Genomic DNA, 279,409 nt, shown 5'->3' on the forward strand with positions numbered 1-279,409 from the left:
GACTCCAGAAGGGTTACCCCAAAGGGGACGTCTCTTGAGTGCTTTTCTGCCTGTCCTGAGGGAGGCCATCCAGATGTCCTTGGTGCAGGCAACTGTCCTGGAGCAAGCACCACCCCAGCCTCATCCAGTCCAGTCTTCATCATCCTCAGTGGTATCAGTCAAAGTAATTAATTCTCAGCCTTGTCCTCCTGCCGTTGTAAGTTTCCCCCACATCCTGAAAGGATATGGCCCTTCAACCCAGGACACGAATGTGGAATTGAGGAATGCAGTTTTCTTTTTGCTGATTTCACTGCTGATCCTAAGACAGAGACAGGAACAAGACAAGGAGGACAGGGGGGAGGCAGATGGGAAATGCCAGGAGCTCTTTCCACCAGAGGTTCTTCCCATTGGCACATCCCTGGGTCAAAGTCTTAGAAAATAATGTATTTTTCTTTAAATATTTGCTTTATATATCACATATTTAAATGTCGCTTCTTTTTGGATCCTAGTTACTTTAAGGAATAGTTTCTTTTTCTGGTGGCTGGCAAGCTGGGTATCATTTGTGGTCTGTGGGCAGCTGCAGGAGGATGGACATGAGCAGTGATCTTCTAGGAGGGGCCCTGCAGGCGAGGTCCCACCTCTTGTCATGGCACTGTGGTTTCAGCGTTGGCCTTTGCAGTTCTGGATATTCCTCTCCTCTGTGCAATGGTCAGTGGTTCCTGGGATCTGCTTGAGTCTTGGTGTCAGTGCCAGCTGGGGGCCGTGAGCTCCATCCTCTCTCAGGCTTTGTGTTGAGTGGGGAAGCCTGGCTCTGCTTCAGTGGGGAGACAGGCTGGGGGAAGTGCTCCAGCTCCCTTGCTATCCCAGTAATCTCTGTATCTTTGGTCTGCTTTGACCCACTGCAGAGGCTCCTGGGGCTAGTGCACCCTGTGTCCATGCATCCCACTGCTCCCCTGAAGGAAGCTGCTTCTGAAAATGTTTCTTGTATTCTGCATTTCACTGACTTTATGCTCAGCACCTTGCACTTCTCACTATAAACAGCGGACTGCAGAATAGCCATTACCTTTTTACCATGAAGAGGACAGCTTTGCTGCATGGGCATCCTAGAAGTGGCCCAGGACATGAGTTGCAGGGCTGGCATGGGTGTTCATGGCCGTGCAGCTACATCTGCCAGCTTGCACTTCACTTCTGGGCAGCTTCTAATGCTTTTGCAGATGGGGCCATTTCTGCCCTGAGGTCTCCCATCGTGTGAAGCTGATACTCGAGGGTGTTCTCTGCCTCTTCCCATGTGTAATGGATGATTGTCCTGTCACTTGGCCCTGGAAACCACACTCCAGGCAAAAACGCTGCAGTATATAGTGTTTAACAAGGCTTAGACAGACAAATATAACCCAAGGGCAAATTAACTAAACTGATGGCTTATTTAATAACTTTTTTTGTGTTCATTCAGTAGCCTCAAAGAGACAGAAAACTGGGAAAGTAAGATTTCTGCTTGGACAGTTGATGTCTGTGGGCACCTGTGGCTGTGAATGAGATTCTAAGAAGTGATGAAGTACTCTGAAGGACAGAGGAGAGGAGCAATAATGGGCTGCAAGTCTGATAAACTATGAAAGCCAGGAAACGTGAGGCCATCACTGTGTCCTGCTATGTCCCACTGCATCCCACAGGCTGAGCTTGTTTTGAGACCTGCAGATGTCAAGAGTAAAACACAAGTCATTGCTTGAAACCTGCTCCCCAAGTGATCTTTTAGAGTTTTTGCTCTAAACCTGCTGTCACCTGCGGACCCTATGAGAACCAGGTTTTAGAGTAATTATTTAAGCCTTTTCAGATCCCTTGTTCTGTAACAGGTTGAAGCTGTAATCTACCTAACAAGCCACGAGATACACACAGTAGAAGCATTGATGAACTTTGTTGTGTGGTTGAGTGGAAATCACTCACTATTTGCTGGAAAACACTTTGGCCTTCTCATCTTGGCATGGTGGGATGCACTTGGACACGAACATTCCATCTAAGATGATTTTTGAAATGCAGAGGCTCATTCCTCGAGCCCTGCTGGCTCTGGGGCCAGTTTTAAGTGTTTTGAACCAACACTGGGAATTCTGAGCCTCTTGATGAAAAGTAACTTTCTTGAAGAATAAAATGAAGGCATTTGGTTCTAAAAGGCAAATTAAGTCAAAGGGACAGGAGCGCCTCAGCAGCTTGCTGGCAATGGTGAACGTCTTGGCAAGTCTCTGAGCAAAATCTGAGCACCACAGGTGCTGGTGCAAGCTGGGCATCTTGCGCGTGCTACATAGGGTCCCTGTAAGACTGTTTTAACGATGCACAGTTATTTTCCACATGCTAAAGGCAGTTGACTTCAATGACTTAAACCGTACATTGCTTTCTGCTTTCCTAGAAGTATTTGTTGTGCGTGCCTCACTTACAGCTGTCTCTGCACAATGGTGGAAGCCTGTTCTATTGCCACACGCTGCCCAGGCCATGTGGGGTCAGCTGGAGGCCCTGGGCCAGGCCAGGCATCGGCCACAGCAGCAGCCCCTGTGGCAGCGAGTCCTGGCACCCATCCTGCTGCACAGGGCAATGCAGGCACCCAGCCCAGCACACCCCAGTGATGCGGGCCACCCTGGGGTCACCGGCCTGCTGAGGCAAAGGCTTGGCCAGGGGACAGTGGACCTGGCATAGCCCTGCTGGGCTGGTCCATGGCTGCCCCGCAGCTGGAAAATGGTGGGGCATGGATGGTGGCGGAGAAGGCAATGGTGTGCAGGGGCACAGTCAGAGCCACGCTGGGCTAAAATGTGCACGACCCAGTCGCTCTGCCTCTGTCCCTATCCCTGTCCCTGCCCCTGTTCCAGGCTCTGGCTCTGCTCCTGTCCTAGACCCTCTCCCTACGCCCACCCCTCTCTCTGCCCCATGCTCTGTCCGTGTCCCAGTTCCATGCTCTGTCCCTGTCTCACCTCTGTCCCTACCCCTACCCCTACCCCGTCCCTTTCCCTTTCCCAGCCCAGCTCCTCCCGCTCGTGCTGCAGCACCCCCCGCCCCTCGCGCCGCTCTGGTCCAATCAGGGCCGCCCCCCACCCCCCCGGTGATCCGTCGTTCCCGGGGGCGCGCGCCGTCTCTCCGCCCCCGCGCAGTGCCCGCCAATGGGAGCGGCCGCGCCGGACCAGGCCCCGCCTCCCTCCGCGCGCGCGCGCGGCCTCGCGCCGCCGGCGGCCCCGGGCGCGGCCTGCGCGTCGGCGGGGGCGCGCGCCGCCGGTGCTCCCGGTCGCGCGCAGGCGCCGCACGGAGCCGGGGGCGGCGGGGGTGGTGCAGCGGGGGCCGCCGCGCACCTCGGGCCGGGCTGCGGATGGCGGAGCGGCGGCGGCGGGACAGGTGAGCGGCGGCCCCGCGGGACCTGTCCAGGTCCTGACGCGCGGCAGGTGCGGCGGCGGGCCAGGCCCTGCACCTGTTGGGCGCGGCGGGGCGCGGGGCGAAGCCATTTTGCGGGGACGGCGGGGAGTTCGGCCCCGGCGCCTTGGCTGGCGCCCGCGGGACCGGGCACCGGCTCGGTCCGCCGCTCCCCGCCGCCCCCTTACCGGGACACCCCGGAGCGGGGCCGCCCCGAGCACGCGCGTCCTTGCCGGGCCGATCGGGCGTGAAGTGTGGGCTCGCCCCGCGCCCTCTTCCCGGGGCCCCGCCGGTGCCTCCCGGTATCCGAGGCTGCCTTCCAGGGCTCGGCCGGTGCCTCCCGGTGTCCGGGGCTGCCTCCCGGCTCTTGGCCGGTGCCTCCCGGGCCTCCGCTGGTGCCTCGCAGAGTCCGGGGCTGCCTCCTGGGGCTCCGCAGTACCTCCGGTTGCGCCGCCGGTGCCTCCCGTTATTTTGCGGAACGCCCGTTTTGCCCCAGAAGCGCTGCTGCCCGTCCCCCCCCGGGTCTCCCCGGCGAGGGGCGAGGGGCACCGGGCTGGAGCAGAGCCCGGGGGTGCCCGGGTGCTGGACTCCGTCTGGGGAAACCGCAGAACCGAATGATGAGCCGTGTAGCCAACAGCCAGCGCAAACCGCGCGTGGCCTGGGTGGGCTTTTATGTCGTTCTTTAGGCAGATACGTCTGCATGCCGGAGCCTAACCTCCTCTTTATTTCTTTTCCATCTCCGGTAGGTTTTTTTTGAGCCACTGAGGTTTCCATCTTTCACAGAAAGGGTCATCGGGTACTGGCAGAGGCTGCCCAGGCAGGTTGAGTTCCCATCCCTGGAGTTGTTTAAAAGACGGGTAGACGGGGTGCTCAGGGACATGGTTTAGTGGCAGATAGGAATGGTTAGGCTCGAGGATCCAAGAGATCTTTTCCAACCTGGCAATTCTGTGATTCTATGTGGTGTCCTTTCAGATTTGAGTCCTGGGGCTCCAAATGTGCTGCTGCTGCTGGGGGGCTTTTGCCCCTGTTTGTAGCATGTTTATTCCCTGGGGAATCTCTTTGGTGGTAAATGAAAACTTCCTGGTTTTTGTAGTGTAAACAAGGTTGTGGTCTCCTGGGTTTTTTTTTGGCGTGCAGAAGGGATGACAAGCTTACTCTGTCCGTTGGATGCATACAGACACGCGTCTTGCTCTGTGTCTTTGCCGTTTGTGTGTCGCGTGAGTGGAATCATAGCATCACTGTCTGAGCTGTAATGCTGTAGAGTGGCAGCAGGCCAGCCTGCGGAGCGCAGAAGATGTTTAGAATAATTAGTGATGGAATACCCTTTTAAAATAATTGTTTGGGTTTATCTAGCACTCAATTGTAGTGATATCTACCTCTAAAAATAGGCAGGCCTCCTGTGTAATGAGGCTCATAGTGTAAACAACCATGTCTTGAATGACTGTCGTTACTTTTAGGATGGCTAAAAGACAGATGCTCTTGGGGGTTTTGCCAAATCCTTTGTCTATTTGACATTTTTTTTCTGCAGTGAATAATGTAGTTCTTCGCCCTTACGGCATGTAGTCGTGCAGTGACCAGAGGAAAAACTCAGTAACCCTCACCATTCGAGGCTGGCACAGCAGGATGGAAAGCTTCCCACCACTCCACTGGCAGCCCAAGGTTGAGCAGTCCTCTCTCTGCCATGGAATTCCTGCTCTGTATGCTACCACGTTCTCAGAAATGTCACAGCAGTTAGCTGTGACAGGTGACTGTGCATCACGCTTGCTTTGAGATGCTGTCCTCAGTTTGTTAAACGCAGAGCTCCATCGCCCAGCGTTTGTCTGTGCTGGTGAGGCCACAGTTTCCGTGCAAAGAGGAGAGAGTGGCTCAGGCATGATCATGGTCACGCTGCTTGTGCTGGTGTGCTCGCCCTGTGCTGGGCTCTTTGTCACAGCGCTTGGCTTCACAGGGCTGGCCTCCTGGGATGCCTTTCCCATGTTTGGCAAGGCACAGCTGCATGAACGCACAATTCTTGCTTTCAGTAATTAAGAAAAAGGATTGTGCAAGGAATTCTCTCACGTTTTGCCATACAGTTTATCAGAGCGTAACAGATGAGCTGTGACCCTAACCCCTCATGCGCACGTCCTATTTAAAGTTTCTTTTCAGCAGCCAGCATGCTGGCCGAGGCTTCTCCTACGGGACTGGTGTGCAAAGGCACCAGCTCTTCGGCTGGAAAAGCAGCACAGCTTTTCCGGTAGGAGGAGAATACGCTTTATGAAGACTTTTTTTCTGAGCAGGTATTGTAGAGGACAGTGCACTTGGTGTTTGAAGCGGGAGGTGCCTCGTAGCTTTGCTCACGCTGCACTGGTGGACTGCAGGCTGTTTTTATGTTTGCCCCCAGCTTATTCAGATTTATCTGCTTTGATGAAAGTTTGGTGCCCTTTCATGGGCTGTGTGTGGTTCAGGAATGGCAGTGTGGCCCATAGCATGTGCTATGAGCATGTGAATCTTCTAGAGTACTTTTATCTTGTATGTTGTCAGCAAATGGGGCTTTTCTCTTTTAAAAGCCACCTGTGTTTTGACTTGACTAAGTAAAACCTTCTAAATGACCGGTCTTTTATAATAGCTCAGACAAGGCATTATCGCAGTTTGGGACTGCAGCCAGGTCAGGTGCTGCTGCCCTCCAGCAAACGCTGCCCCACTGCCTTTGGTTGTTCAGAGTTACCTGGTCAGAGGTCCTGTGTGGTAATGAGGGGTTCCTGTTATACAGGGTGATGGCATACGGTTGTGTTCGAGAGCTGTGGGACAGACCAGAATATAACATGCCCTGTACGGAACTCTGCATTGATGGGTCTGGGATGAAGCACTTTTGGGGCTGGCTGCTCTGGTCAGGAGCATTTCACCAGCTGCAGGGGCTGAATTAATGTGTTAGTGCTTTAGGCGGGTGAAACAGGCTGTCTGGAGGTGCTAGCAGTGAGCGTGCCTGTCAGGTGAAGCCTCTTGCATTTGGAGACAGTTGAGTGGGTGCAGGACCCTGTCACGTTACGTGAAGATCTTTATTTAAACATCTTAAGGACGTGGTCTGATGAAGAGAGACACATCGCACTTGCTGTTTCTGCAGCTTCTGAGACCAGTAAGTGCTTGGCACCTTTGAAACTCAGGCCATCTGGCTGCTGTGCTATGGATTTCAGTTTAAGCTTAAGTACAGAAGATTAAAACTGTGGTTTTGGACTGTATATATCAGCAGAAGCTGTTATTTATGTACCTTTAAAGGAAATACCTTTATAGTATAAATGTTGAGTGTGTCCTCATCCCCTCTCAAAAAAAAAAAAAAAAAAAAAAAAAAAAAAGCTTGGTGAGCTGATTATGTAAGCAAATGAAATGACATTTTAAAGCAAATTTCTTTCCTGTTTCCATACGCTGTGGCTGGATTTGGCTCTTTCCTACCATTTAACAACAGAATGAATTTTTTTCAGTCCTTTTAGTGAACAGCTTTTGTATGGTAGGTATGACAAATATTTGTTGTCAAAATTTGAATCTTGAAGAGGCTGTGAGCAGGCTTCAGGAGCTGGCAGGAGCCAGCTCTGAGTGTCTGAGTGTCCAGGTCTGTAGCTGACCAAAGCAGCAGTTTCACTGTGCATTTCAAAAAAAATAACAAAAAAAAGAAGAAACCACGTAACTGATATCACTCTGGGAGGGATGCACTGCACAGTCGTCCTCTCAAGGATATCTGATTGCAAAGGGAATTGGGATCGTTTTTACGTTCTCTGCCTCTGGGTCAGCCACGACCATTACGCTGAGAGAATTCAGTGCCTCCACAAAAGCTGTGCAGGATACCTTGAGCCTTCTTTGCTGGCGGGGTGCACAGGGCTGAGTCAGTGCTGGCTGCTGAGGGCTGTGACTCAGTGCTGTCCCCTCGGATGCATGTTCAGCCCACTGCCAATAAAGCCAGGGAATAACCTGGTGACAGAAGTGTCCTCTGTGGGTATCTGCCAGTTGGAGGGATCTGGGAATGTTGAGCTGTTTTGGTAATTATGTGTGTGTTAATGAAAGCTGGTCGTTACTGAGCTGTTCTGGGGCATACTGAGCATCTGTGGAAGTACCAGGGAGCTAAGAGACCAGAAGCTTCTTTCCTTTGTACTTGATAACATGGTGCTATGGTTTTACATTTTTATGGGTTGTGTTTTTTAATTTAATTTAGTTTTATTTTATGTAATTTTAAAAATTATTCTTTATGTCCTTGAAGAGGAAAGGTGCCTTGAGGAGAAATTTCTTCACTCATGATAAGGTCAGGTCTCTTTGTGTTTCTGCCTGTTCAAGTGAACTTGCTGTCTGTGCTATTAAATCAGGACTGCCATCTGAACAAATGTTTTTATTGGGAACTCCTGCCAGCCCATATGTTTCTGGAGTAGATTTACCATTGCTTAAGTATTGCATGGTCAGTGCCTGTGGATGAAGTTGGTCAACACATTGATGAGTCCGTCCAATTTGATAAGAGAGTGTCAAAGGTAAGTGCTGAGAGACTGTGTGAGGACAAGGATCTGCACAGAGGAGGTGCTCAGGTTTGTGCTCCACTGCTGTGCTCCACTGCAAGAAGAGCTGTTAGCTGAGTGCAAAAATATTATTAGACGCAGAGGATCTTCGTGGTAGGGAGACAAACAGGAAACCGAGTTTCAGAAGTAGTTCCAGTAGAAGCCGAATATCCTTATTTTCCTTTGTGAAAGCAGCAAGGAGTGACCTGACGAGTGATTTTGCATTGTCATGGGTGATGGAAGAAAATGAAAGGGTTTGGGTACTGTCCTTCATCCTGCCCCTTGGGACTAAAGGGGGAGGGAGATGAGTGAAGATTCTAAATTTCACTGTAAGGGCTTTTGCAGTTGTCTCGGAAAATGTCCTTTTATAGGTGCCACGTAACCACTTAGGCCAGGATTATTCTGTGCAGAGTGTGTTTGGCAGAGATGCAAAAGGAAGGTCTGCTCAGGGGATTGCAGAATATCACCTTTTTCCTGTTTGCACTAGTACAAATGTAAGATATTTATACCAATGTTTCCATTCTGGCTTTTGAGGCTTTTCCTTTTTGAGGTGTACTGAAACAAGACAAAAAAAATTTTGTTTAAATTTATATTTTATTTTAAAGAGATTCTAACAGAGTGGAACTCCTGGACCCATATGTTGAGTCTTGTAAGATGCCAAGTATCTTGGGTATTGTCATTCTGAGAAAATGGGGGAGGAATATACTGCATTTTGAATTTAAGTGAAAATAGAAATCTTTCTGGTTTGGTAATGGATTTGGCTCTGCATGTCAAGGTATGTTCTGTGATTACCTTGCTGTCCACTGCTTTTGTTGCTGTGATACTTTCAGCTGCATAGACAATGTTGTGATCAGCTTTTGGAGATATTCAGCTGGAGCGCTGTGCATTGGCTAGTTTGTCGGTGTTCCAGGCTCTGTGGGTGCTGGTACTCCTGATTTCTCAGTGTCTCTCCCTGCTGCTTTCTCCTACCAGTTTTGTCCTACCAGCTGTGGGAGGAGGTGAAGTGTTTAAAATTTGATCAAAAAGAGAACAGGCAAGTATGGAAAACATTAGTTTCTTTCATTTGTCAGATATAGTGTGGGAAATTTAAGTTTTTACATAGGGAATGTGAGGCAGTCTTTAAACTTTTTAAGTTTTGATATTTGCAGAGATAATTAGTGATGCCTCTTCTGATCTAAAGGGCTTCCACTGAAAGCATTCAGTGTGTCTAAAATGAGCTTGATTTTTATTTAGGTTGATTTACTCAGTTCCTTATCTTTGTTAGCAGTTGAGTCTTTAAAATTTCATTGCTTTTTTCCTTGCTTAATTATACTCTAATACTTGGGCACACTCTACTGGGAAACTATTAGAGGGGAAAATGTCTTTGACTTCTTTCTTTAGAAGCAGATTTCATAAAACTTTGTTTACAAAATCTGTTATGAATCAAAATGAGTTTTTATTTTTCACCTCGAATATTGAGTACAGGTACTGAGTACTTAATAGTAACAACAATAATAATGATAATAACAACAATAATAATAATAATAGTAATAATAATGACTTTGAATGACTCCCAGTAACAGCGTAGTAGGATCTTTGATTTAAAAGCATGATCAGCCCTGTGTTTTCATTAACGGAGTTGCACATGCATATAGATTAGCTGGAAAATAAATGTGGACAGCATTAGCAGAAGACTCCACCTAGGGATAGTGTAAACAACAAGGTATGGACCGTGAATGCAGCAGAAATTGCTGGGGACATGGGGAGAGTATTGAAGGACAACATCTCAGCAGGCTTGCCCTGTTCTTGCAGCAGCTGCTGAGGGAAGAGTATAGCCCTCAAGCTGATGAGCCTTGTTGTGGTCCACCCTGGATACTCTTAGAAGGGTGGTAAGGAAAAAATGCATACTGATCAAAACCAGACTATGATAATGTATTTCAACACTGCTTTTGTCCTTAGACTTACCACATTTTTCACATCTGAAGCAGAGGATCAGTGCTGGTATATTTAAGTCTCTGGAAAATGAGAAGAATGAACATAAGCTGATGGCTGAACTGTGCTCTGTTTGTGAGAAACTTGTAATAAGGCTAGCTTCGTGAGGGAATTGGATTTATATCCCCCCTCTGCTGCCCAAGTTTTAAAGCTTGCTCTTGACACACAAATGTAGCTCACATTGGGAGACCAAAGGAGGAGGTGGTAGCTTCTGTTCTGTCATGTGCTCACCCACTTCTTAAATCCTGATAGCCTTTGGTGAAGCTTGCATCCTGGAAAGAACTTCGTAGCACCTGTATTTTATGTGTTTCACACACTACAGAAATTAGCAAGAAGGTTTATGTAGTGAGACATCTCCTTTGTAATACCTACTTTATCTGTATGAGAAATAGCATTGTTTTCTCACTTAAATTTTGGTAGTTTTAGCAGCTGAAATTTCTAGCGTGGTTGAGTCTCCTTTTGGGCATTGGCTCCATGTAGGTTTGCAGCCCCTTGAACCTGTTGAGTCTGCACAAAGTCTGGGTGCTGTTTCCAAGCTGTGGAGCAACTGTGAATTATGGTTATATTCCATGTTAAAACAGAATCATCTGTTCTGGCTAGGCTGAAACATGTTCCCATTCTTTTCTCCTTAAGCTTTTCAGAGCAGCTGTGTGGCACTACACTTCCATTTCTCAGCAGTGTTGGTTTTGATGTCTTCTCTGGAGCTGCAGCCCCCCTCTTGGTTAGAAGCAGTCTTACAGACAGCAAAGTCATCATTCAAGTGCCCAGAGCAGTTGTGCTTTTCTGGGATTTAGTGTGTATTTTACAGACATTCTTGCAGTCGTATTTTTACAGATGCTTTTTATCTCCTCCTGCTCACCAGTGCCAAGTGATGTTCTGCAGTTTGATGTAGTGCGATACTGTGTTTTGATAGCAAAGCAGAGCTGGAAATTAATGCTTAACTCAAACCAGTGGTCCTGGCAGTTGTGTGTTGTTGGATATGCTAGCATTTTAATTTGCATTGAGAATGAGCTTTTTGGCTGTCTCCTGCTTGTGTCCACCTCTGTGCTTCAGCTCACATGGAAGAGTGAGGTGGGAGTGCATGTCTGGGCTGCCTTCAGAGTACGTGAGTGCAGAGATGAGCTACAGGGGCTCGTCTGCCACGTGTTTGTTTGTGGTTGGATTGTGCCTCAGACACTAATGAGCCTTTGGTTAATCAGGAGCTAAACTGGCACTCTGCACTAAGTTCGCAGTTCTTAAGAACGTAAAACAGAGAAGTGCAGCTAACTGAAGTAAGTGCGGGGGTCTGGCTGGGAGCATGTGTGCTTGTTGTTTGACAAAGTGTAGGGAAAGAGGCAGTCTCCCAGAGCAAAGAGCTTCCAGGAAAGTGCTGAAAATCCCCTCTTAACTCCATAGGCTACCTTCCATGCACAGACTGGTGGGAGCAGGAGCCCTCTGACTCGTGTGAGAACTGTCAGGTCCTTCCATCGTAGTAAAGCCTGTGAAATCTGTTTTTTTTCCTGTGTCTTTGAATCTCTTTGGAAAAATCTGAAAGTTATGTTAAACCCACTTCTGCTCTTTCTCATGATGGTGATGGTAACGAGTTGGAAATGCTTCCTCTCAGTGCACAGGGAACATCAGTCTGAAAGCCTTTGTGTAGTTCATCGCTGTTGATGCTTTTATAGTGAAGTTGATTTCCGTAGACCTCAGCACTGATGAGTGTGAATAAGGAGAGACAGCAAATGGTATTGTAGCTGTGTCTGTTTTTTTCTGATGCAGCCTAGTTTCTCTTATCTCCTGGAAGCTATTCTTAGTAAGAGGTTGGTTTTTTTGAATTAAGTGAGTGAATAATCAGTATTTCATTCACTGTCCTTACATATGCTTAAATATAGTATTAACGTAATCTTCTTATATGCTTTTCCTCCTGCTGCTCCTGAGTTCATAAAGGAACCAGGTTCACTGTTAGTAAAAGATCTATGAATTAACATGCCTGGAAGTAAAGAGTTCTTTCGAGCTTTGGTTCGTATTTATTGCCAAGACGGTAATTTATTTACATTTTTAGAAGATGGCATCTTTCCTAATGCATAACCTGGGCTGTGCCATCTCAGTTGGTTTCTCTGGTGCTGTTGGGAGTGACTTTTCTGTGTACAAATTAGAATCGTAGAATAACAGAATGCTTTGGGTTGGAAAGGACCATGAAGGTTATCCAGTTCAACCCCCTGCAGTGAGCAGGGACACCTTTAAGGGAGGTTCAGATTGGACATTGAGAAAAATTTCTTCACCGAAAGGGTCTTTGGGCACTGGCAGAGGCTGCCCTGGGAGGTGGTGGCGTCACCATCCCTGGAGGTGTTTAAAAGACAGATAGATGAAGGGCTTAGGGATATGATTTAGTAATGGCCAGGTACGGTTGGGCTTGATGATCTCAAAGGTGTCTTCCAACCTAGTGATTCTACCTCTAGCTCCGATCAGGTTGCTCAGAGCCCCATCCAGTATTTCCAGGGATGGGGCATCTACCCCCTCTCTGGGTGACCTGTGTCAATGTTTCACCATCCTCAGCATGAAAACTTTCCTCTATCTAGACTAAACCACTCCTCTTTTAGTGTAAAACCCTTACCTCTTCTCCTGTTGCTACGGGCCCTGCTAAACCCCTTGGATCCTGTCTGTGTAACGGCTTTTCCCCGCTTTGAAAGTGACGTGACTGGTGACGGCGCGTCTGTGCTCCCTCCTCGGGAAGCCCGAGCTGCTGCCACCTCCTCGTGCGGGAGCGGCGTCGCGCCCCGCGCCGCCCGGCGGGAGGAGGAGGGAGCTCTCCGTGGTGCCGAAGGGGCCGGGCCCGTCCCGGCTCCGCCCGCGGGAGCGCAGCGGGGCGCGCCCTGCTCTGCCCGCCGCCCGCCCGGGGTTGGGGTCGCTATGCTGGGCGGGTCCGGCCCTCGCTCTGCCGACAGCTTCAGCACGCGGGAAATACAGACTTGGCGCGTTAGGCCATGACCACGTTTCCTGGAGGCGGAGTAGTGTTCTTAAAACTTGATACATTTTTCTCAGCCTCTCTTTTTCCATCATAGAATGTGCTGAGTTGGTGTCCAGCAGGTCGAGGGAGGTGATTCTCCCCCTCTCCTCTGTTCTTGTGAGACGTCACCTGGAGTAATGTGTCCAGTTCTGGAATCCCCAACAAAAGAAGGATATGGAACTGTTGGAATGATTCCAGAAGAGGCCACGAAGATGATCTGAGGGCTGGATCCTCTGCTATGAGGACAAGCTGAGAGAGTTGGGGTTGTTCAGCCTGGAGAACAGAAGGCTCTGGGGAGACTTTATTAGCCACCTTCCAGTACCTGAAGGGGGCTGCAGGAAAGCTGGGCAGAGACTTTTTACAAGGGCTTGTAGTGATAGAACGAGGAGGAATGGCTTTAAATTGGAGCAGGGAAGATTTATATTAGACACTAGGAAGAAATTCTTCACAATGTGTGCGGTGAGGTGCTGGCACAGGTTGCCCAGAGAAGCTGTGGATGCCTCCTCTGTGGAAGTGTTCGCGTCCAGGTTGGATGAAGCTTGGAGCACCCTGATCCAGTGAAGGGTGACCCTGCCCATGGCAGGGTGGTTGGACTGGATGATCTTTAAGGTCCCTTCCAACCTAAACCATTTTGTGATTCTATGATTATCAAATCCAACCCCTGACCCTGTGTGCAGTTTTGTGTGCCATAGTATAAAAAGGATATAAAGCTACTGAAGAGTGTCCAGAGGAGGCCACAAATCTGGTGAAGGGTGTAGAGGGGAGGCCGTATGAGGAGCGCCTATAGCCACTTGGTGTGTTCAGCCTGGAGAAAAGGAGACTTGGGGGAGACCACATCATGGTCTACAGCTTTCTCACAAGGGGAGGAGGAGCAGACACTGATCTCCCCTCTCTGGTGGCCAGTGATAAGACCTGAGGGAAGATGTGCCGGGGAAGGTTTAGGTTGGATATTAGGAAAATGCTTTTTACTCTGCAGTGGTCACTGCATTTCAGGTCACAATGGCTGGGTTTCTTGTAGCCCAGATAATGCACAGCACTATTGGACAGTATTCCCAACTCCACTGTTCCTTTTCTGTTTCCTTTGGCACCCTCATGCATTGTTTCTTAGGCAAAACAGCTTGCTTTTCATGGAGGATTCAGTCTGTTTTAATGCCCAGCAGGCAAGATCTCAGTCTTTGCTGAACCAGGTTACTTCTGTTATGAACAGAAGCAGCTTCTCTCAGCATCAGTGTCCTTGCTGGCTCTTTTAGCAGAAGCCTATTTCAAGTTTGGAGTTGTTCTTTGTTCTGCTTTTGATCTGTTCTTTGCTCAGTAACTCGTTCAAGAGGTTTACTTTAAAAGAATGTTGATGTTCCAGTCATAAGCAGGCTTCCCTCATAGCTCTGAGAACATTTTCTAAATAGCTGCTCTTGATTGCTTTAAGTGGATGTGGGAGAGACTGGTGATACAATGTTTGATTCTTGCAATAAAAGCTCAGTGGAGGAACATCACTATGGGCTGTATTCTCTTGCCAGAGTATCACCTGATCTCTATGACAGCTTGGATAAAACAGTGTGCTTTGAATCCTAAAGGAAACAAAGCCGATATTTTGAAGGTCATAGCTTTTATAGTGCAGTAGTAGAAAGTAGTAAAAGGAATTTTTCTCCTGGTAGCTTTCAGGCTAACATAGCTTCTCAGCATTAGTGAAGGTTTTGGCCTTGCTGTTTGGTATATCCCCCGGGTGTGTACCATTCTTGCTGCCTTCTAGTGATTTCTGGCCTAGGTTTGGTATGTTGCTGCAGTCCAAGTGGGACATAGATTGTAAACCACGTGTATTAGTCCAGACAGGATAGTCCCTTTGCCTGGGAAGAGGTACAAAGCACTAACGCTGACCGTTTAGCTGTGGGCCTGCTCTGATTAGGAGACCCAGAAGAACTTGACAGTGAACTGTCCTGACAAAATGTGAGTGATTTGCTTAAAATGGAATACTGCGTTGCCACTGTAAAGCATTTGCTGCTCTTTCTGTGAGCTGTTGCCATCACCTTGTGTAAGACTTAACTTCTCCCATAAACAGCTCTTTGCCTGCAGATCGCTGGGGCAGGTTGGTGTTGATGGTTCCAAGAGCTGTATACCTCCCTCTGATATGGAGGTATGGTAATTGGCCTGTGTAACATGGAAACAGCACAGCCCTCCGAGCAGTTTGAAAACAGCAGTGTCCGCCTCCCCCCCCTGCCCCCCGAGATGTGCAGAAGTCCAGGAAAGCGAGTATAAATGTGTATTTTTACATCGACTGGCACTTAAAATGTGTGCAGGCTCCTCTTGCTCCAGCAGTTTCCTGGGCTTCAAGTGTACATTGTCCTGGCAGCGTTGGTGGTGAATACTACTTAAATGTGTGTGCGGTGGGATAATTTTGATTAAATGACTTGGATCTGTTCGGAGTCTGCTGGCATTCTCATTGGAGGTTTTCACCTCCAGTCTCGGTTCCTTGTGTAGTTCACACCGCTTAGATTATCCTTTAGAGAAGAGCTAATCCATACTGCTTCTTTACTTCACAGAAACTGTGTGCAGTGTATGCAGATATGTGGAATAAATACATTTGTGTAATTTTTTATGTTCAGCACTTTGTCCAGAATAAAAAGTTCAGTCTAAAAATAATTTAGGTGCAGTAAAAGATCACTAAAGTTGGTCCAAAATCTAAATTCTACTCAAGAACATGATTTCTTCATATACAAACTGATTTACTCTGCTTTGGTGGCAGATTGCTTGAGTAGCCTTTGTTGCTAAATGGCTCTTTCTGTTGTAATGAATCTGAAGCAAATTTTATGTCTTGAGTTCTTTGCTTCCTGTGTTGGTGTGCCGGGGGAATGGGGAGGGAATTCCCATCCTGTTGCAGGAACAGTTGCAGTACAGTCTATAAAGAAGCAGTGCTTGTTCCTCTGTTAATCGTGTCTCTGTTATCTCTTGCTATTATAAAATACTTGGGGACCTATGATGGGGGAATCCTAAGATCTTAAGTGTGTGTCATATGTGTGGGTTGTGGCAGAGATGGAGGAGGGATGTGGTGGCAGTACAGGTATGCATGTGCCCTGTGAGATGGAAGGACGGCAGTAGCATCACGTACAGCAGTGGGCAGCTTGGATGGCACCACAGTGCAAATGGAAATGCAACCAAGCAGGGGAAAAAGAAGCGCAGCTCTCAGGTTTCCATCAAAATCACTGGGAGGTGCCCCTTGTGCCCCAGGTGAAGGCTGGGTTTCCTCAGCTTTTCCATCCTTCCTTCTGTGGACTGCAGTGGAAGGGGCTTGGGGCTGGTTGGTAGCTGGGTGCCCTCAGTGGCTGCCCACCTGCAGCACATGTGGGAGGCTGGCAGCTTTCCTTCGCCTCTTGAGGCCACCTACAGGTGCTTTTGGAAAGGATGAGTTAGAAGAAGGGTGGTCCCAGGTAATCCAGTGTGGTCCTTGCTCTGCCATCATTTGCAGCGTGTATCAGTTCTGCCTGAAAAGCATTGATTATTTCTTGCCTTCATACAAAAAGCCTTATTTGGTTTTGTACAGCGCTCACTCCCAGGGCAGATAATTGCTTACCTTTTTCCCTTGCTCCTCTGTATTTGGCACATACTCTGATTTGTTCTGTTAGACTGAGCAGCTCTCGGGAGACTTTCCTTAAGCTCGCTATGCTGTTTTACCACCCTGTAGTCTTTCCCTATTTGCCTTCTGCTTTGGAATGATACTGATTTATAACAGATGGCCAAAATGGGCAGGGTCCTTTATGCAATGTTGCCATGCCTCATGGAATGACAAGCTCCTGATATAAATAATTCTCTTGTATTGGTAAATTTTCCTCAACAAAACGCACTCTCTCCGGCAGGACTCTGACCTCTCGCTTTTTAAGTCCTCTCTTTCTGGAAGTCATGATCATCTTTGCAGAACTAGTTAATTATTATGGTGTCCTATACTGTAGTGATTTATTTTTATTGATGTTAGTGGTATTAACTCCATCTCTGTCACTTCCCTATCTGACTGAGGATGGTGACTATCATGAAGGATGTGCAGTTTCTTGAGAGGAGGGGAGGCAAAAGCCATGTGAACATCTAGCTGAGATCAGTGCACCTGCTTCCAGCCCAGGCTTCACTGATGCACTCAAGATCTCTCGTGAATGACAATGCAAAGTTTGACCACCAGGGTTCCATGGCATTTGTGGTCCTCTCTGAGGCTGCTGCTTCTGCTGTTGCTCAGCAAAGCTTTCTTTTTGGTCAGGCTTTCTCAACAGTTGGCTCAACTAATAAGTAGAGGAATTAATTTCCATTCAAAGTGCTTTATTTTTTCTTCTAAAAATAACTTTTGCATCTTCCACCATAAACATTTCTCCAGATTTCCCAATTATCACAGTTATAAGGCTGCATTGCTTATGAATCAGAAGAACACTTTTGTGGATTCAAAATAATGTCCCATCGCAGCAAATGGCAGTAGCAGAAGTGCAGACTTTACACTACCTTGGGACAGTGACATCAGCACAGATGAATGTAATCACAGAAGTACTGAAGTTGAGGAACTGAGGTGGGAACAACAGGAAAAAAAAAAGGCAACAAGGTGTTATAATTGCTCTAAATTGTATTAAAACTAATATATGAAGCTCAACATATGTAGCTGAAATACAATTTCTCTCACCCATTATTAAGACTTAGATCTGCTTAACTCGTGGGGGTAAAAAAAAATTACTTATTTTTGTTCCCTTTTTTAAGATTGAAATGTCTTCACCGCTCTTTTCTAAGATGAGTACTAATAGCAGTTACTACTGCAGTTTAGTTTTGTGAGCAACCAACATTTCAATAAATGACCCCCTGCTTTTAGGGAATCTGGAAAGGGCTCTAGGCTATAAGGGCGCAAAACGTGGAGAACCAACCCCCTCCCGCCCCCCAAAATAAATGGAAGCATGTAGCTTTTGGCATAAGAACCCAGATATTAGCTAGCTAGGAGCTAGTGGAAAATGGCATTTGCTGTGACCTGTGGTAGTTAAGTCAGAGGAGTGGTATTTTCTCTGTTAATCTTCTCTGTAATTAAAGTACCCACTGACTGGTGCTTTGGGGAAGCAAATCACTCAGCTTTTGTGGAGAAATATGTATCTGCATACCCTGCCATTTCATTGATTTGATTTTTGGGATCATATGGATCCTGTATTCAGAGTCCTTTCTTTGTGGAATGTTGTAGGCACAAGATCTGCTAGCTGTGAATCCTAACTTCACCTTCAGCATGTGCTGAGCTCTGTGTTCCATCTGAAACACTATCTTTTAAGTTTCCTTTTGGTGAACCAGCTCTTTGTTGGTTTGACCCGAATACTCATGGTTTGAAATGTAAGCCAGCCCTCACTCCACTGGCAAGGAAAAAGGGCAGCCTGATGGTTAAGGTTGCTGCATCGTCACATCTGCTGACTCAGGAAGTGCCTGTCAAGTGCCTGACTGGAGCTGCATCGAGAACTGCAGCAGCTCCAGACATGGGGAAGCTCCTGGTGTGTAGTTGTAGCAGAAGTTGCATATGTGTAAAACTGAGCTGGTTGGGATGCTCCTGGAGAAAAGCACAAGCGGTAGGGCAGTCCTCATGCTCTGGGTAGCCACGTGGCACCAGAAATTGGTTCAACAGCCCACAAACACAGGGCAAGGTGAGGGTCTGGGTCTCAGTTGGAGAAGCATTATCTATTTCATATAGATCGGTGAAGTGAATTATTTCAGTTCATTGCATTTTGAACGTGTGTGTTTCTATTCAAGATAATGGTCCTTTAACCAAGTTTTTTCAGTCCTAGTATTTAAAATGTTTCTGTGTAATGGAACTTTTCGAACACACAGAAGCTAATAAAAAAATTTCATTTGTGTCCAGAACTTTCATCACTGATTGATTAATTCCCCCCCTCTTAAATATGTGTAGTTTTAGATTTGTGTTGCAAAAAGATTTTTTTGGGACGAAGTAGGCATGAGTATTTGTGATCTCATTAGCCTTGTTTCATTTGGCTATTGGGAGCAAATTTTAATACACAGCCAGAGAAATTATATTATCTGAAAAGTTATTTATCAAATTTTATCTTAACTCAAAAAGATTAATGAAAATGAGCATATGAGTTACCTACTGACAACTCAACCTGTGGGGTTAACCCATCAAAATTGTCCTCTGTTGCCTCAAGTCTTCATCTTGACACACTCACAAGTTTTGGTCTCATTGCCCTCAGCTGTGGTTTCTGCTCAGGAACTGCAACATGCAAGACTTTTTCAAAACTTTCTCTGTATGCAAATAGTGCAAGGTTAGGATCTGTGCTGGATGCGCTATCCTGCCCTGTGCCGGGCCATCCCAGCATCCGCCCTCTTTCTCACTCTCCTCCCACCCTATACAGCTCCACCCCACGTTTTCCTTGCTGATCTTGTCAAACTCGGGGATGTATTACAATTTCTTGAGTAAGAAGATGGTAAGTACAGTTTCTGCACTATGTGGCTGTAAAATGTCTAATGTTCTGTGATGGCAAACACTCTGCCAACGCACCAGAGTGGTGATGGAAGTCAGATTTTACACTATAAATATAGTTGGTGAGTTTTTTTAGCATACAGATATTTAATATTGAATGGCACAAGAACCTGCTTTGAAAGCGACACTTTGAGTCAGCCTTGGGTTAGCGAGATCCTCGATAGCAAGCTGCAACTGCCAGGTCCTGAGGAAGGCTTCCAGAAGCTCAGAAAACTGAGGAGTCAAGCCCTCTCAGAAGTGAGCTTGAAGTTCTTCAAATCTGCTTGTATCTATAGTGGGGGAAGAACAGTAAAGTGATTTTTAGAAGTGAAGGGTAACACTCTAATATTCTTAGAAGTCCAGCAGCTGGTTCTTCCAGAAATATTGCAGTGATGAGACATGCATTCAAAAATCCTATAAGCTGCCACCATGAAAATGCAAACTGCCTGCAATGCTTGAATAACAAACACAGGGTGCTCAGAGTTTGGCTTGCCAAGGCTGCTGCTGTGGGCTCTCCCTGCCTCCTGCAGTGGCTGGAGAGCGAGCCTCTGCAGGGAAGAAAAACCCATTTTAAGGTACACGCACTCTTGTTTTAGTTCCTGGCTGCAATGAGGGGGTTCATGTGATGCCTTTCCTCACCTTGTGCAGCAGGGCAAGGGCCACCAGGTGCCCACAGCTAAGTCAGAGTTCTTGCTCATAGTCCAGCCCTCAGGCTGGGTTCTGAAAACAGCTGCAGCCAGACTGGGACCGTAGGGGAGAGGCGTCTAACAGTGTGTGAGCAATCCTGTGTACAAGAGAAGGGTAAAAGCTAGGGCTTGGTGCAGTCCTTTGTAATTCTTTCCCTTCCCAGCTGCCTCGGAGCTTAGCCCCTCTCCTGTCCCTGTATTGCTCTCATGCGGTCCCCAGCTCTGCCCAGAGCGCAAAATGGGCATAATGCACATAAACAGGGAAGCAGCGAGAGAACAACTGACCCAGAAATGTGATTCGTGGCTCATCACACCCCAGTCCATTGTTCTGTAAAACAGTGTGATTCAGGTTTCTTCCACAGTCTTTTAACTTCTCTGTGCAGAGAGTTCATGTAATGTGCAACTTAAAGCCCAAGGATTAAGGAGCTCTGAAGCTCTCTGACTTTAAATGCATAACACTTTATTTGAACAATAATAAAGCATGCACTGGCAGTGACCACAACTTGACTGCATGAGTAGGGCAATTCTTGGGCTGGCAGAGTACTCGCTGCTGTACCTACAATCCGCGGTTTTGGATTCCCTGGTTTAGTCGGTGCTTCCTGGCTTTTTGTGCAAAGTGGATGCAGTTTCAGCCAGGGGAAGCTGTTGGCAAGCTGCAGGCTGGTGGAGAATGGTTGGCATTGTTTCATATCGACAGCTAAACCTGAAATGTGCACAGTCAATCTCCATGTAAAGCACTGTTTCCAGCCTGTACATTTTCTCTCTATGTACTCCTTTTACCGAAGGTGCAGCACCCTCTTCTGACGCTTTATCTTCATATAGGTGCTATAAGCTGCAATCAAGTTGCGTTCTAATCTCCTCACTGCTAAAAATAATAGAATGCTGTGGCTGGGCTACACAAGATGTGTTTTCCTGCAGTCATTTGTGTGTGTGGGTATGCCTTGTGCCCTTTGGGTCTTGTTGAAAGGAAGGGGTTTTAATCTCATTCATCTCACTTGTCCTGTCAGGTACAGGTAGGTAACCCTGGTCTCAGTCAGTGCTCAGCTTTTAAGTCCAGCAATAAATTGCATTGGTTCTTCAGGCTGCAGAAGTGGTCTGGGAGCAACCAGTGAGCTGTCTGTCATTACTGGGCGCTGCTTGGTGTGTGCATATTCACTCCACCTTTGCTCACTGCTGGTTTTGCCTCGCAGCTTTGGCAGCAGCTTCTTGCTGTGCTGGGTAGCTGGATGCACCTGGCCACGGCAGCTTGCTTTTCTGTATGGCAGTGACTTGGCCAGCCCATCCTGCCTTTAAAAGTAGAAGTCTCTGAATAAGATGTATTGTTTTGGAGGTCCTGAATCATAAGCTTACTATTTAAGGGCTGTGAGGAGTCACTTGCCATGGTAAAGGCTAGCAGAGTTATTCCTACGTTCTTAATACAGGACATTACCTCATGGTACAGTTAAACTGAGAGATAAGTATTTTGCATCTTTTTTACTAAACATGGATTTCTGAGGCATTTTTCTGAAGTCTGATGTTAAAGGTACAAAATGCCCATGTAGCTCACATGTGTCTTATCTTTGCCCTAGGGAGGAAGTAAAAATGAAAATAATCAGCCTGCCTTGTTCTGAAGTCTTAAAAATCTCGCTGTTCTCCAAATGAGGAAGGATTTGCAGCCCTCTAGTATGCACTGAATGTATGTAGAAACAGCATACAGGCAGTTTTACGGATTTTTTTTTTTTTAGGATGTGTTAAGCAGAAACCCCTGGTCGCTCACAGGACACACACACAGCTTTCAGCAGCTTTCTCAGTCAGTGCGCAAGTGTCTGGGTCTTACAATGACCCTGAATGGGTTGATGCAGCTGGGATGAGTGTGTTTTCCTCTCCCTGCCAGTCTAACCTGTATTCTCGTCCACAATTAGTCTATAGTCCAGATTAATCTTTTCCTTGTAACTGTTGTCTAAAGGGTGCTGACACAGAACAGAGGAATTACTTTCATTTGATTTTTTAACTTTCTTTGTATTTCAGAAGTTACTGCTTAATCTTAAGACTGCACTCTTGTACTATTGCAGTTTGACTAATGTTTAGAGCAGCTAAATGGGTAATTGTAAATGTTTAAACATTAGCTATAGTGAAATCACAAAAAGCAAGATTAAAGCCTAGATCCCCGGAAGACATTTATGGTGATTGTGCTCACTGATTTGGCTTCAGTTACAATCTCTTAACTGCTCTTATATATGATCTCAGTTAACTGCTCTTAGACATGAGGTGTAATCCTGTAGAAAGGAGGAGTGGCATTAAAATCGTCAATTTTGAAATTGTTTTGTTTCCATATTAAATTTTGTATTGAGGGTTTGGGCTGTCATACATAACCACTACATGAACACATCGTCAGTATATTTTTGCAGAGGTAGGGGAGCACAAAATTGAAAATCAGAGAACAAAAGTTCTTTGCTGGTGTTATGCGTGTCTGTGAAAGCATTTTTGGTGAGAGAATATTTGAAAAATAATTTATGTCTCTATTTGTTCCTGAACAGGTTTGAATCTTTGAGTGCTCCAGAATAAACGATGAACATAGTTTTATTTGATACCTGCAGCAAAAGCTGTGATAGCTTGGATATTACTTCATGAAGTAGCATATTTTTTTTCCCCGTGGATCTTAACCCAATTCCTGTTGCTTAAATGCTGCTGAATTTTCATAGCCTTTGAACTGTCAGCGAACTTGGTTTCAGTGTCTTACAGATACTTTGTATACAGAACTTCAGAAAAAGAATTTGTTTTGTGTCAAGGGAAGGAGATGAGTCTGACAGCTTTTCATTGTGTGTATGAACTGTGCTTACTGCTTTTTCCAGTTGCAGCATGTGTCCTTTTTTCCTCAGCAATTTTTTTCGTTATGATGAATGGTTACTCATCTTTCCCAATTTATTTTAGAATTTTCAATGAGCAATTCAGAAGGTATCTAGGGATCACGGTTTGGATTTGGGCTATTATTTCGTTAATTCGTTCTGATAAATTGCAGTAGGTACCATCAGAGGTGTCAAGCTGTTGCTTTGTATTTAGATGGAAAAAATGTTTCTAGAGGAAAACCCAGTTCTGTAGTTGTGTGGTCACAGCGGAGACTTGTCCCCTTCGTTTGTAAAAAGGCATGTCATGTCTGCTGTCATGTCAGGCTAACAGTATCGTTTTATGGGATCAGGAGAAAAATCTGCTATGATGGTACCTTGTTCCCTGGGAACGAATGGGAGAAGAAGAAGAGTGGGACCAAAGCCCTGGTAGCTGTTCACAGCTGTTCTCAAACTGGAGGCCATCTTCCCTTTGGAAATTGGTGGTAGCAGTTTGAAGCAGGAAGGATTCCTAGATGAAGCGGATGATGATGGTATAGAAGAATACTGGGAGGGACAAATTCTAGAAATTAAATACAACCATCAAAAAAATCATAATCATCTGGATTTGCTTTGCAGCTGGAGTGTGTTGGCACTTGCTTGTGTCCCAGCAGAGGAATGGGTGGACGGTTGTGGCTGAAGAGCTCTTCCAGCTGCTTGCCTTAATCCAGGGTTGAGAGGCTGGAGCAAATCTCTTTTAATTAATAAAAACCTGCCTCCTCTGGTGCCTAGGTAGGGTGTGAATCACTTAGCGAAACCCATGGCTGGGTCTGCATGAGAAATACACCAACTTTTGAGTTTCTCATTTGGCCTCTCTGTGAAATGTCTTGACGCAATCTGTGTCAGGATGTAAATCAGACAAAAATGAGCTGAGCAATGCAGTTTGCTTTCCACTTCTAAGCAGTGTTATTTCTTGAGCCAGCATTGAAATTGGAAGGACAGATGATGCTGGATTGAACATACCTGTGCCTTTTGTCATGTGGATACATGCAGTTGAGATGCCTTGTCAGCTTGTCTGTGTTTTTCAGCACTGGAAAATAAATATGTAAAGATTGAAAACAGTGGGTTTTGTCCTGTCCACAAAGCGGTGATGAGTGCCTCTGGACAGTTGGGTGGTTCTTGCAGGCTTGTGTGTTGAGATGGGACCTCCTGTCCCTGTGGATGGGTGTTTTGGAGGTATCTGTGAATAGATGTACTTTTTCCCCAAAAATCTTACAGAACTGAATTGACACTGCTAGCATCTTTCAGATCTAAAATACTTTGGAAAAATCTCTTAGGGCATCTCATCCCCTGACCTTGTAACGTGGGTCTCTACCTGGCAGTGTGCCTCCGCTCTTCTGGGCTGTAGGAGATGGGCCTGGGATGGGCTCTTGGGTGGGGTAGGGTACTGGTCAGTCAAGGTGGCAGTGATAGCTGTTGGAGTGGGAGTTGTGGGACCTGCTTAGCTAAGAAGATCTTCATGGACAGAAGCCCTGAGATCTTTCTCTTTTTCAAAGATTTTATGACTGTTGATCAATGAAGACCTCAGACTATTAGCTGGATGTACTTCTCGGTGCCTTTCTCCTAAGAAGTTTTGAAGAGCTGGTAGATTACCCCTGAAAAACTGGAGGTGCTGTTCTGTACATGTGAGGTGCAGTCTATGTAGTGAAGTTAGTTATCAGATCTCTGATTTGATTCTCATTGCCTTGAAATGTTTTCAGTTGAGCTTTAAAAAGCTGGTATTTCCAGAAAGTCCTAAATGTCCAGTATGACATGTTCTTCAAATGCGTTCAAGTACCCTTTGCAGTCCTAGGAGAAATCATGTTGAATGTGTTTCTCAACTTTTCTTGGTGAATAACCTCACTAGTCACTTTTAGAAATGAAGCTGTTTAGAAGTCACTTGAGTTTCATTTGTTTTGATTTTAGTTGTTATTCCAGCCATGTGATGAAAAAGAACTCTTCTCAGGCTTGCTTTTGGACTCATTTATTTTACTCCTGCCTCTGTCAGGAGGATCAGGAGGACAAACCTGTATTAAAATGACAATCATAGTTTTACTAGGGAAGAGGATACCAGCAAGGTGACATGCACATCTGTCTTGTAGCTTGTTTCCTGACATTCATAAAGGGCTGAGAATTAGTTTCGTGATTTTTTGGGAAGTAATGATGAGGAGATGCTGCAGAGAGGTGCTGAGCTCCTAGAGTCACCTCTCCTAGCCGGCAAACACCAGTCTCTCTGCAAAAGGTGGTGAGAAAGCACATTATTACTTGAGCAAGCCCTGAGGTATCTGTCTGCCACCGGGCAGAGCCAGGTAGGTGATGCTGCAGGTGAGAGGCTTGTTCCTGGCTTTTATAATGTAGTGATATTTCCCTTTCTTTCCCATTTGGCGTCATAACTGGTTTAAGGTGTTACAGGTCTCATTTTTATCCTCACCTCATCTTTCCTGCTCACAGTCCTTCAGCAGTGAAAACTGAGAGGTAGGAAATAAACGTTTGGATTTCCCCTGCAGACGTATTTTTAAGTAGTACTGCAAAACTGACCTGTGGGCTGGTTCTTGCCCTGTGCAATGGTTGGTGTTGAAGGATTTTTTGCACTTGGTGTAATTACTTTACGTCTTGAGTCTCATGTTTGTTCAGTTTCTTTGAAACTTGGGGAATTAAGTGACTGGGATAGTATAGCTTACAAGGAACACAGTTGCTAAAACGACTCAAGGTTATTCTAATATTAAAACGTAATTAAAAATTACTAGGAGTGGGTTGTCTCAGGGTTGCTTACAACTTTATTTAAATGTTCATGTAGAAAGAAAATTATGAAAAACTAATTTTCAAAAAAAACCCCAACCTACTCTTTTTTGTGGATGCTGCCACAAATACTGGAATTTCACGTCGTGCAGTTTAGAGCTCATATTTCAAGTGTTTGGAAGAGTTTTTTTTGGTAGATGTGGGGCTACTAGGTTGGGAAAATATTAAAGGAATGTCAAATCATCATCGTGCTATAAATACTGTATCACAGTTTGGTGGACTTAAATGTTAAGTCCCTTGCGTGACAAGAGGTTGACACTGTGTTGAGCTTTTTAGGCATTTTTACTGCTTCCTGCAAAGACCAATACATAACTGGCATATTTTTCTGGATTATTGGAAAATGCTACCTTGAAGTGTTGGGAACTTGAAAAAAACCTAAAATTGTATTAATGCGATCTCCTAGTACATGGACTTTAAATATTGTGGCAGATCCTTCTTGTCTATCTTGACCAAAACGGTTTAAGATATGCTCCAAGCACCGGTCAGTTTGTGTTGTCCATAGCTGAGCTGTGTGAGCTGTGGAACTGACATTGAGCGAAGCATTTGTGGGTTCCCAGCACCCTCTTGTGGACTGTGCAGCAGCAGAGAACGGTTGTCTTTTCCAAGCACAAACACCAAAATCCTTTCCAGGAGCAAGCGGTGTCCACGCTCCGATGAGCTACTGATGGGGGTTTGCAGAATGGAGCCACTAGGCTGAAAGGTCCTGTTGCTTTGGAAGTAGCTTCTGTGGTTTGCAGAACTGTTTTAGAATATTCAGTCTGATTAAGTCACATAAATATTTTCTTATAACTAGGAGGTTGTCTGCAAAAATAAACCCATCTGTTCCTGGTTGAGCAGCTGTGCAGTTTATATGTGTTTATGGAAATAAAAGAAAATTTCCTGCATGTTAATCGTTCCCGTTATCCTGTATCCTTCTTACCCTGCATCTGCCATTTCTTTCCCACCTGGCAGTTGACGGATTTTCCAGTTTTGCAAGCACTTCAGGAGAACGCAAGCTGGTGCAAGTAGTATCAAGCACCTGCTGTTTGAACAGTGAGTTGTGGTGTGAGGTGTTGTTTATACGTTGTTTACATGAATTAAAATCAACCACTAAAAATAAATTCTAACAAGGCGACAGATTTAGATTTGCTGGTAGGATAAGTTGGCTGTGATAACACAGGAGTTAATTTTAGTTTTAAGCCATTATTGGTCAAAATTTTTGCTGACTATTTCTGCTGGAAGGTGCAGAGATTGCAGATTGGGTTCTGCCAAGTAGCTGCTTGTACCCCTGAGGTGCTTCTCCTGGCCCCGAGTCCTGAGCATCTTCAGTCTTGATGATATTTTTTTTTCCTAATCAGGAGTGTCCAGAATTGTTTCTTCCCCTCCCATTGTGGTTACCAGGGAGCTGGCTCTGTGACTGTTTATATGCAGTATGTACTATTTATTCCTTCAGAATCAGAAATTTGTCCCTTTTAAGGTCAGGAGTTGCCATTTGTAATGCATTTAAATTTGTAAAAGAAAAATTGCTAACTGTGTTTTTCCTTTTTCCAGGTTGCAGAATCAGCATGTCTCTCTAAAGGTAAGCAGACCATATTTGCAAATACATAGTGAGATTATTTGTTTACCGATCGATGCATTCAGATTGTAACTCGGAGGAGAGAGTTAATCTTAATGTATATTTAAAACTTTATTATTTTATATATAACTTCTATATTTGTACACTAAACCCCTTCAAAGATATTGGATTAGTACAGTTTGAAAATAGAGAAAATATTGTTAAGAAATATCTAGCTGTCATGTTGATGTACGTTACAAAAAATTACCCTTCTTACTGCAAATTTGTTTCCAATCCATATTACTAAAATAAATATGCAAAGATAGCATGGAGGACTTGGGAGTTTGAGTGTTATAGAGTCAAGCTCTGTTACTGATTGTGGTGGGAAAGGAGGAATTATGTCCAATATGTATGTCTGTCTCCTAATAATCAAACACCACACCACCTGCATAATACTCTTTTCTTTTTATAAGATAATGTTGAGATCTTTGAGACTTTCTTACCCTCTTTTATAGCGATTTTTGATTTTTGTTCCAATTAGCTACTATTTTCCCTAGCCTCTCTGGGTAGCTGCATCTGTTATCTTTTAAATGGTGATGAGAATACTGATGTTACTGGGAGATCAAGGCTGCTGGTGCTTTTTTGCTCACTTTTTCCTTGGTTGCACATCCTAAATACTTTTCTGACAGTCATGGGTATTTGAGGAGCCCTTCAGAAATCATGCACACTAAAATTTAGGTGTTCAGTCCTCAAAGTATGCTGGTAAAAAGTCAGGGTGGTGGTACCTGAAGCAAAATGTTGTAATTCATACAGGTTACAAATTAGTTCACTGTAGAATAAATCTGCAAACATCCAAAGTTATTTCTGATTTGGAGCTGGGGTCTAGACTTCCTTGGTCAAAGATGTAAAATCAGTTATTTATGTAATATAACAGCAGATGGTGCTGTTGGAGAGGATTACCTGAGGAATTGTTCTGGGAGTTGAGGCCCAAGATATCAGAGCTCTGGGGGTTCTTGGTGTGCACCCAGCAGCTTTGTATCTGGAGGTTTGCTGTGCTGAGCTGATGCTCAGGCTGTAATTAGCCTGTACTAACTCTAGTGGTTGCTGCTAGTTTATGTTCATTCTTGCTCCAGTCCACAAGTCTTGAAAACAAGCTTGCTGTTGGCCTGTAACACTTGCGCCCTTGAAAACTATGTGAGTTGCATATGGGGAAAAGAATAGCTGCGTGTTTACAAAATATGGTGTCCAATTGTTTCTTCCAAGAGAGTGTAAAGTAAGTGGATAATAGTGGCCAAATATAAGTAAATGAGATTTGAAAGGATTCTTTTGATGCATAGAAATTTTCATGCAATATATTAAGTAGTGAGTTTATTTTATATTCTATGATCAAACTCTTCGTGTCCTCTTTCCCATTTTCCAGCTTACCTGATGCAAAGTGAGTCTTGTGGATACGTTAAGATACGGTAGATTATTCCTCTGAGTTTTGTAAAGAGTGTTGGGTGAAGGAGTCACTCACAAATTGCTGTGTCTGGCAGAAGGGCCACAGTGTGGCCTTGAAACTCCTGTGCTGGGGAACCTGGACGGGAAGGGCTGGTAGATGCCATAGCTCCAGGGTCTCCGGGTGGAACTTGAAAGTACGTAGCCACAAAACCCCATCTTATGTCACAAGCGGTAAATCCACAGAAACCTAGTTTGGCTTTGTTCTGGTGATAAGGTGACAGAGGAGAGAATTGAGAAACTACTGAACTTTTCCATCAGTCTTGCTGTCTGTCCTTGGGTCAGTTTGCCTCTGTGATTTGGATGGAGGACTCCTTAGTTGTTTAGTGTCTCAGTGTTCCTAATTCTAATTCAGTGATGAAAGTACGATGGAAATTTTTGAGATGTGTAGGTATGTAACCAAACTCCCCCTGGGAATTGCTTTTTCTTTGGAGATATGGCAGTCCAGTTTCACCTTGGTGCCTCTGTGGATGTTGAATCTCTGACATACAAGATGTTATGGGGTTTACTGCTTCCAAGGTACACGTGCATTTTGGTTCTGGTGTGTTGCACATGGCTTTGAATTATTGCATTCAGCTTTTAACTTGATTTATTCTAATGTTGCGGACTTTGAAATATATTTTTGATATTGAATGTTGAATCTCGTGCATATTACAGATTGGATATTTTTTATTTTCTAAAGCTGTCGTTAATGTGCCAACTGCAAATGAATGCAGTGAGTCAGTAAGATTCTCTTTCAAGTGGACTGTGTACATTCCTTAGTACAAGAACTTAGTAGTACAGATTTTAGAGACTTTATTTCCCTATTGAAATCTGTCATTCTTTAAGCTAAAATTATCTCAGATCTTCCTGACTCCTGTATCCCAGAGGCACTTTGCTTTGGAGAGCCAGTGGTCAGTAGGAGTTGCTTTGGAGAGGAGAGCTCCTTGAGGGGGGCGGGCAGAGTATTTTTTCGGTCGTATGAAGCAAATCTGCAGGTTTGGGCAGATAAATCAGTTGTTGAAGGCAAAAACACTTTTGAACTTTAAGTATCTGGTGCAGCAACTCTCCCCTGAAAATGAAAGAGAAATACGCATTGTTATGTACCTCATTCTCACTTATGGTGAGAACAAGGTGGAGAAAGTTTCAACAGCTGAAGAATTACGGTAAAGAGCTCAGGGGGTTCACAGGCTGTTTTTTTTGCTTTTTACAAAGTATACTGTTAGTTCAAAGGAATAAAATGAATTCCCATTCCCCTAAGGAGTGTGTTTTCACCTTTTCTCTCCACGTATCTTTTCTTTCATGGCCATGTAGATGTAGATACCTCACCCTCTTTGTCCTTTCCTCATCATGCATGGTTTAATGTGGATTCAAATATCAAACTTGGCCTGAAACTGTTAATTAGTGAGGCATGGAACTGCTAACTTCAGTCTTAAGTTAGGTCTGTTTGAGATGGGAAAGTGCTCTGCCAACGTGCAGCTAGTGCCCATGCTGATACTGAAGTTGTAGGCTTCACTGGGGTTTCCTTAATGTCTGCCTTCATCTTGCCATGACTGTGTAGGCCCATGGGGATGTAGTATTGCAGGGCCTGATGTCAAACTATTGTCACTTTTAAATGAGGCCGTTCCTGGTTTCCATGAAGGAAAAATGTTTTTTGTATTAATCCGGAGCATACCTCTAGTCTATGAGCCCAAGCAGGCAGTATCTAGTAAGGGAAGAAGAAATGCTGGAAGTATAAGAAAACAACAGACCTTATTTGTGCTGTGAGGGAAGAGCACACCTTACTGTCCCAGCTACTACTAGTGTTAGGACCCACCCTGACCTGTACAGTCGAAGGGGGGGTGAAAAGGGTTCTTTTGATATCTGTGCGGCAGATCGGAGACTGACAAATCTCCCAGGGTAAATTCAAATGCACTATTTATTTTGGTCACAGACAAATCACAAAACAGATGCTTGGGTGCACTCCGAGTGGCAGCTTCTCAAAGTTGCAAAACCAGATCCCAATCTGTTTGGATCACAATCTGATAGTTTGAACACAGCCAAAGTTGCTAAACAAACTACAAACCAACTCAGATTTGATCTAATACACGATAGTGCGAAGGAAAAGAAGGTACAGTAAGATATATCAGCGAAGGAGAGAGAAAGAAGTAGCAGGAAAAAGTTATTGCCACTCTAGTGGGGCACAGCAGTTCCTCAGGAAAACATTCATCTGGCAGCAACTCCTCTAGCAGCACTTCCTCAGGATCACGTGGTCCAGTAGTTCTTCAGACCAGTCGAGCAGCAGCACTTCTTCCATGGCCAATTCCATGGAGTGATGGGTGCGTGCACTGTGCCTTCTTGATAGGTCCCTATTAGCAGGTGGGGGTCTTGCTGTGAAACTTCGTGGTCGGGTGAGGGGGGCAGTGCCTGCTGCTGTACATCCTTCCTCTCCTCTGCAGCTCCCTGGGACAGTCAGCCCATCTGCAGATGGGGGATAAGGGGAGAGCGGAACCTGTTTCTACACTTCCCCGTCTCACTGTAAAGCAGGAGCCACAGAAAAGCAGTCCTACATTCAGACAATGTTTGAGACGCAACAAATACAAGTAAAGAAGTAGGTCTTTACAGCTGGTTTGGGGAGCTGATTTTAGATGATGATGGGACTCATTTCCTCCTGAACTTCTTGATGGTAGTGTAAACATGATAACGTGACCATGGCATTGTTGGCTTCTTCAACCATGGCAAGTTCTTCTTTTTAAATTGTGTAAACTGGACAGAAGTGGTCCTGTTGATATTCCTTCATCGAATGAAGCAGTGTCCATTAGCACAGATAGAACTTCAGCTCCTCTAAGCCAAGTGGGGAAGTTTGCAGCCCTTAGCACTTAGGCTTCCTGCAGAAATAGTTTCAGTCAACAAGTTAACTCAATCTCAGAAGCTTTCCATCGCAGCCTGAAGATGAAAAGGTGGTACCTCTGGTCTGGAGAACAGGTGCCAGCAGAGGGTAGGTGGAAAGGCCGAGCTCTATGTTAGCAGGTCAAACCAGTCCCACTGGTGAGCTTGACTGTATTGGTTTTGGTTACACTGGCTAGTTGTCAAAATATGATGGTTCAGGTGAGTAATCTACAAGAGTTTATCCAGATTTCATCTTGTGCTGTCTTCTAAAGAGCCAAGGCCTCACTGTTACACGGAGAAGTGAAGGTCTGAGAGCAGGTGGAGGTGACTTGTCAGAGAAGTTTCCTCACTCTAGTAACACACAGAAGAAACCTGCGGAGGTTGCATCTGCAAACATCCCCTGTTGGAAGTTGTTTTCTGTCCTGTGGAGTTTAATCTGCAGACAGGGTTAAAGGATAGCTGCAGCCCCCAGTCTGTGTTGCTGATCCACAAGACCCACAGGATCCCCAGGACGAACATGTGTTTGTTTGGTTGCTCAAATTGAGGAAGCAGGATAATGCCATGTTATCCCATAATGTCACATGCTGCTTTTTTTCTTATAAAAAAGGCTGTAAAATGCTACAGTTAATGTTGACACAGGGAAATCTCTCATTAAGACTCCACATGCAAACCCTTGTACAGAAAATATGCGACTCAAACATTGCTCTTTGCATGTAGGTGTACTCCAGCTATTCACAAATTTATTTTGTGCATTTCTAGGCAATGTATAAAATAGGTAATTAAGAACATGAGGAACAATTAGAAAGGATGCTGACAGCATCTTGGTTTCACACACTAGGCTGTTTAAACATTTCCTTGCTTAGGTCTCTCCTTGATTCTGAGGTATGTATAAGCAACACCAAAGAGTTGCCCCCTCCATTTTTAATAATAAAATAAAAATGAATTTTCCTCTTCACACCTAGTGAGGATGTCTTTGATACTGTCCTTTTAAGAAAACTGTCCTTGCTTGCCCCTTTCACGTACCAAAGGGTTAATTGTCACATGTGCCTCTTGTGGGTGGGTAGGGATGAGCTGCAGTATTTGTTCATCATTGTGCATCTGCGCATCCTGCTGTCTTGAGGAACGGCCCTTGGCTGGGTGAAGAGAGTGCAAGGAAAGACAGGGGTAACTTTCTTTGCCTCATAAGGAGGGGTTGAGGGTGCAGCAGACTGGCAAGCTGTGCTGGCGGCGGTGTGTGCATGGCATCTCTTCTGGCCCCGACTGTTGACATGGGGATGCTCTTCAGCGCGGTCTGGAGGCACTGTAAACGGAGGCGGAAGAAACGATCGAAGCGGAAAGGTAGTGTTTTAATTGCTGTACAGTCAAACAAAGTACTTGGGGGAGGAACACTTAAATGCAGAAGTTTTCAAGTGAGATTTCAACTTCATTGCTAAGTGCAACTTTAATGTTGTCTGTTTGGATTTATGGAGTAAAAGAAATATTTTGAACAGAGCCCTTCAACATTTCCCAACATTTTATTTCACTGAATTCTCAAAGTTTGGAAGAAAGTGCTTTGTAACAAATATGAAACTTCTATAAAGCTGCAGCTTTCTGACTGTTACTCACTTCTAGTAATAGTTTTGTTTCATCTGTCAGATTATTTTTCTGTTTGGATAAAACATTGAGTAGCTGCTGAGTTTTCCTTTCAAGATATATGTATTTTTTCTTCAATGATAAGGATAAACCATGATAGCTGTTAAAAGACTCCTTCAAAACTTTTTATGTGTGCAGTGAGTACACAGGGTATTCAAACAGAAGAATCGCAAGTTCAGTCTCTCTTTGTACTCAGACAGTGTGTAGTTGCTGTGGCCAACATTTAATTAAAAGTCCTTCATGTAATCCCTTGGGGAAATAAAAGCAAATGCTGTTGTGTTGGGTAGCACAATTTGAGGTGTTTCTGGTATTCTTCCTATCTTTGGAATTACTCTGTGGGAAGTAGAGACTTCAAAACCAAGAGAGAGTTAAAAGTGTAAGTATACCTTATTTTCTGTGACTCAAACTCACATTTTTTCATATGTTGTTCTGCTGTTTGACACGGCCGGCCTTTAATGCATTTAGGAGAGGAAAGCTTTTTGCAGTACTGCTTGTAGTCTTGATAACGCAGGGTGTGTTGCTATACAGGATCACTTGGTGCTGGTGAGTACGCTTAGCGAAGAGCTGGGATTTGTTTGTTGCTCCCATCTACTATGCCAGCACAGTACACTGAAACCCAAATTTATTTTAGCAGTATACTCAAGGACAAAACAGTTTGTGCACCCAAGGAGGAGGCTTTCTCTGCAGTCCTGTTCCACATATAAAATGTTATATATGCACTGACCTGAATCAGTTAAGTAATATTTGTGTCAATTATTCTTCATTGTTATTTCTGAAAGCTGTAAATCTCTGAGCAGCAATTAAGCTTTTTCCTTTATTTTTACCTTTTTTTCCCCAAACTTAGTTTTTCCACTGATCTCAAAAAGCTTTACTCCAATTGTGTGACTTATCCCAGGGCAGGATATTAGGAATAAAACTAGAGAGTTTATTTACACTGGCTGTCTGTGGCGAACGCATGGCATTGGTGGAGACCTTTGGAAGCTGTCCTTGTTCGGATGCCACTGACGATTACCAAATCTCAGTGCTGAAGCACTGCAGAGACTTTGTGCCTGTGAGATCTGAGAGGTTTTGGGACGTCTGTTGCTAAATAGATTATTTACAGGCAGTGCCTGATTTTAGAATTGCAGTTTTGCTGCATTATAAAACCTGCTTGAATAAAAGTTTGGAAGGTCAAAGAAGTAAAAAAATGTTGTTCCTTCTTCAAAGTGAAATGATACCTGAATTATTAATGATTTCAGAAATAGTCAAGCATGCCTTGGCAAGAGAGGAAGCTCTTTCCTGTAGTGAGCAGCTTGGGTTCAAAGTCCTTTTTCTGGACAAATCTGCCCCCAGTTTCTGAAAGTACACATGGGCCCTATTTTACATGGAAAGGCTTTTTAAAATATTTATTTTATTACCTAATCCTGTACCTCTGGAAGCCAGGTGAAAAATAAATCAAATCCATGGACTACAGAAGGACTGTTTGGAAGATGAGTCTCTTGAGGATTATGTGTACAAAAAGTGCTGAGAAGTTCATTCTCTCTGCCAGTTAAGTGCTGTATGTTTCATGTACTGTTGGAATGTTAGTCATTAGTAAGAGTAGATGTTAATTTGGACTTCATTAGTACGTACATCTAATTCATTCTCTTCAAAGCATTTTTGACTTTAAGACGGTGGTTGTTAGGAGTTAGCTGTAATGGAAATCAGTGGTGTGTTACTTCTATGAAATGCACACAGTCTCCTTGCTGCAGCAATGTGCTTCCCAGCATAGCTTCCCACCCAGCATAGCTTCCCACCCAGCATAGCTTCCCACCCAGCATGCTCTAAATGAGGCTTTAGTTGAGCTTTGCTCCTTTCTGTAGGTGCTGGAAGTCAAATCCTAGCCTTCGTAGGACAGTTTTAGAGTAGGGTTAATTAGGGTCAGTCTAGATCCATTGAGCTGTTGTTTGCCAAGCAAAGGGAAGAGTCTATGGAATCTGCGAGCCAAGAATCTGTATTTATTAGTATACTGAAATATTATATATATGATAGTAGTTCCTTTTCTAGCTCTTCTCTGGCTGGGAAGATGGTGTGCACACAGCTTTGTACGCAGTGGGAATGTGTACAGTTGAGTTAAAATGTAGTGATGGGATCATGTAGGTGGCACAATCTAACCTGATAGGCTTTTCTGAACCCTTTCTGCTCCATGCAGGGTGAGTTTCGGTGCCTGCAGGACAACATCTAGGGAACCACAGCACAGGAAAGCACAAGGCAGAGGCACAGGCTTTGTAGATGGTCAACCAAGCTCAGCTGGGCTTGCGAGCCTGGGATCTGTGCTGTGGGTGACTTCTGCAAAAGGCCAGATTAGTGAGGAGAGCAGTGCAAGAGTAATCCTGGGTGCTGAGGGAAGTGCTGACCACTGCAGATCTTTCTCAAGTGTATTTTTTTATAAGAAAAGGACTGGGAAGTAATGTGGTCATTCATTATACATGAGGAATATATTTAGCCTTACTCTTAAACACATATGGTTAAACCTTCATAGTGATTCTATGATCTGCAACTAGATAAACCTTAAAAGGATGCAAGCACTTCGTTAGAAAATGTGGACAGCCAGCTTAGTGTTGTTTCATTGCACATCTTATGAATATAGCGTTGCATCTCTTAGGTTATGACAGCTCTTCTGTCGACTGTCCTTCCTGTCTGTTCATCTTCATTGATGCTTCCAAAATCTGTTTACCCTTCTTATTTAAATAATTAAAGAAAATACCTCTGTGTAAATTCTGTTTCTTATAAACTTCAGTAACACAACCAACACTCAGCAATAATTTATACAAATATTTATGCAACTGGAGTTCCTGTCTACCTGTGCTTTTTAGCAGACAGGAGATTTTCCCATGATTTAGGCTGGAGGAACAGGAGATTCAGCTGTGGGGCCATGGTGCTGAGTCCAGACCGATAACCCAGCTTCTCGGAAGGTTAGTCCCTGATATCACAGAGCAAGGCAGATGTACAGCATTTCTCATTTCTGGCGCAGCTTAGGTAGCTCGCTGATCACCTCTGTAATAATTCAAACATGAATTGTCCAAGTCTTCTGTCCTTGAGCACATTGTGGTGCATGCTGCAGGAGCAACTCGAGCCAATTTGATGTGCTAAATAAGGTGACAATTATTTACAAGTCTTGTTGATTACTGACAACTAATTTTATCTTGTTACACTGGAGTTGTGCTGATGCTATCTAATGCAAATGTGATAGTGCAGTAAAATGTTTCCTTAGCGACTCTAGTATTTCTGTATTTCTGTAAGTATTTCTGTATTTCTGATGGTTTTATCATCCATCTCCCAAGGATGATAAATCTAAAGCAGAGCTAACCTCTTCCTATTTATCTTCTCATTCAGGCTTGGACCCAATACTTTCATAAGCTCTCACTCTCCCCAAATTTCTCTGGTCTGGCACAGTGATAACTACCCTTCTGGTCGCAGATAAGAATTTCCCAACCACCTGGTCAAGCTTTTAACCTTTGTTCAGTTAGGTGTATACAGTATAGTGCGGGCTTTATAAAACTGATGTTGAAGCCACCCATGGTCTTTAGGAATACCTCAACTGCCTAAACCTTTCAAGCATTTTATTGTCTTGATAATAATTTATTTTATTGTTTTATATGCATTGAAATAAGTAAATCTGGAAAGAATCTTTACTCAAAAGGAAAAGTAATTTTTCAACAACCTTCCAGGCCCTTTCTCTAATAATGAACTAATTTATTTTCAAATAAAATTTATCCTGAACTGTTACTCACAAGCTTGGAAAACATAGCGTATTTTGGGAAAAAAAAAAAAAAGGTGAGATGCTTCTAAAAGATATTTGAAATGCTTTCTTTTTCAACAATGAATATGCTTAGGTTTCAATTAATAGTTAAAAAAACACATTATCAATCACTCTGGTTTTGTTGTTTTGGCTAATTAGTTCAAGGGAAAGTGTATTCAGTCTTCACACTTGCCTTGGTTGCAAGTTTTAAAACCCCAGATGTGCTTATTAAGTACATGTAGTTTGCATGATGTCTGTAGACAGACGTATAATTGACAGTACTGGCAGGAGGCGTTGAAAACAAGTGAGCATCTGTCTCTGGAGTTCAGCACAGTGTGTAGCAGGCTGGCAACACTAATGAGATTGTTGGAGTTTCAAACTGATTCCAAAATGCTGTGGTGGTCCATGCTTGGTGGTCACGAAATATGCATCATTACAATGAAATAAAATACTGGTGCTTTTGTGATAAGACATTAACATTGGGTTTGTAACTCCCCACCATTTTACCTTTTGCAGACATAATTTTTGCATGTTTTCAGCATAGCTGGATTTTCAATGTAAATTGATTGTGGTATCTGAGCCATGTATCTACATGGAATGTGTGGCGCTGCTTCTGTTATCGTAGAGAAATGTTTCCTCTTAACTGCCATATGAAACTGTGTAAAACTGTCCATAACATATGTAATGTATAATCTGGTTGATGGTAATTGTGGTATGCCAAGAGTTGCAGCCTCAGTGATAGTACGGAGTTAATTAGGATTAGAATCAGCCTTTCTCTATGGTAACAGGAACGCAAATTTAAGCAGCTTTTGTAGAGTAAGTGAAAGTAGCCTGTTTAGCAAAAGTTCTACTCAAATTTCTAATCTCCTTAAGGGAAAAAGGCTTATGTGATTTGCATGATCTTCTCCCCTCCCTCTGTCCATCTGCTTCAGTGAGGATGATGACCAGGTGCGTGAGACATGCCTAAGCTGGCACTGCTGCAGCGGAAGCGTGCCATGCTTTGTCATTAAAAGTTGATGAGCCAGGTGTTTCCAGGTCCTATGGAGAACTAGATCAGACAGGGGTATGATCCTGCCCATCTGATGGTAGCCTGCCTCGAGCTGTTGTGTTGCAGGGAGCCTGACTGGTGGCAGAGGTCCTATGCTGTGCTCATGTTCAGAGTATGCACTAGCACAACATCTCAGATTTTCCAAAGTGGTGTCTTCTTTCCAAAGTCTGTTGCTTCACAGCTAGGACTGAGGAAATCTCAACAGCTCAGTATCTCTGGCTTTTCGTTTGTGTAGCACTCCAGCAGCAGGGTAAGGTGCCTGGGCATCTTGTCCTCTTTTCTTCCTGCTGCACTCTTGGGCATGCACATCCTCTGTGAAAGTAACTGACTCCAAGCTGTAGGCATTTCTCTTGACTTTCTCTGGAAAACAGTTGTTTTTCCTTCCCAGTTGTCTCACTCATCCTTTCTTCCTTGGCAAGTATTTCTGTTGTTCGTCAGTTATTGGTAGCACTGTGTACTGGGCATCGATGCGAGCATCACTGTGCGAGCCCCAGTGGCCAGTGGGTCTAGGGACAAGCAGTACTGCTAGAAAGGCAATAAAACACATACTTACCAACATTAAATAATACACACATTTGCAGTTTCCTGTTGGGCATGACACACTAGCATAGCAACACAATCACCTGCAGGGAAAAGGCTGCTAATTCTTCCAGTATTGAGCAGTAGAGGCGTCAGTATCACCCCGTTTCAGTGTATGGATGAAATCCAGAGGTTATTGAAGGCAGAAAGAAAGGACCTCTGGTCAGATCCCACTTGTATGTTCGAAAGGCTTTTCTGAGTCTTTTTTTTTAGCTCTGATTAAATGAAAAGTGATTGAGATGATGTGTTTGTTATATTCTCCTTAACAAAGCATGCTGGTTTATGGCAACTTTAGTTACTGGTTTGTATGTTCCCCCATTATTGCACTGAGACAGATGCTGTCAAGAGACAAGGACTGCTAGTCAGCCTGAGGTGAAGTAGCCAGGATTGTGGCTGCGGTAGCCTGCAGCTGGGATAAAACACAATGGGACACTGCATCCTCCTCAAGTCATCATGAGTATTTTAGCTCAGACAAGGAATAGCCCACCTAAGGTTTATCTGTGATCCTTGTATGGTAAAGGGATTTGCACTGGATTTGGAGCTGTCTCATGCTGGGTCAAACAAGGCGCGAGCATCTTGGGGTGAAGCCCATCAGCTTTAGTGATGGGGGAGAAAACATAAATGGTACCTTAAATGGTGTCACAAGGTCAGCAATTTGACGTGGGTTGACAGACCAGCTACTGGGTAGCAGTTTCTAGGACTGTTGGGAATTGCAGCAGGAGAAAGTTTTAGGTTCGGATTTGGGAGGATAATATTTTAGCTTTTTGTGTTCTTACAGGGTGCTCATCCCTAGTGTGATAATGCTGACATGAAAGCCTGGTGGGTGAGTCACAACCGATGTATTTGTGACATGAAGTTCAGATCACTCTTGCAGCCATATGAGAGTGGTGATGGAGCTGGGCTGAGCATGAACTGCACAAGTTTTCTGCAAAGCAAAAGATATGGAGGGAGGAGAGCAACCTGCTGTGCAGAGGATGAGTGCATGTATGTGTACCCCAACTGGAAGCGATGGCCTGAGAAGCTCTTTGAATACACATGCCTGGAAAACAGGATTTGTTACGGACCAGCAGAGAAATGGTAGTATGCGAGGTGAATGAGGTGCGGTAGAGAGGTTGCCAGTCTGAAACAGACAGTTTATGTAAAACTTTGGTGCTTGTAAGATGGAGTTTACATAGTCATTCCATACACAGCCTTTGGATTAATAATTTTTTTGTGGAAATCCTGTGATTTGTTTTAGGTGCTCCTGGGAGTCTTGGGAGAAGTAGTATGTATGAGTCAAGTATTTTAGCTCTGTCCACCTTGAAATTCTGCACTGCTGGTGGCAGTATTAGTGAGGAGTTCTACTGCTTGTCTAACTTGTCATAGTTTTACTGTCTGTATGAGTTTATGCCGTCTGGCTTGTGGGGTATCTGAGTGGCTTCATTGTGCTCAGAAGGGTGTTTTTGCATCTTTTGTGACTGTCTATCCTCCCTGTTTGTGCAGAGTCTTCTTAGTTACTTATGTTGGTGGCTTCTCCAGGCAGGGTTGGGGAATGGAAAGGAATCATCTTGCCTGAGCAAAGACACTCACTCAGGTCACAAACTGGAATCATGGTAAAAGTTTTGCAGCGGTGGTGATATCTGCAGGCATATCGACTTTGGTTTTGAAACAGTGTGTGAAATGGTGACATAGAGATTATTTCTTTTTCGTTCTACTGTAAGAGACGTAGTATTAATTAGCTTAATGTTTGCTAAAGGCACATTGGAAATTTATCAGTGAGAGCTGCTTATCTCCTGCTGTGAAAAGAAAGCTGTGAAGATTGCACATAGTCATGTACTGAGGATTTGTTTAGTTGAGGATAAACAGATTTTATTGTTTTAAATTACTCATTAATAATATTTAGCATGGATGTTGAATTTGCAAACTTACATATCTATATGTATATTCTAGCGTCATTCTTCATTGCTCAGTATCTAATATTTGGTTTTGGACTACAAGTTTCTTGATGTTTCTAATATACATGTTAAACATTTACAATTTAATCATAGTTGTTACAGTTTTACAAAAACCTGGTTTTGAAGTGACAGTTTCACTGAGCAGGTCACACAGTTATCCTGCCCATACAGCATCTCCTGGCAGCTCAGCCATGAAGTCTGAGGGCAACGATCAGCTGGCCAATTGTTCAGCCAGCTGTTTGGACTGCAGGGGTGGTTGGTGCTGCCTCTGCGACTGTGGTGCTGGAGGAGGAGTGGGCCTGCATCATCCCTGTGGGTTATAGTGCTGTCAAGCAATCAGCTGCAGTATTTGTTGCTGTATCCCTTCATATCTTTCATTCTGAGGTGGAAGTTTTTCTTGTGTCAACCTCATCAAGTCACCTTGTTGGTTTATCTTTCTTCTTAATAACTTTTGACTCTGATTTCCACCAGTGCTGACACTTAAAGAGGTCTCAAAGAGTTGAAGTTCCTAAATATTTGATGTTGACAGCTGGATGAGTGACACAGGTGTGTCCTCACTGAGGGAAGGGCAAAACGCAATGTAACAGGGTAAATACTTCAGTGCTATAAATTGTGCCAGCCTATATGGCAGCATGAAACTAAGCAGCGTCTTTTATGCCACCTGTCTTCCAGTGTTCCTATGCTTTTGAAGGCACAAATGACTTCTGCTTCCTTCCCTGTTCTGCCTGTCTCTTTGATCCACGGCCTCAGCTGTTGGTTTCACAAGGCACTACCTTTCCTGATAGCATCTTCTTTAAGACATCATCATGCCTCTCTTGTTCCCAGCCGTAGCACCCAGATATTTCTCCTGGTACCAGTAGTGGTGTACTGGTGGTGAGAATCAGTTCCCTCATCTGATCTGGCGTGTGCAACTGCAGCCTTGAGCTGAATGAGGTATCACTTGTTCTGTGAGTCCTCAGTATCCTGAACGCTTATCCGAAAGTATCCATGCAATTGTTAACTTTTAGGATATGTGCAGTGTAAGTGACATGTCCACAGGTAGTCAGAATTTATACTGCCTAGGGTAAATTAAGTTAAGTAAAAGACTGAGACTCTGATGGGACATAATTATATTATTGGGAATAACAGAAGAAGGTTGAAGTTTCTGCTTCAGAAATCTGAAGTGTGATTTCTGTGGACTATTCCTATTAGATTTGGAGTAGAATTAAGGACACACAAATAGGACTTCAATCTTGATTTGATCTGATTTTCAGCAAAGAGAATCAACGTTTGCAAATGTTACACGAGACTAGAGGGTCACAGAATGATTTTGCATTTGTACTGGACTTAACTCTCCTGAGGTAGTTTCTAAACGTTAGTTATTATAAAGAAGAAAATGAATGGATCATATTAAAAAAATATTTACTGCAATGCAGAACATAGAAGACGCAACATTTAGTGGTTAATGCTTTGGAAAAGCTAAGAGCCAGATGCACAAAATTCAACAGATTGGCAAGCACAGAACAAATTTCCACAGTTTGATCCACTTCTGTGGAAGAATGGGAAGCCCGTTAGAGCTCCACTGCGTTTTCCTTACTGTAATAATGGTTCTTCCATTAAAAGTGTAAATCTCCGTGTGGTTTTAAAGTGCTCTGTGTTGGAGAACTCGTGGCATTGTGAGATTGGAGGAATTACCTAGAAAGCAACAGGTATTATGTACTTGATTAGTTTCCTGGAAAAACAAACTGGAATAATAAAAAAATCCAACCCAAACCACAAAATCCATTACCCTTAAATTAGTGCTTTTGATATGGATAAAAGTATTGGCTTCTTTCAAACCAAATGCTAGGTCGGTTATTTATTTTGCATGTCAGATGCTTATATTCAGCTTTAGATTGGTCTTTCTTGATGAAATGAAAGTCCCTGTGGTTAATAAAATCTGTTTCCCCACAGCCATATGACCTACATGTAATATTGTCTGCATAGTTCAGTTAATTAGAAAACTCACATACAGGATAGAGGGTTATGTTCCCCACTCTATCCTTTGCCTGGTACGGGGCTACATCTTTTGGTTATTGATGATCATCTCCATTTTAGGAGGGATCCAAACCGTACAGACATCCATCAGTTCGGTGCTGCGTAAAAAACTGCGTCTTCAGTGTTATGACTGCTTGAATTGTCTGTGTGGTAACCTGCAGAATGGATTGGACATAATTGGACATAATCTATAATGGAGTTTATAGAAAATGTTAGTGAAATAAAGTAGTTTACATAGTCTTTCAAATAAAAAACGTTGTAGTTCCTTGTAGAAACTCCAAAATTCTTGTAAACCTCATCAAATTTGCATTTCTGCAGAGTGCAGCTCAGCTACAGAAACAGACATTTTGGGGAAATACTGTGTGAAAATTGAGCAAAAACCATGGGCAGCCCAAAGCCAAGCCAGTGCTCAGGCTGCTGCTTTTAAAGAAAATGTAATGCTTTACTTTGTATGTTGGTACCTTAAAGCTTAAATATCTCACTCTTTGTTTTCCAGACAGAAGCAGTCTCTGCCAGCCAAGAAACCAGCAAAAAACTTTCACAATGGATGTAGACGATGAAGAGAACATGAGTAAGATGTGTTTGTTTACACAGTAATAAACTATGTAATCATTTCTGAAGGTACCTTTTTCTCATGAGCACAGGAACGACTGTGAAGAAACTTCAGAAGCACAAATTTAAGTTATTTCTTTGTGTGTTTTTTAAAAACAGTGTAGAAGAGTGAATGGGAGCTTTTATGTTGTTTTAAATACACATGGTTATATGCTGGTGTAGTTATAGTTTGTCTCTCGTATTTTTTTTTCAACAACTGACTAATTAAGCAAAATAATTTCCTATTTTGAACCAGCAATGAAGAAGAGAGGGAGAATACCAGCAGTGCCAATGCTGAGGGTTAGGCACCAGTCAGAAGGAATGGGTGAGATGAAGGAGATGGATTTGAAGTGTATAAAATAAATGAGAGAAGGCAGAAGTGGAAGAAGGAAAAGCAAAAGTAGGAGCTAGAAGAGCTCCTGCAGGTCTTGCATGGATGATTATTCTCATTAGGTGCTGATTATTTCAGTGCTGAGTTACTGAATTATTTAAGTGCCTTTAAGCACATAAATAGTCAAATATAGCGATCAGCTTCTTGCATCTGCTGGTGTAGTGCTGCAAGGTTGCTAAGTCTGTGGTACAATTAAGGTCTGATAACCTGTGGAGGAAAGGTTTCTCATTAAAAAATTATAAAAAACATTTTTATTATTATTGGCCTTTCAGGAATCTTTTTTTTTTTTTGTGAATGAGAAATGTTCTGACGCTGCTATGCTGGTGTGCTGTGCCCGAGTGTAAATAATTGTGTGTGGCGTAATAACAAATGTGCTTATTTTCCCCTAAGTAACAGTGGCTAAATGGTGCATCCCTGGCAAACCTGACAGAGCCCAGATGTGTAGGAGGCTTTGGAGCAGAAGAGTTGTAGTTCAGCCTGAAGGCGTTACAGAACATTTTTATTGGGAGATAAAGAAGCTAGGGTTCTTTAAAAAAAAACCCAAAACCAATCCAACACCCCACCCCCAAATATTAACTGGACCAGAATCCTTCTTTTTCTTTGGCTGAAACAGTGAGCTGAACTGGAATATTCTTGTGAACACTTTTTTTTCCTTCATGTAAAAGATATTACTACAGATGGAGGCTTTAGCTATTTCTAATAGTTATCTCCCTAAGGATCGTTTAAACAACGCAAGAGTTGTAATTGGATAATTCATATAAGATATTTTTTTTTGATAAACATCCACTTGTTGAAGTAAAGAGTACATCTGAGCATGAACGAAGGGTCCCTTCCTGAGCTGGAGAAAGTACTAGCTCTTTGCAGGGGTATTCTGTAAGTGTCCTTGAGCAAAATACCCAACTTTTGTCTGCTTCTGCATTTTTATTTTTTTGTGTGTGTGTGTTAGTGAATCAGTGTGGGAAACCATTCACTGAACTTGTCGCCGTGTCAGGAGCTGGCTCCATAGGATTGTTAGAGGTTTAGGGCATTTGTATAACTGCAGTTGTCTCCCAGGAGTACATTTTGAGATACTTTCTGTAATGTGTTTTTGAAAGGAAGCTATGGACAACAGTGTCTATTTGGATGAGCCCCATTAATAGGTAGTGCCAGATTCATAGAATCATTTGTTTGGAAAGGACCTTTGAGATTGAGTCCAACCGTACCTGTCTGCTACTAAACTGTATCCATGAGCACTTCATCTACCCATCTTTTAAATCCCTCCAGGCATGGCCACTCCACCACCTCCCTGGGCAGCCTCTGCCAGTGCTTGAGAACCCTTTCAGTGAAGAAGTTTTTCCTGACATCTAATCTGAACCTTCCCTGGTGCAACTTGAGGACATTTCCCCTCATGCTATCACCTGTCACTTGGGAGAAGAGACCAGCACCCACCTTGCTACAACCTCTTTTCATTTAGTTGTAGAGAGCGATAAGGTCTCCCCTCAGCCTCCTCTTCTCCAAGCTCAACAGCCCCAGGTCCCTCAGCTGCTCCCCATAACACTTGTTCTCCATCCCCTTCACCAGTTTCATTGCCTTTCTCTGGACACACTGCAGGACCTCAATGTGTTTCTTGTAGTGAGGGCCCCAAACCTGAACAGAGGATTTGAGGTGCAGACTCACCAATGCTGAGTACAGGGGCACAATCACTTCCTTGCTGGCCATGAAAGACCTTTGTGTGTCTGTATGCCCACACAAATATCATGGATTTGAAACCCATGATGTTAAATCTTTGGACTTGCGGGGGAGAAATTCAAAGTTTTCTATCTTCTAAGATTGTATAGTGCAATATCAGAAGTTGCCTGTTAAGTTTTTTTTATTATTTTATGTACCTCCTTTTTGGGGAATTATCTTACAGGTCAGGAAGGTGGGCATATGCAGTGTTTGTAGCTTACAGTTACATAGCTAGAATTGCTCTGCGGAAGCAATTTTAATTCAAAATTCTATTGGTTTGGCTGAAATGTAAGGCAATGATGAGGTTACATTAGTGTCCTTGAGGCAATACAATATTTGGACTTCAATTTTTAAGATCTTCCTCTTTTATTTATTGAACATAGAGAAGATGTTACAAGAGATTTGGGGAAGAATTTTTGTTTTTAATGTTTTTATTTATTTTTCTGTAGCTTTGCATGATGGGTCTATCTGCAGCACCCTGAACACCTCAGGAATCTGTCCTAGAAGTCCATCTGCATATTATGTCGGTGTCAAAACCATAAGCCCTGCAGAAGCATCAGTGCAATAGAAATAAACAGTTTGCTAGGTGTAAATTCATACAGTTGCCTGTCGATTGCAAGGGAGAAGTGGGACATTTTGCAGAACACTTGGGACATGAGCATATGGCTGCCCCAGCCTTTCTCTTTGATTACTTTCCCCCTTTTTAAAAAAGATGCTCAGAAGAGATCACATGTTTTTTTGGCCGTTTTTTTATTAATAAACTAAACTCTGCCCCAACTTATTTAGAATTTCCCCAGGCCAGTAAATGACAGCAGCAGTATGAGGGGTAGCTGGAAACATCTTTTATTTCATCTAAGAGTCCTCTAGCTAAGTGTGCTCTAAATCAGACAGACCAGGGAGGGTGTTTTCTCTCAACAGGCCAATAATGAACATTCCCCTATGGATAAAGCACTGTAATTACGGACATGAAAATTCCCTGTCTCTTCTCCTTCTTTGAGTGCTCTGGGGTTTGTAAGCCTCTCAAGCAAGATTTCAATGGCAGGACTTCTCTTCCACTGAAGTTGTTGGCATGTGATCCAGCTATGATTTTTACCAAGGCAGCTTCTACAGATATTAGTTAAATCTGTGGTCAAATCTGTCAGCTATTTTTGCTGACTAAAAAATCAGCTAGTCTTATGAAAAATATCCTTAAATCATGGATAGTACTAATCTTTAAGAACAGGATCCCATTGTCAAGTGTTTATATCTGTATTATTGCTACTGTAAAGTGATGAATACCACAGCATCAGTGATTGACCTCAAAGGGCTGTCTAAAGCATTAATTCCTTGAAAACTTATTTAAAGACTGAGAAATGCATAGACTTGAAAGTATACTTAAAAACTAGGATTAAGCTGTTTTTAAACTTCTTGGTTTTTAGATATGTTAGGAGATCCACCAAGACTGTATGACCTTTCTGAGGCGAGACATATAAAGTTAACATATGGTCACTTGTCAAGTGTGATAAAAGTTTAATTAAAAAAAAAAAAGGATAATGAAGAGCATCCGTTACTGAATAGAGATCTTTAGTACTATAATTCAGATGGTGATCTTTTTCACCTGCCAGCTCTCTCCTATGCTTTATACTTTCTAACGGAGTCTTAACAGTCATAATTCTCATTTTCCTGCCAAGATACCAGCGGCACAAAGCTTGATGGTGGTCTCCAAATCAGACTTAGATCTAAGCTGTTGCACGCGTGGAGTAGTGGTCCAGAAATGCTATTACTTCTGCTTTAGAGCAACAGAATTTTGCTCTTTTTTAGTACTGGTGCTCCCAGGTTGAGTTACGAAGGGATCCTGAATCAGCCAGAGCTTTTTGAGGTGAAGGTACACATGTACACACACACACACACACAGAGTTCTCTTTGGAATGAGTGAGACACTCACTATAGTCTTATGGTCCCTAAAACAGTATATTAAGACTGCAGAATAGAGCAAGAAGGGCAAATAATGCAATCAGCTGTGGGTCTGTTCCTCCTGGGTCAAAAAGCACCCAGGGGATAAGGAGCTGCTGTGAGAAGAGGGTGACCAGGACAAGGGATGGTTAGGGCCCTGTGGTATAGAAAAGGGATGATAAGGCTGAAATACTAGAGATCTCTGTAAGCAGCACACAGTGTTCAATATTGAAATCATCAAGCTGAAAAAAATAGCAAATAAAAAATAGATGCATTAGGTGAGAGTAGCAGATGGAGGTTGAGAACAAGAAATGGAGATGGTTTCTTGCAATGTGTTATGAAACCGTGGAATGGATTGCCTGGGACGTTGTGGAGACCAAGAGTTTTGGGGTCTTGAAAAGAAATTAGAAGAATTTACGGAGAGGGAGGCAGAAATGTCCTCCAGTAGCTCCCTGCCATGCTCCCTGGGACAGCCCAGGGCTGCAGCTGCCTACAGGCTGGCACTGACCTGGGGCAGGGCCACTAGTCTGCACTCTGGTTTGATAACCTCTTTTGGGTTCTGCTGGTTGCTGTGTTGCAGCAGGGAGCTGGGCTAGTGAGGATGAGCTGGTTAGGACATTCTTAACTCCTCTAACAAGATGAGATGCCTCAAAAAGGGAGAGCCATTTTTGAAGAGTGGGGAAGATATGTTCCTCTATATCTGAACGTGGGCAGGATTAAAAGAGATGGCTTCCTGACCCTTAACCTTACTTTTTGACTAACCTGTCAACTCTAGTCCAGCCCTATGGTGATAAGAGGACCTCGCTGCTGCTGGGTAGGACAGGCTGGATGGAAGGACAAAAAACACATCCTCACTCTCAGCCTCAGACACAGGTGCTCTTTCTTGCAGCCCAGTGACTCTCTAGTTGAAACAAACCTGAGTCCTGGTTCACATGGAAATTCTTTTTCTTTCTGTCATGTACGAAGCTCAGATTTGGATCACTTCTACGGTGTAGAAACTTGCCTACTTTCATGGTTTCTGGGTTGACTCAGGCTGCTAGCTCCCTGCTTGCTTTCTCTCCTAGTTTCTTCCACCCTGCAGGTTCTCCAGAGCTAATGAGCCCAGTAGCTCTCAGGCTGGAGTAGTTCTCTTCCCTTTTTTCTTATTGAGACAAGGTAAGCATGCAAGTTTCATTCTTGCTTTCTGCAAGCCCCTCTCTCTGCCAGGGCATTGATTCCCCTCCTGTGCCATCGAGATTGAGTTCCTCAGCTGCCATACTTACACGCAAAAGTTGTAGGGTTTTTTTACATTCAGTTGGAGTCTATCCAACTCTGTTTTCCTTCTGTGGTTTCCACAGGCACTTTGTATAAAAAGAAGATAAAAACAGAGGCCATTAATTAGTGTTAACTAAATGATTTCTGTTCAGCCTAAAAGTCATATTGGTTGACAGCAAATTCCTGGTGCCACTGGTAAGAGCAGTGTTCCAGAAATGGTGTTTTACATGAGATATAATTTTTTGAGCTTACACCTTGAGGTAGGAAATTTGGTGTAAGGAAAGATTTCAAAATTCACTCTGTTGGCCTTAGATTTCTTCACTGTATAGGTACTTAAAGAATTGATGTGCACGAACCTTGGGTGTAGGCAGTTGTGGCCCTATAATACACTTTCTACAGGCAATGTAATATGTGGCTGAATGTTGCAAGAGATACTTTATTAAATTTAGGCGTTTTCTAGCAATGAAATGCTTCAGAATATGTAGTGCTTCGTTCTTGACTGAATTTAATTTACTGGAATTTAGTGTCAGTACTGTACAATTCTTTGTTGTGCTACTGTGTTTTAACAAAATGTGTTTGTGCTTCGGCTTTTCCTTTTGATCTTTCTTCTTCTTCTTTTTTTCTCTTCGAGCACCGAAAGGAGTAACCTATTGAGCTTTTGCTGGAGGATGTTATAAATGAAAATTTAGTAACCATTCCATCAGCTTTGTAACCTGGGTGAAGTGATGTGTGCATGGTAGAGGATTTTTAGGGAAGTCTTAAAGTGTAGCTGAAATTTGTCACTGTGAAAGAGAGCTTCTACTTTGGTTTGCTTTAATTTCAATTAATATTTATCATCTAGTATCAGTGTAGATGTAATGTAGATGTTTTAGAGTTTTGGAAGAGAAAAGTTAGAAATACTTCACATACTACATTTGCCATTTAATTCACAAATGCCAGTGTAAAGCACAAATATTCAATTTCCTTAGTTTCTTGATCAGGGTAAAAATGAAGTTTTTTCAGTTATAGCAATTATAATTTTTAAATATACCTTTAACATATCATTGCCTTGGCTTTCTGCTTTAGAAAATAAATAATTAAATTAATATTACAATGCCTTTTCTACATAATCATAATGATGATATTCTAATGCAGAATAGCTTTTGCCATACTTGTTGTATTCCTTGTAGTCTTAAAAGAGGATCTTTACCATTATTTCAGGGTTTGTAACTCTGTGATAGCAGTCTTCTTGCTTTTTAAGGAATTACAATATGGCTTGTAAATGACAAATGTAGGGTTTATTAATAGAAGGCTGTGTGGAAATTTATAAAGTAATCTTGTGGTTATGCTGGCACAGTGGGCAGCTGCAGTTCCTGAGCAGATTGGGGTGAGGTGAAAGGAAAGCCTAGAAAAAGCATAAAAAAAGAACCGACTTCAGAGAATATGGAATAGCTGAAGAGAAACAAAAGCATTCAAATGCTCTTTGGTCAAGGAGCCTGCCAAAGAACTGCCTCATTTTTCATGGCTGAGGTTTTATTTATTTAATTTCTCAATCTGAGCAACTAAAATCACTGAGTAAAAAAAATGTAACGCTAATAAGAATGTAATAGAATTAAAAATCCATCTCATACTACTGGTCTGGAGCATCTGTTTTTATGTTACTAGAGGTAGTTATTTGTTTTATAGGCATATGCTACAATAACTTATATTTTTTATTTAAAGCGTTTTCAGTCCAGACTTAAGTTATGAGTAAAAGTTCCAGCATGATTTAAATTTTCCAAAAGAAAAGCAAGCTGCAGTGTTTTATTGCTGTATGATTGTATCAAATGCGTAGATTGAAAATCGGTTTTGAATGTGTTACTTCTTGAATTAGTGGGAGGTTGTCTTGCATTATTATTATTATCTCTGATCATCTTGCCAAACATTTAACCTGTGAGCACACATCACTTAACCAGTTACAAAGAGAGATAAAGGAATCTATAAATTTTGCATTTACAAGGTCCTGCAACGAAGGCATTGTAAGTTACTCTTTCTGGGCACCGCAGGTTCGAGCAGCGCTGATGTTAAAGAAAACCGCAACGTGGACAACGTTCCCCCCAAGGATGGCAGTGGGCAAGGCGCCGGGGAGGGGATGCAGCTCTCCAATGGTGGTGGCAGCAGCAGCAGAAAACGTCCTTTGGAGGAGGGCAACAATGGCCACTCCAAATTCCGCCCGAAGAAGAGGAAGAAAACTCCCGGCCCTGTTCTGCCAAAGAATGCCCTGATGCAACTTAATGAGATTAAACCTGGTTTACAGTACAAACTGCTCTCACAGACGGGGCCGGTCCATGCCCCCATGTTTGTGATGGCAGTTGAAGTCAATGGGCAGGTGTTTGAAGGGTCCGGCCCAACAAAAAAGAAAGCCAAGCTTCATGCCGCTGAGAAGGCTCTGCGGTCTTTTGTCCAGTTTCCAAATGCCTCAGAAGCCCACCTGGCAATGGGGAGGACTCTGTCGATCAACACAGACTTCACCTCTGACCAAGCAGACTTCCCTGACACCCTCTTCAACGGGTTTGAAACACCAGTCCCTTCCGATGCTTCCTTCTACCTAGGGTCCAACGGGGATGGGTCCTTCAGCTCTAGTGGGGACTACGGTTTGCCATCGTCAGCAGTAGCCAGCAGCCTTTCCCAGTCACCACTCCCTGCCCCATCGCCCTACCCCTCTGCCAGTGGGAAGAACCCTGTCATGATTCTCAATGAGCTGCGGCCGGGGCTGAAGTATGAGTTTCTCTCGGAGAGCGGGGAGAGCCATGCCAAAAACTTTGTCATGGCTGTGGCAGTAGATGGTCAGACTTTTGAAGGCTCGGGAAGGAATAAAAAGCTGGCAAAAGCTCGGGCAGCTCAGTCGGCTCTCGCATCTTTGTTTAATATGCAGCTGGACCAGACTCCATCTCGACAGCCCATTCCCAGTGAGGGGCTCCAGTTACACTTGCCACAGGTGAGACGCCCTTTGCTTTTCTTGATGTTTTTGGCTAATGACCAAGACTACCCAAGTATTGAGTCAGCCTGAACAGCGTTTCTGCTCCTTATTCTCTGTCTGTAGATGAGCACGTGTGTCTCTTAGGTTATTTATTCACTTATGGCTTCTGACAATTGCGTGGACTTCATGTATTCTGTTGGACAGAGAGGAGTCTTTGTTGCTGATGCTTTCACCCTTGATCATGTCACATAAGAGAGCATCAAGCCCAGTGCAGTGCCAGCCTGGATTATGGATTGTGGTGAGGAAAGGTTGGATTGCATCTTGCTCACGTCGGGCAGCAAGACTTAGATGGAATTCAAGTCAGAAGTAATGCTTTAAGTAACATTATTATGTGATACAACCATTTTTAGCAGAGGAGAAAATTGTTCTCTTCTGCAAACTGAAATTGTTGGCATTAACAGAGCTGGGTAATGGAAGTCAAGAACAGCTGAAGTGAGGCTAATGCAGTCGATGGCGACTCTCAGTGCATGTATCCGAGACCTGTGGCTAAATAGCTGTCATCTAAGGGACTGTGTTCTCATCAAGCTAGTTAATAAGCATACATAAGTTACCAAGGCAAGTAAATCTGGATAAGAAATAGTTTAAATCAAATAATTAATGAACTAACTCAAACTTACTAGACCTAGACCAGAAATTTAATGTAGCTAGAATGGAGTAATTTTTAATTTTTTTAGTGAAGAGAAATTCTCCCTTATTTGCTCACTTACGTTTCTTCCCAAACTACAGTAATGATTGTTCGATTACTCTCTTTTTACTGTGTCTCTTGCGTCTTTTTAATGCCTGTCTAAATTTCAGTGCTTGTGTGCGACTTTTTAGCAACTTGCTATGTGTTTCTTATGAGAATTTCAAGGCTTTGACCTTTTCTATGTCAATAACATTGCATTAGATTTCATTAAAACTGTAAGATACTGGTCTGATTTGATAATGTGGCATTGAAAAGTATAAGTAGATGTTGTAACTATTTCAAGTATGCTGTTTTCTCAAAATGCATGAACAATGTGCGTAATTTAGAAATTCCTATATGCTCTGTATTTAATGTTGCACAATTATTGATTATCGATTATTGATCACTTAGGGAGCCCATGAGGGCTGGTACTCCTCAAGAAGGAAATCCTAGCAGCTCAAGAGCAATCCTTCCCCATGTTCCGGAAAATGAGCCATCGGGGAAAAAAAACAGCTTAGTTGAGCAGAGAGATATGGTTGGACATCAAAAGGAAGAGGAATGTCTATGAACTTTGGAAGAAGGGACAGGCATCTTGGGTAGACTACAGGGAGGAAGTGAGATCATGCAGAGGAAAAATCAGGAGGGCTAAAGACCAACTAGAGCTCGGATTGGCCAAGTCATTGAAAGATAATAAAAAATTCTTTCTATCAATACATTAACAATAAAAGGAGGACCAGGGAGAATATTCAGTCCTTATTGGATGCAAAGGGAACAACTGTGACAAAGAATGAGGACAAGGCTGAGGTACTTAATGCCTTCTTTGCCTCAGTCTTTAGGAGTAAGGAAAGTTGCTCCCTGTGTGTACAAACCTAGAAGCTACAGGAGCAGAATAAAGCTCCCATGAGAGGTGGTTAGAGACTTGCTTGCCCAATGAGACACTCACAAGTCTATGGAGCCAGATGGGATCCATCCAAGAGTATTGAGGAAGCTGGCAGGCGTGCTTGCCAAACCCCTTTCCATCATCTTCCAGCAGTCCTGGCTGACTGGGGAGGTTCCACTTGACTGGAGACTGGCTGATGTTATACCCATCTTCAAGAAGGGTCTGAGGGAGGGCCCAGGAAACTACAGGCCTGTCAGTCCGACCCCAGTGCCAGGGAAAGTCATGGAACAGATGATCGTGAGTGCTGTCAGGAAGCACATGCAAGAGAACCAGGTGATCAGGCCCAGTCAACATGGGTTCATGGAAAGGCAGGTCTTGCCATACTAACCTGATCGCCTTCTATGACAAAGTGACCCGCCCACTGGACGAGGGGAAGGCTGTGGATGTAGTCTTCTTGGACTTCAAAAAAGCCTTTGACACAGTTCCTCACAGCATTCTGCTTAGGAAACTGTCTGCCTCTGGCCTGGACAGGCGCACACTCTCCTCGGTAAAGGACTTGGCTGGATGGCCAGGTCCTAAGAGTGGTGGTGAATGGAGTTAACTCCAGCTGGAAGCCGGTCAACAAGTGGTGTCCCCCAGGGCTCAGTGCTGGGTCCAGCCCTGTTCAATGTCTTTATCAATGACCTGGATGAGGGGATCAAATGCACCCTAAGTAAGTTTGCAGATGGCACTAAGCTGGGTGGAAGTGTCGATCTGAGGGGGTCCACAGTGGGTTGAGGATCCCCTGCTGACTGTACCCAGAAGGCTGAGACGTAAACAAGGAGGCAACAGCTGCAGAACTTTGAGATCAGGGAACCAGAAGTGAGCAGCCGATACAGGACCGCGTGAAAAAGAAGTACCATCCAGTCACAGACTGTTTATATATAAGCTAATCCGATCATGCGGAGAAGCGTTTGTAGACAAAGGGTATAAAGAGGCACGTGTAAGATCAATAAAGAAGCCAGCGGTGTAACATCAAGAAGCCGTGTAACATCAATAAAGAAACTTGCTTCCACATCACCATGTCGTGTCTGAACAGTGACATCAATCTGCTGGAGGGTAGGGAAGCTCTTCAAAAGGGATCTGAACAGTCTGAATCGCTGGGCTGAGACCAATGACATGAGGTTTAACAAGGTCAAATGCCAGGTCCTGCACTTGGGGCACAGCAACCCTGTGCAGCTACAGACCAGGGGAAGAGTGGCTGGAAAGCTGCACGGAGGAGAAGGACCTGGGGGTCTTGGTTGATAGTGGCTGAACAAGAGCCAGTGGTGTGCCTGGATGGCCAAGAAGGCCAATGGCATCTTGGCTTGTATCAAAAACGGCATGACCAGCAGGTCCAGGGAGGTTATTCTTCCCCTGGACTCAGCACTGGTGAGACCGCACCCCGAACACTGTGTTCAGGTTTGGGGCCCTCACTACAAGAAACACATTGAGGTCCTGCAGCGTGTCCAGAGAAAGGCAATGAAACTGGTGAAGGGGATGGAGAACAGGTGTTATGGGGAGCAGCTGAGGGACCTGGGGCTGTTGAGCTTGGAGAAGAGGAGGCTGAGGGGAGACCTTATCGCTCTCTACAACTAAATGAAAAGAGGTTGTAGCAAGGTGGGTGCTGGTCTCTTCTCCCAAGTGAGAGGTGATAGCATGAGGGGAAATGTCCTCAAGTTGCACCAGGGGAGGTTCAGATTAGATGTCAGGAAAAACTTCTTCACTGAAAGGGTTCTCAAGCACTGGCAGAGGCTGCCCAGGGAGGTGGTGGAGTGGCCATGCCTGGAGGGATTTAAAAGATGGGTAGATGAAGTGCTCATGGATACAGTTTAGTAGCAGACAGGTACGGTTGGACTCAGTCTCAAAGGTCCTTTCCAAACAAATGATTCTATGAATCTGGCACTACCTATTAGTGGGGCTTATCCAAGTAGACATTGTTGTCCATAGCAGCGTGTCCAGAGAAAGGCAATGAAACTGGTGAAGGGTATGGAGAACAAGTGTTGTGGGGAACAGCTGAGAGACCTGGGGTTGTTGAGCCTGGAGAGGAGGAGGCTGAAGGGAGACCCTATTGCTCTCTATAACTACCTGAAAGGAGGTTGTAGAGGGGAGAGAGCTGGCCTCTTCTCCCAAGTGACAGGGGACAGGACAAGGGGGAATGGCCTCAAGCTGCACCAGGGGAGGTTCAGGCTGGGCATTAGAAAAACAATTTTCACAGAAAGGGTCATTGGGTACTGGCAGAGGCTGCCCAGGGAGGCAGTTGAGTCACCATTCCTGGAGGTATTTAAAAGATGGGTAGATGAAGTGCTCAGGGACATGGTTTAGTGGTTGATAGGAATGGTTGGACTCAACGATCCTGGAGGTCTTTTAGTAATTCTGTGATGAACTTTTCCTTCATTTTCACGCCTAGGATCATGCTGTTTCAGGTAGCTGTGACTTCTTCAGTGGATTCAGTAATTTCAGACTACATTCTTTGCTGACTTTGAAAAGTAAATTTGGCCCCAGCCACCATAATTTTTTACTGCTAGTAATTTATGTGTTATTAGTTTCTAAATCAGTAAAGTGATGAGAATGGGAACTGGAATAAGGAAGTGGAGAAACGAGTACTTAAAGGGACCTACAAGAAAGCTGGGGAGGAGCTCTTGATCAGGAAGTGTAGCGATAGGACGAGAGGGAATGGTTCTAAGCTGAAAGAGGAGAGATTATATTAGATATTAGGAAGAAATGTCGTCTTGCAGGGATGGTGAGGCACTGTCTCAGGTTGCCCAGAGAAGCCATTGCTCCTCTGAAGGTGTTCACCATCCCTGAACACATCCCTGAAGGTGTTCAAGGCCAGGTTGGATGGGGGGCATTGAATAACCTGATCCAGTGGGAGGGAGGGTGGAGCTGGATGAGCTTTAAGGTCCCTTCCAACCCAAACCATTATATGTTTCTGTGGGGTGAGACATGAAAGAGGTGTGATTCTAAGATGGTAAAATTGTTTTTCCACCCAGCAGGCAAATGTGTAACAGCTCGCACAGCCTCCCTTCTTTAAGGGACTTCAATGAACCACTGGGCAGTGCTGGGTTTTTCTGAGCTCTTTGCCTTTGTCAGGTTTTGACTGAGTCCAAGGTAGCTATCCCAGAGTTTGTGAGATGAACAGGGCATTCAGACCCAGGATACAATGTTCAATAACAATAAAGCACCCCATCCAAACGCTTTTTAAATATTTTTCCAGGACTTCTACACTGACCTTGATACCCATATTGTGTATGACAAAGCATGCCCCAGGGGTGAACTTGTGTTTCGCCTGTCTTATACATGTGCACTGAAAAAGGCTGCTCCAGAGCAAGGAGAACCCGATGGCTTTAGGCTTAGTGCTGAATGTGCCAGGTCGGAAGGGGCAGGTCGCTGATACTGCCTTGTGTAAACCCGATTCAAAGTCAGTTGTTTTTTCAGAGGCTTTTGATCAGCTTGTGATCAGGACATCATTGTCCTTTTTGCACTTTGCTGTGTTGTATTAACCAGCTTTTAATTTTAATTGGTTGAAGGTTATATGTTATATAAAGTTATATGAAGGTCTATTACATATTAGTGATTTTGGTCTGGTATCCGTTGATGAATTATAACAGATTTAAATATTTGTTGTATTTTCAGGTCCTGCTTTATTTATCTTCTTTTTTTTTAAACTCTGTGAGGTGTTTTTTATTTTTTCACACAGTGTTTACTCAGGATGTGTAAAGATGTTAAATTTGGAGATAATCCTAAATTGGGTGAGGTTGGATGATGTAAATGAGGGTAGAATTTGTTATAACCCATAGACCAAATAAAATACTGATTGGGTTGTTAAAAAATGGAAGCTATAAGCATGCAAGGAGGGAGTATATCCAAATACCAAATGTTCAGTGGATGTAATAAAAGTACAGTGTGGCTGTGCCAATGAAGATGTTGGAATTGACTGCCTGGTTCAAAATTTGTTTGTAGCTGAGGTGTTAATTTGTGGTGTCTCGTGAGAAAAAGCAATAGAGTAGAAAGAGTTGAGAGAGCAGAAGGGATGATTTCTGCTCCAGAGGTGGTCGTGACTCTTGGCTGAAATGCATTATCTGTGATCTCGCACCTCTCGACAGCTGCAGGCACTCTGGGGGGTTATTAAACATGGAAGTACACGTGCAGGCTATCAAACGGCACAGAAGGGCAGTTGACATCAGAAATAAGCGTATAAAAATGGATGTAGGTATAATCATATGGTCTGTAGAGTGGGCTATCAAGGTGCTGGTTTAGTACATTTAAAACCTGTCGGTGTAACGGGTGAAGTGAGGAAAATCTCTTTGCTGGGAAAGCGAGTTAAAGCTGATAAGTTTCTCAGCCTGTGTCCCTGAACGGATGGAAATGCCCTGCTGAAAAAAAATGGAATCTTTTGCATTTATTACCTTCACAGCGAGTATGTTAAAGTAGAAGAGGCGGTCAGCCTGACATTATGGGGACTTACCTCTCTGACACAAAGGAATGATTTGGATCATTGGCTATGCTTTGTGAATGAATAGCCATCCTCACTTTACGTCCCACCCCTGGAGACAGGGGTGACCTGCATTCTGCACTAAGCTACAGGACACACCAGGGTCTCCAAAATGTGTGTTCTTCAAGTTTGATTCTTTTCCACAAAATAAAACTTTTATGTTTCAGCATACTTAGACAAATATAATTAAAAAGTTCAAGTGCATGACTTTTCATAGGTCTACAGAGTTGATAGGTGAAGAGAACTGGAGAAGACAGCAAAATGTGAACAGCCTTTTAAAAAAACACTTCTGAAAACAAAGGGGTTGCACATTTATAGATGAAACTTGGAAGTCAACATGACCATGTTTTTGAAAACTGTTAGTGCAAAGTCCAAATCTGATTTCTGGTGGAAAGGGTACTGTTGAGCCCTTGACCACAGCAGGAGCCACACTGGGCCAGGCTAAAGCTCCTTCTCACGCATTATCCCATCCCTGGTGCCACGTCCTTTCCAGCAGCCCCAGCACTGGGAAGCAGCAGGTTTGCAAGCACTAGCTGAGGCTGTGTCCACCTGCAGAATGGGTCCTGCTGCTGAACAGCACCTTGGACATCTCAAGAGATGGCACAAGGACTTCTCTGGACATCTCAGGAGCATGAGATGCTCTGTTGGACTTCCCTGTTTCTTCATATTTTATCTCTCTGTCTCCCAGAGAGAAGTCTCTCAGAGTTTTCTCTTCTTTTCTTCTTTTCCCTTAGATGCTCCTTGCTTCCCAGGGAAGGCCATGAGGGGTCTCACACCTCTGTCAAAGGTGGGATGGTGCTGTCCTGAGAAATACTCAGGCCAGTACCAAATGCCTTGAAAAAAACTGAGCAAAGGGCATATTGATAGCCATACTTCCCCTGTATGTGCCTCTAAGCTTTGGCAGTTCATGTCTCAAGGATTTTCTCAGCCAGAAATCATGTCTTTCCATCAGAGAGTCCTTGATGGATTATGATTTTCCCCCATGAATTTCAACTCTTTCTTGAACTTCTGTAACCTTTCAGCTTCCACACCACCTCATAGCAATAAGTTTCTCTATTTAAGTATGTGTTGTGGGAAGAAGAGTTTTGTCTTATTTGTTTAGAATGTGCCGCATCGTCCTGATGTGCCTTAGGGCACTTGGTGACTTTCAGTACAGTCTAGTGGTTCAGGCTGCCAGCATTACTGATGGAAATGGTTCCTGTTAGACGGTAGGAGCCTGCTGATGGTGGTGTCCTCTTTAGGCCACTGGTGGCCTCTGTTACAAAAGCCTCCATATAAGCTTAAAATGGCATTTCCCAGGTTTCCTAAAAAAAAATAGCTAATTAGTCATGATGCAAAGAGGTGGAGATTAGAGAATTGGAATTGTAAATATTGAAACTTTAAAATGGTGTTATTTAAATTAGTGAAAGTTGGACTATTGTCACAGAAAGCAGATTGCACTGGGTACATAATCAGTGCAGCTACATATGAAATGAGTTTTTAAAAATCCACTAGAGGGAATATTTCTAATCATTCCCCTAATTGTGTTGCAGATTCTATTTATCCTGTGTATCATTGTGGACAGACATTGAAATAAAACATTAAGCAGAAGGAATGGGATGAGAACCAGCAGTGCAATGGCTACTTTTAGTTGAAGTGCTATGTTAATCCTGGTCCAGCCTGGGGCAGGAGGGGAAACTGTAAAAGAAGTATTCGAATGTAGGAAAGGTATAAAAATTAAGGAGGCAAATGATCGAAGAATCAGGAGAGCTTCTGCAGAAGTGCTGAAGAACTCTAGGCTGTTTATTGCAATAGACTGCTTAGCGTATACAGGAGAATGAGGATGTAACAGATTCAAACCTAACAAAAAGATAATACTGAGTGTTTTTATGGGAATTAATGAGTGATATTGTTGGAACTGCTGTTAAACTGACAGAAGCTTAAAGGATACATTTGCGCAAGCAGGGAGAAAACCTACTGTGAGGTAGCAGTTCCTTTAAATAAAAACAGGAAACTTTGGTCACTAGAAAATAATTACTCTGTTTCATTAGTGTAGATATATTTGCACCTTTTCTGAATTGTGTGTGTTGGTCACTGTCTGAAAAGAGATAATGGACCTTGGTTTTACCTACTGTGGACATTGCCACTGCTCCTGAGCTCATGAAAGTTCACATAAGCCCTGAATGGTGAGGGAAAGAAGAAATAAAGCTGAGGGAGAACAGAGGACATTTGTGCTTAAGAAAGATCATTGGAGATCCAGGGAGAGCAAAAAAGATTGTGAGGTCTTTAGTCAGATCCCCAGTGCGAGCTGGGTGCTGTCAGCACACGCAGTGCCCCTGCTTCCTCTGCCTTTGGTTCCACCACATGGATGCTCGCCAGTGTTCATCTGGGGTGGTTACTGTGGCCTGCCAAGGTCTTCAGATCCAGACAGACCCAAACTTCATCAGCTTCAGAATATTTTGAAACATAGATAGTTAGGGAGGTTCTACTACAACATTGCTGCAAGATAGATATTAACCAAAATCAGTTTGTGTGTGTAGAAAAGAAGTGAATTCACTGTAACTTCATCAGAGAAAGGAACAACACACCCAGAATAGCTTTGAGCTCGCATGACTTAGCAAGCAAACTGTCAGCTATTTTAGGTCTTTCCATTTTTTAATTACCCAACTTTGAATAATGATTTAATGCAGGAGCAGGGGCAGAGCGACTGTGTGTCAGATGTTAGGCACTCACTGGGAAGGTGAGACACAAGTTCAGTTTCTGTTCCAATTAATATTTATTTGTGTGAAGGGGAGTAGAGTGAGAACAAGAAATGAGTGATCCCTACGCAGGCTGGTCAATGACCTGGGCTCAATGTTGAGACAGCTTTAAGTCCTCGTTTTTTGAGATAGGGATAGCAAAAACATAGCCTGCCTTATTCTCATCTCTTCCATGCTTTTAGAGACTCTTTAACTATGTTAATATGATTGACTACCTGGGAGAAAAAGATGATTCTTCTAATTTATCGGGTCAGTACTCTTATAAAAGAATAAAACCTTATAATTATATCTGTAGACATTTAATAGTGTTTATTCCTCACCACCCACCCCTTGTCATGCAGCTTGGGTTTAATACATCTGCTCATTTCTGGCAGTGATTTTTACCCCCTTTCCTACTCTTCCTCCTATAGTGCTTACATCTCTAGCAGTCATTTTCTTTTGCTTGAGTTCTGCTTAGTCTTCCTTATCAGCCCTTCCCACTGTCTGGCTTCACATACATTCAAGCGCTTTTAGGTTTCCTTGCCAGCAGCTTAGTTCCACACTGTTTGAGATGCAGCCCTATCCCATTCTTCTGTGCCAGCCTGCATCTTCCCAGAGGAACTCACCGTCTTCCCATGTGTAGACCAACACCACAGTTTCTTGTGCTTTGCTTATTACATGAAAATAAAAAGTCTTTTTGGAAAAAGCTGATGTTCCCACCCCGTATACAAGCATTCTGCCCAGCTGCTGTTCCAGTAGCCTTTTTGTCAGCAGTATTCTCAAGTAAGTGAGCCATGAGTTGCTTCCCAGAAATGCCTGGCAGTTTCAGTTCCCACCTCTTGAGAACTTCCTCAAGCCAGCCCTAGTTCCCCCAGGGAATAGACAATCATGTTCTTCCATAGATCAACCTCTGTTTAGCTGGGTAGGTTGAAGATCTGTGTAGCAAGTTACCCATATTTGGTGATCCTGGAAGAAGCGTTCCTCCATGTTCAGTCTTAGCAACTGGTGAATTTTGGTTCAGCATTTTGGAATCATCATTTCTGGCATGTGCTAAACTTTGTGGGTTTGTGTAGCTCAGCGCTGGAGAAGACTCTTCCAGTTAGCAGTCATCATGCTCACTTTTGTTCAGGGAAGGGGTGGGCCTTACTTTTTATCACCTGGATGGCAAACCTTTCTGGCAGGCTTTGAAGCCTGTCCTTGTTCTCTGTGTGGATCAAATCCATCCCTATTTGGAAATGGCTGTTTCGCTAGATCTGTAATAGTACATTCCGTCATAATGTCATTTAACATGATTTTACATTGTCTCATATCTTGTCAGCTGCCATCTGTGTTCTCCTGTCTAGCTTGTCATAATGTAAAGTAGAGCAGAAAAATATATATATTACAGAAATGAAAGCATAAAACCTGCAGCTGGGACACAATGTCCGTAATTATGCAGTGGAGCTGTGGATAAAACACTGGAATGGGGACTCTGTTCCTTGTCTCCGCAGTGATCTGCCCACACTGCAGGGAGGTTAATTATTTTGTGTATTCATTTTCCACTTCTGAACCCAGGGTGGTAACAAAACTGTTGCTCATTATTTTGCTTCTGTGTATTTACCTTAAACTTCAGCTTTCTCCATTAGGAAAGTACAGGCACAATTAAATGCAGATTTTGTGCTGTGTGGTCATGGTGCTTTCAGAGCACAATTTTCAGTCCAGCAGCAAGAAGGCCTCATGTGAAAATCAGTGCCTGAACAGACGTGTTTGTAACTTCTAAGCAAAACTGCCTTCCTGAAAGATTTCTCAATCTGTTGGTAAGAGTTTGTGAGTTGCAGTCCATTCAAATGCATCAAGAAATATTGTATTTGCAATGTTGAGAGTCCTCTGACTCTACAAGTTGTGCAATTGCAAAACATTGACCAAAGCTTGATGCGGTTGTGACCCCAGTCACCGCTGGCTGCTGGTCTCCGTCTGCAGTCAGATTCTGGAAAAAGCTGTCAAGCTCTGAGATTGTGAGCTTTAATTATTGCTTCCTTGGCTGCTAAAGTTTTTCCAGAAGGAAGTGAAAATTGAGAGCTCCTCCACGTTATTTCTAGGCTGTTGGTTCTCATGACTATTATTAGGAAAATGGTGGTGAATCAGGTTGGCAGTCTTCAAACCCTCTTCTTCTTTCATTTCTTTTGTTTCGACCCTGGCACTCTGACTTTGAACTGATTGTGTTCAAGAATTTGTACCATTCCAAGTGAGTGTGCCCAATCTCTGTACACCGCTGCCCATCTGCCCTGTGGATTTGTCTTGAGCCCTCTGGAGGGGTAAGAGCGTTGATCTTCTTCAGTCACTGAGAGCGCAAAGACAGGTTGTGAGTCACAAGCATCCTTTTGGACTTGATGTAGTTGCTTACATCTGCATTTAGCACAAGATTGGATGCTCTTGGCTATCTAAGACACCTGCGTGGTGCTGGCAGGTATGCCACAGGACGCAGGACTATGTCCATCTGGTATGTCAACCTGTGGGCCAGGTGGTTATCCTAGAACATCTCAGATACTGCTGAGTGCCAGCACACAGGCAAATGGATCAAGCTCTTTATGCCTGGTGCTCTGAGACAGTGACCTTAGCTCCCTCCTTGTCGAGTCGTCTTCTCTGGCTGCTGGTCCCAGTGTTAGTGGAAGATGAGTTGCCCTGTCTCTCCTGCTGGGGATCACTTGTCTGGCCATCTGGCATGTAACTTACCTTAGCCACTCCTTTGGGAACAGCCAGCTGTAGTAGCAATGCTGTTGCATAGATTGCCCTGGTTTTCAGTTTCTTTTCAGGTGAAAATTCAAGAATTTGATCTTGCCTCATCTCCTCTAACTGTTATGGTTCCAGCTGCCCTTAAAAATAGCAGGTGAGACTAGCCGCACTGTTGAACTGAACCATCGATCAGCAAAAGCAGGCCTGGTATTTTGAATTTTTCCTAAAAATTAGATTTTACCCCCCCTTACAGTCTGACCGACGTTGTGTGCCAGCCCTGCTGGCAAGATACAACTAGGCTGTGACTGTTATTCTTCCAAGTTTTCCTGAAGGTGAAAGAGTCAAATCCTTCCTAATTTTGAGAGATTTTATTTTGGGTTGTACTTTGACATTTTCTGTTCCTGAATTTGCATACGTCTTGTGAAAATATGAACTAGAAAGTATTTAACCAGTGTTGAAAACAGATTTGTTATTGTTCATGAACTAGCTAGGTAATCTGTATGATTGTTGTAAAAAGTTTACATGTTAGTATGAGGAGCCTGGTTCCTGCACTTCAATCTTCTTGTCAGGTCCAATGTTGAGGATGTTGAGATGATGTGTTTTGAGGTTTGAGCACGAAAGTAGAGACTTATCTGTCTCTCCGGTTATTCTCCTAAGCCTCAAATGTTCATAACTATCATGAGCATTAGGTACTTTGATGCTTGCCTTAGGGCTGTCTGAGCCTGTTTTAATAGACGTGGAGCACACAGAGCTCTGCTTCTGCTTACAATGAGCTGCGAGTGCTCATTATGCCTGAAAATCGGAGGCAGCCACCTCCTTGACATACTGCTCATGCTGCCGTGTCCGTTTTTAAAGTGAAGAGTAAAAACTTGTTTAATTTACTGTGTCAAATTATTTACTCCAAATCCTAATAGCCTAATGCTGCCATAATTTTAAAATTATTTATTTAATTATCTAATGTGTGTTTCTTTGTGATCTTGCAGGTTTTAGCTGATGCTGTCGCACGCTTGGTTGTAGATAAATTCAGTGATTTGACAGAAAATTTCACATCTCCACATGCACGTAGAAAAGTCCTTGCTGGAGTTGTCATGACAACAGGTAAAAGGAAAAAAAGTATTATTATTTTAAATGGTTAAATGTGGAGCTCTGTTTGCATTCTAGGAAAATATCTCTTTTCAGTCAACCAGTATTTGAAATACATTTTTAATGTTTAATCTTCATGATGCACCAAATATAGCAATAAGAACTTGGCTAAGGATAATTACAGGAAAATTAGACCTGCAAATACTTATGTTTTCACATAGTACCTGTCTTCTGCCTGATTGAGACGTCTGAGATAGCTCATGGTCTACAAAATGCATGTCCATTTTAAAATTAAGTATGCAACATTTTGGAACTAAATCTAAAATACATTTCATTGTGTGGTCACACAGATGGCATTCTTGGGTTTTAGTGTATTATGTAAGAAATTATATTTAGTTTTTAAGGTTTTACACTTTGTTTGAGCTTCGTAGTGCTTTGTGTCTTGGTCACTTTAGGAAAATTATCTGCAGGAAGCAGGGTATGTTTTGGTGGCTGACACTGGTGTGTATATACAAGCAGCAGTAACATTGTGGTTCTCTGACTGCTGGCATGAGGTCTGTGGTCTGTTGGATCACCCAAAACAGTGAAGCTCTTCTCTGAGCTGATCTGCGACTGCGCTGCTGCTGAATTTTCCTCATACTAAGATTTATCTTGGTCTTCAATACACCTTCAATACAGTACAATATCCAAGTTGGGCGGATATCAGAGATAAATGCGCACCCTGCCCTCAGTGCTAGAGGTGGCACCAGCCCTTTCCTCCTACTACAGGGATGTTTGCTGGGGCCATCTCCACAGAGCAGAGAGGTCTGAAGGTGGGTAGGGTAGATAGAACTGCATGATCTAGGGGCAGGGGAATGTGACAAGGGACAACATGGCCCAAACTCTGTCCCAAGACCTCCACAGTGGGCTGGCGCTGGATGGAAGTCAGGCACCCACTCATCCTTCCACTCACTGCCCTTCCTGGGGCATGAGGAGAAGGCAGAAGACAAAAAGACTCCTGGCTGGACAAACATCCTCTCTTCCTTTTCCTGAGCTGTTATCACTGAGCACACCACTTATGGTGTGGGATATCCCTTGGCCCGCATTGCTCAGATGTCCTGGCTGCGTCCTCTCCCAGTCCCTTGCCCACCCCAGTACATGGCCTTTGGGGAGGCTTGGAGAACAAGCCTTGATGCTCCTCAAGCACTGCTCGGCAACAGCCACAACATTCATGTGGTACCAACACCGTTTTAGGCCCAGATGTGAAGAACGTGCTGTAGTTGTATCTGATGTATTTGGTAATGCAAGTTTTTATTGTAATTAGGGTCCTGTGCCCACAATTCCCAGAATAACCGTGTGACCAAAGAATTAAGACTTAATTAACAAGTGAATACATTTTTATTAACTGAAGAAATAACTTTACACAGAATTATAAACCATCTTTGCCTGAATATGTGTCTGGAGTTAGATAATCCCACAACACAGCCTTGTAGAGTGAAGCGGCTCCCTGCTTCTCCTCCATGGTCTCCTCTAGCCCTGTGGGCAGGAGGGGGCAGCTGGAATCAGGTTCATCTTTTTAAGGCCATGTCTCAATTACCTCTTTAATTACTCAGTTACCAGTTCCCTTGCTAATTACTAGTTACGCCCTGTGTATCAGCACTGCGATGCAGCCAGGTGGTTATGGGAGGATCCTCAACTCTAGGTGCTTGGAGTGCATTGGAAATGGGTTTTCTGCTTTTCCACACTGTAGTAACTGTTCTGTAAGAGGAAGAGAGCAGAACGTGTTTGGCAGGGCTTGGCCGTTGTCTGCCTCTGTTGGTGAGGCCTCGAGAGAGCTTCGGAGGAATTGGTGTGGCTTGTTGAGGCTTTATTTGCTGAGTGCTTTGCTAGAGGGATGTCACATTTTGACCTGTCTTTCTGAATTCTTCATGCAACTGACCTTTTTAGTGTGTGTAATAAAGACAGTCCTCTGTGTAGGAAACACTCAAAATACATTTATAATTCTATTGTACGTAATGATTTAATACCAAGAACTACATTTCCAGAAGAATTGTGCTACTGATAGCTTTATAGTGGTTTAGGCATTTAAAGGTCTTCATTCACTAGTCTTATCTTTCCTGTTGTTGGCTTAATACCCTGCCATAATGTGTTGCTGTTTTAATACTGGTGCCTTTTGCATTTCTAAAATCCCTGTGAATGTATGCATAGGTAGCCAGAAGGTGCCTGCTGGAAGCTAGCTGGCTGCCCGGGGCTCGGGAAAAGTGCACCATCTTTGGAACTCAGACTTTATTAATTCTTCCTGAAGCAGCAATTTTTCTTTGCAGATTTTCCATTTCTAATTTGTCTGAACTCCAACATGAACAGCTCACAAGAACCATAATCCCTGCTAGTGCAGGGAGGGTATGACTGAGTGAAGTTTTTGCTTTAAAGGAAGTACCAGAAGAAAAAAGGCGTTTTGTTGTTTTTGTTTTAAAAGAGACAAACAAAAAAAAAATCACTTGCTAATTTATTTGTGATTTTAATTGAATCTTCTTCCTGGAATTTTGTTTTGCAGGTACAGATGTGAAAGATGCCCTGGTAATAAGTGTGTCTACAGGGACAAAATGCATCAATGGTGAATACATGAGTGATCGTGGTCTTGCATTAAATGATTGCCATGCGGAAATAATATCTCGACGGTGCCTGCTTAAATTTCTGTATACACAACTTGAGCTTTATCTAAGGTGAGCTAGAGGGGAAAGGAAGATGAGCTGATCGCATGATGAGCTGGAAAGCTGTATCAAAAGAAGCGTGGCCAGCAGGTTGTGGGAAGTGATTCTGCCCCTCTGTTCCTCTCTTGTGAGACTTCGTCTGGAATACTGTGTCTAGTTCTTGAATCCTCAGCATAAGAAGGATATGGAGCTGTTGGAATGGGTCCAGAGGAGGGCTGCAGAGATGATCGGAGGGCTGGAGCACCTTCCCTATGAGGACAGGCTGAGAGAACTGAGCTTGTTCAGGCTGGAGAAGAGAAGGCTCAGAGGAGATCTTATAGCGACCTTCCAGTACCTGATGGGGACTGCAGGAAAGGTGGAGAGGGGCTATTCGTAAAGGCTCGTGGGGACACAACGAGGGGGAATGGGTATAAACTGGAAAGGGGCAGATTTAGACTAGACATTAGGCAGAATTTCTTCACCATGAGAGTGGTGAGACACTGGCACAGGTTGCCCAGGGAAGTTGTGGCTGCCCCATCCCTGGAGATGTTCAAGGCCAGGTTGGATGGGCCTTGGACAGCCTGATTTAGTGTGATGTCCCTGCCTAACCTAACCAACTATTCTAACCTAACTATTCTATGAGTCTATGAAAAGATGTCTGTGTAAAACATGTCTCAATTATTTCAGTGTGAAACACTTGTCCGGTTGCATTAGGATGTTTAGTTGAGAAGTCAAGCCCTTTGCCCTAAAATCTAACTTCAACAAAACATGTACTCAGTTCGGTGTCAATCATGAGAGGAGAGGACAGAGAAAATAATTTGGAATCATTTTGGAAACTGTAAACATGTAAATCAAAATAATCTCAAGGGAGCTAAAGGGTGGAGATGTTTCATTTGCTGATATGGGCCTGAGAACTCTTGACGTGCTGGGATGTCAGAGGCTTTCTGTTTCTTTTCTTGATGTCTTTTAATTTTTGTATTTGTAATAATTGTTTGATTTTTACTATAATATTTCCAGGCATCTTATGTTTGTTTTTAATGCCTATTAAGACCACCCAGCTTATGGTTATTTACGTGTACTGTTAGGTTTGACTCTAGCTTTATTCTCTGTTTCAGCAATAAAGAAGATCAACAAAAATCCATTTTTATCAGATCGGAGCGAGGCGGGTTTAAGCTAAAGGAGAACGTGCAGTTTCATCTCTATATCAGCACATCTCCTTGTGGTGACGCTAGGATTTTCTCACCACACGAAGCAGCACAAGAGGGTATGACAGCAGTCCTGCTCAAGCAAGGGAGTTTAAAGTGTTATTTGAGCATGTACAAGTGGCACAGTTAAAATGTAGATGTTTTCTTTCCTTTTAGTGTAGATATGTTTTAGACAAAGATCTCTCCAAAAAAATATCTGAGCTGTTCTTTCTGTGTGGTAGAAGTTAAGCATAGACTGGTCTACCATGTGGTCTGAAGGAGGCTGAATGCTAGCGAAGATAAGCCATTGAGTCAGAAAATATTTGTACAGAACTAACCAAACCCTTTCGCTGTTTCCATCTTTTAACAGTGGTTGGCTGCCTGTCCTTTTCCTGGTCTGCCCATTAACTTCATTCTAATGCTGTAATGTGCAGAACAGAACTGAAGAGCTCTCTGCTGCATATTGCTCCTTGTGGAAGGCTTGGTTTAATTGCCAGTGTGTTTTAGAAGACTATTTATGAGAAATGTCTGGTGCTTTAGCTGATTTGTAGGGAACAATAGGAACTGTAATGCAAGTCAGTAGTTATTCAGTCAAATACCTTTAATCAACTCTGCTTATTGTAAGCCTATCTGTAAAAAAACACTTTGAGAATGTCTCTCACCTGATCATGAGTGATTTTTGTCATTTAGATCAAGGAGACAGGCATCCAAATCGCAAAGCAAGAGGACAGCTACGAACAAAAATAGAATCTGGGGAAGGGACTATCCCCGTACGCTCTACGACCACTATCCAGACATGGGATGGCGTGTTGCAAGGAGAAAGGCTACTTACCATGTCTTGCAGTGACAAGATAGCAAGGTGAGAAACTGAATGATTGGCTGCTTTGCTATTGCTCTCTGTTGCTGAACAAGAAAGGAGGTTTGCATGAGACCTGCAGGGAATGTGCAGGTGTTTGGCTGATTTCATTGCTTAGAGGTAGCATGAGGGTGACTGTAACTCCAGTGATAAAGCTCTGGCTCTTCACCTGAAACTGGTGTCAGACCTTCTGCTGGCTTCAGAGGCAAAGTGAAATTATCTGTCATTCCAGCTGCTTCAAGTCATGACAGCTTTATTTTGCATTTATATCACTGGGAAAAAGAGGAAGAATGCTTTTTTTTCCCCCACCTAAACCAGTATAGCATTAGCAAAACAGTGCAATAAACATATTGCATTAATTGTACTTTGATAACTTCCTCTGATGCTATACAGCTTTGCCTCTTCATTGGAAGTGTTCTATAATCAAAGATACATACCTGTTCCATGGATAGATTTAGATTTGAGTTGTTTTATACAGGGAAAAGGTATTCCAGTCAAAAATCTTGATTGATGGACACTTTTCATTTTTAACTTTAAAATTATTTTAATTTAAATATTTTTACTACAATTAAATGTCTTTTTTGTCCCCAGTAGTAGTGCTTTTATTTATATTTTGTCCAATTCTTTCTTTGATGTCCTTTTAGGCAAAGTTGGAAAGATTTTTTTAATTAAAAATTGTAAATAGAAAAATGGTAACTCCCCCCCCCAAAAAAAAAAATTTAGCACCTCTATCCTTTAAGAAATATCTGAAGTATGGGAGAGCTGTACCTGAATTTTTGAAGTGAGTCTGTGTGTTTGCAGCTTTTGTGTTCTTGCAAAATGGACAAGAAATGCCAAGTTTTTTAGCTGATAATATTTTAATTATTTTAAAATAAAAAAAAATCTTAATTGTTTTTTAATTAAAATAGCCCTGCTGTTTTGTCAAGTCACAGTTAATCAGATTCAAAATGTATTAAGTGTATTAAGTTGGAACTGTTCTTGTGAACTGTGTATGCCAAATCACAGATGCAGGAGGAAGGTTATGCAATCACTTTGTTCCTCTCATCTTGTCTCGAGCGATCAGCATCTCTATTGAAGGAGGACGTTTTACTTTTGTTTAAATCCCCCTAAAAGAAATGGATAGGGCCTTTGAGAAGCCAGGACAGTGAGCTGTTGAAAGGTAATTCTACAAAAATGACATTTAAGTTTATTTTATAATATTTTTAATAAAATTCACCAAATACATTCCCCCACGTCATGCTAGGGACTTCTCCCACCCACCTGACATGGTAATCGTGTCACACTCATTTGACTCTTTTTATCACGTCATCATTGCTGTTAGTGCAAATAAGAAAAATGAAGACAGTTGTTGAGCTAGAGCACATTTGACTGTTTTGTTGATTTTGTGTGATGCAGACCAGACTCCATCTCTCGCTTGCGTAGCTAGCTGTCACCTCTCCTTGGGGCTAATGGGAATAATTTTGTTTGTGCCAGTGAAGGAAGCAAATAGAACCCCTTGACACAGAGCAAAGACTATATGACGGGTAAGGAGGCCCAACTTTTCATATTCTTTTTTTTCATTTCTTTTTTTTTTGTTCACGTTTCCCTGACGCTTCTGTCCGTGTTTTGTCCATTTACATCTGAAAGAATGCATTACTCTGTAGTGTCCGGCAGTCAGTCCTCCAGTGTGCCTGAGCCCTATGAATTGCCATTGAGCTTTCTCAAAGGTTCACAGTCCCAGCCTGGAAGAGATGTGGATAAAAGTGGGGTGCAGGATTACACAAGCAGGAAGTCTCCTTGTATCTGAACAGCCTCACCTGTGTGGATTATATGGATGATCCCAGGTGTTATTTCCAGCCTCCGAGCGCTTTGTGGCAGTGTGCTGACTAGCACTCTCCTGAGTCTGCTAGGAACGTCCAAGAAAGATTGTGAGGAACATGGAAAGGCCATGAATGGAATCCCATTTGGGTCAGAAGTGATAGAACAGTATTTATCCTGGTGTATTAGGGCCTGCTGGCACTGCAGTGTGTTGTTAGCATGGTTTCTCTGACCAGAGTGACTATTACGGGACATTAATATCTGTGCATTTATTTTAAACGTATCCAACTCTTGTTCCATGTTATTTTATTATGTGTATTTTTGTCATTCTCCTTTTGATGTGGTTTTCTGCCCATGTTCATTTTCAGTTTTTTGGCTTCAGTTAATTATTTAACTTCTCATGAAACATTCCAGTTGTGGTTAATGTCTTGCTGAGAAGATCAAGATTTTTTTCATCCTGTTCATTCTAGGAAGGCTGTAGGAACTGGCAAGTGTTTTGACAGGAGGTTGAGCTGTTAAAGGGGAAGTCACTGGTGTTCTTTGACTCTGAAGAAGGGAAAATATTATATCCGATAGTCTTTTGTCTGAAAGAACATTACGGCCCAAGAACTGACCTCATTTTGTGCTAATTCAAAGCGGGAAATCTTAATGGATGCTTGTAACTCAATCATTTTCTTTATTTCCCCAATGACTTTATCTTCTTGGCTCCACCACCGATTTTTCTGTGACTATGGAAGTTGCCCAACCACATCTTAAAATCCCAGGAATGGTCACTGAAGGCTGTACATTCTGCAGCTCTGTCCATGCCCATCCAGCTGCCTTTGATTTTGAGAGCGATTTCCAGGTGGCAGAGACAGTGATTTCTGAACAGCAATGGCAGCAGCATCCTTTCTCGCCAATTCTTAACCCAAGTGACAGTGGCCGATGTGAACGTATTTACTTTGATATGTGGTGGTTATGTGTCACTGGTAGGAAACCACTACCCAAAATGTAACATCTAAATAACCGATGTAGCCTCATGTAACCTCTCAAACCAGTGACCAGAGTCATGACCCAGGCTCGCTGGTGTGCAGCAAATACAGGCAACACCAGAAAAGCTGGAACAAGTCAGAGCTGTGTGGTTGCCAACCTAGGTACAGCTGTGAGGGAAAATGGATCCTCCTGTCTGTAATTGCAAGTCTGACCTCAGGGTAAATTAAAAGGCATTTGGGAGAAGTCCTGCTGTCACAGACCATGGACTTCTTGTGCTTATTGATCTATAGCGTGGGCTGCTGACTGAGTCACTTGATGTAAAAGCAGCTCTAAACTCCATTCCGTGTAAAAATGTCACTGCCTGTTTGTGCTGTGGCTCATGAAAGGCATGGGTTGCTCATAGAGATTCAGTTGACCTAAGGAAACAAATCAGATTGAAAATCAGAAGAGATTGTGGTTAACTGAATAGAGTCAGCTCTGCCCCTTTGTTCTGCCAGATGATGAGAGTAAAGCCCAGCTAGATTGGTGTCCACAGCAAGCAGGTCACGACCTGCCCAGAGTGAGTCTGAGCCAAAGCTGAACAGCAGAAGTGTCATTGCACGTGAATGATGAAGCACAGCGAATGTGGTTGCTAAGACAGACAAATGCTTGTCACCAAGCTATGGAGGTGAAGGCTACCACAGGGCTCTGCAAGCTTCCCTGCAGATGCTGCTGGCCTCAAACTTGGCAGGCTGATCCAGTCTTGGAAACCAGAAGCATGCAGGAAAACCCACAGGTGCAGCTACTGCAAACATGAGTGCCTGGGTCTGTGGCTTCATGGTAGGAAGCGAGTTGTTCCACATCTTCAATGCACAATGGTTGTGGGCAGCTCTTAGTTTGCATTGCAATTCCAAAGACCTTGAAATCTTGGTGTCGCCGTAAGCCAAGTCTGCCTTTGGGATTACTCCCCAAGACAGCTGCCATCTGAGCTGTGTGCCTCTGACATGGAGGAGGGCAGGAGATGCCTGTGAGGAGGCAAAGCGCTTTGTGGAGATGGTTAGACATCTTCTCGCCTGTTGACACCTTCTCTCCCTTGCCATCAGCTGCAAGTACAAGCTTGTCATAAACAAAATGCCTACTAAGTAATTTTCCTTTCTTCATAGTCATTCTTGTTTATAAATTGTATTAATGAGAACAGCTCTTTGAATTGTAAACACTTGGTTTTATCAGGTTTTGCAGCCTATCAAAGTATAACTTCATTGTTTCAACAGTAAACTCATTTTGGTAGCTGCAAGAGACTGTTCTTTTTTCTGTGAGGAATTCTGACACCAGTTCTGTGTACAGTATTGCAAATGCAATGTGTAGTGACTCCCCTCTTCCATACTGCTATCTGTATACAAATTATTGGGAGTGATACTAAGACATTTGATATTTAAGTCAAGCTTTATTGCTTACTGCTGTTAGACTCATCTCATTTCTGCGTTTTCTCTAAAATAGCGCATAAAACACAATTTCTATGCAGTTGAGGTTTACAGTGTTCAGAGAAGAGTTTTTACCTGAACCGTGTATTTTCAACCTGTTTTTTTTCTTTTTTGGCAAGAGGTGCACAAGCACACTGTGTGAGCTGCTGCACATTTAAATTTTGCTAACCTTTTCATGTATTGAGAGTTGTGAAATCAGCTGTATGTCATGAAGAAATCAATAGGCCTTTTAGCAGTCCACTCTAGATACTCTTGCCTTTGAGCGCATGATAGTCTAAAGCAGATATGTGACAACATAGCAAGAGAGGACTTCCCTTGGTTTTGTGTTGGTCTCTGGTTTCTATACCTTCTTTTTTTAATATAATGTGATTGAGACGATCAAAAGGGTTGAGAAAGCACATCCATCCTCCAGGCTGTTACAATAGGATGTAAGTGGTGAATATAGGATGAGGAAACCAGTGAGTATAATGAATTTGTAAAATTCGGATTTCCCCAAGGCAGTGCTCATCTATAAAACCTCAGGCGAGCACACTACACAGAGAGTATCCTTTGTGTAAATAGTCAGGAGATTACACAATTTGTGTGCACAGATCTGCAAAGGCCATCGTTGGCTTCTAGTCTGCAAAGGTGGTGAGATGTAGAGGCTTGAAAGAGTGTTTCTTTAGGTACTTTGGGGCACAAGATTACTTTTGTAGAGGAGGTAGAGGATGCGGCCAAGTCTTGGTGACAGGGAAAATTTAGTCTTTTGGTCTCACTGTTGCTAAGCATGCGTGGGGAACCATGAACTGTAGAGCACAGTAGGGGATACAAGGAACACCAAGTGTTACTCAGCAGCATGTCTGACTTGAAGTAGTTTTTGGTTCACACCTGAATTTTTTCAGATGGCTGAATTTTTCATGCTGAACAAAAATACTCAATGGAAAGCAGAGAAAGAAAAAGACTTCATTAAAAAAGATGATCTGCTGGTACAACTTCGGTAAAAATTTCTCAGCAAAATAATATGCCTGTTACCAAACGAGAGCTGTGTGTTAATATGGGTTATTTCTTCCTCACAACAAACAGTGAATATATGAATATATGAAATAATAAGGAGTTTGAAGAGGAATAATTAGAGGTTGCTAAAAGGATACATGTTATACATGATTACAGGAAGGCTGGGAAGGGGCTTTTTATCAAGGAATGCAGGGACAGGACGAGAGGGAATGGTTTTAAGCAGAAAAAGAGGGGAAATTTAGATTAGGTATTAGGAAGAAAAGAGGTACTGGCCCACGTTGCTCAGAGAACTAATGGCTGCCCCATCCCTTGAAGTGTTCAAGGCCAAGTTGGATGGGGCTTTGAGCAACCTGATCCAGTGGGAGGTGTCCCTGCCTACGGCAGGGGGGTTGGAACTGGATGGCCAGTGGACTTTAAGGTCCCTTCCAACCCAAACCATTCTGTGATTCTTTATGTTGGTCAGACCAGGTGTTAGTGTTTCTCCTCACACAGTTTCCTCCATCTTGCATCATTTTGCTCAGCAAAGTGGTCCCATTGAAATCAATGATTCCCTGCAGGAAAAAAACATCATTTGTCTAGTTCCTATTTCCTTTCTAAATCAAGTTAGCTTTCAGCTGGGTTTGGGAGTGTGCTTTTGGTAGTATATTCTCTGATGGTGCAAGTGTTTTAGGAGACTCCCAGCACCTATGCCCATGTGTATGCTGTATCTCCCTACCTCTTGCAGTGACCTCAGAGTTGTTAGTGGAGCTGTGCTGTAACCTGGACTAGAGAAACTGCCTCTTCAAAATAAAAAGCCAAATAAAGAGCTTGAGTCCTGTCACCAGTCTGACTTTATGGAGAGCTATGCAAGCAATAAAACTAGCAGGCTGAGGCTCTCTGCTGGTAGACATAGTCCTCTTCAGTCAGGCTTGGTGCTGGGGAAGTGGTGGAGTGCAAGTTCACACTATAGCTGCAGCAGATTACAGCTGTCAACCTGACTGTCATCCTCCTTATATTTTTCAACTGTTCAGAGCTGCTCAGTGGCCAGATAACCAGATAAAGTTGTAATTTCTTTTTCCTTGTCCCAGAAAATCAACAGTAGTTTGTCTGTGTATTGATGGGAACGCTGACCCTCCCAATCCAAGTGCTTATAAGGGCCATTGTGGTGTGTCAGCTGGTCTGTCTGAGTGAAAAAGAGAGCTCTGGTTTTCCTTTGCATCTTTTCTTTCCCTTTTTGTGCTTAAGTACTTTTCTAGTTATTGCTAGAGGAGCTTTAGAAACTCTGTTGCCTTATCAAATATGGTAGGGCTTAAATATCATCTCAGTGAGCCCCTGGCAGAGTGCCAAACTGCTTCTTGACCCTCAATCTGATCTTCTGTTTCACAAAAGCCAGGTCTGAAGCAGAAGGTCAGTTCAGGATGAGTAAATACACCACCTTTATTTGAACTTTCTATTGTCACATCAGGTTGCTTTTCTTTGCACTGTGCATCACTTGCAGAACTGCAGAGTTGAAGTTGAAAGAGCTTTGCAGGCTGCTGAGCGGATGGCTGGTGTTTGGCTGCAGATATCCCAATCTGCACCAGGTGCCACAGCGGTCATTTGTTGGTGGAGAGTTGTTCAGCCCAACACCTATGGCCCTACTTGGTACATCAAGGTTAAATGTAATGAGATCTAGACCCCCCCCAGCTCAAATGGAGGCACCTGTGTGTAAGTGCTGGCAGTCAGGACCTAAATCCCATGGCTCGTGTTTTATATCAATATAAAAGTTTGTATTTTAAATGCCAGTTTTATTTTGAAGTGTTATAAAGTTGAGGAAAGAAAATTCTTGTAGTATCTTAAAAGCAGAACACTCAGAGTAAAATACTGTCACTGGTGGCATTGGTTTTATGGTCAGCTAAAACAAGTGCCTCAGATTTTTCAAGTGAGAAGTTTTATATTGGAGGGTGTCTCCCTGCCTGCCAAGCTGTTCTTCTCCTTCAGCAGTCTCTTGTCTATACATCTTTCTTTAGGCATTTCAAGCTGCATTCCTGTATTCTGCTGATGTTTGTCTTCTCTGTTGCACACGTAGTGTCATTTTCCTGCCTTTGTGGTAAGAAAAGGTACTGTGTGGGTCCGGTCTGCTCTGTGATCTGCCCAGTAAGACTGAACCCAAGATCAGGTCATTTTACGTGCAGCACTGAGTTTTTGCCTGTGGCTGTTGCAGGAGGAATTTAAAATACTGAATTAGTGATAGGAGAGATGTCTTTTATTATCAGTTTCTTGAAACATTAAATACCCCTGAATGACCAATGTGCTGCAGCCAGGGTCTGTATCTGCTCTGCTGCAGCATGGGAAGGTTCTTTTCTCTGTTATAGAATACGTCTGAGCCCTGAAAGGTTTGAGGTTGTGAGATGGATTTAAGTTGCTTCAGTTACTTTAACCTTTTTCTGATACTGTTTTTAATGTGAATTAAAAATCCTTTGCGTAATTGTTTCACTGGCAAGACAACACTCTCTTTAATAAAGTTTTCTGTAATAAATTTTGCTCTTTCTGCTCTGCACCTTGCGGTTTTTAGGGAAATACAGAATGGGCCCATCAGCTTCAAAAGAAGCTGTAGTTTCAGTAAACTTTAGTACCACATTTGACAACATTCTGCTTCTAAGCTGGAGGGATGAGGCAGTTTTCCATTTCAGGAGGCAACGCCTATGGCCTTTCAAAAATTGATGTGTGGTATTGGTGTAGCTTCTTATCAATATATGTCTATAAATGTTGGGTTTGGCATACGTGGTAGTGGAATTGGAAAATTACTGTTTGACAGAGAGAAGTGCAGTATAAAGGAGGAACAAAAAAGTCCCCTTGCAATCCTTCCTTTTGACTCTTTACAATCTGCAGAATTTCATTTGGGTTTCACATTTATCTCTGCTCTGCTGCCAATTTCTGATACAAGTGTACTTTTCTGTAGATAAGTGTATGTTCTTTTATTATAACAATTTAAATTCAAAGCTAGTTTTACTAACCTAACTAATTTACTAATCTAATCCTCCCTAATCCATAAGAAGAGCTTGAGGCTCTTCATAGTTTCGTGGCATCTTCATAGATGAACATAGTGTGAGGCTCAGCACAGGAAGGCCATGGATCTGTTAGAGCCAGTCCAGAGGAGGCTGCGAAGATGATCTGAGGGCTGGAGCACGTCCTGTACAGGACAGGCTGTGAGAGTTGGGGTTGTTCAGCCTGGAGAAGAGAAGGCTCCAGGGAGACCTTAGAGCACCTTCCAGTACTTACAGGGTCTACAGGAAAGCTGGGAAGGGTCTCTTTATCAGGGAGTGCAGAGATAAGACCAGGGGGAATGGTTTTAAGCTCAAAGAGGGGAGATATAGATGAGATATTAGGAAGAAATGTTTTCCTGTGAGGGTGGGGAGGCACTGGCACAGGCTGCCCAGAGAAGTGGTGGCTGTCCAATCCCTGGAGGTGTTCAAATCCAGGCTGGATGGGGCTTTGAGCAACCTGATGCAGTGGCAGGTGTCCCTGCTTGGAGGTGGGAGGGGGGGGTGGAATTGGATGATTTTTTAGGTTCCTTCCGACCCAAACCTTTCAATAATTCTATGACTCTATGAGGCTTTAGTTGTATGGTTTCTGCAAACCACGTCCTTGCAGCAAGCCAGCTGCTCTGAATCCCATGGTGATGAGAACACGGTGGTGAAGGTGCTGCAGCTCACCCTAGAAAAACAGCAGGTGTGTGGGCAGGCACACAGTTACTCTTGTAGTACCAGTCACACAATTCACCTTGCAGAAGCTTGTTTAGGTGTCCACACTTCTTTTAATTGAAAGGAGTCGAGCGAGACAAAGTTCAGCTTTCGTTTCCTATGCTAGAGGAGATCACCAAGTGTGGGAAGAAGCAACAGAACACAAACTCTGGACATAATGAATAGTGAAGCAAGGAAAGGATCTGGCCATGGTTTTGTTTATGGAGCTGGAACTTGCCAGAGAAATGCTTTGGCCTTTTTTAAAATGTCCATCCGTCACTCAAGTACTCTTCATGAAAGGTAAAATATAATGTGCCTCCCAGTGAAGCTCAGTTTGTGTGTCTGCAAGCTTCAGATACAATTGTAAGAGCCCAGTTTGCAATCCTTAGTCTTGCATTATTTCCGGATTCTTCATCCATAGCATTATCTATGTCTGTACAGTCCACACGCTCCTCTATGCTTGATGTAGGTAATACTGCAAATAATGAGAAAACACTGTTGTGATTTGTTCAGCACTTGAAATACCTCTGTGCTTACAAAATCTTGGCAAGGTCCTTAGAAAGCCATGTAGGCCTTGGGAAGCAATAATTTTCACTTCACCTTTACTTTTATGTTTGGTGGCTGACTGCATTTTCAATGTTATACAAAATATGTCTTTATTCAATGTAAAATATGCCTTATTTTTTATTAGCACAGTATTTTTACTCATTCATCAGGGTCAGCTTTTTTAATGACAGGTGAGTAAGCTAATGCACATTGCCTCCATCTTCATCCTCAGTAAAGATATGCAGAGATATTGTTTCTTTGTATTGCAATTTTTGTTTAATCCATTTTTTTTAAAAACATTTTGCAAGTCTGGTAGTCAATGTGTAGATCAGTTTTTTCAGTAATGAAGTAGTTGTGCTCTGTAGTTTCTAGCCTAAACTGATGATGATGCGTAGCCACGCCACCCCAGCACAAGCTGTAAGAAACGCTGTTAGTGACTGTTTTCCTAGGGAAACTTGCATCGTGGTTTAGGATGGGCCTTTCAATAAGGGCAACCATTCTATATGAACACGAGAGCTTCCGTTGTGCTCATCTGTTTTATTCAGGCATCAAAAGGAACTTCCCTGCTGCTTGTATCTGGGCATTGCAGTTGCACTGGAGTTGCTGTTTCAGTAGTGCCAAGCTGTTTGCAAGTGTACGTCAGAGACAAGGACAGTGAAAACGCTCTGCAGGAGACTTGGAGGTTTTGAAAAGTACTTTGTATGGCTTGCATACAGAGTGAGAGCTACAAAACCCCCTCCAGTATTTTGCTCCTGTGCATGCTATATCTCTGCCACTGGACCTAATCCAGCGTAGATCACAGTGGTGCAGACAGGGATTTATTGTTGGAGTCTTTGGAGCAGCGGAAGTGAGCAAAGAGTATGTGCACTCTGTGCATATTTTCAGTTTTCACATTCAGTTTTCTCCCTGTCCGTGGCAAGCAATTACGTCTGTCCTTTCTGGCAGCAGGTGGCTGGGGTGTCAAGGACAAGCCTTCCCTTATGGTGAATGAGGTGTTGCAGATACAATCCTTCTTGTATTCTGGGAAGGATGGTTTGCCTGCTACCAGGTGTCTTTTGAAGGCATCAGCTACTGTTTCTGACTGAGCCTCTCACAGTTTGCCTTTCTCCAACTGAATTACACCGTCCATTCCTGGCATTCGGGTGCTGGAAAATGCATCACCAGGCAAGTTAGTGAGGGAGTAAAGGTACAGATTCTGCTCCTTTAAGTGGATGGTGACAGTAGGGCTGTTGCTATAGGTCATCTTACTCAGCATTTTGTTGAGCCATCCCATAAGCTGATCTGTGGAATTCTGGCAGGTGTCAAAGCTATGCTACCATAGTCATGTGCTGGTCAAGAGGAAGGGTTGAAAGTCTGGTCCATTGTGATTGACTGCTGTTATGTCTGGCAGATATTACTTGTTCCATTAAAAAGAAAGTGTTTTTTTTGTTTTGTTTTGTTTTGTTTTTCCCTCCCTCTTAGGTGGAACGTATTGGGTATTCAAGGAGCCTTACTTAGCCTCTTTGTGGAGCCAATTTACTTCTCTAGCATCATCTTGGGGAGTTTATATCATGGGGATCATCTATCCAGAGCCGTATACCAGAGGATAGCAGAGATAGAAGATCTACCACCTCTTTATACACTCAACAGACCTTTACTTAGTGGCAAGTATCTAATGGAGAAGGCCGTGCCGGTAACTAAGTCTGTTCCAGTAGCAATGTGATTTTGCAGTTCTCAAAAATTTGCAAATTATGTGTCGTGAGTAAACTGCTTTCTGGTTACGACAGAGAAGTTATGGTCTGAACCTATTACAGATAATCACTCACAAATACCATAGCAAGGATCCTTCATAAGTTAAAAGATGGAAAGAGCTGGGGTACGAACCTTTGGATGCAGTTTCACCTGATTGCTGTTTGGAGCATGCCTTAGCAGTATGTGAGGCAAGTTGAAGGCCTCAGCTTAGTGAAACCCCTTTCCACCCATGAAATAGTGCTGGCTTTCACTGTCACTTCTCTTGCCATTGCAGATATTTGTTGAACGGCCACATCATTGATCAGTATGCCAAGATAGACACATTTGATTTAGAATTTCTATATCAATGACCAGTCAAAAGGTGGAGATACCATCTCAGCTGCCATTGGTTGTATTTTCTTTTTGTCATAACGTTTGTTGAATGAAACATTGGTTTTAATTAGCATGGCACCCGACTTGTTTGCATGAACCAATAATTGTAATGCACAGGTGCTGCATTCAGACCCTTGTGGCACGTTCTTTGGGGATATTTTTAATAGAGTATTAAATATATCTGACAGACAGGCAGCAATATGGCAAGCTCCAGTTAGTGTTGTTAGCAGTTGTCTTTTGCAGCTGCTGTTAAACATTGAAGTGCTGTTCTTTGGTTTGTGCTGATCCTGGGCTCTGGTGGGGCTAAGAGAAATGGCAATATTTGAATTAACAAGTCATAACTTCTAACTGAGCCATGACTTTCAAAGGAAAGCTCTGAAGTGTCTTAAATTCTAAACCTGCTGTTTACAATAATGCTGTGGAAGCTGTTAAACTTAAAGCTCTTATTCCTCCCTCTCGTTGTTTGCATAGCTTTGTTCTGTAGAGTTTGGCTTCTGGCATGTGTCTGTTTATTTTCCAGGGAAAAAAAAAGTCACTATTTTAAAGCGTGTTTAAAGTTTGACTTGAATTTTTGAAATAGATTTAGGGAGGCCATGGGGAAAATAGCCTATAGAGCAACCAGCATTTATTTAGATAAGGAAGGAAATAAATAAGGTTTCCCTGAACCTGGGCATAGTAAAGTGTTAGCTGATGTGTATTTCTTTATATTAGCAAGTAAGTAACAGTTACCACACTAAGAGTACCAAAAACTAAATAGTTGTATGCACATAGTAGCTGATGTGTGGACTGTTTCTGCCTGATTTTGTACAATTTTTATCAATTCAAGACCACAGGTTTGGGCTGGGGTGGGAAGAGTCTTTATTATCCTTTTAACAACATACCTTGTCATCTTAAAAATCATCTTTCTGCAATGTTAATATAATCTACTTGCCATAAAATAGCACCATCTGTTTAAACAGTTTGGCCAGGACTCACTGAGCAGGAGAGAGATTTCAGAAATGTTCTCAGCTCTTGAGTTTTGATGAAAATACACATCTCAAAAGTGCATGCAAAGCTGATTTTGGAGGTTGGGTGGAGAATTGTATTGATTGATTTTCTTCTGCTGGTTCAGTCTTGGCAGCTAGTCTTCTGCCCCACATTGCTGGATTCAGCTAGGGTGTTTGGGGAGCTGCCTTTCTGCTCTCTGGTTCACACATTTTACGGTATATTCTTACCAGGGATACAAACCACAGAAATATGTATCCCCAATCCTATGTCCTGGTACCACATTCACAGCTGTGGGATGACGACTTATTTGTACCTGAGGGATGAACTAAAGAAAAAATAGCTGTCTTTCCCTACTGTCTCACTGGTTTAGCTGAGAAAGCACTGTGAAAACTGGGTATTTTTCTACCGTAAAGCACATTTTATGTCTGCAGGGGCAATTGCATTAAATCAAAGTCAGACCAGGCAGGTGCTATCTACTGCTAAAAATTGTCTTTTCATCATCTTTATTTCCTCATAGGAGATTTTCTACTTACACCTCCTTTTGCCAGCATGTTAAATGTGAACATGCATATTGGAGCATGACTTTCAGCTAGGGGTTGCAGGAGACCCTTAGGCTGGTAGAAAGCTCCCTCCCTCCCTGTGCTGACTCTTGGAAACCTTGGTTTCTGAAAATCGCAGCTGTGATTTGTGGATCAAGGGCATCCAGAGTTTTGTGAGTCTTTGTGTCTAGAAATCCTCAATGGATTTTTCATTCGTGAACTGCTGGTTCTGTTTTTTGAACTGGTTTAAACTTTGTACCATTCGCAGCCTCATTTAGTAAGGAGGGCTGTAGTACTTGGAATGGTTTGTGCAATGGAATTTCCTTTCTGCTAGTTGAATTAGATGCTCCTCAGTGCTCTGTTTGATACAGACTATAAGCAGTTGTGTCATGTCACTTGGTTTTCTATACCTCTGCAGTATTCCTATGTAAGTCTTGGCTTTTGCAAGCTACAAAGTCTTAGTCTATTTTCTTATTCTTTCATGGAGACCCTTCCACATAAGGATCAACCCTTCCTGCGTTTTCAAGCTGGTGAGGACACAGCAGCACCTGATACTCAAAATAAGTCAGCAGTACTGATTTAGATGGTGGTATCATAATATTCTGTTCAGTTCCGTGATTCTTCAGTAACTATTCCTAATGGTCACTTTGCTTCCTTTGATTACTGCTGATCATTGACCTGAGCCTTTGGTGAAATTCAATATTCAAAACTAAAATCTCATTCCTGAATGCTAGTATCCAGCTCCAAGTCCAACACTCCTTATGGAAAATAGCTTTGCTTTTTTCCCCTGATATGTGTTAGTATTTATCTGTGAAAAGTTTTTATTGTCCAATCACCCAATGTTATGAGCTTTCTCACTGCTACTCTTTGCAATTGCTTCTCTTATTTGCCTTCTTAAATAAATTAGTGTCATCACTGATCTTCTTCACCTTCTGTTTTCCTCACATACACCCTTTACAGGTTTGCACAGAGCTTGAGAGTGTCCAGCCGTGTTGGCTTCTCCCAAGGAGACCATCTTCATTCAGATGTCCGTGAGGTCTGTTTCTAAGATGGACCTCGAACAGACAGTCCTTCTGCTCTGTAGGCTCCTTAAGAAGTAGCGTCACTCCAGCCACCTCCATTCTTCAGTTACTAACGCAGTTTTTTTGTTGAGTCTTTCCCAGTATTGTTCTATTTACATCTGTGCCCAGTATGGCAGTATTTGGCAGTATTGTAGTTTCTGCAGCCTTCCTGATGCAGAGGTCATGTTTATTGACTGGTAGCTTGCTGGCACACCTCTGAACTCTACACTGGCCACCTTCCATCCTGGAGAACTTGTGTGGTTTGTGATGAGATGTACTATGACTGCGGCTCCTGCTGCCGCGTCTTTAATTTCCTTGAATGCAACTGAATATTGTCTGAGTGCCATAACCTGTGTTTGCTTACTTCACATACATATCCTAGAACTATTTTTACTGGCCATTGGAGATGGCTCCTGTGGCCTGGGTGAAGAGGGGCTCTGGTCTGGGAACCCACCCACCCTCTTTGCAGAATATTCATCTGGTTTTGTATACAAGACGACTTCGACCACTGCAGCAAGAATGATTACTATAAATGTTCATGCCTCAGCACTCCTCTGACTGCTGTTTACATTTGCATTTTAATTTTTCTTTTTAACAAAAATAAATCCTTCAGCAGAACCTTTGGTGGGTTTTTGCCTGTTTCCTTGGTACCTTATCCTCCCGTTCACACTGGGGTTTTTCAGCTCTCTATCTCCTTTTTAATGAAGCTTTTTTGAGCTCTACCCTCAAAGAACTGTCAAGGTTTATTATTTTTTATATAAGCACTGGCACAAAGAGCTGTGACCTTTCCTTTTTCTTTTTATACCTTAGTATAATAATATTCAACAATAAATTCTGACTGATGTTCTCTAAATAGCTTAGTTGTATCAGTTTTCAAAGGAGAATAAAATATTTTACTTTCCATCTAGCTTTCTCTCCTATTCCTAGTTTTGGCTTATTGTGCTATGTTCGTGTGCAGATTTTGAGGGGGAAGATATGATCCACCTAAAGAGTTATCAGACACTTTTCTTTTGAGGTGACCCTTTTATTCCATGTCCGTGCTAACCATACCCCACCTTCAGGGACTCCTTTGTCATCTCTCCAGGGTTTGTGCTGATGATTAAAAGAATGAATGGCGTGTTGTTATTTAAATGTATTTTAAATTCTGAGTCTGTTTGGTATTTAATTCATCAAAATAACCCAAGGAATGCAGTTGTATAATTTCCATGGAAATGTGGCGCATACACTACAGCTTCCTTCTCATTATTTTATTTGCTTGTGCAGGTGCTTATGATGCTGTGGGTGTTTGAGTAGCTGATAGGGCAGGAGCAGGCTCAAAGAGCAAATGGTGTTTTGCAGTACTTGACAAACTATATCTGATCCCTGTACTTGCTCAGCAGTGTATGGAAGAAAAACAAAGGTAACAGTATAGGTATCACCAAATTAAAGAAAAAAATATGACTGACTCACTTGACATGTGGTGATGATTTCTTAGCCCTCTTGCCTCAGTCATTTTGGTAAAACCAATTTTTGATGTGGAGGTTTGTCAGCACGGGTCTGTTTCACATAAGGTTCACAAAACAATTCTGAGTTCACATGATTTTGAAGACTCAGAGTTGAGATTCATTTTGTGTGCACCCAAAATTTCCAATTTATTCGGTGTTTAGGTGCAAGGCTCGTGTTGTGTGAGTCAAAGAGTGGCAGTGTTTGCACTTCAGTGGTACAGGGCAACTTACATTGTGCATGATGAGCTCCAGGTTTCAGGAGGTGTGATGTACGTGCTCATTGCCACCTGCTCAGAAGGACAGCAGAAGTTAGGATGAGGACTTTTTGACTCTCATCTTGTCTTAAAACCCCCTTCTTGCTGGGTCTTCCTCAAGCATTGCTTGTGTGATATTCTTGATGGTACCTGCTCAGCAAGGGCACTATCTGTCCCCTCAGTTTGGTCATTATGTGGGTCCTACATGCACGCTCACTGATTTACCAATTGGTGGGTGTTGATCCATGGCATCCTGCTGTATTTCAGCTTCTGGGTGCGTCTCTCCTAAAAGAAAAAGAGCTCTTCAGTAAACTTTTGTTCTGATTCTCAATTTTATCAGCTTATATTTAAGAAAATGGAGAATGGTAGGGTTATTTGTTATTGTTTACCTATTTGCTTAATTACTGGTTATCGGTCATAGTGACCAGGCTGACATAAACCAAGTGTAAAAATCTAACAGCTTCAGGAAGTTCAATAAGATGGATATTTCAAAATGTTTGCTCATTTCTTAGATGAGGAATTGATTATAGTAAGCAAACTGAATTTTGTGATGTCTTTCAGACCTTGTAGGTCTTATGCATTCAGTGCTGCGTCCACAGGTGCTGCCAGACCCAGGCCATGTGAGCCAGTCCTGCGCTTAACTTTCTTTATTAGTTCATGTTTCAAGTACCACCAAGAAATGCATCCTGCTGCAATGCTTATATTCAGTTGATGCAAGTTCACTAGATTTTATAAAGTGAACAAATCTCAGAGTAAATTTGAAATAGGCTCTCAATGAAAATTGTGTTAAAGATGGGATCTTTACTTACTAGAAAGAAAAAAAATCCCATTTACTTATTCTCTCCTAGCAAGATAGCTAAGAGTTCTTAACAATCTTTTGCCACTCCTGTAATGTCTGCAGGATCAAAAGTGATGTGCTCCTCAGCTTTTCCATAGCATACACAACCTAAACTCGTGGTTGTGGCTGCTGCTTGCGAACACCAAGCACTGTCCTGGAAATGCAGGAGTGGAGTTTGCATGGGTGGCAGCGGCTGCCATTATCTTCAAGCAGGGTACTGCAGTTGTTATACACAGCATATATGTGCAGTGAGGTGCTGTGGGGGAATGCATCCTGCCCTAGACAGCCTAGGCTGGACCGCCAGCCTCGCTTCGCACTTGGGTAAGACTTCTGGTGGCGTTACTTCTCCATCAGTGGAGATGAAGCCATATTCCAGAGGCGTTGCATAATTAAACATCTGAGCAAAATTGTCCACGTCCCCCTCTGAGTCCTGCAGTTTGCCATCTCTGGGCACTGTAAATGGCAGTGGTCACATGATGTGGGGAGGCAGCTGAAACAGCTGGATTTGTGCTGGGAGACTCAAATGTCTGCCTGTTCTGGCTTTCTCTGGAGGATGCTGAGGATAAGGCTCACTTTGTCTAAGCTGGACGCCTACAGCGTCAGTGCTGTTGCCTGTGCTTGTCATGCCGTACCCCAACAGAGTCCATGAGAAGGAGGAAATAGATTGTTAGCTTTTAACAAAAGGCACTTGACAGTTACTGAAATGTAGGCACCTTCATGCCTTGGTTTGCAAGGCATCCTGCAGACATCCTGCCATCTCATTCTTCTGCTCTGCCCTAGCTCCATTCTTATGAGCTAAAGTGAAAAAGCACATGATAGGCACTTCTAAAAAAGCACAACCTCTTGGAATACGACTGCAGTCCAGCCTTGTTAGCTGAACTGTAACTGTGTGTTGGAACATGACCAGGGTTCATAGTTTCGTGCCCATTTTGAAATGAGATAAGCAACATGCACCTGAAATTTTAATAAGGGCAGAGTGAAAGGGAAATGATTGGAGAATTACAACTGTCAAAACCTCACAGTATCTGCCCTTTCCTACACTCAGCTATTGAGTGGGCTCTGAGAGCAGCAGGTTTTTTGTGAAAGAGCAGAGCCCCTTTTTACAGGTTTACAGATTATTTACAGGTTAATAATTAGATCATTGTATTGCCCTATAAATAACACCAGATCCTCCTGAGATGGACGTGGCAAGGTGCTCATGTTATTGTCCCCATGAACCCTTGCCACAGACCTCTCCACGATCCCCTCCACTGAGGAGGCTGCTTTCTCATGGCTCCGGTGATGCTCACTTGCCCTGCTAGGAAGGACAGAGGGAGAGATTACTTTAGCATGGCAGTATCTCCAGTGAAAAATCTGCAGAATATCCTTGGAACAAAAGGTCTGCTTGTAAGACTGCTTAGCAGTGTGATTTCATTAGCACTGCTATATTGCTTGCTCCCCAGTAAAAGCTAAAAATCAAGAGTGCTAGTATTTACAATTGTCATTAAACATCACTTTTCTTTCAGGTATTAGCAACGCAGAAGCCCGTCAGCCAGGGAAAGCGCCAAACTTCAGTGTGAACTGGACAGTAGGAGATACTGGTCTTGAAGTTATTAATGCTACAACCGGCAAAGATGAAATGGGTCGTGCATCTCGCCTTTGTAAGCATGCTTTCTACAGCCGCTGGATGCGTATTCATGCAAAGGTATATCTTCCAGAGTGTTAGATTTTCCACTTCTTAATTCTTAACGAAATACTTGTGGGTGGTGCTTTCTGTATTCAGAAGCCACTTTCTGAGCCTTTTTTAAACTGAGCCTGATGTTAGCCACTGCTGCATGTACTAATGGGAAAGAACAATGCGTTTGTTTAGCTTATTCTTTAATTTGATGATGTCTGGTCCGAAAGGCATGCAAGGATCTAATAATCCTAAGTAAACAACGGATGCTTGTTTGAGCTTACTTTCTTATTTTAATTTAAATTTGGAAGCATAATCCCGATTTCACTGCAGTCAAACCTGCTGAAGTTTCGCTCTGTCCTCTCTTGGAAAGAAAACCTAAAAGAAAGTATCGCCTGTGGCTCTTCCGTGCCTAGATTTTGTCCACCAAAGACAGCTGATATTGCAGAGAAAGCAAAAGGCAGGCTGGCTGGGGCAGGACTGGTCCAGACCGTGCCTTTGCCAGGACGTGGCTCTGCAGAAGGATTCACTTTACCAGTGGCCGACCCTGCTGTTGAGTGCAGTGAAGCTGGGTTTAGAGCCGTGATGGCTGAAAGGAGCAGTGTTGTACGCTTGTCTGCCTTTCCCTGAACATTTCGCTTAGTAGTTCATTATCTTCTTTTGATAATATTTTTTTTAATAACCAATTCACTCTAGTTTGGCTTATATTTTTTTGTCTGTCTTCTTGTCTTTAATCCACACAGCTTTCTTCCAGCTTACGCTCAAAGATCCTCAAGCCCAACCTGTACCACGAAACCAAGCAAGGAGCCACTGAGTATCAAGCTGCCAAAGAATGTTTGTTTAAAGCATTCCTGAAGGCAGGACTGGGAGCCTGGGTGGAGAAGCCCATAGAACAGGATCAGTTTTCTCTCACAGTCTAATTCACAGACTGCTCATCACTTTGGAAAGGGGGTTGTTCTGGAAATTCCTGGTGTCCAGCATTGCATTCCAGCATCTCCACAGCCATCAAAACATCTTTTTACTGTTTGCAGTTGGGTTTTTTTTTCCTTTGGTTTGTTTTTTTTAAAAAAAAATAATTCATAGAAACTATTTCTGTTTTGCCTAAGTACTGAAACTCAGTGATGAACTGACACGTAATTGTATATTTTGTTATGGGGAAGTAATTTCTGGTGTATTTCTAGAAATACTTTTACTGTAGAGAACTTGCAATAAGGCTGTCCTTACAGTATACAATGACTCATTTTTTCTGGGTTAAAACTATTTCTTTTTTTAATTCAATGTCATTAAGTGCATGAAGGAATGGAAGTTTCTGTAGATTTTACACCACACTTTTAGGAAGTAGCTTAATTTTTTTAAAAGAAAATAGTTGAAAAAGCTGATTCTACTCCTCTGTTAAGTTGTTTTTAAGTTGCAGATATTTCTAGCACGTAGACCACAGAACCAGAACAGAGTCTGGACAGCTAGTTTTTCCCCTCTTCCTTGCTCTTTAAAACCAGCTGCTGAAAATTTCATGTCTTCGATGTATGTATTTATTAGTCTGTGACCCAGTTTTTAACATGCAGCTTTTTATTCTGTTTTTAAAAATACATTTACCTCCCATTTACACACATTGTGAAGTCTTCATTTTTTTACCACTGTAAACTGGAAACAGCAAAATAATTATTTGTAAGTTAAGAAGTTTAGTCTATAACGTGCAGAAACCTGTTTAGAAGTAGGTAATTTGTATATCCCAGGAACTCATCCAAATACAGTCATAACTGTAATAGTGATATGACAACTTAAAAAAAAAATTGCTCATTTTAAGGGCATAAGCCTGAACTGCCAAAACCAGTCACTCGCTGGGTATTGACTGCTCTCCTCTCAAAGAAAGGAAAAGCTCTTGTATGGACAAAAAGTTATTCAGACTTCTTTCCTGTGAGTTTTATCTGCTTTTACCCAAGTTGTTGTGTCTGAAATGTCATTGTCTTTTGGCTTTACATGTGTGATGGCCTTCATGAAGTTCCTTAGGTAAGTTGCTCTCAAACATGCTTTCATTTGCTTTGACAATTACTTAGAAAGGTGTTTTTCCCAAAGGTGTAGGCACTTCTGCTTTATGTAAAAAATGTAAGATGGAAGGAAAATATTGTGAGATCAGGTTGATTAACTGGTGTATAGAAGGCATTTTTAAGAATACTTGTTAGAACATGACATTTAGGAGTGATGAGACAATGTCCAGTATTGCTTCTTTGCTCGTGCGGCATCTGTCCAAACACATCCCTTGGCTCATGCCCATCCAGGTATCACCTGTGCTTTCAAAGAGCTTCTCGAACATCCTTCATGTTCCCGTTGATAGCGATGAAGGTGACATTTCATGACATGGAATTTTACCTGACAAAACCAGATCGGTGCACTCCAGGTCTTAGTTCCTGTTCCTCTGCTCCGCTGCCCTTTGCCTGTGCCACACAAGACACCAGATCAGCAGGCTGGCCCGTGCTTTGAAGTCAAGCATTACTTTTAGACCCACATTGGGTCAGAGATCCAGTTTAGAGTGGTGCTAGTGCATCTGCAGCGGCAGTGGGGTGGAGCATGGGTCCTTTCAGGCAGCTGCACGGCCAAAGCCTGCATATCATGAAGCTGTAACTGGACTTACTGTATCTTAGCCCCAGCAACTCAGGGGGGCGGGGTGTAGCAAATACTTGGAGGGTTGGAAATTTTGATGAAAAACCACTTCTGGCCAATCGTGAATGCCAAGGAGATGTGCTGCTTTGTTATTGCTCAAGTAGGAACCCACTTTCAACTTCAAAAAAATGATCAAGCCTGAAAATGACTTGAGCGTTAGTGGAAGCCTCTGGGTTAGTGTCTTGGAAGTAATGCACTGAGGTGCAAACAACCCTTTTTTGGCAGTATTATGGATGACAGCAAACACTGCTGTGGGAAGGGGAGCAATTCTGTGGCCTGTTGGTCCCGTTGGAAACAGGTGCTTCCAGAGGTTACTGCCCTTTCCAGATGCCAGAGGAACAAATGTTGCAAGCAGCAGTAGACAGGCTGTGTTAATTCAGCTTCATTTGTGACTTAAGCCATCCTGCCCAATTCCTGTTAAAACCAAGAGTGCTCACATGGCCTCTGCCCGCATGACAAGACTTTTGTGGTTGTCATCCAGCTGAGGCTTAGATTGACCTATTCTAAAACTAGAAGGAATTTAATTGTATATGGTCAGATTTTGCCAGCGCTTGGGCATCTGCCTTTGAGATCAACCTTGTCTGGTTCCCATTGTGGAAATTCTGAGTGGCTGTCCATGCATTTCTGCAGGATCGAGGGAATGCTATTCACACCACTACATTTTCTTGGGATCACTACTGCTGTGAGATAAGTAAACATTTTTACGGGACTTGGTCTATTGATAAATGAAGTCTGGTGATAATTTCCAGCAAATTACTTTTACCCATCTTTCTGAAGTGTTCATTCAAAAGTTGATGTCTCTCTGGATTTTTTTGACAACTAGGAAAGTATTCGCTCAAACTATTTTTTTTATGAAGTCACAAATATGAGCAATATATTTAAGTATTATTGTAGACACAGTTTTTTTAAGCTGTTTGACTGCATGATTAAAATTAAACTGTAAAGGAATTATGTTCCATGCCAAAAGCTTTTGACGAAGGAATGGTGTCAGGTTATTTATGAGGAACGAGTTCTCTTGTTTATAACTCCAGGATTTTAAAAAGTATGAAGTTTTCCAGGGTTGTATGCAATCCGTATCTGTCTTCTGGGAGTCAATAAAATACTGCTTGGCTTCCTTCACTTGCTTGCTCCTTTTCTTCCAATTAATATGTGGAAAAATGTTGGAAGGCAGAATCGTTATTGCTGATGCTCCCATATTCCTCACAAATCACCGTCACCAAGCAGGAATGGATAGCGATGTATAGCACTTTGAGCGACTGCAAAAGATAAGACAACTCAGCTTCCAGCAGCTGCTGAATTTTGTGGTTGACCTTTCTGTTGGGAGCCGCAAGTCTCCCCGGTGGGTTGGGAGGTTGAGCAGGTCTTGTCTGAAAAGCCTGGGCTGGATGAGTGGGAGCTGACCTGCATGGGGACTTGCAGGGCTGCTCTGGGAGCTGCTTCGGGTCTTTTAATTGGTTGGGGTTTTTTTTCTTATTTTTGCTTGAATATGAGTGTTTGTCTCAGGATCTTCAAAGGACTTAAAGAGTAACAACGTTAATGTTGATGAATACTTGAAATCTAATTTAAGGTGGTTTTCTCCAGATAGCAGTTTAGCTGTAATGAAGTTTGTAGGTAAGTAAAATAGATTATTTTAAATATAGATGTTTGAGATATATATGTTCTGCAGGTTTGTTTTAAGAAAATTTGGGCCTAAAGGTTAACACTTGAAATATCGTTTATGGTTGTACTCAGGACCTAGTAATAACTGTAGCTTATTTCTTACTGCTTGTCTGTGAAGCGTGTCACATGTAGGAGCTTGTTAGCCACTGTTCTCCTCCAACAGCGTGGATGTCCATGTAGTTCTCATGCTCACGGCTGCCTCTCGCCCTTGTGTAGCTGGTGACGGTGATCGTGACTCTGCGTGCTTAGGAGTGTGCAGCAGCAGAGTTTCTGTACAGTCGGCAATCTCCGTCTTCTCATCTTAGAGACATGTTTTCATGACTGGTTACTGCATAGGAAACTCAAGAGTAGAAGATTTTTCTGTGCTGATAGTCTGTACATCCTCTAAATCCAAAATTACTTGCAGATGAAAGTCTAAGGATCTCGGAGCTGCTGTTGCATTTAATCAGTTCAGTTCTGTGATGTCTAAGAGTGCTGTTGACCCAAGGGGAAAAAATAAATCTCCTTCTGCTCTCTCAGGGAAAACATGCATGAGTGCTTGGTAGGATGAAGTAGAACGTGTGTCCGATGGAAGAGTAGTGATCTCTTTTGAAACCAAGATGTCTTTTTAAAAAATAACCCACCAGGAGTTGAGAATCAATTCTAAGAATTGCTCCGTCGTGGTCACCACGTAATGGAGATTTTTCTTTTAAATATTGATAGTTTTCTAAACAGTGAAGATTATTCTTTCTGTTCCTTAAATTAGGCTAAAAGGCTTGGGAGGCTTATGCTTGCAGAGAAGTTGCAATTTGAAATCTTTGCATTTTTATCATCATAAAATATCCACCGTGAAGATTATCCCCAAGTTCACTGAAAAGGAAGAAGAGCCACAATTCCAGTGTACAGTCAGAACAAAAATGTCTAATATTATCAAAATCTAAGAACCCACAGAAGTAAAATGTATGAAATATAATTATCCTGTCTCAGAATCATCGTGGGTTTTATTTTGATGTTTGGGTTTTTTGGAAAAAAAAAAAAGTGATTTCAGTTGAGTTTAAAAGATTGCATCTTTGCTTAGTGCACTTCTGTTTGGAGAGGAGTTGGCATTTACGCCAGGGTTACCCAGAGCTAAGAGGCACAAGTTTTGCAGGGGTCTAGAAGTGGATTTTGTAAGGGACACCAGACTGGATGCTGCAGGGCTGGGAGGGGGCTGACCCGGGGGCAGATCCCCACTGCCCCCCAGCGCAGGAGCCTGGGCTCCGTCTGGCTCCTGCTGTCAGCTGGGTCCCATGTGCTGCAGCTGTTGTGAGTCAGCACCTGGCAAACATGAGGAAGATGAGAGACATTGAAATTGCTATTTTTCTCTAATTTCTAAAGCAGAAATGATGGCATGGGATGGGATTTCTCCTCCCTCCTGCACTCTGCTGGAGAGGCCCTTGGGCAGGAGACTGGGAACATGGGCCAAACAACTCATTTGTCCATTCAGCAGCTGGTGCTTTCCAGCCACTGCCTTTCCTAAAGATGTCCCAGCACAGGCAGGTCCCAGCTGTATGTAAATCTGAGGTTTTTAGGGTGCATTGGGCTTGCTGCCATTCCTCTATGGGAACAGCTGGTCCAGAGCATTTGCAACAATCTGGGGTTTACTCCCAAGGAAGAAGGTGGCATGTGTCTCTGTGGTGGGCAGGGTGTGTATTCACAGCTGCAGGGTGCGTGGTGTTTCATCACCAGGCAGGTGATGGGTGTCCCTAGAACACCCTCAGGCAGCTAAAACCAAAGCCCTTGCATGCATCCAGCAGCATCACGTGCCTAAGCTGTTACGGTGCTTCTGATGAAACCTCCTGTGTCATTGTTTCTATCGAGCTGGTTGCAGTAGGAATGATGCAAACCAGCGGGGGCTTCCAGAAATGGGCTGGGGCTGAAATCCTGAACTTGTCAGAGCTTACAGAGAGCAGATGGAATCCAAATTTCTCCTCGGATCATGTCAATGTACATTGTTTTTCAGAATCTTTGCAGCCAAAGGCCTGTCCTGTTGCCTGTTAATAAATAGGCTGTTAATTGTGCCAACAACATTTGCATGTGCAGGAATGATTTTTATGGGTAGCTATGTTGTGTTTTCCTCTCATTCCAGGAGAGTGAAATTAAGAGTCTTGTTTGCTGTCCATAGGGAGGGCAGCCAGCCTCAGCAGGTGTAACAATGGAAAGAATGTATTTTGTCTGAAGGCAAAGATTCACAGTTGAGGTCACTGCAGTGTTTTTTTACATTTTTAATATCTTCATCGTTGTCATACCAATATCTTTTTTGTTGTATTTTGGCTGAGGTGTCTTGAACAAATCTAAGATCAAATGTGTGTGTGAATATATATTTATACATATATATATATATATATATATATATTGCTGTATATTCTTTGCATTAAGCAGTTATTCTTCCCCAGTCTTCCTGTGTGACAGCGCGAATACATTAGCTTTACCCACCTGGTGTAAGAATATTAAAGAACACTCTCAGATACTGTCCTCAGCACTTACTTTCTCCATTCATAATCCCAACTTTGAAGATGAGACCTCGTTTTACCTGGTTTGTTGCTTTCCTTACAGCACACTTGTCCCTATCCTGGTGTCACCGCTGAAGCACAACCCATCGGTCAATTCTAAGCAATGACTATTTTGCATACTACCTTGCTTTGTTTAATTAATGTTTGTACAGATATTTGAAAATATAAAGAGCTATATAATTGCTAAGTCTCATCATTGTTTTTGTACATTGGTATCACGGCAAGAAAAAAGTGAAATGTCAAAATACAGTGCGTGTCCTTCATAGAATCACAGGATGGTTTGGGCTGGAAGGGACCTTAACCTTAAGTTCCACCCCCTGCCATGGGCAGGGACACCTCCCACTGGATGAGGGTGTTCAAAGACGCATCCAACCTGGCCCTGAGCATCTCCAGGGATGGGGCAGCCGTGACCTCTCTGAGCAACCTGTGCCTCTCCACCCACACAGGAAAACATTTCTTCATCTCTATCTCCCCTCTTTCAGCTTAAAACCATTGCCCTTATTCCTATCCCTGCACTCCCTGATGAGAGCTGGCGAGGCAGTAAGCTGAGGGTGTGTTTCTGCAGCTGCCAACTTGGTCTCTGAAATAACAGCTTTTTCAAGAGAAACTGGGAAGGGTGGAGGAATCACATGCTTGGGGACACATGACGATGCCTTGCAGAGGAAGCAGGAGTGCTCTGGGTACGTGGGTGCCTGCGGGTGGAAATGAGAAGCTCTGGAAGTGGGAGCTGCCTTCCCTGCTTGTGGAACATGGACTTGCTGCCTGGCTGTGGTGAGGTGGGTGATGTGTGGTGTCACTGCTGGCCAGAGAGGGGGAGAGGAGAAGGCCAGAAAATACACATCAGATCTGCAGCATCCGTGTAGTTGTGTTGCCGGTGACAGGGTGCGAGGAGGGCTGTACGGCTGCTTTTGGAAAATGGTGTTTTGCAGTCATTTACTAAAATTCCAAGTGGATGTGTCCCTAACTTCTCAGACTCGTAGGTGGTCAGCAGGGTTTACATCCGTGCTTGCATCCTCTGTTGAGTTTGGATCCTGCTGGTGGTCACAGCTTTGAGCCCCACGGCCGGGTGGGCCCCGTGGGTGCCAGCATTGCCACTGCCTGGGGTGGGAGCCCAGCTCCTCAGCACCAGCGGCAGCAAAGCAAAGGCCCAGGCGCCGGGTGCTCCCCTCAGTCAGCAGCTGTTCTGGCAGAGGGAGAGAGCCTGGGCCTAAACGTGCTGCTCTTGTATCTTGCTCGAGGCACATCTCTGGGGCAGCATCTGGAAACCACCGGCAGAGCCCTGGGACAATGCCTCAGCTGAACTGCCCTGGTGGTGGAGTGGAAGGTCCTGGTGTCCCCTCAGCTGGCCACCCACAGAAATATGCTCTCAGACCACGGGCTGAAGCAACAGCTGAGGCACCCCTCAACCCCTCCTCTTGCAGCCCACCCTCCAGAAGCAGATGCAGAGCTCTTGGGCCACAGGTGCTCTCCCGGCACACCTTTCCATGCAGGAACCAGCATGAGTTTAGGTAACAAAGCTGTCATCTGGGCGCTGTTCGATCTGACCCTGCACGGAGGAAACGCATGCTAAAAAGGAGACAGGTCCGTGTTAGTTCAACTCCTCAACCAGCTTGTTGTGGGACTGGTGCAGATGGTGACCTTCAGGCTGGTGTTTGTTCTCACCTGACATATCCATTCACTTCCTGTTCGGGAGAAGGAGCCAGATGGGAGATGCCTGCACGGGTGGTGCACTCTTACTGGAAAGACCGATTTTAAGCTCTGTGACCATCATTATGAGCAATGAGGAAAGCAAAGACTAGGCACATGCCAAAGAAAACTCTCTGGGCATGAAAGTGGTGTTTGAGATGATGGCTTGCTGGGTACTGTCACCAAATACTTGTATGGTCCCCAGCACAACCACAAACTGGATGATGCTGGATAGCAGTAACTGCTTGGAGAGGGAAGCAATGGGACTGGCAGAGGCACAGCACAACCCACCTATTCAGCTCCCAGCAGGATGCTTCAAGACATGGCCTGTTTCACCAGAAAGGCAACAGCTTTGTGGACAAAGGACATGAGTTTTGAGCACCTTTGCCCACTACTATAAGCATAGTGAGCTGGCTGGTCCTGGCGCCAGTGAGCAGAGCACCGTTCTTCCTCATAGACTCTGCTTCTGCCCCCTTCACTCTCCCTGCTCAGCCAGTGGCACCACATCAAAAGGCACCAAACCCCAGATGTGTTTCTCCACAGCCGAGTGACATGAGGCTTTGTCCTGTCAGGGTGTCATCTGCTGGGACTGTCTTGACTCAGGGACCTGTTATGACCCACACCAACCTGCCCAGCCAAAAAGGGAGGGTAAAAGTGGTTCCTTTGGATATCTGCAGAGTAAGTACAAAGATAAAACAAATCTTCCCCGGGACAAATTCAAACCCAATATTTATTTTGGACACAGACAAAATGACAAAACAGATGTTGGGGTGCATTTCCGAGTCGTGACTTCTCAAAGTTGTGAAGCAGATCCCAGTCTGCTCAGGTCACACCTTGAACACAGCCAATGTTGCTGAACAAATTGCAACACAATTCAGATTTGATCCGATACGTCAAAAGTGCAAAGACAAAAAGGTACCGTAAGATAAGGGAAGAGAATAAAAGGGCATGTTGGCAAAGGAGGGAGGAAAAAGTAACAGGGGAAAAGAAAAAATTATCACCGCTCCAGTAGGGCACAGTAGTTCTTCAGGAAAACAAGGTCCATCCAGCAGCAACTTCTCCAGCAGCAGTTCTTCAGGAACACGTGGTCCAGTAGTTCTTCTTCAGGAAGCATGGTCTATGCGATGGTGGGCATGTGCTGTGCCTTCTTGGCAGGAACTATTTATACGGCAAGTCCATCCCTGTTAGAATGCAAGAGGTGGTCTTTCTGTGAAAGTTCTGGCATGTGCAGAAGTTCCTTTAGGAAAGCTCTGGAACTGGGGCTGGGGGCTCCAGGCTCACTGGCAGTTCAACAGACTCTTGCCAGAATAACCACAGCATGAGCCCTTTGGTTCATGCGCAGGCAGGTGAGTGTGGTGGGAGGCAGCATCTGCTGCCACACCTCCTCCCCTCCTCTGCAGCCCCTCTGGACAGTCAGCCCATCCACAGGCATGGGAGGGATGAAGGAATACACCACTGCCTCTCCCACCTGTCATTGTTAACTAGGAGCCACAGAAAAGCCCCTCAGGCACATGCAGCCCTGCACTAAGACAATTTATAAGACACAAAATGCAAGTAAAGAAGTCAGTCTTTACAGGTCCTATTGCACCAGCCTCTGCGGTAGGTGCTGTGGGGAGGACAGCGATCTCCCCTGCAGGGATTTCCTTGGGCAGGATGGTGGTGGCTGGAGGCAGGAAGGGCAGGTGGAGAAGCTATTGTCCCCTGAAGGTGAAGCCATGTTTACTCAGGTGTCTTAACTTGGAAACTGGTGCCTTGTGGTGAATTCCTTCATGAGGTGGATGGGAGGGTAGAGGAGAAGTGAGTCAGGAGCTTTTTGTGTACTGGCGTTGTAGGAAGCGCCAGTCAGCAGATACAGTAGGATGTTTTAATGGGTTGGGTTGGTTGTTTTGTTCCTGTCTCCTTTCCTATCTCATCTTTATCACAGCCTCATAAAACATCTGGGCTCTGAATTTCATCTCCAGGCTTTGCAAATGGCCAAAGTCACCGTGCCTCACCCGTGCCACAGTGCAAACATGGAGATGCTGCTGCTGACCAAGCTCTTCCCAGTGCAAAGTCAGCCCAGATCTGGTGCCCTCAGCTGCTAAAACTGTCACTTCTCTCCCTCCCACCATCTGCACTGAAGTGGGGCCAGTGAAACTTCCAGGGCCACAGCAGCCCTTGGCTCCTGCTTCAGCTCCTGTGTGGGAGTGCATGTCCTGCAGAAGTGCTGGCTGCGGAGCAGTGAGGAAGCACCACCAGCTCCTTTACAGACTTAGGGGTAAGTGGTAAGCAAAACCTCACTGTCCTGAGCACACATGTGAAGATGTGCACAAATGCACCTGGGTTCATTGATCAAAGGCTGAGGGCAGCCACCCGTGTGAACCCCAGAGAAGCAAGTCCTGCACTTGCTGCCCTGGGGAGCCAGCAGCTACGCTGGGAGGTGGGACCCAGTGCCAAAGGAAAAAATTCACTGCCCTTGGAGTCAACCACTGACTGTCAAGGCCAAGCTGCTCATGTTTGAATGTCACTGTGTCTCCAACTTAACATTCAGGCTTCCTAACAAACTTGCATAACAGCCAAAAAGTCCAATATTTTTGAAGCCAGCAAAGGTGTTTGGCATGTATTTACCTGCCAAATACCATGGTCTAGCTAATGCTAATTAGAGCTGTTCAAATAAGGATAGTGCTCCATAGCAACAGTAAACAGTGGCAACTACTTTAGATGCTCTGCAAGAACAGTTGCATGCCTTTTAAAAACAAGCCAAAAGATTCCAAACTTAGCAGATGTGCCAACATTTGAAATGGACAGCTTGCAGCATCATCACCACAGTTGTAGACCTCACTGCGACATCTGCAGTGGTGGCGGACAGCCTTTGAGGCAAATTTTTTGAACTTCAAAATGGCAAAATGGGAACCCATTTGTGTTCCCGGAAGAGCAGCAGGATGTGGGAGAGGGTCCCAGGAAGGCCCTTGTCTGTGGGGCAACATCCCCAAGGCTGCTGTTGGCTGGCATGTGCCAGCATCCCCCCATCTTGTCCTTGTGCAGGGACAGGACTCAATCTACACCTGATGCTGGTGCTGCAAAGGCTGGGTCAGCATTTGCCGCCTGCTAGTGCTGCGTCTGCCTCTGCCGCTTGTTGTGAGCCACCCGCGGGCTTTGGTGTGTTGCTGCCTGGAACTGTTGTGCACCATGCTGTGGCTCAGGAGGGACTTTCATTTGCTTTCCTCTGTCCCACATCTCAGTAGATGTGTTTTGGGGTGTCAGTGTGTCACAGACCCCTCAGTGACCTGTTGTGATGTGGGGTCTGTGATTGGGTGGTGGGTGGCAGTGTGTCACAGAGCATAAAAAGGAGACAACAATTAATGGCTTTTAGAGCTGCATAACTTCATGCTTTTTAAGGTGAGCAGCTAACAGCAGCAGCTGCCAACCCTGTGTACAGACACAGAAATCAATGTCTGGAGGATAAAAGAAAAAGTTTAAAAACAAGCCGAGAGGTGATCAGATTTCTGGGCTGCTCGAGGAGCTTTATTCCCACAGCTTGTCCTACATCGTAGATGCTTTCCCAGTGCAGGGCTTGGCCGTCCTCTGGTGGTGGTGAGCAGCGCAGGAATGACTGTCTCTCTAAATCCTGCCTTCTGCCCATCTTTCTCCAAGCCATGGGTCCTGTCTTGATGCCTGGTGTCCCCCATGGCATTGGGGAAGAGGAGGAAAAGGGGACTTGTGCTCAGCAACAGTTGCCCAGGCGTGTAGCGTGGTAGGAAAAGTGGGCAGAAACACCTTTGCTCTTGGGTTCTTTGGCTGAAGCCTTAAAGCTGCTGACAAACGTCATGGGCAGAGCCCAGGCTGCCCTGTCGGGGGCAGGAAGAGAAGGACACCCTGCAGCCACCAGGCCGCTGGGTGCTGCCGGCGAGGGGCAGTGCGCTGGGGCAGGGCTGATGGCCAGCCTGGGACACGGGGTTGCCCAGGCCATGCTGCTGTGGCCGAGACCCCGCTGACACCGAGCTCTGTGCCTGCGGGGTTGCTGCGACCATGTGGGGGGCAATGGTCTCCAGGCACAGGACTGCAGAGAAGGTGCTGCCTTCTACATTTCTTTCCTTTGTGGAAAATGAGTGTAAAACCAAGGTCCTCAAGCAAAAGGCACCCTCAGGGGAGAGTGACCACCGGTGCCCACTTCCCAGCAGCCGTTGGCAGCACTGCACACATCCACACCCTGTGGTCCGGCCACACGTGCCAGCTGCTCTGCCCGTCTGCGATAGTAAGAGGAAAGGAGGGAAAAAGCTTCTTCCTCCCCATTTCTGTCCCCATGGACTCTGGGCACACAGGGGCTGCCCATCTTTTGCCACAAGAGATGGCCTCAACAGCCCAGAGCTGTGAGGCTGCTGTAGGTCTTGGGGACACCTCTTGGGAGGTAGGAATCTTGCCCCTGCTCCACCAGGCATCAATCTCTTTCTGCTCACCCAAAGAGGGAAAATAACCCCTGCCTCACTGCCCAGCTCTCCGGGCAACTGTCCATGGCTGGTTACAGGAATCTGTATGCACTATCACCACTTAAAGGCATCCACGGTTGCTTTTGATTGGTTTTACACTTACCCACAAAGCCTGTGGCAGTGCTGGCTGCAGGAGGCGGTTGCTGTGGTCCACTGTGTAACTGGAAGCCTGGAGATCTGGCTCTGGGCCTGACCACAGACTGCTCTACTGTCTCCACCTTGTGACGGAAAGGCTACACTGTACAGTGCTCTCTGGATATTGCATCTCAAGGAACTTCTGCTCTTGTCCTTTTTGAATCGATGACTAAGTCTTCTGTACGCCGAGACAAAGAGAAGTGATCCTGCAAGTCCACTTACTCTAAAAATGGAACATAACAGTATCACTGCCATGGATACCAATCTCCCAAGCTTTCCTGTGCAATGCGATAACAAGATCTACCCCGTTGAGTTCCTTGCTCCTCAAGCCAGAAAGCCACAGACAGTGGAAGAACACCAGCAAATATAGCCTGAGAGGGCAAGATATGTTTTGGCCCAGATTGCCAGATAAAAGGCACCGTGGTCACATCTGCATGCATCATCATCATCATGTATTTGCCTACACACAGGTTTCTAAATACATGTATTGTTACTGCAACGATAAAGGAGTGTCCTGTCTCAAGATGTTGTGGACTCAAGAAGGAAATCCCACCCTTTCATGCACTGCTATTGCCTTTGCAGCTTTTCATTGTGATGGAAGGGATTCAAGGGAGAGGGGAAGTTGTTGGAAACCCTTGACCATAGGAGCCATCACTCTACTCTCATCTCTCTAATCCCCATTTTCTATCTGAGCCAGCAAGGCAGATGCTGTTTTTCCTACAATCTGCTTGCACGTGAACTTGTCCTCTTCTGCCTTTGACTCCTTCAGCAAGGCTGGAAGAGCACAGCTGGAAGGTACACGGCTCCTCTCAGGGCCCTGCCCCAGTGCTGCGCAGATTTTGGATGGGAGGCTCAACCTTAGACCCAAGCAGAATTTCCCTAGTTGCAGGTTGTGCCTGTACCTTACTGTGCTTTTGCTGTGCACTTCTGACAAAGGCCTGTCTCTGCCTGCCCTGCTCCCCCTTTTATTAGTGCAGGACAATGGCTAGATCTCTCTTCTTTCACCTTTTCCAGGCTGAAAAGGACCATCTCTCTCCACCTCTCCTCATACGCTGCGTGCTCCAGCTGCTGATGGTTTTAGCTGCCTTTCTCTGGCCTTTCTTGTTTGTCTACATCCCACTTGCAGTGAGGGGCAGAGATTTCCCTGGTGCAGTCTCCCAGCACCAAGAACAGTCATGCTGGCTACACTCGCTAATGCAGCACCTCACGGGACAGAAGATGAAAAAAACATTGTCAGGGCATGCAGATTTTATGCCGGTTTCTCCTGCACTGGAGTCCAATGCTAGAGAGCCAGGAGATAGCAACGGTTAGGAAGAAGGAAGAAGCAAGGACATGTCACATAAAATGCTACAAAGCTTTTTATTTTTCTTCATGAACTGAAGTACACATTACAAGTGAAATGCCACCATTGCTTTACATTGTGCACAGGCTAAACAAGAACATTTGATTTGGTGGGAAAAGGCACTGCTTTGAAATGCTGCGCTTCTCCCTTTGTTGCCAGAGAGGCTCAGCTGCTGCACAAAGATACAATAAACAGCTGGCAAGAACAGAGAGCTGCTGCTGCTACTGTCTGAGAAGTCTTCACAGATTCTGCTGCAGCCACATGGGTAGAAACAACCTCATTGTTTGGGAGCATCTGTGAAACGTGCACTGCGCAGTGCAGGAGGGTTATACATACTCCTACTCAAGCCTAGCGGAAAGAGCGGATTACTACGAGGTAATCCGGTAAAACTGACTTTAAGGAAAAAAGCCCACTTCAACTTTTGAAATCTGTCTCCTAGTCCACTTTTGGCAAAGATTTCTCCTGCTTAAAAAAGGGGTGTAGATCAAAAGGCCCACCTGAAAGCCAGAATCAAGCAGAGTACTTCCCAGCAGCCAGTTCTACATAGCAGGAAGCTGCAAGAGCTTAACTGTTACTCTTACAGAAACCTTCTCAAACAAGAGCTGTGCTTTCCCTCTGCCTGGTGGTGTAGCACAAGGCTCTTCCCAGTACCAGCCGCCAACCATCTCCACCAGAGCACAGCCTCGCCTGCAAGGCTCCCAGCTGCTAGGCTTCTAGACATTACCTCAGGGTGCAATGACCTCTGCTGTCTCACTGTCCTCAGTTTGCTCCCTTGCATAAACTGAAAGCAGAAATGAAGAAAATTCATTTGCTGAATTACCAGGATGATCCATTTAACGGACATGGAAACCTGAAAGGCCTTTTACATGCTCCCTAGCAAAGCATCACTGTCACTGAACGGAGTGACTTGGTGATCCCTCTGCCGACTTTTGCATCAGTCCAACACACCAGACCTTTGGAAGGACAGAAGAAAAACAAGTTTCCTTTGTGAAGGTAAAACATAAGAAACATAACCTTTCTTTCACCACCCTACAAGCCTCCTCTTTGTTCCTCAGCACAGACCCACTGAGACCGCTACTGGAAGCGGCAGGTGCTCAGGTAGGAATACCATCTCCTCTTCTTTTACATCAGGCAATTTGAATAGTCACAAACTGCTGTTTGGAAAGAGAACAAGAAACGGCAGTGTGTAGCGCAGCGCAGTTTACAAAACCAAGACACACAAGAAGTAAAGAGAGAAATGCAGCAGAGACCACAGCTGTGTTACATTTATAAAAGTTAAACCCTTCCTCTTCTTCCCCAGAACTTCAAAGAAAGCCAGAACTAACCTGGTTTGTTACTCAGTTTCAGGATAAAGCTTTTGGTTATCAAGTCTCAGTTGTAGTGTCTGGTATTGTCCTCTAATCCTAGCTCTGCCAAGAACTGGATCCCAGGCTGACTTCATTCTCCTCGCACCCATCAGTTCATAGTTAAGAAGGTGAATATTGCTTGCACTTCAAAAGCCAAATGTCAAGCAAACACCAAGAAAGACTGAGAGGTTAGAAGACTGAGTTGTAGCTGGGTCAAAGAGAGGTATTTCCCCATAGTTTCTCCTTATTCTTTTGAGCTCACTAGTACTGGAGTCCTTGGGTTTTAGTATACGATTTTCCAGTGAGTTGGCTGCTCACAGTTTTTCTCTTTTTCACCACAAAATCGGTTGTAAGTTGTTTTTGGATCAAAGCCTAAGATCTCCCTTTCCTCATGGATCCGGAAGGAAAATGTCGAAACTGAGGTGCCTATAAAATACCTGTGAAAAAACATCAGAAAGGGTTGAAGGGGCCCAGTTTTTAAAATGCAAGTAACTGATTTCAGTCCAATGAACTTTAACGTTCATTGAAATGATGTGATAACAAAATTATTACATATACGCAACATAACAGACATCTACTATGTAGATATCAGTCAGATAACATCATATGATTTGTAAACAACTGTATCTGGGTCACAAATGATATTCAGTGTTGTGACAGTTAAGATTTGGCTCCTCAAAGGAAAGTCACATTTGCTACCTTGCATGCGCACAGATCCACTGGTCAATCACAGCCAAGCCCCCATCTTTGTAGAGTTCCAGCTCCTCCCAAGAGGGTTCAAACCTCACCATCTCGGGCAGCAGTTTCTTGAGTAATTCAATCTCTGAAAAAGGAAAAGATGCAAATTTATTTTTCTATTATAAAGAGCAACTTGCTGCTGCCATAAGAATGAAGTGTTTAAGGAAACCGCAGGTAAATAGTTGTGGAGCAAGCGAACCCAAAATCTACCTACAAATTTTGCAACACACTTGCCAGACACCAGAATATAGGCAGGAGCCAGTGCGGCAGAGAGGCGGTGCCAAGTAGGGCAATTGTCAGGGGTGGGGAAGCCTGCGAGGGGTACACTGGATGTTACCACCAGCCTCACCGCCCAATCCTGAACAGGGGAGATGTACCAAGAGGCCTTTCTTAACAGCAAACTCGGATGACCCTGCAGGGTTATTCTGACATCACGCATCGGAACGTATCCCTAGATACTACTGGGAGGGCGGTACAGCCCTGGGATAAGGCCTGTGAGGGAAACCCCAGCCTCAGAGGTTTCTAAGCCTTGGCCACACGCAGCCAGGCCCACACCGATCTGGTGGTGGGGGCAGCCAAGAGGAAGGCTGGTGGAATACTTCAGAGGACCCTTCCCACCGGCGTGTTCCAGAGTCTCTGAAATGCTAGGAACAAAGGCGGGACTGAAGAAAGAAACGGAGGAATAGGCAAATTCAAAGGTGGGACTGAAGAAAGAAATGGAGGAACAGGCAAATTCAATTCCTAAATTCCCACTGTGGAGATCCGTCAGACCTCCTATGGGAAATACTAAATGAATGGTTTGATAAGAATTATCCAAGCTGGAAGGAAACGGCTGCCCAATCCTATTCAATTACTCCTTCAGCGATGGAGGCATAGCACTTGCAGTCATTTATAAAAACAAAGTGGTAATCGCTGCACTCAAAAGTTATCATGTCAAAGTTATCAATCCTAAATAAACTATAACCAGCCTACCCTCTTTGACAGCATCAGTGGCTACGAAAACTTTGTCAAGTTTAAGTATCTTCAAGAGGCTGTGGATTTTCTTTACTGCTCCTTGCAGGGAAGGCACGTCTTCTCGGTGACCCCAAATGAAGTCTTTCCTTCTGAGATGTACCCCAAGGTATGGACCCCCCAGAGCTGTGCCCATCTTAACCTAAAGGAGAACAATCGATAAAGTTTAGAACTCGAGAGCACCACTGCTCATTCACACTGAAAAGTCCTGAAAGCATTACCTCTTGAGAAGGCGTTGAATTACTCCAGCTGCAGAAAGTTATTTTAAGGCATGGACTGACAGTATTGCAATGTTTCCATCTTGGGTGGCCTGCATCACACAAGATAAACTAGAGCACACAATCTTTGCAAGCAAAAATTGCTCTCCTTGATCAAATCCACAACTGGAGTTTGCTGCTGAACTTTACACAAACATACACAAAAATTCCTTCAGTGAAATGGGGGAGCAGAAATCTGGCACCCAGTACCAGTCAGGCACATCTCAGCGGTCTCTGTTAACTCATGTCACACAGAGAGAAGAGGGTACAGCAGAAGTCCCAGTTTGCGCACGGAGAGCTAGAGTCGCATGTTACCTTCCAAAACTTCCTGCAGCGTACAGCCAGGAGAATACAAATAAAAAACTATTAGATTTCTTACAAGAAACAGACTGTTACGATTTTACCTTCATCTGCGTCCAGTCCTCCTGGTAATGAGTCCCGTCTGACTCATCTGTGGATTGAAGATACTTGTTTCTAAACTTGTCTCCCACTACGCGGAGGTGTTTAGCAAACACCATGCTCCGACGGGTCTATTGGAATAAGAACAGATGTCAAGTCAGAAAAAGGAAGAGCTACGAGTGACTGAATGGAGTTTCACTTACACAGAGCTTCCAGGATGCAGCTACTTCTCGTACATCCACGCAGCACCACATGCCGCAATTTCTAACCTTTCATCTGAGTTTTAACTGTTTAATCCTAATCATAACCACCTTTATAACCAGTATACTTGTCTGACCCTCCAATACATAGGTGTACAAAGTAGGCTGCTGTTATTTACAGAAAAGAACACGTAATGCACCAAATTAAACATTCCAGTAGCATACCTCACATTTGGAAAGAAAAGCTGGACAAAGACTTTAGCTTGCAAAACACCTCTAAGAATAAAACCCGCTCGAAAAATTCTTTCACCTTGCCACAGACATTCCTATCAAATTCAGTGGAAACATGACACAAAAGGAAACACTCTCCTTCATCTACAGATATTAACCTCTGTCAAAGATTTTGTGGTGCAGTTACCACTGCACACAGTCACACATCGCCTTCTTCTTAAGAGGCACACACAACAAAAGTTAATGTGCGACTTACACCTCTTAGGAAGGGTGCTTGATGATTTGGCCTAGTCCATTGTGTGATGGGCACCAAAGAAGGTGCAATGAAAACAATTCTCTTCAATTTCCAACAGCCTCTCTTTTCTCAGCACAGTCAAAGTCCACACTGGACAGTTTGCTATACAGTGGAGAAGAGAGAGCATTACTGGTACTGCCAGACACAACCACACTGGTAGCGCCTTTGCCAGGCTCTAGCAATGGGGCAAGGACTTGAATCTGCAAGCCTTTTTCCACCTTTTCCTGGAGCAACTATTCCTCCTTATACAAAACTTGTTGTGTTTGAACTGGTTCCTCCTCCATATCACTCAATAAGACAGAGAACAATTTAGTCTTCTGTTGAGATCCATTATACTGGTACTTGAAGATTCCATCTCAAATCCTCCAGCAAAACATTTCTATTAAGGGCGGATGTACACACTGCCTGCTGCAGAACGCTCACGCTGCAGTTGAGAGAGACATTTTCCCTCCTTTTTGTAACACGTCAACACACCACGATCCCGTTGAGTCGCTGGGGATCTTACCTGAGACGCGATGAATGTGTTATGCTCAAGAGGCAGCAAAGGTGTATGCAACACATGGCAGTGCAGTGCACCAAGGAGAATAAAAAACTGTCTTCGAATGCTATGCTTAGGTCAAATTCCTCTAAACTTCATGCTCATGGACTGCACGACTGCCATGTGGTGTGCGACAGCCACGCAGTATGCTCTGCCAAGGTTTTCCTGTGCACAAAGCACTCCTCTGACAGCAGCTGTTGCGGATGAACACTTCTTTTGCAAGAGCAAACACCAGAGAGAAAACAGATGAACGCATGAACCTCCACTGATATGCCTTCTAAAGCAGAACTCTGCATCTGGTTATCCTCTAATCTGAAGTATGTGTTTCAAATCTACACGTGTGATATTGTCACCCTTTACAACTACCCCCAAGTTTTGCTGCTTCTCCATTTTTTTCTGCAAAGAAACGAACAACAGAGCAAAGAGAGACATTTCTCAGAGCTGCATGGAAAAAGACAGGAAGCCATGGGACCCAGCTGCAGCAAGGCAACTTCTGTTTGGCTACCAGGCGAAAGCTCTTGCCCACACGAGTGGCACAACCATGTGGACAGACTGGAGCAGTGGCAGATTTCCATCTCTGGGAACTTTCCACCTCAAACCACCAGGTCAAGTTCTGGAGCGCAAACCTCAAGGCAGGGATGGCTGAGACACTTCCCCACATAAATTTTTCTGCAATCCTAAGTTTCGGAAACAAGCAAACAGACAAAATCATGCTTCCTTTCATGTAAGGGAACTGAATTAATGGTACAGATCCTCCAATTCTCTGAGACAGTCCCCCCAGAAAGGCAAAAATAAATGCAAAACTGCTGGCTTTTTTCCAAGTTATTTCTAGGAACTTCCTGCTTCCCTACAGATGGGGAAATGCTTGCGTGGTCTACATGCTACACTGATGCTCTTCAAGGGATTCAACAGTTGCTTCTAAACCACTTTGGGAGGTCTTTCCTGCTCTGTAGTCATTCAATCATTAAGAATCTCAAATAATATTTTTCAGCTTCCAGCGGTAGAAAAGCCTAAACAAAAATGGTGACAACAGTGAGAGCAATGCAGTTCAATATTAAATCCAACTATTTCTGGACACCAAAAGACATGGGTTGATTGCAAAGGGTAGATGGCTTTTTACAACCTAAAAACTTCTTTGAAACTAGAGGTCATCTGCATGACTTTTATAAGAGCTCCAGATTTTGTTCAGTTATGAAGAAACAAACAACAACCAGAAATTATGCAGGCAGTTAAAACTGTAACACGAGAAATTGAATATTTTAAGTAATTTTGAGACAAATTTAAATTGTCAAGACAATGTATTACAGTGCCATTGTTAAGAAATGGGTGCTACAGATCCATATGGATTTCCTGTCTGCTTTTAGATGACTACAGCTCAGACTCAGAGACAATATGTGGGTTGAGCTTCTCTGGAAAGTCACTCTCAGTGAAAAACTCATAGTCCGCAAGCTACTCTTTAGTCCATTTTTGTCAAATACATTACAAACCAAGTGAAAAGCCAGAAGTTTATATCTTGCAAGTCTGACATCTATGTAACATGTTTCATACTACCATGAGAGTGACTTTCTCTTAGAAATGTGAATTATAACAAACACTCCATACAGTGTCCTGTTTCCCCACAGCAAAACGTTTAACTTTTTCTTACGACTTTTCCCACAGGAATTATTTTCCCACAGACCCTTAGATGGGGTCTCCCAAAGTGCTCAATGTTTCCTTGAAACCCATGGGAATTTTGCCATTGAAGCCAACAGGGAGACAGGACAATAGCGAGCACTTTTGGAAAGTCTAATCTTGAGGCTTACCAGCCAAGAAACTGCACAAAAGCCATTCCCTTCCTTTTGCAGACGTGCTGCACAGCGTAGCACCTGAACACCACGTGGGCAGCACTGAGTCTTTGGGGACAAGACACCAGGACAAATTCCTACATTACATTAACCCACAGCAGCTTGAAGACCATCTTTAGCATCCACTGCTGAAACATAAGACACAAGTTACTTTCTACAAAAGAAACCCAAGGCCAAACTGAAGCAATGGAGGGGTTTTTTTATGAGAACCAAGCATCAAGTCTAAAGAAGCTAACTGGAAAATACTCACGTTCCAGTAATCTTTCCCTCCGTAGTGGTCATGAAGAAGGTTTTCAGCTCTGTCTAACATCACTGACCTGTTGAAAATCGTAAAACTGAGTGCAGTTCCCTTAGCAGTAGAACCGACAGCATGACGTTTCTTTATACAGTTGCTAGGATAAAACACAGACCTGCTTGCAATGGGAGCATGAGAAATGAGGGATAGGCTGCCAGACCGCTCTGCATAAAGCAGATTGTGACCCATTGCCTGCTGGGGAAATAAGGCAACTACGCCACTATGTGTTCCTACTCTCCTCCTTAATAAACCGTACTCTGAATTCTGACAGTTAAACACAAAGAAGCATTAACAATCCCTCACAGAGTCCTCACAGTAGTGGCTGCTGGAGAAATAAGATTGCCAACAGGGAGAGTGGTCCAAAGGGGAGAAGCTACCTATCAGATGATGCCCAGTCTCAGAGCACACGAGAGCCTCTTGGAAGAAGGAGGAGTCAGCCTCATAAAAGCAAAATGAGAGAACATGTTTTCCACATGTGGAATAAAATGTCCTACAGATTAAAGAACACATAGATACTACAAAAACATGTGTTGGGAACCAAGCACAAATTTTAAAATGAAATTTTTTCACTAACATGGAAACAGCTTTCCATAAATACACACAGTTCAGGATGGTGAACTGGACACATAACTGCACTACCCAAGTTCTAAGAAGCATAAGAGATTCTGAGAGTTTTGAGTATCCGAGAGCACAGGGGATGCAGGCTTAGTTTGTGCTCCGAGCACACCAAAAAGGAGAGAGCAAACAGAGAAATGTTTCTGCTAAAGGGGGCCAAGGTCACTATCTGGACCTTCTACTAAAGCGAGAGGAAACAAATGACAAACCAAGTTTAGACAATCACTGCTGATAATCAGCAGAACACTTGCACGGAGGGCTACAAATAATCTGGAAAATGAACTAAGCTGCGCTAGTGCAAGAGCAGTGCTGCATTTAACAGGAAGCCCAGAGGTGAATCAGATTAATCACCTAAATGTATCGGGAAGGCTCCTATAAGTGACCACACCTGAAAAGCAATAGCAGTACTACAACCATACAACTGATTGTCTGGCCAAAAGGGCGACAGGGAGATCAGAAGGGCTATGGTGCACCACAGCCACTGGAAATTTAAGCTGTCCCCAGGTAGGCTGGGCAAGGGTCACAGCAGGACGTGACTCAGCAAGAGCGGTAAAGCACTGGAACAGGCTGTCCAGGGCAGCAGTGGAGTCTCCATCCCTGGAGGTGTTCAAAAAACCTGAATGTGCAGATATAGCACTTTGGGACACCGTTAATAGGCTCTGTGGTGTTGGGCTGATGGTTGGACTGAACAATCTTAGTAGTCTTTTCCAACCTTCACGATTCTATGATTCTAACTGCAGCTAAAGACAACGTCAAAGACAGTTCCGTGAAGCAGCTGGGCAGCAAACAGCTCCTGACATCACCTCAAGCAGCAAGACCGACCAAAATCTCACAGCACAAGAGCTACTCTGTGACAGTGGCCATAAACATACACACCTTCACCATCCTACTGGACCAACAATGGCCAAAGGAAAGGTACTGCATAACTGCATTCCATTTCAAAAAGGGGACTATGAAAAATGAAGAAGCAGTGCCCAAGCGAAGAAAACAGAAAGGCTTATAATCTCCACGAAGTTGAACAGAAAAAGATAATAAAGAAGGCCAAAAAAGAATTTGAGCAACATAAAAGGCCTTCAATCTAACCACAACTCTTCCTTCCAATACAAAGAAAAAGGAAATTAAAGGCTTAACAAGAACTTAGGGATGGTAACATGACGATAGAAACAGCTAATGTAATTTTCCGTAGTTGTGTGCTCAGTGGAGGGAGGAGCTGGCAAGTTCCACACGCCAGAACAACTTTTTACAGGAGAACTCAGAGGGCACATCTCAAACCAAAGTGGCCACAGGAAGTGTCCAGCGATGCAAGAGCTACACAAAATGAAACAGCAAATGGCCAACATCAGGTGGTTTTCACCCAAGAGATGTCAAAGAACTCAAGGATGAAGCAGTGACGCCACTGATTCTAATTCACTAATTCAACTAATTCACTAATTCAACTTCTCGTTTAGAACCGCAACAGAGCAAATCAAATTTGAAGTCAGTTTTCTAAAAACGCACCTGGGGACGTCTGGGATGCAATGCAGCGGTAAACCTGATGTCAGTACTGGACAACTTAATAGCAGCTATTATTAAAAAGAACCCCAGAATTAACAGATACCTAAAGTAAATTTAACAGAACAAATCAATACTCTGAACGGTCAGAGCAGTGTGAAGACACAAGCACGCAGGCGGATAAGGGAAATCTCATTGATATTGCCTTCCAGGTTTCCTGACAGCCTTCATTAAAGGCTTTTAAGAAAACTTATCAGCAACAGCACAGAAGGGCAGGTCTCACATATATTAAAAATGTGTTTAAAGACAGAGATAAATGTCCAGTTCTCACTGGTCACAAGTGGAAGAGATCAGCTCTTCATCATATTCCTAAATAACCTACAAAAAGGCATGCGTGAACTTTGGGGCGATAGCAGCTTGCGGATCATTTTAAATCACTGAGAGCAGCAAAGACAAAGGCCTGTTGAGAAGAATGATAGAAGTGTGATGACTGGCCAATAAAGTGGTGGAGGAAATCTAATGTAGGAATGCATCTGTTAAAGAAAATGATAGCTCCACCTGATAACTAAAGGACTCTACGCTAACTATTGATGCACAGGAATGAGGGCAGTTTGATGAAAACCTCAAGGCAACACTCACTAGAGGTCAGGAAAAGGATCTTATGCAGTACAAATTAACAGATAAAAAGAGCGTGCTAAACAGAGCCTGTCATTACACCACTCTGTAATGGTTTACCCACACTCAGTGTGCAGGACCCACCTGAACTGTAAAGGTTCAGAGAACAGCAGCAAAGATGACCAAAGGCATGAAATGGCTTTAACGTGAAGAACAACTAACAAGGCCAGGGCTCTTCAAGCTGCAGAGGAGACAACTGAGGGGGAACGTGACACAGATATGTAAAGTCACGCATGGCTTGGAGGCGAGTATGGAAGAGCTGTCTCTTCCACGCCACGAGTAAAGGTATGTTAGATTATGCTTGCAGGTAGGAGTTACACAAGTAGGTGGATTTTATAGGATGCACAGTCCAGGTGCAAAACCTTTAGGTCTTGTCCCCGGAATGCTAACAGCACGCATGTGGATTCAAAGGGAAGCTGCCCACATCTGTGGACTCTAATGCAGGATCTAGGAAAATCACTTTTGGCTCAGAACATCCCTACAACCATGAATCTGAAGGGTGTGACAGGACTCAGGGGAGGCATCATACAACATTTGCCCATTTCTCATGTTTTTCCCCAGACATGATTTTACCCACTCTTGGATTTCCCACACTAAACTAGACCACAAACTGCTAGTTTTAACTTGAATCACTGTAGCTGCACTTTCATTGCTGTTATAATGGCACTTTTTCCCGTCTGACTGAGAAATCTTGTGGATAATGCGCACGTTGTCTGCGTGTGAGGAATACCTGGGCATCACTCCTAATTTTCCTCTTGACTTTCCTCATCACTAGACATTTGATAGTTGCTGTGAAAGAGTTAACTGCGGGGCTAGGCATGGAGACCTCAATGGCTTATTTAATCCCATTCCCTTCTGTCACTTGCAAAGATTTTGTATAACTCCTACAAACAGAACAACACTCCTAGTTTTGCTTCCTCTGCTACCAGCGAGAGGTACTATACATATTCCCCACTGCTCTGCTGAGGGGAATCTTCATCTCATTTCCAATTAAATCGTGTTGGTGTCAAATTTTTTGCATTGTTCTGCTTCTCATGGCAAAGCTGCACTTCAGCTTACATGGTCTATGTCCCTCCCATGAATTTACTTTCCTGATGTAGTCATAGACAGCGATTACTTCCTCTTCCTGTTCTCCCCTCTGCCCCAGGAGCTTTTGCTTTGCCACCATGTCTTCAGTTGCTACAGGGTGACAGATGACTGGAAATACTTTGCTACTGGGATAATGTAAGCATGCTCCATCTCAAGGGCTTCCCTTTCCTCCGATCATCTTAGAGGCACCTCAGAGCAGAAAGACAAAATGTGCTGCTCGCTTTCCTTAAATCCTAAGGCTTGGGAAACACCAATTCCACTCTGTTCGGCCCTCTTGACACAGCACCGAAGGGTAAAGGAATGGAAGGTAAACCCAGCGTGGTAAGGAAACAGCTACCTGAGAGAGAACATGAGGGAGCTCAAGGCTGTTTCCTCTTAGGTTTTAGCACTGCAGCTTTTAACCTAACTTACAGTTTGGCCTTTCTTACAACATACATTCCTTTCATAACAATTTTAACAGATTACAATAACCCGGTTATAAAGTACCACACCAGTGAGGCATTGCTTCTAAGCTCCCCCTGCTCTTCCCGCCTGTTTGTGGGCCCGCAAAACGAGAAACAGTAACACAAGGCAACTCACTGTGCTGAAGTGTTCTTCAAAAGGATGGGAGCCACGATAGAGGCAGATCCTTGGACAGACAAACAGGAGACATTTAGGCCTCGCGTTTCCTCATAACCCCAGAACCATCCCCTGGAAGGGAACACAAACTATTGGTTCACAGGCTTGTATTTTAAATTAATGCCATATATATGACGAAACAAATGAATAGTACACCCTAGGGAGATGAGTGATAATGTACACAAACCATCCAGCTCCTTTACACTGTTCAGGAATGAAACAACTTTCTAAAATTAGGCCTTCTAGTACCAACCCAACATTTCGTTATTGATGGGGTTTTAAAAACAAAGTGAACCTCAAGTATCCGGAGACTCACAGACAACACTGCAATAACTGCACAAATCTGTTCTGTTCGAGCAGGCAAATGCACCACTGCATACAACAAAAAGGAAGACTGAAAGGACAGCTAGATGTTACCTGTAGTAGTCATGTTTGTCTTTGGAGTACATAAGCTGATCAATGCATGGCCTTTCATCAATTTTTTCTTCCCACGTTCCTTCTTTCCACCCTTCTATGTAGCCTTGTAGGACATAGATCTGCTCAATGAAGGGGCCACCTGACTCTGAGCAGATGGCAAAGCAAAGCGTTTGTGAGCATGAAAAAACAGACGATAAAAGTATCAAGTAGCATTACTTGCAGTTAAACATCCAATAGGAATGCTAATATTACACTACCCTCTCTGCCCCGTCTCACCTATAGAAAAGGAAATGAACTTCTGTAGGTGCCAGAAAAGTTAATGGGGCCAAGGGATGTGACAATGTGCTACTCCCACCCAGCTATGCGTAGTTTAACTTCCCAAAGAGAACCAAATCACCACAGAAAGGTAAATTTAAAAGCTAGGTAAAACACACCAGGAAGCACAGAGCTTTTCAGTGCTGTAGGGAGCTGCTATGGGAAGAACGTGTCCAAGAAAATGACAAGCACAAGCCCTCCTTTCCATAAATTTCAGGGTTGCTATATGCTTTTTCCTGAAAGGCAGGGGACAACGATCCCATCAGTGCTCTTTGCAGAGGTGTGACGTTTGGTGGCCTTCATTTGCTTTGCCCAAAACAGCTGTGATGCTGATGCAGATTTTGGCATTTGGTGAGTAGCTCAAGTAGCGTTAAATCCTAAAAGGACCATCCTCACTGTTTCCATACTCTTAGTGCAAGCCTTTCTTTTACCTACGATTTTGTACACAGAAACCAGGAGATAAGCATTCCAAGATGTGCAGTGTCAACAATGAAAAACTATGTTCACTGAAGAACCCACTGGACAGCTTTTACTGTCTGGCCATCTCCAGAAAAAGTGGCTTGCCTGTACTTTGACAGGCTCCCTGCCCCTCCTTACAGGGCCCATACCGTGGCCAAAACAACACAGAATCATCTGTGACCTTTACCGGAGGCACTAATGTTTCTGGGATCCCTAGGAAATTGAGGAGACAACAGTGCTCCACTAAACAAGCTGCCAAACAAAGGAGTTATTTCATCCTAGCGGTTTGTCACTCAACAAGATTCTTTCCTACCCCTTCTCCTCACCACCTTTAATGATTTTTTGTTTCACATATAAGGAGAAAAGCAAATACAAGAATAAACCAGTGAAGACACCACCCCAAACATTGTCCACTGTAGCTTGTATGATTCCACACTCTACCTGCAAGGAACTGCTCGTATTCAATGACAGGGATGTTTCTGTTGAGGCTTGGGAGATCGAAGAACTCAGACCAAGGGAGATGGACCTGAAGGATGTCAGGGCTCTGCCAGTGATAAAGACGGCCCCAGGGAGGCAGAACCAACACCCAGTTTTCACTTTTCAGCAAGGTCTTCAGAAGGGAAGCAATGCGAACGTAGACATCTCTGCGAAGGTTGAACCCTTCAGGAGGGTTTACATCATACAAAAGGTATCTGGGGAAAACAAAGCACCAGCGGTAATCACCGCAGGGAGTCTAAAACTTTTATACAAGCTTTTTTACCCCGCAATCACATGGTGCAACTCTATGGGAATCGAAACTCCTTTCCTTTCATGAGCTTGTGGTACTCAGAAAGTAGAACGGGACGCAACAGGGCAAGGTGCAGCGGGACACAGCCGGGGAAGGTAGAGCGGCATCTGCTGCAAGCCGGGGAGGGCACTGAGCTCTCCTCGGGGGACATCACTGAGGTGGCACATGCCACCAGCCTCTCCTGCAGAGGGGTGAGGTGTAGGGGTGCGAGGAGTGAATCCCCCAGATGTCTCGTTCATCCTGAGGGTAACATGGTGCAAACGGCAAAACAACTGGATGCTACTTGGGCCAATTCTCGTGAGCTGTAGGTGGAAGCCGGAGGAGGCGTTTGGGAGGGACAGGAGAACAGGACTCATGGCCCCTAGGCGTGGGTCCCTCGGCCATGCTCAGAGCAGGAAAGACCCCGGACAGCTGCGGTGGCAGCAGCACCTTCCAAATGACCCAAACACACTGAGAGCTGCCGTGCTGAGAAGGACTTGGGGATTCTGGTCGATGAGAAGCTTGACGTGAGCCGGCAATGTGCGCTCGCAGCCCAGAAGGCCAACCGCATCCTGGGTTGCATCAAGAGAAGCATGGCCAGCAGGGCGAGGGAGGGGATTCTGTCCCTCTATTCCTCTCTTGTGAGACCTCCTCTGGAGTACTGTGTCCAGTGCTGGAATCCTCAACGTAAGACGGATATGGAGCTGCTGGAACGGGACCAGAGGAGGCTACCAAGACGATCCGAGGGCTGGAGCAGCTCCCATACGAGGACAGGGGGTTGGAACTAGGTGACCTTTAAGGTCCCTTCCACTTCTACCTGCTCGAGGATTCCTCCTACGCCCCGTCGGTGCCCACGCTGCGAGGAGCGCGGTGCCCTCACCTGGTGCGCGGGGCGGCGGCGGCTGCGGGCAGCGAGGAGGCGGCGTGGCCGGCGCGGAGGGCGGCGGGCGGCGGCTGGGCGAGCGCGGCCAGGGCGAGCAGCGGCGGCAGCAGCCACCGGGGGCCCCGGCACGGGGCCATCCCGCGGCGGCGCGCTCAGAAGAGCTCGGCGCTCAGCGGCCGCAGGCGGGAGCCGGTGGCGCGGCTCAGCGCTTCCAGGATCTCCGCCTCCTTCTCGACCATCTGCAGAGAGCGGCGCTCAGGGCGGGAACGCGCGGGGACGCCGACACCGCCCCCTGCCCCGCCGGGCACCGCCCCCGCCCGCCCCCCCGAGCACCCCCGGCCCCACCGACCCCCCGCACCCCCAGCCCGCGCCCTGCCCCCGCGGCCACCGCCTGCCTCCCCGCCCCCTATCCCCCCGCACACCGCCCCCCGCCCGCCCGGCATCACCTGCCGCCCCCCGCCCCCTCCCCGCACCTGCCGCCACTCGTCCCGCGTGCCGTGCCGGTAGCCGAGCAGATGGCAGAGCCCGTGCGCCGCCGTCACCTGCGCGGGGACAGAGAAAGTGACACGCGCTGCGGCGGCCGCAGGACCGGGGCCGGGGCGCGGGGCTCACCGCCAGGACAGCGTCCAAGTCCTCGCCCGAGTCCCGGCACCGCCGGTGGATGAGCTCCACGCCCAGAAAGATGTCCCCGAGGGTCCAGTCCTCGGGGCAGCGCGGCCGCGGCAGCTGCCCCGGCTCCAGGCGGTGGAACGGGAAGGACAGGACGTCGGTGGGCTCGGGGCGCTGCCGATAGGCGCCGTTCAGGCGCCGCATCAGCGGGTCCCCGGCGCACACCACCCCCACGGAGAACCGCGAGGCGCCCAACGCGGCGCGCAGCGCGCACACGGCGCGGCGGAGCGGGGCGCGACGAACCGGGACGGCCCGCTGGGCGTTCCGCAGCGCCACACTCATCGCGGAGCCGCGAGAAACCCACCCCGCCCCGCCCCGCGGCATCCGGCACCGCCCTCCGGGACCCCGTGCCCGGCAACGCCCCCGCGACCCGCCCCCACTTCCTCTCCGCCCACGCATCGTACCCGGGATCGGGACCCGGCTCCGCCCCCGGGACCCGCCCGACACCGCCCCTCCGGGCCGCCGCGTTCGGGCAGGGCGGTAGCGGTGCTGCCACCGCCCCCCTGGGGTCCCGGTCGCCGGTTTCGCGGCGCCGCTAGGGAGCGCGCGGTTCGGCTTCCGCCCCCCCGACCGGGGCGAGGGGCCCCTCGCGCCGCCCGCCTTCACCTTCTCGCCGCCCTTCGGCTTCGGCGGCGGGGGCGCCGTTCTCGTTCGCGCGGCCCGAGGAGCCGTCCCCGCGGGTGGGGGAGGCGGAGGAGGCGGCGCCCGAGGGGTGAAGCGCGAGGAGGAGCGGAGCCGGGAGCGGAGCCGGCCCGAGCAGCGCCGTGGTGCCGTCGCGGCCCCGCGCGGGGGCGCTGTTGGGGCGCACCATGCGGGAGCTGCTGCGCAGCCGGGGCCGCGGGCAGCGAGACCGGCACGACCCCGGCCCCGAGCGAGCGCCGCCCCGCGACGGTACCGGGGGGACGGAGTGGGGGCGGGGGTGACGGGGAAGACAGGGAGGGGGAAGGGGAGACCCCCAGCGCGGTGGGCTCGGGACACGCACGCTCCGCTCCTGAGGGCAGTGCGCTCGGGGAACGATGGTGATCTCTGAGGGTGGGAGGCTGGGGGGGAGGGGAGGCTTGGGGGAGACCCCCCCGGGATGGCGGACTGGGATGGGAAGATCCGTGGGACGGTAGGCTGGGGGGGGAGCCCCGCTTGCTGAGGCAGCGGCTTTCCTCTCTTGGCAGATGCCGCCGCCGCCACACCTGCCCGCCGGGCTCGGGGCAGCGAGAGCGCAGAGGGGTCGGGGGGCCTGTCCCCCGGCGAGCTGACATCCATCCGGTGCAAGAACATCCCTGATGACCTCAACGACAGGACGGTGCTGGAGAAGCCCTTCAGCCAGTTTGTGAACTGCGGGTCGTGACCAGGCGCGAGAGAGAAAAGGCTGTTGTCCACTCTTTTGATCACTTTTGTGAGCATCGTGAGCGAAGGGTGTAAGAGCAGGCGTGGGTCTAAGTGCCCGGGACAGGGCCTACTCGGGTGAGAACCGCACCCCTCGGTGGTAATGCTGTCGGTGTTTCTCCTGGGGGAAAGCTTTGTAATGTGACCACTGTGTGAAAGACAGAGATAGAAGTGTACTGAGCTGCATCTAGAATGCCTGAGCTGCAAGAGAATCGTAAAGTGCTTGCCACTGGTTACGGATATCTAAAGAGGCAATGGGCTGTGCACCTACAGCGGGGCAATGAAAGGTGTAATCATTTTACCTTTTATATGCATCCATACCTTATCACAGAATTTACCACAGGACTTTGACCAATCTACAACTGTCTTTTTTTGAGAAAGAGAAATTCCTTTTAGTTTTTGAAACCCTATTTCTCTCAAGAGACCACCATAGGGGGAACCACATATGGCAGAGACAGCTGCAGCACAAGGTATTGTTTTATTGTTTTATTATTTTTATTCACCTGACCTCTTGAAGGACAGTGAAAACAGCAGAGGCGAGCTGAGAGCCAGCAGTAACCTGAGCGGCTGTTACTCAGGTTGACATGCAGGTGGAGGTGATTTCTGTCTGCCTGTAGTGTCTCCTTTATCTACCAGCTCTGTGTTGCACCTTGGGAAGGGTTTTCCTTTAGCACTCCTGTTCCTAGGCCTCTGCACCGATGTGAAACTTCAGCTTGTCTTTACTCTTGAGAAAATAGGTTTTGTGCCGACTGAGGGAATGTTTTCATTTTAAGTGTTCCTTTAATTCCACCAGCATACCTGGACAAAGAAACTGGCAGCTTAGAGCCACCAAGTACAAACAGACCATGAAGGACAAAGGGAGAACTTAATGCCCAGAACATTGGGGTCTGATCAAAGGATAGATCTCAGTACTGCCAAGGCAAAGAGGAGCCTAATCGGTCTGGGTGGTGGCTTTCCTTTATACTTAGAATCATAGAATCATTGAGCTTGGAAAAGACCTCCAAGATCATCCAGTGCAACCGTCAGCCCAACATCACCGTGCCTACTAAACCATGACTCAAAGTGCCACATCTACATGTTTTTGAACCCCTCCAGGGATGGTGACTCCACCACTGCCCTGGGCATCCTGTCTGGATGCTTCACCACTCTTCCAGTAAAGAAGTTTTTCTTCCCCTGGTGCAACTTGAGGCCATTTGCTCTTGCCCTTTCCCTTGTTACTTGGCAGAAGAGACCAACACCCTCCTTGCTACAACCTCCTTTCAGGTAGGTATAGAGAGCAATAAGGTCTCCCCTCAGCCTCCTTGTCTCCAGGCTGAATAGCCCCAGTTCCCTCAGGTGCTCTTTGTATGACTTGTACTCGAGATCTTTCCTCAACTCTGTTGCTCTTCTCTGGACATGCTCCAGCAGCACCTCAACGTTCTAGGGAACCCTAGAAAGGGAGTTAAAACAGCTTGTTTAATTCAAACTCTAAAGCACCTTCTTCTTGATTTTGTTTTCTCTATTTCAGAGGTGAAAGCTGGCCACAACCTAATGGAGCAACACCTCAGTCTCCCGCCTTCTTCTGTCATATATTATGAGCAGCTTTACAGTTTCTGTTCTTCCTTCTGCTGCTTTTACTTCTGGCTTTCCTGTTTCCATATTGTGAGGAAGCCTACAGCTGCGCCGAGCGAAACAACTTCAAGTATTCTTTCCATTTCATGCTGCAATACCCCAATGGGCCTCCACCATCTTAGAAAGCAGCCCAGGAATAAATACATTAACAATAAAAGGAGAACCAGGGAGAATGTTCAGTCCTTATTGGATGCAAAGGAACAACTGTGACAAAGGATGAGGACAAGGCTGAGGTACTTAATGCCTTCTTTGCCTCAGTCTTTAGTAGTAAGGAAAGTTGTTCCCTGTGTGAACATACCCAGGAGTTAGAGGAGCAGAACAAAGCTCCCATGTTCCAAGAAGAGGTGGTTAGAGACTTACTTGCCCGATTAGACACTCACAAGTCTATGGGGCAGGATGGGATCCATCCAAGAGTATTGAGGGAGCTGGCAGACGTGCTTGCCAAACCCCTTTCCATCGTCTTCCAGCAGTCCTGGCTGACTGGGGAGGTTCCACTTGACTGGAGACTGGCTGATGTTATACCCATCTTCAAGAAGGGTCTGAGGGAGGGACCAGGAAACTACAGGCCTGTCAGTCCGACCCCAGTGCCAGGGAAAGTCATGGAACAGGTGATCTTGAGTGCTATCATGAAGCACATGCAAGGGAACCGGGTGATCAGGCCCAGTCAACACGGGTTCATGGAAAGGCAGGTCTTGCCGTACTAACCTGATCGCCTTCTATGACAAAGTGACCCGCCCACTGGACGAGGGAAAGGCTGTGGATGTAGTCTTCTTGGACCTCAGTTAAGCCTTTGACACAGTTCCTCACAGCATTCTGGTTAGGAAACTGTCTGCCTCTGGCCTGGACAGGCGCACACTCTCCTCAGTAAAAGACTTGTTGGATGGCTGGGTCCAAAGAGTGGTGGGGAATGGAGTTAACTCCAGCTGGAGGCCGGTCAACAGGTGGTGTCTCCCAGGGCTCAGTGCTGGGTCCAGCCCTCTTCAATGTCTTTATCAATGACCTGGATGAGGGGATCAAATGCACCCTAAGTAAGTTTGCAGATGACACTAAGCTGGGTGGAAGTGTCGATCTGAGGGGGTCCACAGTGGGCTGAGACGTAGACAAGGAGGCAACACCTGCAGAACTTGGAGATCAGGGAACAGGAAGTGATCAGCCGATACAGGACCACGTGAAAAAGAAGTACCATCCAGTCACAGACTATTTATACATAAGCTAATCCGATCATGCGGAGAAGCGTTTGTAGACAAAGGGTATAAGAGGCACGTGTAAGATCAATAAAGAAGCCAGCAGTCAACATCAAGAAGCCATGTAACATCAATAAAGAAACTTGCTTCCACATCACCGTGTCATGTCTGAACAGTGACATCGATCTGCTGGAGGGTAGGTCTTCAAAGGGATCTGAACAGTCTGGATCGCTGGGCTGAGACCAATGGCATGAGGTTTAACAAGGCCAAAGGCCGAGTCCTGCACTTGGGGCACAACAACCCCGTGCAGTGCTACAGACCAGGGGAAGAGTGGCTAGAAAGCTACACTCAGGAGAAGGTCCTGGGGTGTGCTGCCCAGGTAGCCAAGAAGGCCAATAGCATCTTGGCTTGTATCGGAAATGGTGTGACCAGAAGGTCCAGGGTGGGGATTCTTCCCCTGGGCTTGGCACTGGTGAACCGCACCTTGAATCTTGTGTTCAGTTCTGGCCCCTCACTACAAGAAGAATGTTGAGGCTCTGGAGTGTGTCCAGAGAAGAGCAAGGAAGCTGGTGAAGGGGCTGGAGAACAAGTCTTAACGAGGAGCGGCTGAGGGACCTGGGGTTGTTGAGCCTTGAGAAGAGGAGGCTGAGGGGAGATCTTATTGCTCTCTACAAGTACCTGAAAGGAGGTTGCAGAGAGGAGGGAGCTGGCCTCTTCTCCCAAGTGACAGCGGGACAGGACAATGGGGAATGGCCTCAAGCTGTGCCGGGGGAGGTTCAGGCTGGACATCAGGAAAACATTTTTCACAGAAAGGGTCATGGGGCACTGGCAGAGGCTGCCCAGGGAAGGGGTGGAGTCACCATCCCTGGAGGTATTTAAAAGACGGGTGGATGAGATGCTCAGGGTCATGGTTTAGTGGTCGATAGGAATGGTTGGACTTGATGATCCTGGAGGTCTTTTCCAACCTCGTGATCCTGTGAAATATACAAAAACACACTCTCTGTGGTGCTTTTTCATACTTTTTAATAGCCCCCTTTCCTGTGGCAGGAAATGTTAGATTTCACATCTCAGAGTACATATCTTGACATAATTGAAGATTTTTGTACAGAAAACTTTTTCTAAAGATTTTTCAACTGTAAGCAGCAGCACACTCTATACTCTGCTGCAATAGATGCACTGTTTTATAGGGACAGTGCTCTTCAGCTTGCAAGGAGATTGAATACTGAGTTATTAGAGGCAGACACTACATCACAGTCACCTTAACCACAGCAGTCTGTCTCGGGTCGGCACAACAAACATGCAGTTGAAGAGGCACTTGGCCTGAAATCACTGTACACCCTTCACGTTACCTGTAGCTTTTGGCTCTGTAGTCACATGGTGTGAAAAGAACCCTATGTATTTTTGAATCGTTGTCATTGTATGTTATTCATCCAACACATTCGGTAATAGGATGCACGTTTGTTTTGTTTTCCATGAGGTGTTCTAGTGGTTAGGACTGCTGTGTTGTCTTTTTATACTACTTTTGAGATAAGAAATTGCTGCATTGCGTGGAAAGGGTGTATAATGCACATATTTTCTAGAGGAGCATGGTTACACAGACTGTCCCTGGTGTATACAGATACTGTAAGGACTTTTTTAATGGAAGATTTTTTTCAGTTTTTAACCTGCTGAACAGCGTACAGTATCTTGGGAGAAAAATGTGCGTTTGTATAAGCTTTGTGTTTAAAATGAAAGTGACACTTGGACAAGGGCTGGGAAACACTGTGTCCAGTCAGCGTCACTGTTGCTTCTCGACTGTACAGTGCCAGTGCTGTCATTAAAATTTTGTCTGCAGGCACTATCCGGGTGTCAGGAGTGGGGGGAGGGCAACCGTCCATATAGAATCAGAGAATCATGGAATCATTAAGGTTGGAAAGGACCTCCAAGATCATCCAGTCCAACTGTTGGCCCAATGCCAACGTTCCTACTAAACTGTGTTCCAAGGAGCCACATCTGTGTGGGTTTTGAACGCCTCCGGGTATGGTGACCCCAGCACTGCCCTGGGCAGCCTGCTGCAATGCCTCAGCACTCTGTCAGTGGAGAAATTTTTTCTTATATCCAGTGTAAACCACCCCTGTTCCAATAGTGCAGACCCTTCCACTCCTGTATGAGTCAACATATTGCCTGCTAACACAACAGCGTCAGGAGCAGTATAACCACTCTCTTGCCTGAGAGTGCAATCATTTACAAATTCAGAAGCGGACGCTGTGTTGCGTGGCACAAATTCTTTCCTTTGCAACTGCCTGTCATTTCCAAGAGGAAGAACACAAAGCTGTTCCAACCAGTGCTCATTGCCGGATTGAAATGCTGAAATATTCCCCCACCTTGGAACTGATTTTCTAACCCAGGAGTTGTGGCAGTGCTGGGGAGGGGGAGGTGCAGGTCGAGGACAGCTCAGTGCAATCGCACTGAGTTTGGCTGAACCTTAAGAATTTTTGTGTTTGGTTGCAGGGGAAATCACTGGGCAATGAGCCAATTTCTGTAATGCTTACCTAGAGGAAATGGGATTTGTGATCAGCCTGTGAGAATTCTCCCCCCTCTCCTACGCTTGCCACCACTGGACGTTGCATATTCCCCATCATTCTCAGTGAGACTGAGGCAAAAAAGTTATGTACCTCAGCCTTCTCCTTATCTGTTGATACGTGATCCCCATTTCCAACCATCAGTGGGGGTACGTTCTCTTTGACTTTCCTCTGTTGATTGATGCACCTGTAGAAGCCCTTCTTGTTAGTCTTTTCCTTCCCTTTCCAAGTTCAGCTCCAGCTGTGCCTTGGCTTTCCTGACTTCATCCCTACACAACCAGGCAGCGTCCCTATACACACCCCATGTTAATTCCGTGTTACTGTACACGGAGACCCAGGAGCACAAAGGGAGACAACAATTGATGGCTTTTAGAGCTGCATAACTTCATGCTTTTTAAGGTGAGCTGAACCTAACGGCAGCAGCTGCCAACCTGATGTACAGAGACAGAAATCAACGTCCGGAGGATAGAAGAAAAAGTTTAAAAACAAGCCAAGAGGTGAACAGATTTCTGGGCTGCTCTAGGAGCTTTATTCCTGTAGCTTGTCCCATATAGTAGATGCTTTCCCAGTGCAGGACTTGGCCAACCTCTGGTGGTGGTGAGCAGCACAAGAATGGCTGTCTCTCTAAATCCTGCCTTCTGCCCATCTTTCTCCAAGCCATGGGTCCTGTTTTGATGCCTGGTGTCCCCCCATGGCATTGGGGAAGAGGAGGAAAAGGGGACTAGTGCTCAGCAACAGTTGCCCAGGCGTGTAGCATGGTAGGAAAAGTGGGCAGAAACACCTTTGCTCTTGGGTTCTTTGGCTGAAGCCTTAAAGTTGCTGACAAATGTCATGGGAAGAGCCCAGCGTTGTGGGGATCCCTGAAAAACTCGTCCCTGGAGACGTCCCCAAGTACTGTCAGAGCCATGAACCGCAATTTCTTTCCTGCCTGTGTGTTTCTGGCTGGATTGTTGAGGGTGACTCTTTAGCTGGCTCCTCTGGAGCTCCATTACGTTGTGTTCGCACGGGACAGCTTTTCTGGGCTGGGGGGAGACCCTGCAGGGACAGGGCGGTGGGAAGCCTTGAGGGGATGGGAGTGCCGAAGGACCCTGAGGGCACGGGGCGATGGCAGTCTGTGTGCGGCTGGGGTCGGGATCCTTGAGGGGATAGAGGGGCAGGAGGCCACAAGGAGCGTCTCGCAGCCACCTCGTTCCTCGCCACCCTGCTTTTGTGGTGCTTCCCCAAGGTGTCTCCCACCCCACTGGCAGACGCCCTCGAGGCCAGGCCTCAGCAGGATGGTGGGGACCCCTCAGCTGCCCAGGCTACCCTGGTAGGGGCGGGAGAAGGAGAAGGACGCCCCGCAGCCACCGGCCCGCTGGGTGCTGCTGGCGAGGGGCAGTGCGCTGGGGCAGGGCTGGTGGCCAGCCTGGGACGCAGGGTTGCCCAGGCCATGCTGCTGTGGCCGAGACCCTGCTGACACCGACCTCTGTGCCTGCAGGGCTGCTGCGACCATGTGGGTGGCACAGGTCTCCGCACATGGGACTGCGGAGAAGGTGGTGTGAGAGGTGTTCCATGTGGACTGTTCCATGACTGGCTGGTGCACATCATATCCAGTTCTAATGGGGACAAAAGCCAATGCCAGGGGTGCCTCTGTGGGCGGTTCTCCATCCTTCCCTGGCACTGCATCTCCCTGCCTCCTGCCGTGGGCAGGAAACCTGGGTTAGGGGCAGGATTAGGGGCAAGCTGGCTCCGTGCTCCCCCTGTGTCTCCCGTGGTCCAGAGCAGAGACTGAGCCTCATCCTCCCACTCTTGCTCTCTGTCACAGGGATGTCTCCGCACTGAGCGCTGTCTCTGGGCATTTTGTTCCCTGCAGGCAACCAGGGCGCTGTTGGAGATTGTCCAGCTGCCCTGGCACCCATCGGGATCAGGGCTGGTCGTGCTTTTGCTCTGCCTCCTCCTGGCTCTGCTCTTCCAAGTTTTCTTCCGTACAGAGCAGATGTCTCTGGAAGTCGAGATCTTCGGGAGGGAGTGCCAGGAGAAAGCCTCCCTTCCCCCCAGCCCCAGCAGGTGCTCCATGGCAGTGCTCCCATCCCTCGCGTGGCACCACAGCTGGGGCCAGGGCTGCTGGTGGGACCTCGGCTTTGCTCTGCACACAGATTTGCGGTGCAGACAGTGAAAGCCGTGCTCTGCTGTCTTCGCTATGAAGAGGTGGTGTTTGAAGTTGAACGCAAGCTTGGCTGGGACACACTCCTCAGTGCTGAGACCCAAGTCAAGATGGTGGCTCTGCTGGCCAGGTGAGAGTCTCCTTCTGCCCGCTCCCCCCACAGTTTCTCCCTTGTCGATGGGGCGTCCCACGCAGTGCCCTCGATCGCGGCAGAGAGGGATTTGTCAGCAAAGGATGGCCCAGCAGACTGGAAAGTCCTGGGAGAGGTGGGTGCCCAGGAGCTGCCGCCTCCCAAAGTGGCAGCTTTCCCCGTCTGTTTAGCAGGGGAAATTCTGGTTTGCAAGCAACACTTCGCTCTCTGTACTTGGCAGAGATGTATACACTGGACTGGCTGGGCGAGCCAACATTTTCCTTTAAACAAAATTTCAGAGAGGAAACTGGGTTTCAGACACAATAAATGTGCAATGAAGACATTCTTGTTCCCAGGGAAAATGCTGACATTTTTATTAACACCTGTTTCATTTTTGAAAGGAAGCTTTTTTGTCTTTCTAATCAGACTTTGCAATTTCTTGGTGATCTCTTTGAAATCCCATGTCCTACATGTGATATTTTTACAAGCTACAGCTGAAGTTCTTTATAAGTTTATATCCTTTGTTCCTGCAGAAGTGTTTCTGCCAGCTCTGGGAAAGGTCCCAATGCCCCTTCTGAGTTTCCCTTGTTCTGTTTCCTGGAGTACTTTTTTAATAGATGTGTTTGTAATGATGTGTCTTTCCACCTTAGTAATTAGAACCGCGTCCAGGTGATTTAAAGGCAGGCTTGCCAGACCTCTCTGTCTTTCTGGAGCTAAGATATCAGAAGGGTTGGTCACCGCAGGAAGGCTGCTTCCCCTGAGCCCTTCCTGTCTTCCAGCTCTAAGAGCTGCACAGCTGTAGACATCTGCTTTTACATACGCATGTGTCATACAAGTGAGTGGCTGAGACTGCATTTTGCTTGCTGTCTTCTCGAATATTTATCACCCCAGGCTTCTGTAGAATTTTTTGCCCCTGCCTTCAGTGCCTGGGAGCCAGCTAAATTAGCTGACCTGCTCCTCAGCTTCCAGTCTGCTGCTGCAGTGATCGGCAGAGGGCAGGGCCGTCCCAGCAAAAAGTGAGCGTACAGTTCCCACGAGTCAGGGCATCGCAGGGCAGCAGCAGAGTTGATGGATGCCGATGGAGAAGAGGCCAGGATGCTCAACTGCGCTCTTCCCCGAGGAGGGTGCACTCAACCGGGCAGGTTCCTTGCCACAAAACATTCAGGGTGCCGCCAACAAAATTGCTTTTAGAGGTGCCAGAGATCCTACTCTCGTCTTAAAGCCTGCATTCTTTGGGGGCCAGAAAACGAGATAGTCCTGTGTAAGATGCAGCTGGCCCAGCCCTTGTGGAGTTTCCCCAGAGTGAGTGCCAGGGAGCCAGTGCCTAACCCTGAGCTCTTTGGTGCTCTAACCTTGAGCTGCTTTGCAGGAGCCCACCCCCAGCTGTACTATGTGCGGGTAACATTGTCCATCAGCAGCCACAGCAAGAGGACGGACAACGCACGAGGTCCAGACAAGAGCAGCAGGAGAGCAACACTAGGAGCAAGGCTGCAGCGTGAACCCAAGGGCTCCGTCCAGCAGATGGGGACAGAAACAAACAGCAGCTACCTGCAACATCTGTCCAAGGGTCATCCAGCAGATAGGCTGAACACAAGCTACCTACCACACAAGTATGAGGTCCACATAGGAAAGAGCACCTGAGATAAGCTACCTGTTACACAGGTCCAAGGTCCATCTGGAGACAGAGGCATCAATAAATACACTCTCACATTGCTCAGGTCAGGACTAGGTGCTCAAGGCTGAGCTGGTGAGCACAGGGCCCGAGCTGGAAGATGAGTGGTTTGGAGTTCCAGCTGATCCTGTTCAGGATCATCAAGACCCAATAGTGCCCTCAGGGGCCTAACACTCAGAACAACCCAAAGTCTGAGCATAAGGAGTGGTCACCCAGTGTCTCAAGTGTTTAGATCTGGTTGGAGCTACTCCTGAAGGTTTGGGTTGAGGGGAGCTGCACAGTGATGGTGCCCATCCTGTGTGTGGTTATGGTCAGCTACCTATAACCTGTTCCCTCTCTTCCAAAAGTGGAGTTTGTGGGTTTTTTTCCAGGGGTAATCTCCTGGTTGAGAGAAGTAGGAAGAGCCAGGTACCATGTTTGTACACATGCTCCACATCAGAGCCCAGAGTAGCTCCAACACTTGGTACCTTTGCTTCTGTGAAATCCCAGGCCCATCTAGGTCATCTAACTTTGGAAGACATCAAGGTTCTTGTCACATCCCCGGAGATGCTCTTTCACCTTCGCAGCAGATGGGCAGGAGGAAAAAAAGACAACTTTCCTACCCATGGATTGTAGCTGGAATGTAGTGAAATGAAGCAGATGAGTGTCCTGCTGGGCCAGTGGGGCCATGGCCAAAAAACCAACTTCAGCAACCAAAGGCCAGGAAGGAGGGCGCTGCACTTTCTCCAGGAGCCTTAAGGAGGCTGGGAGGGGAGTAGAGGGCAGAGAAGTTGTGAACCCACAACACAACACAGAAAAGCAGCCTTTTTTTCTGCAGCAGGCAGTGATGCCCATAAATAGCAGGAAGTTTCAGACACCCAAATAAGCAGCTGGTTTTGCCACACGCAGTGGAAGGTTTGGTATCCATGCATGGAGGGTGGGCTTCTTCTCCATCTTGCCTAGTGTGTCAGTCCTCCATGGGGCCAGGACGCTTACCGTATTCCACAGGGTTCTTTGTCTTGCTGGCAAAAACTCTGCAAGACCTGCTTGAGGGTGGAGGGGAGTGGAAATTTTCCCGTGGGGAAACACCTGCCAGTGTCTGTCCATACCATGAGGGCTGTGGATGGGCTTTTATGGCAAAGCCTAGTGTTTCACCTGAGTGCAGGAACCCAACAATTGGAGATTTGAGAAGCAATTTGAGATTAAAGTAAAAATAAATTACAGGAGACGACGATGCCAGGGATCCCCCAACCTCATGCAGCCTGCACATCAGGAGCCTCCTCTTGCCTGCTATCCACTGCCCAGCAGTGCCAGGTACCACTTGAGCACGAAGAGCTGCAAACCCACAGCTGTATCACCCTGCTGCTGCATTTGGGGAGAGCTGTGACACCTAAAGGTCTCTCTAGGAGAAAGAGGGCAAGATCAGCCTTTACTGGGGCAAGTCAACCCAGGCATGGAAGAGTAGTGGAAAGAGGAGTGGAGAGGGCCCCTTCTTCCCCAGCTCCAGCCAACTCAAGGGCAGAAGTGGAAGCACACAACAAGCCTTCAGGGGCTGAGTTTGCACCTTGTTTCTCCATGGGGAAAGGTGGGGGGGGGGCGCTGGTGGGTGGGAATTTGGCAGACTGCCCTCCTTGGAAAAGGTCCAGCTGCCTTAGGAGAAATTCCTCACATAGCTTTGCTGTGAAGAAAGTGCTGACCTGTTCAGGGGTGTTTGCTAAGCAAGTGAAGACCAGCTGAACAAATGGCCTATTTTCTCATTACCGGGCTCAGGCAGCAGGTCAGGTTTTTTGAGGAAAGTGGTGGCTGGTGGCAGTTACAGTGTATGCCATAAGCAACTCCACCAGGATGCCCTGATGCACGCACTGTACACAGAGATGTGCCACACCATGCCGTGGGTGAGTATATGAGGGTGAGTTGGCAGCTATGTCAGGGCTGTTTGGACAGACACTGGTTGCCCAGGACCTGCCTGTGATGCTCTCTGAAACCCTGCCAGTCCCAGGGATGAGGCCCAGCAAACACGTGGAGAGCTGGAATCTCAGGGTAGAGATGAGATGGTGGGTCAGAGAGGGGGGTGTTCAGCTATGGTAGGACTTAGAATCATAGAATATCACTAGGTTGGAAAAGACCTTTGAGATCATCAAGCCCAACCTGTACCTGTCCACTACTAAATGATATCCCCAAGCACTTCATATACCTGTCTTTTAAATACCTCCAAGGATGGTGACTCAACCACCTCCCTGGGCAGCCTCTGCCAGTGCTTGAGAACGCTTTCAGTGAAGAAATTTTCCCTGATGTCTAACCTCAACATTCCCTGGTGCAGCTTGAGGCCATTCCCTCTTGTCCTATCATCCATCACTTGGGAGAAGAGACAGGTACCCACCTCTCCACAACCCCCCTTCAGGTAGTTGTAGCCAGTGATAAGGTCTCCCCTCAGCCTCCTTTTCTCCAGGCTAAACAATCCAGTTCCCTCAGCTGCTTCTCATCAGATCTGTTCTCCAGCCCCTTCACCAGCTTCATTGCTCTTCTCTGGACCTCAATGTCTTTTGTGTAATGAGGGGCCCAAAACTGAAGCTTGAGGCACCTGCTGGGATGCAAGGGGCACACACAGGGAAAAGATGCTGTTCTTTCATCATGACAGAAGCAGGTTGCTGGCTTTGATGACCATAGTGCAGAGAGTATTTAAACGAGAGGCAGGTGGCTAGTGGAGGGTACCTGGTTCAGCTTGATGGGACCAATGTGGGGAACACATGCCAGCGGGAGAATAAACAGCGTTACTGCAATAAATAAGCAAGGCAAGTCAGATTCCCTGTAGTGCCAGGAAAGCAGCCAGTGCATGTCTGTGCAACAGAGCAAGAGCAAACCTACAAGTGCTCCTGCACCAATGCCAGACCACTAAAGCCACTTAGGGATTTTAGGGAAGGCTGTAATAAGGGGACACTCCAACCACCCACTTGTGGACTGGATCAAAGAGCAAGGGAACGAGATATAAGGGTAAAACTTTTGAGTGTAGTACATGGTGCCATTCCCCCAGAAGCAGCCTGAGAAGCACCAGAAGATGCTTTTCCGGATCTGCTTTTGCATAGTATGTGGGGCTTGACTCAGGAGGACCTAGGCCAGCTGTGATACCACTTCCTTACAATTTGATGGTAAGAAAGAACAGGCTGAAGAAATCCAGCGTGTGGTTTCTCCATTTCAAGAAAAGAGACTGTTTAAAATGAGGAAATGTGTAAAAAAAAAAAAAAGGAAAAAAACAGGCCAATCCCAAACCTCTCAGCAGAGTAGTCCAGAAAGCTAGAGGTCCCCAAGCTGCCTGAAGGCTGTAGAAAAATGTCTTATTAAGGACCTCAGTAAAAGAAGAAGCAAAGAGCAAACAGGGCAATCTCATAAAGGCCCCGGACAGCTGTTGGGAAAGAATGGGGAGCACGGGAAAAAAGTTGATGCTGAAGAGCAGAATGTCTGCCAAAAGAACAGGAAAGCTGAAAAAGCATGGCAAGTTGGCTGCAAAGAGGGAAGAAAGAAAGCTAGAAGGCAGCTTGAGGTCTGCCTTGCCAAATGTGTTCAAACCACTGATGAACAGCTCAGCAAATCTACTGCAGGGACCAGGAGGTGAGCGGGGTGCACTGGGATGGTATGGCCACTGCACAAGGCTTTGCCCTGAGGGCATTCCCACTCCCCTCCATCCCAGCTTGTTTTTCTCCCAGACAAGTGGGAAGGGCTCATAAATTGGAATAGAAATCCTGATGAGGTTATCCTGGAGAGGCAAGCTGACTGTTGGTCTGTCCTGAACAGCTTGGAGGTGGCCAGCACCAGTTGGGCCAGGAAGGGAATGATGGGGCCCACTGATAGTCAACAGGCGCATGGTCAGATGCTAGCACTGCCCTTTGCAAAGTGGGTAGGAGGATCCTTGAGCATGGGATTCCTCCCAGGAGTAATTCTTCCCGGAGTCCAGACCTCATCCTAGGCTGCGGGAAGCCCAGCAGCTCAGTGCATCCTGACACAGGGAACTGGGGCAGAAACTTGAGGCATCCATTCTCTGAGCAACTCAGGGCAGTCCAGTCCCAGAGAGCCAGCCAGCATGAGATTGTCTGTGGGGAGCTGGGAATTTCCTCTTCCCAGAGAGGAAACAGCTCCTATTTTGAGTCTTGCTGGAGCAAAAGACTTTGAGGGGTTTTTTTTGTTTTGTTTTTCTTTTTGGTCCATCAGCTGAGTCAAAGCTGACCATTCTTTTCCAGGGGAGATGTTGAGTGCAGTCTGGGAGAGAGGAAGGGACAACCTCACACTACTGGGAGACTCCTTGTGGAAGCAGCACTGCCACATGCCAGGACCTTCAGTTTTGAGGCTTTTTGCTCTTGGCCATACCTCCACACAGGGAAGCACAGGGAAAGCACAGGCATGCCTCACAACTGACACAGCACCCCCAGGTTCCTTCTGGTCCCTCCTCCAGCTACACCTGCACTGCAACACATGTCTTCCCACCCTTGTTACAGTTACTGGAGAGAGATCCATCTCTCTCCTGAAGACCTTGTCTTCCCTGGCCCAATTTCAAGGCTCTCCCTTGAGCAAGCACCTGTCTTTCAATGCAGGAAGGAGAAGGAACATGCTCTTTTTCTCATGTTAAAAATAACCTGCTTTTCAAGAGGTGTTCCTGAAGGGGCTGGGGAAAGGAAGCAGGAATCTGGATGAGTTTGCTTGCTTCACAGCTGCTGGTTCCGGCTCACACCAGGCAGGGCAGGTGGAGGTTGATTTGAATGGAACTGCAGTTTCTGGGAGAAAATGGGGAGGTGGGTTTGTAAACAGAGCTCGCTGGGGCACAGGGAGGTTATGTAAGGGGAGGGAGAGTCCAGGGGGCTAGTCCCAGACAGGAGCTAGAGGCTGGGATGGCTCCTACCAGCCATAGGAAGGGTTGGAGCTGGCAGCCAGAGTGTCCCAGTGCAGGAGGAGGACTCCTTGCATGAGAAATTCAGGCATCACAGCTGTCTGGGGCGTTTGAGGGAAGGCTTTATGAGCTCTCCCAGCCTTGCTGGTTTTGGCAGAGTCAAGGACGGCCAGTGCTCCCGCTGCACAGGGACAGGGGTTTTGTGCAGGGTCAAGGATGGCCAGTGCTCCCGCTGCACAGGGACAGGGGTTTTGTGCAGGGTGGGCAGTGGGCAGGGGCAGTGGGGAGCCTATTGTCTGTCCCTAGGTGGGTGATGGAGGCACAGACTCACCCATCTCCATGGGCAGCAACAAGAGATGCTGCCGGGGAATGCTGTGAGCCTGGCCACTTTCTGTGGGCTGGTCCCCTCATACCCCTGTAGTGTCTGTAGTGATCGCATCAGGGATATTGGTGGACATGTGTCTATCCAGGCTTTTTAGGACCTGTCTGCAACTGCAAATTTCTCACCTCCCTTTCTAGCTGGTCCTATCCACCTCCCCTTCCTACCCGGGCAGCAAGCATTTTGGCTGGGCACAGAAATGCCTGCTGGGGTCTGTTCTCAGCCTCCGTCTGCTGAGCCTCACCACACTCCCCTGATGCTAGTGTTGCAGGCTGTGGTAACAGCTCCACATCCACCTTGGCCACCTGCGGGTAGCCCTCCAACATCCTCCCTTCCACTCTAGCCAGGTGGTCTTGTCCCCTGAGGCAGCTGCTCCATCGTCGCAGATGCTCCTCACCCCAGCTGCAATGGGTCCCTCTGAAGCTAAGGGGCACTAGATCTGCACCCCATAAACAGATGTGGATGCACCAAGGTCTGGTGCAGCTCTAGAGCTCTACCTATCTTATCTTCCACTGGTGGTGTATGAGCATGACTGCACAGCGGGAAGGGAAACGAGTACCATTTCCCACAGCCAGCCAAGAGGCAGAGACCCAAGGGTGAGCCACAGTGATGAGGCATGCAAGAAGCATGTGCCTTATTCCATTTCCCATGAAATGCTTCTCTCAGTTCTTCATCTGATGTGTGCTGAAGTATTGATTTTCCCTGGAGTGGATGAGTCATAGAGAAGCTGGGAGGGAGCAGGGGCTGCTGGGACACCCCAGGTACCCATGTCCAGCAGGAAGGCTGCGTTGGAGGGAGTGGGCACTGTTCACGGGTGTGGGCAGGGAGCAGGAGAGCTGCACATAGTCTGGGTGTCTGAGGCTGTCTCTCTCCTTGCTGATGCTGCATGGGGCTTTCCAGACCTGTGATAGGAAGGGGGATCCCTGCTCTGGAACCTCTGGCCCCCCTCCTCCTTCCCCAGGGAGGAGGTTACTGTGTGCAGGGGGGTGAGCTCTCAGCTGTGCCTTTGCTGAATCGGTCGCTGCTGGCTCTGGAGCAGATGCTCTCATTTGCCCTTCTTTCTTGTGCATCGCTTAGCTCCTTTATTGCCAATATGCAGCATGGGAACTGGCCAGGTCATGCCCATTGTGTTGTGACTCTGCCAGACAAGAAGTCTTTACAGCACATGGCTCAGGGAGAAAGGAAGCAGCTCCAGGATGTGGCCAGAGCTGGGGTCCCCTGCCTGCCTAACTCCAGGCTCTGTGGTGGTGGGGAGGCTGTGCCAAGCAACAGGGGTTGCTGCAGCCAGTAGTCTGTCGTATCTCTGCTGAGGCAGGAGGTGCAGTGGTCTCTGGCTCCAGCTCACCTCCTTGCTGAACCACAGCAATCTGTGCTGTCCTGTCCTCCTCACATCCACAAGAGGAATGCAGGTGGCCTCCAGATCCTGACAGGTGTCTGCTGCCAGCCAGGCCTCCAGCTGCCCCCATAATGACTCCTTCTGCCCACTGTAGCCCCTAGCTAATGTATCCACTAGATCTGGCTGCTGGGACCAGGTGCAATGATGCTGCACTCCAAGCCCCCAGGCACCCCATCCTGGCTTAGCTCCTGCCTGCATGGGTGGGTAACATGCTTCCTACACACAGCCCAGCTCTTGTGCTTGCCTTTCCTCTTTGGAGGAATATCTGGATTTCCACTTATTCCCACTCCCTGTCTGACCTCCTTGGGTCCTTCCCAAACGCCCACCTTCACAGCTCTGCATGATCCATCTCCGGAAAGGAGGGATGCCTTTCACAACTCATGATGCTGTCTTGTTATCCCTTGCCAGATCCTCACTGAAGGTGTCGGCTGAAGGGAGGGCATGGTGCTGCCCTTTGCAGTGGACATTTCTCCTGGACCAGCTCCTCCACCACTGTCCTGGCAGGTCTAGGCCATCAGTGGACATGGGCTTCTGAGCCAGAGCAATTGATGGGGCAAACACGTGCAAATCCATCTGGTGCCAGTGGTCCTGAACGCTCACCCCCAGGAGCTGCAGCCCAGAGAAGGTGGCTTTAACAAAGACAGATGGCACATCTCATTAGCAGGACCAGCCACAGCCACTACTTGGGGGTTGGTGCAGACGCGAGAGCCCTGCTCATCAGTGGTTTTCTGCTGCTGCTGCTTGTTGCAGCCTTTGTTTTTCTGCGTGGATGCTTGCCAAATACTGTCCTTTGCCTTCTTGTTTCTTATTGGCTTCCTGGCCCAAATCCTAAGGCTCCCCAGCTGCCTTACTCAGGCCCATACAGAAAAGCATGGTAGCAGCGGGACTAAGCCCCCTGCCTGCAAGTCTGAGGAGCATCTCAAGGCAACCATGCATAAACAAGTTTTCGTCGTGCCGGCAGTTCATGATGTCTGCTGGCACTTCTGCCGCTCCCACGGCACATGGGTCGCAGCTCCTCAGGCCACTTGGCAGCCCGAGGACATGCTGCCCTTCTCAGCACAGGGGCAGCTGCCACACTGAAGCCACTTTGAGAGGGAGACACAGACACAGGCCATGAGTGCCAGTGCTGGAGCCACTGCCAAGGACACGGCGGCCAGTGTTTCCAACCCCTCCCCTCAGCTCAAAGCAGGGAAGAACAGGCCAGTCCTCCTGTAGGGTTGCCAGGAGGACATTTTTTTTGGGCCTCCACACTATCCCAGACGTCAAACTGGCAGAGGTTATGTGCTGGGAGTTGGGGTAGCCTCTCTGTCCCCGCACCAGGGTGCCCCTACCCAGGGCCACCCAGCAGCACAGGGCAACCAGCATGGGATGCAGCCAAGAGGGAACGAGTGGGAGCCAGGCACAGGAGTGGGGGACAGCAGGACCCTGGAGGAACTGTACAGAGATGAAAAATGCCAAAGCTGTGCTGGAGCTCGAAGCCTGCGGGGCAGGAGGGCCTTTCTGGCTGGGGCTTGGGAAGCTGCGGCTGCGAGCAGCTGAGCCACCATCAGAGCACCGCTGGTTTCCATTTGGTCAGCTTTCGAAAGAGCTGCCTCCCTGGCAGCATTCTTCCCCTAAGTCCTCCGCCTACCCCCCCCCTCCCGCTTCCCCACCCCCGCCGGGTAGCGTTTGTTTGCTTGGAAAAAGATGAGCCTCATTATCTGTCCTTCAAGGCTCTCAAACTTTAAAGCACAGCAGGAGGAAATTTTACGATGGGAAACTGCCCTGGTGGCAGCCAGGCGCTTTGCATGGAGGACTGCATGGAGAAGACATGGCCCTTTAGCTGTGGGGCCAGCAGTGGGGCAGAGACCCTCTGGCAGGCACAGGGAGGGTAGGAAGGCTGGCAGAAGGTGATGTGCTTGACCCATGTGTCCCTCCGTGGTGAACAAGCACAGGGGGAGCTGGGGGAACACGGCCAGGCTGTGCTTAGAGGTGCGGAGAGGAGGAAGAGGGCCTGTAAATCAGCCCCACGTTCACCTGCACCTCGGCACTCGCGAGGCCCAGCCGTGCCATCTCTGCTCTCGGTGAAGCATGTCAGCGCGTGGGAAGGTGCAGGCATGCGGTCAGGGTGGCCCCAACCCTGTTTGTACCTCCTGGCCCATGTGGTGCTGGTAACAGCAGAAAGGGCCAGCACCACATCTCCCTGCTGAGCCAGAGTGACGCCCGGAGCAGCCTCCCCAAAGCCGCCCGTGGCCTCGCCCACTCTGCTGGAGCATTCACCCATCCGGTCCCATCAACTCCATTAAGAGCTGGGTCGCTTTGAACAGGAAGGAGCAGTTTCTGTTTTCAAGATTTTTCCAAGCACCATCCATGCCACAGGACTCTCCTCCCACTTGCTCCATGCTCTCCAGGGGCAGCACCAGCGCCAGTGCAACTTCTCCTGCAGCCCACCCACCCCTTCAAAACCCCTGCACGAATCTGCAGCCCAGTGACTCAGGGCTGCCACGTGCTGCCTTTTGTGCAGCTCAGGTACTCGGGCAACGCGTATCAGCGTCTACCTGGAGGAAAGGAATCCAGCTACCGGAGAAGAAAGGGCAGTAAATCACTCAGCATCCAGCCAGCAAAGCATAAATTTAACAGTCCCAGCCACGTTAAATCATTCCAAACCCAAACAAAAGGCAGCTTTGGTGGCTATTCATTGCCCTCAGACTGGGGTCGTGCTAAGGGGCTGCCTGCCTTTGGCTCAGTGGTGAAAAGATATGGAGCGAAAAGACAAAAAGAGAGAGTGTGCACCTCTACGGGCCCCGAGCTGAGCAGCTGGATGTCCTGGTTTATTCTGCTACATCCAAAGTGGTTTAGACTTAAAACACCGCCTCTGCCCTCGGTGAATCACTTAGAGATCCCCTGGAAGTTTCCAGGGCTGGAATGTCAGCAGCTCGCTGCCGCCGGGCACTGAAATGCCGTGGAAGACAAAGCAAGGTGTGGCAGGTTTCGTGGGGATTATCCTGCCCTCCCCGGGGCTGGGGTTGGAGAGAGATGAAAGCTGGGGTAAGGGAAGGAGGTGGAAGCGAGCTGCAGCTCTTTCCCCGCACGGGCAAGGTGAGGCGAGGCGACGCCCCGGGGAAGGGATGGTCCTCGGGGAGAGGGTGCTCCTTGGGTTGGGGATGCTCATCGGGGTGGGGAGGGTGCTCCTTGGGTTAGGGATGCTCCTGGGGGGCGAAGGATGCTTCTCAGGGAGGAGAAGGGAATGCTCAGTAAGGAGGGATGCTCCTCAGGGTGGGAGGGGGGACCTCGAGGAGAGGAGATGCTCCTTGGGATGCTGCTCGAGGAGAGGGGATGCTCCTCGGGGTGGGGATGCTCCTCGGGGGGGGGGGGGGGGGGGGATGCACCTGGAGGGGGGGGACGCTCCTCGGGGGGGAAGATGCTTCTCGGAGCAGGTCCGTTCCTCCCCCTCGCATTCCCCTACACCGTCTGCGGTGAGGCTGGCGCAGAGCCCACACAGCCCCGCAGGTGCCCTCGCCCCCCTCTCGGCTGCATGAGCCCAGGACCGGGGGCTGGGGGCGGGCTGAGCCCCGGCGCACCCGCCCCTCCCCGTCCCTGCCCGCCCCTCCCCGCCCCGGCCGCGCCGCGCCGAGCTGAGCTGCCGGCGCCGAGCGGGCACCATGCGCCCCGGGTGAGTGGGGGGCACCGGGACACCGGGGGGGGCGGGACTGGAGCCCACTGGGACCCCAGTGCACCGGGACCCCGGGGCTGGCGGGGCTGGAGCCCGTTGGGACTCCAGTGCAATGGGATCCTAGAGCTGGCGGAGCTGGAGCCCATTGGGACCGCCGTGCACCGGGACTCCCGAGCATCCTGGACTTGGGGGCACCGGGACCCCGGAGCTGGCGGGGCTGGGGACACCGGGACAGCCAGGGCTGCAGGAGTTGGGGCTCCCGGGCGGGGCCAGCCCGAAGCCGCGTGAGAGTGAGTGACCCCCTGCTCTCTCCCTCCCGCAGGTGCCCCCCGCGGCGGCTGCTGCTCGGGCTCTTTGTTCTCCTGGTCCCTGCTGCTCCCCAGGAGCCAGGTAATGTATGCGGGGTGCTGGGTCCCGGACTCCTTTTTCATTCCTGAGCTTCCCTGTGCCCTGAGAGGTGCTGTGAATGCAGCCCTGGTCCCCAGCAGGCCCGGGCTTGCGTCTGCCCCCCGGGCCACATGCTGTACCCAGTCCGTGGTCACCAAAGAGAAGGGTGATGGGGCGGTTTCTCCCCATGGAGCCCATCAATGGTCGTGTCCCTTGTTGCTGCTGGATGTGGCACACTGGACCCCAACCTTGCCACGTCTCATCAACACGGCACCGGGGAAGGATGCTGGGGATGCGCCGTGCTGGGCGACCCTTGAGAGAGATGCCAGAAGGCAGTGCACTAAAAGGCTTTACTGGGTTGAGTGTGGTTTGTCTGGTCCATTCTGATTGTGGGACTCATGGGGTTGTGTTGCCCCAAAGTGGCCATGCTACATGTGTTAGCAGTTCCTGCTGTGCCTGCAGAAGTCCTCCCTGTGACTGCATGTCTGTGGAAGCCTTGTGTGCACTAGAAAGTCTCAAATGTATGCCCTGGGGATCCAACAGCTCCCACGCTGCTCTCCGTCTTTCCCCTGCCTTCAGGGCTCAGCAAAACACTGGCTCATCTCCCTGCTTGTGCCCCGGGAGAGGCGAATTCAGCACTGACTCAGCTTTCCAGCCCTTCTTTCCCCATGGGGTGCACAAGACAGTTCTCCCATTGCCTGGGTGCACGAGCTGCCTGTTTTCCTGGTGAACTTTACCTCCCCGTGGGAAAGCTTCTTACTGGGCCGGTTGAAAGCCCTCCTCCCCTTGCAGCTGCTCTATAGGTGTGTCCTTGGTGCAGAGAGAGTTGCGGCCAACACAGGGAGCCCCCAACTCTGCTTGCAGCCCAGGAACCCCATTTGCAAAAGCAGCTGAGCTGCAAGTGATAATGCAAAACCAGGTGAGGGTGGCTTTTCTCTGGAGTGATGTTCTGGTTGTCTTCTGCTGAGCACTGTCTGCTTGTCAGCACATTGCAAGACTTGACTGGTGTCCCTCTCTGTCATTGCAGCCTGGATGAGATGTGTTGGTCAGTGGCTGCCCCAGGTACAGCTAAGTTGGAAGTCGGATGGGTGCTGAGCTGTGAAATCAGTGGATTCTTTACTGGAGGAAGGCTTCATGTCATCTAGGAACAGCTAGGGCATGGCTGTGCAGAGGCTGGCTCATGGTGTGGAGGGTAGGAGAGCAGGCTGGGCAGTGGTGATGCCCACCACACCCAAAGCGTGTCTGGGAACACTTGATGAAGCTCTCACAGTGCCCCAGGCTGGGACTGTCATGCCACTTTCTGTGGCATGGGTGCCTCCCCAGGCACCATGGGAAGAAAGCTCCCCTTGGAGGTCTTCAGAGATGGGAACATTATTCCTATGTGAAATTCTGAATGGACTGTTTTAGGTCCCTGGAGACTGTCCAGCATGACTGAGCTGAGCTGCAGGGCAGGGAGCTGGTTTAACAGGGATATTTGTGCCCTTTCCACCCCATCTCTGCTGGCACCCTAGCTCCCAGAGCAGCACTGGGCATGGATACATGGGGCTGGCCAGGGCCTTTTGCCAAGCTCAAGCTGCAGCTCCTACCTTTGACTACCTTCAAGCAGCCATGCTGGGAGACCCCAAGGAAGTTTCACGTGGTGTGCAGAGTGGTTAAGTGTTGGGGGGCACCACTGGCCCTGTTGGTCACCGCTGGCAGGGAGGTGCCCGTTTCACCCAGCTGACTTGGCTGTCTCCCAAAGGCAGGCTGCGGGTCAGGTTTTAAAAGAATTTGCAAGAGGGTTGGTGTGGCTTTTTTTTCCCCTTTCTTTCCTTTCCTTTTTCCCCCCCCCCCTCCTTCCCTTGGTTCAATGTCCAAGGACTGCAGGGCCTGTTCTGCCAGCCCTCCTTTATGATGGCTTCTGGGGAATGTTTGTTCTGAAAGCCGTCCTGGCATGGAGATAACCTTCCTGTTTATGGGCCTGCCTTGCAGATTTGGGGGCTTAGCTGCCCAGAGCTGGTCTTGCCTCTTATCATCCCGAGGATTCCTCAGGTAGGGCACGTAGCTACACTGGGAATGCTGGTGCGGGATGATCCTGAGAGCACACACAGGGAGTTGAGGCACACACAGGGCTCTGAGTGTCTCCTGTGCACGAGGCTGAGGAAATCCCCACTCCTAGGAGGGGGAACAGCCCTGGCACAGGTCCCTGGCCATGGAGGATCCCCACCTTTAAGGGTTTACAAAGCTGGCCAGGATCACCCCAGTCTGGTGGTGAGGATGGCCACATGAGATGGCCTGACCTCATGCATCTTCTCTTGGGCTGAGTATCTCTGTCCCATTATGGGACTGGGATGGGCTGGTACAGCAAGGTCTTGGCAGGTGATGATGAGGGCGCAGGCAGCACCTGGGAAGCCGAGTTGCCCCTTCCCTGTGTTAAACATAGCAGATGCTAGAGCCGCTTGCTGCTGTTGTAGAGGCTTATGCTTGGGTTTATTTCCATCTTCAAGTGCTCATCAGTCTCAATGGCTGGGATTTCTTGCAGGCAAGTTCCTTCAGAGATGAAACAGGTGCCGTGCAAAGCGTTTTACAGCCTGTGACATAACTACTTTGGCATTGGCGCCTGGGGATTTTTGACAGGTGGATTGGAACTTCCACAAACATTATTTTAAGAATTCCTTCTAAAGATTAGGAGCGGGGCTGAGGAGAATTTGCCACAGGCAGCACCCATCAGCACGGGTTCAGCTTAAGGGAAGTTGACACCTCTCAGCTCTGACAGCATCGTTTGGGCTGGAGCAACTGGGGAGGATGCTGTACTTGGGAGGCTCTGTGGGCTCTTCATCTCCTTATCAGCTGGCAGGACTTCTGTTTGTAGAACCTTATCTGGGCCGCTGCTCACTGCTGTGGGAGCCAGTGGGAAGGGAGAGCTGCCCTGGGCTGCTGGCAGCTGGAAGGAGCCAAGCTGGTGGACATCTCCCTGCAGTGCCACTGAATGCTCCCAGGGCTCCTGCTCCATCCCCTGGCAGATGTATCCCATCCCTCCTCCCCTTTCCGAGGAGGGGGCAGCGGAAGTGAAGTGACCTGGCTCAAATGGCACTTTGGGGCTGGAAACTCAGTTTAAAGAGAGACTGAGTAGTGCTGCCAAACGTCTGAGCTCCCAGGTAGGAGTTTTCTTTGCTTCCCCTGATGCAAGTGACCTTTTCAAGCCCTGCTCCTACTTTTCGCAGTGGCTTTGCAGCTCTGTACCTGGGCTAGATTCCTCATCTCCCAGAGCTCTGACCTGATTGTAGTTTTCTATGTGGGCAAAGGGCCCAGGTCTCTCCTGTTCTTGTGTGGCCATGGGTGCGTGGGAGCTCCTTCCCTCCCTTCTGGCCCTGGGAGGATGGAGAGCTGAGCTGCTTTTCCCCATGGCCACTGGAAGGTCGTGCGCACACACACTACCAGATCCCAGGAGTGGCATTTCTTCTTTCAATAGCAGCCCCTTTGTGGCATTGCTTATTTATTTTGGTTTGCAGCTGGAATAACCTCTCTTTGCAGTGTTTACATCAATACAGTCTGGGTGCTGTTAAACAGCAAAACTTGAACACTTGGAGAAGACAGAGGAACACATTTTGCAATCCCCTTTCCAGTGTTCTTTCAAGGCTTAAAAAGCCCCAAGCAGATAACTGTGCTGCTGAGAGTCTTTTCTCTAGTAGGGGATGTTGCTGCTACTTTTTAAGGATGCAAGAGTATGTGGAACAGGGAGCAAGCACAGAGAGTGAGGGCTGATCTGAAGCTGCAACCTCCCATGAGCATGGAGCCTGCAGAGGACACTGAGGACCCGGGTGCACAGGTGACACGGCCGCCCACCACTGTCTGCAAACCAGCCTCCTTGGCAGCCCAAGGAGTGTCTGGTGGAGCTGAGGTCTGTCCTTGGTCTTTTGGGATAGTGAAGGAGGGCTGTTTGCAGCCCAGCTTGTGCCATGGGATGCAATTGTTGTGTCCGCTGGCATATATGGGGCTTGTCACTGCATCTCTGGGAGGAAGCTTCCAGGCACATGCGACAACCTGCTTTTCTACACAAGCCCAAGGTATCTCACTCTTGTGTGTCTGCAGTCTTACTAATTTACCTGCTCTTGCTTTATCATAGTATAAACTGAATGGTTTGATTTGGAAGGGACCTTTCAAGATCTCCTAGTCCAACACCCTTGCCATGGGCAAGGACGCCTCCCACTGGATCAGGTTGCTCAAAGCCCCATCCCACACGGTCTTGAACATGGAGGGGGCAGCCACAGCTTCTCTGAGCAACCTGGGCCAGTGTCTCACCACCCTCATCATAAAAAATGTCTTCCTTATGTCTACCAACTTAAGTCTACCATTTTTGTTTAAAACCATTGCCCCATGTCCTGTCACCACAGGCCTTGCTGAAAAGTGTCTCTCAATCTTTCTTATAAGCTCCCTTTATATATTGAAAGGCCACAAGAAGGTCTCCCTGAAGCTTTCTCTTCTCCAGGCTGAACAAACCCAACGCAGACTTTCTTCGTGTTATGAGGTGTTCCAGCCCCCATTTTCATGGCTCCTCCAACAGGTCCATAATTTTCTTGTGCTAGGGACCATGATGTTGGACACAGTGCTCTGGGCTGGTCTCAGGAAAGCGGAGTAGAGGGGGAGAATCACCTTTCTTGGCATGCTGGCCGTGCTTTCTACCTGCTCCCTTTGTGGTCTTGGTTTAGGTTAGCTCGCCATGGACATACTCCTTTCCTTCCAAGCACTGCCTAGAGGATGGGGATTTGTGGTTCCCATTGTCCAGCTACGTGGGAAGCCCCATGGTCCATGCCGGTGTGCAACTCAACAGTGCATCTTCCCCACCCGGGCTCCCTCCCGCTGCTCGAGGGCTTCCTTGGGTCCCGTGGCTGTGACAAACAGGCATGAACCATCTCCAGCTCAGTAGGGCCCAACCAGCTCTCCAGTTCAGTAAGGTCCATGCAGATCCCTGTTCAGTGGGGAACGATCTATCAGAGAGGTGGGTTCATAGAAGGGTACTTAGCCCACGTCTGGAAAGCAGATGGAGAAGATCCTCCATCAGCAGGCAACCTTCCCATGTTATTCTAGCCAATGCTTCCCTGCCTTGAGAGACACTCTGAGCTCAGGGCTTCTTTGTGGAGGTTGATGTCTCTGAGAGGATGCAGGAAGAAGGGGATGTGGAGGAGGCAGAGGGTGGTCCTGAATTGTGTGAACTGCTCACATGAGGCTGGCAGGGGCTGCTGCACATCTTTGCCAGCAAGGGTTTGCCTCCACCTTGCTGCTCCTGCTGTTGTCAGATGTGGTCAGTGCCGGCCTCTCTTCTGCACCCGTCTGCTCTGTGGTGACTGTTAGGGATGATGGTCTAAGCCCTGAAATAACAATCCCAGCAAGTGTGCTGTGTCTCTTCCAAACTCTGATAGTTTACCAAGAAAAGAATTAATTCTGGCATTTCAGTGGAGAGTTCAAAGTGCTGAAGGAGACATCTGGGATTAAGTATCGGATGTATGTCAGCAGACCAAAGATATGAGATTAATCAAGTATTTTAATGATCTTCTAGCGTACCTGATGACACTTGATAAAATGTTAGAGATGGGCCCTTTCCGAGAGCATCCTGTACATCCCTCCATCTGGGTGTGCAGCCTGGAGGCAGTGTCTTCTGCAGCACATAAGAGCCAGTGCTGGGTTCCACCATGCTCCATCGCTCCATCTCTTCTCTGCTGTTGATGGGGTGCTCTCAACAGTTCTCCTGTCCTCCAGCCACCTTGCCCATCCCTTGGATTCCAGTGTGTGTGGGGCATCAGTGCTGCTGCCCTCTGGGAAGATGTGCCCTGCCCTGCTGAGAACTGGTGCTTGCAGGAGGCACTGATAGGATGGAGAAGATGATGAAACCAGCAATGATTTCAGCTGGTACTAAATCCCCTTGAACCCTGGCCAGCAGAAGCAAGTCCCTGACTTTCTGGATGGAGGAAAGTATGTGGTAGCAGCATGTGTGTGGATTTTGGCTTTAATGTAGGACTTGATTAGTCTAGAGAGCTTGTTGCCAAAGATGTAATTGAAGCAAGGAGCTGAATGGGATTAGTAAATGGTTTGGATGTTTGTACAGCTAACAGGGGCTTCCGGCATTGCCTGAATGTTGATTTGGAGCCACTGGGAAAAACAGGAGAGAGGAGCTGTTAGTGTGGGGAGAGTTGGAGTGCACTCGTGGACAAAAATGGTTGGAAGGGAGCAAGGAGTGGAGACCAGCAGAACCTCGAAAATGTGTGGCTGATACACACAACAGGTGCCATATATCTGGGTGTGGGTTAATGCAGAGCTGCTCAGACACCTGTGAGACCTTCTCCTGTGCTTGGAAAAGCTTGACTCTGCTCTTAAGAAGTGAGCAGCATTTGTTAAAGAGAAAGCCCTTGGGTATCTTGTGGGGATGTTGCAGCCTGATGTCATGTCCCTCGTGGTCACTACAAGCAGTATTGCTTGTGGGGTTGGTGGCAGCTCAGCGGCGCAGCCAGTGGGTTGCCTTGGCAGTACCAGGCACATTTGCCAGCTCTGCACACATAATTGAACATCTCTGCATCATTCAGCACGTTCTCTGTTTCTCTGCTTGATTTCCTTTCCTGCTAGCATGTGTGAGAGTGGACAGCAGGCCAAAAAAACTCAATGGCATTGAGACATGAGCACAGGAGGCAAAGGAGGGGTGGCTTTTGCCTCCCAGCAAGTGCTGGGGACTGGAGGGAGCAGCAGGAACCTCACCCAGCCCAGGGGCTGTGGGATGGGGCTGCTCTGGGGACAAAGCTCAGGAGACTTGCTGTGCTCCAGGCTCTGACCAGCAGCACCATTTGGCAGGAACATCCCCAGCACTGGGGGCTTTCTCAGTAAGCAACATCTGGTCCGGAACATCCCGTGTCTGCTGGTTTTCAGTTGAAAAGATTGCTTTTGTGGAATTTTTATTGCTTTTTTTGGCATCGCCTCCCAACCCTTTTCTAAGATGGAAATTGGTCATTAGTGGATTTTATCGCATTTTTATTTTATTCCCAAGCTTGATCTTCTGGTTTCCTCCTCCCAGGGGACTGGAAGGTCTGGCTGTTCCTCTGAGTCTGTCCCCAGGTTGTGGGAGGCTGCTCGAACAGCCTGGGGTGGGAGCAGCAGCCAAGGCACCTGGATTTTGCAGCTCACCAGCCTAACGTTACCAGCTCCGTGCTCTTCCTGCTGTCACTGCTAGCAAAAATCTCCATCAGTCTGACTGCCCTTGAAGCTATCTCTGATTTTATAATTCATAAATAAGCCACCTGCCTCCCCTCCAGTAAACACTGTAGTCAAACAAATTATTTTTTTTTCCATCCTCCTCGTTAGTCTCTAACTTAATTGAGTTGAGGATTGTTGACTTTTGGATAAACAGCACCTTTTTGATAACCCTAGATAAGCTGGCAGTGCTTGCTGGCTGCACCCATGCTGTGGATGGTGGCCTGGGTCCCATCTGCTTTCCTTCCAGCCCAGTGGCATTCCCTGCCAAGGCAGTACCGTGACGGGGTGCATCTCCTGGGGAGGCAGATCAAGGAGGTCAATGTTTGATGGGTGCATGAGGCTTCGGCCATCACTCCTGCTGGTGGCTCCCTGGCTCTTGCTGCTGGATCTGGGGTACAACTTTGTTCTGCTTTACAGCAGGCTGTAATTTATTAAACTGGTGACGATGCAATATACGGGAAGGCAAGGGGCTGCTGAAAGCCGGGAAGATCGTCCCTGGTGCGGGAAGTTGCATGTTATGCTGTGCCTGCTGGCACTGGAATAGCAAGGTCTCTAGGGAAGGGGTGATATGGACCTCTCTCTTGTGCACTTATGGTCCAGGTTGGGTGTGTGAGATGCATGCAAGCCAGGGTAGTAAGGCACCTACCAGTGTGTTAGGTTGAAGGTGAAACAGTGCCTTGTCTTTCTCTAAACCAGCTCCCCAGGGTGGGAGGGCATCTTTTTGTCTTGGTGCTTCCCCTTTGGCCCTGAACTGCTCTCCAGAGAGGCCAAGACCCGCACCTTAGGGAAACTTTGGCAGAGGGCTGAGTGCAGATGGAGACCCTGGGCTCAGCCTTGGTGAGCACTCACTCAGCCAGCCTGGTCTGCAGATGTCAGCTGCTCCTGAGATTCCTTGCCAAACCCTAGCACAGAGTCATCTCCCTGCTCCTTCCTGGGGGGCCGCTCTCCACGTAATCCTCAGGAATGGGATACCTGTAGTCACTGTCCCGCCCTTCAAGCAGGGGGGCTGTGCTGCAGCAAAGGGACAGGCTTGCTCAGACCTGAGACCCATGGGTGACACAGAGCCCAAAACCACTTCACTATTACCCTCTCGCTGATGCCAGCATGTCTCGAGTCAGGTGTTTGAAACAGGAGGAGGGCTTGTAGTGGCTACTCTGCCATGTTCCAGGACTGTAAGCCTTCAATCCAGCGTTCATTTGCATGTGCTCTCAAAAGCTTGCCTCACTTACTATATGAGCTTGTGCTCTGCTCAGTCATTTTCGCTGGGGAGGGGACAGGCAGCCAGGAGGCCCTGTGTTTTCTCAGGAGGTTACCACTCACTGCACTGGGAGTGGGGTTTCCGTCCCTGGATGCCCTGGCATGGAGCACATGGCACCAGTGAGCCTGCTGGAGAGGCCTGGGCAGGCACTGGCACAAACGTGGTGGTTCAGCTCTCTGCAGACTTATTGAGCCCTTTCCGAGAGCGTCCTGTGTATCTCCCTGGATGGGTGCAGCCTGGAGACAGCGTCTTCTGCAGCAGATGGGCTCCACCCTGCCCCCATTGCTCCATCTCTTTTCTGCCACAGATGGGGTGCTCTCACTGGTTCTCTGTCCTCCAGCAACTTCGCCCATCCTCTGGGTACCAGTGTTTGTGGGGCAATGGTGCTGCTGCCCTCTGGTGCTGTGCCCTGTCCTGCTGAGAGCTGCTGCTTGCAGACAGCACTGATGGGTGGGAGGTGGCAGGGAAGAGATCTGCAATTATATCTGCAATTATATCTGCAATTATATATATAGTATTTTGGGTACTGGAACAGGCTGCCCAGGGAGGTGGTCGAGTCGCCTTCCCTGGAGGTGTTTAAGGAACGGGTGGATGAAGTACTTAGGGACATGGTTTAGGGAGTGTTAGGAACGGTTGGACTCGATGATCCAATGGGTCCTTTCCAACCTTGTGATTCTGTGATTCTGTGATTCTGTGATATCAGCTGGTATTAAATCCCCATGAATAACAAGGAACTGGAGAATGTCCATGACTTTATGGATGGAGGAAAGATGTTAGGCAGCAGCACGCATGGGATTTTGGCTTTTAATGTAGAACTTGATTAACCGGTTGTTATTCCCGAAGCTCCTTGGGGACCTCTACACCCAGGGCTCGCTGTTCAACAGGGACAAGCCCAGTGCTTCAGCCCACATGGGCAACCTTGGGCTGCAGGCAAGCTGGAGCTGCTCCTCAGGAGCAAATGCAGCAGCCCCCTGGTGAGGCAGGAAATGATGCTCATGGAGCTGCTCCTGGCTGAAGGGTAAGCTGTTCCTGTGCATCCCTATCCCCATGTCCAAAACCAGAGGAGGCCAGGCTGGGGATTTGCCCTCTGGATGGCTTTTTGCAGGGATAAATTGCTTCCGGTGATTCCCCTTGGGTAGGGGACAGTGGCATGGTCAGGGCAGACACTCTCCTTTGGTGATGCGTCCCAAAGTTTCTTGAGGTGGATTGCAAAAGAGAAAGCTGTGGGGTTTAGGTTTTCTCACTAGGAAGAGTTAAAAATGCCCAGAGAGAGGTTTCTAACCTCTTCCCAGCAGGTAAGCAGGGCACTGTCTGATAAAAACACGGTTAACAAGCTGTAGTATATTTTCAGCGGGGAGATGGAGACGCCAGGCCATGAAGGTGGATGATGTGGGGGAGTCCTGACACCTCTCAACCCCAATACGTGCTACTCGGTAGGCTGGGCTGGGTTCTTAGTCACATTACTCAACAAGGTAGGATGTGGAAGAGGTTTGTTGCATGGCATACCCTGCAGCCACTCGATAGCTTGAGCAATCCAGCATGGGAGCTCCAGGGCAGAGGCATCACTCGCTGCTAGCCTGCTGCAGCAGCACCCAAGATGATGGGTCTCCTCATGGCATCCTGTGTGGCTGGGATGTCACCCTGGATCAAGCTGGCCACTGGCTGCTCATGACATTAGTGACTCCTTCGCCTCCCTGGGCTCAGCTGAAAGAGTTAATGAAACCATTTGAGAGGGGCCCCCAGAGGCAACTGCTGGAGGTAATAATCCTCTTTGGGCTCTTTCTGCTTTTCCCCTGCTAATTGCAGAGTTGACATCGTCCCCTCTCATAAAAGGCTCTTTTGTCAGCTGGGTTGCTGGGCAAAGCCTGGGCTTGGCAGCAGGTTGCAAGACCCGGATCTGTCTCCTGCACATCCCCCTCGGGTGGCAGGTAGTGAAATGGCTCTTTCAGTGACAGTGATGTCCCTCCCTCCCTGGCTCCCATCTGTAAAAAAAAAAAACCAAAAACAAAACACCTCCAAAACTCTCTCCTTTCAGCCAACGGCGCCTGATTTTCGCCCTGGTTCCACCTTGCGAGTAGAGGGAAAGGTCAGCCAGTCTAGACGCTAATCCGTCAAGTGTTGTATTTCTTTGCCCCCGAGTGTCCTAGCAACAGGATTAATGCAGCGGTGTAAGGCAGACATTGGCTGGGTCCTGCTCCATCCCTGGGCTGGTGGTCCGGCAGCATGCCACTCCACATGGCCTGCCAGGAGGAGAGGTGGGATGGACTCGGGGCAGCTCCTGCTGGTTAGAATCCATCTAGCAGCAGGGAAATTTGGAGGATGGGGGATAAAACAGGCTCGTGGGTGTTTTGGCTAGCCAGCACCCAGCCAGGGATGGGGTGGGTCAGTGGTAGAGCATCTCTGCCCTCACGGTGACACCAACCCTGGCTCGGGGAGTGCACTGGGGGAAGCTCTGTGGCCAGGTACAGCCTGCTTGGTTGCACCAGCTCCACCATGACCGCCCTGGGACCTCGGGACAGCCTGTGTCATTGGAAATCTGACTCACAGCGTGAAAACTCATCTCCCAGTGCATCCTCTGCATCCCAGTGCTTGAGTCTCCATGACCATCCCCAATGGTCTGGGTCTGCAAGTGGCTGTGCAGGGGTTGCTGTTAAGCGACTGACATCCCTGATGTGGTTTTGACTGATGAACTGCAGATGCACCAAAACCAGGAAAAACTCATTTGCTTGGGCAGGGAGTCAAAATTTTTCCCATTTCTTTCGTTTTGCTGTTTAAACTTTTTATCATACTGTTGCTGTTTAGTCTCTTGATGATCTTGGTTTGCTTCCAAGTGTTGCTGGTGATACTTCGCTGCCCAAGCCTGGGTTTGAGGGTGCAGCCGGTGCCAGCGTTTGGCACCTGAACATCTGATGGATGGTTGCCCAGTGGGTGCCACAGGGCGTTGGTGGGTGCTGTGCAGCCAGAGCTAGCAGTAGGAGCCCCTTGCGTAAGCAGTGCGGGGGCATGGGTTAGCTGCCTGCTCTTAACCTTGTCCTGTTTTAATCTTTTTAAGTCCTTCCTCTGCTTTCCTTGTGACCCCTTCCGGACTTTCTCCTGCCCTCCTTTCCTTGGAAAGGAGCCAGTGAGCTTTTCTCCCATGAGCCATGCAAGCTTTTCTTCCTTCCGTGCTAGTCCCTCATCCTGTTGTTCTCCGATATCCAAAAAAGAGGGGAATGCAAAGCAACCTCCTCTGTCCAAAAGCAGTTTTAAGAACCAAATCTGTGTTTTGTCTTTGCCCTGTAGCCGTGTCACTTCTCTGGCCAAGCTAGTGGTGGAGCCAGGGTCAGCCAGGTACTGATACAACCCTGGGAGCGCCTCCAGGCTTCAGCATCCTTACAAGAGGGATGCTGGTCCAGTGTCAGGGCTCACCCCTGAAGGTGCTGGAGCCTCCGTGCTCTGGCTGCCGGCTTTCCTCCCTGCAAGTGGCCACACGCTTTAATGAGACAAGAGGTTGGCAGGGCTCCAGAGTTGGGAGAAGGGGTGTTCGTTCCCCAGGGACAGGCTGGAGCTTGCCTGGAGCCCCATCAGCCTGCATAGAATCATAGAATAGTTTGGGTTGGAAGGGACCTTAAAGATCATCTGGTTCCAACCCCCCTGCTATGGGCAGGGACATCCCACATGTTGTTTTGTTGGGTTTTTTTATCTGCAACTGGGGTTTTAGGAGCAGTTTATTTTCTCTTGGATGCTTATAAGAGCACCAAATAAAAATCCACCACGGCAAAACAGGTTGGTGATGCTGCAAGGAAGGAAAGATGTTGCTCTGCTGAGTTATGGGCTTTTTTTATCTTTACAGGTCACTGCTAGCATTTGTGGAATTGGCCTTACTGCAGGAAAAACTGGTTTCCAGCTTTCCCGTTAGGAAGAAACTTCTGTGATCGTGTAATTAAAACGCAGAAGGAAAAAAAAAACCACACAAAAAAGTTTCCCAGAGCAGCTGGTTGTAGTGCTCATAGCCGGGTTCTTTGATGGCTGTGTGTGTCCTCTGCCTTGCTCTGTCCTTGGCTGTGCAGCCTGTAGCTGTGGCAGAAAAAAAAAACCACTTTTTTTTCCCCTTTTTCTGGTCTTTCTGCTTCATGTACCAGCCTGCAAAAGCAAAAAAAAAAAAAAAAAAAGAAATCTACATTTTGACCATGGGAATGTTTTAACCCATCTTAAGGCAGTTTCCAATAGTTTTATCACCTTATCTGAGCTTGTGCCAGCACCAGGCTGGACTTCTGGTGGGCTGGGGAGGTTGGGACTGCAACTCCCCATCCCATAAATAAGAAATGATGGGTCAGACTCAGCCCCATTACAGAGCTCTTGCAGCCAGGGAGTGCAGCAGGGCTGTGGCTGCTTGCAGGACTTCATCCCTGGGGTTCAGGATCCCCAGAGATGCCTGAGCTTCTTAACAGGGAAAGAAAACCATGCCTCCATGGGATTATTTATTTGCAGTTTCCTCTTTGGTGCCAGGCTGAGAAATGATGAGCTGTAGACTTGGGTATTTTGGAGGTGAATATTTTTTCATCTGAGGTTATGGTGGGTGCTGCTCACGGGGGATGCGGGAAATGACCTCCTGCTAAATGTGGTGGCTTGAACCTCAGATGTGATTGTCTGCAGACAAACCATCCCCAATAACTTTACTTTTTACGGATGACTAAAAGGAGGTCCCCGGTGACGTACCTTGTGTGGCTCAACCAGCCTTTTCAGCCCGCCCCCCCTTTGAACCCTGTGGTATGTGAATTTTTGCTGGTGTCAGAGGGTCTGTGGCGGCCAAATCCCTCCCAGTTAAAGGGTGGGAATACCAGTGTGTGCAGCTTGGGATAATTACCAGTTGTCAGCAAAACAATAGTGGCATTGTAGGGCAGGAGCAAAGCCAAAGGGCCCTGTCTTGAGCGTAATGTTACTTTTCTATTTACGTTGCCATAGTCTTTGCTGAGAAATGGCCCTATTCTCTCTAATCCTCCTCTTCAGACATGCCTGCTGGGTTTTTTGTGTGATTTAGGGTTTTTCTTTTAACCCTTATTGTCCCAGAAAACAGCTTGCGGGAACCCATCTGCATGGTGCTGTGCTGTGTGGCTGTCCTTGGTGGTGGTGTGCCTGTGGGCTGGCCAACTTCGCTTTAGGATGCCGATGCTGAGGACAGTGCCCATTGTCCCCATGCTCGGGAGGGGTCAAACCTGCTCCTGAATATCCATCCACGAGAACCCGGTTTACACCCATCCTTGTTCTTGACAGCTGTCGTGTTATAGATGGTCACCTCTAGTGCACTAAAGCTATTTATTGATGTCATATTTTACCTTTAAAACCAAGTGATTTGTTGAGGAAGTGATAGTTGGTCAAATAATCTTCTATTTGTGCTGAAATAGTAGATCTCTCACCCGGTGTTTGGTTGTTGGTTGGAGAAGGAAGATGTGTTTTCTGGCCTTATCCAGGTCTTGTTGAGTTTCCTGAGCTCTGAAGCAAGTTAAGGAAGCTTTACTTCTTTTGCATGGAGCAGCAAAGTAGCCACCACCGCCATCAACCTGCTTGACCCCTTTGATGTCTGTCTCCTATGGTGCTTGGACTTCCTCAGAGATCTAAATTTTGCTGCTTAAATACATTCCGTGTTAGTGGAGACCCAAACTGTCATCCTGGTAGGGAGCTGGGGATTCAGCCTTGGCTGACATCAACTTGTCATCACTCAACTTCATCTCAAGGCATAAAACTGATTTATTTTTTCACTTGTTGTTGGGACATGTGCAGCCAGGTAGGTTCAAGGACCAGATGATGTTTTCCCTGTTTAAGTGGCCCCTCATCCAGGCTGCTGACAAAGGCATTAAATAGCTTTGTCCCCAGCATTCACTCCTAAAAGGTCTGCTGAGCATCTCATCCTTTTGTTTGCCCCCACTTTGAGACACCAAAAGCGCTGGCAAAGATCGGGCGTGAGGCACAGTGCCCAGCAGACAGCCCTGGGATGGGTTGCAATGCAATGCCAAAGCAGAACAGCCAAGCTTGGCTGCCTATTGCAGAGGAAACTTTGGAAAGAGCAGGGAAATGATGCCAAAGTCAGCAGAACAGGCAAACTATTGTCTGAGGAGTGCAGAGAGGTGGAAGAACTGCAGAGCGGACAAGGAGTCTTATTACGAGCACAGCCAGGGGCTTGAAGAAGCTCCAAGCTAAACAAAGTCCCCTGCTCTGCAGGGGAGCAGCACTGACAAGTCCAAGGCTGGTTGGATAAGTGGAAGGTTGCAGCTGAAGTCCAAACCAGAACCCCCTCCTGGATTCCTCTTTACCTTTCCAAACCGTTAGTGTTTCTTGCCACTTGGCCTGGAAGCAGCCTGGTGAGCTTGGATTTTGTTTTCTGTGAGCTGTACTGACGATGAGGTTATTGAACTGCCGGGTGGCTTTCACTAACCATAAAGCAGTTGGAACACTCTGTAAAGCATCCACAAGCTGTGGCAGTTGCCTCTTGCAGCGGCACAGAACAACTAGCACCCAGCATCCCCGTCTGGAGGCGCGTGCAGGATGGATGCTGTACCATTCTATCACAGCTTCAGGTACTACTTGGTTTGGCAGCTCTTCTGTGTTTTGCATGGTGAATTGCGTTTTTTTTTTTTCAGCTGTACTGGTGTTTTCCTCTGGACTAAGATCCTGAAAAACAGCTGGGAACGGGCAACTTCCAGCATTCGACATGCAGCCTTCAAAGCTGGTACAGGGTGACCCTCCAGCAGCACTCCTTGATATTGGCAGCTTAATATCCTGGCATGGGCCAGCATGCAAGCATAGTTGAGGGGTGGGCATGATGTCCCATGGGCCCTTTCCCGGTCCCTCTTGATGCCCAATCCTCTCCATCACTGGGAATATGCTTACGGGAGTTGTGTCCTGGTGCTTTCGGCTTCATCGGCTTCTTTGATATGTGACACTGGGGGACTTCATTTGAGCTCCAGGGAAGTGTACCCCACCTGGGTAGCTTGTCCTCCTCTTCTCCACTTGGCAAACGAGCAGGTTGCAATGGTATCCAGCCGGCTCGTAAACACTCCATGCCAGCCCAAATCTCCCTCATCCCACAGCACAGCATCCATCCTGTATCACAGCATGGATATCCCAGCATGAGCTGGGATGCCAGGTGCATTGCTCTCCCTGTATTCTAGGTATAAATAGGTGCCTCGGAATAGGATTTTTCTCCCCAGCCACAGATTCACTCAATCCCTCAAAGAGATGGGAACCAACCCCCCTGTCCGATAACCGGGATAGACCTCCTGTTCCTGCCTGGATGGTGATCACGGGAGCTGCCAGAGCTTGGCTGTGTGCTGGGCAGGAATGCCAGGAACATGATTGAAATTTGAGGCTTCATAGGAGTGTGGCTCCCAGGCTGAGCCGAGACCTTGGTGGGGGGTGAGGTGTGGGGGAGTCTTGCCCCTCCAAGGAAGACAAGCCTGCAAGGTGATTTATCAATGTGTTGGAGGGTGAGTGAGAGGGTCGCATTCCTTCTTTCACCTCCCCTCGCATTATCTCTAGGCTGTCGGATGGCCCTGGAGGGAGGCAAGTGATGGGAAGCAGAGCTGAAGCAGAGCTGGTGGCCCCTCTGGAGGGAGGCAGGGCAGTGGGGACCAGTGAAGGGGCTGGGGGCTACAGCTCACATCAAGCTCACTTTGCAATTTAAAGACCTCCCTTAGTTTTGCCTATACCCAGAGGCTGACAGCCCCTCTGCAGCATCCATCCTCTGGGGTGGCCAGGGCACCTTGTGGGGTGGCCAAAGTCACCCCAGCCCCAATTCCCTGCCCGGCTGCCAGATAAACCAGACACTGCTTTGTCCCTGCCCATGTGGATGCGAAAATGGGGAACACCAGCATCTTTTGGCTCTCCCTTCTCCAGCTTGAGGCTCATGGTCTTTGCCAGAGAGTAACAAGTTGCACAGCAAACTCAAGATGCCTGCAGTGAGACCTGCTCCTTGGTGTGCCCTTTCTAGGGGCTCAACCCCTGGGGGTATTTTTAGCCACACTTGGAAGAAAGACTGTTTGCTTTGCACTTTGCTCACCCTGCCTACTGCCGTCACCCGCATAATTTCCCATGAGGGCTGACAAATTAAAAATTACCCTTAGATAAGTAGGACGGATGCCCTGGAGCAGCGGGTGCCCCTGTCTTGCTCAGTTCAGGAGTGGGAGGAGGATGCAGGTGACGGTGGGGTCTGAGCACAGCCACCCTTCTTCTCCACTTGGGGTTATTTGATGGCTCTCTGAGGCAAGTCGTGACATTTTCATCGTTTATCTTATCGAGGAATTTGCTGGGAGGATGTTTCTGGCTCTCCATGAGTAAACGTTTAGGAACGCTGTGGTCCCAGAGGCTCCATGGTGTTGCACAGCCGGAGGCAGGGGGAAAAGGCTGGCCTGGAGGCAGGTCCTGGCAAACCAGCACCTGCATCACATTCAGAGCCATGATGGCTGCTGTGACGTCTGCTGGCTCAGCCACCGCGCATCCTCATCCCCAGCCCCTGCCTGCCCGTCTCCCTGGCTGGGCACCCATCCAGGACCGGGTCGCACTGTGTGTCCCCAGGGGCTGTCTCCATATGGGAGGTCAATGCCTCAGGATGTGGCAATATCCTCGGCGTGCGTCTTGAGGAGGGCCTTTTAACTGTTGTTTGGGCTTTGAGATTAAAATCCCAAACAGTGATAGGATTTATAGATACCATCTGCTGCTGACAGTTGCTAGATTTTTCTGCTCGGTTCATGAGTGCTCCTTCTTTCAGCATTTTGCCTGTTCCCGTGTCAAGGTTTCATTCCTTCCTTTCCCATCGATGGAATGGGAGATGTCGGATTGGGCATCAGCATCAGCGGTGGTCCCAAGCACTTGCTCTGCTGCAGGTTTGTGCCATTTGAAGATGAATGGTTTCTTGAGCATCCTATGGCAACGTTGTCATCACTGGTTGTAGTGCAATAAGCTTTTGGCAAGCTGCTGATGCATCAGTGGGCTCAGCCGTGGTGTGTTTGCATCCCAGGGCTGACCCTAGATATCCACCCTCACAGTCAAAAAATTTTTCCGAGTATTTACATTAGACATAAGGAAGAAATGTTTTCTTGTGAGAGTGGTGAGGCACTGGCCCAGGTTGCCCAGAGAGGTCATGGCTGCCCCATCCCTGGAGATGTTCAAGGCCAGCTTGGGTGGCACTTTGAGCAACCTGATCGGGTGGGAGGTTTCCCTGCTGGTGGCAGGTGGTTTGGAACTGGATGGCCTTTAAGGTCCCTTCCAACCCAAAACATTCTGTGATTCTATGATGCTTCCTGCTGGTCCTAGGGGCCATTTCATGGTGTACCCCTCAACGCAGTGTTGTAGGGTGGTCAGTGCAGCTGCTTGAAAGGGACTGGAGGCAGTTTAAGTGGCTGCCAAAAGCAAGAGGTGATTTGCAGCCCTATTGCCTGCCGGCGGGAGGAAGTTGGGGCTGGACTCTGCAAACAGAAAATGGATTAAAAATAGCTCAGCAATGGGCATAGTTGTTAATTAAAGCCCTCCGATTGCTAGGGGAGGCTCCTTGGCAGCTATGTTGTTGGCATGCCATGAGCTCCATCCCACCCTGGCTTCAGGGGCGTGTGGCTTAATTGAAGGTGCCCTGAGGGGTCTTTCCATCCCATCCATGGCTGTCTCTTAGCAGGGGGTTCCACTGTCAGCGTTAAAGCCCTTTCTATAGCTGCACTTCATCTTTTTTGGCTCAAGGCTCCCCACCCAGCACATCTCAGATCCAAGGTAGCCCACCAGCTTGCAGGGACCTTCCCTCAAATGCAAGCAGGGGAGGAGGGAAGCCACAGGTAACGGAGATCACATCTCCCCATGTCCGCCTGCACTCTGTCCAGCTGCTTCCTTTAAATACTGCTGCTGATCCCTGCCTGAAGCTCGGTGACCAGGGATTTACACCAGGGATTCGTGGTGTAAATGGTCACCCCTGACAGGGTTTAGCCGCGTGGATCTCCTGAGGGTGCTCCCATGCTGTGCTGGGTCTGAGGCTCCCTCTGCTGTCCCTCTGCCCATCCTTCTGTCTGTTGCTGCCTCTGACTCTTCCTGTGGGTCTGGCTTTGGGCTGTGGAGGGGGTTTGCTGAGCTGGGCTCAGGGAGGATCACCATCCGCTCTCAAAATGCTGTGGGGGAGCTGCCCGTAGTGAGAGCTGCAGACACAGGGATGGGAACACAATGCACACTCAAAGCCGGTACCTTCCTGGCCAGGTTTGCCATCCCCAACCACCACCATGGGCTGCTCCTGTAGCATGGGGACACGCGTGGCTGGGTCGCTTGGAACCCACTTGCTCAACTCTACTATGGCCCCTAAGGACATTGTTCTTCTTTAACCACTGATGGCTGCCGCAGGTCTGAAACCTGGGTGACAGACTTTCTTTTCTGGTTTTTATGTCTTTTTATACCTTTTTTATTTATTTTTTTTCTTATTACTTTTTTTTCTCTTTTCTCTACCTTTCTCTCCCTCTGCTTTCCACCCATTTTCACCCTATTTTCCCCTTTGATCTCTCCCCGCATTCTTCCCCCCTTCCTCACTTCTTTCCCTTTCCTCCCTTTCCCCCCTTTCCCCTTTTCATTGCTTGCCTCCCTTTTCTCCTTTCCTCCCTCTTCCCCTCCTTCCTCCCTCCTTCCCTTTTGCCCCTTCCCTCTCTTTCCTCTTTTACCCCCTTTCCCCCTTTCTCCTCTTCTCTACTTTTCCCCTTCCCCCTTCTCCTCTTTCTCCTTCTCCCCTTTTGCCTCCTTTTGTTCTCCACTTTCCACCCTTTCTCCCCTTTCTCATTTTCCCTCCTCATTTCCCCCATCCTTTCCCCCCCTGCCATTTCCTCTCCTTTTCCCCCACCATTTTTCCTCCTTTCACCCTCCCCATTTTTCTCCATCCATTCCAACCCCCTCCCCCCGCATTTCCCCCTCTTTTTCCTTCCACCTCTTTCCTCTCCCTTCACTCCTCCACCTTTTTTCCCCTTTTCCCTCCCCTTCCACCACTGCACTCTCCATGGCCACCTCAGCCCCCTTTCCCAGGGGATCATATTGCATCATCTCATGCCCCACACTGCTGCCCGGGCACACACAGGCCCTTCAGCAGGGAATTGCAACCACATTTAGGGGCTTTTCAACAGCTCCAAGGGCATCAGGACCTTCCTGTACCATCTCCACTAGCATGCAAAGGGCTTTGTGGGGCCCTTTTGCCTACAGGAGCCTACAAGAAGGGCTTTCCCCTACTCTGCCAGATCCTGTGCCTTCTCTATCAGGAAGCACTGTTCCAAGATGGTTTAGCAGCTGTGAGCTTCCCTGTCCCTGCCTTGCCATGTTGTCTCTGCACACTCTGGCTTGGGATGCTCAAGTGCCACCACTGCTACCAGGGTGCCCTCTGACCCCTTGGTTTGGAAATCCTGTCTCCTTTCTCTTGCCTTGCCCCGTCCCCACCAAAATAATGGCTAGCTCCTTCCCTGGGAGCCACCAGCGTGGAGGTGTGCAGTGAAATGAAGATCATTGACTTAACGAGGGCTGGCGGCGGCGGCCCGGCACACAGGGGGGTCTTGCACGAAGGCTGCTTTGCTCTCTTCCGCTATCCTGAGTTGCCTAATCCCAGCAGAAGGGAGAAATGGGATTTTTTTCTGGCTGAGCACTGTGTCTGCACACGCTTGGGGCACCCCAGCATGGTGCCACCACCAAAAACCTCCCAGCTGAGACGAGGCAGCTCATCAGGTCTCGTGATGCTCCCCTCGTGGCTCCAGGAGCTGCCTTGGGGATGCTGCCTGGCTCCAGGGAGCTCAGATCACATCCCTGCTGTAGGCTGGCATCCAGCCCACTCATCTCCCCCCAGTTTGGGGGAAAGGCCATGGGAATACCGAGCTTTTCCACCTCTCCTCCCCACCAGTAGGAGAGGAGCAACCGTCACCGGCATCCTCCCCAGAGAAGGGAGTGCGCAGGGTGGGGACCTGCGTCTTGCCGCGATGCTGCACCCTCGCCCCAGGGGAGCAGAGCTGAGCACAGTGGGGTCCCGTCCTAACATGCTGGGACGGGTTGGCAGGCTGGTTCCTTTCATCAGGGTGATGCGAGCATATGAGCTTCGGGGAGACCATATAGAAACTCTGACATACAGGCAAAAACACGTCGCATATTCAAGGAGTCATGGGCTTTTCCACCAGACATGCCCCAAACGGCATCAGTCAGGGGGCAAGCCTGTTAGCAACAGCATCCTTGCTATGCCAGCTGCCAGTTTAAGGAGAAACCTTACCCATTTCACTTAAAAAGCAGCGTGGGAAATGTTGTGTAAAGCAAAACAGGCATCTGAGCATTCGTTTCAGTATGTTTTCCATTTTAAACCTTGGCATCAAGATAGTTGCATCCCTTCCTGTTACACATAGTGGGACCACATTAATGCAGACCACAGCTTTCCTGGCCATGCAGCATCCTGGCTCAGGGGAGCTGAAATTGTCATCTCCCCATCAGTGTCCCTTCTCAGGGACACATTTTGAGTCTCGAAGGTGACTTGCCTCACATAGTGGCCAGAGCAGTGTGGTGGTGTGGTCCATGGGTGTGCTGCATCCTGGCAGGGAATGGGAGACTTAGTGGTTCCCAAAGAATGGGGTTCATCATCTCCCGAGCAAGGCAGTGTTGAGGTAGGGAAACAGTCCAGATAAATGAGTTTTAGGGGACTGTTTTTAAGCTAAGGCAAAGAGCAACTGAGTTTTTGTGGGCGCGGAAGAGCACCAGCACTACTCAGAGGAGATTTTAATCCCAGGCTTTACAAACACTTGAGTGCTCGATGCTGTGACTGCTCAGCCCTCCTGGCTTCTGGGTGTCCTGGCTTGTGATGCTTGTGGCTGGGGGATGGCAGGCGCTCCCCTCACTGTCCTGCTACTGCACTGGGGGGAGTCTTGGCCATGTAACCAAGACAGGAAAGCAGCTCAAAAGCACTTGACTTCTGGGACTTGTGCTTCCAGCTGGTGGAAATCTTGGAAATGTTTTCCAAGATTTTTTTTCTTTCCTCAGTCAGTTTTGCTCTGAGGTTATAACCTTCCCCCAAGACTTGAAAGGGGGGAGCCCATGCGTCGCACTGAAGTTGGGCATCTCTGGGGACTGTGTCCATACGTGACCGCTCTTGGCACTGGTAATTTAACGAGAGCTGCCAAACAGGGAGAAAGGCTTTAGGATTTTCTGGGCAGGAATGAGTTAAAAAGCTGGCTGCAGCAGCAGCAGCTGGGCCAGGAAACACGGTGCATCTGAGGGCTGGCTGGACTCCGAGGGGGTTTGGGGGGCTCAGGTGGGTCCCCGGCCAGAGAGGTCCCTGGAGGGCTGTACAGGGAGGTTGGCGCTCCGCAGAGGAGGGTTTGGCAGAGCCAGCGACGCAGCCACTCCTCCCACTCTGCTCCAGTTTGAAGGGTTGTGCGCGGAGCGGGAGAGGAGAGTGCAATGTGAGTGCTCCAGGCGCCTGGCTGGGGCAAAACTCCTGCCTCTTCCCTCCGTTCCTTCCACCAGCCTCTCCCTTTTCCTCTCTGAAACAACGGGTCTTGTTTTCCCTTTCTAATGGCCCCAGCTCCACATTGCTTGGGGTTTCTGCTCCTCCTGGCTTTCTGCTTCTCCTCTGCTGAATCACAGCTCCGAGACTGGATTTGGGGCAGCTCAAAGACCATGGGAAGCCCAGTAGCACCTGGTGAGGGAACCGCAGCGCTGGAGCTACTCACCACCACAGCAGATGTCACGCCCAGCATGTCCCCAGCGATGCAGGGCAGCAAGGCAGTAGGGGACGGTGCTACCCTACAGCACTGGGAGCAGGATCCTGGCACGGCAGCGCCTACGGGCAAGGGGACTGCGGCTGAAAACACCACACAGTGGGACAGGAAAGCCATGGGGCTGTCAGAGAGCACGGCACGACCAAGCATTGCTCCTCCCAGCAGCACATCACCTGCCCCTGGCCAGGACGCAGCCAGTAGCTCCACCATGGACAGACAGCTCCTGGGGACAGGGACCACTGAGGACCTGCAGCTCTTGGGGACAGGGACCACCGAGGACCCACAGCTTCTTGGGGTGGGCACCACCAAGGAGCCACAACTCCTTGGGATAGGGACCACTAAGGACTCACAGCTCCTGGGGATGGGGACCACTGAGGACCCACAGCACCTGCGGATGGGAACCACAGAGGACCTGCAGCTTCTGGCGATGAGAACCACGGAGGACCCACAGCTTCTGGGGATGGGGACCACCAAAGACCAGAAGCTCCTGGGGACTGGAACCACCAAGGACCCGCGGCTTCTGGGGACAGGGACCACCAAGGACCAGAAGCTCCTGGGGATGGTGACCGCTGTGGCAGTGGGGACACTGGTGCCCTTGCAGAGACCAGCAAGTCCCCGGCCAGGTAGTGCCCCTTTCCCTTTCTCACCAGGTGATGGTACCCTTGAGAAGGCGGTGCTGCCGCAGGATCCCATGACACAACCACCACGACGCCGTGACACAGCATCACCTGCCCCACTAAACCTGCGGCGCGGCACTGGCCACCAGGGGCTGGCACTGGCCAGTGTGAACGGGAGCTGGAGCTCTCCTTTATCTAACAGGAGGGCAGCTAACGGTGTGGATCCTCCTCTTGCCGATAACTCCGGTCCTCTTGAATTTGATTTACTAACCGCCGCTACACAACTCTACAATAGTAGCAGAATGGGGCTTGCATCCTTCTTACCCAGACTGACACTGCCAGCTGGCCGTTGCCTTCCCATCCCGACCCACCTGCCCTTCTGCAGCGTGCTGGGCACCAAACATTTCAGATTACCGAATTACCTCCGCCACAGCAGTGAGGCAGAAATTCGGGCAGCTTTGCATGAGTGGGAGGGGCTGCTTGGATTGCGGTGCCATCACTATGTGGAGTGGTTTCTCTGCTTGCTCCTGCTCCCTGGGTGTAGCGCTTCAGTCCCCATAACCCCCCCGCCATGCCAGGGCTTCTGCGAGGCTGTCAGAGACCTATGCTGGACGCACTTGGCTGGCGGGCACCTGCCTCTGCCTTGTGATGCTCTCCCCAAGGAAGATGAAGGGTATTCTTGTGTTTTTATTAATGCTTCTGCAGGTAATGTGGCTGGTGACATCCATGTGTTTGTGTGTGTCTCCCCTCCCCAAACTCCCCCAGTTTTTTAGGTGCCAACCTTCTGCCTTGTCCCCATGGGATGCTGCTGAGTCCAAAATTGCTTTCCATCCAACCTTGGCTTCTTTAGACAGAGACTGCCAGCGGGGTTTGGCTCTTTCTGCAAGGCTAAGCACCACCGTCCCCTCCTTGGGCTGCTTCGCTCCCAGTGGAACACAGTGACTAGGTGAAAAGACAACATACTGGTGGCCAGATCAAGAGATCTTAGAATTATAGAATCAGAATGGTTTGAATTGGAAGGGACCTTAAAGGTCATCTAATTCCAGCCCCTCTGCCATGGGCAGGGACACCTCCCACCTGATCAGGCTGCTCAAGGCCTCTTCCAGCCTGGCCTTGAACACCTCCAGGGATGGGGCAGCCACAGCTTCCTTGGGCAACCTTTTCCTAAGCGCATCATGCTGGCACTCAGAAGTGGTTTGCAGGGCTTTGGGGTCTCCATCCCTGGAGCAGGACACTTGCAGAGCTGGCAGCTCCCTGCAAGGACAGGGGAAGCACCAGGACTCTGTGACTACTCAGCTGCAGCAACATCTAGGGCCATGGCAGTGAGGAGGCTTCAAGGTGACCTGCAGCCCTGCCTGCACGTTCCTCTCTCCCGGAGCGGCCCTTTGCCTTGGGGTTAATGATTTACCCTATGGCTAATATTTGATCCCCCCCTGGTTGGCAGGCAGGGGAGGTTACTTAGCCTTCTTAATGGTGGTCGTGACCCTTCTGTATGTCGGCCAGGGACCAAGGTGCGCCTCTTTGGCGGGGAGTGAAAGGAATGGAGCAGGGGTGGGACTGGAGCTTGGAGAAATGCACGTGGGGGTGTAAGAGCAAGAACACAGTTTGGGATGAAAGCAGGAGTGGGATCTCGCCTGCCAGGCCCTCTGAATAAGGCTGTGTTCCCACGCTGGCCCCTTGCACCCTGGTGTGATGGCCTGGGGCTGCTGACTAAGACTGGCGAGACACTCACTGCCATCAGAGTGGCAATTTAGTTGCAGTGCCAGCAGACAAGGGTCTCACACACAGTCCCCTTCGCATCAAAGTGGCTCTGTTCTCTGACTGCCCCTGGGGGAGTGCGGTCAGACTATGGAGACACTCAGGGGTAGATGCACACTCTCAGATGTGCAGCATCAGAAATGAATGGCGGATGCGGGGACTGTGGTGCACCCCCTAGAGTGACTTGTGTTGCTCCTGTTTGCCAGTGAATGTCTGAATTCCAGCTGGGATGGGATGTGTGTGGCCACATTAGAAGCCCTGGCTTGAGCCAGCCAGAAGGGTCATGACAGAATTGGAAGTTGTCTTGGAACATTCCTGGAGCCCTTCCAATGGGAAAAGGTGATTGCTGTGGCCAGAGGTATCCCCACAGCCATCTGGGGCCAGCACACATCCTGAAACTGCTGCAGTGTTGGCGGTCTCTGGCTCTTCGTACTCCATGGTGGGTGCTGCCAGTTTGCTGCTGAGAGGAGGCGGTGCAATATTTAATTTCCAGATGCCCTTGGGAAAAACAAGGCCTGGCCTGAAAGGTTTGGGATTGAGGAGGCCACGTGACTTTTGCAGGGAAGCAGCAGTTTGAAGGCATCACCCCTTACCCCCCAGCCCCACAGCACCTGTCTCTGGCTGCTTTGTGTGTAGTGCAGGGGAAAGATGTATTTCTGTTTGCTTGGGGAAGGGCTGGCACCCAGCTCCCATCCCAAGCTCGGAGCTGGTGGTGTGTTTGGAGGGCAGGGAGGATTCCCAGCACCGGCTGAAAAAACAAGGGGAGTGTGTTTGAAAATTGCACTGCTAACAAAAGCCTCTTTCAGCCTGTCCCCCGTCATCCCAAGCCCCAGGAGTGGACAATGGCTTGTCTGGCTGCTGGAATTGCGATGCTGACTCTTACACCCGTGTAGACCCCCGGGAGGAAGCTCTGGTTTCCTCTTCCCTTAAAGCTGCTGTGAATTTGGCTTCATTCAGACTGAGATAAGCTCCATCCCTGCATCCTGGCATGGCCACAGCCGCCTGCTGTAGGATGACTGACATGGTTGGGGGACAACGGGGCAGTGAGAGAAGCTTGTGGGGTGTCTGAGCATGAGGTGTCTCAAGGGTAGGTTCCAGGCTGGGGCTCACTGTGGGTCCAGGGAAGCCCTGCTCACTCGCCCCATCATATTTGATGCAGGCACTGTGCACATGTGAGTGTGAAAGGATGCTGAGCTCCAAAGGATGCTGGGCTCCAAGGGGTGCTGGGCTCCAGGATCCAGAGATCCCTGCGACCAGTGAGGCAGAGGGGCTGTGCTGAGCACTTGCCCTCCCCGTGGGCTGAGGATGCCCCATGGGGAAGCCTGGTCCCGGTGCTGGGCAGATGAAGGCATTAGGTTGGTGCAAGACTGAGAAGGAGGTTTCCTCCCAACTGGGTGCTTGGGTTTGGGTTGCCAAGTTTCTGAGGGCCTGGGGGCTTGGGGAGGCATAGTGGGCACAGAGGAGTTTCAGAGCAGTGACCTCAGGAGGTCTGGAGCCTGGCAGAGAGAAAACTTGCCCCTATCTCTAATCAGTGACATTTATGACCCCTTGTTATCTGGGTCCTTATCATGGAGCTGGCACTGGTGTTGGGGCTCAGCAGCTGAGGTCAGCTGGGAATGCTTTGCGTGTGAATATATCGCCAGGCTTTGGAAGAGGCACCCAGGTTTCATCTCCTCCCACCATCCCAAGAGACATATTTTTCTTCCAGAAAATATGCCAATGCCAGAGCAGAGTGGAGGTTCCTGGCTGGTCCTCCTGGGCTCAGCACTCCTGATACCCTCTCACTGATCACATGAAACACTAGGGATGGAGTTGGGGACATTGAATTATTTCAGCTCCTGCTCCTGACTCGGGATGGAGCCAGAATCAGCACCAAGCATTCATTCCTGGTACAGAGCCCTTAGTGGTTTTGGAGCCAAGGTGGTTGGGTTTCCCCACTCCTGGGAAACACAGAGTTAAAAAGCACCCAGTGTGCTCGCTCCCATGGAGTTGGCACCCGCCCGAGTGGTTGACATAGGAGAGGAGGAATCCAACGCCCGGTGTGTGGGCGATGAGGATGTGCCTTCTGCCAAAACAACAGGAGCTGGCGTACAGCAGGCCGGCTTGCCTCAGCCAGATGTTCAGCTGTGTCAGATAGGAGAGACTGTCCCGAGCAGAACTTCCTCAAGCACCTTGAGGAAAAGGAGTTATGAAAACAGGCAATCTCCAAATTGAGATCATCTGGGAGGTTGATGGGGTTCTCCGGCTCAAGCCTTGTGCCCTGGGTGCTGCAAGGGGATGACTCAGATTTATTCTCAGCCAGGGTGACCCTGTGAGGTTGTCCTGGGATGACGCAAGGGGTCACCATGACCCTGCAACGGGTATGGATGCAGCACACCTCCTCGTAGCTCTGTGGTTATTCAGCATCCTGGGGCTCCAGCAGCATCCCCAATGCCTGCGAGGGCATGTTGCTACCATGGGCAAGATCCCTTTGGGTTTTTTTCCCATCTCAGGTATGTCCCAGCTGCAATTGGAGGGCCAGCAGCAGGGAATGGGTGGCATTTTGGGAGTCACATACAACCAGTGTGGTCAGAGCAGCTCTAGGTGCATTGCTGCCTTGGCCAACCCACAGCCTTGGGGAGGGCAAGTGGAGGGAGCTGCTGAAGAGTGATGTTTGGGAGAGGCATGGTCAGTTTTGTTCCCCAAGGCCCCTTGCTGAGGTAGACCATCCTCACCAGGCTGGTTATGACCATCCCCTTTCCCTTCCTCTTGCAGAGAACCTGAGCACTGAGGTCAGCCTTCTGGAGCTGATTGGAGACCCCCCACCAGAGGAGATCCTCAAAATTGATGGTCCTGAAAACAACCCTGGCTATGTCTTCGGTCCCAATGCCAACACGGGCCAGGTGGCCCGGTACCACCTGCCGACCCCTTTCTACCGGGACTTTTCTCTCCTGTTCTACATCCAGCCCACCACTCCCCGGGCTGGTGTGCTCTTTGCTGTCACAGACTCCACACAGAGCATTATCTATGTGGGTGTCAAGCTCTCGGAGGTGCGGGCAGGCAAGCAGCAAATCATCTTCTACTACACAGAGCCAGGCTCACCAAGCTCATACATGGCAGCTATCTTCACTGTGCCCATGTTGCTCAACCAGTGGACACACTTTGCCATCAGCGTGGAGGAGGATGTAGTCATCCTCTACCTGGACTGTGAGGAGCATGAGCGGGTCCACTTTGAGCGCTCCCCAGATGAGATGGAGCTGGAACATGGTGCTGGTCTCTTTGTTGCTCAGGCTGGAGGAGCTGACCCACATAAATACCAGGTAAGGCCTTGGGTCACCTCGAGATGTGCCTCCAAGAAGCCTGGGTGAGGCTGGAGGGACATTGCACCAAGCTGTGCCTGTTGAACCAACCTCTTTGCCTAGAAGACAAACTAGTGGCCATGCTCCATATGTGTCCCTGGGGAAAGAGACACTTGAGGTGAGGGGGAAAGGTGGCTTGAGATGCTGCCAACTTTATTGTCTTGAGTCTCACCGAAGCAACGCTTTCAAGGTGGGCTGGCAGGAGGAGATGGGGTTGTGCTGTTACAGCAGCCACCGTTGCCCATACATTTTCCAGCAAATGCATGGAACCTCTTTGAATGTCCCCCTTACTGAAAATACCCAGCTCCTTTGGTGGAGGAGCTGATCTGGCCGGTAAAAGGTCTCTTGTAACTGGAAAAAATGCTTGGGATGGAGCATATCTTTGTTGGCTGATGTTGGGCAGTTTCTGCAGGAGGACGTTGGAGAGCAAAGAGAGAAGGTGATAGCTGAGCCTGTGATTTGAGCATGACTTAGATAAGATTTATGGAAAGTGTGGGGAAAATGCCCAGCTGATGTGGAAATCTCCCACAGTACTTGAGGAGAGGAAGGTTCAGCATTTCACTGCTGGGTTTTCCCTGGGTCAAATGTGGTTTGCCCAGCAACAGAGGCTCTGCCGAGGGGAAAAATGCATTTCCTGAGGTCCTTTGCAAAGCATGTTTCTGAGCTCAAACATCATCTTGACTACTGACTGGCACTCCTGCAGTCTCAGTTAAATGACTTCAGGCAGGGAAAGCTCCTGTGGGAAGGGGTTAATGATTGATGGGCTAGAGACTGGTTTGCACTGGGATTCAGGTTGGTCACTTAAGGATTAAAGAGCAACTTTTTCCTCTTCAAGAGCAACTCCTTGCTCTTGAACATGCTGGGAGGGCCTGGTCATGTCTGTGGAGGAACTCTTCTCCCCAGCTGGCAATGATTTGGCACCAGTTGGAAGGCAAAGCAATGGCCTGGAGCAGAGTAAAGCACTCCTGACTTTCTAGCAGGTGATGTTCCTGAGCTTGCCAAGGACCTGCTCCCACTGCCCACCCCCAGTTTTCCCGAGGGGAATAACTGGTAATCGAGGGATGGAGGCTGACTGCCTTGGCTGGCCGAAATGGGCGTGGGGAGCGCAGGCTTGAATGTCTCCTTGGCATCTGACTGCCTCGTGGTATTTCCATTGCTGACCAGCCCTGACTTGTGTTATCTGGAACTAACAGGGCGTCAAACTGATTAAAACCTGGCCCTTGCTCAAGCCGCGAGACAAGCTGCTCGTGGGCAGCTGGAGAACTCAGCTGGGATCCAAGTTTCTTTAGCTGCGACAGGATGAAACCTGGGGGGGGGGCGAAGCCTGCAGATAAAGCTGAAGCCTCTGGGGCGGCAGATACCGAGGGGGTTACATTAAGTGGGATCTCAGCCAGGGTCTGGCAGGAGAGTTTGCAGCTGGATGCAGAATAAGAGCTATGGTACTGCTGCACCTATAATTGGGACAAGCATGCTGCAAAGGGGCCTTATAACCATCCCTTGGGGAAATGTCTTGGCTAGAACTGGGTTATCTCTGATGCCTCCAACAAGCCACAGGACTGGGAAGGCCAGGCTGGAGTATTGCAAAAAAACTTGGGCTGGTGGTCAGTGGAGAGGAGAGGGATGGATTAGAGCGGGCTATTGCCAGGGCGAGCATCTGGAGGAGGTCACAACCCCCTCTGGGGGACATTTGCTTGTGGGAGGGATTTATATAAAAATATCTATATTTTTTAATTATATCTATTAAAGATAAAAGATATTTTAAATAGGTTACATTAATTATCTATAATATAGCTATAATATAATATACTTATAACATGTTTGTATTATAATATCATAGCCATCCTGGCTGAACTGCAACTGTCCCTGATACTTGTTTTCTTAAACCAATTGTGTTTCCTGAGCAGGACTCTTTCCCGGACATGGTGTGCTGTGCTTTCAAGAGAGCCCAAATATTATTTTAGATGTCTCGCATGGAGAAGTGGGAGGTATCTGCCCTCTCTGAGGTTGCTTCCCAGCATGGTGCCCAGCATCTCCCTGCTGGGATCAGAGGGATGGGCAGCATCCCATCCCAGCAGCATCCCCATATCCATCCCAGCAGCATCCCCATATCCCATCCCAGCAGCACCCCCATGGCCCATCCCAGCAGTGAGGACCTGGGCTGGGCTGTGAGGTGCACTCTGCTCACCAGGAAAGCCACAGGGTTTAGGCTGGTACCCACACACCCTCCCTGGCTTATATGGGGATGCTGCCCTCCTGGGCAGTGCAGGTACCTCTGCTATGGGGCTTTGTTTGGAGGCAACACCCTTAGGAAGGGATTTGTGAAGGTTTATTATATGAGAAAGCAGCCTGGATGTGCACAGTGCTTGCAAAACCCAGATAAAGAGTAAGGAAGTGTGGATTAACCTAAGAAATACAAACCCAGGCTGCAGCTGACTGGGACCAGGCAGCGGCCCTTGCTTGGGGCAGAGAGGCTGTCTGCAGCTGCGGAGTCCTCTGAGAAGGAGGAATGAGGAACGTGGGCAAAACAGTGCTGGCTGGCTGGCTGGATCCTGGCCACCACTTCTAATCAATCCATCTGGTGTCAAAGTCGGCACACAGCTTTTTCCCATGGCTCGCCAAGCTGTGCTGGCAGCATTGAAACCTTGCCATGCTGGGACATGGATGCTCAGACAGAGAGCACTCTCCACACCAGGCAGATAAGCCTGATGTCCGTGGGGCACTCAGGGACACGGTGTTTGGGTGGCACGTCAAGTTTCCTCATGCCATGGGGTGGCTTGTGACATACATCCCTCCATGGCGTATATCCACCCATGGCACAGGACTATCCATGGCACGCATCCATGTGTGGCAGCACTCAGCGTGGTTTCCTTTCAGGGTGTGATTGCTGACTTGAAGCTGGTAGGGGACCCACGGGCAGCCGAGCGCCAGTGCGAGGAAGAGGAGGACGATACTGAGGAGGTGAGCACTGGCAGCCTGGCCGGGACAGGTTGTGAGTCTGCCACACTCTGTTCCCAGCTGACCCTTCACCCCTTTTCCCCTGGGCAAACACAGGTCTCTGGCGATTTTGGCAGCGGGGCAGAAGGTGGACACCAGTCCTCAGGGAAGGTCAGAGTAAGTTGGTACCCACTGGCACTGCACTCAGCAATGGGACCCCAAGATTTTAGGGACCTCTCCCTATGACGTCAAGGTTCTGGGATGCCCAGTGGGTTCCTAGCACCTGTCCCTTCTGGGGGGGCACCAGAAGGTGAATGGTGCCATGGTGTCTCCTTGTTGTTGGCACAGGGTATCCCAGGCCTGGTGGATGCTGTCCCCGTCACCTCCCCACCTGTGGCAGCGAGTGGCGGGTCAAGGGGCGGTGGTGGCTCTCCACAGCAAGCTGAGAGGACTGGAGCAGAGGAGACACTGCGGGTCTCTGGTGGAGGTAATGCCACCAGCAGCCTTCCCCTTCTCTCCCTTACCAGCAGCCTCAGGGTGGCTTTTCCATTGCTGCATGCTAATGACTCCAGGACACACTGATGGGGACGTGGTGAGGTGGCTGGCCCTGAGCTTGACCAGGTCGCTTTCTCCTTCCCAAAGGCACTGGCCCCAAAGGCGAAAAAGGGGAGAAGGGTGAACGTGGCCTGAAAGGGGACTCGGGGACTGGAGGCATCGTGGAGATGAGCAGTGTCAAGGGAGAAAAGGTGGGTGAGAGAGAGGATCCCAGGGGCTCAAGGGTGCCAGTTACATGTGTGCCTTTAATACCTGCTCCCCTTTGTTTCTGTCCTGTAGGGGGAGAAGGGAGAACAGGGCATTAAGGTAAGCATCACTGCGGGAGCCTGGGCAAAGCCATGCCTGCCTGGGCTGCTACCCCATGGGTGTGCCACCCATCCCTGTTTCCCTCCCCAGGGCAGTGCTGGATTTGGCTACCCTGGCTCCAAGGGCCAGAAAGGGGAGCCCGGTGACCCTGGGCCCCCCGGGACCCGCTTGCGTCACGCTGATGGCTCAGGAGTGGAGCAGGTCACTGGTCCTCCAGGGCCACCAGGGAAGGATGGAGCCCCCGGCAGAGATGGCGAGCCGGTGAGTCAAGCCTCCCATCTCTTGGGTATCCGCACTCGCTCCACCCTTGCCTGCATGCCTACCTGCTTGCACACTGACCTCTCCCCTCTCTGCCATCCTTAGGGTGATCCCGGCGAGGATGGCAAACCCGTAAGTGAGGTGGGAGGTGATGGGTGTTGGTCATCCACTTCTGTCTCCACCTGCTGATTCCCTACCACTCTCCTTTGCAGGGCAGTATGGGGCCCCAAGGGTTCCCAGGGATGCCCGGGGAGCCTGGGCTGAAGGGAGAGAAGGTGAGTGCTGGTGCTGCTGAGGTGGGGATGGCACACGCTGCTGCTCCACCTACCTCTCCACAGCAGCTGGGCTGCATCTGCAAATCACGCTCTCTCTTATGTGCCAGGGTGACCCAGGCATGGGGCCGAGGGGACCCCCTGGACCACCCGGACCCCCAGGACCCCCAGGAGCCTCATCCAAACACGACAAGCTGGTGGGTTCCCCTGAGATACAGGGATTTGGGTTGGGGTATGGGTCCATGGAGGAGTACGATGCTGCCTCCAGGCTCTGGACCATGTCCCCATGCCACCAGGCACCCCAGCCCTGGCTGTTGGTGTCTGACATCGCCCTTGCTTTTCTCCCCTAGACATTCATTGACATGGAGGGCTCTGGCTTCGGTGGTGACCTGGAGAGCCTTCGGGTGAGTGTGCACTCCTCCTGCCATCAGCTGTGCGGGAGGACACGCTTGGCCATCGTCCCCTCATTCTCTTCTAGGGGCCGCAGGGGCCACCCGGTCCTCCAGGGCCACCTGGCGTGCCCGGTTTGCCAGGGCAGCCAGGACGGTTTGGGATGAACCTGACTGACCTGCCTGGACCACCGGGGCTGCCGGGCAGGGACGGAACCCCTGGGCAAACAGGGCCGATGGTAGGTGTATGGGGTGGCCAAGAGGGACCCATCCCATGGCCACCCTGCAGCGGTGGAGCCATAATTGCCCCCCATGGTGGTGAGGCGCTTGGTGCCCACCAGTCCCACAGGACTGGTGCTGGAATCAACTCCTGGGCATCTTGCAGGGTCCTCAGGGTCCTCCTGGAAGAGATGGGGTGCCTGGGCAGCCAGGGCCCAAAGGAGAGCAGGTGAGTGTACCCTGTCCCCTGGAACATGTCACAGTTCCACCAGAGGGCAGCCGGCACCCCTGGGGAGGGCACAGCAGCTGCTGCTCTATCCCCTGACACATCTGGGAAGTCCCAGCTCCCGCCATCCCTGGGCTGGAGAGCATCAACCTACATCTGGAGCAAGGCAGCTTCTTCACACCCTCTTCTCCTTCCTCCTCCTCCCCAGGGTGATGTGGGTGAACTTGGCCTCCCCGGTGCACCAGGACCCAAGGTACTGTGCCTGGAGTGGGCTTCTTGGGTGCTTTGCAGACTGGAGGCAGGGATGCTGCTTGGGGAGCCACCCCATGCCAGAGAGGGAAGGGAGATGCTGGTGTTTGGGTTCCTCCTGGAGCGGAGCAGTGCCACAGCTTGAGGGTGCATGGAAGCAGCTGACATGCTCACCGGGCTCCAGCCACTCTCAGTTGGCTTTGGTCCAGATACTGCTGCCTCAAGAAGTGGGCAGGCAAGCCAAACAAGGTGTTTCAAGGCAGAGAAGGGGGTTTGCTTGAGGAGGTTTTGGTGTGCACACCCTGCTGGGAAACACCCCAACTTTTGTGCATCACTCTCCTGCCTGCTGGATCTTCTTTCCGCCTTGCATCCCTGAGGGTGGAGGTAGAGGCTTGCTAGAACACACACGATCACCCTCCCCTTCCCCTCCTCTGGGGCCAGGTTGCCTCTTGGGATGGATGGCCCATGCACTGCAGCCTGAGCTGGGGGCAAGAGCCTCAAGAGTTAAGGTTTCTTAACGTTGCCAACATTGAGAGGGTAGAAGAGATGGCAGTGGCATAAGGACTGATCCTGACGCTCGGAGACCCATAGCAAAGCACAAGGATGCCTGCAAGCATCTTCCCCTCAGTGCTGAGCTCTGCTGACACATAAGAGCTGGCCATGTGTGCGAAGAAGGAAAATTGCATTTATGATTTTAGACAAGCCTCTGGTGGCCACTGTGCACATTGCACAGGGAGCCAGGGCTGTGGGAGGACAAGGACAGATGGGCAGTACCTTGTCCCACAAAGGCACTCAGCCCTAGAGACAGGGTAGCATCCGTACCCTGTCCCAAGTGGTGGTTTGGGGATGCAGGAAGAGATGCACTGCCTCTCACTTGCAAACTCCAGGCAGGGGCCATTTCCACCACCTCATCCCATCCTTCCCCTTTTTTGTCCTGTTTGCAGGGCAGCAAAGGAGAAACAGGACCAGCAGGAGCCCCAGGAGAGATGGGTCTGGCTGGCCTTCCTGGCCCAATTGGACCTCGAGGGCCGCCAGGGCCCCCCGGTCCCCCAGGACCACCAGGGCCGGGTTATGAGGCTGGATTTGTAAGTGATCACACCTGTCTTGGGGACTGGGATAAACTGTAATGAGGGGCAGACATGGCTCAGCCCTTTCTTCCCTCACCTAGGGCGACATGGAAGGCTCAGGGCTGCCATTCACCCCTGGGTCCTCCGGACCACCTGGACCTGAAGGACCACAGGTACCTCTGCTCTTGGTCCTTCTGTCCCCTCTGTCCTGGGCTCCCTGGGGCATCTCCCACTATCATGACCCTGTCCTCATCACATACTCACGGGCTCCTTCTTGTTACTTGCAGGGGGTGCCAGGACTGCCAGGGGTGAAGGTGAGGAGCCCTTCAAATACCTTCCTCAGCCTTTGCTGCGGACAGCTGCAGGAGCCAGGCTCCATCCTTGCAGGAGGCCCATGGGCAGCCCATGGGGGTACTCCTGCTCTGACATCTCTTTTCTTGCAGGGGGAGGTTGGCAGCCCTGGGCAGCCTGGCTTGCTGGGACCAAAGGTAGGAGGCCTGGGAGACTGAGCTGGGTTGTGTGTGAGCATCTGGGCTTTGCAGGGTGCTGGGCAGAACCTCCTGTGCTCCCCAACCTGGGGCTGCTAGGACAATGCTCCATACTGCATCTTGCCCTTTCCCGTACCTCGTTGCAGGGAGATGCTGGCGTGCCTGGCGTAGATGGCCGCCCTGGCCTGGAAGGCTTCCCTGGGCCACAGGTAGGAGCATCAGCTTGCCCTTTCCAGAAGCCCCACCTTGGTCCAGGCAGGGCATACTTGCTCGCTGCAGGGCCACTTGCAGCAACTCAATCCTCAGCAGCCAAAATCCACCCCCAGCAACCAAAGTCAGCCCCTACCAGCCAAAATTCGAATCCTCATCATTTCGCCACCCTGCTCACCATGACCTCCACCCAAAAGCATCCCACCTTGGCTCGATGCTTGGTCCTTGCAGGTAGTTGGGGAATGGCCTGGAAGGTTTTGCTGAGCCAACAGGCAGGTGGAGGTCTCTGTTTGTGAGCCAGGGTCTGGCCACACGTGCTGCTAAGTGGGAAGTTCACCTCTGCCTGTTCCTCCTTCCAGGGACCCAAAGGTGACAGAGGCAGCCCTGGCGAGAAGGTAGGTGCCACCAGGCTGGGGATGGGAACAGGCCAGAAGTGGTCCTGGGGCTGATGGCTTGTGTCTTCCAGGGCGAGCGAGGTCTAGATGGTGTGGGGCTGCCTGGTCCCCCTGGTCCACCTGGTCCCCCTGGACAGGTCATCACTGTCTCAAGCGAAGATGTAAGTGATGGCTCCTGGCAACTGCAGGGATATAAAATTGGGGTGGGGGGAAGGTCCTGACAAGCACTTATCGTGCAGGGGGACCGAGGGAGACCTCTCCCGGAGCTCTGACCTCTTCAGAGCAAAGATCAGGGTGAAAACCCCATTTTGTCTCTTTTTTTCCAGAAGTCTTTGGTGGCTTTGCCTGGTCCAGAGGTAGGTGCCCTGCTGCCACCCGCACCCATCCCTTGGCAGTACCAGGTGGTCACCTGGTTTCTTGGAAAGGAGGGGTTTGCTCTTACAAGCATCTCTGCTTCTTTCCACAGGGCAGACAGGGTCATGCCAGCTTCCCGGTGAGTCAGGGGCAGGGATGAGGACTACAGAGATGGCCCTGGTTTAAGCTCTGGGCCCGCTTTGCTGAAACCTCTGGTTGCCAGTCCTGCCGTGCTTTGCTGCAGCAGTGGGAGGTGTGAGGGAGTGGGAGGTTTGGGGTCTACCTTAGGTTGGTCAGGGCTGATGTGGGCTCTGTGCTCCTTCCTGCAGGGCCCGGTAGGACCGAAAGGAGATCGGGGGTCGTCTGGTCCCCCGGGCTCTCCGGGGTTGAAGGTAATTGCTTTGAGCTACCTCTGCCCTGTGGGTTGTCATATTTGTTGTTCCCCATCCTGCCCAGTCACCGGGTCCTGGCAGCAATGCCAGCAGTGCTGTGGTAGGGAGCCTGGTCCCTCCATCTCACCTCCTACCTCCTCCTCTCCTTCAGGGGGAAAAGGGGGAGCCTGGTGTCATCATCAGCCCTGACGGGACCGTGGTCACTACAAAGGTGAAAGGAGAGAAGGTGGGTGTGCTGTGGGAACAGGATGGGGATGTCCTTGTGCAATGAGTGCCGAGTATCCCGGTGGTGATGCCTTTTCCCTCTGTGCTGTCCGCAGGGGGAGCCAGGGCTACGGGGACCAATGGGACCCTCAGTAAGTCACCATTGCTATCCTCCTCCTATTCCACGGGGGCAGATGAGGCTGATCCAGGGCAGAGGAGGACAGGGAGTGCCGTTGCTCTAAGCGTCCCCATCTTTATCTTCTCTCCCCTCCAGGGTCCCCAGGGACGACCAGGAATGAAGGGAGAGATCGGCTTTCCAGGCAGACCTGTAAGACCCATTCCTGGTTTGTTTGTCCCTCAGCCATCACCTCCTCTGCCACATTCCTCACTCTGTTCACACATCGTGTACCTGCTGAACCCCAAATCCTATCATGTCCCTGCAGTGCCAAGGGTGGGGGTATGCTGGGCTGCCAGTGGTGAGGCTGAGGTGTCGCCCTGGAACTGGTAGGGGAACAGGGATAAGGCTCGTCTCTGCTACTCATCCACAGGGACGTCCTGGCATGAATGGGCTGAAGGGTGAGAAGGGTGATCCTGCGGATGTCAGCAGCCTGCTGGGCTTGCGGGTGAGCAAGGGGACCGAGGGGCTCCCAAATCCGTTTGGCAAAGGGCACATGCGTCCATCTCTGAAGCGCTGGTTGCCCCTGTGGGGCAGGGCATGGCCCCAGTGTGTCCTCTCCACTGGTACTGTCCATTTTTCAGGATTCTGATGCATGTTCTCTCCCTCCACAGGGTCCCCCGGGACCACCGGGGCCCCCAGGTCCCCCTGGGCCACCTGGCAGTGTAGTCTACGACAGCAGCAATGTGAGTAACGACACAGTCACTGTGATGGGAGAAGCTGAAGGCTGCTGTCCCAGTGCCCCCCAGTGCTCCTGCTTGGCTGGAGGGGATGGGGGACACTGGTGGCATCCTGGCCAGGCCTGGCATATGGGGCTGCGATCAGCATTACAGTGAGGTAGGGGTCCCTGGGGGTGCTACCGTCTCTGCAGCTGCTTCCTTTGCATCCCCACAGGCCTTCAGTGACTCCAGCCATCCCGCACTGCCAGCCTTCCCTGGTAAGGGGGTGTCCCTCAGGGTGGTTCGGGGACCCTCCCCAAGGCAGAGTTTGGGGGGGGCCTCTCCATTAGAGCTGGGGCTGAGGTGCTGCAGTGCTAAAATGGCATCTCCTTGCTTCTCCCCCCAGGTTTTCACCAGTTTCCAGGACAAAAGGGAGAGAAAGGCGATGCTGGAGCCCCAGGACCCCCAGGTGGGTGATGCTTCTCCACAGGCAGGGACAGGGAAAGGGTGGCTCGTGCCCACCCTGGCTCTCCTCTCCCCTCTTTTCCTTCTCTGCAGGCCACTTCCCATATGACCTGAGTCACTTCAATGCCAACCTGCGGGTAAGCCCTCTGCCCACCAGTGGATAATCATAGAGGTGACACCCAGCACAGTTTGGGGTACTGGTGTGCACCCTGGCTGCTCACTCTAAAACCATGCTATCCTGCAGGGTGACAAGGGGGATGCAGGTCCCAAGGGTGAAAAGGGCGAGCCAGGCAGCACCCCACTCTATGGTCCCAGCATCTCTGGGCTTCCAGGACCACCAGGGCCCCAGGGGTACCCTGGACTGCCGGTGAGTACCCCATGGAACAGAGGGGAGAGGGGAGCATGGCAGGGGTGTCATGCCTAGGTTCTTTGCTTCAGGGATGCTTTCTTTCACTGCCAGGGTCCCAAGGGGGACAGTATCGTTGGGCCACCAGGGCCTCCTGGACCTCAGGGCCCACCTGGTATTGGATACGAGGGGCGGCAAGGCCCCCCTGGCCCTCCTGGTCCCCCTGGTCCACCCTCTTTCCCAGGCCCCCACAGGCAAGGTGAGTACTTGTGCTCCTGTATCTGTCTCTACATCCCCTCCCCCTGTACCACGTGCTGTAGCCCTCTTCATTTCACCCTTCTTTCTCCCAGCTATCAGCGTCCCTGGTCCCCCTGGCCCACCAGGACCCCCTGGACCACCAGGCACCAGCGGGACATCCTTGGGGGTGAGTTGGAGCTCTGGTGGGGGGTTGCTTGCACTGGCTGTCCAAGCCCTGAGCCGCCCAATGGGCTGTGCCCACAGCTACGCACCTTCCCGACCTACCAAGTGATGCTGAGTGCCGCACACGAGCTGCCTGAGGGCAGCCTCATCTTCCTGACTGACCGGCAAGAGCTCTACATCCGCCTGCATGGGGGCTTCCGACGGGTGCTGGTAAGTAGGGGGACAAGAGGGCACCCTGTCTTGGGTTGCACTGCCCAGCTCTAGGAGGCTGCAGGTGGTGGCATTGCCCTGGGGTTCAGGTGGTGTTTTTCGGTGATGCTGGGAGGTCCCCCCACCCTCAAGTGATGAAGAGGAGAGGGGGGCAGCTGGGATCTGATGTGCTGTGTCCTTGCAGCTGGAGGAGCACACCCTGATCCCTAATTCAGCTCTGGTGAGTCACTTGTCCCTGTTGCCATCTCTATCCATCCATCCATCCATCCATCCCCATCCTCATCCATCTTCATCCTCATCCGTCCTTATCCATGCCTGGGGCAGCACCAACCCTCAGTCTGTCTTTCCTTCCCCAGGACAATGAGGTGTACGACAAGCCCCCCAGTGTCCACTATGCTGGCCCCCAGCCACCCCTCCAGCCCCATGCACCCCTGCACCCCCTCCGCAACCATGGCCTCCCGCCTACTGCCCGACCCTGGCGTGGGGATGAGGTGGTGGCCAACCAGCACCGTCTGCCCGAGCAACCCCTGCTCCACCACCAGCACGAGCTCCTCAACAGCTACTACATCCACCGCCGTCCGGATCCAGCCCCTGTGGCCGCACACGTGCACCAGGACTTCCAGCCTGCTGTGAGTGCCATGTCCCAGCTGACGGGAGGAGGTGATGCTGGCCGTAGCCTCGTCCATCACACTCTATCGTCCTCTCTTGGCAGCTTCACCTGGTGGCCTTGAACACCCCACTGAGCGGCAGCATGCGTGGCATCCGCGGCGCCGATTTCCAATGCTTCCAGCAAGCCCGGCAAGTTGGGCTGGCCGGCACCTTCCGCGCCTTCCTCTCCTCCCGCCTGCAGGACCTCTACAGCATTGTGCGCAGGGCTGACCGTGCTGCTGTGCCCATTGTCAACCTCCAGGTACGTGTCCCAAACCATCCGTTTCCCGACACCCCATGAGCTTCAATGGATGCAAAGCATTGCAAAGCACATCTGCACAGCAGTGACTGTGGTGCGTCCCCTTCTTGGGTGCTGCCTGGGCTCTGAGCTCCTGTGACGCTCTCAGGGTGCAGGTAGGGCTGACCCCCTTCTTTTTCCTCCCTCCCACCCAGGACGAAGTGCTCTTCAGTAACTGGGAAGCCCTTTTCACGGGCAGTGGAGCCCCGTTGCGAGCTGGTGCCCGCATCCTCTCTTTTGATGGCCGGGATGTCCTGCGGGATGCTGGATGGTGAGTGTGGGATCAAGTGATGGGAAAAGAGGGGAGACAGGGTCTGGAGTGTGGCAGGGGCAGCAGCCGTCCCCGACCCTTTTCTCCTTTCCAGGCCACAGAAGAGTGTCTGGCACGGCTCAGATGCCAAGGGCCGGCGCCTGCCCGAGAGTTACTGTGAGACGTGGCGGACGGAGGAGCGCACCGCCACGGGCCAGGCTTCCTCACTGGGTTCTGGCAAGCTGCTGGAACAGGCAGCCAGCAGCTGCCAGCATGCCTTCGTTGTCCTCTGCATTGAGAACAGCTTCATGACTGCTGCCAAAAAGTGACACCCTTTCCCAATCCCCCCACCCCATCCCCTGGGTACTCCACATCTCACCAGGGAAGCTTGGGCCAGCCTGTACCCCGGCACCCCATGGTTCGCAGCCCCTCCATCTCCTGCCCTCGCCCCATGGGGTTTTCTCCTCCGACAGACCTGAAACCAAAGAATATCACCATCACCCCTGCCCTGGCTCGGCAGGGGCTCACATTGCACCCAAGGCAGGGCAGCCGTGGCCTGGATGCCTTCCTCCACCTCCTCTCACTTCCCTTCTAACCACTAATATTTAACCACAGCTTGCATCCACCACCCACTCAGATGCGCTTTTCAGGGTGTCTGGGCAGGACAGTGCTCGGCAGGGAGATTTCAGCGCTGCCATGCGGTATTGCCCTCCCGAAAGCCTTTGGGGGGGGTGTTACTCTCACACCCTCCCCATCCCCGTCCTCACCAGGAGTTTGGGGCTGGACCCAGATCCTCGCTGCTTGGGCCACGGGGTCTTCTCCAGCCAAAACCCCAGCATGCCAAGCAAGGGACCATTCTGTGGTGGTGCTGGGGCTCTCCCCAGATGGTCTCCGTCCTCCCCAGGTAAGGACCATCCCACTCAGCGCCCCATCATCATCCTCACCTCCACCCCCTTGGCCAGCAGCTCACAAGTCCTGAGGGAGGTCTGGTCCCAACCAACCCTGCTGTGCCCCCCACCCCAGGTACAGCCACATCCGGGCCAGTGCAGGGACCAGGGCGATGGGGCAGCCTCAGTGTGGGGCCAGGTGTGCCCTTGGCGTGTGTTTATGTGCGTGTTGAACGTGTGTGGTACCAAGGGCAACCACCACCATCACCACCCCTCCTTGTGCCACCTTTGCTGCGCTGCAAGGGGCAAGGCACAGCAAAGCTGGTTTGAATTGGTGTGGGCAAATCCAAGGTGCTAAAACAAAAAAAAAAAAAAGGAAAGAAAAAAAGAGAAATCTGTAACTAGCTTTTTATTATTGTATGGAAATTATTACCATAAAAGCTGTGCGAGTCACACGGTCTCTATTTCTTACAGTCTACTGTATTTTGTGTAATTAATACAATTTAAAGCCTGTGGATCTTTCTATTTTTTTTGTTGTGTCCTATAAACCATTTTCTAAAGGCACTGAATAAAGAAACGTTATCCTCTTGTAGCCTGTCTCTGCACCATGATGAGGAACAGTGGCTTGGAGACCCCCTAGGCCCCATCTATATCTCTGCTTGGTACCTGGCAGTGGCAGCCACGGGTATCCTGCCCCTGCTCTGGTTGTGTTTGTGGCCAGGGGAAGGCACAGCCCCTACCCCCATAGAGCAGACAAAGGGTCCCTAAGGGAATGTCCTCAACGGGCCAGCGCTGAGGATTGCTGGTGGGATGGGAGATGAAGCATATGATGATGGTGACGCTCGCTTATTGAGCCGAGACCTGGCTGTGATGGATGTGGTGCCTGTGCTCGGACTCACAGGGCACCTGCCTCCGGACTCTTCTCCTGCACCGGCACCTCTGCTGGGAGCTGGCATGGCTCCTTGGCTGAGGCCAGCTCTGCTGGCTGCTTGTTGCGGCTGTGCCGGATGCCCACGCCGACAGCTGCCAGCAGGTAGACCACCGCTAGCAGTGTGAAGTAGCCAAAATACACGTAAAACTGCAAGAAAGGTGGGGAAGAAAGCAATGCCTACAGACCCCTGCTTCATTCCACACCATTAGGGGACCACCTCCATCCTTGGTGTCCCCTATACCTACCTGGGGATGCACGGACAAGCCCAGACCCCTCTTGTCGGCCACTATGATGGTGATGATGGTCTTCAACACAGTGGCAAAGAAGGTGTTGACCCCAAAAACCAGTGCACAGAGCTCTTTGCAGAGGGAGGTAGCAATCTGGAAACTAGGAAAGAGAGAGGCACCAGTGAACTTCTGGTATCAGTCTGGATGCTGGGGTGGGAGTGGGTCCTCAGAGGTACCACATACATTGCAATGGGCACCAGGAACTGGTAGGAGCCACGGAAGAGGACATAAGCAGCATAGCACAGCCAGATGTTGCTGGTAGTGTTCATGAGCAGGAGGAGCCCTGCCTGGAAAGCTGTCACCACCCCGATCACCAGCTCTGACCACAGTGTCCAGCGGATCTTCACGTAGCCAGCAGCAAAGGAAGCGACAGCGCCTGGGGAGGGGATGAAGGATGCCATGAACACCTCACCAGCATGGAACCACCTTGTACCCCCAGTGCAGTGATGCTCATCACCACTGCCAAGCCACCCCCTGCATCCCCCACAATGCCACAAGGACCACCATTCCCAGGGGACACAGGGGGATAGAGTGTCCTACTGCATGTCCAGTGCCCTCAGCCATTCCCAATGGCCATAGGATGGGGTTGTACCCAACCACTTCCAGTGAGGCAGTAGGATAGGGGTGTCTCCCTGCATCCCTGGTGACCCCAGCCCAAGTGAGCGTACCCAGCAGTGTGGAGGCAGCATCCACCCCTCCGTTGTACACACGGCGGTTGCCTGTCGGGGGGTAGATCTCATTCCAGAGGATCTGCACATAGTACAGCATCAGGTAGTATCCGGCTGAGTTGAAGACCCACCACAAAGACCAGAGCCGGAGCTGGGGTTGCCTGGCCAATGCTCCCACCTCCCGCAGCATACGGCACAGTGCTGCCTCCCGCCAGCCCCGCTTCCTCCCCCCACCATCATCCCCGGTCATCTTGTCCAGCTCGGCAGCTGCAGCCCCGCTGCCAGCCTCCTCAGGCCGGTTGAAAAAGAGGCTGCGCCGGGGCCGCTCGAGGAAAAGGGTGAGGATGAGGCCAAAGCTGACAAAGCCTAGTGAGACATAGTTGAGGGTGAGGAAGGAGACACTGCCCAAGGTGACGCAGAGCTGGCCCAGCACTGAGCTGGTGAAGACACCCAGAAGGACAGAAGAGCGGGAGTAGCTGGCCATACGCTGGTAGCGAGATGGGGCGACGAGGGAGAAGATGTAGGAGGAGTAGGCGATGCGTGCAGCCATAGTGATGCCATAGAAGAACTCCATCAACTGCATGGCCAGGACAGAGGTGCCGAACACCAGCAGCAGCCAGATGGATATGTGGCTCAGGCTCTGCAGCACCAGCACTGGCTTGTAGCGCAGGTAGTCTGTCAGCAGGAAGATGGGTACCAGCACGGCCATGTAGGAGTAGGTCAGTACCGGCGTGATCACGTTGGTCACCTGCCATACATGCAAGGAGGGGCTGAGCATGAGACATGTCTCTGGGGTACACCCCTGGCCCAGAGAACTGCAGTTTGGGTGGGCACCAGCTGCTGACTCCCATTGCATCAGCTCCCTGGGGAGGAATGTGGCCTGTGGCATGCCTGGCTGGAGGCCTGGCTGAGCCTCAGCCCCCTCCCGTGCTGGGAACATAGTGTTCTCACAGACACAGCAGCCTGCTGGGACTGGGGCCAAGCACCCCTTGGTCAGGGGACTACAACATGTGGCCCCTCCTTGTCTAACCCCATCGTTGCCAGCAGCCCAGCAGTGCCCAGTCCTGTGCCCCCACTGCACACTGCACCAGCATGGCAGGATCTCCCTGGAGGAATGGAACGGGGCTTCTCCCAGCCAGTCACCACCCTGCATCCCACTGGCTGCCCAGGTGGGCAGGTATCAGGTGCTGCCCCTCCAGAACCATTTGCCAGCCTGGGCATGAGATCTTATGCTGGAGAAAGTCGAGCCTGGGACATAGAGGACCCTGACAGCTGGACACAACCTTCTCCCCAGCAAAAAGCATCGCCGTGCATCACCACACACCATCCTGCCCAGGATGTGGCACCCCTGCCACGCCCCAGGACCGCAGGAGGATGCTCTTGGCCAGACCCAAGGTGGTGACTGTCCCCAGAAATGGGGACACCAGGGGCAACAGGCTGCTGGTGGCTTACCTCTGTCTGTGTGAAGTTCTTGTCGGGCCCCAGGAGGTAAGGGGTGATGAAGCTCTCCCCCGGCCGGATCTGCGCCATGAAGCCATAGAAGCAGAGGTAGAAGACTTGTAGTTTCCAGTGCTGGTTTGGGACTGTCTCTGATGTCGGCTTCTTGGCATCATCATCCCTCCTGGGCATGGCTCTGCTGGCTCTGCAGCAGGACGGTGGCATTACCCCAGGAACCGTCAGCTAGATGGGCTTTGCTGGGCCAGGCAGCCCCTCTCTGGCTGCAAGTGCTCTGTGACGCATCGAAAACCACGTCTCTGCAGCTTCTGGTGAGAAAGCAGCATTTGGCATGGGCTCAAATTCTTCTATAATCGCAAGACAAATAAATAACGCTACCTTCTCCCCAGGAGATGTTCTTGCAAGAAGAAAAGCAGCTGCACATCTTGCTGTGCAAACCAGGGGGGGCAATTTTGGGCACCATTTGCAAATCCCACATAAAAAAGCCCAGATGCACAAAGCACCCAGCTCTGCGTTGGGACATCCTCAGCTCCCTCCACGTACCTTTTCTCCCTTTTAAGAGCCAAGTGGGGTTTTAGCCCCTCAACAAACTAACACTTCCCTCAGAGCTGAGTCACTCCACTGCAGACCTGGATGCAAAGGGATGCAGATGCCCTGTGCCAGGGAAGATCTAGATGGAGATGGCAGCAGCTGCGGGGACCACGCCAGTTGTGAGAGCAAGTTAATGTGCACACCAGGCATGGGGCGACCCCTGTTTTACATTAGCTGGGCAGTGGGGAAGACTTTAGCCAAGCTGCAGGCAAGCAGCTGCCCCTCAGCTCTCATCTGGTGGGACATGCTGCTTAGGCGGCACCACCCAGCATGGGAGAGTGCAAAATGCCACAAAATTCACAGTCCTGAGGTGGATTGAATGCTTAAATCCTGAAGTTTGGCTACAGGAAAGCTGGCAGCACCAGGGAGGCCGATTAGTGGTCACGGGATGAAGGCGGGGATGTGAGAATGCCTGGCCTGGGCATCCTCCCAATGCTTCCTACTTGCATGACGAGTCACTGAATGAAGAAATGTTATCCTCTTGTAGCCTGGCTCTGCACAATGCTTGGGCTTTTCAAACCATAAAAATCCACGTGTGTCAATCCACGCTGCAGGAGCAAGGTCTAGAAGCCTGATTACGCTGCAAATTGCAGAGCAACTAATCACGGTCATTAAAAAATAAGTCCATGGTCCCAGTTTGTGCCTCCTCACTGCCATCCTGCCTAGCGAGACTGGAGGCTCACCTTGCAAGAGGCCCCCACAGATAAGGCATGCGGCTAACATGGAAACAAGACAGTGGCAGTAGCATGGGAAAGCCAGTTGTGATCAAAAGCAAAAGCGGCAGAAGGAAGCGGAGTGTTTGTTTGCCCCAGTGAGGACTCAGTGGTCCAGTGGCATTCCCATGGGATTTCAGTGCTGGTGCCCGAACATTGCCAAAACACAGGCATCCTGGAGCTCACCGCCCCTACCTCTTAAATAGATCCCTGGGGAGTGAGGCAAGAATTCAGTGCTCCTATTGCCTACAGCTGGCACCAGCTTGGGCACCAGATGGAGCACCGCAGCCTCCTTGCTGTGATGGGAGGGCAAGGGGCAAGGAGTCGGGGCTAAACCCTCCCCGATGCCTGCCCCAGCACTACACTGTGCCATGTCCCCATGGGGCCCCTGCCAGATACAACTGCTTGGACTTTGCCCCATCATCTGCCTGTCACTGAGCCGGGCTGTGGACGTTAGTGATCATCACTTCCAGCAGCCACTCTCCATGGGCAGCTTCTTGCCACGTGTGATGGGGCCCTGACAGGCTGTTTGTCCCCCTCCACTCCAAAACCCATTTGGGAAGCAGAAGGTCCCTGATTTCTTTTGTATTTACCCAGGATGGATACACGTGCTTGTCCCTGTCCCAAAGGGAATTATCCACATTAAACCCAAGAAGCAACGCCATGCAACTGCCCTGGTGCCACCATCCCTGGGAGCACTGGCTCCTAACTCCCAGCTTACACAGCCCCACACATGCAGGGACCTCAGCCCCAAACCCATGCAGCCAGACCCAGATAGTCCCAGAGAGGGACTGTTCATAAAGGCTTGTGGTGATAGGATGATGGGGAATAGGTATAAACTGGAGAGGAGCAGATTTAGACTAGACATTAGGAAGAATTTCTTCACCATGAGAGTGGTGAGACACTGGCACAGGTTGCCCAGGGAAGCTGTGGCTGCCCCATCCCTGGAGGTGTTCAAGGCCAGGTTCAAGGCCTTGGGCAGCCTGAGCTAGTGGGATGTCCCTGCCCATGGCAGGGGGGTTGGAACTGGATGATCTTTAAGGCCGCTTCCAACCCAAACTATTCTATGATTCTATGAACCAATTCCTCCTCTCCAGACCATTCACGGAGCTGCTGCCACTCAAGGTGAGCAGGCGTGAGTCCCAAGGAATGCTCCCAGCCTGGTGCAAGCCAGGCAGAGGAGAGGGAGCAGAGCACGGATGGTTATCACCTTGTGAACCTGATTATCACAGGGTTATCATGGTATGACCTTGACAAGGGACAGCCTTTACGCTACGCGGCTGTCAAGCTGCAGACATGGATCAATGAGTGCAGCTGAGCTCAGGCACAGCTCTCTGGGGACCCACAGCCACACTGTCGGGAGGGGACTGCCCTGGGGGAGCTTGGGGGAGAGGGGTGGTGCTCTCCTCACATCCACATGTTGCTGGCACAGAAGTGACGCTGCAAGAGCACGATGCCTTTTGTAAGGAGCCACTGAGCAGGCAGGGGATGGGGGAGTGAGTCCCTGGAGTACATTCCCCAAAAACAAGGGCAGGGAATGCTCCCGAAAATATGCACACCATCATCTAGGTACCTCTCTGCCTGCGCCCCAAAAAGCACCCGAGGGTTGGGTGGCTCCTGCAGGTGCTGGGGTGTGGTTTGGGGTGCTCGTGGTAGATAGAGAGGGATGCTGGGGGGAGAAGAGGGGTAAGCGGCACCAGCTCACTGAGACAGGGGACCCCTGGGGGCACCCCTAATTCTGAGCATCCCAGGAATCCGAGGGAGCACCCCAGCCCCCCCGGGGACACCCCCATCCCCGTTCCAGCCCCCCGGGCCGTACCTGGGGGGCGAAGGGCATGGGGTGGGGGTTCCCGGGGCTCCCCGTGTCCCCGCAGCCGCCGGAGCCCGATCCGCAGCAAACCCAGTAGAAGGAGGAGGATCTGGGGGGCCCTCGGGAAATGTAGTCGTGCCCCATGTGCGGGGCGGGGGGGGACTACAAGCCCCAAAGTGCAAGGCGGCAGGAGGAAGGGGAGGAGGAAGGGGAGGAAAAGGAGGAGGAAGAGGAGGAGGAGGAAGAGGAGGTGCAGTGCTGCGCACGTGGGAGTGCTCAGGCGGTTGGCGGGAGTTTTGGGGATGAGACGGGGGGAGATACAGAGAGCCTTCCCACCTCGAAGCCATCCCCTCTGCATCCTGCCCGCGGAGAGGCGGCACTTTACTCTCGGTCTCGTCGTCGTGTCCGTCGTCGCCCCCCGTCGGAGTCAGCGCCGCATCCCGTCACCGTGGCCTCGGGGCTGCAGCGCCTCTCACCCCATTGTCTCTCCACAGCATCCCCGGGGAGAGCCTGCCCACCGGCTTGGCTCCCCCCGCAGCGATTTACTCTGCCGCTGCCCGTAGCTAACCACCCCCTCCCCCTCCTATTTTTTACGGCGCGGATTTGGGTCATCGTAGAATCACCAGGTTGGAAAGGACCTCTTGGATCATCGAGCCCAACCACTCCTATCTGCCACTAAACCATGTCTCTGAGCACCTCGTCTACCCGTCTTTTAAATACCTCCGGGGATGGTGACTCCACCCCCTCCCTGGGCAGCCTCTGCCAGTGCCCCATGACGCTTTCTGTGAAAAATTTCTTCCTGATATCCAGCCTGAACCTCCCCTGGCGCAGCTTGAGGCCATTCCCCCTTGTCCTGTCCCCTGTCACTTGGGAGAAGAGCCCAGCTCCCTCCTCTCTGCAACCTCCTTTCAGGTAGTTGTAGAGAGTAGTAAGGTCTCCCCTCAGCCTCCTCTTCTCAAGGCTCAACAACCTCAGGTCGCTCAGCCGCTCCTCATAAGACTTGTTCTCCAGCCCCTTCACCAGCTTCCTTGCTCTTCTCTGGACACTCTCCAGAGCCTCAACATCCTTCTTGTAGTGAGGGGCCAGAACTGAATACAGGATTCAAGGTGCGGTCTCACCAGTGCGGAGCACAGGGCAAGAATCACCTCCCTGGACCTGCTCGCCACGCCATTTCTGATCCAAGCCAAGATGCTATTGGCCTTCTTGGCCATCTGGGCACACTACTGGCTCATGTTTGGTCGGCTGTCAACCAATAGCCCCAGGTCTTTCTCCTCTGTGCAGCTTTCAGGCCACTCTTCCCCTGGTCTGTAGCTGCACAGGGTTGTTGTACCCCAAGTGCAGGACCCGGCATTTGGCCTTGTTAAACCTCTTGCTGCAGCCTGGCTCTCAGAGGGTCCTGGATGTGGCGCTGCCCACGGGGCTCAGAGCAGAATTGCCAGAAGCCTCTTCCCCAGAAGAGCCCAACAGAAGCCTCCCAAGATGCACTCATGGGGTGATACCTGGCCACCAGGACCACGGTGACTGAACTGTGGTGCTGCACCAGTCCTCAAGGAGCATCGCTAGAGGGAAACTAAGCAGCAATGATTCCGAAAATGCCAGCAAATAAACTCTCCAAGACTTGTTTTGCAGTTTCAGAAAGCAAGCATCCTTTATCAGGCTTGATCAGGGTGATCTTCATCAATCGTGTGCAGCGAGACAAGAGCTGTTACAGAATATATTTCCCACTTATAAGCACATGGATCAATTTTCCCAGAAATCTTACGCATATTCTATTACTTTCCAATGTCTGTTTAAAATGTTATTATGAACTTCACAACAGCCAAAACTCTTGCTGGTTTACCTGATCGCCTTCTATGACAAGGTGACTTGCTTGATGGATGAGGGAAAGGCTGTGGACGCAGTGTACCTGGATTTCAGTAAAGCCTTTTGACAGTGTTTCTCACAGTATTCTGCTTGAGAAACTGGCTGCCATGGGCCTGGACAGGAGCACCCTCTGCTGGGTTAAAAACTGGCTGGATGCTCAGGCCCAAACAGTGGTGGTGAATGGAGTTAAATCCAGATGGAGACCAGTCACGAGTGGTGTCCCCAGGGCTCAGTGCTGGGTCCAGTTCTGTTCAATATCTTTATCAATGACCTGGATGAGAGGATCGAGTGCACCCTTAGCAAGTTTGTGGATGATGCTAAGCTGGGAGGAAGTGTCGAACTGTTGGAGGGTAGGGAGGCTCTTCAAACAGGTTGGATCAGTGGGCTGTGATCAGTGGCATGAGGTTTAACAAGGCCAAGTGCCGAGTCCTGCACTTGGGACACAACAACCCGTGCAGTGCTACAGGCTGGGGGAAGAATGGCTGGAAAGCTCCCTGGAGGAGAAGGACCTGGGGTGTTGGTTCTCAGCCATATGAACATGAGCCAGCAGTGTGCCCAGGTGGCCAAGAAGGCGAATAGCATCAGAAATGGCGTGGCCATTCCCTGGCAGGTCCGGGAAAGTGATTGTGCTCCTGTACTCAGCATTGGTGAGGCCACTCCTTGAATACTATGTTCATTTTGGGGCCCCTCACAGCAAGTAAGACATTGAGGTCCTGGAGCGTGTCCAGAGAAGAGCAACAAAACTGGTGAGGGGGCTGGAGAACAAGCCTTATGAGGAGCAGTTGAGAGAACGGGGGTTGTTTAGCTTGGAGAAGAGGAGGCCGAAGGAAGACCTTATCACTGTCTACAACTACCTGAAAGGAGGTTGTGGAGAGGCAGATGTTGGTCTCTTTGCCCAAGTGATAGGTGAAAGGATGAGAGGGAATGGCCTCAAGTTGTGCCAGGGGAGGTTCAGATTGGACATCAGGGAAAACTTCTTCACTGAAAGGGTTCGCAAGGGCAGCAAGAGGCTGCCCAGGGAGGTGGTTGAGTCCCCATCCCTGGAAGTGTTTAAAAGATGGGTAGATAAAGTGCTCAGGGATATGATTTACTAGTGGACAGGTACGGTTGGACTTGATGATCTCAAAGTTCTTTCTCCACCTAGGATTCTATGATTTTATGATAATTTGGAGCTGACTTCAGCTGTCTGCCTGATTTTGCACTTGAGATAGAGAAACACTGCAAACAGAGGTGATTATGGAAGAAGGCACATCTACTCAGTGCAGATCATACTGAACATAAGACATTATCATCTTCAAAGAATGAACAGATTCTGGAAAAACACTGAAAGAAAACATGCTATCAGGTGGACATTATAACTTTCAAAAAATACAATTACTGAAATGAAACTTAACTCTACTTTAGCTTAAATCAAAGATATTCCACTTTTTGTAATAGTATCTACTTCTTGTACCAGCGATGGCAACCCTCAAAGATCAGATCCTGGGGATGGTACCGCCATCTCCCAGGTGATGATGCATCTTCTGAGAGCATCTTCTCACTCCGCTTCCCCCCTCCCTCCAGGACTTAGCCTGACAGAAGCAAATGCAACCTGACAGTGCTCAGCCACTCTACTGAAATATTTATATGTTCCTGCCTGGAAGTAAGGCAGCCAGATCCCAGATGCCCAGGGATTATCACACACCCTCACCCAGGGCTATGAGGGTCCAGGCAGCCGCACCCCAGCCTGGGGTCTTCCGACATAGGGGCCTCCCCTTCCATTGAGCCCCCCAAGACCCACACGAAGATACTCGTTGCCAAACCCCTGTGGCAAGGGCTGAACCAACATTTATTTCACTTGGGTTGTTGTCTTTTTCTCAGTCAAACATATAGAGACAGGTTCTGTTATTTGGCAGGGGTGGGGGAGGCATCCCTTTCTTAAATGATGACATGTCTGCTCCCTGAAGCAGTTCCTGAAGAGGACACCAGTATGACTTTGGAGCTGCGTGAGGAGCTGGCTCACGTCCCCTCCTAGGCAGGTGCTAGTCCTGGGGAGGATGGCAAGACCTCAGCAGGTGTGTCCACAGGCTCCCTGTGCCCACCATGTACCTTCACCAGGCAGGGGCACAGTCTCTTGGTGGGACTAGTCTCTCTGTCCCTTAGTGGTGGCAGGGTTGGGTCCCTTCCTCATCTTCAGGAGCACCCCAGGGCGTGGGTGATGCTGTGCACCAAGGCACTGCCAGCACTCTGGGAGCCACTGGTGGGCTTTAATGACCCCAACCAGTGTTATCCTGACCAGTGTCACAGAATCATAGAATGGTTTGTGTTGGAAGGGCCCTTAAAGTCCATCCAGTTCCACCTCCTGCCATGGGCAGGGACATCTCCCACTGGATCAAGGGCTCCAAGCTGCATCCAACCTGGCCTTGAACGCTTCCAGGGATGGGGCAGCCACTACTGCTCTGGGCAACCTGGGCCTACACAGGAAAACATTTCTTCCTAAAATCTCACCTCAATCTCCCCTCTTTCAGCTTAAACTGGGGCTTGGGCAGGAGCCAGAACCTGCAGGGCTGGGGCACGGTGGGGAACACAGAGCTGGGCAGGGGATATAGAGCCCAGGGGGGACAGAGGAGAGTACGGACATAGCTTTGGGTGAGCAGGGGCGGGGGTACAGAGCTGGGCAGGGGACACAGAGGGGGTGGGGGGCAGAGCCGGCGGGCAGAGCAGGGGATGGGGGAGGGAGTAGAGCTGGGGTGGTAGAGCTGGGGGGTGGGGCAGAGTCGTGGGGTGCAGAGTCGTGGGGTGCAGAGTCGGGGGGCAGAGCCGGAGGGTGCAGAGCCGGGGGGTGCAGAGTCGGGGGGCAGAGCTGGGGGGTGCAGAGCCGGGGGGCAGAGCCGGGGGGTGCAGAGCCGGGGGGTGCAGAGTCGGGGGACAGAGCCGGGGGGTGCAGAGCCGGGGGGTGCAGAGTCGGGGTGCAGAGCCGGGGGGTGCAGAGCCGGGGGGGGGCAGGGCGGGGGGGGAGGCAGAGCCTAGGAGCGGGCAGAGCCGCGCCCTCCCGCCCTCCCGGCCCCCCCCCCTCCCCCCCCCGGCCGCTCCTGCCCCGCCCCTGCCCGGTCCCTCCCCGCTCCGCCCCGCCCGGCCGTCCGTCTGTCCGTCCGTCCGGGGCAGGTAGGAGTTTGCCTTCCCGGGGGCGCCGCTTTCGGGGCGGGAGGGGTTCCCCGGTGCCCGAGGGGCTGACCCCGCCCGAGGCCGTCCCAGGGACGGGGAAGGAGGGCGAGGATGTCCCCGCACGGGGACCGGGGTGGTGGCGGAGAGCGGGACGAGGAGGCGGTTCCCGGTGCAGCATCACCCCGGGGAGCATCCTCCAGCCCCAGGGTGGCTCTGCAGAGCGGCGGGTCCCCCCTGTCCCTGTCCCGGGAGGTTACCTACCCCCACCCCAACGCGTGCGTCTCTGCGGGGCTGCTGAGAGTTTTCCATCCTCGACTCCCAGCCCGGGATGCTGCTTAGCTTGGCAAGGGCTGCGCTAAAACCAGCCCCAGGTAACTCACCCCACCACCCTGACCCACCAGCAGGGGTCCCCAAGGGAGGTGGCTTCCCAAGCCCCCCGCCCACCACTATAAGGAGCGGCACACATGTAGTCAAGAGGACCAGTGATATAAGGATGCTGTGCGGGTGAGCCCTGGCCGCTGGCTTTCTGGTGGGGGCTTTCTGGTGACAGCATCCCACATGATCCCGGTGGTCGTGGTCTGGTGGTCGTTTCTGAGCCCCATAAATGTGGGATGCCCCAGAAACTCTAGGTGTGCCAGTCATCAAGCGCCCAACGAGCAGCTCATCAGTGCACTCAGCCGGGGTGAATAGAGCCCCAGCATCAGTGCTTGGGGGATGAAAGGGGTGCAGGTCTTGTTTATGGAACACACACACCTCTGAGCTTCTACTGCAGTTGTGCAAGTTGTCTCCTGGGAGCCCATTTGCCCATCCGGGACCTTTCTATCCTTCTTCCAAAACTGGGCAGATTCATCAGCAATTGCACGGAGGAAGCAGAGGGTGCTCTGCACTGAGGTTGCTTCCCACTCCCTACTGGAGCCATCATCCCCTATCACATGGAGTCCCCCTGGGGTCTGAGTGAGACGTTGCTGACCCATCCTGTGGAGGACCTATGTCACCCTCCGCACAGCCCTCTGCAGCATCCGCCAGCGGCTGCTGCGCTGCAGAGTGTCCCCACCCTGGTGTAGATGCTGCATGGCCCCCTGGGAATGGTGCAGAGCCTCGCGCCTCACAGGGCATTCTCCACCAGCTTGCAGCAGTGGTGTACCTGAGGCAGATGGGGCCGTGATGCTCCAGAGCATCCCACAGTGCTGGGGATGTGGGGCAAAGCTGGGCGCTCTGACTGCGGAGTGTGATGCAAGCATCCCAGGCTTTCCCACCTGCAGCCATGCTTCCATCCTTGCAAAAGGAAAGAGCATCTTTGCAAACCTAGGGTTGCTGTAGCAAAGGATTGGGTTGTTCTGGTGAGAGATGCGTTGGACACTACTGTGTGCCAGGGTCTTGGGACGTCTGGGAGGTGAACAAGGCTCCCAAGGATGGAGGGACTGGAGCAGACCAGCTCCATCTGTAAGCAAGCAGTCTAGACATGGATGGAGAGACTAACAGGAGGTGAAAAAGGCACCTAAAATCTCTGTGACCTATTCTGTGCTTTCTATGAGCACTTTCATAGTGGCCTCTGGGAGAGTTTGACGGGGCAACCACTGTCTGGTTTTACTTTCAGTGATGGACAAGGAGTTGTAGCTCTGCTGTGAAATTCAGGGAAGGCCCATGCGAGTGCCAGAACCGCTGCCAGACACCATTGGGATGAGTTGAGCAATGCTCAGCCTCTGTGCTGCCTGAGCCCTGGGTCCGTGGGGCTGTGGTGGGAGGCTCAGGACCAGGTTAGTGGGTACAAATATAACCCCATGCTCCTTTTCCTTCTCTGCAATGGCCCCAGGAGAGTGTGGGCTTGTTTCAGGGCTGGGGCTGGCTCTCACCCAGCCGATCAGCAGCCATCTCTGCATTTGTGGTGTCCTTGTCATGGATCAAAGCCTGGGGAAAGGGAATAAATGTCCCCAGATCCCTTACTGCCTCCCGTAGGGCTGCCTCTGGCACCCAGTTCCAGCCCTGCAGGAAGGGGACACATTTCAGTCAGCTGTGGGCAGTGCTAATGGCAGCCTTTCCTCTTGGCACTCTGCTGGAAACTCTGCTTCTTCATCCTGCTAATTGGGGAGGTGAATTAACAGTGCTAAGTTGTGGCCAGCATCCCACACAGCGCCTACTGGCTGTCCTTCCCTGCCTGGAGCCTGCAGGGACTCCAAAGACACATGGCAGTCTGGGGGACAGCATTCATCTTCCCAGGGTGAACCCTTTGCTCCCAGCCGAAGGATGGGGGCATCCTTCATCTTCCCACTCTGTCCTGGTGCAGTGATGCCCATGCCCGCAGGCACGGCTGCGAGTTGAAGCTCTCACCTTTCAGTGCCATAAAAATAGGTCCTCTTTTCATCGGACTGGCAGGCAAACTGGTGCTGGCACCTCTCTGATTGTCTGCAAGGAAACCAGAAAGAAGAAAAACTTTCCAACACAGAAAGTTCCTCCCTGAGTGTCCCCAAGGGGCTGTTTCCTGTCCAGGAGGGAATAGGGGGTTTTCCAGCAGGCAAGTTTTCCTCATTTTGCAGAAGGCCCATTGAGACTTGCTACTTGGATTGATGGGGAGCTCTTTGCAGGAGCTACGGATAGTTGGTGACTTCCTAAATGAAGCAAGCACTCAGAAGTGCAAACCCCAAATGCTTTCCTCCCACAATGGCAAAACAAAGTGCTTTGAATTTTCCACATAATTTTTTTATGCGTCTTCCCTTTGCTCAAGCCCATACTCTGTCCTGTTTGGGCTGGCTTTGCGATGAGGCATGTGGAAGAGAAATGCTGTTCCCCAGCTGGAGGGACTGTGTTTCCAGCTCCCTTTGGTCTGGCAGTAGCCCATCACCAAGGTCTCGTGGTGTGTGTCCCCCCAGCCTTGCCAGGGGAGTGTTGACATGATGTCCACTGGCCTGGTGGGTGCATGTAGTGGGGAAACCCAGCATCTGCTGAGGAGTAGAAAGAGGGTCTGCATGTGAGAGCAACCAGACAGCCTCTCCCAGGATGGGTTAATCCTGGAGTTCCAGATCTGGTATCCTATTGCTGGCTGCTTTGGGTAAAAGCTTTTTTGGCTCCATTTCAAGGACCGGAGGATGAGTCATTCGTCCCTGCTGCCACAGACTAAACCCTTTTGTCCAGACTTCCCCAGCCCAAGGTGATGGTTTCCTGAAAATCCAAGTGCCCCAAGTGTCCTGATCTTCTGGCCCAGGGTTTGGGAACTGCTGCTTCCCAGCAGTGCTGGGACCTGCTTGTCCTTAGGGAGCTGGGGCAGCAGCATCTCCAGCATAGGTGCTGGGTGATGCTGAGGCATCTCTGTGGTAGTCCCCAGCATGGGGACCTGCTGTGGTGGGCGCAGGGTGTGACCAGCACCAACACAAACTGCCCACTCTTGGCTTGGGGTGGGAAGGGAGCAGGGTCTTTTCTTAAAAGCTGCTAAATGATAATAACTTCAGCAAGGCATTTGGAAACATAAGCAATGTGCTGCTGCACATGGAGGTAGCAAACACTTTGCTTATTCCTGACGTTAGTGACTGAGCTGCTGCTCGTGGAGGGATTTCTCATCACGATGTGCGGCTTTGCTGTGTGCGTGGTTTGGAGCTCCCCCCATCGTGTTCGTGGTGAACATTGCGTGAACACAGGACTCATGGAAAGACAGAACCACAGCTGGAATGGGGCTGGGAGTGCTGCCAGGGGTCTTTGCCTTGAAACCTTGAAACCTTCTCCTTTGTGCACACACCCTGTGATGGGGGTTCTGCCCCCCAGGTCCATCCATGACATGGTTGCACATCTCTCATTGCAGCATCTTTGCTCCATCACCCTTGTGATGATTTTGTGGGATTTGCTGCTGGGCAATTGAGTGCTGAACATTGTGTTGGGGAACGCTGTTTGGAGGATGCTTTTGCTGTGGTACAGCCTGACTGTTGTCCCTTTTGTCAACAGGGTAAGAGCCACCTGGCTGGCTACCCCAATCACCTTGCCGACTTCACCAGATGTGCCTCCGAGTCACACTGCGCAGGGGACCCACCCCAGAGGTAAGGAGGCAGGAATGCCCCCCTGCAGGTCCAGGGCTGCCCAGGGGACTCCAGGCATGAGGGTGGCCTTCCCCTCCCCAGCACAGGTTGTGTCGTGTGATGGTGAGGCCAGGCCAGACCAGCTCCATGCTGCCGAGCAGTGGTGTGTGGTTGCTCCATCTCCTCTTACCAGGTGATGTTAGGAAGCTGGATGATCTATGATGAAATCACTGCTGGTTTAAAGCCTAAAGGCAGTGCAGAGCCTGCTCAGCTCTTGAAATTATAAAAACCAAGGACTTTTGGTGATGGCAGTGCAGGTGGGCAACCAGGTTTCTTTGCCTGCAGTGAAACTCTCCTCCCTTCTGTATGTTTTGGGAAAGCTCACAGGAGAGCTCCTCCCAACGTTCAGGCAAAAGCCAGAGGGCTTGGAAAAAGTTTTGAGGTGTTAGTGTGAAATTATTTCAAGCCAGACAGCCTAATCTGGCTCTGGAGTGACCCTGCTCAGGGCAGGAGCTGGACCAGAGACCTCCAGAGATGCTCACAGACTGAATCACTCTGTGTCTCTGGCCTTCCTTCAAGTATGGAAACGATTCACTATTTAAAGGCTTTTATTTGACTGAGAACATGAAGGCAATGTTTCAGGGAATGGGAAAGAGGAGACCACAGCATGTCTGTGAAGTGAATCTCTTCCCTGTGATGGAGCAGCTCTGTGGGACAGACGATCCTCTGCACTGTGGTTGCTTGTGGCCACTCCATGAAATGCACCTCAGGAATCATAGAATTGTGAAATGGTTTGGATTGGAAGGGACCATGAAGGTCATCTAGCCCAACCCCCCTGCACTGAGCAGGGATATCTTCACCTACATCAGGTTCTTTGGAGCCTCATCCAACATGACCTTAAATGTTTGGGAAGCTGCAAAGCCCAAAGCCAGAGGGCAAAATCCATACATTTCTGACTTCTCCTAGCTTTGGAGGAGATTCTCCTCATTTAGCTATGTTGGATGCTTTGCGTCAGGGGAGGATGGTGCTTTGCGACGGCCAGGGTAGGCACCCTGACCTTGTGCAAGGCTGGGGATCTTGCAGGACACACAAGGCTGTGATGGGGAGGATGGTGAATGCACGTTGAGGTGCAGAGAAGCAGCCTTGTAGCATCACCAGGGTTTTACTGTCTGCAGAAAAATCCACCTAAGTGGAAGTCTTCAAGCACCTCACTCATCTGGACACCTCTGTGATTCAGTTTCCTCTTTTGGAAAAAGCGTTACTCCTCCAGGGGATTTTGGCCAGCAGTGCATGGCAGGGGATGGACAAGTGAGGGACCTGAAGTTGCCTGTTGCACAGCTTGGGTGGCTGTGGTTCCTAGGGGCACACACTGATATCTTACCTCTCTCAGGACATTTCCTTGCATGCAGGCTCTGCATCGGGCCCCAAGCAAGCAGTGGAAGTGGTGTGTCATTGCTGATGAGTGTTACACCTCAGCCAGGGCTTCACAGGACTCTGCTGGCCATCCATGCTCCTCCATCTGAGGACCAGCTTGCAGCCTAGAAAGCCAACCACATCCTGGGTTGCATTAGAAGAAGTGTGACCAGCAGATTGAAGGATGAGGTTCTGCCTCTCTACTGTGTTCTCACGTGACCTCACTTGGAGTCCTGTGTTCAGCTCTGGAGTCCTCAGCACAGGAAGGCCATGGATCTGTTGGAGCACGTCCAGAGGAGGCCACAAAGATGATCCGAGGGCTGGAGCACCTCCCTTACGATGACAAGCTGAGAGTCTTGGGGTTGTTCTGTCTGGAGAAGAGAAGGCTCTGGGGAGACCTTAGAGCAGCTTCCAGTATTGAAAGGGGCTACAGGAAAGCTGGGGAGTGTCTCTTTATCAGGGAGTGCAAGGATAGAACAGGAGACAATGGTTTTAAGCTGAAAGAGGGGAGATTTAGATGAACTATTAGGAAGAAACGTTTTCCTGTGAGGGTGGGGAGGCCCTGGCCCGGGTTGCCTGGAGAGGTTGTGGCTGCCCCATCCCTGGAGGGGTTCAAGGCCAGGCTGGATGGGGCTTTAAGCAACCTGATCCAGTGGGAAGTGCCCCTGTCCATGGCAGGGTGTTGGAACTAGATGATCTTTAAGGTCCCTTCCAACCCGAACCATTCTGTGATTTTATGATTCTATGACCAGGGTGCAAATCATGGCCAGATGCCATGCATCCCAGCCTGTACAGTCACTGCCCTTCCTTGGAGTTTCAGCCTTCTCCTTTGAAGCGCTCATGTGACCTAACATACATGTCATTGATAACTCTCCCTACTGCAGCTACAAAACACTCCAGAGTTTTGCAAGTAGAGCTGACAATATCTGGCGAGATGTTTCTCCCTTGCAAGCATGCAGGAGTATTTTTGCCAGCCCTTAAGCAAGAGAAGAGAGGCAATAACAAAGAAAGGATGGAAGGGAAAAAAAACCCAAACAACTCAGAAGAATGGAGGATGGCACCAAATTTGCTGACCTACTCACTCTCAGTTGCCTCTGGAGAAGAAGGAAAAAGAATTGGAGGGGATTGGCTGCTTGCAAATGGTCCTGAGAGCAAGACCAGGCTGTGCAGACTCTGGGGCCTCCTTGGGCTGACCCCTGCTCTGGGGTCAGAAACACCCTTCTGAAAGGCACAGGATGGGCTTGGCTATTGGTGATGTCCTGGGGAGCTGCTGGTTGCATCTGCTAGTGGGGCTTTGCTTCAGCTCAAGTGCTTTGACATCGGCACATTACATCACTCCTAAACCTTTTAGTGATGTCTAAGTTTTGGAGAAAGCGTGCTTGGCTCTCCAAATCCCATCCTGATGACTTAAACCAGCCCAAACAATACATCTGATCCCCATCCATCCCCAAAGGCGAGGAAGGATTAGGCATTCCTCTGCAGATGCTCCGTTTCATCCCAATGGCTACTCCTAAGGCTTCCTATGCTCCAAGGGCTTCTCATGTGTAGCAAAGCCCCAGCTCTTTGTTGCCAGGGAGTGCTCTGGAAGTTTTAACCACCCCTAGATGTGGTTTTCCCCAAGGAGACACCTGCTGTCTCCCTGAGTAGGACACTTATGGCTTAGCTTGCTGTGACCTAAATGAAATGTCTGCTTGTCCATGAACCAGGTCTCACTTGGGTGCCCGAGCCCCCAGCACTGCCTCTTCTGCCCTCAGGGATGCTGGGAATGCTGTATGCCCTGGCATTTGCTGGAAGAGGGAGGAAAAGGCAAGAAGCTGAGCTTCACCCCTTGCCAACTGATTTGTCCTCTAGGAGATTAGTCCCCTTCCTTGGCTTATGCGGGGATTTGCGGCTGCTCCATCTGCTCAATCCCAGCAGCTCAGCCAGTGCTGGGGAGGAGCAACTGGAGCCCAGCTGCTGTTCCAGCTCCCAGGCATCTTGGGCAAAGGCACCCTTGGATTGGCACCCCAATTTGGGCATTTCTGGCTATATCTGTTGGGAAGGAGTAAAAAACTCCTGAGATAGATGGGTGAAAGTCCTGCTTGCAAAGTGGTTCAGACCTGAGGGTGTTTGTCGGTGGAGCTGAAGAAAGCTGTGTGGAGCAGTGGCAAGTTTTTTCATCTGTTGTTGGCTGGTAGAAAGCCTTGAGGATGCTCAAGGATGAGGATGCTCAAGGGTGAGGGACTCGGATGTTCCCACAGAGATGATTGACTTGCAAAACCCCCTTGGCCTTTGGGAAAGCAGGTGGGTTGGCGTGGAGGAAAGCATCTTGGTGTAGGCTTTCCCAGGTGCCTGCCAAGGCTTTGGAGGTAAGTGGGAGGAGGCTTGCTGGTTCACAATTGCTTTTAGAGCCAGGTTTTCCGGAGGGGAAAACCGGGAGGTGATAGGGGTGATACGGTGCTCTTCTCTCTGCCGCTCCATCGCTCCCATCTCATCACCAGGCGCCGTTTGAAGGTGGTGGGTAGCGAAGAGGCTGGAGGTAAGTTAGGGAAGAGCTGATGACAAGTGGGCTTACAGGCACTGGATTTATAAGGACTGACTGAACTAGGTTTGTGGAAGCAGCAAGGGGGGGCTGCTGGGTGATGCCAGGGTCCAGAGCTTTGCTGAGTGGCCATACTGCTCAATCACAGGACGTTGGAGCCTTTACCCATGCCCACATCTCAGACAAGAAAAGGTCTGGCATGCTGCTGGACCCAGGAGTGTGCTCTCCCCATGTTGGTGCCTTTTTGGCAGGTGTGGGGCCACACGGGATCCTGCGAGACATCCCTGGGGGTGATACTGGTGGGACAGCTCTTGGAAAACACCGGTTTCTCTTCTAATGTTGCAGGAAATCCTATCTCCAGGCAGCAGGGACAAGATGCTGAGATACCAGCACCATCCCCATCCTGCACACCCACAGTTGCAGAGCCCAGGGGGGGACAAGTTTCAGCCCCCCATCTCAATTTTTCTTCCCTTGCTGTTTCACCAGGAGTACCGATGGAGGCTGCCAGGTGTCAGCTTAGAAATCTTTTAACTTTATCTCTTCTCCCCAAATGGACAATGTCTCCGCTCATTAGGTACCCGCCCAAGGGGCAGATGTCAGCTCTGCTCATGGCTTTTCTCAGCTCATCTCTGCTGAGACTCTTGACGGCTTCGGAGCGCTCAGGTCCCATCACATCATGCCGGTTCCTGCTCGCGGGGCTGCCCGCTCTGCCTGCCCAGTAGCTGTGCCGTCCCGGTAGTGGCTCACTCATGGCCCCCGCACCTTGGGCTCATTACCTCCTTCTCTTGAGGAGTGGGATTTTGAAGGATGTTTTGTCAGAAGGTTGGAAAATAACAGGCACCGGTGGCACATGCAGTGTGCGCGCACGCGCATGTTTGTGTGTAGAGCTGGAATCGGTTTTCCTTGCCCGGGCAGCGCCTGGGAGGAGAAACCATTGCCGAAGCCTGCCTTTTGAGGCTGATGTGTCCCGACAGCTTGTTCACTGGGACATTAAAATCATTGCCTCTGTCTGCGTAAAACGCCCAGTAAGGCGGATGATGGGAACACAGGTCAGGGGAGGATCATTCTCTCCCCTGCGTGATGAGCAATGGCACTGAAAAACCCAAGAGCAGAACAAAGTGAATCTCATCAGCGCAGGGGCTGCTGCACCCTGACTGGGTGTGAGCAGGATCCCCTCTGACACAAGGGGACGTGGCAACGCAGATGGATCTGTCTCGCTGAGGTTCCTGTCTAGGTGTACTATAGTTCAGGAATTTGGTGGTACGGTGGGAGAACATCCCCATCCCATCCAGTACATCCCTCACCAGCCACACAGTGTGTTTTCCCAAAGAGCTTGAGTTTTCCCTGGGGGTTGCAACAAAGCAAGAAGACATCTGCAAGATCTCCATGCTCTCTGGACCTTGGATCTCCCACAATTGTCCCACAGTCCCAAACATAGGGCCAAGCAAGATGCCTTATGGGCACAAAAAGCCAAATACACCTACCAATGCAGTGCTGTGGGCAGCCCCCATGCTTATATCCCAATCCAGATGCCTGCAGATGTCCTCAAGAGCAGTGCTCATCAGCTTGCTCAGCCTGAGCAAAAGCAGGGAAGTTGTCACAGTCCCATGGTTTGGTCACAACCTGCTCACTTATGGACGTACCCGTCAGCTCACCTCTGAGGCTGGGCAAGAGCAAGGAGCTTCACCTTTGTATCCTAATGATGCCCTCTTCAGAGAACGTTTGGCTACATCTCTGTGATTCTTCCTTACCCACTCAAGACCAAATACTGTGAAACTTTGAGCCCCTTGGAACGAGGTGGCCAAGTCCTCCAGTGTGCATGGTGATGTTAAGTCGAGGGTGATGCTTAGCGTGTGGTGAGTGCTGTCCTGCATGGGGTCTGTGCTGCATAGGGTGCTTGGTGCCTCTCTGGGATGAGTTAAGGATGTGGACAGTATCAGAGTCTACCTACAGAGGTTAAGTTTTGGAGGGACTGGCCACATCAGTTTGTTGGAATTCACTGCATCCTCAGGTGCTTTTATCTGGGAGCAATAGGTGTGATTTTGCTGAGATCTGAATACTTCTGCTGTTCACATATGACTCCTTTAGCATCCTGAGTGACCCCTAGAGAACATTACTGACCAAATTTGCTAATGCCACCTAGTCCATGAGAGCCAGCAGGCGAGCTGGCCATGCAAGCATGAAGCTGTGCTCTCCACTGCCATGGGTCAGGACATAGAAAGCTTTTGGTGTGATAAGCTTGCTGGTGTCTTCCTTGTGGCACCAATGCGTGTTTCCCTGTAGAGAAACAACTGGGAAAAAACCCCACTTGACTCCTCTGCTTGTACTGCCAGGTGTAGGGGCTTTAAGCCATGGTAGAGAGAGGATTTAGGAGATGATGATGAGGATAATAGTCTTTCAGTAGACCAAAAAGTTGCTTGTGCAGAAGCTTGGCATGCCGCCCTATACAAGACACCCTTGTCGTGTGATGGGAGGACACGGACAGTCGCTCTTCAGCCATGGTGATGGTGCCTCTGAGCAACTGCGCCTCGCAGAGGTCTTCTGGTAGCAGCCCCACAGGAGGTGTCAGGGGATGCTTAGAGCAGCCATTATCAAAATGTGCTTTGTAGTGCTGAGGTTTCTGATTGGAGGCAGTTTTTTGGATTACTGGAGATGCACTTGTACCCATGCTGGAACTGAGGTTGCCCCTAGTGTGGCACCAGTCCTCTGTGAAGCACAGGCATGTCCATAAATGGAGATGACCTGCACCTTAACAGCAGAGAACATGAGTTAGGTGGTATCACAAACATGCAGTTTGACTGACCTACTCCTGTGCATCTCAGAGGGCTGCAGGACATAGAAATAGCATGTTTTGAAACTGGCTTGGAATTCTGCCTGCACCAAACATGTAGAGAAAAAAGCTGTGGTGGAAGCAGGGGTTTCTATACATGGGTGCACATGTGGCGCACAGTGCAAGGCCATGGGGTTGTGGTTGGGAACTTACCATGTAGCATGTTAACATAAGGGTGGAAGGGTTGTAACATAAGAAGCTGACAGACAGACCGTTATTTGATGAAGAAAACTGCTGACAAATTCTTTAATGATGCATTTCCTGACTGCTAAGCCTTGTCTCGGGATAAACTCGAATCTATGACCTGAAACACAAATTAAAGTTTTCTTCCTTGAGAACCGGTGGGCTGTGTTGCCGTGGGTCACTACTCTGTGCTTGTGTGGGCAGGGGGGAAACAGGATACACCCGTGGGGCTGACACAGAGGGACCTGCATCTGCACTAGTGCTGGGGAGCAGTACAGGGATTTCCTTGCAACCCCTTGTCCTTCCAGCATCCTGAATCATTGTCCGAGCCACCTCACTTCTGCATGTTTTGATGGAGCTGGTGCTGTAATCAAGGTTTTGTTTGTTTGTTTGTTTGTTTTCTTCTCAATACTGGCATCAGGGCTCAGAAATTTGTGCTAATCAGCATAAAGAAATTAGCAAGGATTCCTCTGCTCAGGACTGTTTTACCTATGCACTTTCCGATCTGCTGGGTTGCTCGTGGTTACAGTGGTGGTGCTGGGAGAATGCTCTTGTAGGTTCCTGGCTGTGGGGGCTGGCCAGGCACCCCAGGTCGCTGAGATGTCATGCTGTCTTCCAGGTCCTTCCCTGCTGCCTCTGCTGCTGACCCCTGGCCCTCTGTCCAACGACCTCCCCAACCTGGTGAGTGGCAGTTTGGGTTTCCCATCCTTTCCAGTTGGTTTTGGCAATATGTGTGGGACCTGTCCTGCCTGCTGGTGACACCAGCTGGGGATGCAGTCGCTACCTTGGAGGACGCGGCTGCTCTTCAGAGAGACATACGCATATTGTAAGGCAAAAAAACATTAGTTCTGAGGACAGCTGGTCGCTGAGAGAGGCTGTGCAGTCTCCATCCTTGGAGGTTTTCAAACCCCAAAGGGATAAAGCTCTGGGCAACCTGCTCTGATCTTAGTGCTGATGCTGCTGTGAGCAGCAGGCAGGACTGAAGACTGACCTCAGGGGGTCCCATGAGCTCCCCTCTTGCTGGAGACAAGTGCAAAGGCTGCTGAGTCACCAAGAAGAGGAAGATTTCCCCTTATAACACACAAGTTGCCCCAGCACATCAAGAGCAGCACCAAGTCCAAGCTACCAATGAGGCCTGCAGCTCATGTGTCTCGCTGCCCAAAGAATATTTTGGGAGTTGGAGAGGTTTTTCTGCCCTCTGGCACTCAGCTTATTAACTGCTCAGGCTGCTCAATTGATTTTATTGACGGGAAGTGCATGCCCCAGTTAACTTATTGGGAGCAGCAGCAAAACTAAAGCAATAAAAATAACCTGGCACCCATGTCACTGAAACATGCTGGAGTATTTCCATTGCGATTTGATTTCTAGATGAAGGAGACCTCTGGCTCCTGCTCCTGCTGTGGGGGCAGTACCTGGGCTGTGGTCACCTGGGAGTCTTGCTGGGATTGTGTCCTGGGGTCCCCCTCTTCCACAGCCCAGCTCTTTGGATGACTTCCCTTTATTGATGGATGTTGGGGCAGGATGTGCCCAAGCCTGCTCTGATTGTAGAGAAAAATATGGACAGGGCTTTACTGCCTGCCATTTAAACAACCCAGAGGTGATGCTCTTGACTGTTTTTTCCCTCCTCAAATGCAAACCATGTTTTATTTCTCTCTGATAGTCACTTTTCCTGGATGGTTAGCATCTGTTTGGTGTCCTTCTACTGTGCTGTGCTTAAACTCTGACGTGTCCTGGTCTGCAGGCTTGTGCGGTGGACCCCCAGTTTCCGCCTCATGCTCAGCATGCCCTTTTCTGGTGAAACCACGTCCTCTGAGGAATCGCTCTGGAGTTCAAGTCCAGCCTGCAGGGTAAGGTAAGGTGAGCGCAGTCCCTTTCCAAATCCTGGGGAGTTTTTGCAGCTGCATTGTGGCATCCCTTAGGCTATAAAGTCCCTGTAGGGAGGACGTGGTTGGTTCTGCAGAGAGAGGTCCTGCTGCACCACAAGGACCCAGATCTGTGTGAGGAACAATGCTGCAGCATTGGGAATAAAAGGGAAGGGGGTTTTGCTCCCAGTATGGTGCAGTCGTGCTAGTAAGGCTTCTGTGAGGTGTGTTTTGTTGCTGGGACCTCTCTCTACAAAGGGGCTAGCACAGTCCAGCATCCATGCAGGTCTCCTGTCCTGCCACCTCTGCCCTCATTGCACTCAGCTGCCCACTTTCCACTGCATTAGTCACAGGGGTCCATTAAAATCAGCTAAAGAGCTAAGCTGGGAAGTGCATAGACGGGGTCATTTTCATCAGCCACTCTGCTTTTGTTACTAAAATAGATCTGCTTTGGCCCGAGGCCATCGTATTGTCCCAGGCATTGACTATAGCAAATGTACGATGGGGCAACGTTTTCCATTAGCAAAGAGGAGGACATGCACCTCTGAGTGAGAAGACAGCTCCATAAACAAGAAATGTCGTATTGAGAGATAAACCCACCTCTCTTTTCTCCCTTGCCTTTTAAGTGTCACTAATCCTTCTTCTTTTCATGCAAAACCATGGGAGAGGCTAGCCAGAGCAACACTGTCCCTGCAACAAGACGGTGCACTTTGGATAAGAGGATGGAGGGTTTGTGAGAGGAGCTGCAGGTGACCCAGTAAGGGGCAGCAAGGGTAGAACATGCCACCAAACCTGCAAGGAGACTTATCCAAGGTCATTAGTGACATGGTAGCTACCAGTTGTGTCTGGCCTTGAGTATGCCATTGTCTGAGGTCTCTGTTGTCAGTGTCTTCAGCTCCTGTATGCTGTGGACTGCCTCTTGCAAACACATCCATCTGTAGAGGCTGTTTGGGAGGGCAGAGGGTGGCTGTGGCTTTCCTGCTGGTAGCTTGGAGGCCATGAGCTGAAGGAAGGATGCGCTTGAGATTACGCTCTGGAAGGGCTCTGCTTCTTCCCTTCTTGCTGGCATCCTCCTGAGCGTAACAGATCTTGGGGAAGGGCTTCATTTCACCAACCCCAGGAAAAGTGGGACATGTCCTTGCTGGGGGGGGGCACTGGGTGTGCAGCCTGGGACCAAGTCCCTGGAATGTCCTCTCTCATAACCCCAATCTGTCCAGCAAGCACCTTTTATCCTCTGGTTTTAGTGAAGACTCTTTTTTTGCAATAATTCGTTACTAAAACATCATTTGGATGAACATCATGCCATCTCACAGCTCCTGCCTCCCTCCAGGAAGGTCTCCAGCCTCCTTTTTCTGCCTTCGCACACTCCCTGTCCAATGTCCCATCCCTTCTCCCAGGACTGTGCCTCAGGCCGTCTCCCACATCTGCAGACAGGAGAGGAGCCTGGTGCCTGACACTGTGCAAGCCACAAGCTGCTAGCTCAAAATGGAAAGTAACGTGTAGTTTGCATTTTAAATGCTAAGCTCCCTTCAGGGCTATGTCTTGGACCTTTTGCCCCATGGGATTTCATCCTTTGTAGTCAGAGCTGACCCTGTGTGTGTAGTACCATGACTGTTTTATAGAAAAACTACAGATATGGAGCGCACCTGGAAGAGGACTCAATTTTTGGAGACCACTGGGTTCTGGGAAACCGCTGCTGCTCTGTCTTTCATCCAGGCACTGTGAGGAGTGGTCACTGCTGATGCTGGAGGTTGGAGATGCTGTGAGGCGAGCAAGGTGCTCAGGTGGGAAGTGTCCATGCTAGTAAAGGGAAGAGCTGGCAAAAGTATGACATGAGGCTGTGGAGTGCTGGTGGGGATGTGCCAGCCAGCGGCAAACGATTTCCCAGTTTGACCCTTCTGCTTAATCTGAACTTGAAGGTGAACAAGCAAAGCTAATGGCATTGATCCGGGATACGGCTGATGAGCACCGTGCCCTGCAGAAAGCTTGGCCCCTAGCATCTAGTCCCTTTCTCACCCTTTTTTTTTCCTGCCTCCCCTTCATGCCTCTCTAAAGCAATCAGTCAGAGCAGGGCCCAGCGTGGCACCCCATGCTGCTGACCTTGCTGGGGGCCAGGGAGACCCATACAGATACCTGCAGAGCTGCCTGGCTGTCTGATGGGCTTCTTCCCAGCTGCAGCCGCATCTCCACCACTGATAAGCCTGGTATCTGCTTGCCATCAGCTCGTGTGTGTTGGGAGGCACATGCTAAAGGCAAAGGCGGTGGTACCAATAAAGCCCATGCTGTGTGCCAGGAGGCATGTTCCTTGTAGAGAATGAGGTTGTCTGCCAAGCTGCGTGCCAATTCTCCTGATGAGGGGTCTGATGTCTTAACAAGCAGCGATGCGTTGATGGCGTTTAATTCAGACTCAGCTCACAGAGCAAAATGTTACTTGAAGCATCTCCACACTGCTTTTAGGTCTTTAGGTAAAATGCCATACACACCAGCAAATTATATTTCTTTGAGCCACTGGGAAACAAAACCCAAGCAGAGGCTGGAAACCTAGAACTTGCCTTGGCTAATATGTAGAAAGCTCCTTTTGGGGGAAAGAAGGATGATGCGCCTTCTCTCAACGTCTTCCGTGCTTTAGCCATGGATTTTCTGCAGCTGAAAATAACAAACCATTTTAATCTAAGTATTGCTTGTTCTGATCTTTTAATCCAGCTTCCCTTCTATCAACAGAGCAGCCTAAAATCATTTCTCCGCCTGCCTCTCTATTATATAATTATTCAGAAGATTACTCGGGAGCCAGATTTAACTGAGCGTCACTGGAGAAGGGCAAGGGGGCTGTGAATAGGAGTTGCGGGGCTGGAAGGCGGGGGGGTATCTTTTCTCCCTTTGCACACTGGCCATTGCAAAACACAGGAGGGGAAAGCAGCAAGCTGAGCACTTTTGGCTGGGTCCCTATTTTCACTTGATGGTGGTGAGTTTCTCTCCCAGCTTGTATTTGTTGGAATAAAATGCCCCATCGTCTGGCTGGTGGCTGGCGAAGTGACCCTCTGAGTAAGGGAGGATTTCAGGTGAAACCACGCACATCTCTACACCATTTGGGTCACTTTATGGTTGTACTGTTGTCTTTAATAGTGGTGTGGTGGAACAGTCTGGCCTCAGGAAGGACCTGGGCATAAAGACTGTGCTCCTGAGGCCTCCCATTCCTGTGCAGAGTCCTGTGAAGGAGAACAGCTGTGATGGAGAACCAGCAGCCAGGTTGAGTGTTGGATTGGGATGTGATGGTGATGCCAAGAAGGCGCGGAGGTGGCCAGAGCTGTGCTTTCTAACCATAGCCCAAGCTCAGCTGGTTCTTTGAAGAGCCTGAGGTGTTACCCTTAGATAAGAAGGGCTCAAGTGCTTGGATGATAGGATGGCTGGAGACAGCTGATCTGCAGAAGTAACATAACTGAAATTCAAGGGCAGATGCCAGAGGTAGATTCATCTGGGGCTTTCCATTGGCAGGGGTGATAAACAGGCGTGTCGTTGGCACAACAGGATGGCACAGCTGACGGATTTGTCAGGTGGAGATTCAGACTGTCAGAAAATGCCGGTTTTGACTGGCGTGACCTATGGGTTTGAGCTTTGATGGGAAAAGTGAGAGGATGTCTTGGGCTCCAAAAATTGCTTTTCTCGTCTCCAAACAGTGTCTCAGCTCCAGTAGGCTGGTACCTACAGTTACAGAGAGAAGGCTAAGAATTTCTTGGCCTGTGGACCATGGTCGGCTGGAATGTTGTGGCTCAGAGCTCCTGGCCCTGGGAAATACAGAGCTGGGGCAAGGAGGGGCCTGCAGCATCAAAGGCAGATGCTGGGAGCTATAGCTTGTTTTGCCTTACTGCACAGGGCCCTGGGAACCCCTTCGGGGCAGTGCTGCATCCCAGGATTGTGCTGGGCTTTAGATTTGGTGAGTGTCTGTAGGGGGACTTTGAAATGCCCTTTGAGCCTGGTGGGACCATGCAGTGGTGGGAGCAGGCAATGCCCATCCAGAACATCCCATGCTCCCTCCACCCTGGTTGATCCTTCTTCCAAGAAAGCTATTTCAGCAGACCCTCTGCCTCCAGAGCAGGAACCTTGTCATCTCTCTCAGCAGCTGCTTGTTGCAACCACTGTGATTAGCCAGGATGGCAGCAGAAATTGGAATCAGCTTGTGGGGGGGAGTCAGGAGCGATGCGGGGCATGAGATAATCTTCTATCAGTGATGGAGCAGTTGTAACACATTCCCTTCCTCCAGGGCTCTGGGAGGCAGCTGAGCTGTGGGGTCTGCAGTCAGGGCTTCAGCCTGGTCCTTCTCACTGCTGCTGCTGCCTCTTAGATGGAGGTTTTAGCACAGCCCATCACTCGCAGCTCTATGCCCTCCTCTTCCTCCGAGAGGCTCTGTTCACAGAGTGGGTGGGCAAGCACTCCTCTGTCGGTACCCTGGTAAAGCATCTCCAAATTTCCCCCTGCACACAGGCAGTGTTCTGGTGCTTGTGTCCTACCCACGCTCCTTTCTCCTCCGTGTTGAAAGCGTTGGTTGGTTTGCCCTCATCGCCTTGAGGCAACTCGATTTGCTCAGTGGCCTTTAAAAAAATTTGAAAAAAAATCAAAGCCCACTGAAATGACAATAACATCAGCAGTGGGTGCATCCCCTTTTCCAGCAAACCGAGGGATATGGGAGAAAATAGGTCACATGCTCTTCATCCCATGCCACGTGGTGGCCCTCCCAGGGCCAATGAGGTTTGGAGCCCTCTGCGCCGTACGGCAAAAAAAAATCACTGGGATTTTTTTTCCCCCATAGCATTTTTCATCCTTTCCAAACGTGAAAAGACTGGCCATCTGTCCGGACCCCCTCCCATCAAATCAGCACTAAAGCAGCTCTTTGGGGAAGGTAAGAAGATTTAAAAGATTGTGTTGGTGGAAGACCGCCTGCCGCGTGCAACTTTTCCTACTGATGAAAATCAGGGAAGAATCATGAAATGAGTCGGGTTTAGGGCTTCAGTATGGGTTAAAAGAGCTTTGGATGCTTAAGAGCCATCTTAAACGAAGCTGTTGTAGAGGAAATTTAAGTCTGTGTCGGAGGGAGGTGGGATTATGGGAGAAATAGGTGCGCGAGCAAAGGGGCTCGCTCAACTGAATGGCTGTTCCTCAAGTCTCTCCTATAAAACAGTTGCAAAAATGTTTTTCCAAAATTGTTTTGCGAAAATTTTACAATTTTTCTTTTGCAACATATTTCTGCAAAATTATTTAGCAAAATCATCGTTCTCTGTTCTAGCATACGCTTTCTTTTGTAAATTCAATTTTACCTGTATCTTGTGGTTAACGCCAAGGATCCTATCCTTGGGCAGGAAAGTGTCCATCTCTGCTTTAAACAGCCATTCCTAATTTGCGGGATTTACAGTGCAGGCTTTGGACAGTGTTGTTTATGTACGCACTCAGGGTGGAAATAGCACAAATTGAATGCCTTAAAGCAAATCACTAAAATACCATAGATGTTAATCACATCTTGATCTGGCAATGTAATAAAACCCCAACCATGTTTGATTTAATTTTTACCTTTTGTTCTATTTCCATTCATTTTTTCCTTTGCGCCGGGGAAATTTGATTTGGAGAGAGGAATCCCCTTCCTTATGAGGCTCGCTTTGTTTTCAGTTTCCCTTCATGTAACCATTTTACTCTGGGTTCCTAAATTCTTTCTGATACCATTGCGTTTCTGTTGCATTTTCTTCGGTTACATCATTGTTTTATAAGTAGAAAAGTGAAATATTAGTTGCAAAGGTCATAGAGGACTGTTGAAATCAACCCCAAAATATCATCTCCTTATTAGAAAGGGAAAATGCTCTTGGATGTATTTTGCTTGTAATCTGAGTTTTCTGGGATAATGTAATTTTAATGTGAACCATATTAGAAAATCTTATTTTCTTAGTCAGAAGTCAAGTCTGACTTAAAAATAAATGAGAAACAGCGGATGAAGGGTGTTGTGTTTGAGTTTCCATAAAATGATTGACCTTTGTTTTGACAGATGCAAAGACAGATGCTAGCCTGCATTTTGATACAGAATGAAACCCAGAAAAAGGGAATTTTTTCCTAATATCTAGGGATTTGCCTTTAATTTCCCAAATAATTCAGTAATATTTCTGAAGCTCTTAGGCTCAGACTTTCCTCCTCTTTTATAGTTTGATTTATAGAAACATATTTAGTGCTCTCAGATACAAAAGCAAATTTGAAACTCTTTCTCCCTGAGAAATAACTGTAAAATAAATACTCTTTAAATCCTGCTGAATTAAGAGGATATTTTGTTCTGAAGAAATCTGATCATATTGGGCTGTAGGAAAAAAAGCTACTGATCAAGACCAAGGGGAAAAAAAATGCTCTTGAGCCGGTCTGAACGTTATTTTAATGTTGGTATTGCAATAGGTGCAAATTCTGCCTCCAAACTGCATTAGTGGCTGTGGAGTATTAGTGCGTAGGATCAGAAAATAAAAATGCTGTCAGAATTGGTGGTATGGGTTGTGTAGAGCAGACCAAGCAGACCACCTCCATGGTGGCCAGCATCGATTTGAGGTGGAAACGGAGGGATCCTGGGCTTCTGCACAGGGAGATGCTCACCAGCTTGCAGGATGCTCTTGGTAGCTATCAATGATGCTTTTCTCCTCCATGGTTTGGTGATCCCAGGACCGCTTTTCTTAGGCAATGATTGCTTTTTACCTCCACGTGACACACCCGTTTGGGAAATGGACTTTGTCTGTGTGGCAAGGGGAGCGGGCACCTTGCTGGCAGCACATTATGTGACTCCTTGTGGCAGGGGGGCTCCTGCCTGGTGCGTGGGGATGAGCCCTATCCTGCCGGTGGCAGAGTGCTTGCAGCCTGGGCTCCAGTTTCTAGCGAAGCAACGTGTCTGCTTTTGGCGAAGCACAGGGTGCCTTCCCAGCCCTGGATCGTGCTGCGCAGGGTGGCACTTCTGGCATGGAGTCCTTGTTTCTGAAGGGCAAACCTATGTGGCTTGAGTTTGTCAGGCCTCTGCAGCTGCTTTTTGGCCAGCTGGAATGGAAAGTGAATTTAAATGCTTCCCCGATGGGTGAGAGCTATCCCCATCCCTCCAGTGAGCTTTTTTTTCTGCCTCTTGTTGAATGCATCTATCCTGGTGCTGCATGCACACGTATATCTGCTTTAATTTCTTTATTTTATTCAGTTTTTTGCCTACAGAAAAGCCAGGGAGAGGCTCTTTATTGCACAGTGCAGGGATAGGATGAGGGGTTTTAAGCTAAAAGAGGGGAGATTTAGGTGAGACATTAAGAATAATTTTTTTCCTGTGAGGGTGGTGAGGCACTGGCACAGGTTGCCTAGAGAAGTTGTGAATGCCCCATCACCTGGAGGTTTCCAAGGCCAAGTTGAATGGGGCTTGGAGCGACCTGATCCACTGGAAGGTGTCCCTTCCCATGGCAGGGGGGTTGGAACTGAATGATCTTTAAGGTCCCTTCCAATCCAAACCATTCTATGATTTGCTAAATGAGCTGGTAGTGTGCAGCGGGTGCCAGCACAGGGCATCTCACTGCAGCAGACCTGCTCCATCCTATGGATGCACCATCCACCCCAGCTGCCAGGGTGCCACCTCCCATGGTAGAGTCAGGTCAGGATGTTGGTGGTGGTGCATCCTGCCCTGGATTTCGGCAGAGACCCACAGCCCTGCAGGAATGAGACCACTGCAGTGGCCATGCCCTCACAGGCAGAGGTGGTGATGGTCCCTTCCCCAGAAGCCCCGACTCCAAGCCACGCAAATTCACCAATTCCCTCGCCGGTGCATTTTGCTCAATGTTTAGACCCGAGGTCACAGAAGACCTACCATGGGGAAAAGGAGAGAGGAGAAGGCGGCTCTCGTTGATTTTAATCGGGGTTGAGGTTTAGCTGAAGTGAAAACAGATCGGGAGTGACAGTTTTGGAGCCTGCTGTCAGGGTCTGAGTGTGGCGCGGCGGCGATCCACCCCCAGCCGCCGAGGGCCCCCGTCCTCCTCCTTGCTGTCCAAACCCAGGGAGAGCTGCCACCACTAAGCACGGGATGGGGACCATGCAGCCCGTTCCACCACTGGCACGGCTGCTGGCTAGCTTTGTCACACGCCTCTCCTGTGTCCTCCTTCCTCGAGGTGCTTTTGGCTGGGGGCAGCATCAGGGAGGACATGGCCTTGTGGTGGCTGCCGAGCGTGTAGTCACTCCTACCTATGTCTTCTCCAGCCCTGTGCAAATGGGTGCTTGAAAAAGGAAGGATGATGTTAGTGCTGCATCCCAACCAATCTGTTTGGTCCTGATCAAGCGAGGCTGGATTGCTTCTTCAAGGCAGGGAGCCTCCGAGGCTTTCTCTTCACATATCTCTCATCAGTCTCCCATTCCCAAATTGCTGGAGAGAAAGTCATGGGCTTGCGGAGAAACGGCACAGGCAGAACGCTGGATGCAATCTTGAGCCTGGAGGAACTAGAATTTATGGAGTCAGGCTGGTCATGGCTCCCCCATGGGCCTCAGTTTTCCTAAATGTGGACGGAACTAGCAGATGCTGTACCCAGTCTGTCCCTTATGTCCCCAGCCTGGGGATGGGGGAATAACACAGGAAGACCTGCCTGTTTCCCCATCCCTGGATTAGGAGGGTCTAGGATCTACCCTAAGCACTCTGAGGAATTTGGTGGCATGCACAAGAGCAGCCCCCAGCCCCCCATCTTTCATCCTGCATCTACTGCACTCCTGATCTGGTTTTTATTAAAAAAAAAAAAATAAATCAGCAGCTAAATCAGTTGACTTTTTTTTTTTTTTGTAGAGGTGGAGCATGGTTAAAATAACACGTTCCTTGTCCATCTTGACCTGGCATCTCCTGTTTGCCCTTGTATGCTTCGGGTTGGTCAGTCCATTTGTCCATCAACACCTGGACAGGCCCCTCCAGGGCAGCCCATGCACTGCAAACCTTGCCCCTGTTTCTGGGGATTAGAGAGAGCAAAATGGAGATGGGATGAGATGAGGCAGTAGATTGCTTTGCTTTCAGGATGAAGGGATTTGTGGACTGCCCCCAGATCAGTAGATTGAAAATGGAGGGAAATTATTGGGATGATGCTGCCTGTGGGATTAAAACCAGGGCAGCCAGCGTGCTCTGGAGGAGGGGAGTGAGGGGGGTCATGGATGGGGAGCCGTGGGATGCCTGCTGCTCTGAGCTGCTCCTGGTTGCATCCTCATTTGTTTTGGAGGACACACTGGAAGCAGGTGCCCCCTTGCTCCAGCTCTCCAGGATGCCTGAAAGGGCATGCAGCATGATGGACAAAGGTGGAGAGAAGGATAAGGGGGCAGGAGGCTATGTCCGCGAGGGTTGGATCAAGAAAAATAGTGGTAGGGGAGTTTGGTGCCTGCTCTGCAGCTGTTGCAGTCCTACATGCATCCGTGCAGCAGTGGTGTAGAAACAGGATAAGCAAAAGTCTTGTGCTGTTTACGTCCATTCAGCCCTTTCAGGTGAGGACTGGGTTACCTCCTCGAGGTTATGGTTAAGGCTGTGCAGTCTCTGCCATGGCAGTGGGATATAATGTGCCTGTTGCTTTCTGCTCTCCTGAGGTCTCAGAGGTGCTGTCTTGTCAGCTGCCCTCCTAGGTTAAAAGGATGCCAGGAATGTGCCTGGAGCTCTTTGCAAGGCTATGCCCTCTCATTTCCAGGTGACCTGTCCTTTGAGGTCCACGCAGCTCCCCATCATCTGTCCTCCTTTATGAGTAGCTGGAATGGACCTATGACCATGAGGATCTTTTATTGGGTGTCCTTTGGTCTTCCCGTGAAAAACTGGTGCATAGGGGGCTGCTACCCTTCAGTCTCCTGCAGGCTGTGTTTCCAATGCTGGCTGTGCTGGCATCCTTGGGTAAGTTGTGGTCCATCTTTCAGAGCATCTATCTTTCAGGTCCGCAGCCCTGGCAGAGCATCCCTGGAGCATCTGTCAAGGCATCTCCCACTGCAAGGTGGTCTCCTGGCTCCCATTTCTTAGCCTCTGACTAGGGGAAAAAAGACTAAATTGGGTGCATCCCTGAAGCGTGACAGACCCTGAACATAGCTCAGTGTCAAGGTTATAAGCACAGTTTGTCCAACAGGGATGAGCTCTATTTGCAAATGTGCAAATCATTGTAGGATTTAAACAATGATGACTGTTAGAATGACACTGTCACCAACAGCACATGGCTGTGGGGCAGCACTTTTCCAGCACCTGACCTGGATCTTCTTCACTGCAGTTTAAGGCCTTCACTCAAGACTGTTGGCCTGTCTCCCCAGCTCCTCTGTCCTGCAGAGCCTTGGTTCCTCCAGCCCTTCCCCTGTGCCGTGGTTGCTGGCCCCACAGATCTCATGGATGGATCTCTGGTGAAGACCCACCTCATCGTTATTGATTTCTTTCTGCAGATCCTGAACTTACAAGTGGAGTTGTTGCTCCCAGCCCTTTTTGAACGGATGGGAAGCTCTTCCTCTGTTTCTGTGCACTTAATTGCAAGCAGCCAAGCTCAATACTTTGCCTTGCCTGGGTCTTATTTTCTCCCCTTTACCAAGCTCCTTGGCTTCTTCCTCTGCTCCCCAGGACATTGGCTTCCCCCACTTGGGTAGACACTTGGCAGTTTAACAGGAGAGAAATGTTCTGGGGGTAGTTAGAGCATTTCCCAGCCATCTTCAAATGATTGGTCTGCCCCAAGCTTCCCTGACTCTTCCAGGACAATGCCACATAGGATAGCGTGAACAGCCTCATTACTGCCAACCCTGTAGTACCAGTTAGGGCATTTCCCCTCTGTGAAGGCTAATCCCGGGGCGGGGGGGGGGGGGGGGGGAGTGTTATTGTTGGTGCTTCTAGGAATACTGGAGGAGCTGCCCTCGCTCCCTTCACATCACATGATTTTCTCCATTCGCCGGTGGCTCAGTCCAGTCACCCTTCGTGGCACTGCTAGTGGTGTTTCCCCGTGTGCCGCTGCACGTTCAGGGTGCAGACAGGGAGTGTGGCACTGAAGCAGTTATCTCCCCAGCCTCTGCAGTGCAAGATGGTGACGTTTCAGCTAATTCATGAAAGCTCTGGGATGTTTTCCTGTCGCTTGGATGCTGCAGCAGAATCCGCCTCGCTCTGCAGTGCTGAGCCCTGCGGCAGGGTTCAGGCTGGGGTGCAACGCAGTGCTGATGGTTCTGCCTTCCTGAGATGGTCAGGGACCCTGGGCTGAGAGGAGAGCAAGCCAACCCTTGGTCCTCCATGGTCCCTCAGCAGCTCCTTTGGGGCCCTTGCTCGCAGCCTCTCCTAAACATTGGCTTGGGCATGGAGGCACAGCCAGTATTTCGGGACAAGCTGCACTGGGTCATTTCCATCTGTTCTTTAATCTGCTGGCAGGGCAAAAAGGTGTGCTTAAGGAGGCAGAAAGACCTTCCTTATCCCAGGAAATGTTATTTTCTCAGCACACGGGGTCTTGAGTCCACCGTGCACTTTCTAAAGGATTCCTGAGGATGCTCTTGGTCACTGAGCTATAATGGACCCTAGTGAGTAGTGCTAACAGCATCAGCTCTCATCACCTCATGGGGCAAAATTTCTGATGTACTTAAGCAGTTTAACTTTCACCAAAAATATTATTTTTGTTGGCAAGTTGCTCAAAAAGTAACTAACAGGGAGAACTGGGAGTGACTGAACTAAAATGTGTTGTTCCCACCCACCTGCTCACCCCAGCTTTCCAAAAGCAGCTTTAATTCACTACAAAATTCAACAATTTCAATGAAGACCAAATATAATTCCAACTAGGGTTATCTCAGGTTGTTGACGTGGTGGTTTAACAGGTTCAATTCAGTGATTTTGCTTAGTGTCCCACAGTCAGTGAGCCCTGAAACCAGCCCAGACTGGATTTTCTGCATTGCACAAGGACATCTAATAGCCTGCTCCTGCTAAACTGAATTTCTCACACTGCTATGTGTCCATCCTGTGCTTGCGACACAGCAGCAGCTTATGTGAGTGAATGGGAATTCTGCATTCTGTAGATCTCTGCATATACATATCTTAGATGTGGTTAACTCAATTTTTCCTATACCTACTAACTGACATAAACCTCCAGGTCCTTTATCTTCTACAGATGTATCAGGGCAAGAGGTAGGTGCTATCATCCTGCTGGCCTGTGGCATGGGATGAAGTTATTGCGTGCAAGACCTTTATCCTGGGATAATCAATAGGGAAAAGCTGCAAGTTCATTCTCTAGCCTTCACACAAAAGATTGCAATAACAGCACTGCCATTGTGACAAAACCAGTGGTTCTCCTCACACTAGGCTTGCTGTAGAAATGGTGGAGAATAACACCATCTGACATGTGGGGCCTGATTCTGATTTCATGCGTGATTGCTTATCCGTGCACCAGCCGTGCCAAGGTTCTTCTGTGGGTGGCTGCTGCTGGTCTTGGTTAACTGTTGAGGTGCAGTAGGCTATGATGAACTACATGGTGCTCAGCAGATGACCAAGGACTCTTACTGGACATCTCTCCCTGGGTTTCCAGTGTCCAGAGGCTGGAGTCAGAGGTTTGCTCTACTCTTCCTTGTAGAGACTTGCCAGCTTTCCTTGTCCACTGGGACAAGCCCGTGCTGGAGGTATGTGATGCTGCATTTCTACTCTTCTTGGCTTATCCATCAGGGCAGAAATTGCTCTGAAATGCATGAAACCCCACTGAAAACCTACAAATGTAGGGTGAGTTGAGCAGAAGCAAATGAGGCTTCAGGTACAGTTGACACCCAAAGCGGGATGCACAACCTGATAGCGACTTGAGGGTGCACCAGATGGAGTAGAAATCCAGAGAAGCAGCAGGGAATTTCCTGGAGGGGAGAGCAGGCTTAGCATAGCTTTGGGTTGGGATGTGGCTGAGCCCACCACAGTGTGACAGGACTGGAGCTATAAGTCGTCATACCAGTTGCTGCTGAACTAGCTGATACCAGTATCCGGAGCCAATATTTCTCCCTGGAGGGCCACCCCTTGTTAAAAAACAACCCTGCTCTCTAGAGGGCAGAGGATCTGGGGAGGAAGCCATGCTGACATGAAAGGTGCTAGGAAATGATTGTTGAGAAATAGAGTTGCAACCAGCAAAGAGGTTGGACGGAGAAGCAGGTGTTAGAAGACCACCTGAAGCATGGAGGTAGCAAACAAGGCAGCAGAAGAGGTTGCTATGGTGGCCCTGAGACTGAATTTGTGGGTGGAAGAACCTGCAAAGCAATGAGGGGTATGGAGTGAGCACAGGGTCCAGAGGAAGGCATGTTTGTATCCCAAAAACAGCAACTGGGGTAATTGGTATAGAGGTGAGCAAGACTGGAAGAGCCTTATGGTACGCATAAGCAAGGAGAGCAGGTTATAATTCCTCATCAGCAGCCAACAAGTGACATGCTAGGTGATGAGTGGAGACATCTCACCCAGAGGACAGCAGGGAAATGGAAGCAGATGACCAAGAATGAAGCCTCCAGAGACGCCTGCTATGAAGGCAAGAGCAAGGACGTTTTCTTCCTGTGATGAAAGATCAAGGGCAGGTGAGAAGCAGGGATATACTGCTGGCTGATGTACATGGGTTGTCTTTTTTTTCATTTTTGGTTAGAGATAGCTAAAATATTTCCACTGAAGCTGGAGAGTGAGGGAAATGTCAACCAAAATGACTACAGTCTGTGGAAAATGGCAGCAGCTGGAAGTGCAGCTTTATTGCAAACTGGCATTTGGTGTCACGCATGTAGATGGTGCTACTGTCCTCTCATGGCTTCATCTTCTGACAGGCAAAGCCTGCTGGTGGTTGATGTGTTTCCATTTGGATTAAGGGGATGCTTGACTTTGTTTTTCTGCCATAACATTTTTCTCCTCCACCCCCGTCCTGACCTGGACAGACTGCATTGTCGTCATAATCCTGAGCTGGCTGCATCGCGGTGCTTCCCAGCTGCTAAAACGCAATGCTGAAAATCGCCGGATTAGGCCTTAATGGCAGGATCAAGCCTCCAGGAGGAGAAAGCTCCTGCTTAAGCAGGTGGACGTACAGTGCTCCTTGGGAAAGCAAGCTAGAAAGCATAAAATGTCAGAAAAGCAGATTCTTTCCTGGTTTTTCCTTTTTTTTTTTTTTTTTTTTTTTTTTTCCCCTACATTTAGTAGATCTTTCTTTTTTTGAAGGGCCAGAAAACACTGGCCTGAATTTTGTGAACAGGGTATTGAGAGGCCAGAGGTGTTTAAACATTTCCTTCCTGGCAGTGCAAACTGTTGTCTTGGGTGATGGACTTGCTGGCCAAGATATTAAGCCCCAATATGAAAGTCTGGCAAGCACATAGAAATCTGGGCCGTGCTGTGGCGATTGTGATATGCTGAAGGATGCTGCAGCCTTGTGGTCACCTTCTCACCTGGCTTTCTGCTGATGGGGCTCCTGAAGCACCGAAGAGCTATTTCAGGATGACATTGCCATTGAGCAACTGCCCAGATGCTCCAGCTTAGTCCTCTGGGTGGGTGTCACAGCATCCCCATACAATCTGGTGCCCTGACCACCCTGTGCTTTACCTGCACAGGTTGGCAAGGGCTCTTGGGCAACAGGGCTCCAAGATTTACTGGCCAGAACTGAGCAAACCTGTCAAGAATGTGTGATTTTCTGGAGACCTTGTGATGGGTGAGGGGAGGGTGGCTGAGACTTCCTGCTGTCAGTTTTGCCTGTGAACTTTACATCTAAGCCTTTCAGGGAAGAGGGGAATTAAGCCTATGAGACATTTTTTGCACTGAGTTGTCCTCTCTGTTTGTTTTTGGACAGCTTGAAGTAAACATTGCTGTCCCCCAAACCAAATACCCAGATAAAGCAATGAAATTTGATCTCCATAATACTGATGAGAATATTCCATGACAAGATCTACCAAATGAACTCTGCCTTGTGTATCTGTCTTCTGGCTGGACTGTCCATCCCAGAGGCACCAGGGTGACCTTTGAGCAGAAGAGAGAGACCTTCCCTCTGGAGCTGGGGTCTGCAGGCAGCAGCAATGCTAGCACCAAAGCAAGAGGAACAGTTTTGTGGTGGAGCTCACTTATGAGAGCCTTGATGACCTTCTCCAAAATGCAGGCTGCTACTGCTGCATCAGAGGCACTGGGGGTTGTCTCAGGAGAGCTACTCCCCAGTCCCGGCAGCAGATGCCTTGGCTCTCCACTGGGCATTTGCAGAGGAGGTGCAGGCAGTGTTTGCTGGAGCTGCGCCACAGGACTCACTCGCGCATGGCTAACGTGCCCAGGGAGCCCAAGTGGATGCATGGGAGAAAGAAGAGGAGGAGGAGGGCTGGCTTCAGCAAGCACAGAGGCAGCAGTGTCTCCTGACCCCGGCAGGACACCAGCTTTGCCTGAGCTCAGCCGTGCCCTCATCTATTGCCTGTCTGGAGGGTGCTGTGGGGATCCCATTATCTGCTTATCCCAGTCCTGTTTGGAAACTGGTCTGGAGAACAGTCCTGCCTAGACCTCAGTCTCCCTCCTCTTGTTGTGCTTCATGTGCCATCTCCTGTTTGCAAGATGATCACAGTATTAAATTAATTTAATACAAGTTGTTCAGAATTCCCTAATTGGAAGAGTTTGCTTGAATTTTAGAAGAGTATCAGTATTTGTGAGGTATCAGCAAGCATAAACGCAAGAGCACCAGCTTAGTAAATCACTAAAAAATTGGAAAGGTGAAAAATCGGAGTGTTTATGCTTTACATGTGGCAAAGAAGACTCTTTCTGCTGACATGAAAGGTGGTAGGAAGTGATTATTTAGAAATAGAGAAGTCCCAAGGGTTGCAACCAGCAGAGGCTGGTGGGAGGAGCAGGTGTTAGAAGACCACCTGAAGCATGGAGGTGTTTTCCTTCCTTCCTGTTGTTCTTCTCCTTAGTTGCTGCTTGAGCTGCTTTTTCAGACATAGGGAATTCCTATTAGATTAAGGAAATTTTCTGTCATTTAATATATTTAATCTAAAACCAAGGGAGAAGGAAGCACTGAGTTGCTCTGAGTGTTGATGATGTGTCTTCTGAGCAACCTCCCAAAAGACAGCTGGATTTAAAAGGCATATTTATTCTCCAATGGGATCATCTTTTGAAAATATGTTATCTGACTGTTTCGGGGCGGATCAGTGCTGAGCACCAGGCTCCTCACCCTGTAGAGCTCCAGTTCAAAGGCATTTGGCTGCTCACTGTGATGGTTGTGCATGGGAGGATCCTATACCAGTCCTCCGCATGTGGTTGCCCAGGAACGATGCTTGGCAGAGCTTTGCTGGGCTCACTGAGCAACTTCCATTTTGGGGCCAAACTCATCTCTTATGTCTCCTAAAGTCACATTTTTGGCCGCCTCTTTGGGGCTATACCTGCTTTGCACTGGATAAGAGTTGGGCTCTGGATCTACTCCATGTTCTTTTGACTGGATGTAATGATGTCCTCAGGTCTTTCAAGCAGGGACAAAGAAGCCATTTCAAAGCTGATGTGAAGTAGGCAGAATACGACGATGAAGAAGAAGGGTCCAAGATGGGTCTCTCCAGGCAGGGAATGCTCTGAAATGCTCAAAATGTCATTTGGGGGATAATTTTTCCCAGCCCTTTGTCTCTGAAGAATGGGAACTGTGGAGGGAGGCACGCGCCCAGGGTAAATGCCTTGGCTCTATTGTTCCCAGAATTTCCATTGAGCTTATGAACCCCCATGTAAAAGACTTACCTTTCAGTAGTATGATTAAGAAAAGGCCAATGTAGCTTTCCCGCTCACTGGAGCATGAAGCGTGTTTAATTTAATAATGCTGATAAATCTTAAAGCCAGGAGCATTTGGCTAACACATGACCCACTTTTTCAATCAATTGGAAACATTTACATAACGGCCTGATGCAGGGTTCGTTCTATGAGGGATGTGGAGCTGGGAGGACAGACACCCCCGCGGCAAGCACTGCTGCTGTGGGACATTTGGTGAGAGCAAACCGGCGAATTTCTGGTCATTAACGGGCAAGTGGTGACCCCTCTTGCTAGGACCTTCAGCAACAAGGATGGGCCTGGGTTTAGAGCACCTCAGCCACCCATCTGGGTTTTGAGGTCCATCTCTCCCCAGACTGTTCCAGGCTCTCACCCTTGCCTTCCAGCTCCCATGCTTGGGCCACTGCGATTGGGCAGCTTGCAAAAGAAAACCCTCGAGGTGACACGTAGGGAAGAATGGCTTTGTGAGTACTGCCTCTGCAAGTCACGAAAGCCACCGCCTGAGGAGATGGCCTGACTATCAGCTGTGAACAGCCTCTAGCTTCCTCTGGCTCTCCTGTCAGAGGCTGCGTGTTAGCTGGGAAGGGGATGTGCAACGTTGCACCTGTGCAATGGCATGCACCAGCCTCGTGGTGACTGCAGCGGTGTCGCAGCTTTGTTTCTTTTCCTGCAGCAGGGCTAGATGGCTCAAGGGGCAGGACAACTAGCTATCCCTTGTATGGTGGGAGAACCTCTTCTGTAGGCACTTTGTCTCCTGACACATCACTTCTTCTTCACGTGGAGCATGCAGTAGCACTGGCCTTGAAGAATCAGCACATTTGTCCTTTTCAGTGTTGCTTCCCATGCACAGAAATCAGCACGGGGTTAACCAACACAGCCAGTTATTTATTTACCTTTCTTGTTGGAACTAGATGGTCATTAAGGTCCTTTCCAACCCAAACAATTCTATGATTCTGTGATTCTATGATTCTAAGATTGTTAGCCTGCAGTGGACTTGGTTTTGAAATCTCGCAGTTGTGAGACTTGTGCTGTCATGTGTCAGCCTGTTCCCATTGCTCTAGTCCCCAACATGGTCACCTTCATCCTCTGAAATATTCTTCTCCTCTCCACCCTTAACTGTGCCTTTTGGCTTGACATCTCCAACATATTTAATTTCTTATCTTTTTTTTTTTTTTTTTTTTTTTTTGTGGGCCTTTTACTTTCTTTCAGTAGTAACTTCCAGCAGTCTCAAGATCAGCATTTGCAAGTAGGTGATAATCTCATTCCCAGTGAGCTGGTCTCCTGTTAGCTTGGTGAGAACTCTGTCTCCCTGTTAACCACATGGGTTTTATCCATCTTTTGTTTCATAATAATCTCTTGGAAGAGGTTTTACATCAAACCTATCTCCCATCCATAATTTGTGCATTGCTGCGTGTTTATTCATCCCGACTGCCTCTTTGCATTAAAGTAGTACTTAAGAACTGGTTTACCCTCCATTTTTTGGTCATGTAAGTCCCTGTCTAAGCAAAGGAAAATGACAGATGCTCATGGCTGATCGTGAAAAATCTCTCATCTGATGTACACTAAGGGATTAAATAACATAGGGGAGAATTGCTGCAAATCTCATGGCATTGCACGTAGAAGGATGCTGGCACCTCCCTCTGAGACAGGACTGCTCTCCCCATGCAGGAGGCTGCAGAGACATTTCACGTGCCCAGTCCTTGCACAGAGATGTTGCTAGGGAGGCATCAGGGGAAAAAAAAAAAGGAGGATTTGTTGCCTTTCGGTGATTTTTTTCCCCCTGCTCTCAAAAAAAAAAATCTGTGGTGTTTTCCCCTCTAGAGGGCAGAGGGAGAAAGAGAGAGAAAAGGAAGGAAAGGGGACGAGGGGACATGACAGCACTGGGAAAACTCACAGAGGTTTCATTAGATACATTCAAAGCATGAGTGGCTGGAAATGGCATGGTCCTGAGACGCAGTGCCCAGCAAGGGTGCTCACAGATTAGGATGAAAATGCAGGAGTGTAGCAATCAAGACAGTAGCCTCAGTCTTCTCATTCTGTGCTCCTGGGGTCAGACAGATATTTCCTGGTTACTGAAAAACTGATTTTCTTAGTGCCCATTCACACTTGAAATGGTGAATTTTGGTTTGCAAGATAGGTGCCCCAGGTCTTTTAAAGTCACAGTTCAGCCTTTGACCAGGCTGGTCCACCAACTCGCTTGCTCCTGTGTCCGCACACTCAGCTGGGCACAGCTGCTTTTCAGCTCAGGCAGGAGTTGGTTAACTGCTGTGCCATGTTGGACACATGTTTGCTCTCTCATATGGCTTTTGCATAATGGCTCAATGGCTTTTGCCAGCCTGATCTGTACCCACTAAGGTGCTCATCCCATGACATCTCCCCACAGCTCCTCCAGCCATGGCTTTCCCATGTCCTGCTGCTCTGCAGGGTCCATCTCACGTTGAGGAACCTGCCTGGTTTGAGAGAAAACCTTTCCTCTCTGTCCCCAGGTGATACGGCCGTGGTGCTGTCTTCTTCTGTGCCCGGGCTGCCCTCCCAGCTAACACACGTCTCCTGTCCCCTGGTAGGAAATGGAGTCGAAAGTCTCTGAAGGTGGCCTGAACGTCACCCTCACCATCCGGCTGCTGATGCACGGCAAGGTAAGGGACTCCCAGCGAGAGGGTTTCCTTGCATCTCCCTCTCCCACCTGGACTCTGGCTGTGCCTGGGTCTGTCCAGCCCCTCATGCCACTTCACCACCCCGGGGCTGCTGGGAGTGTCCTCCTGCTGCTGGGAGGGTGACATGGTGCTCCTGACCACTGTCACCCCGACCCTGTCCTTCTTCTGGGGACAGTGTGCACCACATCTTTGCTTCATTGTGGGGTTAGGCTGGATTGTCTTCACATTTTGTAATGCCAATTCCTTGGTGTCTGGCTTTTGTTTTTGTAGGAAGTTGGAAGCATAATTGGGAAGGTAAGGACTTATTTAAATGTGTATTTAATGCTGTTTTCTACACGATTTGCTGCCTGTGCTGTGGCAGATGCCAATCACCTCTTCCGTGTGATGTCTTTAAATGTTTGGTGTGCGTGAGCTTGTTGCTGCATTTATGAGACAGAAATCGTGAGAGTCCCGCAAAGGGATCAAAGACTATTCCCCTAAAAAAACCCGCAGGCACCAAACTTACCTAGTGCCCTTTCAAGCTGCTTCACTGGGGTGGTGAGTAGGTGTTTATGATCATGTCACCTTGATGTTTAAATCAAATAGCTTCATTAAGAGAGATTAAAAATGCCATGCAGACCCATTTAAATTGTGCAGTGCTTGTCTCTGAGGCCACGGGACACCGATTAGGTTGCGCAGAAAAGCTTTGCGAGGCTCTCTGCTCATGGTGCTTGCCACGGTGGTGTGGAAAGCCCTGGCTTATACAGGATTGGGGTTTTTTTGGTGTATTTAAGAGGCAAGTTTAGGGTGGTAGAGATCTGCAGTATGAACACCTTTCCCCTATATGCTCGTACCTTATTTTTCCATCAGCCTGTCTAGCCCTGGAGAGATTTACAGTTGTACCTGTTTTATATTTGGATATAAAGATATTAAATCTTTCTATAGATACCAGATCCAAAATTGCTCCAAAGCCACTCTGAAGTGCCAGCTTTTCTCAGCATTGAACCAGTTCCTGAGCTTTTTCTGGGCAGTTTTCCTCCTAATAGGAAACACAGAAAGGGAGGTGGAGGCTGCAGTTGTGCATTAGTAGCTGTTGTGTCTGTTGTGTGGTACAGACGTGGGGAGCAGGGCTACAATGGCTTGCACCCACAGCTTTCCTAACCTAAGAATGGAGGCATTGCTGAGCTGCCCAGTCTGCCTGTGTGTTGCCACTTGTTAGAGAGTTGCATGTTTGGAAAGGTTGTTTTGAAAGTCTTGAATTTTTAGTAATAGCTTGTGTTTCTGCTTCTTATTTCAGAAAGGAGAGACCGTGAAGAAGATGCGTGAGGAGGTGAGCAAACCTATTCTGTAGAAGGATTTGTAGGTGGAGGGGAGAGCAGTAGGAAGGGCCGTCAGTCATGTAGAACAGTGGCCAGAGCTGCACATTGCCCTGTGTGATACGTACTGTAACTCCCAGAATCGGGACACACAAGCTGGCTGTTGCCCAGAGCTTGTTGGCCATTTTTCTCACTCTATACTCAAACAAACTTGTATCACATTTAGTGGGAGTTTTGCGAAGCCAAGAATTTACTCTTAATGAAACACTGGAATTAAGTCACTCATAAGATGCTTGAGTTTTTCCGAGGTCTCTGTGCCTGCAGCTACCCAGGAGTTATCAGATCAGTAAGCATTACTCTTCTTTTTACAAGCAATGAACCCACAAGTTAGTCTTGCCTTGATTGTGTCGGTTTGCATTGCAGTAACAGACCCAAAGCAGATGCTTGGAAACCCTTTCTGAAAGCTGGGGGCAGACAACACTGGTAGCACCAGGGGAGGCAGGGATGGGAGTGTTTAAAGTTAGAGGGGATGTTGAGAGGCTGGCACAGAGGATGGTGAGGGACTGGGCTGGAGCAGGACCTGACCCGGAGGAAGGGTTGCACCTCTGCTGCATCCCTGTGGGTTGCTTGGCTGTGACTATTCCACAGCTGCCTTTCCTTTTACAGAGTGGGGCAAGGATCAACATCTCAGAGGGAAACTGCCCTGAGCGCATTGTGACCATCACTGGCCCCACTGATGCCATCTTCAAGGCTTTTGCCATGATCGCCTACAAATTTGAGGAGGTGAGCAACATGAGCCCTTTCCCCGAGGAGAACAGAGTAAAGGGGCCTGCATCTAGACCCTTGGGTGGCCTGCAGGTCAGGCAGAGCTCTGGTGTTCCCACTGCTGGGCCGAGCAGTGCAGATGGACTGGGGTACATACAACCTATGTGTGCCTGGCTAGACTTACTTGTTATACAACCTTGGCCCAAAACCTCCCAGACGTCTCCAACTAGGCAAGAATTGAGCTTCAGTGAACTGTCCCAGAGGTCTTGCGGTTAAGTAACTGCAGGGATGCAGCTACAGAGACCAGCTGGGGGATGTGACCCCTCTTCTTTGGCCCAGGGCATTTGGGTCAGCGTGGATGGCAGGTGCCTGGTTGGGTAACGAGCGCTGATGGAATTGCACTCTTCCTTCCCAAGGACATAACCAACTCAATGAGCAACAGCACTGCTACCAGCAAACCTCCAGTGACACTGAGACTGGTCGTGCCGGCTAGTCAGTGCGGCTCGCTGATCGGCAAAGGAGGCTCCAAGATCAAGGAAATCAGGGAGGTAAGTCAGACTTGATTACACGATTGCATGTAGTCACTGCTCCTTGGAGCTGATCTGCGACGAAGGGGGATCTGCCTTAGAAAGGGGGGTCCTAATGCTGCTCGCACCATGAACCATGTTGCTTCCCAGGACTGTCCTGCTGATGTAGGAGCAGCATCCCATAGGACCTTGCCAGCGTGCTCCTGCATGCAGGCTGCTGCATCTGAGCTTACGCAGGGCAGGGCAGCTCTCAGGAGGTGCCTGGCTCAGATATGGAACTGGCTGTAAGGAAAGGCATTCAGCTGTGGGATTTCCTCTCCTCTCTCTTTCTCTCTCCAGTCAACAGGTGCTCAGGTTCAAGTGGCGGGGGACATGCTGCCCAACTCCACAGAGCGGGCGGTGACAATCTCGGGGACACCCGACGCAATTATCCAGTGTGTCAAACAGATCTGTGTGGTGATGCTGGAGGTACAGTCTGTAGCAAAGGGGGTAAAGTACATAGCAAAAAAACCCAGCTGGCACCACAGCAGCACTGGGTCTGTGGAGCATATCTATTGTACACTTCACCACGCGTGTCGGACCAGTCTAATTTCCTGGTACCTCCGTTTGAAACCCACCCAGTGTGTTTTCCCCACCATCGTTCATTGTTTCAAGAGTCCCACACTGGAAACCTGTCTGGTTGGATGCCCCAAAGGAGACGGTTTGTGTCTTAGCACAGGGTGGCTTTGGGAGAGAGTGGTGTTGGAGGAGGCTAGGCGAGCTGAAACAGCTGTAGCCTGGTGTCCCAGCAGTGTTGATGGTGCCATGGGAAGGGGATGAGGGCTGCAGCTACACCACCAAGCACCTAGCATGCTCTGCATGGGGCTTGTGGTGCCCTGTGAAGACCACATTTGAGAGGAGGAAGAAGCCAGTGAATCCTGTATGCTGGGGGCACCAGGGCTCAGAGTGCAAAGATGGGGTCCGGTGAGGCACAGCAAAGAAGGTAGTGAGGAGGGCTGGTAGAAAGCATGGTCTGTAGGGTGCATGGGCATGTGTCCAGGCTGGTATTTTCTGGGAAGGATGATGATGGGCAGAGCTTGAAGATCTCTGCCATGGAGGCATGCTGCTGTACCAATGACTTAACTGTCGGGATGACCACAGCCACATGCCCCACATCCACACCTGCCACCTCAGATGGGAGAAGCTCCAGCAGGAAACCCTTCTGGACACAGGACGGTGGCAGTCTCTGCTCCTGGTGCCTCCCAGAGGTAGACAAACATGGACAGATGTCAGGGGACTCTGCCTTGTTGCACAGCCTGCATGCCCCTGTTCTTCCACAGCAGGGGCAAGCATGTGTGCCACTGCAAGAGTTTAAGATGGGGGTGCCAAAGCTTGGTGTAGGTGAAGCAAAACCAGATGTAAGCAACTCCAGTTTGTCAGCAGCACAGCTATGGAGGAATTGCCACGAGCCACATTACCCAGTGCAGCTGGTAGTGATGCCTAGGCAGGTACACCTTGCTGCCAGAGGAATGCAGCTTTTGCCTCATGGTGACTCTGGTTTATGCTCTGGACTGTGGCAGAGATTGGTCCGAGATGATGCTTGGCAGTGTGTTATATTCTTTTGTGACTCCTGTTCTTACTGACCTAAGCCAGGGTTGCTACTCCTCTGCACAGCTCAGCAATGGGAAAGAGTAAAACCTATGAGTTTCTTGCAGTCTGAAATCTGGGAAGTCTCCCGTTTTAACCATTCGCAGAGATGATCCTTATAGCCTTTCAATCTTAAATTATCTTACTTGCTCATCCTTCCAAGATTTGTAACGCTGTAAAAGAAAAATCAGGTTTGTGATTATACAGGCTGTGCTTTGATCGTACAGTTTTCCTGCAGGCCTGTGCTTAACAGGAAGATCTGGATATGGCACTTGACTACGAGTAGACATCTAGAAGAATGTACAGAAAACATGAAGACTTTTCCATGAGATAACATAATTTATATTGCCTATCTTTACACAGCAGTAACTTGGCCATTTCACTTTGGGTAGAAGCCAAACTTTTATCTGAAATCTCTCTTGATCCCTAGCAATCTCCAAAATCTTTTCTATGGCCTGTTAGCTATGTTCAAGAGAAAACCAAAGACATAAATGGGGTGAGATGATCCCATGCACTGTGCAGTGAGATGCATCACTAAAGCTTCTGCGTGGTCCTGCCCACAGCAGCAAGGAGGAAGCTGTGCTGGCCGACAAAGCTGTGTTGCCCTAGGGCACGCTGCTGCAGGAGGAGGGCTGGACAATCCTTTGCTGCTGGTATCTGGCTGGCTGCTCATGCACACCACCGCTGCAATGAAGCTCTGTGATAAGATCTCTGGAAACACTGGTGTTGCCATCTGCAAGGAGTTTCCAGCCTTTGGCTCCTCCAGAGCTCAGCGCCATAGCCAAAGTGATCGCTGCCATTTGTCCCACCAGGGCTTGGGAGGGTCTTGACGACAATGATGGCACATTGCAATATCCGCTGCACAGCCATCCAGGTCCCGGCTTGGATGGCAATAGACCAAACCAAGTCCTGAAGGTTACCCTGTTTCAGCTCTGAGGGAGATGAGAGGGGACAAAGAGTTTAAACATCCTGCTGTTGGCTACTTTCTTCTCCTGACGCCTGTGCTCATGATGCTATGCCACAGCTCCTGGTGCTCAGTGGGGCTGGTATGATTCTGGGGCGGGCTGTTGATGTGCAAGAGCACTTAGGCTGCAAAGAAAGCCACTGTACAAGGAAGCTTGTGGGATCCAGGGTTGAAAGACCTGATCTGTGGGTGTATCTCCTCATCTTGCTGCACCTTGAGAGCGTCCTTGGGGTGTTTTGAGGAGGGTGCTGTGTTCCAGTGTCACGCTTCAATCTAGATCAGGTAATGCAGTTTGTGTGAACAGGGTGAAGGTGAGGGAGGCAGCGGAGGTCTGGGAAGCGATTTAGGGTCCTGCATCTTGGCAGGGGTTCTCCTGTACCCCAGGTTGTCCTCATTGTCCATTAAACACCAATTCCCCCTGTGTGCCTCTGTCCAGAAACGCGGTTTGCCTGGTGTGGGTATTGCTGGCAGCGGCCCTGGGGCCGTGCTCTGTCGGGTGCTTTCTAACGCTCTTTTTGCCGCTGTTTCAGGAAAGCTGTTCTAATGTTCTCTCTCCCTCTCCTTGTCCCTTTTCCTAGTCCCCACCAAAAGGTGCCACCATTCCCTACCGCCCAAAGCCCGCCTCCACCCCTGTCATTTTTGCAGGTGGTCAGGTAAGAGCCGACCCGCTTGCAGCCTCCACTGCCAACCTCAGCCTTTTACTGCAGCACCAGCCGCTGCCCGTTAGTGCACTCAGGTTTCTTGCCTTCTGACTTGCATGGTGTCATCCCATCTGTTGTGTCCCACGGCAGGTGGACTGAAAGCTCTTTGCAGAATTGCTGGTGGTTTGCAAGCCCGGACAGACGGCTTAGCTCCTGTGATGGCTGCTGGAGGATAAGGAAAGGGCCGGCCTGGGGAAACAAAGTGATAGCTTTGCTGAGCATTCATGCACCAAGAAAAGGCTGGAAATAGCATAGAGGTGCTCATGTGGCCTGGGAATCATAGAATCATTTAGGTTAGAAAAGACCCTTAAAACCATTGAGTCCAACCATCAACCTAACACTACCCTGTCTACCACTAAACCATGTCAACACAGCAAACCTGCTCTGTTTCAGATGGACTTACATGTTCAAAATACTGATTTTTGCAGTTACTCATGCCTTGGTGAGTCTTGCTTCTAAATTGTCCCTGGCTAAGAGTCCAGCTTTAAATCCAGTTTGCTTTATTATTCCCAAATTCAGTATTTGCCAGCAGTTACCTATGTGAAGGGGAAAAAGAGAAAAGCCTCATGAACAAGAGGCCTCTCACAGTGGCTAAAATTGTTTATTTTCTAGCATCTCTAGTTCAAGTAAAAATAACTTTGCATAGTTGTAGTTGCTTTGAGATAGGAAGGGCTCAATCCCAGCCACTCCAGGACTGTGCTGAGCCTCTGTTCAGGGCAGCCTCTGTGGAAGGGTCATCCCACCACTGGTGCTTGGCTGGATTGGATTTCTGGTTCCTCAAAGGCGCCAATAAACCTGTGCTGCAAAGCTAGACCTCAGCTCTGCCCGCAGGAGAGCCGGCATTGCCTTCAGTGACATTGTGCAGTGCTCAGCTTGCAGTCATGATGTGATATTTTGAGCGCCCCTTGGGAAGCAATGGCAGATTTTTTCTTTGCAGGATAGTCATCGCATGCGTGCGCCACGGGAGCTGGCAGTTGTTCTGCAACAAGAGTCAGCTCCAGCAGCATGTGATTTATGAAACAAGAGCAGTTGAGCAGGCTGCTGCTTTTAAAGAGGAGACTGAAACCCTTGCTTTTCCGGCAGCATCTGCTGACCTCACTGAGTGAGCACCTGCCTGTAGATACCATCGCGTTGTGGTGCACCATTATCTAGCAGGAGAGGTACTTTCCCAGGAGCTCCAGCGGCCACATAGAGCCAGCATCACAAAGCTGCAGAGCAGCCAGAGCAGCACCTCAGAAGTGATTTCATTTCTTCCCAACCATAATAAATAGCAGAAGGGCAAACAGGCTGGGAGCAAAGCCTAAAGCACAGGCTATTTCAGGCAGCGTGCTGAGTTAGCATCTCTTAGTCATTGCCAGCACTGGCAGGATTGTGCCGTTTGGTCTGAGCAGCCATCCTGGAAAAGAGCTTTGAGTCCAGCTGCTTGGTGAACTTATCTTCTCAAAAGGGAGAGTAAAATGGAGGTAGTGTTTCTCCTGCTGGGGAATGGTTGGTGTCTTGCATAGAAGTGACTTTGTGAGAAGAAAAGCCCTTCCCTGCCGTCCTCAAGGGAGCACTGGTGAGCCCCTTGGCTCTGCCCGAGGGGTGGCAAGGGACTGGTGGGCAGAGGACAGCGGGTGACAGTCAGTGGTGCTGTGAGGTGCTTGGGGAGGGTTGAACCTGCAGGAGCTCAGAGAGCTGAGGGACGCGGTGGTAGATGGCAACTGCCAAAGGGTTCAGCCCTGTCGCCTGTGTGCAATGTCAGCCACTGCAGAAAGCCAGGGGTCACACGAGCAGGTGCTGTCAGAGTTGGGTTGCATCTGTCCAAGACACCTTCCTGCCTTTCATTATCTTTTTCTAATCAATTGTTCTAATACAAAAACAATGACCAAATTAAAACGCCTGAAAAGAGTGAAATTTTTAGAGCAGCCTCTGCCATGTCCACACCGTTTTGGTGGCTGGGGCTTTGCTTCCTTCCTCCTCCGAGGTTCTGGGGTTTTTACTCACACAAAGTGCTTTGCTTTTTGCAAATGATACAGCAAATTTGCAGGAGGTTCAGAGCGGTTTCTTTTCTTTTTTCTTGGTTATCTTTACTCTCCCTTTTTAGTGTTATCCACCTCTTCTATCATTTATTTCAGAATCATCTGAATAACGTGTCAGCCAGTGAGATAAATTTTGGTAGCTGGTTAAGTCTAAAATATCGGGCTCTCTAGTGTCTGGGTCTTTATCCACAACAGTGCTTATTTTCAGGTTATTTATAAAGGAGAAAGGATTGCCACAAACAATGCAAAAAACAATTTGCCTAGCAGACATTTGCATGGATTTGTCCATTATTGCTGGTGAAAGGCATTGCAGTGCAGGCAGCCTTGTCCCGGAGCACACTCCATGCTTGGTGAGACATCAGCACCAGCTGGCTTTCTCCACAGCAATGCATTTCCCCCCAGCAGAGCACTGGAGTACACTGGATAGATGTAAAACATGTTGAGAGTTCTACACCTGAAAATATGGGGAGACTCCTGCAACTGGATGCTTTCTAGGATCACCTATAGGTGCAAAGGGCAGTGGTGATGTTACTGTGCATCTGCTACACAGATAATTCTGGTTTCATTAACCTCTTTTGCACAGCAAAGCCCAGTATTCCCTCTCCATACAGTTCTGGCACCTTTAAAGAGTTGTTTCCTTCCTTTTGGAAAAGCCAGACTGAGCCCAAACCCTTCAAGTTAGGTAGCTCAGCATGCTCCAGCTTTGATCGGAGGGGTACGTCTCCCTCCTGTCCCAAGGACTCCCTGCCCCAGTGAATTTAATGCAGCACAAGGGGCCTCTTCTCCTGGGCTGTCCAGGGGCACAGAGGGGAGGCAACTGCACACTGCGTGGAAAGTGCTTCCCTCATACTGTTTAGCCTCAAAATTAAGCCAGTTAAGTCAAAATCTAAAATCCCGCAACCTGCTTTCACCGGCAGTAGAGTAAGGGCAGAGGTGTGTCAGAGTCGCAGCGCACAGCTCCCTGTGCACGATTATTTGGGGGTGGCATGGGTTCCTGGGCAGAGCAGGATGGGGACTGAGCTCTTTAGCCCCTCCACTCGCAACATTTACCCCACGACAGGTGGAAAGGAGCAAAACCCAGGGAGAGCAGTCTCTGCGGAGGCACGGGGCTTTGCCACCACCTCCTGCCAGCCCTAGTAACGTCTGTTTTTTCTTTTGCAGGCCTATACAATTCAGGGACAATACGCCATTCCACACCCGGATGTGAGTTTTACCCTAATTTTTCTTATACCCTTTTATGTCACCTGCATGCTACCGTTAATTCACATAATATTAATATTAGAAAATAATATTAATAGCATATTTTCAAAGTAACCGGCCGTGTGTAGTATCTGTAATACCTTGAAAAGCCTTTCAGCCTGTTAGCACTAATTAATTAATTCTGAGGACTTGGCCTGATGCTAAATTGTTTGCCTTGTTCAGTGCTATCCCTTTGTTCTGAGACAAACCATACTTTATGCATTTTGTGGCTCAAAATTATCAAAATACACAAAGAGAGTGAAAAAAAAAAAAGACTTTCCCCTCTATTTCTCCTCTTATCCTTAAAGTATTGGTAAGCCAAGGGTTTATTTAGGTGCTGACTGCCTTGGTGGGGTGGGTAGAAGCCAGAGCTGCGGCGGTGTGTGGTTTCTCACTTGAAGCCTGGGTGGGAAGATGTGCCTTTTAGGGGGACTTCTCAGCTCTGGGTGACTGAGGCGCAGGTGCCAAGGCTGGGCAGGATGCCACCTACATCCTCATGAGGGTTGGAGAGGAGGGCTGCCCACTGTGCTGCTGGAGCTCACCTTGCCGAGGGCTCTGCACGGGAACTGGGCTCCAGATGGAAGCAGTCACCCCGGGTTTGACAGCTGTCTCACTGAGTTTGGCTCTCTGTCACCCAAGGAGGCATTGCAGGCCTGGTCCCTGCTTCATCTCACTCTCCTTTGTGTGGAGACAGGCACCACTCAGGCTTGTAACAGGGTGTTGGTGATGCTCGGATCCCTCTGCTCATGCTGGCTCATACTTTTTGCATGATGGAGAATGGGACAAGGCTGTTCTATACCATGAATGCATACTTCCCATGGGAATGATCAGGAGCAGCAGACTGGATTTTGATCTTGGGAGCAGTGGTCTCACCCAATTTAGTGGAGGCTGGGCTTTGGCTCTCTGTGTGACACCAGTATGCGCGTACTTTGAATGTTCTGTGGTGATGGTTGCTCAGAAATGTTCTTAATTGTGTGCACTTCACTTTTGCTCCCTAAGCAGATTGTAAATACATGGATGTGTTTAGCGAGGGTAGATCAATATTCTTTTTGTCCCAGTTTTCCTTTGCAAGCAGTGGTGACACCTTAGTGTTTTCCTTGTTATTATATTCCTCTGACTGACAGGAATAAAATACGTTTAAGACATTTGCTGCCTGCGCTCTGCCCTGCTCACAGTAGATTTGCTGAGACCTGGAAAAATTTGTTCATATAGGGGTCATGTTCTCCATCCTTACTTTCATAGTTCTCTCACAAGAATCGGTCATTTTAAATACTGCTCAGTACAGAAACCAGTCTTGAACATGATTTTAGAGCATTGTCCTTGCTTTCGCAGGTGTCTGTGTTTAGTGGACACCTTTCACAGACCTGTGGCTGCAGAGTGGGTGGAATTTTGAATACCAGAGCTAAAATGTGAGCTCCTGCCTTGATTATATCCCCCACCTCCTTCTCCCCCCTCCAAAAGAAAAACCAGACCAGTGAGAGTTTTGGCTGATGAAGGGCTTCAGCATTGCCCGTGTACATGTATGCCATTCTGGAAGTGATGCCTTTGCAAAATCTGTGATGGGACAGCTGTGGCAAGCGGGAGACAGGGGTGTTTGGGAGTGAAGTAAATTACCAGCACGGGAAGGCTCCCAAACCGGGGCATTCCTAGGTACACAGCAGGCTGGCAGCCAAGGAGATTTAACCCTGCATTGCTGTGGATTCTTGTGATGCTCGGTGTGGCTGTACACTGGTCCCAGCACTCCTGTCCTGTCCTTTCCCATGCCTCCCAACAGTGCTGGTGGGGGAACTCCTCTCTGCTGTGCAGGGAAAACCAGAGTTTGAAGAAATGCTCACAGGATTTTGCTATCAGCTTTTACCAGAAGCAGAAGAGGAGGTGTTTCATGGGCTCCAGATGGAAAGAGGTGAACACCACAAGTGTTCACATAGCAGCTTTCGCTTTAACACTGACAAAGCCATCCTCTCCTCTAGCAGGCTTTCTTGTTTCTGTGATTATGGATATTTGGTAAATACCACTATCCAAACTATGGCTTAAAAATATTCTAAATCAGTACTAGAAAGGATTTTGGTGTTTTCCCCATCGGGCAAAGTGGGATGCCTGCCCCTGGACACAGCTGGAGGCTGGGGGGCTCTGAGGGGAAAAGAGAGGTTTCATCTGGAGTTCTGCCCATGGCACTGCTTTCAACAAGGAACTCTGCAAACAGGGCTTACCTGGGTTGAATTTGGTAGGAAACAGGAAGGTTCTTAAATTAAAAAGCAGCAAATGCTGATGTCCTGCTGCCTGCTGGAGCAGCAGCACACTTGGTCCTATCTAGAGCTGTCTGTGCTTCAGCAGGAACCCATGGTAGTGCACCTTTGGATTACTTTCTGTGCTGCACAGAGAGAGACGTGCATGTGCCTCTTCTCGTACTGTGGTGGATCTCTCCCTTTAGCCGGCAGAGGGTGGAAGTCCAGATGCCTCTGACAGGCAGGGCTCCCTCAGGCACCTCTCCGCGGACTTCAGGTGTATCCCCTCCCTGCTGCCTCCCTCCAGTATCTCTCCTGGTGTGCTCAGCCCTCTGGGTCTGCTCTCTCCAGCGCTTCTCCCTCACTGCTGCTGGCCAGACCTCCCCGCACTCCCTTCCCGCTGCAGGAGCAAGGAGGTTTTTGAGTATTGTTTCCCCCAAAATGTGTCAATCATAACTCTTGCCTCTCCCTCACTAGGGAGGGGACGGGTGCAAGGAGCAGCTTGCATTTGGAGGATGCCGGGATCCTGGCAACCCTCTGTGCACCTGTGAAATTGCCGAGTGGGAGGTGATAAAAACCTTCCCTCCTGCTCACTGCTAGACTTCAGCCCAGTTTGTTTTGTTTTGTTTTGTTTTGTTATTTGTTTTATTTTTTTTTAATTTGGAGCAGTGAAACAGAGCACAAAATGTATTCCAAACAAACTCATCTCTACGCAACCACTTCCTGATGGGGCACGAAAAACCTACCTGGCACAACAAGGGATGCAAGGATCTGAAATACCTACTGGTGATGGCTGAAGCCCATATTTCCCCATGCTGCTAAGAGGCTTGCACTTCTAATGAGCTGTGGTTAAAAGCTGAAGTTTGTCCATCTCCCAGAGGTGTTTCCCATCGGAGGTGAAGCACAAGATTGTTTGCTGCATGGCAGGTGATCATGATGCAGCTCCAGCAGCAAAAAGAGGGTCTTTCTGGCTGCTGGCACATGATGGCCACCATCCTGGCGGTGCCTTTGAGATTGCTTCTCTGCTCTAAAGCTACTCTGAAGCGAGCAGCAGCCTCTGGTCGCATGTTGCAAAGCCTGGGAGGGGAAGGCATTGGCTGGAAGCACTGTTGGCAGCAGCCTTGCTGCTGCTGCAGCATCCGGCTGTGCGCTCGTGGTGAAGGAGCTGAACTGTTTGATGAGGAGCAGGAATTAAGAATGGGCTTCTTGCTGGTATCGTACTTCAGACCCTGATCAAGCACTTCTGCAAAAGATTTGAGCTTTATTGCATTTTACCCAGGCCAAGTCCTTCTGCTAATGTTTTTGCCATGTCTCACCATGGCTTCCTGGTTTGATTTTTTTTTTGTTTTATTTTCTTTATTTTTCTTCCGTTATTATTTTGTTCTTGATTTTCGGTGTGACTTGTTGTACTCTATGACAATAACCTTCTTAGCTCTAATGTCCCTCCTACCCCTCAGCAGTTGACCAAGCTCCACCAGTTGGCTATGCAGCAAACCCCCTTTACTCCCCTTGGACAGACCACCCCCGCTTTCCCTGGTACGTACCCACTCGCCCTTTCTAGATATCCTTCTCTTCTTACCTGTAGAGTTTCTCTCTCTTTCTAAACCTATGCTGTTTAATGGAAAAAAGCAGGGCAAGTAGAACTGAAGTTGCAGTGTTCATGGGGAAAGGAGACTAGACAGATGTTTGGGGGTTACAGTCCTCAGGGGCGAGCTCTCAGCCATTAACTGTGCACGCCTGGGCTGCTCCTGCAAAGCCACGCTTAACTTGCTCCCAGCTTTGCTGGCTTTCCTAGCAGAAGCAATGAGCGTCAGTCTGCCATCCTTCCCCACCCGGAGGAGGTAGCATCCCCCACCATGTGCTGATCCAGACCCCGGTGGGACAGCTCCACTTTCTCAGGGGGAATGGCTCAATGCCAGATGGGGATGCTGCTGTGGTGTCTGTGAGGAGCGGTGCCGAGCCGGGGAGGATGGCATCCCCACGCCAGGGAGAGTGATAGGAAGGAGCCATAGCCATAGGGAGCCACGTTGGCAGCAGGACAGCCAGGCATGGCATGGCTCAGCAGCCCTGTCCCCAAAGCTGGCATGCCAGTTAATGCATTTCGCAGTGATCTGGGAAGCAGATAAAATGCAGGGGATGGTGATACTTAAAGTACCTTTGCTTACTTGGTGGTCAAAGTGCTGGATGGAAATGACTTTTCTGACAGTATGTTCATCATATTTTGAGCTTCCTAGATGAAGTGACATTGCTTATCTCCTCGAAGGCAAAAGCATTAAATCTGTTTCTTCTTTGCTCTTCAGGAGAAAAGCTGCCCTTACATTCCTCCGAAGAAGCTCAAAATCTGATGGGCCAATCATCAGGTAAAACACAAAGCTACAGGGAAATAAGGAGGCTTTGGTTGAAATATGTTTCTTAAATAGGACTGTGCCATTGTGGTTGTGCTCCTAGATAAATTGTGGTATTTGTTGGGAACACGGCAAGTTTTCTTGGTGGACAGGGAGAGACTGGGCAGCACTGTGCCTGCCATTCTCCTTTGTACAGCATATCAAAAGAAAAGTGCCTGGAGTTTTTTTTTTGGTTTTTTTTTTTTTTGATGTTTGCGTGTAACTACAATCTGTGTAATGGAAAGACATCAGAGCCATCGCCTTTATTCTTTCATTTAATTTTGCATAAACTTTGCTCAGAAACAGGAGAAAAATGCCTGTGAGGACAGAAATAAGACACAGTTCTAGCCATCTCTAAGCCATTCAGGGTGAGCTGCATTTTTAATGGGGTGGGACCCTTTAATGGGACAGGACCCTGAGGAGCAAAAGCATGGCTGCAATCTTGGAAAAATTTGATGTCAAATGTCCCGCACATTCACCCATATGTGCCAAATGTGCTTATCTTTTATAACCTACCATTGCTTAGAGGAGTTATCCTGAGACCTGGAGACTCATAGACGACGTGAGCCAGATCTCCCAGGTCTACCTGGGGCACACACATGCTCTGCGGCCGGTGGGGGTACATCGCATGCATGCCTCAAAATAGATTTCATCATACCAACCTGTGCAGCCTTGTTTTCTGCATGCCCTGCTTTGCCCTTTGCAATTACCTGAGGTACTAATCCTGCCCTGCCCCCACCTCCCATTACAGCTGTTGGGGCTGCATGTGCCTATCAGGGAGGGAAGATCTGGTATGCTAAAATAAGCAATCTCTGGGTAATGGGGAAGGATATGGCCATTCCTCAATGGCTGTTGTGATGCAGGGATGGTGCAGTACCATGGCACCACATGCCCCAGGGGCTTTCAGCAGCACCCATGCCACCTGAATCTGAGCAGCCCTGCTTGCATTTCCAAAGACCCCTGGGTGCCTTTGTGCTGCTCTGAGCCCATCTCCGGTGTGGTGGTCCCTTCAGAAGACATTTTCTGCCGTGACCATACTTCTGTCAATCTGAGCCTTGCATCGCATGGCCGAGAGATGGGGACACCTTCACCCTGGGGGATGAGTCTTTGTGTTAGATGCAGTCCATTTGCCCCTAGACCATGAGGAGTCTTGATGTGAAAGACAGTCCAGAGCTAGTGAAATGTCTGTTCCAGCACAACACGCTATAAAGTCAGTGTTGAGCATTGCACACTGTGTAAAACCTGGACAGGAGCTGTTCTGGGCAGTTTTTGGCATTAGTACACTTGGCAGGGGTGAAGAAGGGTATAGAGTTGCTGAGTGGAGGATTTGCATCCCCATTCCCTTCCTTTATGTGTGCCCTCAAGAGAAAAACATGATAGAGAGACCTCCTGCAAGCGGGTGCCTGTGTGGTGTACCCAGGCATTGTGGCTCTGTAGGCGAGGTGCAACTGCATTTGGGAAAAGGCAGGAATAATGCAAAAGCAAGTAGAAGATAACTGATATTCTGCTCTATAGGGGTGATGCTCAAATGGGATTGCAATGTGAGGCTTCATTTTAGTAGTGTAGAAGTCTTGCTTGCTACCCAGGCAGACAACAGTTCAGACCTGCTGGGGTTTAAAATCTGGGTAACTTGCTGGCAAGAATGGATGGGAGCTCGTCTTCTGTGTGCAAAGGGCCTTGATGGAAGTGCAGGCCAGCAAAACTTGGTTATAGCTTGGAGGAGTTGCTCAGCATGGTTAAGCAGCAGTGCCATGCAGCACGAGGGAGCCGTGCTGGAATTTAATGCTGCTGTTGTCTTGTGCTGTAGCAGCCCAGCACTTCCAGTCTCCTTGTGCTTCTTTCTCTGCATAAGTGTCTTGGACTCTTGCACCTACTGCACTTAAAAGCCTTCCTCAGTAGTTCATATCATATGGATAACGTTTTTTTTGAGGTTACTGCAAATTCCTGTTAGCTACCAGACAGCTTCAGTCTTTTAGGTTTGACACAGGACATCCCTGCTTCAGTATTGAGGTGATCTAATATGGCAAATTGTGGGAGAGGCAGGCTTTGACCCGACCTAGGAGCATGATGGTATCGTGTCCTCTTCCCTTTGGAGCTGCAGACACAGGGGAGCTGCCTGGCTCCATCCTTTCCCATTATGGAGGAGAATTTCCTCCCTGGCGCAGGAGAGGCTGGGAGGAAGCACATTGCTGCCTTTGCTCCTTGCCATGTAGTTTTGTAGGGAAGCGGGCTCTCAATGGCCATACTGCGTGCCAGGCTTTCCCTTGGAAGTGAAAGGCACCATTGGTCTCGGCTCTAACTAGCACGTATGTTTTAGCAATCTGGCTTAAATTCAGCTTGCTGAATTCAGCTGTGGGGCTGTAACCTGAAAATCATCCCCCACCCCGAAAGCAGTTTTGGGGCACCAAGCTGCTGTTTCAACCAAGCAGCTCTGCGCTGCTGTGTCCAGAGAGTGCTGCAGGGGAGCATGGACAACCCTCCCACTAGCAAGCCCTCCACCTCTAGGACTGGGTTTCTCAGCTGCTGTGTTGAGGAAGGCTTTGTGGGAAAGTGCTTTTCCCACCTGTCTGTGGCGATGCTGCAACCCTGCGCTGTAACATACCCTCCTCTGAAGCCATTCCCGGTGGGAGGATGGAGGATGGGAAGCGAGGCACTCATGGCACAGCACCTGCAAGGCCAGCTGAAGGAATGCAGGGGAAGGTGGCATCCAGCTCCAGAAGAGTCAGGTAGCAACCGTCTTCTTCCTCCTTGTACCAGAGTGTGTGATCCCCTTCCCCTCCCAGCCCCTGGAACAGGACGCAGCCTTTGCAGTGTTGACTGTTGCGGGAAAGCAGCGGAGCTCCACCGCGCTGCTTCTGCAAGCTATAACCATTTTCCCTTGCATATGCCCAGGTTTGGATGCCAGTCCCCCGGCCAGTACTCATGAACTCACCATTCCCAATGATGTAAGTAAATCCAAGTGCTTCCTTGGTCTGTCTGTGTGTGTGTACACATATATATATGTATGTCTGTGTATTTATATATATATATATAAAAGCTTCAGGCATATGAATTTGTTAAATATGTTCAGAGATGCCCCTCCACCAGGTTCACCCATGCCATGTTGCAGTCTGTTGGGGATCAACCTGCAACATAAAGTGCCTGCTGGACTTTACCCTGTTGGTAGCTTTTCTAGGTACAATACTTCTCAGTGTTCCTTTTCCCTTTCAAGTGAACTCAGCGCTCATGAAACACACCCAGTGGACAGCACTGGGAAGGGGAGAGAGCTCCTGAGCCAGCCTTGATTAAACTATGGTTGCTTAATCTAGCACTGGCAGATTGGGATGATGTTTCCACTCAAGTGTTAGTTACTGGGGGGAGAGGGGATTGAAGAAAAGGTAAGTAAATAGCGTTTCTGATGCCACAAAGTGCCACACAAGCATCTGAAGGATGATGTGTCTCGTCTTAGTACTGGTGGCAGTCAGCTTTTGAGTCTTACAGACAGAGGCATTGGGTGCGACTGGGATATTTTCTGGAAGGAGGCTGGAATCATGCTGGATGAGCGTGGAGCGAGGAGGGTGCTCGGGGATGCTCAGGTGTGAGGAGGTGGGATGGAGAGCCTAGCACAGCTGGTACCTGGATCCAAGAGTCTCACTTGCTTCTGGACTGGCCTACCAGTTTTAATGAGTTGATAACCAGACCACGCTCAAATCAGGATCAAGGCAAGCAGGGGGGTGACTCGCAGTCTCTGTCTCCATCTCTATCGCTTACAAATGCTTTCAAGCCCATCCTCATTAGGAGTTTCTGGACTGGGTCTGGGGGCTGTTGCCAATTCTTCCAGCTGTTCACCAATGCATGGCAGCACAAGGGAAGGACAGTGAATCTGCTTGAGCTGCTGGGCACCTCTGCTCCTCGAGGACACTTGAGAGGCCTCCTTCCGCCCTAGAGATGCAGTAGTGAAACAGCTTCTGAGCATCTGCCGACTGAAACCCTCAGAGAAGCCCATGGGAGATGGCAGCAGGGCTGATCCTGGGTCTGCTTCTGTCCATCCAGAGAGGAGTCCCCTCCAGGAGGCTGTGGGGAGCTCAGCAAGCATTCCTGAGGTTGCAAAAGCCGCGTCTGTTGAGCATCAGGGACTGTAGCCCTGGCAGCAGGGAGGGCATCCTCAGGAATATCAATTGACCCCTTGCAAAAGGGCCCACATGGGAGGCAAGGATGCCAGAGGACCTTCCACAGGACCCAGGAGCACTCAGAGCATTCACTAGCCAGAAGACCAGCTCTCATCAGACCTGCGCAGTGTTAAATGTGATCACTTGCATCTTTCTGCCTGCTGAAAAATGCCGCCTTAGCTCTGCCTCCTGTTGTTTTGAGGGCTTCTAAACACTCTCTGCCACCTTCCCTTGAAGCAGATGGCAGGTTTCAGTTTCATAAAGCAAAGGATTTACGGGTGTGTTTTAGTGGTGTAGATGAGCTTGGTGTTGCACTGCAGTTCAAGAAAGTCTGATGATAATCCATCTTGCTGTTCCTCTGACTATCCATGAGAAACTTGGTTGCTGTTCAGCTTGGATGCTGCTGAACATCTCTCTAAATAGTTTGGCTCCTCAGATCTCCCCAGCGGGTTCCCTGTCCATAAGGGATTTTCATTTGCTGAAGCATCTCTCAGTTTCTTCTGGGTCATGAAGAGCAGGATGGGCAAGTTTTGGGTTGAACATCACGCTGCAGCCCCTGAAATAGTTAATACCCTTCCAGCACTGCAGTGGAGTGTATATTTGGGTCCATAGGGAACAAATCACTAAGGTAGTCCTATGGTCTGACAAAAGAACTGGTGAACATTTGGAGGAGTAGTTGTCTCCAGTTCTTCAGTGACAGAAATCCAGTAGCTGCCAAGATGAATGTCCCGCATATAAAATTCCCAGGTGCAAACTTGGAAAGGAGCTCAAATGCTAATGGGCGAGAAAGGTGTGCAGAAACACCTCATGCCTTTGTTGGCAAAGCTGGTCATCTCTCGCTATGTGTTAGCAAGTTGCGGAGGAGCCTCAGGGAACCGTGGTTTAATGCACAAATGAGCAAGAGCAAAGATAAGACCGTTGAAGAAAGTCAAGCCATTGAGAACCATCGAGGAAATGCAAGAGATGGGCATTTGAGGAAATACAAACTTTCAGCTGGTTCTAATTTTTTCACAAGAGTGTGAAAGACAAGTTTTCATATAAGATTCTCCTCTTCTGTGAGTGCCACTGCCACGTGATGCTCTCCGGTCGATGGTGTGCATGCCTGCGAACCTTTGCATTGCACTGAAAGAGCTGAAGGGGGTAACAGAGCCAACAAGGCTGGCCCAGCAGGATAGAAGTGTGGGATGGGGTGAGCAGTGTGAAGCTATCAATGGTGTGTGGCTGCACCAGCTGATGAGGCGTCCCTTGTGGCTGGGCTGTCCCCAGGGCAAGGGGCAGGCTGGTTTTCTTCTAGTGAAGCATCAACTATAGCCGCCTTCAGGCTTACTGTGCCTGGCAAGGGAATAAGCACAGAGCACACGCTGCAAGGTGACTTATTGTCATCTTTGCAAAGCTACTGAAATGAGCCCAGTGTAACAGCTCACCATTCTTGAAGTCCTCGGAGATGCTGGGCATTGTGTACAGATAATTGAAATTGTCCCCTAGAGGAGCTGAGCAGAGCAGGCTGCTGGATGTGTCCTGGAAGGACCATGCTGTCCCTCTCCTGTTTTCATGAGCATTAAGGTCACTCACGCCCCAGGGCAGAGGGAGGAAGGCTTCTGGCCTGTGCCACGTGGTTGTGCTTGCATCCTGCCAGTGGCTGCCAAAGCTGTCGCTTTTCAGACGTTCCCTCCATGCTTTTTTTCTAGCTAATAGGCTGCATAATCGGACGCCAAGGGACCAAAATCAATGAAATTCGGCAGATGTCGGGAGCACAGATCAAAATCGCTAATGCCACGGAAGGGTCATCGGAGCGCCAAATTACCATCACAGGAACCCCTGCAAACATCAGCCTCGCGCAGTACCTCATCAACGCCAGGTGAGACTCCCCTGCCACCTGCTGCCACCTCCCACCACGGCTGAACCCATCCTGCTGGCATGGTGGGAGCAGCGCTCGCTCCCAGCACGGCAAGCCAGGAGGGGCTTCCTGAGGCCAACTGGGATGATGGTGGCTTGCTGAGACCTCTGAGTGAGGACCAGACGTCACCAGTGGGATCTCTTGCCCCGCTGGTGCTTTGGCTGGAAAATGGGAGCCACTTTACTGCCAGCAGAGCAGCCGCGGGTTGTGCTGGTCGCCTGCCCTCCCACCACCCTTGTTCGAGGATTTTGCTCGTGGGTGGGCAAAATCACTGCCGTCTTTCCCTGTGCACAAGGCAGGAGACAGGGATGGGGACGGACCTGAGCCAGTGGTGGGGAGGCATCACTTGGGACCTGCTCACTGGGATCCCAGCGTCGCATACTGCTGCCTCAGAGCCTCTTCCATGTGCTTCCAAGCCTCCCGAAGGCTTTTCTCCATCCAATGAAAATAATCAGTCCAATAAACACAAGACATGGGAACGGCCTAATTGCTTCCTTTTCATGCTGAAAAGCTTGGTGCAACAGGACTTTGCAGGGGCCGAACAGTCCTGACACTGTCTCTGGCTGGGGGCAATGCTTCCTGTGCCGTGGGGCACCAGGGATCCGGCAAGGGGAGTGTGTAGGGGAGGCATATCTGGAGAGCAGCAGGGGACCAGTTCTGTGCTGATGGTGAGCCATCACTGGGGTGCTCACACTGACCTCTTTGCCTGCGCCTACGGACTTGTGGATGGGGAGTTTAGGGGAAGATGTGTCCTTTCACTGGCTTTGTGCCCTCCTGGTGCAGCTGTGCAAGCTGAGACCATCTGCCTGTCCCTGCCCTCCACTGCAGGCAGAGTTGGTGCCACACCAACCCATGATGTGAGTGGCTGTGGGATGCTGCTGACAGGGTCCCAAGACTGAGGAGCTGCTGGCAGCAACTCTGACATTTGTTGGGGTGTGGAGTGGGAGCTCCAGTGAGGTCTGTATGTGATTCCTTCTCCTTGCACCCAACCTACCTCAGCCCCAACCTGCAACAGACCTCCACCATCCCATCCTGCCCTGCTGTCCTGCTGCCCACACCTATGTCTACAACTGCTCAGGAGTGGGATGGGGCTGGCCCCGCACCCGTGGGCATGGCCGAGTGGCTTTCCCTACAGCTCCTTGCCAGTCCTCCCCACCTCTTGAGACAAGAGAGGGAAAGAAAAGAAAAACGAGTGGCTTTTCATTACTGGAAAGGGCTGGGTGAGCTGCAACCTGTGCTGTGGTGGAGGCAGAGATGACCTGATGAGGGGCACAATAAGGCAAACTCAGCCTCTCCCATAGCTTTGAAAACTAGAACAAAAGGAATAAGCTGGGGGAGCTGGGGCAGCTGCCTGTCCTTCGTGGGAGAGTTGCTGGTTGAAGTGAAGCTGTGTGCTGAGATGTCTCCTGCCAGCACCCCTGGTGGGTGGCACCTCTGCCACAGTGCAGTGCCCAGGACAGGCATTACCTGGCAGCAGCGAGGAGAGGGCAAGGCACCCAGTCTTTGTGCTGGCTCTGTGCTCCAGCCCTGCCACGCTTGCCACAGAGACCTCCAAGCCCCATGCGCTCAAGCCACCCAGTGATGCTCTGCCCCCTGTCTGAATGGGGTGTAGGTGAGAGGAGGAGTGCTGCCCCACAGGGTCTTCGTTTTCTTTTCTGCTCCAGATATTAAGCGCTTGTTTTTGTCTCCCCCCTCCACCCCTCTCTCTGCCCCTGTCTATTCTAGGCTGACGTCTGAGGTCACTGGAATGGGCGCACTCTAATTTCCACCCACCATCCTCCACTCCGCACCACCTGACCCTCTCCAGCCACCGGCACTCCACCCAGCCTGTACTGCCTGTACATTTACCGTCTTCCCTTTGCCTCCACAGATACTCTTTTCTTTACTAACGAATATATATATATATATATATAAATACACATGCATATGCACACACTGGAAGGTTTCTTTATGAGCTCCTTACTGTGCTCCCGAGGCTGCTCCTAATCTCTTTGGTTCTGGTCCTTGTTTACAGCGTACGGTGTTATTACTTCATCTGCTTTTTGGGGGATGGGGAGGGGGGGGTTGTTTTTTTTCCACTGGTGAGACTTCAGAAGATGATGGGGCCTCTAGTGTTGGTCTAGCGTAGCTACTTATACGTTTGAGTTGACGTTGGCGGTACTTGCTGTAGCCTATGGACGTGTGACGCCACTCAGAGCTGTGCGTGCTTCAGAGTATTTACTTTTCTCACCCTTCTTCCTTTGAGGCTCCCTCTTTGTTTGCTTTGCTTGTCCTGGCTCACCTTTGTGACCTTGCATCCCTTCCCTCTGGGTAAGGAGTTAGTTTTCGCCCCAAGTTATTTGGGAAGCAGAGTGTGCGGGAGCCAAGCCAATGCACACGCATGGGTTCACCCGCAGACTTCTGTCTTTGCAACATGGCAGGGTCCAGACAAGCTATTTTTCATGCTAAGCAAAGGGGATCTCACACACATACACACCAATGGTTCTCTTTTTTTGACTAACGAGTAACTAGAAGTGGGAAGAATTCAGCTGTATGGGATTCACACCCCCAGGGGCCTTTGAAAGCACTCTTGACAATCATCATGAGCAAAACCTTTGAACGATAGCTCAGGAAGCTCTGTGAGCCGGCTGTGTTTGTCGTTGTTTGTGTTCAATAAATGTCTGTGCAGCTCTGCTACTGATGGGCTCCGACTGTTCTTCTCCTGGGTTACCCTGTCATCTCCAGCCTCATCCTTCCTTTTGCATCCTTCCACACCTTTTTAGCTGCTTGTAGGGAATGTTGGGGTTGTATAAAAACCCTTCATCATCATCATCATCATCATCATCATCATCATCATCATCATCATATTTTATTTAGAGAAGGTCCTCACTAGTGATGCAATTCCTGAGTAATTCTAGGCTTTCTTTTTTTGAAGGGGAGGGTGTTTGGCTTGCACAATGCTTTGGCTTTCCCTAAAGTTAATTTACTTGTTATAGTATGACAACAAATATTTGTCACTGCTCCCTTGTCTGGACAGATCTGCCATGTCTGTGCCCCAAGCCCTTCCCTGGGACCATGCCTTCTGCTTCCAGGCTTTACTTCTCTCTCCTCCTGCTCAAGTGAGGAAACATATATTTTCCATCAGTTAATTTCCTACTGTACAAAATGTATGGTATGCATTTTTCCTGTATTGCAAACGAGGGGATCATGATACACCATGTCCTCAGGCATAGAAAACCGTCAAACAATACCTTTTTGTACCATACCATGGGAAATATATTGTTTTTCCAGGTAAGCCCTGAACCTTCATGGCCTTTCCCTCTCTTCCTCCTCCAGTGTCAGCAAGTATCACTGGCAGCCTTTTCTTGCCAAGATACTGGACCACTTCTCCTATCACCAGTGCTGACTGCTCAGCACTCACACAGTGCTACGGTGGGGACCCCAGGTGATAACACCACATCAGTGGAGCTAGGGATGAGCAGGGGCAATGCAGCTGCTCAGCAGCTGCCACGGATGATAGAATGGCTCAGAGAGGGTGAAGGGAATGAACAAGGTGGCACATGCCTGCTCCCTGTGTGTATGAAGCAGCAGCATCACCTCTCCTTACAGGTCCATTCCCCCAGGCCAGGAGCCCACTGCTGGCAAAGCTCCAGAAAAGTGGAGGTGGCTGCCAGCCCCTGCTGCTGAGCATCAATGATTCACTCATCCTAGCTGTTCTAAAACCTGTGAGTGCTCAGCTCTCTGGAGTATTTAAAGGTGCTTCCAGCTACTTCATAAGGTGTTTTGCTGCCCATTCCTAACCTCACACTCTGCTTACCCTGGCAATTTCGATTCAGCTGTGCCTTTCATCCTGTCCAACATCTGAAAATGCTCGAGTATCTTATTCCCCATCCGGGGGGCACAGGTGCTTTGGACTGTGCTACGAGGGCTCAGGTGAAGCTGGTAACCTCCCCCTGGGAGGGGCAGCAGCCTCCCTTGTATTTGTGCTGATGCTGGTCTAGTTCAAGTATTTTCCCTGTTGAAAGAACGTAATACCTTTGTGTAAAATCCAGCATGAAGATAAACACTTGTCAGCATGCCAGAGCCACCACAGTGGCCTGGGCTGTGAGCCGTGGCACATATCAGCCAGCAGAAGCTCCACATCCCACTGCCACCCCTCTCAAGCAGAGCGACATGGAGTGATGTTCTCCTCAGAGCAGTAGCACACGGAGGGAACCAACCCATCCTGCTGTGGCTTGGCTCTCCCATGGGGTGTAGGACAAGCTGGAGGATACGCAGATCCTGTTAAGTGATGGAGGCACATGGAAAGCAACTAAGGCGCACAGCAGGAGCAGTCTGCCTCTTCTTGCACTGCTTTCTTGGCACATGGGAGGACTGTTAAGCTATGGCACACAGGGCACAGTTAAAAATCATCAGCAGCATCATGTTGCTCAAGACAGGGAAATCCATCATGAGCCACTGCATTTCTAGGGTTTGTACATCTGTCAGGCACTTATGCCCTGAGGAAAGTATGATACCTTAATGGCATGCTAATTACAATGAATGTGAAAATGGCTTTGCATGTGGACCTCCGGTTTCTGCAGATCGTGACCGCCCTGAATTTCTTTGCTCTGTGTGCTGTGCTCTCCGTGCTATTCCCCACCTCCACGGAGACAGTGCTGCCCAAAATAGCAAGTGCCAGATTGGGTCTGCCAGATGCAACTGAGCTCAGAGGCTATGAAAGAGGAGGAGACTGCAGGCAGCAATATGTCTACACCCATCCCCATGCCGGCGAACCCGCAGATAACATCCCCCTCTGGGTCCTGTCCCTGTCTCAGCCCCCTGTGATACATCCATCACCCAGTGAGACTGTGGCTGCTGGAAGAGCCACCGCAGGAATTGACAGTGGACAAGAGGAGGTTGGATATGAGCATCGCTCTGGCGTCAGGCAGATGTCTGAGCTCTCTTGTTCAGCTGTAGCTGCAGCAGGACCTGGGCTCATTGGAGCACTCTGGGAACAGTGCACAGGGCCAGGATGAGACAAGGGATGGTCCCAGCGGTGGTGGCCACCTTACAGGAGTGCTGAATCTTTGCAGCTCTGCGTGAAGCAGCACGAGTGTCTTGTAGATCTTCCATCACCTTCCAGCACTACTTGGGATATGGTTTTTAAGGACTGTTGCTGAAATTTGCTGTCCTGGAGGTCAGAACATTGGGCTGGGTTTTGCCTTCTCCCTGTGGCTTCTCCCAGCTTACTTTATCCAAATGATGCGGCTTGCTTGGTCATTAAATCTCAAGGTATTTCCAAGGGTCCTGAATGGGCAAAGGACCCTCATTGTACCAAATCGGTTACAATTCTGCTTTTTACTCAAATAGAGGATGCTTTTTCGGTTTAGCTGTCTGGAGAAGATATATAACTAGCAACTCTGGCTGGGAGATACAAACTCTAGCTCCCTCCTGCAAACAAAGCTAGGGGTTTCTTAAACTAGGCATGCAAAAAATTATAAATCTATGCTGGGCCCCGACAAAGCAAATGCTTATTTGCTTCCTGTTACTCAAAAATCCCCTCCTTGGCAGAGTGAGTGATACAGCCCAGCCTGCTGCCTCTCTTCCCTGTACATGTAGATTTTAGAGGGAGCGAGTAGGAGCTTGAGCCTTTTGCTGTAGGGCTGGAGAGAGGGGAGGGCACAGTGAAGGATGTGGTCGCATGGCCAAGACATCCCTCCTTCTGCCATTACCTTTGACTTTGCAACCTCTCTTTGGGGTTCACATTTCCCAGATTATTTTGCAAATTAAAAAAAAAAGAGAGAAAGAAATGAAAATCCAGCATTATCTGGGAATGTAGCAGTTCATCCATCATCATCTGGGCTTGAATGAGGCCTCAAGAAAGAGATGTTTGCACAATTGCAGCATCTTCTAGAAACATGTTGATGACAACAATGATAACAGCATCACAAGGACTGTATCAAAGTCGGCTTTGATTTCTTTGGTGTGGCTTAAAGAGGATTTGCTATTTTCTTTGGAAGTAGCCTCAATGTTTTGCTTTTACTTGTGATATGTCTTGGGTTTGAATGTTCTATGAACTTAAAATGCTCCAGTGATGCATCCACAGAGATGCCACTGGGAAAAACGTATGCACATCTCTAGTATTGGAGTGAATATTTAATACAAGGTGAACGCTAATCAACAGAATTGCTTTAATGCATTGCTTTTCTCTCTCAAAGTAACGCATTTTATCCAGACGAAATGATTCAACATTTCTGGAAGTAACCGACTTAGTATTACTCACTCAAATGCTTTGGGAATGTGTTATTTTGTGGGAAATTGTTACTTTGGCAGGAAAGTATTGGTTTGATGCCTCTTCCTGTCCCAGAGTGTGGTGTTTCTCCTCTCCAAGGTCCTCACTCAGCTCCTTGGGCTTCAACTGAAAGTTTCCACTCCCTTTCATACCTTCCCCAGGTCATACTCCCAAAATTAATTGTCTGGAGTATTCTTATGTGCACTTTTTTTCCTAGACTCTATTTGCAAATCTAGTACATAGTTGAAAAAAATAGATTACTTCCCCTAAGGGAACGTGACTTTCACCAGGGAGACTCTTTAAATTTAATACTCTCTTTTAGTTGTAATTCATGTTTTTTCTTTCTTTTTTTTTTTTTTTTTAATGTATTCATGCTAGTCACTTTTAATTATGCCAATTTAAAGCTTATGGTCCATTAGCAAGGGTAATTTCACCCCTCCAGTGCTGGCAGAGGTAGGATTTGTGGGGGGTGGCTCTGTGCTGTGGGAAGGGTGAATCCTTAATCTCATTTTCTTCTTGGCCACAGAGGTGGGAGGATGGTGCAGGCTTGGTGCAAACCTTCTCTGACACCTTTCTCACGCCGCTTGCAGATAAGAGCCCAGCAGCCCATCTCCCCTAACCCTGGCTGGGTGCATCCCGAGGGATACCCCGGTCCCCGACCCCCAGGCTGGTCACTAGGTGTCCCCCTTGACCAGCTTTTCCAGCTCCAGGTGGGGCGTGGGCAGCCTTTGCTTGCTGGATGCTCCCAGCTTCTGCTCCATCTGCTTGCAGAAGACATGCCATCTGCTGGCTATGAGAAAGGGGTGAGTATTTGTGTCCCCTGCACCAGTGACAGTCACCAAGCAGGCGGGTGGCACTGTGTCCCACTGCCCCATCAGTGCTGGGACCTTCCTGGAAGCACCCTCGCCCATCGGGGCAAGCACACGTGGCCAGCAGCTCCCCTGGCCATGAGTGTCCCCGTGCTCTCCAGTTGTACTGGTTGTACCAAGGAATGTGGTTGGTGGCACGAAGCCCCTCTTTACGCTAGTCGGGGACTCTTTGCTCTTGCCAGCCTTGTGTTTTGCATCAGAAGGACATATTTTTGCTGGAGGGATGCTGAGGGTCTCCAGCCTCCCCTGTCAGCGCGCACAGGCAGAGAGTGCTGTGCCTCGGTTTGCAGCAGGAGTGTCTGCAGCTGGCGTGAACGCAGAGCTTGTGTTGGAATGACTTGCAGAAAGGTCATGGTCTTAATGCAATTCCTCTTCTCCCATGTTGGATGTCGTGGGGGAGCTGGAGATCTGCCAAAATGGTTATTTTTGCTTTCCTTTAAAAAAAAAAAATGCATCTGTGGATCTTAATCCACTGTGCTGTGTGTCGAGCCCCAGGTCTCCATCCAAAGGGTAACGTGGCAGTGACTTTTAGGAAGTACTGAATGTACCAGATATGCAACTCCTTTGCCTCCAGATGTGCAGCCTTTGCCTCAGCACAGCTGTCCCGCAAAGAGGAAAATGAGACACCAGATCACTCAGAAAGCATCCCCCAGATTAAATCAAGCCAAGTGTGAAACCAGGCTGGCTCTGGATTCCCACACCCCTGTTTAGGCAGTTTAACCACAGGGATGTCTTTTCCCAGAAGCGATGCTTGTGGTGCCTCCACACAAGGGGAACAAAACCAGCGTGGAGATGAGTGAGATAAAAACAAAGTGGTGGGAGGAGGCTTCGTTGCTGAGCCCCATGCTGAACTGTGGCCTGTTGCTGATTTAAAACGTTTGCTCTTTCTAGAAGGAACAGCCTTAGTCCTGAAAGGGAAAGCTGGGATGTGTGTGAGGACTTCCGTATTTGAGACACTCCTGGAGCACTGTATTCTGGTTCCCTGCAGGCAGCAACTCAGTGGCATTATTTATTCCTAGAGAAAAGCCTGTGTCCAAAAGCATTTGCATCTGGACCAGAAAGGGGACGAATGCTGCTTGGCTCTGAAACCTCGCTGGGTTTGATGCTTCAGATGGGACTCCAAGGCCTGATGCTCCAGGGAAGTGGGAATACTTGACTGGAGGGATGGAGCAGCATTACTCATGAAGTCGGGATGTGCGCATGGCTTTGGGTTGGGCTGCAACAGAAATCCAACAGGATTTCCCAGTGCAAAGGAGAGCAAGGCAGCTTCCTGAGCTGCTCACCCAAAAGCTCTCATTTAGTGGTGTGGGGATTTTTTTCATGGGATCGTTCAGGGAAGAACTCTCACCCAGACATTGCAATAACGCAACCTGCAGCTGCTGCTGCAGCTGGTGCTGTGGTTTTCTCATGGGCCATTGCTGTGTGTTGCTCACCAAAACTCTTAACAGAAGCACTGCAGAGAAACAGTGTGGTGCTCCTCACTGCCTCTAAGCAGCCGGTTAAAGCTGCGAAGCTGATACCCCAAAGAAAACACCGTCTCTGTGTTTAAAACAGATTTTCGGTTGTGTGCTATATTTTGTTTCTTGCCTTGAGTAGATTTCCCCTCCAAACATTTCAGGCTGAAAGGTAACGATTTCAAGATGCACAGGATGGCACAGCGCATCTTTAAACACAGTAATGCTCAGAGCAGGGTTTGGACTGAAAAAAAGCTCATGTGTTCAGGTACCTGGGATGCAAGATTCAGCCTGTGATGCTCATCCCCTTTGCTGGGGCAGCCTGGGCCTGCATGACCATGGCTCCTTGTTGGTCAAAGCATGGGCAGAGTACGCTTTTTTCCCCGCTCAGTGCTACACCAAGCACAAAATCTACTCACAGGCTTTCTGCTGTTCAAAGGAAGATGTGGGGCAGGGGTGTGCGCCCTGCCCCAGTGCTCCTCTCCTGGCTGCTGGCTCCTGTCCATCACCCCTTGCCCTCTGATGCACTCACTCTTGCCCATCACCCACAAACATTGCTGCCCGGGCTGCCTGGGGCCAGCATCACCAGATCTCCTCATTTATCGTCCTCAACATTTGGGGGACAGAGAGAGAGGCGGGGGTGATACCTCGTCTGGGGACACCCACAGCATGCGGTGCAGAGTTGAGGCATTTTCTCTGCACAAAGCCCATGGCATTAGCACTTTTGGTTGGCTCCTCTGAGGCTCACAAAAAGCCACTCTAGGCACCCAGGGAAAGCACTCAAGGCAAATCTTGCAGCACACCAGGCAACCACCTCGTCTCACTGGGCAGCACAGTGTGCTTTGCGTAGAATGTGTTTGGGTGTGAGCTCCAGTGGCAAAGGGAGGTTTGCGTTGGTGTAGCTGAGCTCAGCCTGGGCACAGGCTTACCCAGGGGTGCGGGTGATTGGCATCAGGCTGGAGTGTTGCTCAGAGCATTGTGTGGGGTCACATATCTGTGTAACCCAAGACATGGCTGGGACTGGGAGGGGGAAGCAGTGATGTTGGAGCCTTGGCTGAACCCTGACGATCTCCCTTGGCTGATCCCCCAGCTCTCCAGACCCTGATCCCCATGGGAGGAACACCTTCACCGCCTGACCGGAGCGCCGCAGTGGACGTGGTGCCAGTCGCTGATGCTTGAGACTCCCCTGAAGATGCTGCCAGCTTCCCGTGAGCTTCTCCCTCTCCTCCGTGGCACCCTTCAGGCCAGCTGCCCAAAGCCCCCTGCCCATGGCTGCACAGACCCTGCTCCCTCGGCTGTGGTATGGGGCAGCTCCAGGACAATGGGGCTTGAGCAGCAGCTTGCAGGACAGCAGCTTGCAGCCAGCGTGCAGCAGTACCTCCTTCTGCAAGCATTTCCCCGTTGCCCCTCTCTGCGCTTATTCATCACCCCTTGCCCCAAGCTACTTTGCAATGTATTTCATGGCTTATTTGTGTAATTGCAATAAAGCTTTTGTTGCTTGAAGGACCCTTGATGGTTAGAGGGAGGAGGTTGGGGTGAGACCAAAAAGGGGGTCCCCAGTGGGTACTCACACTGCTCTTCTGGCACAGCCTTGTCTTGGGAAGCAGGGCAGCCACAGGGAGAGTGGTGGGGCAGCCCGACAGTGCAGAAGCCTCTTTCCCCTGGGAAGGGTTAATGTGGAAGCCTGAGCAGCAAACCACTACCGGCTGGAAAAAGGGCCTCAGAGCCCTGGCTCTGCTCAGCATCAGGAACTGATCCTGCACGAAGCAGGGCTGCCAGGAGGGGAGGAGGAGTGGGACAGGGAGAGCATTGCAAAGAATGTCCAGATCTTTACCCGAAGGCAACGACGGCCGGGATTCATTATCCATTGGGAAACGTGTTTATAGAAAGCGTGAGTCACTGCTGGGCCCCCGGATGGGAGCAGCCCAAGACAGAGAACGCCAGCAACTGGGATGGGGTCTGGGCTGCCCAATGAGCCCTGCAGAATGGCAGCTCTCGAGTCAGCTCCCCTGGGCTGCCACACATGAGCCCCAGACCTTGGAGCAGACCCAGCACTATTTTGGGCCACATCAGGGTATATGCTTTCTCCGGGATGCTTCATTTCTCACTTGAGAAGCAATGTCTGAGCGCTGTCCCTCCCTGCCAACTGATCAGCCCCAGCAGAGGCTTTGCACGCCCATTCATACCCACCCATGCCTACGTGCTTGGGTAAAGCCAGCCCTGAGCAGGGGTTATCACCCTGTGATGATCAGAAATGGAGCTGCCAGCTCACCCCCCTGCTCTCTGCCTAGCACCCTGATGCAACTGGGAGTCTCCATCCCCAGTGAGTCCATCCCCGACGCTGAAATGCAGCCAGGCAGCCAAGAAAAAGCAGCACTGCCTGCTTGAACCTTTGCCCTGTGGGGAAACAAAGGCAAAAATGCCCATTTTGATCTTTTTCTCCATTTGGAATTGTATTTTCCAGAGCGCACGTCACCCCTGCTGCCACTTGGCCCTGCAAAGGGGCGGCAAAGTCTGTGCCATCCCTGGTGGTCCCTTCACTGGTGACCAAGCTCCATGGCCAATTGCACTGTCAGCCTAGAGATGTCACAGACACTCTAAAGGCATCAACCTCAGTCTGGGGATGTCTCAGTCAGCTCGTAGTCAGCATTATGGGCCCATGGTGCAAAAAACGTGCTCATTCCCACGCCATCCCAGCATCTGTACCTCGGAGCGTTCCCAGCAGGAAAAGCCACCCCTGCCAGCTTGCAGGAAGCAAGGGAGCTTCCACAGTGAAAAGTCATCTGGCATCATCCTTAAAAGTATGCTGTTATCTTGTCTGGGATGTGACTTTGCCTAGAAAAAATCTGTTGGATCCTGCTCTCCTTCACAAATCTCTTTGTTTTGGATGAGCTGACATAGCAAAGGCAACACTTGCTGAGGACTGAAGATGCACACTGCTACCCATGCTGGCTGCTGAGGTGCCAGCATCCACCTCAGCTCAGGCAGGCAACAAAGCCACGCACAACATACAGTTCCAGGCCTGGCATCCACTTCTCACTAAAATCCAGGTTTTCTGGGTTTCTTCTCCCTCAGCAGTTTCTCTAAGCTCTGGCTTAGAGAAAACCCTCTATCCCTGCTTCTGTCCCATTCCTCAAAGCAGCACCACCATGGAGACTCTCCTGAACTGAGATGTCACCAACTGAGAGCGATGCTCTGGGGAACACAGGCTAGCCTGCCTCAGGGCTCCTCTCCCATCTCCCCACAAGCCACAGGCCATCCATGAGTGCCTTGCGTGGCAGTGCCAGGGAGACGCTGCCAGAGACAGAGACGGCACAAGGTGGGAACAGCCAGTGGAGCTGTGAGTGCAGACACCACAGGCACAGCCCCAAATACTGCTGTCCACCCACAGGACTTGAATCCCTGCCCAGGCTAGAGAAGCGGGATGTGGAGGGATGATAAACAACAACATCCTTCACCAACTTGCACTGGCTTTTCCTCTGCAGCGTGCATCAGCTGAAAAGCAAAGCACCTGTGCCCCTGTGAAGGCATTAAAGGATGTAGATTCCTCTACCTCTCCCCATTGCCTCCACCCTCTGCAACAGGGAAGCTGGTTGTAGTTCTTACTTGGTAGCTTCCTCCTGAGAGGGTGAGAGTTCAGAGATTTGAAATAGTCTGTTTACTTCTGGCTGTTCCTTTTAAAAAAATGGAACAGTGAAGGAGAGATGCTTATCTTTACAACCTGCTGGGATTTCCCTTGCTGGGGGCCTCTGGTCTGCGCCTCTGTAACCCCTGCTTCTCCTCCAGGCTGAAGTGCCTCAGTCTCTCTTTGTATGCCCTGTGCTCCAGCCTCCTGGCCTGGTGTCTTTTAAAAGGTGGCTGCTCCTGTTCCTTTGCAAGGCGGGCTGTGCTCCAGCTCTCCTAGGCAGGGTGCGTGTCTGCAGGACCAAGGGCTGTCACCCAAAGAGTTCTGCTGCTCCTCAGTGGTGCCCCTGAGGGACAGCTGTCTTCCCTGCTTCTCTTTCAGCTCAGCATCATCGCTGCTGTCTCAGCCACAGCTCAGCATGGAGCAGAAGTACGCTTGAGGACAGAAAAATGGCTGGATGGTTTACATTTGCTCTTCATTGTCTGCAAAAGAGCCAAGGAGGATGCTTGGCACTGCTTGAAGTGGGCTGGGAAGGCATCCTTGCTTAGAGGGGTATCTGACTTGTTTTATACTTCTAGGAAAAGGCTGTAGGCTGGATCTGGCTCTGATGTAAAGAGAGCTCAGCTGCAAGCCTTGCTGCATCCTGACACTGCTCTCAAAGGGCACAGCCACCCCAGAAGTTATGGGTTCTGGAGTGGTAAAAATAATGAGCATAAATGGTGCATGTTATAAAAGACTGGGAGCAGAAACAGCCTGTGAAGAAGCTAACAGGGACCACAGGGAGTCTGCCAGACGTGCGAGTTCCTGGGTTAAGGTGGATCATCCCCCGGGAACAGCATTAAAATGGGTCAGGTTGGCTCTGAACTGCACTGTGAGGTGAAGCCAGCTGAGGTATCTTATCTGGAGGGTATCCAAACAGCAAGACAGACCTCTGTGCTTCCCAGGGCTTTGGGATTTGGTGCCTGCACTGGCAGAAAATGAAGCCATGATCAAGGGAGTGGAGGGTGCTTGAGAGCAGGAGGAACTGAAATGAAAGCAATTAGGGGTGGTCTTTTGGCTCTCCAGAAGAGGTGAGCTGTGCTATAAAACCACTGCAGCTTGAAAGGTAAGACAAGGTGGTGGAAAACCAGCAAGGAGTGGAAGGAAAAACACAGCATCTTGTGAGCTTTGGGGATTTTGCTGTGTGGCTTCAGGAGAGGACTGCCAGCATTGTGCCACCCATTCAACCTGGGGCTTGCTGGGACCAGTCCTGGGTGCTGTTAGGCACCAACAAGCTGCAGAGCATCCAAAGGGATGCAAAGAGGGGGCTTAGAAGTGGCGCTGCAATCCATGGCAGGGATAAAACACATTTTCTATCATGGTAGCTCATCTCTTTGCAGTGTGGTGACTTAGGCTGGTTTGGCTTCTGCAGACTGTGGAGCAGGGGAACCTTGTGTCACCACCCAATGTGCTGTTGGGAGGGAGCCAGTGCTTCCAGTCCCTCCAGCTGAAGCCAGAACTCTGTCTGGTGGCTGCTTGGTTGTTCCTTGAGCACCCAGTTCCTCCCTTCCCCAGGAAGATGTGCTTTGCCCAGCCCAGCAAGCGTGCTCTGCTCCCTGGGAATCACCCAAGTGATGCATTTTATTGCCAAGGGATGGAAAAATATTCTCCACCCAACTGCTGGAGGGGCTAGTGCGTGTTTTTCCACCCGTTTTTCATGCTGTGCCAGCTGGCTGTGCTCTACGATGGCTGTATGGGAGAGGCAGGCACTCAGTCCCCTGCCCCAGCAGCCGTGTCCTGGATCTGGGGTTGCTGTGTCCCGGGGTGCTGCTGACACCACGTGGGCTGGCAGGAGCAAGCATGGCTGCCTGTCAAGGGCTCAGCCAGGAGACAGCAAGCAATGGTGCTCAGGCATCAACACTTCCCATCATTGCTTCTTGAGCTTTGTCAAAAAACCAGACCCAAGTGCAGGTTTTGTTTTCCCCTAGAATGGGAGAATAGTGCAGATGTTGCTGATCTTTCTGGTTTGGGCCAGTTTTATCCCCAGCCATGATGCTCCCAACAACAAAAAACCTACGCTTTGGACTATTTCCATTTTCTGAGTGTTAGATGTAGGTTTTTCCCTGGAGGAAAGGGGAAAAAAAAAGAGCCCTGAAAGTGAGTTTTGCTTTGTTTGCTTTCAAGTCTCTGTGGTGGGGCAAGGGGAGAGGGTGTGACCGTGTCCCCAGGAAAGTGTGGGGAGGCCCATCCTGGTATTCCAAATGTGTGACAACCCTGCATCCCACGGCACCCCTGCAAGGAGAGGATCCCTGGGAATGCTAAGGGAGGCAGAAAAAGGAGCCTGAAAGAGTTATCTCCTCTCCTCCAGCTCCCACATCGCATCCACAGCATCCCCTCTCGCTCCACCCACTCATCTTTCCTAAGAAGCCGAGCCAAGCTTTCCCACAGACCCAGACAGCTATTAGAGAAATATTATTACCAGATGGTTTGTTTTTTCCATAGGAACAGAGGCCAGTGTGAGGTAACAGGGAAAATATTAACCCACCCCACCCCACTCTGGGAGTGGGGTTGCGTCTTTATCGGTGAAGCTGTACCATGTCCTGGCTGCACCGGAATGCAATGGGTCTGCAGAGCAGGGCGGGAGCGGGCATTCACACCCCGTGCATGCCAGATCGGTGGGGTGGCTAGAAGTGCCTCCTTGGACCAGTAGTGGCCTGGAAAGGGAAGAGCATGTGGAAGAGCTGGAAGGGATAGAAGGGTCCCCCCCAGGCCAGCTTGAACTGGTAGGAGCAAAGTCCAGCTGGCAAACTGCGCAGCAGGGAAGTTCACACCAGGTCAGATGAGCCAGCGATTCAAGCAGAGGAGAAGCGCCACATCCTGGATGTCTTGCCTCTTGCAGGGTCAATATGAGCACTAGGCAAACAAAGGTGACGAGGTGCCACTTACAGTAGGGATGTCAAGGTAGATGCTGCACAGCATGGGTTGGATCCCTCGCTGGGTGTCTTTGCAGGTGGAGTGGATGCAGGACTGTCCTCCAGTGCTGCTGAGCACACTGTGCCCATGGTAGGATGCTTGCAAAGCATCCGCCTATGTTGGCAGAGCAGCTGCTGCTATGCTGGGAGAGGTGACACTTTCCTGCTTGGAGGGGTTTCTCCATTGCTGCCTCCTGCAGAGCTCTACTATGGGGAACTAAATTATCATGTGCAGAAATGCCACAAGCCACAATCTCTCCAGTGGGGTTTGTGGTTGGCACAGTTCTTAGCTCAGACCACAGCTGCTCCCATCATGTGGGACTAAGCAAAGAGATGGGGCAGCCAGCAGGGACACAGCTGAGCCATGGGTAAGCTGGGTCATGCACCTCGAGGGGCCAAGGTTCTATAGCCAGCCTGGGAAAATGCAGCCCGTGATCACTCCATGTTAATCAAAGCAGATGGAAACCTCTCATAGCAAATGCCTTCACCATCCCAACCACTTAGTATGTCCTGGGTGCTTAGATCCTGGGGCAGGGAAGGTGATGCAGCCAGTTGTCGGGATGGTGGTGTGATTCATGTGGTTGCAACCAGGGAAATTACAGTGCTCATTAGTTGTGGTATCTCCCAGGACGGTGTGAGAGGACAAAGTAGTCCCAGCTGCAGAAGATGGAGTTGGAAACGTGACACTCAGTCCTTCCCTGCTTTCCAAAGCACCCTTTGGTTATGAGTGTGCTGGTGGGTTCAGTACTGACTTTTCCCAGAGGAATTCATTTCAGCTCATTTCCATATTTCCTATAGAAGGAGTGTTTTCTATTTCTAAGTGGACTTGATTAAAGGGAAGGAAAGGTTGCATGAAAGATTTAATAGCAGAAAAATGCAGCAAACTCCTCCTTTTCTTAATCTCTGGGAGGAGAGTAGGCAAAAATTCTGTCCCAAGTACACTTCTTCCCCAAACCCCAGTGTGGTCTGGAATTGGACTATAAGTTCTTTTCTTGATCTGCAATGCAGTGTTTAGGTCTGGGACTTGGGATAGGGAGTTCTTGTTCCTGGGGCATGCAGACACCGTGGAGGGGCTCCCCTTGCCAATCTCTATGGCACTCTGGAGGGATGCCGGCCCCACACAGGCAGGTGGAAGGTGTCCCCAGCTCCTCAGGGACCTGACGTGGCAGAGCCATCGGGCTCAGTTTCCCTGCCCTCTTCTGAAGAAGAAAGGAAAGGGGATGTCCTACACAGGCAGGTGTCCTTACATTTCAGGTACAGTGGCTTGTCGCTAGACCCAACGTTTGCAACACCCCTGAGGTCAGCCTGCAAACCCCTGCTCAGCTGTCAGCGTGGATATCTAGGATACCAGGCCACACTTTTCCAAGGAAATGGCCATTCAGTGACCCAGGGATGCCCCTGTCTGCTGGCCCTGATTTAGCACCATGGACCTGGAAAAGATAATGCCATAAAATTCTTCCGAAGCGGGACACGGATCCAAGCCGATGGTCTAGTAGCAGGGAGGATGTGCCTGGGACATTGGACCTGATAATAGCCCTGGGGTCCCTGGTGGGGTGGGGGAGCCTTGCTGGCTCCCTGTGCCTGGGTGCACAGGGGCTGATGGGCTGCAGCTCTGTGGACCCATATATGGTCATCAGGCGCCTTGCACAAGCCCTACCGTTATCGCTAAATCTTTGCTGGCGCAGCCATCTGGCCTTCAATTTGCAAGGCTCTGTGGAGCTGCCAGACTGTTCCTGAGATGGATGTGAGAGGGCAGGGGAGGGATCGGCATTTCTGCTGCTCGGGGTGATTCCCTGGGAAGGAGGGGGAGAGAGGAAGAAATAAAGCAAAGAGGAAATGTCTCTGGTGTGCAGATTCACAGGATGCCCCTGCTGAGCTGATTCGTGAAGACAGATCCCTTCCCCGCACCCCCCTTCCTGGGAGCCTCTGGCTGGTTTTCAAAATCCCAGGTGAGCTCCTTTGTGGGAGCCCCAAGGAGGATTTTGGGAGAGCCAAATCAGCTCTGATCCCCTGTGAACTGTCACGCAGCAGGATTTGTCCTTGGACGTGCTTGCTTTCTAGGAGAGCATGTTCAGTAGGTTTGAGGTGCCTTGAAACTTCGCCTTTTGGTGTCCTCATCTCCTGGTGCCACCAGCACAGCTTTGAAGAGCCCACCCATCTCTATGCCTGAGTAATTATTGACACCAGCCAGGTTCACACTGGTACTAAAGCATTTTGGCTGGGGTAAAAATGCTTTCTTCAGCACAAAAAAGACTTGACTCTTTTGGGGCTGGGGTGTCTCTTCCCGCTACCAGCATGCACAGGGTTTTGTTTCACATTTTGGTGTCACCCCTGATGCTGTCCAGCCTCCCCCTAAGGAGGAGCCCTGCTGGTCTGGCTGCCCCTCAGCCAAAGCACATGCCAACCTGAGGCTCTCCAAAGGCCTGGAGGAGTGCAGGGATGCTCAGCAGCAGTCCTGCCCCTCCTTGGGACCACCAGTTTCTTTTCTTTCCTTTGTTTTAACGTCATCTTCCACAGATGCGTTGGCATGAAAAAGTGCCTGTTGTGCTGTTTGGTTTATGAGGTTTCAGTTCAGCACAGCCATTTGGATTTTTTTTCCACTGACTTTGGACGTTGTTTATCCAAAGAGCCACTGTTTGATGCATCTGCCTCAACACTATGGACAGTCTCCTCCACTGGTGTAATTTGTAATCAGTGGAGCTACAGGTTTTTTTTAGTGCTAACTGATCTCAACTTGAGACAAGTTCCTAAAGCCTATGATTTTTTCTCCTAATCATTTGCACAAAAATGCTGCCAGAGTAGTTGTGTGTGAAAGGCAGAGTGATGGAGGGAGCAGCCAGCCCTGCTGCGCGGCAGGTCTCCTGCTGCCTTCATGCAACCAACTTGTATGCGAAACACATACTGGCTGGGTTGATGCTGTCGAGTCTTTGTCCCTTGGAGCCATCCTGGTCGTATGCACTTCCACAGGATGCTCTGCCTGGCTCAGATCAAGCCCCTCTCTTAGTTTCATGTCAGCTTTCAAAGACAAGATGACTCCTTGGCCTGGACAACCCATCTCTTTGCTGTTTAATGACAGTTTTGTCATGTACTTGTGGAAGCAAGTTACAGCTGCACCTGCAGCAGGATCTGCCCCTAGGTATTTCGCCTCTCTGCCTGGCAGCAATTAATTCTCCCACTCATTAATTCTAATTAATGATGAGGAGTTGGCAGTGCTTGCTTCAGGGAGTGCAGGGATTGGACGAGGGGCAATGGTTTTAAGCTGAAGAGGGGAGATTTAGGTGAGATATTAGGAAGAAATTCTTCATTATGAGAGTAGTGAGGCACTGGCACAGGTTGTCCAAAGGAGTCATGGATGCCCCATCCCTGGAGGTGTTCAAGGCAAGGTTGGATGAGACTTTGAGCACCTTGATCTAGTGGAAGGTGTCCATGCCCATGGCATTGGGGCTGGAAATGGGTGATCTTTAAGGTCCCTTCTGACCCAAATCATTCTATAATTCTGAGTCTGAGTTAAGCTGCATGGGACTCATCTCCAGCGCTAGTCATGAAGAGTGAAGGGTCTGGAAGGACTTAAAGAGTGCCTTGCTGTGGGGGTCCAGCTCCTCCGTGCTGCAGATCCACAGGCTGTCCTGCCAGCCTACAGGATGAGAAGATGCTCATCTTCAGCTATCCCTAAAGGCTGAGGTCCCAATTTGGCCTTATGAGCTTGACTGTTTTGTCCATCCCTGCTCCTTGCCTTAAGCAGGAGTTTATTCCCAGTCTGTGGGGTCTCTGTGGGGTTTTCCTCAGCTTGACCCTCAGGTTTCTGTCCTGGTTGAGTAGAAAGCTCTGAAAGTCAGGGAGGAAGGTGCTTATGGTGCCGCCATCGTGGGTGGTTGTGCAACAGCTCCAGCTCTCCTCAGTGCGGACTCCCCTGGTTATCAGGACAAGACAGGCCAGCTATAATGCAGGTGGGGATGCAATAAGGATGCCTGTCTCCCTGCCCCAGCTTTCTTGGCCCAGGAGCCAGGAAAGACCAGTCTGGCAGGTGTCCACAGCCTCCCTGCCCCACAGAGCAGGGTAACCCCAAAGCGGAATGTTGATGCTGTGCACTGACTACACCAGGGCTCCATGCAGGAGGCTTGTGGAGACCCCAGGCACCAGCGGCCAGGGTGCCACCACAGGTACAGTGACATCCAGAACAAGGGTAAGAAGAAATGCCTCATCCGTTTCTGACTCACAGCTGACAGCCCCTGATCCCTCCCTCCGTCTTTGGGCTGGAGAAGTCTCCTCCTCACCCTTACCCTCCTGCCTGCTCTTCCTCCCACAGAAACCAAGGGGAAAGCGGTAAAAAATATCTTCGGCAACTCCTGCTCCTGGACTGTGGCTTTTCTCAGCTGCTGGGTCCTCCGTCCCTGCTTTTTTTTCATCAATCCAGCTCGATGGTAATCTGAACCAAGCAAAATGAGACTGCGAGACTTTCTGCTCACTTTGCTGGTCCACGCCGGCTTCCTGGGGGGGGGCTCTTGGGCTCAGCGCCCAGAAACAGCCACCCGAGTCGGAAATGCTGAAGGTAAGCCCAGGCTGCTTCCCAATGTGTTTTTCCTCCCAGGGACGAGCAGAGACATCCGGCTGCTGTTGTCCTCCTCAGTGGATGCCTCCGCTGCCGCAACTTTGTTGGGACATTTGGGGGGAGAGTTGTGTTTGCTGAGGAGAGCACTGTAGGATTAGAGAGGATCTGAAAGACGTACTCACTTTTAATATTTGATGGCTCTTTCTCCTTGGCTCTGTCTTGTCAGATGTTAGCAGTAGCCGTGGGCTGCAGGAGAGGCGGATAACAGCTGATACCTGATTTGTTTTCTGAAATATTTTGGGTTTAACACTGGCTGTTAAGGGACATGTTCATTTTTGCTCTCCTCTGCAATATTTGTGCCAAAATGTGTCAGACAAATGTTAGCTTCTCATTGCATTAATTGCTATCATATATAGGGGTTTTTTTTTCTAAGTGATTGCTTCAGCTGCATGTTATTTTATACTGGTAACTGGTATTGGTCTTGCAAAGTTATGCTTTGAACATAAATGGGAAAAAAAATATGTAGAAAGCTGTTAAATGTCACAAAGTGATGTTCTCTGAATTTGCCCTGAATCAGGCTAACCCTGATGAGAAAACAGAAAAGAGCAACCTCAGCCATGTGTGTGTGCTTGCGTGTCTCCTGTGGGGTTCGGATGCAAAAGCAGTCCCCTTAGTGCAGATCCTGGGAGCCTACTAGTAGGGGAGCAAGTCTGCAGGCATGCAAGCAGGAGCCTGGGCTGGGGAGGCGATGCAGCAGGGCTGCCTGCCAACTGCTCCTTCTCTGCTTCTTCCTAGACTGCCCTGTGGACTTGTTCTTTGTCCTGGACACCTCAGAGAGTGTTGCCCTGAGAGTGAAGCCCTTTGGGGACCTGGTTGCCCAAGTGAAAGATTTCACCAACCGGTTCATTGATAAGCTGACAAACAGGTATATCTCCTGGGGTTTTGTCTAGGCTGCTTTGGGGATGGACCCTGGTGCTGGGTGGGATGCTGAGACTGCTTTGTGCATCCATCCAAGGGCAGAGAGGAAGAAAGCAGGGATGCCAGGGAAGGAGGTGGAAGTGTCTCCTCCCTTTCCCAGTCCATGGCTGCCCTGTTTCTACTTATCCATGCTGATGGTGGCAGTGTGCCTGCATTCAGCCCTTGTAAAAGCAAGGGCTTCCTGGAGCAGCAGATGTGGAGCCCAAACCCACCACCTCCAGCTGGCCAGGTGGTTATTCTGTAGGGCCAAACTGATGGTGATCCCCATGCCACCAGCTGCTCAGCTCCAGAACACACCAGGTGTTTGGGTGGCAGCAGGGCACCTCTGATGTTAAATTCAGTGCTCTTGGGCACCCCGCAGAGCAAACCCTCCCTTGTATCCCCAAGGATACCCTGCATCACTGAACCCAGCTTTGGGGGCACCTGTGGAGTGCATTTTATCCACCTCCCTGCCCAGCTCTTCATCTGCCTCCTTCTCACTCACAGCCACCAACCCAAGTCTGACCCTGGCTTTCCCAGGATAAGGGCACCCTAGGGCATCAAAGCTCCCAGATCCTGGAGGGGGTTGAAGCTGGGAAGAGCTGGAGGCAAAGGCCATGGCTTGCCCGCTGGCTGGAGATCCAGGGATGCAACGGAGCACCATGAGTCCTGGAGACGTGGGGAAGTGTCCTTGGGGCAGTGGGACATGTGTGCTAGTGCCCAGAGGGACACTGTGGGGATGTCCCAGTACTGTGGGAGCTGGAGGAGTAAAATTTTCCTCTCAAGGCAGGTGGGAGGGGTTAGCAGCTCACCTACCCATTGCCTAGGCAGGAAAACTACCTTACAAGACATTCAGTGACCACAAGTCTTGTGCTTCAGAACAGCCAGCCAGGCCTCCATCAAACCAGCATGACTTTCTCCTAAGCAAGGTGCTGGGCTTTGTCCAGAGACCCTGCTGCATACAGACAGACAGATGGATATCCTAAGTCCATCTCAAACACCCCCTGTGCCCACCCCGCCACCCTCTACCTGCTTTGAAGACATCTCCCTGCGAGTCGCCTCTGTGCATGTCACGCTGCTGAGCACCCATAGCACACACAGCGCGGTTGGCAGCGTTGATGGCATGGCAAGGAGCAGCAGCGAGGCGCAGGGGAGAGCAGTAAGGCCATCACACAGGTGGTTTGGGGAAAGATCCTACTGAGCAGAGAAAAGATGAGCCTGGGGAAGTGAGGGAGCTGTGCAACCCCATCCCTTTGGGATTGGACCCGGCATCCTGAAAAGACCCTAGCTGGGACACTGACCAAAACACAGGGACGCATGATGCCCTTGTTCTGTGGAGTGACAGGTGCAGTCTGTGTCAGGACATAGGATGGGGTTTCAACACACACTCATCCCTCTCTGAGTCAAAGCATACTTCAGAGGGAGGCTTCTATCTTTGATTTTAATATATCCTGCAGCAGAACGGTCACTGAAGTCCTGGGTGGGGTGTTTGGGCAGTTACCTGTCCTGCACACACACACCTGGCTGTCTGCCTCAACATCTCCTGCTCAGCTCCAGCCACTGCAGCGTCATGCCTCTTCAGGAAGCTTCTCTGCCAAACTGTCTGACCTCTGTGGACAGCTGTATCACTTTGTCCTTCACCTGCTGAACAAACTACTCAGCTCCTGTGGCTGAGCTTTGCATATCAGACATATCCCAGCCTTGCAGGAGAGTAGGGAGCCCTAGAAAAGCCCTGCAGAGGACTTGTGTTTTACATGGCAGGCTGGTGCAAGCAGAGTGGAGGTGGCGGCAGGGCGAGGATGAAGGTGGTGAGGTGTCTTGGTGTGTGCACACAGGTATTACCGCTGTGACCGCAACCTAGTATGGAATGCCGGGGCACTGCACTACAGTGATGAAGTCGTGCTCATCAAGAGCCTCACCTCGATGCCCAGCGGCCGGAGTGAGCTGAAGAATCGTGTTTCAGCTGTGAACTACATTGGGAAGGGCACCTACACTGACTGTGCCATAAAGAGAGGCATCGAGGAGCTGCTCATCGGGTAAGGCAGTAGGGCTAAGGTGGGTGGAGGAGGTGATGCTCGTGGTATGGTCATGGTGTGAGGAAGTTGGGAGCTTCTGGGTTAGGACATCCCTGTGCACTGTACAGAGCTGTCCCCAGGGTGGGACAGGTGGTCAGGAGGTCATCTAGGCAATAAATAGGCACATGGGTGATAGGTTGCGAGGGCTCTAGCTTTGCTGGGGTGAGGCATGCCCTGACCATAGGCTGGGGCACTGCCTCAGCTGAGCATCCAGAGATACCCAAGCCGCTCTTCTCCAGATACATCTGTTAACTCCTTGCAACGTTAAATCCTGTGTTTAAACACTTGCAGTGGCTCCCATCATAAAGAGAATAAATACCTGATCGTGGTGACTGATGGACACCCCTTGGAAGGGTACAAGGAGCCTTGCGGAGGTCTGGACGATGCTGCCAATGAAGCCAAACATTTGGGGATCAAAGTGTTCTCTGTTGCCATCTCCCCCAACCACCTGGTAGGGACCACACAGCAGGGATGCTCCCTGCAGGGATCCTGCATGAGACCACAGGACCCTCAGCACATCAAAGGAGGCTCTGAGTGCCCTTCAGTGCCCTTCCCTGGAGGGAGGATGCAGACCCCCAGGGTGGCCTCTGAGGATGGGTCCTGCATGGGTGCCCACAGGTCTCACTCTGCCCTCCCCACCTCCCAACCTTAGGACCAGCGGCTCAACATCATTGCAACGGACCATGCCTACCGCCGCAACTTCACTGCCACCAGCCTGAAGCCAACCCGGGAACTTGATGTGGAAGAAACTATCAACACCATCATTGACATGATTGTAAGCACCACGTGTCCTCTCCTCAACCTGCCCCTTCCCCAAGCTCACCTGCCTCTCTCAAAGCCCTTCTCTTCGCTTTCTTTTCTTGCAGAAGGTTAACACAGAGCAGTCGGTGAGTGTGCCCTGGAGCTCCCCTCAGCCCCTACCCTGTGCCTGACCCTGCCCCCTGTGGGTCACCCACTGCCAAGCAGGGGCTCAGTGGCACAGTCCTGCCCTGCAGGCAGCCCCTGCCTCGCACATGCCACCCTTGCGAACTCCCCGCAGGCAGGAGGCAGCCTGGCCCTGGTACTGCCCACTGCCTCTAATGTTGTCTCCTTCTCTCTGGGCAGTGCTGCTCCTTCGAGTGCCAGGTGAGTCAGGTGTTTCAGGTCCTCTGCTCCCTTTGTTTGCATCTCCATGGCCCCAGGCTGGGCCTCAGTGCCTTGTCTAAACCCATGCCTCTCTACTGCAGCCTCCCCGAGGGCTCCCCGGACCTCCTGGTGACCCAGGCAATGAGGTGAGGGACCAGCTGTGACCATGCTGTGAGACCGGGACAGTGGAACGGGCACACTGGGGATACTCAGAGGCCAGTGGGGCACGAGGTCCTCAGCACCCCACCACTGCCCCATGGATAGGTGGATGAGAAGCCACACCATGCTCCCAAGCAGCTGGTGTCATTTGTTCCCCATGTTCATGGAGCATTGCTGCTCCCACCCTCCCTGCTCTCCTTTCAACACGTTGTCATTCTGTTCCTGGGGATGATGAGCTAACTTTATTTCTATCCTGTATTGCAGGGAGAAAGAGGCAAGCCAGGTCTTCCCGGCCAGAAAGGAGAGGCTGGAGAACCAGTAAGTAAAGGACCAGCCATGGTGACTGTGCTGGAGCTATTTTTTTTGCCACTTCTGGCCAGACCTCTCTGATGTATCCTTACCAGCCCTTGCCCCTGCATCACCCTGTTTCCATTGGGTAGTCAGTGGGGTCATGGCCAGCTGTCCCCTTCTGCAGCCATTCTGCCAAGCAGTGGAGTGGCCCCCTCCTCTTTTGCTACAAGGCTTCCTTGTTCCTCACCCAAAATAGCCATTCCTCCTGGAGGACACATCTCTGACTCATGTATGCCAGCCCAGGGGTGGACTCTGGGCTCCCTCCCGCGTCCTCTGACATGACAAGCACAGCAGTGTTACAGGGAAACCTTCAGTAAATAATGAGCTAACAGCATGAGGAAACTATTTCCCTCCTCCTCCCATTTTTTTTACTCTACACTTATTTTTGTGAGGTGTATTTCTTCCACACACGTGAGTGTGCAGTTACTCATCTTGAATATTCCAAATTTAGAAATCCCATTTTTCCTTCCCAAGAGATTTCTGCCCTTCCCTTTCATCTCAGGTAACGTGTCCCCAGGTGCCCTGTTTCCCTCACACCAGGGAAGGCTGGAAATGGTGGAGGTAGATCCCCTCTGCCCTTCACAACGATCTCGTGCTCCCAGACTGAGCAAACAAGAAGTGGAGTTACAGGAAAGCCTTCTGTAGGAGCATATGGCACTTGGGACCTGAGCCCCACATCAAGAGCCGGAGGGAATCTGCCCCATGGTGATGGTGGTGATTGTATTTGCCTCTGTAACACTATGTTTCTGTCCTCTAGGGCAGGCCAGGGGACATGGGACCTGTCGGCTACCAAGGAATGAAGGTGCGTGGGGCTGCAGACATGGTTCCTAGATGGGCCACAGGCTTTGTGCTACAAGTGTTTTCATCCTTCCGTTTTCCTTTCTCCTTTCATCTCTAGGGTGACAAAGGAAGTCGAGGAGAAAAGGTGAGGACTGTAAGGATATTGGGGGAGATCTCTGTGTGCCCCTGCTTGGTGACCTGAGGCTGCCCCGGCAGCTGCATGATGTTGGGGTCTGGTACGTGCCCACACATCCATCCCTCCTGACGTCACTGCTCGTGCCAGGATGGAGGATCCAACTGGATCAGCCAGTTTGCAGCTGACACAGCCTGAGGGATCAAGCAAGCACCGTGCAGTGAGCACAGCCAGGCAGAATGGGAGAGACCGTCAGTGTGCAGGAACACAGTGAACGCCTGCACCCTTGGACTGAGGGGACCGCGAGGATTGGGGACCGCGAGGCAATGGGGGAATGGATCTGCTCTGCACAGGGGGCTAACATCTCTCTCCTTCGCTTTGCAGGGCTCGAGAGGAGCCAAAGGAGCCAAGGTCGGTCTCTGCTTTTGCACTACTTATTTTTTCTTGTCGATGCCTGGGGGAAGAAGGGTCTTTGGAAACTACTTCTTCATAATCCCTATTCTCCATTTCAGGGTGAGAAGGGCAGGCGTGGAATCGATGGCATCGATGGCATGAAGGTAAATCTCTGTTCTGGGGTGCTTTGCTTAGCCTGAGGACGCTGGCTTTTACCCCTCCAAAACTGTTGTGGGGTCTGAGAACGAAGCCATAGTACCATGTAGGGCAGTGGGCCACCCTCCACCTGCCAGCCAGGGGCAGGACTGGGATGTCCATTTCAGGGCTCTGGGATGATGGATGGGGTCTTCCCATAGGCGCTGATCACAGAGACCCTTGCTTTTTCCGTCTGACAGGGTGAAGCTGGATACCCTGGGTTACCTGGCTGCAAAGGCTCACCTGGATTCGACGTACGTATCTGTGGGCGCCCTTTGAATGCAAATGAAGTGGTGTGGCAGGTTGCCATGCGAGGGTGTGGAAACTGGGAGCCATCCAGCTGTGGGATGGAGTTGCTGCACTTGGAAATGCAACGCTAGACATGCAATGCTTGTCCCAGCCATGGCATCTTGGGGGTGTCCCCAGGGCAGTCTGCCTTCTGCTTGCCCGGAAGCTGTTCCCCATTGCATGGGGCTGCCTATGAAGCTGCACACTGAGGCAGCGTTTGTCTGGAGGCTGTTAAGCACAGGAAAGTGGGCAAAGAAGAGCTCAGTGCCAGATGGGCAAACCCAGGATCAACCAGATTGAGCCTGCTGGTGGCCTGACTGGCCACCCAGAAAATGTTGGAGATTTTGAAGGCCTCTAGAAAAAAATATTCTGACATTGCATTTTTCCAGGTACTGTTTGCTTCCGTGCTCCCAGGATGACACATCCGTGGCAGCACCAGTATCGCTGCAGTCCAGCCAGAGCAGCCCAATAACAACCTTTTCTGCCATTTTCGTCTGAGCTGTAGAAGTACACTCAGTTTTGCAGTGTTTCAGCAATGCAGCTGCAGGGCTGCTTGCACAGCTCCATGGTGCAAGAGCACCATGCCATCCCTGCACCGCTCCTGATTGCATGTCCTTCACTGCTGAGGAGCTGCAGGCTAAGCTGCTAGAATGCTTGATCCATGCTTACTTTCCCACAGCTAGTTTTATTGACCTGGTTTTTCAGTGATGTTGCCTTTATTTTCAACAGGGAGCTCAAGGCCCAGCTGGACCAAAAGGAGATCCTGGTGCTTATGGACCCAAGGGAGGAAAGGTGAGCCACTCTGCTGCACCCCATGTAGAAGGAAGGATGCTTGGACCACTCTCCTGCAGGAAGGAGAGGTGGTGACTGACTATCACTGGCTTCCTTGCACTGATTGAGGCAAGCCTGTGCTGCCCATCACCCACATTAATATGGTTGATGTGACTCCCAGTATGCCCGAGGTTAGCAGGTGCTCATAAGCCTGGTATGAGCATCCCTGAGATATTAGGGGGCTGCTGTGAAAAAGTAGCACACGCGGAGCATGTGGAATAGGGTGGGATCTGCTGCAGACTGGCAGAGACCACAACCCAGAAAGGGGCTCGGAGTACACTGGGGTTTCTGATGGCCTCCGTGCCATGGGAGCTGAAATCCATCACTGGGTGCTGGATGCAGTCTTGATGGTGCCTTGTGTCCTTGTGAAGGGGGAGCCTGGGGATGATGGAAAGCCTGGCCGACAAGGGATTCCTGGCAGCCCTGGAGAGAAGGTGGGTGGAACACCCGTCCATGAGCACCCTCTGCCCTCTGTGAGAGGGAGATGTCTCCCAATCCAGCGTCTGCTTTGAAGCAGAGCTTACCCAAGTCTCTGCAAGCATGCAGGGCTTTGCTCTGAGACCTGCTGACTTGTCTCATTTGCACCCCTGTGGCTTTCTCATGCAGGGCATGCCTGGAAACCCTGGTGAGCCTGGACCAGTGGGAGAAACGGGCGATGAGGTAAGTCCTTTGCCCATGCTTGTGATGCCCCTTGTGCATGCCTGCTGGTCATCCCTACTGCCTCACCACCTCTGTTGTTTTTCCACAGGGTGCTCCAGGTGCAGATGGTCCTCCTGGAGAACGTGTAAGTGAGGATACTGGGGCTGGGCACCACACCAGCAGGGCATGGGCAGGGGCTAGTAGCCTACAGAAGAGCAAGAGGTGGAGGGCTGGACAGAGCCCACTCAGAGGTGGACAATGAGGGAGGGTTTTGCTTCTGCTGGAGTACATGCTGATTTTGTTTTCCCATCGCCTTCTTGCAGGGCAGCGATGGAGAAAGAGGCCCACCGGGCTCACCGGGTGACCGTGGGCCAAGAGGAGAGCCGGTAACTGCATCCATGGAGCATCTTTCAGCATCTGCTTGCAAACAGGGTCACACTTAGCAGCCAAGGACTAGAAATAGGTGCCCCGTGGCTAACTCCACCAGCCTGCAGACCAGCAGGCAAACTCAGTGGTGACCTGTTATTGTCCCCCAGCAATCGGCCTTTATGCTGGCAGTTAATCTCTAAACAGCCAAAATCCAGAGGAGACCATCGCCAGCAAGCCAAGCACAGCTGGAAAGTGACCAGGCCCTGCCTTGTGGCTGCAAAACCAGTTGATGGAGAGCAAAGGGGCAAGATGTCCTCCTCTGGGGGCTTGGGGGCTGCGTGGGATACTGATGGCACAGGAAGGAGATCTTTAGCAGCAGGGCAGCATGCATGGGTGCAGACAGGAGGGGGGAACATTCTTCCCTCCTCTTTTGGGTGGGAGTCACTAGGAAAGTATTTTTCTTGCCTGCCAGGGGTGAGTCACAAAGCATGAGTGTAGGAGGGGCAGGCAGGAGCCCTCTGCAGGCCAGGACAAACATGTGGCAAGCGACAGAGGTGCCACGCACACCAGAGAGGGAGGACGGGTGCTACTGCACAAGGTGGGGGTGGCGGAAGCCGGGACACCAGCAGCAGCATCCCTGGCATTGGCCAGCCACTTCCCCTGTCCCTGCAGTGAGGACAGCCAGTATCCACCACCAGAGTAGGGTGCAGGGCAGGAGTCCACCCTGGGGAGGGGTCAGCTCTGGCAGGGGCTTCTGGCAGCCTCTCCTGTCCTGTTTACTGCTTGGGGAGAGGCAGCACTGCCGCACGTGGTGTGCAGGGCAGATGTGCGTGGGATGAAGGCATGCCAGTGTCCTGGAGTTAAATTGTTCAGCAGACGATGGACTACTTCCTTCCAAGATTTAGTCCAAGCACGAGGCAATGCAATCTTGCCAGAAATGTCTCCACCAGTGCTCGGGGCCCACTGGAAGTTATGTTTAATATTTACTGTTTGGCTAAGACATCTGGAAGCTTCTAGCTTGCAAATAAGGACTTAGTTCACTAAGATTTCAACCACTTTCCTCTGAGTTTTAAGTCAGGTGTGACTGTCACGGGAAGTTTCTGAACTACTCCCTTCCCCATGGGCTGGGGGCTCCCTGGCCCCACATCCCAGGGCTTCAGCCAGAGCAGCACCTTGTGCAAAGATGCTCATCTTGCAGCCCATGATGCTGTTTGATCTTGAGAGTGACTTGGCTGAAAGGCGCAAAGCTCTTTGCTTAGCTTTCATGCAGCCCACTGAGGGGTAATGCTCCACTTTGCAGTGGGGTGGGGAGGCCTTCTTCTGAATTGCCAGGAGCTTGCAGCAAACCTTTGGGTGGCAGCGGTGGGGGTCCACACCTTCTGTCGCTTGCAATGCCTCCCTGATCTGCTCGCTCCTGGCTATGGGTCTAGATGGGAAGGGTGCCCTGGAGCCAGCCTGGGTCCAGCAGACACGCTGCCCTATTGGAACACAGGTCTGCTGGACTGGTAGAAGGCTGACCCTGTCCACACTGGTCAAGTGAAAGTGGAATTGAGACATGTCCAGCCCTTGGGCATTTCCTCCTATTGGAGTTGTTGGGGTGCAGAAAAACTCAGCTCAGATTTTCAAGGCTGTCCCAGACTGTCAGTTCTCTGCAAACAGTTCCTAACCCAGCTCAGGGTACTGAGTGTTGGCAAAGGTGCATGGAGAACATCAGCAGGGAGAGGTGAGGATTTCCCTCCTCACCTCATGGCTCATTCCCTTGGAAATTCCCTTAGCTCAGCAGAGACAGCAGGCTGGATGAAAAGGGGGTGGAGGAAGGACCTTCCATACAAGACAGGGTGAGAGAGTTGGGATTGTTCAGCTTAGAGAAGAGAAGGCTCCGAAAAGACCTTAGAGCAGCCTTTCAGTACCTGAAGGGGGCTATAAGATAGCTGGAAAGGGAATTTTTACAAAGGCTTGTAGTGACAGGACTAGGGGGAATGGGTATAAACTGGAGAGGGACAGATTTAGACTAGACATTAGGAGGAAATTCTTCACAACGAGGGTGGTGAGGTACTGGAACAGGTTGCCCAGGGAAGTCATGGTTGCTCCATTCCTTGAGGTGTTCAAGGCCAGGTTGGATGGGGTCTTGAGCACCCTGATCTAGTGGGAGGTGTCTCTGCCCATGGCAGAGGGGTGGGAATTAGATGACCTTTAAGGTCCCTTGCAACTCAAACCATTCTATGATTCTAAGGGTGCTGCTAGCCTGGAGTCTCTGCCCATGTATGAGGAAAGCAGCTTCTCTTCAAGCAGACTGCCCAGGGCAGAAGCTGCTCTAGAAAAGCAGCCATGGTTGGAGAGCGTGGCTGGGAAGAGCCACTACATGGTTTGAGGAGCCAGGGACGGGTCAGTGTATCTGCAGAAGTCTTGTGAAAAGAGAGAGGGAGGAGAGTGTCCACGGTGGGTTGCACCAGTAACATTACAGAGGCACATGCCACCACAGTGAAGTGGGATATGTCTCTCCAGGAATTTGTTTTTCTGGTAGAATACCAGAATACCAGGAAGACAATCCCATCCTTCAGAAGGTCTTCTTCTTAGGGCCATCTTTTTGGCTTCAAAGTGTCTACATTAGCCCTTCTCTCTCTCTCCCCACACCTCTCAGAGTTTTCTACCCACCTCTTGAACCTGCCTTGAAAACCTCCTTGTTTGGACGACTGCATTTCTATCCAGTATGTGCTATTGGTGCTGCATCCTTGCTCCTTGCTGCACACAGGGCCTTTTGCACTCTCTGCCTGCTCCCTTTGGGTTTCTCATGTCCTCTGTGTGCGTTTTCAGGGAGATGTTGGACCACCTGGTGACCAAGGGCGGGAAGGACCTCTTGGACCACCTGGCGACCAGGTAAGAGCTTGGTGTAACCTTCTGGATCCCAGCTGGATGCAGTTGGGGCAGGGGGAAGAGTGGAGTAGGTAGCTTAACTGATGCCATAGCATGTTGGGGAAAGTTTGCAGCATCTTCCAGACCAGGCAGCAAAGCTGATGAAGAGGGGCAGGGATACCTTGGAGAACTCAGAATATGGACAGGGCTAAAAAAAAGGAGACTTGGCTGTTGGGCTGAGGACAGAGAAACCTCTACACCATTTCCCAATCCTATGGAAACAGATGTCAACGCGTCTGACAGATTTGGAAACTGGCAAGTGTGAGCTGCAGCAGTGCACAAAATGTTCAGGTCTGGGGCCAGGCACTGTCCCAAAGCCAGCGTTCCTCAAGTCTGCTTATGGCAAGGTCTGGCCCTCATGCTCTGGGTTCTTCTTGTCCTTGTGAGCCTCAAGTAACAGTTTTCAGACCCCACAAGCTTCCTGAAGAGTAGAGCTGGCTACCTCCAGCCTGAAGAAGCCCTCTGGCTGCTGCACAATTAAAGTCTCTCTTCCCAAAGTCACAACCAGCTCCCAGTTGATAATGCTGGGTCTGGAGGTGCTCTTGCATGATGATAGCACTGATTGTAATGACCATCAGGGTCTTTCCACCCGAGCAAGCATGCTTTGACATCGCCCGTGGATGAGGCTCTGTGGGACAACTCCCCTCCTACCCACAGCATCACAGTTTTGATGGACCCTGAGGTACCAGGAAGTATTGAGGTAAACATGCCCACATTGGTGGAAGAGGATTTCCATGGGCGTTCACATGGAGAAGCATGGACACCAGCATGCTGGCAAAGATGAGACAGCTTTTGAAGTCTTTTAAGGTTGAACAAGTGTTGAAAAGCCCTGAAGATCTGGAGTGCAGGAGAGCCATGAAAGGGCTGCTGCAGCCTAAGCGCAGGATATGCTTGTGCCAGGGTTGTGCTTGCCTTCTCTTGAGCCTGTCTTGTGCTAGTGAAGATCACCAAATTCACATAGGAGGATTTGTCCAGATCCTGCTCTTTGTAGCTGAGCTGAGCTCCTGCCACAGGCAAAGAGTGGCAGCATCCAGCTTGTTAGGCACTGTCGTGGTGAGAGGTGTTGTTTTGGGAGGTGTCCCTGCTGGGAAGGCAGTACTTTTGATGTGTGCGTGTAATGAGCTAGTGCTGCAGGCTGACAACAGCGCACGAGAAAGGACTGGAGCTGCTCTCCATGTAGTAGATGCTCATTCCCAGTTTGAGGCAGAAGAACTAGTAGAGTAGAAGAAGAGTTGAGGTAGAGATTTGATGCAAGCTTGGGAGCCAGAGCTGTGCAAGCATGCTGGGCAGCCTGCCTCCAGCCAGCCTTCACTGGTGGGGAGGAGGAGAAGGAGGGTGAAAGAACGGTCTTCCTGCTGTCACTGAATCTGAGAGACACAGTTCTTCCCTTCTGGGGAGCACTGAACTTGAGACAAAGCCTTTCCAGAGAGGGAAGCATTGCAACAGCAGTTCCAATGCCTCCCCAGACAAAAGGCTGCCCCGGAGCCTTTACTACTCTAGGGAGATTTCAAAAGCAGTTGCAAAGAAAAGACACTTTTTCCATAAGCTGAGGGAGAATGCTTTTGCTTGGCCAAGTAAAAAATAAATGTTTAGTTGGTCTAGGGCAAGAGAAATGCTTGGGTAAGAGCAAGAGAAGGACTTTGGCAAACACAAGTGCCTTTCAAGCCGTGTTATCTGCAAGCTCTGGCTCCTTGAATACATTTCTCTGGGCAAGGGGAAAGGGGTCCCACTAGCCTGTGACTATGTTACACCCTCTTTCTATCCGAGAGAAGCTAAAGGTCAGCACCTTCTTTCTCTGATCCCCCTGGGCAGGTTTGGTAGTCCCTCTCTCTTCCTGGCCATGTAACCAGTTCTTGTTGCACCCAGAAAGGAAGTAGACAGAGCTGCTAAAGATTTCCTAATCCAAAATTCTGCATCTCCATAAACTCCTCCTGGGCTGCAAGGGATTTGCACTGTGCGCTACAGTGAGGCCATGTGTAGCCAGCGTGAGCCAAGGGTGCTGTGGATCCAGCTTTGGCTGATGTAAGCGATCATGAGTTCCTGTTCCTCCTTCCCAGCTCTCTCTCTTCTGGGCTTTTGTGCAGAAATAAGATCATATGCCTTTGAGCAGTTTCGTGCTCTGCACGGTGCTATGGAATTTTAAGTCCCCTACACCCTCGTGTGTCTTTTCTTGGAAGAAGAGGGAATGAGGGTGTTCAGCATCAGCATCCCATGGCCGATGTTGGGTGAAGAGGAGCAGAGATGACAGCTGGAGGGGATTTCAACTTCCTCAGCTTTCAGGTGGTGAAAGAGCAGCTGCAAAGGTGGGCTAGGGTGAGACTCAACAGCTCCCAAAAAGCTCAGAGGTGCTAAAAATGAAGACATGGAGAAAGCCTGGGCTGCCATGATGCTGGAGTCCAGGTACCATTGAGCAAGTGCTGCCTTCTGCCTGCCAGGACACTGCAGTCACAGGACTCATTGCAGGGACCATTTAAAAGACTGAGAGTTTTGCACTGGCATGACTCTTGCCTGCAGCCACAGTGCAGGAGGGGCCAATTTGCCAAGCAATCACTCGCTCTCACCACAGTTTGCTCTCTGCCTACGTATGTCATCTACATTGCCTGGAAACTGGCTGCACACTTAGGTCCATCTAGGATTCTGCATTGCTCCAGCATTTGGACCCGCAGACAAGAGCATCATTAACCAATCTCTACCCACCATCATTACCAGTCTTCTTGCAAGTAAACCCTCTGAAGTGGTGCTGGCACCAAGAAGAAGATGGGAAGGTCTCCCCTAGACATCCATCACAGCTCTTAGAGAAAAAAAAAATCATCCTCCCACCTCCTCTCTTGTCTCTGACTGTTTCTGGCAAGCCCTGCAGCCAACGGACCAAGCGGCTGCTGCCCAGATGGGATGTGGCAGAGTGACAGCTCTGGTCCATTCCAGCACACGCTGCCAGGACTCTACAGCCTCCTGAGGACAGAAACTCCCCAGAGCTATGAACAGGCCTCTATCAGCCCAGCTGTGACCCAGACCCTGTCTAATCCCCCACACATGGGGAGGGATGCTGTGGAAGGAGTTCTGTTTCATCTTTAGGGTGACGTGCTCCATCAAGGACTCTTCTCTGCCCTGAGGACACCTCTGCCACAGTTGATGAGATGCCACTATACAACCAGGATGTGCTTTGCAGGTAGAAAACATCATCTCTGCATCCTTGATCCTCTTTCCACCATGTCTTCTGTCATCAGACCAAGGAGTGGAGGAGATGGATGGCTTCCAGGTCCTTGGAGGCCCTGCTGGGAAGCTGCTCACTCTCACAGCCTGGCTGCCACTGAAAGCACAGGGTGTTTAACCCACGCTTGCAGTGTCATGCCTTGGCCCAGAAAGCTTCTTGGTTTGGCTCGTGTTTAGCATGGATCTGGCCAGGGCTGCCTCTGACGGGGTTTACAGAGAAAGCAGGGCGTAAGGAAGCTTTGGGACCATCAGCCTGTACAGGCAGGAGAAGGCAAGGGATCACTGGATGAGCCGGGCACTGCTCCTGAAGCATCTCCCCACCTACACTAGCCCCTGTCAGCAGGTCCTTTCTTGTGATGCTGGCTGAGGTGAAGGTGACTCATGGATGGGTACAAGGCATGAGGCAGCTGCTCCCAGCCACCACATCACAAAATAATGTGGGCAGGGGCAGCACTGAGACAAAATCCCTGTTGTGATAGCTCTTTGTGTTTCCCTAGGGTGAGGCTGGACCCTCTGGACCCAAGGGCTACAGAGGAGATGATGGACCCCGTGGCAGTGAGGTCAGTGCTTCTTCATCACTGCATCTTCTAAGAGGGGGGAGTTAAGGGAAGACCAGGAGATGTTGTCCACAAATCCCACAGATCTTGGAAGCCCATAGTAGGCACAAACTCAGGAGGCAGCTTCCTGGCAGGAACATAGAGACATTTTTCATGGATCCTTAAGGCCATGGCTGCCTTTTTCCCCACTCCCAGAGGCTCCACTCATGGAGAGGGTATAGCCACACCACAAGGCATGTGACTTCCTATCACAGAAGCTCGGGTAGCTTCTCTCCAAGGGCAGCCACCTGAATCTGCAGAGTTGATATCCAAGGCAGGAAGCAAGCAGAACGCAAAGCCCGCCTGCAGGCTTTGCATTTCTCTTGCATAAGCAAAACACCTCCCATGATGGTAGCCAGTTGCCTCAGAAGGCATCATCTTCCCAACTCAAAGAACAATGCTTCACCACTTCTTCTGCTCCTTCCAGGGCCCAAAGGGATTCGCTGGAGCACCAGGGCTGCCTGGAGACCCTGGCCTGATGGGAGAAAGGGTGAGTGGTATTTGAGGGGGTCGCATATAGCATGGAAGGGATCCACACAGCATGGTCCAACTCGGGAAGAAAATAAATTGTATTCCTACACAGATGAGATATGCTGAGAAAATTTGCCAGCAGCCTGCTTTTGAATCTGTACCACACCTGCAGGCTCAAAGAGCTGTATTTTGGGATATACTTTCCAGCAACAGAGACCTGATACTTCCCAGTGTGTTCCCAGACTGTGGCCATATCTCCAGTCTCTGAGAGTGACAGCATCACTCTCCTCTCGGTGGCTGTGCAGGTCACACACAAGGAGGATGCCCTTTTTATTTGCCTGCACCACTGCCCAAGCTACCAGTCACATATGTTTTGCACAAACATTTAGGGTGGAGATGGACTGCCTAAGGAGGGAAGGATCCTGCTGCCATACTGTCTAAGGGCTCTACCTTTAATTATCTCCGTATATCTCCTTTCATTTCCAGGGTGAGGATGGCCCTCCTGGGAATGGCACGATTGGATTCACAGGTGCCCCTGTAAGTTTTTCGTGTTGCTTTGAAACTGTAAGATCATTATTTCTGCTTATCTGTCCTAACTTGCTTCCTTGCTTTTCTCTCCAGGGGCAGACAGGAGACAGAGGTGACCCTGGCATTAACGTAAGTGTGCTGCTTCCTCTTCTACCCAACAGGAATTTTCCTGGCTTGTGGTTTGGCTCCTAGAGCCTCTCCATCCGCATGATGAAATGGGCTTCCTCAAGCAGCCTGCACCTCCAAAGCCATCTATTCCTTCTGCCCACCTCTCCCTGCACTGAATGCTTCTGGTGGAAGTGTCCTGCCTTGGTACACCAATAGTAACACCCAGAACAGCAGTCTGAGCTGAGCATTCTCTGATGCAGCCCCAGAGCCAGAATTTGGGGTTGAAAGTGCCAGTCAGATGGAACAGCATGGTGCTATAACAGTGAAAGCCACCTAAGAAGGTCTCTCTTGACAGGACTGTAATTGGGTGCTAAGGAACCTACACAATGCTTTTTTTCCCTCTTCTGATTCAGCTTTCACAAAGTCACCACATGCCAGCACAAACACCACACTGACAACAGCTGTCCATGCAGGAGTCTCTTCTGTACTGTTTTTCAGGGAACAAAAGGCTATGTCGGTCCTAAAGGCGATGAAGGGGAGGCTGGAGACCCTGGCAATGATGTGAGTAACCTGTATTAAGATGAATCATTTTTCTCTGTGATAACAGCACAGGAGCTTCAGGCTGCGTCTCTAAAACTATCTTGCCTGTGCATCAGAACCTGTCAGACTTTGTAAGTTTGCAAGTGCCCTTTGCTGACGAGTAGCATCTGAGGGTAAGGGGAGTACTCCCTAGATGTTCATTATGTCCTACGAGTTATGGCCAGCAAAACTCCAGATCTGTTAGGTTGCAGTAGTTATCATCTCTGCAAGGTTTTCTATGCTTCCAGATAGCACCAATGTTTGTCCCTCCGCTGCACCACTGCCCCATGCAGGGAGTTTCCTAGCGTTCACCCCAACCCTCCCAAGTCCTAACTTATTTGGTTGGGTACAGCAATTTGACATAACACTTCTATGGTTAAGAAGGTCTTAGCAGACATCAGGAGGGGGAGATGCTACACCCCAACACACACAAAATTGCGGATTTTTGTTTTATTTTTATTCCAGAACCCAACCTCTGGCCCCAGGGGCATCAAAGGAGCAAAGGGCCACCGGGGACCTGAAGGACGCCCAGTAAGTGATGACCCTGGCAGGGTTTGCAACAAGGAGCATGGTGTGCCAGGCTGAAGGAGCTTCTAACAGCAGGGCAGACTTGCTCTCTACTCTCTACTCAAGTAGGAGAAAGGAAGTTTGAAAACCCACTGCTGCAGCCTGGAACACATGCCTTTGAAATCATGTTCACCCCAAATCAAGACAGAAAATACAGGCGCTTGTGTTTTTTCATGAGCAAAGCATTCTCATATGATCAGGTTCAGTAAGGGCGAGCAGACTTTCGGAGTGAACAT

At 49.3% G+C, this 279,409-nt stretch overlaps 8 protein-coding genes across 57 annotated transcripts in view; 5 read left to right on the forward strand and 3 right to left on the reverse strand.

Annotated features, from left to right (window-relative positions):
- Window positions 1–3,198: 3,198 nt before the first annotated feature.
- On the forward strand, window positions 3,199–94,021 carry ADARB1 (adenosine deaminase RNA specific B1). Of its 5 annotated transcripts, XM_054069583.1 has the most exons (11): window positions 3,199–3,345; window positions 27,147–27,174; window positions 42,960–43,034; window positions 50,363–51,294; window positions 63,806–63,920; window positions 66,439–66,607; window positions 67,690–67,838; window positions 68,449–68,617; window positions 79,545–79,726; window positions 86,855–87,033; window positions 87,747–94,021. In XM_054069583.1, exons 3-11 carry the CDS (start codon window positions 43,007–43,009, stop codon window positions 87,921–87,923), a joined length of 2,100 nt encoding a protein of 699 aa, XP_053925558.1. In that variant the 5' UTR covers window positions 3,199–3,345; window positions 27,147–27,174; window positions 42,960–43,006; the 3' UTR covers window positions 87,924–94,021. The 5 variants fall into 5 exon arrangements, 3 of the variants coding, with proteins under 3 accessions (XP_053925558.1, XP_053925559.1, XP_009565183.2); XM_009566888.2 differs by lacking the exons at window positions 3,199–3,345; window positions 27,147–27,174 and adding an exon at window positions 32,617–32,832; XR_008450341.1 differs by lacking the exons at window positions 3,199–3,345; window positions 27,147–27,174; window positions 79,545–79,726; window positions 87,747–94,021 and adding exons at window positions 32,615–32,832; window positions 70,010–70,137 and having other exon boundaries at window positions 86,855–86,985.
- Window positions 94,022–96,283: 2,262 nt separating this feature from the next.
- Window positions 96,284–116,099, reverse strand: POFUT2 (protein O-fucosyltransferase 2). Of its 4 annotated transcripts, XR_008450343.1 has the most exons (12): window positions 115,960–116,099; window positions 114,755–115,005; window positions 113,540–113,684; window positions 113,084–113,194; window positions 108,590–108,656; window positions 105,237–105,362; window positions 104,537–104,717; window positions 103,526–103,649; window positions 102,806–103,263; window positions 101,144–102,634; window positions 100,107–100,361; window positions 96,284–96,718 (listed from the first exon to the last, which is right to left on the reverse strand). XR_008450343.1 is itself a non-coding variant. In XM_054069679.1 (9 exons), exons 1-9 carry the CDS (start codon window positions 116,097–116,099, stop codon window positions 103,110–103,112), a joined length of 1,299 nt encoding a protein of 432 aa, XP_053925654.1. In that variant the 3' UTR covers window positions 100,385–103,109. The 4 variants fall into 4 exon arrangements, 1 of the variants encoding a protein (XP_053925654.1); XR_008450344.1 differs by lacking the exon at window positions 101,144–102,634 and having other exon boundaries at window positions 96,285–96,718; XR_008450342.1 differs by having other exon boundaries at window positions 96,285–96,718; window positions 101,144–103,263.
- YBEY (ybeY metalloendoribonuclease) lies at window positions 116,064–116,954 on the reverse strand. The gene is made up of 3 exons (XM_054069680.1): window positions 116,575–116,954; window positions 116,436–116,504; window positions 116,064–116,201 (listed from the first exon to the last, which is right to left on the reverse strand). Exons 1-3 carry the CDS (start codon window positions 116,911–116,913, stop codon window positions 116,115–116,117), a joined length of 495 nt encoding a protein of 164 aa, XP_053925655.1. The 5' UTR covers window positions 116,914–116,954; the 3' UTR covers window positions 116,064–116,114.
- A 426-nt stretch (window positions 116,955–117,380) lies between these two features.
- Window positions 117,381–121,439, forward strand: MCM3AP (minichromosome maintenance complex component 3 associated protein). 4 transcript variants are annotated; one of them, XR_008450346.1, is made up of 3 exons: window positions 117,381–117,522; window positions 117,798–119,274; window positions 119,519–121,438. XR_008450346.1 is itself a non-coding variant. In XM_054069682.1 (3 exons), the coding sequence occupies exons 1-2, from the start codon at window positions 117,441–117,443 to the stop codon at window positions 117,971–117,973; spliced, it is 258 nt and encodes an 85-aa protein (XP_053925657.1). In that variant the 5' UTR covers window positions 117,387–117,440; the 3' UTR covers window positions 117,974–118,021; window positions 119,519–121,439. The 4 variants fall into 4 exon arrangements, 2 of the variants coding, with proteins under 2 accessions (XP_053925657.1, XP_053925656.1); XR_008450345.1 differs by having other exon boundaries at window positions 117,387–117,522; window positions 117,798–118,089; window positions 119,519–121,439; XM_054069682.1 differs by having other exon boundaries at window positions 117,387–117,522; window positions 117,798–118,021; window positions 119,519–121,439.
- A 16,084-nt stretch (window positions 121,440–137,523) lies between these two features.
- COL18A1 (collagen type XVIII alpha 1 chain) lies at window positions 137,524–178,221 on the forward strand. Of its 3 annotated transcripts, XM_054069628.1 has the most exons (43): window positions 137,524–137,594; window positions 137,917–137,984; window positions 165,320–165,864; window positions 168,778–168,861; window positions 168,955–169,014; window positions 169,186–169,324; window positions 169,480–169,583; window positions 169,672–169,698; window positions 169,789–169,959; window positions 170,062–170,088; window positions 170,169–170,231; window positions 170,339–170,425; window positions 170,579–170,632; window positions 170,707–170,856; window positions 171,003–171,065; window positions 171,271–171,315; window positions 172,256–172,396; window positions 172,480–172,551; window positions 172,666–172,692; window positions 172,822–172,866; window positions 173,013–173,075; window positions 173,436–173,471; window positions 173,543–173,632; window positions 173,798–173,827; window positions 173,938–173,964; window positions 174,155–174,217; window positions 174,369–174,443; window positions 174,538–174,573; window positions 174,696–174,749; window positions 174,970–175,044; window positions 175,211–175,282; window positions 175,491–175,533; window positions 175,662–175,724; window positions 175,814–175,857; window positions 175,965–176,087; window positions 176,181–176,325; window positions 176,417–176,490; window positions 176,568–176,696; window positions 176,881–176,916; window positions 177,053–177,325; window positions 177,409–177,606; window positions 177,798–177,913; window positions 178,008–178,221. In XM_054069628.1, exons 1-43 carry the CDS (start codon window positions 137,584–137,586, stop codon window positions 178,219–178,221), a joined length of 4,062 nt encoding a protein of 1,353 aa, XP_053925603.1. In that variant the 5' UTR covers window positions 137,524–137,583. The 3 variants fall into 3 exon arrangements, with proteins under 3 accessions (XP_053925603.1, XP_053925602.1, XP_053925601.1); XM_054069627.1 differs by lacking the exons at window positions 137,524–137,594; window positions 137,917–137,984 and adding an exon at window positions 152,877–153,011; XM_054069626.1 differs by lacking the exons at window positions 137,524–137,594; window positions 137,917–137,984 and adding an exon at window positions 159,838–161,512.
- A 1,442-nt stretch (window positions 178,222–179,663) lies between these two features.
- Window positions 179,664–185,402, reverse strand: SLC19A1 (solute carrier family 19 member 1). 3 transcript variants are annotated; one of them, XM_054069634.1, is made up of 6 exons: window positions 185,244–185,402; window positions 182,118–182,428; window positions 180,666–181,413; window positions 180,181–180,373; window positions 179,956–180,097; window positions 179,664–179,857 (listed from the first exon to the last, which is right to left on the reverse strand). In XM_054069634.1, the coding sequence occupies exons 2-6, from the start codon at window positions 182,325–182,327 to the stop codon at window positions 179,675–179,677; spliced, it is 1,476 nt and encodes a 491-aa protein (XP_053925609.1). In that variant the 5' UTR covers window positions 182,328–182,428; window positions 185,244–185,402; the 3' UTR covers window positions 179,664–179,674. The 3 variants fall into 3 exon arrangements, with proteins under 3 accessions (XP_053925609.1, XP_053925610.1, XP_053925611.1); XM_054069635.1 differs by having other exon boundaries at window positions 182,118–182,425; window positions 185,244–185,389; XM_054069636.1 differs by lacking the exon at window positions 185,244–185,402 and having other exon boundaries at window positions 182,118–182,441.
- A 4,766-nt stretch (window positions 185,403–190,168) lies between these two features.
- PCBP3 (poly(rC) binding protein 3) lies at window positions 190,169–252,261 on the forward strand. Of its 36 annotated transcripts, none has more exons than XM_054069648.1 (20): window positions 190,169–190,241; window positions 191,839–191,998; window positions 194,172–194,263; window positions 201,809–201,870; window positions 202,931–203,041; window positions 207,856–207,945; window positions 222,243–222,392; window positions 222,681–222,704; window positions 223,687–223,719; window positions 224,372–224,488; window positions 224,887–225,018; window positions 225,337–225,465; window positions 228,166–228,309; window positions 231,471–231,512; window positions 235,231–235,309; window positions 236,074–236,133; window positions 239,050–239,102; window positions 241,994–242,163; window positions 250,943–251,046; window positions 251,869–252,261. In XM_054069648.1, the coding sequence occupies exons 7-20, from the start codon at window positions 222,324–222,326 to the stop codon at window positions 251,955–251,957; spliced, it is 1,245 nt and encodes a 414-aa protein (XP_053925623.1). In that variant the 5' UTR covers window positions 190,169–190,241; window positions 191,839–191,998; window positions 194,172–194,263; window positions 201,809–201,870; window positions 202,931–203,041; window positions 207,856–207,945; window positions 222,243–222,323; the 3' UTR covers window positions 251,958–252,261. The 36 variants fall into 36 exon arrangements, with proteins under 36 accessions (XP_053925623.1, XP_053925627.1, XP_053925622.1 ...); XM_054069652.1 differs by having other exon boundaries at window positions 222,321–222,392; XM_054069647.1 differs by having other exon boundaries at window positions 202,931–203,036.
- Window positions 252,262–261,599: 9,338 nt separating this feature from the next.
- The window catches only part of COL6A1 (collagen type VI alpha 1 chain), a 25,831-nt gene continuing 8,021 nt past the window's right edge, over window positions 261,600–279,409 (forward strand). Inside the window, exons 1-26 of the mRNA XM_009566891.2 lie at window positions 261,600–261,903; window positions 262,699–262,828; window positions 264,696–264,896; window positions 265,227–265,386; window positions 265,588–265,710; window positions 265,802–265,822; window positions 266,040–266,060; window positions 266,162–266,206; window positions 266,484–266,537; window positions 267,328–267,372; window positions 267,469–267,495; window positions 267,868–267,894; window positions 267,996–268,040; window positions 268,272–268,325; window positions 269,089–269,151; window positions 269,562–269,624; window positions 269,797–269,850; window positions 269,939–269,974; window positions 270,153–270,215; window positions 273,013–273,075; window positions 276,822–276,884; window positions 277,348–277,410; window positions 277,878–277,928; window positions 278,013–278,048; window positions 278,526–278,588; window positions 279,072–279,137. Coding sequence (XP_009565186.2) covers window positions 261,795–261,903; window positions 262,699–262,828; window positions 264,696–264,896; window positions 265,227–265,386; window positions 265,588–265,710; window positions 265,802–265,822; window positions 266,040–266,060; window positions 266,162–266,206; window positions 266,484–266,537; window positions 267,328–267,372; window positions 267,469–267,495; window positions 267,868–267,894; window positions 267,996–268,040; window positions 268,272–268,325; window positions 269,089–269,151; window positions 269,562–269,624; window positions 269,797–269,850; window positions 269,939–269,974; window positions 270,153–270,215; window positions 273,013–273,075; window positions 276,822–276,884; window positions 277,348–277,410; window positions 277,878–277,928; window positions 278,013–278,048; window positions 278,526–278,588; window positions 279,072–279,137 — 1,746 coding nt within the window. The 5' untranslated portion in view covers window positions 261,600–261,794. The remainder of the gene's footprint in view (window positions 261,904–262,698; window positions 262,829–264,695; window positions 264,897–265,226; window positions 265,387–265,587; window positions 265,711–265,801; window positions 265,823–266,039; window positions 266,061–266,161; window positions 266,207–266,483; window positions 266,538–267,327; window positions 267,373–267,468; window positions 267,496–267,867; window positions 267,895–267,995; window positions 268,041–268,271; window positions 268,326–269,088; window positions 269,152–269,561; window positions 269,625–269,796; window positions 269,851–269,938; window positions 269,975–270,152; window positions 270,216–273,012; window positions 273,076–276,821; window positions 276,885–277,347; window positions 277,411–277,877; window positions 277,929–278,012; window positions 278,049–278,525; window positions 278,589–279,071; window positions 279,138–279,409) is intronic.

This window comes from Cuculus canorus, chromosome 6 (genome assembly GCF_017976375.1).
Source record: "Cuculus canorus isolate bCucCan1 chromosome 6, bCucCan1.pri, whole genome shotgun sequence".
Taxonomy (NCBI): Eukaryota; Metazoa; Chordata; class Aves; order Cuculiformes; family Cuculidae; genus Cuculus; species Cuculus canorus.

Coding starts and splice junctions, on each gene's coding strand:
- ADARB1 (XM_009566888.2), top strand. CDS start 32,733: ATGGCATCTCTTCTGGCCCCGACTGTTGACATGGGGATGCTCTTCAGC. Junction 43,035..50,362: donor AGACGATGAAGAGAACATGA/GTAAGATGTGTT, acceptor TGGGCACCGCAG/GTTCGAGCAGCGCTGATGTT. Junction 68,618..79,544: donor TGCAGTGACAAGATAGCAAG/GTGAGAAACTGA, acceptor CCTCCCTCTTAG/GTGGAACGTATTGGGTATTC.
- POFUT2 (XM_054069679.1), bottom strand. CDS start 116,099: ATGGCCCCGTGCCGGGGCCCCCGGTGGCTGCTGCCGCCGCTGCTCGCC. Junction 104,718..105,236: donor AGGACTGGACGCAGATGAAG/GTAAAATCGTAA, acceptor GTTCTCCTTTAG/GTTAAGATGGGCACAGCTCT. Junction 103,264..103,525: donor TGGATCTGTGCGCATGCAAG/GTAGCAAATGTG, acceptor GTTTTTTCACAG/GTATTTTATAGGCACCTCAG.
- YBEY (XM_054069680.1), bottom strand. CDS start 116,913: ATGAGTGTGGCGCTGCGGAACGCCCAGCGGGCCGTCCCGGTTCGTCGC. Junction 116,505..116,574: donor ACTTGGACGCTGTCCTGGCG/GTGAGCCCCGCG, acceptor GTCCCCGCGCAG/GTGACGGCGGCGCACGGGCT. Junction 116,202..116,435: donor CGCGGGACGAGTGGCGGCAG/GTGCGGGGAGGG, acceptor CGCTCTCTGCAG/ATGGTCGAGAAGGAGGCGGA.
- MCM3AP (XM_054069682.1), top strand. CDS start 117,441: ATGCGGGAGCTGCTGCGCAGCCGGGGCCGCGGGCAGCGAGACCGGCAC. Junction 117,523..117,797: donor GCGAGCGCCGCCCCGCGACG/GTACCGGGGGGA, acceptor CTCTCTTGGCAG/ATGCCGCCGCCGCCACACCT.
- COL18A1 (XM_054069626.1), top strand. CDS start 159,985: ATGGCCCCAGCTCCACATTGCTTGGGGTTTCTGCTCCTCCTGGCTTTC. Junction 169,699..169,788: donor AGGGAGAACAGGGCATTAAG/GTAAGCATCACT, acceptor TTCCCTCCCCAG/GGCAGTGCTGGATTTGGCTA. Junction 177,914..178,007: donor GTCCTGCGGGATGCTGGATG/GTGAGTGTGGGA, acceptor TCTCCTTTCCAG/GCCACAGAAGAGTGTCTGGC.
- SLC19A1 (XM_054069634.1), bottom strand. CDS start 182,327: ATGCCACCGTCCTGCTGCAGAGCCAGCAGAGCCATGCCCAGGAGGGAT. Junction 180,374..180,665: donor TGCTGCCTCCACACTGCTGG/GTACGCTCACTT, acceptor TCCCCTCCCCAG/GCGCTGTCGCTTCCTTTGCT. Junction 180,098..180,180: donor TTCCTGGTGCCCATTGCAAT/GTATGTGGTACC, acceptor TCTCTTTCCTAG/TTTCCAGATTGCTACCTCCC.
- PCBP3 (XM_054069639.1), top strand. CDS start 202,962: ATGCTCAGCATGCCCTTTTCTGGTGAAACCACGTCCTCTGAGGAATCG. Junction 222,705..223,686: donor TTGGAAGCATAATTGGGAAG/GTAAGGACTTAT, acceptor TTCTTATTTCAG/AAAGGAGAGACCGTGAAGAA. Junction 251,047..251,868: donor AAAAAAGCTCATGTGTTCAG/GTACCTGGGATG, acceptor CTGATCCCCCAG/CTCTCCAGACCCTGATCCCC.